This window comes from Carettochelys insculpta, chromosome 8 (genome assembly GCF_033958435.1).
Source record: "Carettochelys insculpta isolate YL-2023 chromosome 8, ASM3395843v1, whole genome shotgun sequence".
Taxonomy (NCBI): Eukaryota; Metazoa; Chordata; order Testudines; family Carettochelyidae; genus Carettochelys; species Carettochelys insculpta.
In genome coordinates, this window is record NC_134144.1 from 4824004 (window position 1) to 5112361 (window position 288358).

At 43.2% G+C, this 288358-nt stretch overlaps 3 protein-coding genes across 47 annotated transcripts; all 3 read left to right on the plus strand.

Moving 5' to 3' along the window:
• The first annotated feature begins 16122 nt into the window (after window positions 1-16122).
• Window positions 16123-164762, plus strand: LRRFIP1 (LRR binding FLII interacting protein 1). Of its 35 annotated transcripts, XM_075002066.1 has the most exons (27): window positions 16143-16300; window positions 86855-86941; window positions 93090-93107; window positions 97750-97797; window positions 100427-100471; window positions 100887-100997; window positions 103994-104026; window positions 104875-104919; window positions 107230-107286; window positions 109309-109368; window positions 113934-114014; window positions 115170-115214; window positions 116203-116268; window positions 121430-121507; window positions 131013-131045; window positions 133209-133334; window positions 135371-135442; window positions 138817-138987; window positions 140449-140541; window positions 142109-142201; window positions 143433-143525; window positions 143958-144099; window positions 154272-154318; window positions 155597-155714; window positions 156587-156666; window positions 158441-158545; window positions 161230-164726. In XM_075002066.1, the coding sequence occupies exons 1-27, from the start codon at window positions 16211-16213 to the stop codon at window positions 161338-161340; spliced, it is 2148 nt and encodes a 715-aa protein (XP_074858167.1). In that variant the 5' UTR covers window positions 16143-16210; the 3' UTR covers window positions 161341-164726. The 35 variants fall into 35 exon arrangements, with proteins under 35 accessions (XP_074858154.1, XP_074858151.1, XP_074858166.1 ...); XM_075002076.1 differs by lacking the exon at window positions 135371-135442 and having other exon boundaries at window positions 16142-16300; window positions 161230-164729; XM_075002067.1 differs by lacking the exon at window positions 115170-115214 and having other exon boundaries at window positions 161230-164725.
• A 2773-nt stretch (window positions 164763-167535) lies between these two features.
• Window positions 167536-195276, plus strand: RBM44 (RNA binding motif protein 44). Of its 11 annotated transcripts, none has more exons than XR_012646472.1 (17): window positions 167536-167582; window positions 168830-170473; window positions 170593-170651; window positions 173152-173328; window positions 176622-176808; window positions 176933-176955; window positions 177926-178016; window positions 178382-178484; window positions 180104-180238; window positions 183359-183441; window positions 183555-183628; window positions 184017-184413; window positions 185225-185370; window positions 185516-186507; window positions 187559-187626; window positions 192917-193166; window positions 195148-195276. XR_012646472.1 is itself a non-coding variant. In XM_075001874.1 (15 exons), exons 2-14 carry the CDS (start codon window positions 168944-168946, stop codon window positions 185655-185657), a joined length of 3147 nt encoding a protein of 1048 aa, XP_074857975.1. In that variant the 5' UTR covers window positions 167536-167582; window positions 168830-168943; the 3' UTR covers window positions 185658-185660; window positions 187559-187696. The 11 variants fall into 11 exon arrangements, 3 of the variants coding, with proteins under 3 accessions (XP_074857975.1, XP_074857974.1, XP_074857977.1); XR_012646469.1 differs by having other exon boundaries at window positions 185516-185660; window positions 186345-187626; XR_012646470.1 differs by having other exon boundaries at window positions 185516-185660; window positions 186424-187626.
• A 217-nt stretch (window positions 195277-195493) lies between these two features.
• RAMP1 (receptor activity modifying protein 1) lies at window positions 195494-272020 on the plus strand. Its single transcript, XM_075001400.1, has 3 exons — window positions 195494-195739; window positions 226388-226526; window positions 271198-272020. The coding sequence occupies exons 1-3, from the start codon at window positions 195688-195690 to the stop codon at window positions 271451-271453; spliced, it is 447 nt and encodes a 148-aa protein (XP_074857501.1). The 5' UTR covers window positions 195494-195687; the 3' UTR covers window positions 271454-272020.
• Window positions 272021-288358: the final 16338 nt, after the last annotated feature.

Genomic DNA, 288358 nt, shown 5'->3' on the forward strand with positions numbered 1-288358 from the left:
GTAATCCAGGTGCATTATGACTTGAGTGAGTTGGCATCTCTTCCCACAGGTGGGCGGGGCTGTGCACGCTTCACTGAGTTCTTCTGCTAGTTCTCTTCCTTCCTGCAGTTCCCTATTCTTTTCTTCCTTCTAGTTCCTGTCAACTTTACATCCACCCCTCAATTGTCTTGTTTCCCTTGTGATCCGCCAGGTCCATGCTTAGAGAATGGGCTATATTGTGCTGCATGTACTGCTAAGATGCACCGGTTCAGGGTAACAGCCCTGGGAATTCAGGAAGTTGACTTTCCTAAAAATCTCATCCCTGACCATTCCATCCCTGACCATTTTTAAAGCAAGGTTGGATTGTGTTTCTTAAAGATCTGCTCTAGGACATTATTTTGGGGCAATTCTCTGGCCTGTCTTGCCAAAGAGGACAGACTAGGGCACATTCCGGCCTTGGAATCTAGCATTATATGAAGTCAGGCACCTAAGCATCTCAGAAGTCACACTTGAGGCACCACTAGAGAGTATTTGTTTGACAAGTGTTTCAGGCCACACAAAAAGTCAGACTTTGAACTTTGTGTCTAGGCAACAGACAAATCTACCAGACGAGGCATTGGACAGACATTATCCTAGCAGCACGTTTTATAGGAAAAGTTGAAGAAGTTTCATATGCTTGGCCTCATTAGTAGGGAACTATTAGCATTTAGGTCCCACCCAACACCCATCCATGTCTGAAGGTCTTTGTGTCCGCCCCTGAACAAATTAGATCAGAGACCTAATTCTCTCCAGTCTTGTAACTGTTTCCATTGCAGGAGCTCAAAGGCTCTGCAAAGCAATGGAATTTTCTCGTCGTGTGTTATTAAACAGCTTTGCAATGTTAGGATGAAACTGGGAGCCCAGTCCTGTGTTTCTCAAACATCCAAACCTCTCCATGTCCCAAAGAGGCGCGTGGGATGCTCACACAGAATCCGTTATGGGAGCCAGCACCCCGCAACATGGTCTAGATATGCACTAGGAATACTTTGCAACTGCCACCAAAGCTTTCATAGGGTGGTGGTAGCTATGCCAGCAAACCTGTGTTTTAACCGGATATAGATTCTCTTGGTAGGGCTGAAAGTGCAGGAAGTCCTACTGGCAACAGTACAGAGCTTTGCTCGTGCAAATGAATCTACACTAGGGGCTTTTGCTGGCACAACTATCTGGCCTGGATTACGACTTCGCATGTCCCCTACTGACTTAGCAACGCTGGCAAAAACTTGTCCAGTGAAGCTGGCCATCGGAAGAATTAAATGCAGGGCCATGGATGCGGGGATGGAGTTGGGCAGCTATCCCAGGGCCCAGCGATTTAAAAGTGCCGGGTGTTCATGGCCACCATTACCTCTCCAGCAGCTAGAAACCTGGGCTTTTTAAACTGCCTCCAGAGCCCCCAGTGGTGCTGAAGGGCTGCCAGAATCATAGTGCCAGCCCCAGCCCGGTCCTGCCCCTAGTCAGCTGCTCCTAGGGCCTAGGAAAGCCTCTCATCAGCCCTGGTTAGAGGTAAGACTTTCTGGTGCAGATGTCTGAGCTGAATGTTAATAATCCACCTGTAGTCCTTCATTCTGTTTTTGGTTTATCTTTACCTTCTTTCTACATCATACAATGGCAACTGGACAGGGGAAAATAAATTATTTCCAGAGGGCATGGGCATTGGCAGCTGGAAATGTAAGGTCAAAATAAACTATTGGATTATAAACATCTCTCTCCAACTGCAGGGATTTGTTCACAACAATCTCCTAATGTCCTTGCTTCAGCTGTTGGCTTGCTGGGTGAGCTTGGGCGAGTCACTTTGCCGCCCCCCCTGCCTCAGTTTCCCCATCTGTAAAACGATAGTTATGATATTGCCCTTTGGCTAAGTCCTTTGAAAAGGTAAGGCCTCTGCTGGTACTGTGACATGTAATAGTGAGAACAGTCGGCCCTCTTAGCCGTCTGTAGCCAGACTTTCTGACATTTACAGGTTTCAAAGCTGAGAGTGTGATGTCACTTTTGGAGCGTTCGCTGGATTCCATGGAAACGCACTGTTAGCCTTCACGTCTCTTCACGAGCTTTTTGTTTGTGAATTAGAGTTCAGCTTTAATAACCACGCCCAGCTGAGGACTGCTTATGCTACTTTCTTGGACAGGGAAGAGCTTCTGTGTTCAGCCACAGACTCATTGTACTTGTTCACACAGGAGCAGGTTATGTTGACCGCATGGCTGGGTCTGGGCTCTCTGACTCAGAACAATACCCTAAGGTGCTAGCTGAGTTTGAGCTGCCCAGATTCACACTGGAACACTTTGGCCTCTTCATTTGAGAAGGTTCCATGGACTGTTGAGGAAGAGCGTTTTCCTCGGACAACCCCACAGCCTTTAGGGAGTTCTCTTGGTCCTCATGCTGGCATGGTGAGGTAGAGGTGGACTGACCCAGCTTCCCAGAATCTTTGTGCGGGGTAACTGTAACCTCTGCCACCAAGAACAGAGGAGTTTCAGAAGCCGAGGCCAGACCCCTCAGGGTCACCAAGTCAACCAGTGGTCCTTGCTTGTCTTCCTCCCCGCAGGCTCTGGAGGGTTTAAAATTCACAGGAGTGTGGCCAGCTGATTGGCTGGGCAAGCATCAGGGAAAGCACACAGGAGCTGGAGTCATCTTGTTTAATCCAAGGCTATAGGAGTGGTAAACTAGTCATTTTATAACACAATGGTGGAATGAGTCATCCAGTGCCTTTTAAGTAGGTAGGAACAAGGATACCTCAGGGAGAGGCCGTCAACTGCTCTGATTACTTATAGCAACTTTATAATTGAAAACACAATTGAAACTTATTTTGGGAGTGTTTTAATTAGTTGCAATCAGCCCCTAACGTCTCTTGTCCTTTGGGGTGACTCAGCATTGGCACTAGCTGCACAGAAAGAGGACACAGTGGATAAAGCCATCCTTCTGTCCCTTCCATTTGCCCTAATTCCCTGTTGCTGCCTTGTTCTAGATAATAGCTGCCATGGCAGTGAATCAGGGCCATGCAGCAAATGAGGTGTTTGCTGTTGGGTTGCCTCTGCATTTGCAGAAGAAGGGAACAAAGCAACTGCTACTTTGGATCGGACCAATGATCCATCTAGTCCAGCTACCAGAAGCTAGCAATTGTTGGTACCATCTTCTGCGTTAGGGACAGGTATAAGAGATCACACAGTAAACCAGGAGCGGTTAACGTGCCTACAGGAAAGGCTTCCTCACAACTCCGCAGCTGGCAGCGAATTAGATCGGGGTGAACAAACTTTTTAAGTTGGGCCCCACTTTTCGCCCCTGGGATTAGCAGCTCCCTCCCCGCAACCTGTCTAAAGTAATCCAAACTAACGGGAATGTCAGATAGGTTCATATCTTAAAAAAACCTTTGGCACGTGTAAGAAAATAAGTACGTAGAATATCAAACTTCTATTAGTCGGCATAGACGTGAATAGACAAAGAGAGGAATATATTTCAACATTTTTAATGAGCAGGATGAGCCTGAGACCTAGCAACTGATTGTACTGCACCCCCTTTTGTGAAATCTCACCACCCCACTTTGCACACCCCTAAATTAGACAACGAACAGCAGGAAGAGAAAGGGTGGGCTTGAGCATAAAATGTTTCTACCTCTGTATCTGCTACAAGTTTCTTGTGGGGTGCAGAGCAAATCCCTGGAGCAAAACCAGTCACAGGTGGATGAAGGGGTGGGTGATGTCACAGCCAGACCACCTATCCAGAAAGAAGTTGATGAGGCTTTTTTAACCCAATAACAAAATCATCCAAAGCACAGGACTCGGTGGCGATGGAGAACTTCAGCTACCCGAGCACCTGCTGGGAAAATAACACAGCAGAGCACAGTCAGCCAACAAGTTCTTGAACAGGCAGCATGTGAAGTACCCCTCTCCCATGCGGGCTTGCAGCATTCGGTCAGCCGCACATGGGCATGGAAGGCGGGGCCTGGTCAAGGAATTGGCTGGACTGCTGGCCAGGAGTTGCCCAAGTAAGTGTCCCCTGGCCAGAGCCTTAGGCATTCCAGCCTTTTACTCCCCCCCGCCCTCTGTCCCCCTACCCTATGCAACACAAAATCCTCTGCCCCTGGCTCCTGCACCTATAACCCCTCTCAGACCCTGCATCCCAATCCCCTACTTCTAGTCACAACCCATATCCCTGCAGCCTCTCCTAGACTCCTCCCAGACTCTGCACTGCTTCACAACCCCCTCCTTCACTCAAACCCCTCCCAGATCCCACACCCCCTTCTGCACCCCAATCCCTTCCCCCAAATGCCCTTCTGCATCCAATCTCCATCCCAGAATCTGCCTCTCCTCCAGGAATATCATGGGAGAGTGCAGCCATTGACCACTTACTAAATTCCCCCATTAAAAATTATTGTCCACCCCGACCTAGATGGTGGTTGGGCTAGATCTCTTGGGGTGCATTAGGAGAAGCATTTTCAGCAGCTCTAGGGAGGTTATTATTCCCCTCTGTTCAGCACGAGTGAGGCAAAATCTGGAGTATTGCATTTGGTTCTGGGCCCCCCAGCACAGAAAGGATGTGGATGCATTTGGAGAGGGTCCAGTGGAAGCAACCAAAGCGATTAGGGGGCAGGAGCACATGACCTATGAGGAGAGGCTGAGGGATCTGGGCTTGTTTAGTTTACAGAAGAGAAGAATGAGGGACAATTTGATAGCAGCTTTCAACTTCCTGAAGGGGAGCTCTAAAGAGGATGGAGAGAGGCTGTTCCCAGTAGCGACAGATGGCAGAACAAGGAGCAATGGTCGGAAGTTACAGAGGGAGAGGTGTAGGTTGGGTATTAGGAAAAACTATTTCTTCAGGTAGGTGGTGAAGCACTGGAATGAGGTACTGAGAGAGGTGGTAGAATCTCCATCCCTAGAGGTTTTCCAGTCCCAGCTTGACATGGTCCTGGCTGGGATGATTTAGTTTGGCTTGATCCTGCTTTAGGCAGGGGGCTGGACTAGATGAACTCCTGAAGTCCCTTCCAGCCCTAGAATTCTGTGTTTCCAGTTCTATGATTCGATGATCTGTAAAGTGCCAATAATACTTCCCTGGTGGTTGTGTGGAAGATAAATTTACTGATGTTTGAGATGCCCAGAAACTAAAGTGGTCAGTGCCCCAGAAAAGCCTAAGGAAAAATAGAGGGTTGTGTTCAGTTCAGGGTTGGCAATAAGCAAGGCATGGGATAACAAGTGCAAAGAGGAACATTAAATGGCTGTCATTCCCTGAGCACATAGGAACGGCCATACTGGGTCAGACCAAAGGTCCATCCAGCCCAGTATCCTGTCTGCCGACAGTGGCCAGTACCAGGTGCCCCAGAAGGGGTGGACCGAAGACAATGATCGAGTGACTTGTCTCCTGCCATCCATCTCCAGCCTCTGACAATCACAGGCCAGGGACATCATTCCTGCCCCCTGGCTAATAGTCTTTTATGGACCTAACCTCCATGAATTTATCTAGCTCTAGCTTAAATTCTGGTATAGTCCTAGCCTTCACAGTCTCCTCTGGCAAGGAGTTCCACAGATCAACTATGGGCTGAGTTTTAAACCTAATACCTATTAATTTCATTTGGTATCCTCTCGTTCTTGTATTATGGGCACAAGTAAATAACTTCTGCTTATTCACCCTCTCCACACCTGTCATAATTTTATTTACCTTGATCATGTCGCCCCTCAGCCTCCTCTTTTCTAAACTGAAAAGTCCCAGTCTTTTTAGCCTCTCCTCATATGGGACCTGTTCCAAGCCTCTAATCATTCTAGTTGCCCTTGTCTGAACCTTTTCCAGTGCCACGATATCTTCTTTTTAGGTGAGGAGACCACATCTATACACAGTATTCAAGATGTGGGCGTACCATAGATTTATATAGGAGCAGTAAGATACTCCTTGTCTTATTTTCTATCCCTTTTTTAATAATACCAAACAACCTATTTGCCTTTTGGCCTGTCTCTGCACACTGCATGGATGTTTTCAAGGAACTATCCACGATAACTCCAAGATCTCTTTCCTGATTAGTTATAGCTAAATTAGCCCACATCATATTGTAAGTATAGTTGGGGTTATTTTTTTCCAAGGTGCATTACCTTACACTTATCCACATTAAAAGCACACGACCAAAGCGGGAACCCTGTGGATAAAAGGAAGGTGGTTATAAATCTAAAAAGGGTATCAACATTAATTTTAGGGTTTCTTCACTTTCAAGAGTTGAACTCTTCCTTTTTTATGTTTTTAACATTTTTCTACATGTAACTTTCAAACTCAAGAAGAAAACTGAAAACCACAGGTGTCACACGCAATTATATGCCATTGCCACTCCAGTCGTCGATGTTATTTGAATGCTGAAGCTTCAGCACAGTCGTCCGTCACTTGACTTGAGGGGCAACTACATCAGCTGGCAAAAGCAGAAGGTTGTTTTCCTCTGTGGACCAGCCACTAGAGAGATGGGGAAGACATGCTATGTACTGAAACACTAGGTGCAGCCCCATTCACAGGCATCAGAGCTAAGGATGGAGAATGCAGGTTGAAGCTCTCGAATGTGGAACTCTCTCATCCAGCAACACCTATGCTCAGGCATGAGTTTAGTTAGCTGGACGACTTCTTATCATGGGTGCGGCCAAGCTTCCCGTGGTCCCATAAAGTTTGTTTCCAGCCACCAGTCCTGGCTCTCAGGGTTCCATTCTGTCATTTAACTGTAATTTACCCTGAAATGTCTTCTAAGAGCCCAGTAAGCCATGGAAATGTTGGTCATGATGCTCACCTGCAGTAGTCCAGCAAAGTCTCTTGTCTGGCACCAGTTAGGTCCCGAGGCCGCTGGATGAGAGAGGTTCAGCCTGTAGTAGATTTCTGTCTGCAAGACAGTATGGCTGAAAATGGAGACTTCCCGTTTGCCATGAAATTGAGGAATGGATATTAGCCTCCCATGTAAAGATACCAGTAAGAGACTTTGCCCAGTAACCGGGCTTGTGAGCAGTGCTCCCTCTAATTTTTCCAGCCATGGGTGGAATAAATTTTATATGCGCCAAGGCACGTATGGATGTGCACCACCAGTAGAATCACAGGCTGCCCCGGTGGGTGGCTGTGGGCCCTCTGCTAATCAGCTGGGCAGCACCTGAATCTCTCCTGGGTGGCTGCCCAGGTGCTTGGCTTACAGGGAAGGCTGCTTGTGAGGTGCAAAGAATGATTTGGAATGGCCAGTGATAGAGGTGATGTCCAACTGCTGAGCTGGCTTCCAGCCCCATGAATTTAACTTTAGGGAACAGGATAGTTTGAAGGGTGAGGGAGGGGAAGCTAAGACTGGTAAAACTACTTGTTTTTTCACTAGTCTCCAGTTTTAGAAATAGCTGCACTCTGGTTTGCCCCCTTTTTTTTTTTTTTTTAAATCAACCCAAGCCAGAGAATCAGCCTGGACGCTTCAGCTGAAATGGTTTACTAAGTCCGTTGATGGCCCTCCTTCCTGTGGAGCCGAGCCTCTTGGTGCTATGAACGCATGGAGGTGAAGGAGGCCAGGTGGAAGAAATGCAATGTAAGCAGGGAGTTATTAAAACCACACACTGGCACGTCGTCTGTTGAAATCCCCATTATTAGCAGGGAGAGAAAGGGGCATGGGTAGCGAGCCAGGTTTCTGCAGCTGCTTGCGGTGCTGTAGCAAGCTGAGAAGCATAACAAAGCAGGAATTCACATTACAAACAGCAGAGCATTATAGGACGTTATGCCCTCCACACTGCAGTCCAGGGCTGCTGGCTGCCACTTGGCAGGCCAGGACAAGCTCAGATGCCTGCTGCTTCAGCTGCTTTGGGGCCGGCTTAATGTCGACTATTTCCAGCAATCTGGGAGTTTGAGGGACGGTTATTAGCTGAGATGCAGAGAGCCTGTGTTAGTGAATCAGTCATGCTGCAGCCACAAACAGAATGACGATTAACAAACACCGGGTAGGCTCCTTCAGCGTGGGGACAGAGCCAGTGCAGCTGCTACTCCAGCTGCAGGCCAGCTGATGCCTGTCTAAGAACCTCTGTATTTTACTAGCTGTGCATGCTAGAGCCACAGGGACAACTGGCATCCCAGCATAGTGCCAGCTGCAGCAGGAAGAGACGCAGCAGCTGAGCTCAGGGCGTGGAGGCTCTCTGTCATTTTGAGGAGCCCGGGGCAGATTTGGCGCCTGGCTCCGCCAATCCTTTGTGTGCAGAGCTGCCCTAAGAGCACAGCTGTGGTTTCCCTGGATGAGTCTAGAGCTGGTTTTATGCAACTTACTGCTCCTGTGGGCAGTAGAAGCAAACTGGACTGGAAGGCTGTAGAGCCAGAGAACCAGGAAGTCTGAAGCTCGATGTAAAGGGCCTTCACCTGGTCTCAGTGACAGCATTGAAAGGGATCTTAGAATTTAAGATTGATCATTCTGATTTCTCTAGAATTTAGGTTATGCCTTCCTACTTTCTGCCATTCTTAATGGAGCAGCGCAGGTCAGTTGCCCTGGGGCTACGGCTACACTACAAGGCAAATTTGAATTTAAGGCAGTCGCCCCCCCAGACATTATATGCACAAGGAGGGAAGCTGGAGTTAATTCCTTGCTTACCAGGGGCTTTGCCAATTGTGACCTCAGGTAAGGAGCAGTGGTGTAGCTGCAAACATTTGTACAGACCAGCACAGCTGCCCTCCTCTCTCAGCAGAGCTTCTGCAAGCTTCCAAAAGGAGGCGGCTGCACTGCTGTAAATGACAGCTTTCAGCTTTGCCATGTTCCACAGGGGGTTGTACACCGGTGCCCAGGCACTGACGGATGTTGTCTGGAAAAGTCCCCGAGGCTTTAGTGCTGCCCTGAGCCCTGGCATGACATCTTTGCCTCCAAACACAGCAGGAGCAGCTAAAGGGATTTGGCTCCCACCCCACACCACTACCACTAAGGGTTCTCCTTCCACTCCAAGCTGCATGAGCTGCTGAAGAAGCTGTCTTCTTCTTAAGAGAAGTATTTTTGTCGTCGAGGTGGGGCGGGGGGGAAATCAGGTCTCCTCCCCACCCACGCACACACCATTCATTTAAAGGAAGTGACATATCCATGGTCCTTAGGAGACCCCATTACCGTGCTAAATGAGCATCTTTCAGTCTGTGCTGGATCTATCCTGACAACCCCCATCAGAGGCAGAGATCGAGATGTTGTAGCTGTGTAATCCAGAACTCTGTGATCTGGCATGATTTTTGTTAGCTGGACAACCACTCATCATGGGTTTGGCCAAGTTTCCCGTGGCCCCATAAAGTTTGCTTCTAGCCACCAGTCCTGGCTCTCAGTGTTCTGTGCTGTTATTTAGCTCTGACTTACTTGATTTAAACCCTTGTACTCCAGGTGGAGCACAGGTCATCTACTAGACTCCTCCACTTCACTCTGCCTTGGGACAAAACTTCTAGTTGACCCAGGAGCACCCCAGTTGTTGTCCTTCAATCTCAGTAGATCTTCTCCACATTGTCTGAGGTTTTCCTCTTTTGCATTTTCCTTGCGGGTTCCACTGGAGAGCTTCACAGACTCTGCTGGATGATGGTTTTCTGAGAGCGTGGTCCAGCCATCCCTACTTTCTTTTGATTTGATCGTCAAGTGGTTCTTGTCCTGCTCTGTTCCAAAGCTCCTTGTTTGTGACCAAGTCTTGCCATTTGATGTGAAGGATGTGCCTTAAGTATTTGTTTATGAATGTCTGTTGCTTGCGATTTCAAGACTTTTTAGCATGTCAGGTCTCACATCAATACACTATTTAGCTCTATTTACCCCCTAAATATCTTCGAAGAACCCAATAAGCAGTGGAAATATTGGTAATCTGCTAGACAATATTGACCTCCCGTGGTTCTTCAAATTCTCTGCTTGGGTGCCAGATTAGAGAGGTTCAACCTGTGTTATGTGAATTGCAGGTAGCTATGGGTGTCCCTATGGTGCACATGATAGTGTAATTGTAGCATGACAATGTTTGCTCCTGCTGGCTTCAATCTAGCTAGCATGGATGGTGATAGAGAAAACAAGGTGGCACAGACCATGCCCTAGCTTTCACTGAGACCCATTCTGCTATGTCTTCAGACTATTCCTATCTATGATACAGTGGCACATTAATTTGCACTGCAGGAAAACCCTTAGCAATTTGCACAGGATCACACAGGAAGTGTCTGGGGGAGCAGCAACTTGAACCTATCTATATCTTCACAGTTCTAGGCAAAAACCCAAATCAGCTGACCCCACCCTTCCTCAGGCTCTGAAGATTAAAAGAACATAGCAAAGTAGGTGCTCTGCAGTGAACATGGAGACAAACAGCTTTATTATGCAAAATAAATCTGTTTAATATCTTAGCTGCAGTAATTTAAAGAGCTGATTTGCTTGTTCTGATTGAGCCTGAATGAGATTTTACAAGATACGCTGTAAGGGTAGAACAGAGGAAACATTATTGTTGCTGCCTCAGGGCGGGGTGGGGGGAAGGGAGGGAGGGAGGTAACAATCTACTTGCACACAGGATATGAGCAAGCTGCATGCTAAACTGCCCATTATGTTCTTAAACATGTACTTTGAAACTGGCATGAGATACTTAGCTGTGGCTGGGTATCATCCTCGACTATTACGATACAAAAGGAATCTTGGTTTCATTTTCCTTGTTTTAAAAAACGACGTATCATAACAAATGCAGATATTTTTTGTATTTAACTTGCATTTAGGGCAGGGATCAGCACGCCCCGGTATGGGTGCCAAGAGCTGCAATGAGAGCCATTTTTCATTGGCATGCAAGGTGGTAGCTCAGCCCTGCCCCTCCTCCCCCATGCAGCTGGGAGCTTGCTTAAAGCCAGGCTGCCTGTGGATTCACAAAAGACCAGCTAATGCTACCACACCACCACCTAAAGAGGTAAAGCTTTACCTCTTAATTTATTTATGAATGAAGCTGTTGTAAGTGGGACTATTAGTGACTTCAAAAAGTATCACCGGCATTTGGAGGGTACATAGTGGTCAAAAGGTCAAATTTCGGCACTCCACCTTGGATAGGTTGCTGACCCCGATTTAGGGTATGGGTCTCTTTTATCCAAAACTAAGTAAGGCACATACGACTCATTATTTTATATTCCCATGTGTAGGTTCCGCATGCGCAGTGGTTTTAATAAAAGAGCTCACATTTTAGTGAGCCCTTTTCTCTTGCAACAAAATAACTTTTAAGAGGGCTTATTAAAAGCAGTGCATCCAAGGTACAAAACACAGAGATATCCCAGATGAGGCTGAGCCCATAGCACTGACCAGCTGGCCATGTGTACTATAGCATCCTCACAGATTTCCAGGAAGGGCTTTTGTCCTAGGGAAACCTGAAAAGATGGGCACATGCAGGGAATAACTTGAATTCTGGCTGCATTCACCCCATGCCTGCAACTGCACAGGTGCTGGGGGTTTTGTTTTTTGTTTTTAATTAAGACAACAACACTTTACAATTCCGCTCCCAGTAGCAGCTCTGGTATATACCCATGACGACCCCTAGCCTGCAAGTGCCCTTAAATCCTTATCTAAGGATATCAGTCACCAACCAAACTGCATCAGTTTGCATCAGTGCAAATTACACTACGATTGACAATGTAAATTGTATCTAGATCAGTGATGCTGATATGGCAATGTAGCTTTTTGTTTTTGCCAGTAGGGTTGGGGGCTGCTTCTCCCCTCCTTGTGTGAGTGGCTGATGGGACCACAGGCCAAGGCCCAGGTGGCTCAGTGGGTGAGAGAAGAGGCAGAACAGGTGCAGGGCCATGGGGCAAAGTGGGGGCAGGGCTTCAGTGAAAGAGTCTGAGCAAGGGCAGGGTCTAACTTTAGACCTTAAAGTTGATTGCAGATAGGCAGTTCCAGCTTCAGCAACTGTGTACCTGGAATTGATGTATCTATGACCGACTTACCTGGCCATCCCCGCAGAGGGAGGTCGACTGGAGAAACTGTCCTGTCGACCTCCCTTATGACACATGAGATTGAGATTGACAGTCAACCCCTCATGGCTCAATTTAATATGTTCTCCACTAGGCACATGAAATCCAGATCAACCTTGATGGGGTCATTCTTCCTGGTAGTGAAGATATACCCTCAAGGTAGTGTGAAGGGCAGGGCTACAGTCCAGGGGCTAGGGCCCCTAAAAGTTTAATCCAGACCTGCAGGTGCTGCGCACTTGTGTGTCTCTATCTGTGTGTGTTTTCCATTTGATGCGTGAGCCCCAGAGACAGCACCTGTAAGTGTAGCTACACTGGTAGTTGAAATCCCTGTGTAAATGTAGCTACACTGGTAGTTGAAATCCCTGTGTAAATAAGGCATTGCCCCTGGTCCTTGGCCGAAATTCCTCCGGGGATCAGTGCTGACTGGAGGATAAGTGCGGACAGGACAAATTTATCCAGGGCAATCATGGCATTCAGCAAAGACTTCAGCAAGGGGGGTTTGAGAGTCTGCCTGAACTGTGAAGCGAGAGCCAGTGGGGGAAACAGATGTGCATTGACTTGAGATGCAGACTAACTGATGGAATCTACAGTTCCAATACCAAAAAACTGGGTCAAAATAACGTCTTCCCTGCACAGGGAGGACACACGTCCGTAGTCTGTTCCCAGTCCAAAATGTCTGTTTTGTTCTGGGTTTTATATGACATCACAGTAGATTTCATGCGGAGTGCCATTGTCAGAATGTAGTCTACTTATTTCAATGTTCAATCATGTCAATAAAATGAGGAGCACGGGTATATCAGGGCTGCTCGCCTGTCAGTCTCCCCTAACAAAAATGATCAATTAGTTTTCTTAAAAAAAAAAAAAGCTTATGAAAATTCAAATAAGAAATAATTTTGATCCAAGGCAGACTAAAATGGAAAAGTTACGGTTCCTGCAGCACCTGTAATTCGCACATAGCAATTGTAATTCAGTCACAAGGCATGCATTCAGAAGTGTCTGTCAGCACCTTATGGGAGACATTTTACGCTTAGCAGAGCTTGGTAATAAAGTCTCAGCCTGAATGTTTATAATGTATTATTAGTTAGCAATGAAGGGTTTATTTTGGATAATGCCACCAAATACTAAAATGGAATCTCTGTCCAGACAATAGAGACAACCAGGCACAAACTAAAAATAACCACCTTGGTTTCATGTATATAAAAAGAAACAAAATAAGATGAAAGTTTCTGAAGAAGGGTAACTGCTTGAAACTGTTTGAGGCCTCTCCCTCTCTCTCCTTTTCTTTCCATGGCAGTAGGTTCCATTATCTAGACCTATTTCAGTGAATAGAAGCACTGTGCCCTTCCCATACCCAGCCAGGACCCCATCTTTTGGGAGGGGCTGAAATCTTAGTTTGGCATATCTGTTGACAGCAGAGACATGCGCAAATGATCCAGCTCCCATAATCCTGGTACAGTCAAACTCCCAGATCACCCTCTGGAAATTATACATGTGCATAGACTGTAGTGTCTGGCTGAACACAGACAATCAGAATAACCCTCAGGGTAGTGCATCGTGGCATTTTCTGAATTTAGCACGTCTGATCTGTAATTTTCAACAGTCCTTGTGTTTCAGACATTCTGCTTCCCCTTTTGGAGGGCTCTCTTTGTCCCTATGAAGGGTTTAGACCTTGCAAAATACATCTTAGTTCATAAATAAAATGTTTGTGCCAAACATGTTAGAAAACAATGTTTTATTGGAAAAATCACTCAATAATCTGATCCAATTGGTAATCCCCATTCAGGGGAGATCTGCCAGATTAGAATACTAGTCATAGCAGCAGATGACTGATGTTGATATAGTTTTGTATGACATGTATTTTTTTATCAGAGGGAATGAGGTCAGAGAGCAATGCTTCAGGTTGAACCTCTTTAATCTGGTATCCTTGGGACCTGACTGGTGCTGGATGAGAGAATTTGCCAGACGCCAAGAGGTTATATTATTTAGAAGCATTAGAAACACTGCCACTGCTTACTGGGCTCTTAGAAGACAGTTAGGGGTAGATTACAGCTCAATAAGAGCACAGAACACTGAGAGCCGGGACTGGTGGCTGGAAACAAACTTTATGGGACCATTGGAAACTTGGCCACACCCATGATAAGGAGTCATCTACCTAACTGAAAGCATGACAGATGTTGCCAGATGAGAGAGTTCTGGATTAGAGAGGCTCAACCTGTGGCCCAAGAGAGTAAAACTGATCTCCACACTAATATTGATAAGGATTTCTCTGGAATCTCCAAAACAGCACTGGAAAACTAATTTAAAATTGTAGCATAAAGTGGACAATAAAAGAAATTAAATTTGACGCTGTTATCTGAATCCCTAGGGTACATATGTACCATTACAAAATCACTGCACAGTTTAACACATTTGTGGTCTGGGCTCCGGAGAGGCTCAGAATTAAAAGAGAACATGAGACTTAAGGTATTATGACCTGTGTTGGGGACTCCACAGAACATTTGCTCCATGTCCATGCTAATTAATCCTTCACCTTTATGAGATGACCATAGACACCTCTGTTTAAAAATAAAATTGTATCCCATGCTTCCAGTGCAGTCTGAGAATCTAGGAGAGTTGACCATGGGTGGTTTCAGGTAGCATGAAAATTCACTTCATGTCAATGAAGAAGGGATTCCACTGAGGTTTGGGAAGTGGGGTAAAATAGAGGTAGAAAGAGAGGGAATATTAAGACAGGAACAAAGCCAGTGGGCAGGGATACTGCCAATACCACTTGTGCCTAGAAAGCCAACCGAATTTTTGCCTAGCAGGGGCTTTGACCTCTATTAACACTCTTTATGAGCCAAATGGCAGCGCTTCCTGCCAAGGCAGATGGAGGGGCAGTGGAGCAACGACCATGGAGGAAGAGCAGCCCCTGCAGATGACTTGGGCATGTGCTAGTGTGTGGGAGGCTTGGGGGTGGCCTTTCCCCATGGATTTTACAGGGCTCATGGGCTTCTCAACCCCGTTTTACTGAAGGAGATTAATTCTAGAAATCTTCATGAGCCTAAACCTCTGGCATTTTCTTGCCTCTCCTGTGTATTACCTGAGCAGGATGGGGAAAGCTGACTCAGAGCTGATGAGCATCTGCAGCTTCCTCTGAAATAAACATGTGGACAGCCAGATTGTGCTCTGTAGGATGGGGCCTGATGATGTTAACATTCTCTCTGTATTATTCAACCTGATTTTTTTTCTTGGTATTTTATCCTAATAGAAGATCCTAATACCATAGATGGAATACACGTGGATTAGCAACAAGAAGAATGTTCCTTGTTGGCTGCTGTTAGATGTGACATTTCAAAGCAGGGTATATTCCCGTAAACTAACTCAATAAAATCCAATCATTTAAAATGCATAAGAAAGTGTCTCTTGTAAGGAAATTTATCATTGCAGGAAGGGAAAAGCTGCCTTCAGAGCCTCACAGAAAAATCTTTTTTCTATTACCACTAATAAGGGTGTCTGTTTTGGTGGCTGAATAGGGTGGGGGGGGTGAAGAGAAGGGTGAGCTGGAAGTTGGTCAGAATATGGGAGGTGCGGGGGGGGGGGGGGGAAGGCAGAAGGATTATGTGATTTGACCAAGGCCAAAAAAGGAGTCATTGTTAGGGCCTGTATCAGGGAGCAGGACAGGGATGATATGTACACACACATCCAATTGAAGTTGTGTTGAGTTTATTCAGATTTAACACATAACATTATAGGTTGGATTGGTAGCGCTGTCATTTACTAAAATTACCCAATACTTCCTATTATGAGGCCATTTTCAACTATTCACAGGTTTACTCATTTGCGGCTGAAATTGTCTTTGCTGAGAATCTGGGATTGGTGTTTCCCACAAAGGGACAGCCAAAGCCGTGCAGCCATTCCCCACAACGAGGCTGATGACCACTCCCCCCTCGCCCCCCCTCCCTCAGCCCCTCCCCCCTTGCCCCACCCTCTCCCTCAGCCCCTCCCCACACACTCCCTACTTCGCCCCACCCTCTCCCTCAGCCCCTTCCCACACCTCGCCCCACCCTCTCCCTCAGCCCCTCCCCTCGCCCCACCCTCTCTCTCAGCCCCTCCCCACACACCTCGCCCCACCCCTCCCTCAGCCCCTCCCCACCTCACCCCACCCCTCCCGCCTCCGCCCCAGCCGCTCGTTCCGACCCGACCCGCCCCTCGCGCTGGGCCGTTGAGCCCGCCCCGCGTGACGCGCGGCGCGCAGCGGGGAGGGGCGGGGCCGCGGCTCACGCCGGAGCTGGGCAGCCGGGGCAGCGGGCGCAGCGCGGCGATGGGGACGCAGGGGAGCGGGCGGAAGCGGCTCCCCAACCGGGAGCGGCTGACGGCGGAGGACGATGCGCTCAATCAGATCGCCCGGGAGGTGAGGGGCGGGCGCGGGCGCGGGCGCGGGGCTGCCCTGGCACGGAACGGAAGCGGCGGGCGGGGGGCTGGGGCGCGGGCTGTGGGGGAGGCCCCAGGGGGTCGGGGATCGGGGATCGGGGGCGGGACGTGGGGCCGGGGAGCCGGGCGCCCCCAGGGGAGCCGCCGGGCGCCCCGGTGGCCCAGGGAGGCGCTGGCGTGTGCGGGGCGGGGCGGGGCGGGGCGGGGCGGGGGCTGTGGCTGGCGAGGGAGGAGCCGCTGCCTGTCACTCGCCGCGGCTGCATGGGCCGGCCTGAAATAGTGCCGGCAGCTCCCCGTTGTCAGCCCAGCCCAGCCTGGTGCCGCCTCCGGTGCCTTGGCCTCCCCGCCGCAGCCGCCTGCTGCCTCTGCACCGCCGGGCAGTTGTGGGGCTGCGTCTACACTACGAGCTAAATTCGGAGTTAAGGCCCTGAGCTCGCGTGTAGCACGTGACTGTCTCCCCTGTGAATATCCTTAGCTCCATGTAGGGGGCAGCGCTCACACTGGTGCCCTAATCTCCTGGGAAGCGGGTGGGTGCAGCGTCAAGTGCGAATTTAACGGTTGGGATGAAGGCCAGTGTGGAAGCCCCATGTCTTTGAGTCGACTTCATTCCCCCCCAGGAGGCTGACTGGCGCTGCTGCAGGGGGCTCCTTGCCACTTGCCGGAGCTGGGACACTGACCAGCCCAGCGGCCCTGCTCAGTTTCCTGGTCCCTGCAGGTGGTGGGGAGCTGGGAGGCTGACACCACTGCTACACCTGGCTCCCTGCCACTTGCAGGAGCTGGGAAACTGACCAGCACAACAGCCCTGCTCAGTTTCTCAGCCCCTGCAAGTGGCGGAGAGCTGGGAAACTCAAGGTGCTACTGCACCTGGCTCCCACCTCCCCACCAGTCACCAAGAGCTGGGAAACTGACCAGCACAGCACTTGGCTCCCTGCTGCACCTGACTCCTGGCTCCGCTGAGCGAGGTGCAGCAGCGCTGGCCAGTTTCCTTGGGGCTAGGTCTACACCACAAGATAAAATTTGAATTTAAGGCAGTTAACTCGATTGTACCAAGTGACTGTCTTCATGATAAATATCATTAGCTCAATTTAGGGAACACTAATATCACTGTAATATCACAGGAACTGGGTGGGTGTAGTGTCAAGTTCGAATGTAACAGTTTGAATGAAGGCCAGTGTGGAAGCACCATGTCTTTGAGTTGACTTCATTAGTCTCCAGAGGCTGACTGGACCCAGGAACCAGGCAGCAGTGTGAGCTCTGTCAGTGGGAGTTTAGCAGGTCCCAGGGGGAGGGCACAGAATGTGGGACTGAAGAAACTGTGGGATAGGTTCCCACAGTGCACTGCTGCATCAGTCATGTTTGGCTGCTCTGGTGTGGCATCACTAACTCAACTTCACATGGACTTTGTGGGATGTGAGGATTCTCACAATGAGATTCATAAAACCCAGAGTTATAAAATCAAATTTAATAAAATCGAATTTATCTGGTAGTGTAGCTGTAACCTGGGAGAGGACGGAGAGTGTCTCTTTCTCTTCTCCCAGTAGTCAAATCCTGTTTTCCAGAGTGCTCGGTATGAATTATTTTATCTAGCAATATGAGAAATGTTACAATGTAAAGGAAGGAATGTAATTCTTCCCTTCTACCCACCCACCGGTTGTTGGTTGTTTTTGTTGGGCTTTTCATTCATGCTACTTCAACCTATTCAGTTTCACCCAGGGCTGTTTTAACATGTGTATATATCTGTGTGTGAATGTCTGTGTGAGAGAGACATCAGGTCACTCTCAGGTCTACACTATCACTGGTACCCTGATGTTCCTGTCCAGTGGAATGGTATGCTGGCATTATACTTGTATTGTGAAATTACAGTTTTTTCTGGGATAAAGAAATTGCCTTGGCAATATGGTTTAGAGGAGAGTGGTGGAAACTTTACAATTGTGGATTTTGTCAATCAAATAAATGGTGAAGATGGGTAATAGATGCCCAGATTTTGCAAGAAATAGGTTTTGATCATCTGTAACATTCTGCTGTAGTTTTAAATTTTTTTTTCGTGTGATTTCTGTTGAGGTTTTGTGGTCATATTTGGCCAATTCATATGAAATAAGTGCATGTTTAGATTGACCTTATTTAATCATACTTTGTGATTTTTCCTTACCCGTAAAAGTTTAAGCTAGAATGAAATGGTGTGCATTTCTGTAGTTTTTTTTTTTCCTTTTTTCATTGGTTTTAACTGTTATTTATGTAACTAAAAACTCACTATATTGGAATGTACATAAAACCAGGTGTTAGTAGTAATTTTAAATCTTAGGATGTGCCTTCTGCCCTGAAACACTATTTTGTGCATTGGAGAGGAATCTCAACTGAGAGCATTTATCTGGTCTAATACAATTCTAAACCAATATACAGTGCTCCCTTATCAGCATTATAAGAGGGAGCTTTAAAATGAAGGTATGCTAAAATCCTCCTCCCCTGTGGTATCTCATTTGTCTTAAAGTTTGCATAAACTTGTGGTGTGGTTTTTTTCTTTTTTCCCCCTTATCTGGAAGACACCCACGTGTAATTACAAGGCTACAGATAAAAATTAAATACTGTGCCAGTGATGCTATGGTAAAGAGAAACAAACATTATTTAGCTGGGTTTTTTTTATAACTTGATGATATGCTGTGTATATAAGTAAACATTTTAGGCAGCCTTTATTATAGGCACTAACCCAACTGCAGCAAAGGGCAACATTTTGAGTGAGTGAACATTACTAGGAAGGCAGGCAAGTGTATTATCCACTCTTGATTAGAAATAGATGTTTATTGAGTGAGAGCAGCAAGCAGGCATAGGATTTCAGGGTCTCAGGCATCCCATACATAAGTTATGTATTTTGCTCATATTTGTTGTTTGTTTATATTGGCTAGAGATATACTTACTACTTGGAGCCTAAATATTGTTTCTGTAGATAGTGCATTCCTCTGGTGGCTTTTGAACAGCATTCCGAGGTATACTTTATATGCACTTCCATAGAACAACATAGTACTATTTTATACATGCACAGTTGTTAGATATTAATTCTCTAGTTTTGCAAGATTGTCTCATGGGGGATTAGAGGCACAATAAATTTAACAGTTGTCTGCCTTAGAAAGAGACCTGATATCAGAGTGCTAATTCACAAAAAGTAGAGCAGAAAAGTTAACATGAAGGGTGTTGATCTATTTATGATCTTGGGGCAGCGCTTAAGCCAACAGTATTTGAAAGTGTTTGTGTATAGAAGAAACATAGTGGCAACGAGTACCGAAATCCTTCTCTGCTAGGAAAATTGCTGGTATGCCTGCTAATTGTGATGTCAGTATTAATGATTTAAAAAAAAAGTGTGCCTTATTTTCTTTTTGTTGAGCTACATAAAAATGTCAGAACACAGGCAAGATTTAGGTTAATTAAAACTTATTCTACAGCAATGCATTTGTAATGGTGGTTCTGGTTGTACAAATTATTGAATTATTTTCATGGATTCTACAATTTAAAATGGGTATGTAAAATAACCTCTGTGTGTGTATTTGTGTCAAACAGCTAAATATCAACTGTCGAGGCAGTGTAATCAGTTTATAGTGCAATTCAATATTAGGAGTGCTTTGGAGTAAAAGAAAAGGATAAGAAAGGTCTGGAAGATATGCTTACTGAAGCTGGTGGAAAAAGCTCACATCGAATGACTGTAATGATGGAGGATCAGGTTGTAGGATCCTGGTTCTGCGTGATATTAAGCATCTGAGTAGTCTCATTGAATTCAGTGGAATTTGATTAAGTTTTAAGGGCATGTTTAAAGAATTTTTTGAACTGGGTGCGTGCATGTTAAAGTGGCATTTTAGAAAAGTTGACACTTCCACACATAGTCTGTATAGTATTGAAAGTGAGCAGACTTCATCTGTAATAGGACAGTTTTTCATGTCTTTGTTTGCTCTTACATGTTTCTGTCCTAGGTTCAGCTTTACCCAGAAAGTTGTATTTTGCTCCCTTAACCCAAAGGCAAGCAAGTATGGTTGCAATGTTACCTGGAATTTAGCTAGATAAAGGATAAATCCATTGAACTGAAAAGCTGTAATGACGTTTATCTCTTAACTTTTCCCCTGGGCTATAGAATTGAGATCTCAAAAGTTGAGTTTTCTCATTATTTTTAAATTGCATGTACTGTACAGTTTGTCTTGTGAGTTGGAAAGTGTAACTGTCAAAATTCTTTATTTTTAGTGCCTTGTCCCACACTCAGGAGTAGGGTAAATACATTTGTTATGCAGCATTTGGGTTTTTAATGTTCTGTATCTATGCTACGTAAGTTTTCACGGTGTTTGAGCAACCTCACTTTTCTGTAATTATGAGGATAGTTAGAAAGCAGGTGTTAAGATGGATGATGATGTTCATGCCAGCTGTTCCAGTCTCTCTCCAGTCACTCCCTGGTGTTTTGACAGAATTGTGACACATTTATGGTTTCTGGTGTGGGTTTTCTTTTTTTTGTTCAGTCTGTGTATCAGAGCCCACAAAAGTTTTTACTTCCTTCAACCATGATCCCTTGCTGCTGTTAGCTGTGGTCATGGAAGCCTGCAAATTGTGCGGTAGATTTCGTTAAGTGATTTTTGTCATGTTCAAACTGTGCATCGGATGTAAGGGGTTCGTCATTTTAGATGTCATTCTTTGGAGTCAAACTCAGAATTTCTGCATTTTGTTCTTTGAATTGTTTCTGCGTTTTTTCCAATATTGAGTTCTACCTACTTGAATCTTCTCAGGTACTATCTGGACTGCAGCTGTAACTCTTTGAAAATCAATGGTTCTGCCCTCTCCCTGCATTGTTGCTTTTGTGGAAAGAATCTGACTTTGTGCAATATGAGAGACATTTCTAGGGCCAGGTGGTATAAGCTTTCAAAATGGGAAATGGCTTTCTAGTTTTGGTGAATCTGAAAGCTATAACTCCTTTTCTTAGGGTAACTTTATCTAAAATTCTGGAAGAAACTCAGAGTAATTTGTGAAGAGTGGTAGCCAAAGCATGGTGTTTCTCACCTCTACAGGATATGAGAGAGCAGTTTTAGGAGGAAACAACTGTGAACTAATGAAAAGGAAATTGTATAAGTGAAACAAATTGTCATGACAGTTTTTTATGTACTGAATATTGACACTCTGAAGGAGTCTCTATTCTGGGACTTTTTCTCACTCTTGGTTTAGCTCTGATGGAAGCAATGTTATAGAACTGCTGCAAGCACTTTTACCACTAGGTAATTTATGGCGGTATGAATGTCTGCAGACTATCTACAGTAATACTTCCTTCCAACAGTGTGGAAGCTGTTTAACTGTCTACGTTTTGACAGAGATACCATGCACAAGAAAGAGTGGGAGGGGAACAATAAAATATCAGCAATGAGGTATAATTTTTTTCTGCTGATAAAATCTTTTTGGGAATTGAATGCATTATAAATTTGTATATTTGCAAATAAACTTTCAGGGTAAACAAATATATGCTACTTTGAATTTCTAACGCACAGAAAGATGTCCTCCATTGTGGATTTTATTGTGTATATACTTATCACTCCATCATCGAAACTATTTCTCTTTGCTTGTCTCAGTGTTTAACGATGATCAGAAAGCTGATCAATGCCTGTCTTCTTTTTCAGACTCTGTCACAGGCCAGGGATGGTGCTAACAGATTATTCTGTGTTTAGGTCAGTGGAGACTGTTAGATTATTATTCCCTACCAGGAATACATGCCAACAGTGTTAGTAAAATTTGTCCATTCAGTAATCCATGAGTACTGTGCCGGTCTGGCCAGAAGTTGGTCACGCACAATGGAATCCTGTGTCGGCGTTTTAAAACTAATACAGTCACTTGTCAAGGCATACTCTATATTATGATGTGGTGTCTGTTTTTGTTGAGGTCTGGTTATCTGATATTTCCCTCTACAGTAGTCCCTCGAGTTATGCGAGGGTTGCGTTTCTCCATACCCTCTCTTAATTTGAATTTCACATAAGTTGGTGGTTGGTTTTTTTCCCTGGCAGAACGCATGTTCTGCAGCTGGGGACGCAGCAGGAGCACCTGGAGCTCCTTTTGAAGGTAAGGCCTGGGGTTGGGGAGGGTTAAACCTGGTGGTGGGTTGGGGCTGTGGGAGGAGGGCAGGGGGGTTAAGCCTGGGGTGGGTTAGGGCTGCAGGGGAGAGTTGGGGGTGGATTTGAGCCAGGGCTGCACGGCCCTGCAGGGGGTGGGGAGCTGGATCAGGGTGGGAGGGAGCCAGATTTAAGCGCAACTCGAAATCACTCACTTTCAGGGATTACTGTACAGTGTAGATGGGACTGACAGTTTCGTAAACAAAACTTGGGAGCACTTTTTGTTCAGATGTACTTTACTCTTGGTGATTCCACCTTTGGGCTGTTTTTGTTAGCAGTTAATAACATTATATGGATGTAGGGGATCCAATAAATGTAGCAAGGAAATTCATGTCAGGTGCATAAATGATGTAGTTCTGATTGATACAAGAGCATATATTAATATCTGCTTCATTTGGGCACAGAAGGCTATAGTGGTTAATTTTAAATAGATTTTCTAGGAAAGTCAGTCATCACACTGCTGGCATTTTGTATGCCAGCTGTAATACTCCTAAAAATCAATACTGGGTTTTATTAGCCATGTGCTGGGAAACTTCACTTCTGCTTTTTAACCAAGTGATGATTAAAAAGAGCCCTCTCGTCTACAAAATTGAAGAGGGCAGTTATTGGATGCATGAAAAACATTTTTTTCTTTCTAATAAATTTGGTACAATGTTTTGAGATCTCAAATTTGTAACATGTATTATGTTAAATTACTTGTCATGGACACTGTCCACTTGGTTTTGTGTGTGGCTTTTGAAAAGGAGAACAGTTTTCATGATCAATTTCAATGAAATTAGATCAATTTTAATTTCAGTGAGTTTGAGTTTAAACTTTCCTTTATGTCCTTTGCAGTGCAAAAATTGTGGTCCTGTGCTAGTTCATTGGAAGCAGAAGTGTGGCTTACTAGAAATAACTAAAAATGTAAAGTGCAAAAGGATCCAACAGCCTTCATGGCTCAATCTGAGTGAGCTACATACAAAATATTAAGATCCTAATGGGGACAAGAAGTAACCTGTCCTTATAATAAGCTGTAGTGTATGTATGTAGATGGAGACTTCTTGAAAAATATTACCTGGGTTTTGAATTATCATTAGGAAGATGTTGGGGAGGACTGAGGAGCTCAAGTAGCAGGGGATTTGTTACATTTTATTTTCCTGATATTGGAAATTATGGAACACAACTGTAACTGAAGTCAGTTTCTTGACAAAGCAAATATATTTGATCCCTTTCAGGAACTCTGAATATGAACATTTGAAGTTCATCTGTTCCCACTGGGAATTTCATTGTTTTTGTGATGCGCCCTTTGGTGGCTTCGAGTTCCTGTAAAGTTGTTATACAATAATTCAGATGACCTGCCAATGCAAAATGGACATCAGTAACCAGCATTTATTCCCAAGATTGAGCACATCCAATCAATACTTTGTAATCCGGCATGGTTAAATCCAGTTGCAGCTGGCATATTTACCTATGGTGTGCATCACGGCAAGATTCTGACTAGTCAGCTTCCTTGTTTTTTGTGGGGTTTTTTTTTCGCCCCCCCCAAAACCCAGTCTCTTTAATGAGGCAGTGTGGTTTCAGAATCGAGGTAAAACACTAAAATCCATAGAATCAAAATGAAATGGGTATTCTCCTAAACCATAATCTACCTAACAACGTGCAAATAGCTCGTTCTGGTAATCTGTGTGTATACTTCTGGTCTGAACCGTGCTTAGGTGTTCTATGACTGGCTGAGGGAACAGCTGTTTTGAAAGTCTGGATCTTATTTCAGTCAAGCAGCAGACTTGTGTAAGAATTGAAAATGTACAGAAATCCAAGCCTGATCCTGTGCAAGCCCAGGTAGTGTTCAACTACAGGGCTCAAGGCTTACTCTGCAACTTCTGTATATTTTACAGAATTAACTGGTTGAGAAAATTGGGAATCAGAGGAATGATTTCAAAGTGCTATTTAATGACCTAACCACCAGAACAGCGATCAAATGCCTTTCACAGCAACAAGAAGAGAAACATTTGTCCTTACTGGGGGTACAATTAGGTCACCATGCCCGTAGCAACAAGCTGCCATGTGCACAATCCGTCAATCTAGATGGACACAGACACTCAAAAACCAAAGCTTAAAATAGCCGCTTTGAAATACCAGCTGTTCCTTCATTTCTGCACTTAAACCGCCTTTGAGGGAATGAACCTAACGCCTCACCTCTGATAGAAGAGAGAAAATATCTTCAACAGTGATGAGGTAACTTTAATACCATTAGCACTTGTATTTACATGTCTAGCTTGGGAGGCTTAAGAATTGGATAGCTTCACTGGCATTCTGTCTTGGAGAGGTACGTATTTCTGACTTCATTTGATGCATTTAAAAGCTGACTCAAGTCCATAGGCATGAATGGCTTATTTTAGTCTTGACACATACCAAGGTTGGATGTTGGTCACGTTGTCATGGTGATAAGGGAAAGGTGCTTTATAAAATTAATTCACAAATTTTTCCTCCTGAGAGATTGGTTTGTGTTTTTTTTCATTCCACTTCTTGTGTCAGGTAAGGGAGGTGTCTGGTTCTTCTGAGTGAAAGTGAAAAACATTACCGACATATAAGTGTAAGTGCTAAACCAGGAGAAATGGGACACTTCTTGAAAATAGTTGTCACAGAAGATTTGCAGGACTGAAACATGAGCAAGATCAGCCACTTCTTCAGTGCATTTTTGTAATCCATATTTATTAAAATATAGGGGAATAGGGAACATCAGTGCTAATATAATGGCCACTGTTGATAGACTGCATGGAATTCAAGGAAGAAAGTAGTAAATGGTGTGAGCACCTTAAGAAAGTGTAAAACATTTTGTACGGTACAATAAAATTAATGATGGGCATTTGAAAGATGAAAATTTCTAGAAGAATTAGTGACAGGGTGGTAGGAGCAAGTGGATGAAATTATGCAGATGAAAGCATGAGGTGTCAGGAAAAAAATTGTACTGTCTTCTAAATGTTGTGGAAGTTGTTAGTCAAAACTAGACTGCTCAAAGAGAAGTAGTACATAGTAAAGGAAACAATTATGCATTGGAAGGAGAGTGAACTAGATGACCTAACCACTGACGTTGGTTAACATCGTTGTCAGCCAGTCAGAGAACTCAGTTTCAACAGGTCAGTTCCAAAGCCATTTCGCAAATGTGATTGTATGCATTTCAAAATGATCTTCTAAAACAGTTATTGTACCCTTAGGCTAACTGTGCACTGGACACGCAAATGACTGACGTAAAGGTGACTGGAAATTAGGAGCAACTGGGCAAGTCTTACTACTTAGCTTCAAGGAGCAAATGGTTAGTTGAAGTTGGTGCAGAAAAGAATTTGACATCAAAGGTTATTTGGTATTTTCCATCAGTTATGTGCAGGAGGAGGACAACTATCTACTGTAGAGAAAAAGAAGAGCTAGAATGATAGTTACGATATTGCTGGGAATACCAAGACTTAAATATCTGGGAAAGCAATGGCTCTTCAGTAGCCAGTACTTTCCTGATCAATGGATAATGGAGCTGTACTGTTTTATGGTGGGCATTCTATATCTGCTTTCAGATGCAGTGTGCTTTAGCAAAAACAATAAGGGGTCCTATCAGTAGATGCAAATTAGGATCATGATGGAACTGACAATTCTGTTTTCAATCTCATAACTTAACTTTTTTCATGACTCAGAATTGCCATGGAAAACTTGACTAAAATTAGAAGTTTTGCTTCTGAATTATGGAAAGATGAAAATCACTTTCTTTTAAAGATATTTGATTTTTGACTGAACTTTCTGGTCTGAAATGTTTAGAATGGCCAGTTTGACATTTTGTCACCTAAAATGAACTCTGAAATTCTGGTACTTGTATAGGTGTTCTAACTTGTTCTAATTTTGGGTGTTAACGTGCTATTTAGTATCACAGCTAATTGCTGAGACCATGGGACCTACAGGTTCATAACTGATTGCTTCATAAAAAGTTCTTGCAATAGATCTTGAAGGTATTTTTTCGCATAGTGCACAGTCAGCCTGTAGAACTTGTTGCCATGGGTTGTTGTGAAGCCTAAAAGCATAACTGGGTTCAAAAAAAAAAAGTAAAAGTTGGGTAAGTCAATGGATGATGGGCGTATCAAGGCTGTTAGCTGTAAGGTCAAAGATGCAACCCATGCTCTGAATTCCAGAAGCTGGGGCTAGATGAGGGAACGGATGCGACATTCTCTTCATTCCTTCTGAAGTGCCCACCACTATCTGCTGTCGGAAGTCTGGATACTCGGTTAAATGGATCATTGGTCTCACCTCTTGTGGCAGAAGTGTAGTCTTCCATCGTGTTCTTTGGATGTAATTTGAGAGAGGATTTACCCGTATGATGCTTTTTGCTTGTTGCTGCTATGCCTTTGAAGGGCGTCAATGACACATCATGGTTAAATACTGTGGTGAGATCCAATAAAATAAATGGTTGTCCACAGTCTGTGGCCAACAGATGGTTATTCCAAATCCATGCCTTGTTGCCCTCTCATTTTCTACTACTTTTTATCTTCTTGCTCCCTTCCTTTGCTGCCAGTCCCTGGTTCCTTTGGTGAATACCACCATAAGTCTAGGAATGAGACCTAAACTTTCTCCAGTATTGCAGTTTTGTTGTCTTATAACAATACTTTAGGGAGAATGATACCATATTTCCAGTGCTCTTAGGTGCTTTCCTGGCTGCTCTGTGGGTTCTCTGAGTAAATATATGGCATTTTATTTTTGCATTGTATGTTTCTAAACAAGTAATCGGAACCTTTTGGTTAACCAAAATTACCAAGTGTGTTGCCACTTTCTCTGTTCTTTGCTTACTTAGCAATTAGATAGGGCAGTGCCCATTGTCATTGGACATACAAAATGATGGTTAAATGTTAGAGCCAATAATTACATTGCTTTGGAGCTGCCATAATGTTTGTATTGCATGTTAGTTAAACTAAATTACTTGCCTAAATGTAATTCATTACCACATGAATGAGCTAGTATGTATATAAATGCAAATGACTTCTGGTTTCCTCAAATAACAGTTTTCCCATTAAATCAAAGATTACGCTCTCATGTGTATTTGCACTAAATGTATTGAGGCAAATATAGATTCTGCAAGAATGAGGAAGTAGCTGCCCCTATTTTATTGAAACTGAGCCTTAGGAAAAGGCTTCTTTTTAAAGTATTTTGTTGGGTTAGGTTATAGTTAACTTATGTGGTTGTATAACTGATATTAAAATATGTGGTGGTGGTATCTCTAGAATGGGCAGTTTTCCTGTAGATGCTTTGCAGAGAATTTTTATGGTCTCTTTATTACCTTAACTATTACACACTGTCTACCTACGCCTTGAACTCTGAGGACTATGATTGCTTTACTACCACGATCACTCTGGCCAGTACTAACTTTGCAGCAACCTATCTTGTCTCCAATATTTGACCTCAGTTGAGCATTTTATGTTTGACTTTTTTGCTTCCCTCCTGTTTGCTCTTTGCCCTCTTTAAAACCCCAAATTGCTGCAGAATCCCAATCCCTTAAAACCCCGAATTTTCCTAAAATCTCAGTCCCTTCTAAATTAATGAATCGCTATAGATTTTAAAAAGTTTGTGCCTGTCTGTGAGTCTGTTGGTTCAGGAACTCCTCCTAAATGGTAAGAGGTAGGGCCACCAAGTTTGGTGTGCAGCTTCCTCTTAAGTGAAAGGAAGGTCAAGGTTTGGTTGTGCTTGGAATGGGAATGGTTTTCAGAACATGGCAAGGGAGGGGGTAGAGAGGAGGGACACTCTACTGCAGAGCGACCACTGGGGGCAACAAGTGTGGGGGCTGCACCTGCAGGAGATGGCCCACGTAGGGATGGAGCGCTGCATGTTACTGGCTAGTGGACTGAGTAAGTGGACAGTGTGCCCCAAACAGTGCCAGGTGGGGCAGGGAACCCACCACCCCTCACCTTGGACCACCCTGATGGTCAGAAAGCACAGCCTAGTCCACCCAGGCGATACCTCTCTCCTAGGGAGCAACTGCACGCTGAGATTTCCCTTTTATTTTCCAAAAAGTCCCCCAAATCCATTACTTAAAGACTCCAGCAACGGCAGGCAAATGTGCTAGTTAATCTGTAAGACTCTTCCTCTTTCCTCCATCTTTGCCAGTCTTGTCCACTAGGCAGTGTCAGCGTATTAGCTTATCATGTGGGCTAAAAGTTGACTGAAGTTTCTGAACTCAGGTCAGATAGCTTTCAAGCAATCCCACTTGAGTCTTCTAATTATGGAACATTTATCAGTTAATGTTCCAAGGCGGCCGGGAGCAGAGACAATTTTGTTTCATATTTTTTTTTTTTGTTTTTTACTATTAACGCAAAGAAGTGCTGTGTGATGGTGTCATCTGCACCTTTAAAATAATGCATTGTAAACATACGTACCTTAAGTACATTGCAAATATTTTTAAGCTTTCAGCAGTAAATTTGAAATCTAAGTGACTTGTCACTTTTAATGTCTTTGAATATTGACCATAACAAGGTCACTTTCACATTTCTTTTGTCACTGTTGCTTTGAAGTCTCAGAGCTTTAGGGTTTAGTTTGCAGATGCTTCAAGGAAAAAGGTTGATTAAAATTGTCTTGGTCAAGAGGAACTGAATTTATTCTTTTGGTCTTAGGTTTCATATATGCTTTCATAAAATTTTGAGTTCTGGCCCAAATTTGATTTGTCCCTTTAAATCTAAATTTTGTGCGTCCCATATGCTCTTTTCAATAGAATACAGATTCTCTTTTATGATACCTCTGAAAATAAACATAGGTTTCTCTGTTTTGTTGAATGCTTTATTCAGCACTGAAGAGGTTACAGCCAAATGTGCTGAATCTGGTGACACCCAAAGGTCATACTAGCCTGTTGTGTATTAAATATGAAATTAATTCCATTGTGAAGTCGAGTGAGCACACGGAATGAGTGAAGTGACATAATCTTTATGTGAATTGTGAAGGAATCTAGGGACTCTAGGAAATACCATGGTAATATATGGATGCTAATGGGTAATCTTGATATCTATTGGGAACAGCATTATTGTAACTGGTCTCATGGCTTTTGGAGCAGTATTTGTTCTGGCATGTTCATAAATGTAATAATGCTGTAAAAATATCAGTCAGTATGTCTGAACAGAGGGAAAATGGTTGGTTGGTTGGGGGGCACATCTAGGTTTTGCTTTCAGAATGAATGAACTACAGTTGTAAATATAAATTTGAAAATGTTTATCCTCCAAGAGGAGGATAGCTGTCTGGGAGAGTCTTTTATTGACTAATTAGTCTATCAGCTTAGCATATAAAAGATCAAGTGGATAAAACTGAAGTACAATTTCTCTTTAAATAATTTGAGAGGCGCGCTAAATGCTACTGACATCTACATCATTTGGTAATGTGGCCACAACTATTAATTCTATTTTTGAGACAACTTCTGGCAGTAATGGAAAAGTAGGAACGTCATAGCCTTGACTTACTTATTCCTTCGCCATCTGAATGGTCAGTTCTGGAGCATGATTTTCTCAGAGCTCAAAACTGGGTTTTTAAAACCTAGCCCTTATGCCTCTGCATTTACAGCACCGTCTGTCCGAAATTATGATCCTGTGAAACAACATTAAGATGTGCCAATTCAGCAAACAAATAGCACTAAGCAAATTGATGCTGTATGTCCTCGGAGTACGTTGCACTAGCTGACCCATAAATCTTTCCAGTATCCATGCCAACCAACTTCAGAAACAAACAAGGACCCAAGGAGTCTTTGAAAATTAATTTCACCATTCTTTATAGTCCACAAGGGCCTGTGCAATTGCTTTGAGCCTAATGAAGGCCACACTAGCATCAAGTTTAGATGTATCAGTGCTTCATTGACCCACATGATTGCTTCAGTCCAGATGATTCAGGCCACAGGATTTATCTTCAGTTAGTTTGTGAAACCCAAAACATAATCTTCTGACCTTGAATTGCTACCCTCTGCCATTAACCACAGGTTCAGGTTGGTGAGAGAGGGTGGGATTTTGTATTACAGGTTACACCTTCTAAAATAGGCAGTCTGTGGTCCGGTAACATCTCTTGTCTGGCAGGACGAGGGATGTTCCTGGACCAGAGAGCTGGGGCAGGAAGGCAAACAGCTGGCAGCCCCATGGGGAGACAACGAGGCAGGGGCCAGAGTGCTGACTTCCTCCAGCAGCCCCGCAGGGGGCAGTGAGGCTTGGGCCAGAGTGCTGACTTCCCCTGGCAGCCCCAAGGGGTTGGAGGGCTGGGGTTGGGGGGATGTCTGTGGTGGCTAGCCAGGGACCCCTAGTCTGGCAAAATCCCTCCTTTGGGACCACCAAGGTCTTGAGGATGCTGGTTCAGGGAGGTGCAACTTGTATAAGGTGAGGAAGAGAAATGGCCTTTATACCTGGCCTGGTCCTTTTGTTAGCTACATAGCACTCCAGACTGATAATTCAGGAACTTGTTGAAGGCATCTGGATTACCTAGTGATAGCTCCCATCTTAACAGAGCTGGACCACTGGCTGACAGGCAGCCCAACTGGTATAGCCTGCTCACTAGGTCCTACCTTGCAAGTAACCATGCTGGCTGAGATGGTCATTGTGCTTAGAGATGTGTGTTCCCTAGACAAATCTTTATGTAAGAACTGATTGTGCACTGATACTTTAAGTCTAAAGGAGTTATAAACTTGAAACGTTTTCAACACTTCACACAGAATTGACATACATTAAAAATGTAACCAAGCTGAAGTATTTATCTTGTTTTTGGAGATAGTTGCTCATTTTATGGTGAGACTTCCAAAGGTGCTCAGGAAGAACACCATTTGACTCAAAGGGGTGGGGGAGCCATTGCTAAGCCCCTATGAAAATCCCTGTATCTGTATATGTAAATGTGTACAGAAATGCCTTTGAAAATAGTAAACTAGTATAAAGCTATTAAATAGAACAATTGTGAGATGTGTGAAGGAAGAAGATAAATTAAGAATGTTGTTAGGAGAAAAACAATGGCAGCAGTCGATCTAATTCAGTTCACTTATTGAGAGATGTAGTGTGTTCTATTTCTAGACTGGTAATCCACATCTATCCCATGTTGCCTTTTTAGGCTTGATAATGGCATGAGACTGAAATTTACTCATATGCCCGTAAACAAAATGAGGGATCGCCTCTTCTTTATAAATGATCTCTGCATATTTGAGTTCACTGTTGCGAAATCTGAGTGACCAATGTCTCAATCAAATAGAGGGAGTCATAGAATACTACAACTGGAAGGGACTTTGAGAAATCATTGACTCCAGCACCCTGCCCTCATGGCAGGAGCAAGTACTGTCTAGACCATCCCTGAAAGGCATTTATCTAACCTGTTCTTAAATATCTGCAGAGGTGGAGATTCCACAACCTCCCATGGCAATTTATTCATGTGTTTGACCACCCTGACAGTTAGGAACTTTTTCCTAATGTCCAACCTAAACTTCCCTTGCTGCAGTTTCAGCCCATTGCTTTTTGTTCTATCCTCAGAGACCAAGAGGAACAGTTTTCTCTCTCCTCCTTATGACACCCTTTTAGATACCTGAAAACCCCTATCATGTCCCCCTTCAATCTTCTCTTTTTCTAAACTCAACAAGCCCAGTTCTTTCAGCCTTCCTTTATAGGTAGTGTTCTATACACCTTTGACCATTTTTGTTGCTCTTTCCTGGACCTTCTCCAATTTCTCCACATCTTTCTTGAAACGTGGTGTCCAGAACTGGACACAATACAACTGTGGCCTAACCAGCACAGAGTAGAGTGGAAGAATGACTTCTCCTATCTTGCTCACAACACATCTGTTAAGGCATCCCAGAATCATGTTTGCTTTTCTTTTTGCAACAGCATGACACTGTTGACTCATATTTAGCTTGTGGCCCACTATAACCACTAGATCCCTTTCTGCATAATCCTTCCTAGACAGTCACTTCCCATTCTGTATGTGTGAAACTGACTGTTCCGTCTTAAGTGGAGCACTTTGTATGTATCTTTATTAAACTTCATCCTGTTTACCTCAGATCATTTCTCTAATTTCTCCAGATTGCAGATGGAATCCCTCCCAGTTTGGTATCATCTGCAGATTTAATAAGCGTACTTTTTATGCCACTATCTAAATTGTTGATGACGATATTGAACAGAAACGGACCCCCGTGGAACCGTACTTGTTATACCTTTCCAGAGGATTGAGAACCATTAATAACTACTCTCTGGGTACGGTTATCCAGCCAGTTTTGCACCCACCTTATAGTAGCCCCATCCAAGTTGTATTTGCCTAGTTTATTGATAAGAATATCATGCGAGACCATATCAAATTCCTTACAGTGCATACAGTTTTGATGTCACAGACCGTGGTATTGTGGGATCCATTGATGAACAGAACAAGAAGATGCCAGTTAGAAAAGGGCTCTTTTGCATGTGTTTTGGCTTGTAATGGGTTTTATAAATTGGACGAATATGGCAAGGCCCTGGGAACACTACTGCAATTTACAGTAAATGGACACTCATCTTTTCTCAAAGAACTAATATGAATTTTTCTCATTTTTGTATATCTGAGACACAACAGATTTTTTTTTCCTTAACTGAGCTCATTTCTCAGCTAGGGTTAAAATCTAAGGAAGTCTTTTGGAAAGAAGATAGAGCTGTTAATCCATTGAAGCTCAATCCCAGTTTGGATACTGTAATCCTATCCCACCCCCACACAAAAGCTGTCCAGTCATTTCTGAAGCAACTGTGGATTTTGGCATTAACTGTCTAATGGGTTAGTCCGTGTTGCTGCAAGATGTCTTATCTACAATATGTAAATGTCTTGTCTTGCAAAGAATGGACCTCTGCAATATTAAGCAAAATGCCTGAGTGAGAATGGGTTGTGGAGCAGTACTTATCAGCTTTAATCCTTGTCTACTAATGAGGTAGGCTTCTACCCTGCAGGTCAGAAGTTGTTGATGAATAGAATTATTATGGCAAAAATATCACAGAACTTACATTCACACTTATTTTAATAAACAAAATTTTCAGATCATGTGAATGTTTAAAGTTCCTAAATAAATGTTTTAAAGTTGTTTGTGTTAAGTGTCAGTGAACTTAATATACAGTGTAATACAGGTCTATAAATAGTGTGTTGAATTTAGTATATGTGTAGAGCTATATTCATTACTTGTCATAGTTATACTAACATCAGTTCTCATTTTAGCTAATATTTGCTTGAACTGCCAGTTGCCTTTGGATAGTGACACCTTTCATTCTCAGTTGAGCCACCAAGGTGGTGGGTTTTTTTTATGTATTTTTTAATAATCTTTTGGAAAGATAATTTAGAACAGATTTTGGTTTATAATTCAAATATTATGGAATTTTCTAAAGTCCTGACCCTTTGCTGGTAGATATTAGACTTTTATATTACAGGCTCAAGTCCACTGGGCATAATGGAAGATCTTCATGATGAGTAAAAGGGGCAGCTCTGCCCATTTATAAGGGTAAAGTGTGGGCAGTAATTTTTTCAGAAAAGTGTTTATATGCTAATTTACACTTAATGACACCTTTGCCCATTAGAAATGTAAAAATGGGACAAAAGGATGAAACCGACAATATGTGTGATAGTTCCCTTCTGAATGCTTTTCTTTTTTTTCCAGTCAACTTTTGTTCTAAATACCTTTTTATTTAGGTACTGTATCTCTGACCCCTGGAACATGATCAGTGTGCTTAAATACTTCTCTCTCTACAGCTTTTTTTATTTAATGTTTTGGAAGGGAGGATAGTACAGGTTGAACCTCTCTCATCTGGCACCCTTGAGACCTCACAGGTGCTGAATGAGAAAATTTGCTGAACCATGGGAGGTCAATATTGTCTAGCAGCATTACCAACACTTCCACTGCTTACTGGGCTCAGAGAAGACGTTTAGGGGTATACTAAAGCTAAATAACAGCACAGAACAGTGAGAGCCAGGTGTGATGACTGTAAACAAACTTTACAGAAGCACAGGAGACATGGCAGTACCAGTAATAAGTGATCATCTGGCTAACTAAAATAGTGCCAGATATTGGATGATGTCAGATGAGAGAGTGCCAGATCAGGGAGGTTCAACTTGTACAAAACTATGCTTAGCAACTGTAACTCATGGAACGTGTTTTCTATTCAGTGAAGTCAACAGTCCAGTACTCAAATGCTTTCAAAAGTCACACTTCAGTCTGAAAAATAGCCAGCTGGTACTTTACTCAAGATGCTTGTTTCAAACAACATACTGTGCTTATTGTACTTGTGGAAGGATATTTAATGGAACTGCTCTCTAATTTTGACTCTTGAGAATTGTTAAACCTGGAAACCTGTTGTTTCTATTGACACTTGCATTAAGGTCAGGAGGGCATTTATTTTCAGTTTTGTGGTTTTTTTAGCTGAAAAAATCTAGTCTTCAAAGTCTTGTTGCTTGAAAGGTGTAGAACTTTTCTAAAAAAAAAAATGAAGCCGTTCTGGAGGTATAGTGACAAATGCTTTCAGCCATCCATATGAATGGTAAGTGTAGCGTAAACAAGTATTTAAAGGTATCTTGCCAAAATGGTACTCTCAAATGTGATACGTAAACGTTCAAGTTTTCTTTATAGTCTCCTAACAGCTGCATGGAGGGAGTTTTTGTGTTGCTAAAAGCTTACTGCCACTTTCTATTATTTAATACTGGAAGATTTACCCACTGTTGCTTTGGTCCTTAACTCAATTATTCTTTATTTTTCTTCGTTTATCATTGCTCTGGTGGGGTTGGGAATGCAGGTTTCAGTATGCAGACTGCCCCAGGGAGAAAGGATAACCCAGCCCCCTCTCACCTCCTGGTGAGAAGTGCTTGTCCATGCTTATGGCAGCTGCTGAGGGCACAGCCAGAATAGGGGTGCATGTGCCTTGGGTGGGGGGCAAAGAAACACAAAAACAGACACACTGAAATATATAGTACGTAGCTGTCCATTTCTCCACCCTGCTGCCCCAAATGGGTTCTAGCTGTCCTGGTGCCCATCTCTGGCCCTGTGCTTGTGTCCCTGTTGTCATTATGCAGTGGTGATGGCGATCACCTGTGGCCGAGTATGATCATCTTCCATGTGAATTGTGGATCCTCAGGTGGCTGATAAGACCTATCCTTGAACCACAAGTTCTCTTACAGTGAGGACATGTGTTTCCAGGTACAGCTGGAGGCTGTTGACCATGAGTGAAAGCCAGTCTCTCTTTCTTTCTGTGCTTTTCGTCCTCTGTAGATTGTTGTCAGGCAAGTTCAAAATGCAGGGGACTGTTGCACAGTACTTTTCTCCATTTTCAGTGATCATGAGTGAGTGTCTCCCAAGTGTCAGTATCAGCACTGCAGTTCTTTAAATTATTCTTCAGCAAGTCCTTGTAAGGCTTCTGTTTTCCTTCTGCATTACGGTTCACTTTTCAGCTGAGAGAGCAGGACCTGTTTTGGGAGGTGATGATCTGGCATCTGGACAGCATGACCAATCTAGTGGAGCTGCTGACAGATGATCATTGCCTCAATAGTGGTGGTCTTTGCTTCTTCCAGGACATTAATCTTGGTGCATCTGTCTTTGCATTTGATCTTCAAGACCTTGCGGTAGCATCACTGGTGATGCCTCTCAAGGACTTTCAAGTGATGCCTGTGGCTTGAACAGGTTTCAGACCCATACAGCAATGTTGGGAGACTAACAGCTTGATAAAGAAGAAGCATGGTGTTTGAATTCTGTGATCTTCATAAACTCTGTGCCACAAATGACCAAAGGCTGCACTGCACAGCTCTGATGGTCTTGGATTTCTGCATCACTCACTGCCTTGGATGAAAGATTACTTCCAAGGCAGAGGAAATGGTAAACATTCTCCAGTACTTGTCCATTTATTTTAATAGATGGATTATGTGCCACCTCATTTGGAGAGGCCTGATGGAGCCCTTTGGTGGTCTTGATGGTGAGCATGAGATCAAGATGTGTAATTGTCAGCAAATATGTTCAGGATAATTTGGAGAACTTTTCTCAGAGTGGGCAAAACTTCATTGTCAATGAGCATACTGAAGTTCATGATAGATATGGTGGACATCTTATTCTCAGCTATCAGACAGCTAAGCCCAAACAGCTTTCCATCTATTCTATAAATGATTTTGATGCCAGCTGGGAGCTTCCCAGTTATTAGATAAAGAATGACGGCAATGAACCACAAATGTTTGCCTTGTTTTTCTTGTGCTTCCAGACACTTAGCCAGTTATGTCATTCACTGTTTTAACATTTTTAAAAAATTGGCATGAAACATGTAATGTTTAATAGTGTCCAGTAATAGTTATAAAGTTTATTCTTATCATCCTTCATATAATGAACTGTTAAATGGATCTGAAATCATTCTAGTTATTTTAAAGGCATGTGGAAATTATACAAATAATCCCTGGAGAGCAGAATCAGAATTAGAACATTTTTACCATCACAAATGTGTGACCCCTTTCCAGTGTTAGATTATATTGTATTCATTCTTGGATATTTGATGCTTCCCCCACTCCCACTTCCATTCCCCTTTGGAATTGCTGTTGTGCACATCGTCAAGGAAGGAAACTACAGTTTCTTACAGCTGGGGGAAAAAAAGTCAAGTGAGGTTTAAATGTCTATGAAAAATAAAGGGATTTTAAAGAAAGGGTTAGAAGTAGCTTAGTCCAGTGTTTTTCAACCTCTTTTTAATAAAGTACCCCTTTTTCAAAAGAGAAGTCATAAGAACCCCCAGACTTCTCTCGCATACCCCTAAGGAGAGGTGTACCACTGGTTGAGAAACATAGTCCCAAGGTAATCTGAGGTCTTGAAACAAGGGCCATTCAACCTGTCCAGATTACTGTACCCTTTTCAGGAGTCAGATTTGTTTTGCACACCACAAGTTATGTTTGCACAAAACATACTTACCTACAAAACCATGCAACACTATCCCAGAAGACTTCTACTGAAAACTTGCTTACTTTCTACTATCTTATTATCAAATAAATTAACTGGAATAGAAATACTGTACTTACGTTTCAGCGTAAGGCACATGAAGCAGGTAGAAACAAATCATTGTCTGTACTTTTAGATTGTACTGACTTTGCTAGTGTTTTTTTATGTAGCTTATTGTAAAACTAGACGAATATCTCAATGAATTGATGTACCCTGTTTGAGAAACATTGGTTTAGTCCTTTCAACACATTGCACTTCATCTACCATAGTTCCATAGGTTTATTTCTGAGCAAGTTTCAGGATTTGCTGGTAACCATGGGAAATTCCATGGCAAGGACAGAACTTACCTTTATATTGCTATTTCTTACCTGTGAAAATTGATTTAAATTGCTCCCCTACCCTCCCCATTCAAAAAAGTAATCCTTGAGAGGGTTAGTATTGTAAAAACTTTTTTTCATACACTAGGTAGTGGGCATTTTAGAAAAGTGTATCAAATTTATGGAATGAAAAAAGAGTAGCAAAAGTAATTGGTGTATTATTGACTAAGTGTATACCCTTCTTATAAGTTGTCTAAATCCTCTCCAGAGCTCCACAATACAGTAGGGTTTCGACATTTGCGAGTGCCACATTCACAAGTTCAATTTTTCGTGAGTGGCCTTGCTTCCCTGGGGCTGGGAGCACTGGTTTCTGCTGCGGCTTCCCTGGAGCCAGAAGCACCAATGGCTGCCGTGGCTTCCCCAGGACTCTGAGGCCAGTGCACCTGCAGCTGCCCCTTCCTCAGGGCTCTGGGGCGGGGAGCACACACACTCCTGCTTCCCAAGGCTCCGAGCCACACTACTTTCACGAAAATCAGCATTCACAAGAACCCTTGCCAATGTCGAGACCCTATTGTATCTTTATGTATAACCAGTTTCCTTGTCAAAGCTTCAGACTATTTAACAATGACTTCTGGAAAAGTAAAGTTTGATGTGATTTACATTGATCTGGAAATCCTTTACATTTAATGAGCAGTAAGCCCTGCCAATGGAGCTGCCTTTATACCTCTGACAGCAGGAGGGGGCATGCAGATGAGTTACATCTGCTGCAAGAACGTGTAGTAATCCACAGGGAGAGGTACTGAATGGCTTTTTCTGAAAAATTAAGCAACTTTCCATTATCCCCCCCCTTTTTTCTCCCGTGCGTATTTATAGTCTTCCTTCACCTGACACAACAATCACATGAGGCAAGCGGGAAACCCTCCCCTTCCCTCTCCTAAGGGGTTTTATTGCAGTGGGACTGGTTAATTCTGCTGTACTGCCCAAAAGAAATTTGGGTTTTTGAGATAGTCATGACAGAATTAGAAAGAAATCCTATCTATTCTCTGAGACTAACATTTGCTACTGTATTCTGCGTATGCTGGAAGGCACGGAGAATATTTCCCTGTCATCATTCTGTGGCTGTGAGGTGGGCAGATAAAGAAGGCTTCCATTACATGCTGTAGCTATGAGAGTTATTCAGAGATGGCTGAACTGCTCGACAACTGCAGTTCTCTGCTACCCTGCAAACTGTTTTATCTTTTGGCTTTTAGTTTTAATGAACAGTTAATTTGCACAGTGTAATGCAGTGTACATTAAACTCTTGAAGTACGCGGCTTCAGGTTGCATGTGACTTGCTTTAACACAAGTTAAGAACAACTTGAAGCTGCTCTGTGGCTGTCAGCCTGACACTGGTGTGGGTGGAGGAAAGCAGGGAGAAGCAGCTAGAAAACTGACCTGGTGGGCTGGTCAGTCTCCTGGGTCCTGCAAGCGGTAGGGAGCCAGGAACCAAGCAGTAGCCTGGTTCCTGGCTCCCCACCCTGACTTGCATGAAAATTTGAGTTATCCGGGGTTGCAGGAACGCAACCACCCATATATCTGGAGATTTTACTGTACAACAGAAGATAGGCCCCTTTTCCAAAATCACCTGTAGCACAGTTCAGAATGCACATGGTGTATGATCAGGTAAAAGTCCTGTATCAGAATGGTACAGATTTTGATCTAGATGTCATTGAAGGACTACAAAGTATAGAGAGAAGATATGAATGAAAAAGATGGATATTAGTTTCCCTCTCACACACCAGCCTCTCGCAAGGGGATTGGCACTTTTGTGAAGGTGAATCTCAGAGTTTGTGAAGTTTGTTTTTTGTAGTTTAGCCTGTCCGATGGTGGGCTGATAGCTACTTACCATCCAGGATTTCTCAGCATTCTATAGACTTGCTCTTCTAGGTCTCCAGTTTCAATTCCTGCCTCACTTAGGCTACGGTGACACTACAGTGATCTGTTGAAAGAAGTCACTGTTGGGAGAGACTTCTAGACAAAATTTCTGTCGATAGGGTGTGGCCACACACACAAGCCAATCAGAAGAGCTCTCCAGTCTTTGACAGAGTGGCTGGACTGCCCAGCTGCTCCGTCAACAAAACAGGCACCTGGAGGCACAGCAGACAGGGCTGCCCATTGTGGGTGCCCTGCCTGTCAAGAGAAGTCCCCCGGGGCGGGGGGAGGGCATTTACACAGCTTTTTTGTTGACAGATTCTGTCGACAGCAGAGTTGTGCATCAAAGCTTTGAGGCAAAATGCTGCAGGGAAAATTGCTGTGTTTTGTCGAGATACTGTCAACAAAATGCATTTTGTGTGTGCACGTGCCACCAGTTTTGTAGACAAAACTGTGGTTTTGCTGGCAAAACTTGCTAGTGTAACGAGCCTTAGAGTAAGGGGGTGGGGGTTGGGGCATGTAACTGTGGAAGCTGGTTCTTGGAACAGTTGTGTCTTGACCAAAGAAGGCTAAAGTGAAAAGGAGACAAAATGTTCACGAAAGGAACACTTAATTGAACTGATTCCAGCAGCAGTTTGCGGAAGGAGCCCTCAGCTTTGTTCCTGCTTTCATTGGCCTTGGCATGACTTAAAGGGTCATGTTAGACAAGTCTTACCTAGATATTGTTACTAAGGCATGCTTAAGGTTGATTGATTAGTAACGCAGAGAGAGCCGTGCTAGTCTATATACTATCAACACAAAAAAGCAGTAAAGTAGCACTTTAAAGACTAACAAGATAATTTACTAGGTGAGCTTTTGTGGGACAGACCCACTTAAGTTTGATTGGTTCCTTAGTACAGATGCAGTGTTTGTCTTTTGTTCAATTTTAGCTGATCATGTTGAAGCCTAGCCAAGAGTTAGGTCTGATATATAGCACCCAAATCAGTCATAACTGGCCTGGAGCAAGACCGTGGTGTGCAGTGTGTGGTTTGCTTATCCATTTATTGCTGTGTGTGAATGAAAACATATCCAGATACATAACATACTGTACCAAAAAACCTATAAATATCACAGCAAATGGAAAACAGCTTCCTTCTTTCTACCAAATTAGATTAAAATAAACATTTTTCAAGCTTAGACACTGAGTCAGGACCACTTAAATTAGTAACTGCTCTGTGTATCCAAAATACCTGATTTTTAGATACAGCTAAAAACAATGGATGAGTGTCCAGTACGGTTGTACTTTTATCAGCTGCAGTTTTTCAGCCAAACTGCTGAAGAAATATTTCTTCAGAAATCTTATCCAATAACAAGGAACATGCAAAGTGGACATTTTCAATGGATTTTTTGTTTTTGTTCCTTTCACCCCTTCTGAGACGGCAGGTCTGACACCTGCTGTTTTGAAACAAAGAATGCTTAGTTTAGTTTGACATTGTCATTTAAACCTCAATGCATAGCTTGTAGTTACCTAAATGGCTTTAATGAACTGAAAATGGTACGGTACAAGAGATTGGCTCAGTAATTGATAATGGGGATATGCAGGCTTTCATCTCTACCTCACGAGTGTGAATCAAGTCTGACTAGCAGTAACTCTGATACTTATTATCACATCATTATTCAGTGGCCTTTGTGGAATGAACTGGTTGCTTGTCTATTACGATTGGCATCCTTTGACAGTTGCAGGGAAGTCAAGAACCGTACAGGTATGGAGAATGACCTGACCTTTTAAACTTGGGGGGCGATTCTTTTTGGTTCCCCCAAGTTACAGCTGAAATTTATTTGTGGAGGAGTGGCTAGACCTGGCACTCCTACTTTCCATGCACAGTGGCTATGTGTACAAAAATCCCATGGCAATGAGGCTCAGGGCCTGGGTCAGCAGACTCGGCCTTACAGGACATGGGTGCTGGGGCTAAAAAACCTGTTTGGGATGGAAGCTGGTCTCCAGGATGAGCCACACATATACCGCAGTGGCTTGGTGATTACCAGAGGTGGTTAGTCTTCAGCCAGTGTAGGTTTTTTAAATATTGATAAGCATAAAAAGGGTCACCCACCTGTATGAAAATAAACAAAGTGGAAGAATGAATGTTATTGAAGTTCTGAAAACAGTACTTCTCTTGAAGAAATGGATAAGTCTTACATTTTAGAAGCTCCGTAGTAACTATAAATAATAAAAGCAAGAAGCACTGCACTGGACATGTAATAGAAACAAGATCTGAACTTCAAGTGTTTGCTCGTGTGTATTTAAAAAAAAAAAAACATTGTGGAGGAAGACAGTTAGCCTGTGCTAGCTGAGATTTATTTTTATGTACACAAATTCCATCAATAAAAATTGTTGCCTTAGTTTAATGTTAGTGGCCTCATCTGTTTTGGAATAGGACCTTAGAATAAATTGGAAAGCTGCCCATTTAAGTGTAATCAGTATACCTGTAATTTAATGGAGTTTAGTAATGTTTTACTACAGGAATATTGTTGTGAAATGTGACTAAATCCTATTTTTCAGAGTGACTTTTTTTTCTGTATTTCATTAGTACAGTGCCAGTGTGTTTCATGTCTCAAAGTGTTCCCTGAGGGAAAAAAAATCAACGAGTTTGGGTAATAGGCTTAACAAACACTTCATAGACATGACTGACTGAAAGCGAGAGAATTTTTCTTAGGTATACGTGGAGTACTATCAATCTGAAGAGCTGTGAAGATCTTGTGTAATTACTTTGACATTTGTTCATTAAAACAAATATGCAGGTAGTTTTCAGTGTGGTTATATCTAGCAGGACTGCACGTTTTAGTAAATGGGCAGTCGGACTTCAAAGAGACTGCTAATGAGTTGTATCACTGTGGCGGTTTGAAGGTTAACTCATAAATGTTTATAAAGAACTGAAATATGATGATGAGTGCTTTTGAAATTCCCAGAAGGGAGTTAATCATCCTATATTCAGTACAGAGTTTGGATAATGCGCAGTAAGTAATGAATAGGGCTGCTTATTGAAACCATTCTGCAAGTCTTTCCTAACTTGCAATCGTAAGGTTCATTTAGTGTAGCTTTTTGGTTTATTTAAAGACACTAGCGGTACCCAGATGCTTCAGTCAGGATTGTGGCTGCACTGTGCACTATGAACGTTGGAAGAGACTATTTGTATATTAAACAGCTTACAACCTAATTTAACGTTTCAGAAGTGTCCCCATCTGCAGATGATGAGCAGTGTATGGGTTCTTACATGGACCAAACAGACTTGAATACTTACCCAGTTTTATTCTGTGACCTTGTTCTTGTCCATTGGTGGGTCCTGATCTATGTGGAACTTGCTTCTGATGTTGAGCTTGGAAGGCGTTGGAGGGTTGCTGCATTTATTACAAAAATGTATACCTCACTAAATCTCCCTGCTCCTGCTTCCTTCCTCTCCTCTTTCTTTCCTCTGTGACTTGAGGGTTGTTAGTGGATCACTTCCCCGCAAATAGTTGCTTGAAATACATAGCTACTTATGCGAAACAATCTGTTCCATGTTGTGTTTAGGTGTGACGCTCTGAGAAGGTTTCCCAGACCTGAAGAAAACCTCTGTGTAAATTAGAAAGCTTGTCTTTCATAAGCAGAAGTTGGTTTAGTAAAATTTATTACCTCACCAACATTGTTTTGGTGATACATTTACAACTTTTAGGGGCTCTAAATGGGACGGATTTGGCAATCTTCAGCAAATGCTTTGCAGGAAATGGGCCAGTGTAGTTTTAAAAAGTTCATTTTCTTCAAGTGGCTAGCACTTTATTCAGTAGGACAAGTGTTGTGGGGAACTGGTTATTTCAAGCCTTAAAGTATTTCTGTGCATGTTATGCAGTGATTAAACGCTTTCGCTTCTATGAGAGAGTGAAACTTTAATTATATAAAACTTGTGTGGAATAGGGAGGGGGTGGGTGCTGGTGGTGGTTCTTCCAGGTCAGCACTGAGCTTAAAATGCATATTTTTTTGTATTAACATACCTACTAACCTTTACTGCATTAATCTCTAATAGGCTTTTCCTTTACTTTTTTCCTTTTCTGTCACAGCTCTCTCACCCTCATGTTGTCATGGTGCTGTTAAACATGACTTATTCACTTTGTTGCTATAGAACAACGCAAATTTAGGGGTTTTTTTTTTTCCCCCCGTGGTCACTTGAGAGACTTCTGGGGGTAAACACAAACTAAGGGGCCAGAAATGTGTAGGGGACAAGTCAAAAATGACAAGCAGTGTTAACTTTAGTGGGGGGAGAAGTTCTGTAACTTTATCTGAGAAGAAGCAAATCCCAGTTTCCTGTGATATGGTTTAGGCCACAGAGACAGTAGGCAGTAATACACATATCTCTTTAAGGCAAAAAACTTCACCCATTCTGGATCTCCTGGGGAAGAGAGGCATGTTGTAAGCATGTCCTTGCCATTTGTCTCCTGTCATTCATATTCATCAGTTTAAGAATGGAACTGTTCATAGTTCGCTTGAGGGCTAAAAGGGGCAAATGGTAGTCTGCTTCCCAACAATTTACACTAATATGTCTTAATAATGCAATCTGGGATCAGGCAAGATGTGAACACAGGCGGAGGGCACAGAAGGTTGTGGTACAATTTGCACAGCTGCAGTAGAAGGAAGAGAGCCGAGTATTTGCAGAATGTGCTCCTTCTGCACTTGAAAGACATAAGCCTCAATTGTGCAATTGGATCTCTGCACACTGACCTGGGTGTCCATGCAAAGCCCCATTAATCCCTTACGTATATACTATTGCAAAATCCAGGCCATTGCTTTTTTGAGCTCTTCTTTGAAATTAAGCAATACAGATACTGGACATGTTCTGTATGTCTTCCTGTAATTATCATTGAGGCAACTGTAACAAGGAAACTGTTAAACACCATGTTTTTTCTTCTTTTTATGCTTCAACAAACAAGTGCATTTGTTTTTATTTAAAAAAAAAAATTCCATGATCCTTTTTTCCCTTTCACCACAGTCTGTTCATTACAATGACACTTTCTGGTCATTCCCTTCACTGACAGGTTATTCATAGTTCAGAAGTAATTTACACTATAAAGGATGACAATTTTTTTATTTCCCGGTGAGGACCTGCAACCTTGGAGAAAAAACGAAAGTTACTATTCAAACAGCTGATACTCTGCAACAATCTGTATTTACCCGGCTATTCCATAAATTATGTTTTGTTTGTATTACAGTAGCATTCACAGACCAACAGCAATCTGTACCCACTATGTATGGCACTGTGTATACCTATAGTAAGAGACTCTGAAGGGTACCTATGTTAGTCTGTTTCAGAAAAAACAAGGTGATGGCCAGGCTACTCCTCATCACAGAAAGCCCCCAAACCCAAGGGTACATCTAGACTTCACGGAAGATCGACCTGGTCAGTGTTTGATCTTCCAGCGTTGGATTTCATGGGCCTGAGAGAGATGCGCGAAATTGAACTATCTGGGGTCAGCAGTTGACCTCTGTACTCCTGGATATCGTGAGGAATAAAGGAGGTCGACAGGGAAGTTTCTTCATTGACCTTCCTGTGTGAAGATGGGCAAGTAAGTGGATTGCAGATAAGTCAATTCTAGGTATGCAATAGCTGTAGCTAGTATTGCATATCTAAAGTCAACTTACCTGCCCAGTGTAGACCAAGCCTGGGGCATACAGTCCCAGGGCTTTTTTTTCCTGGTGGAACGTGCTAGAATGGAGTTCTGGCACTTTTTTTCCTGTTAGAACACCAGAAAAATTTCCACTGCCAGTCCTGCAGCAGCCCAGGGACCAGGGCAGGAGCCCCCGACACTGGGACCAGGACATTAAACCTGACCACTGTAACTGCTATGAGGAATCATCAGATGAGTTCTGGCACCTCTTTTTTTAGAAAATAAGCTCTGCGTAATTCCCACCAGCTTCACAGCCCAGAACACAAACACTAACCCAGGAACCAATTCCTGCAACAAGCCCCACTGCAAGCTCTGTCCACACACCTACCTTAGAGGTTCATCACAGGACTTAACCACGTCAGCTATACCACCCTTCACATGCACATCTGTTAATGTAATATGTGCCATCCTGCGCCAGCAGTGCCCCTCTCCCATGTATTTTGAACACACTGGATTATCTCTATGCAAAAGAATAAACGGTCTGAAGTCAGACATCCAAGAATGGTCACGTACAAGAACCGCTGGGGGAGTGCTTTGACCTCCCTGGACACACAGATACTGTCTTGCAAGTTGCCAGTTTTAGGCCAGAAAGCTTCAAAAACAGACTGCAGAGTGAAACTGCTGAGCTGGAATTCATGTGCAAAATTTACCCAGTCAGAAGAGATTTAAATAGAGGTATGGGATGGCTCTTATTACAGTAAGTAATTTCCCCTTCAAGTAGGTGAGCCACACACACTCTGATTTTAATTAGCACTGATGTTACTCTTCCACCTCTGTAGCCCTGCCTTTTTTCCTCTTCAAGCATCTAAAATAATGAGTTGCATCTCATGGAAGCTTATGCCCTAATAAATGGGTTATTTTTTAAGGTGCTGTTGGACTCTTTGATGGGTTTTTTCCCCTCATAGTAAGAGTGTGTCCCTGGCCTGAAGACTTTACAGTCTGAGACAAGATAAACAAAGGGTGGGAGAGACAGCATAACAGAACTGAGATGTCTTGCTCAAGGTCATAGCAGGTCAGAGGGCATAAGAGCCGTATCTCCTGACTGTCCATCCATTGCTTTACCACCCAGTTCATACTGCCTTCCTGGTGTCAGAAGCTTTTCCCTAAAGATTTTTGCGGGCGCAGAATACAGTTCCCACGTAACATCTGGAATTGGGGAGTTTTTAGGAGGTGTCTGTCTCTGTTTCAACAATACTGGAGAATCGAGTGATGTAGAAACATACCTGGACTTGGCTGAATCCACTTACCCTTGCACAGCGAAGAAGACTGCAAGACGGGAAATGGTTTTGGAGACTGTTCTTGTTGAGCTTTGACAAAATGAATAAGAGCTCCAATGTGTATATAGTGTGTGTGTGTGTGTGTGTGTGTGTGTAAAAATATGGACTGAAAATGCTATAGATCCGAAGTGGGTCTGTCCCATGAAAGCTCATCACCTAATAAATTGTTTTTGTTAGTTTTTACAGTGCTACATGACTGCTGTGTTGTTTTGTTTAAATATGTCTCTTGTATTGTTTTGGGGGGGGGGTTAATACTCCATCATTCATTGTAAACTGTAATAAGAACCACTGAGAATGTATCAGCACATTCTTTGCATGCAAGGCCCAAATAATAAAGTGGAAGCATAAAGTCCTGAAAAATACAGACTTAGTTGGGTTCTTTACTTGTTATGGGGAAGTGTTATTCTGCCTGGCATATTTCTGTCTATATATGTATAGCGTACACACACAGAGTGCATGGTTTTAATCTATGAATGGATGCAGGACGGTGCAGTGGTTTGCTAGGCTGGCTGCCAAATGCTCTGTTGAAAAGAAGCTCTTGGGTGGTAAATGGAAAGTAATGGAGGCTGAAGTCAATTTCTCAGAGGCCAATATGTAGTGATCACTCTACTAGAAACAGCAAGTATTCTCAGCTCTTCTGGGGCCTGTGAGGTTGTCAAGTAACATCCTGAAGAATGCAGAGATTTCATAGGCAATGGGAGGACTTTGCTAGGTAGTTCCTGGATATCCTTGTAGTACGCTATTGTTCCACAGCCTAGGACAGCCAAACTTAGGTCTGGCAAGAAGAATTTACTTACTAATCACAAGACAAGCTGTTGTCTTGCACTTCAAAATCAATCAAAAATGTCATATTGTTCAGTGCAAATAGGACTTCTTTGTGAATACAATAGAAAAAACTGTTTATTTAGAGACACTTTGGCCTAGTGCATAGTGTACTGGACTGGAATTTGCACCTCCTTGTGCCTCGGTTTCCTCGTCGGTAAAATATGGACAATGATAGTGACCTTCTTTATGAAATACTTTGAGATCTGCACGCCAAGGTCTCTTTCTATCTGTGAAGGAAAGTGCACTAAACTAGGCATTCTCTGTGTATGAATGCAGTGGCGGTGCTCGTTAAAACACATTCTGATGAAGCAGAAGTTCGAAATAGAAATTGGCCTCTTGCTCTAGTTTTTTCTAAATATCGTAGTTCTGTTAAGCTAGTTAGGCCACCTATTATATACTGGGAAAATCTTGTTGGGGTTGCTCAAGGAATCTGAGGTCAGCATTCCCTTTTTCTTTGGTCACTTGCTTGTCAGCATACATAGGATTATAACAAAGAGAAAGCTGTGCTAGTCTATGTACTATCAAAACAAAAAAGCAGTCCAGTAGCACTTTACAGCTTAACAGAATAATTTGTTAGGTGATGAGCTTTCTTGGGACAGACCCACTTCTTCAGATCATAGCCATACCAGAACAGACTCAGTATTTCTGGCACAGAGAACCAAAAACAGTAATCAAGTTAGTAAAGATCTTTACCAGCTTGATTACTATTTTTGGTTCTCTGTGCCTTAAATATTGAGTCTGTTCTGGTATGGCTATGATCTGAAGAAGTGGGTCTGTCCCACAAAAGCTCATCATCTAATAAATTATTCTTTGTCTTTTAAGTGCTACTGGACTGCTTTTTTTCCCCATAGGATTATGTGCATGTCACATCAGTTGTCCCTGAAGTAGTTATATCAAACAATGTATATTCAATATAATTAATTAGGCTTTAATGCTAATTGGCTTTAAGAAAGGGGGATCTATCTCTGACAACTAAATAGGTTAAGTTCCTGAAATATTTTTCCTAGTTGCATGAAGTTACTATTGTGAATGGCCTAATTTTCTCTGTCTGCTAGCATCTACAAGCATCACGCCGAGGAAAATGTTCTTCCTCTTTTTTTGGCTTGTGCTCTTGTTCGCTGTACGTGGTGTCTAGGTCAGGAGTGGCGGGCTACCCTTCACAGTGAGACTTCTGATTATTGTTGTACTAGCTTGTGCAAGTGAAATATGTGAACAACAAGCAGATTTCATTGGAGTAGACATTTGTGTAGTATTCCCTGGAATGTTTTAACTGTGTGTGTGTTTTTTTTCCTGAGAACTTCTTGGAGAAAAAGTAACAAGGCAGGAATTTTGGCATTTTGAGAAACATTGTATATTCATCATTCCTACAAAAGTGGTAATTGTAGTCATACAAACTGTGGCTGTTTGTGTGAAATGTAATGAGGATGACAGATTAAATTATTCCTGTATTCCCATGTATGGCAGTTTTTTACCTGATTAGCCAGCTTCCTGCACAGTTTCTTAGTCTATAGTGTTCTTTAAATGTTAAGTCTGTGTGAACGTAACATAATTTAGCAACCCACATGCATGTCGGACCCTGTTCGCACATTGACTTGAAGTTCTAATACACTGCCTCTGTAACCATGCTGGGTAATGGAGTAATATTTTTGTCAGCTTAAATAGATCAGCACAGATTGCATTAGTGCTTCTGGAAACTATCTGGGCTTTGATTTGTGTGCCTCTTAAAGGTGAAAATTTTAGCATTGTCCTCTATGGGCCTGCAACTGGTTAAGCTGTGGCTTTTTTTAATTGATTTATATTCATTAGCTCTCTAGTCTTCAGCCAACATAAGTTCCTAGTGCAAATGTCCTTGTAGTTCTTGTTTGCTTTATGAGTACTGTAGTGTGATTAAAATTACGCACCGTAATTAGGAAAATTCTGTATTCTTCCTTGATGTGTATATTTAATTTGGACAAGACTTTTTTTCAAACTACCCGGACACTTCAGGGTTGACTACAGGTTATGTTCTTAAGTCGGCTTTCTGAAAGACCAATTAACATAATCAGTGACAATGCATTTATGACTAGACACAGCTGTATTTTCAGCTTTTATAAAAGGGCTAGTGAGGTACAAACAGTTTGATTTGCAATTTCTACCCATGCCTCAGTGAAGTGACAAGTTTATATCTTTTTTTTTATTAGCACCTGCTTTTGCTGCAACAGTGGAAATGCTGATATGTATTTGTATGTGGTATATGATTTAAAACCAATATAAATAATTTGCTTTGATTTTTCTCTTAAAATCTTATAATGCAACATAGAGCATATACCAGGCTGAGTGCGTTTAATACATGGATCAAACATTCAGTGCTACTTTACTTTCTCTGTTTACTTATTTAACTTAACTACTGTAAATAAATTCTTCACAGCATCACAGTCCTAGCTTGTTTTGCTTTTCTGTTTCACCTGATCTGTGTTTTGTTTTTTTTTTTACATGATCCTGTCCAGCAACTGTCTTGCTGAGCCTCAGCTCAGAAAGGAAAATATGACTTTACTGATTTGCAGGACATTACAGTTCCTGGATACCTGTATGAGGTTGAGATTTAGAAGCCAAGGATTGGTTTTAGCTTCTGGCAACTTTTTAATCATGGTGTGGGTGTGAGAGAGAGAGAGCCTGTATTATGACAAGCTTTTAAAAATGTTGCCAGCTTCTATGTCACAAGTAAATGTGTATCTGAGTAGTTTATTACAATTTGCAGTGGCTCTTAAATTTTCAAGAGATTAGGGAAGGATAGTGACTTCAATACAGTGTAGAAAAGTCTGAGAATGTAGTGCCATAAATGATCTGAGTAGGCTTATCAATCATACACTCTAGATCCATATTTTTTAATTAAATTTGACATTGGTTTGGAAAAGGTAGGTGTTTTTTCGGACCTCCATCCTGTTGTTTGGTATAATAAGCTGCCATTTGACAGAACACAGTAACAATTCCCAGCAGTTTAAAAAAGCATATCCCAATGAAACTATAGGGGAAGATCAGGCAGTGTGTAATTATCCAATCTAGAGTTTGGTGAAGATACAGGAACTAGCACATTTGCAGAAAGTGCTTGGGAATCTTCAATGACCTAATGTAAACAAAATCTTTCTGATCTGTAAGACAGCACCGTGGTAGCACAGTATGTCAATCAAATACCACGTCGTCGGCTTTCTGCTTCTTTTTATCAGAGGGAGAAATGTCACTGATAACATCATTGCTTCTAACAGCACATAATGTATTTTGAGAGTGTTTCGTTCAAACTGTTTGCTCAACCGTGCTTAATTTGAGTTCTGACTGCAGAAGGTGATATGATTGTAAGCACAACTAGAGCTTTAAGAAAAATGATCTTGAACATTTTTATGTTAATTAGGAGACATTACTAACTATACTAATTTAGTATTTTGCACTTACCAGTTGACTCGTGGATCTGTTTACATAGTCCCTGGATGTCTTGCTCTGGGTTCAGCCACAGCTTTCTTCATAACTGGTAACTGTTGATGTGAGAGGAAGGTATCATTTAATTGTCTTTATTGTTTTTAGAAGTTGGAGCATCTGTAGGCTCATGAAAAATGTAGCTTTGAAATGTTTACCTTTTATAAAAGCATCTGGTTCCTTTTTAAACGCTTGGCTGGCAGTAGAGCTTTATCGTTAGCAAAACCCCTTTAAAATTTTTAGTTCTGCAGCAGGCTTTACAGTGAAGTTGTATTGTTTAATGTATTTACAGCTTGTGTAGTTTGGAACTATAGTTTGGAACCAGCATAATCCATAATCCAGCATAATTTTAGTTAGCTGGATGACCACTTGTCATGGGGTGTGGGCAAGTTTCCCATGGTCCCATAAAGTTTTACAGCTGCCAGTCCTGACCCTCAGTGTTCTGTGCTGTTATTTAGCTGTAATTTACCCCCTAAATGTCTTCTAAGAGCCCAGTAAGCAGTTGAAGTGTTAGTAATGCTGCTGGAGAATACAGTAGAATGCTGAGATAGGCACAACCTGAATGCGTGTATCTTGGTTTAACACAGTTCTTGAGTGACAGCAGCAGAGAGTCAGGCTCCCAGCTCCCCACACCGGACAGGAGACAGGAAACTGACTAGCACTGCTGCACTGGTCAGTTTTCTCGCTCCTTGTGGGGTGGCATTTGAGAGCTTGACTCTTGGCTTCTGCAACTGACAGGAACTGCTGCCACGCCGACAGGGGCGGGGAAACTGCTCCTGTCAGGGGCAGTAGCCTGACTCTCGCCAGTCCTAATAGGAGTGGGGAAATTGCTTTTGTCAGGGGCGGCAGCCTCCCACCCTCTGGCAGGGCGGCGAGAGTTAGGCAGCTGCTCCTGTCAGGGGTGGCAGCCTGACTCTTGGCTCCTGCTACTGACAGGAGCAGAGAAATTGACTAGCGCTGGTTCGCTGGTCAGTTTCCCAGCTCACCTGAGTTTTGCAAAACTTGACTTATGCAGGGTTGCACAAGAATGCAACATAAGCCAGGGGTTTAATATATTGACCTCCTGTGGTCTGGCAGATGCTCTTTTTTAGCACTGGTCAGGTCCCGACAGCGTGGGACTAGAGAGATTCAATCTGTATTCCGAGCAGTTAGTGTGTGTATGTGCAGATAGGATATTGTTATTCTCCAGGGAATTGGAAGAAATACGTTCAATGCATATAAATGTTACTATATATAAAATACTTTGGCTTGCAAGAGATTAGAAACAGATTTCAGAGATCTCTGCATGTTAAAATCTGACTAATGGAGACCAGCTTTGATGAACCAAATTCAGCTGCTTGATGATTTTTAAACTTTTGTGCCCACTAAGAAGGAAAGTTTAGAAGAGAGGGAAATAAAGGTGGTGGTGAGTGGGTTGCGGCGGAGAGGAAGGTGTGGGGTGGGAAGGGAAGCCTTAACGTTAATTTGACAAGAACTGCTACGAGATTAAATATCAGGTGGTCTACTCTCAGAGGTTAAGCAGACTTGCGTCTTTTACACTCTCACTTCTTGGCTGGGTGCAAAGCACATCTGCTGGCTGCATGCCAGTGTTTGAGCTGCATCTAAAGTGTATCAGTGGCTTTCCTGGAATTATCCAGCAGGGGGTATGATTGTACTTGTGTCTACTCCTGAGCATAGTTTCCTGCCATTTTATTTTTCACGTATCCCTTTAAAAATAATAAACCCGCTTTTCTCTCTGCCTAACACCGCCTTTGACAGACCTTAGGAATTATAACGGAAAATGTCTACATTGTAATGAACGAAAATGGAGAGCTGTTAGCTTTTCAGATTTCATGCGCTGCACATAGAATTTTCAGTCTTGGTATTTGCTGTTGACAGCAATTAGCTTACCAAGTCTCTGAAATTTATTTTTTGGAGAAGTCTGATATGGGGCGGGGGGCGGGGGGGCGTGTCCTGGCTCTGGCTCAGTCCAGCTGATTTGTGTTTATTTTTCAGTAGACTTTTTGGAGCATATACATCTATGCTTGACAAGATCAGGGAGACTATACGATCCTTTATTCAGTTCCATGCAGTGAGGAGCTTTGTTTGCAATTGCAGTTGCCAGGCAGAGTACTCCGTTGTACTCAGTGTAGGAACCACTACTGTGCATAAGCTGCATGAGCCGTTTCCTAAAGGTGTTTTCAATGAATTGTTAAATCAGCAGCCACATGCAGTGGCCAGTTGTTAATATGCCTTATAGTTGACATGTAGCACTTTAAAGACTTACAAAATAATTTATTAGGTGATGAGCTTTTGTGTAACAGACCCACTTCTTCAGATCATAGCCAGACCAGAACAGACTCTTATATATTGAGTCTGTTCTGGTCTGGCTATGGTCTGAAGAAGTGGGTCTGTCCCATGAAAACTCACCTAATAAATTATTTTTAGTCTCTAAAGTGCTACATGCCTGTTTTTTTGCTTTGGTAGAATATAGACTAACACAGCTATCTCTCTGTCATAGTTGACATGAATGTATAGGAAGCCTGCCTTTTTACACATGCACTAAAATGTGAAGCTTATTAATAATGGCAGCCTTATGCTCTCCTTGCTTGCTGATGCCAAAGTACATGTGACCACTGATATATCACTTAAAAATTTATGTGCCCTACACTGCTTTTTCTTTTGTTTTGTTTTACAGGTTTGGCATTAGATAAGTATTCCCTGAAACTCCAGCATACTGCTTCACAGCATGCTTTTCCATAAAATCATGCAAACAGTCTTTGCATTACTACTGACACAAGTGTTTTTCTCTGCTTTTGATAGCACCCTGTCTGTTTTGCTGATTTTGAGGATATGCTTTGTAATACATTTCTTCTGAGAAGTTTGCTAGAAGTTTGCTAAAACTGTCTATATACCACAGTTTATTTTCAATAAGGGCTTTTGGAGCCTTTCAGCTAAGCATTTATCCCTCTTAAATCACATTCAGAGCACATTTAATTGTGCTTAGCCTCTGCATCTGCACTCATCTCACTTCTTGATCCATTAGTCTCTGCAAACCAATTTATAAACTCCAGCTGTTGCACAGTTCATGGTAATAAAATCAATATTTGCTTTTGTTGCCTTTACCTTTTAACACAACATATTACGTACACTCTTGGTGTAGCACTTCACTGATATGCAACATTGTATGTGTGGGTATGTTTTGGGTCCGTGAACATCTTCCGTTTTGTATGGAGAGCAGTGGCGCTGCTAGAAGTGACTGCTTCCATTTTTTATCTGTCTTGTGTTGATACTGGGCTTGAGTCTTTCAGGTTTCCAGCTTACCACAAAACTAGCAGATATTCTTGAAATGCATGTCAAGGCACCAAGTGTAAGGGAAGTCTTGCCCACAGCTGGCACTTGTCCTGGCATCATCACCTATTTTATACAGCTTGATACTCTCCACTGCCAACCTTGCCAAGTATAAGAGCCCTCCTTGTAGCGTTTTACTTTAATGAGGTGCTTTGCACTGGTACTCTACGAAGACTCAGCCACTAGTCGGTATGCTTTAGCTCCCCATTGAAGCCGGAAAATCATGTGTAATGTGTTACTTTGGGATTTTTATTAATTGTGTTATGTGACATGTTGTGTAATCATGGGCCTACCATTTGCAGATGGATTCCAGCAGTTTCCTGCTAAGAACTGCCATTTTCATCACTGCCTCTTAACACTTCCATTGTCATAATAAACAAAGTATCACTGAACATTTTTACTAATGGTAAATCCACTTGAAGCCCTTCTGTCATTTAATGTTATCTGTAACATTTAAAAAATCAGGCATCTTCTTACCATTAACTAATAACACAATACTGTCAGTTGAGGGCCACAACTTAACTTTGTCAGTGCTACATGTTTGACATGCCTGTGTTGAAGTATAATTTTTTAAAAACCTGCTCTTGAATGTATAGCTACGTGATTGTTCTAGGTTTGTCATTTCTGGGTATCATTGTGTATGAGGGAGAAAGGGCTTTTGAACAGTACCCAAAATGACCCATTTCCGATGTAATGTATTCAAATTTACACCAACTCAAGCACCTAGAGATGGTAGCCAGGGAATGGGGGTGAGGCAGGACCTCCTTCCATCACACTACAGAGGTTCTCAAATTGGAATAGGTTCTGTAGACTTTTACAAATCAAAGGACCTCTCTTAACCTTTCTGCCATTAACTTGTCCATGGAATTACACAAGCTCCCAGGCTGTAAAGTCTTCCAGCTAAAGAGGAGGTCACAGTATACTTCTGGGAGCTACTATATAAATCACCTGCAGGGATAATCTTGTCAAGTCACATCATGAATTTTTGTGGTTCCTCTCTAATATGTGGTCTGTGTGCCAAGATTGATTCTCTTGTATGATCAAACACTTGAGCAGAGTGGCTGTAATTTTTGTCAGTTGAACTTTTCAGAGGATTGGACAACAGGATATAGAAGGTAAATCACCTGTGAAGGGCTGTTGTCAAGAAGCACCCTCTTGAAGTTCCTTGACTAAAACTATAATATGTGAATCCTCTTTTTTCCTTGGATTTATCTTCTGTTTTTATGTATGTTGTCTCACAGAAAGATGCAATGCCAGGCTGACCTTATAACATTTGTGGTATGCAAAGTGGGTTCTGGATGTCTCTGTGGTCCCCCAAGAGATGCATCCATTATGAGCACATTGGGAAACCCAAAGGAAGACTTCAGAAGACACTGTAGTCCTTGGAAGTAACAGGAGATTATGCCATAATTTCAGGAGAAGTAAAGCCATAAAAGCATAGGTATCGCCTTGCTTTCTCATCCAAATTTCTCATGGTTCAATATGAATAATATGTAGGAAAATTAGTTCTGTGAAGGGATATTGCTTTATTTCAGTCTTGGCAAAAAAAAAAAGTCACGTATATCACTATATTCTTTTCACATATGGCAAGTACAATGTACACTTGCTTGGTTAAACTCTTTCTCCTGTGTCTTCCCAATCTTTAGTCTGCAGGGGCGCAAGCTGTGGTCTATGGACTGCTGGTGGTCAGTAGAGAGCTGGTAGGTAGTCTTCAGAGCTTGCCTCTCAGCTACTAGTCCAGAATCTTAAAGTCCCATTATGATAAGTAAAAATGATTACCTTCCTAATGTTATTGCAGGTGTAATGGAAACTCGTGCAAGGTCTCCATTGCAATTGATTTACAATCTAATGAGTGATTGCAGCTCTGGTAGGAATACTCAGGCTAGTTTTCATCTAGCTGTCCTGGCCAAAAGTAGCGGGATGGATGTGGTGATATTCTTCTGTCTGAGTTGTAAAAGCCTGCCTGGGGACATAGGATACATAGAATCATAGAAAATAAGTGTTGAAAGAGATCTCAGGAGAACATCTAGTCCAACCCCCTGCTCAAAGCAGGGCAACTGCAACTAAATCATCACAGCCAAGGCTTTGTCAAGTCTAGTCTTAAAAACCTCTAAGGGTAGAGGTTCTAGATCGGGTTACACCCTTCGTGCCGAGCAATATTTTTCTTCCCCTTGTTCATCTGTCCAAGTTTTCACTTCTTGTAACCTACTTTCCAACAGAGATTTCTCTTAGCCAAGCTGGTACATACTTGTGTATTGCAGGCCCGTTCTGTCATCTCTGCTGCTGCGTCTTAACTGATATTTTCAGGTGTGCTGGTTGGCTTAAAATAAGCATGCACCCTGCAGCAATGGCCCCTGCCCTACAGGGCTAGACTCCAGCCCATTGGCTCCACTGCAAGCAAGACTGTTGCTGTGTCACTTGATGTACACATCCATATGCAATTTGAGCCCTTCACCTGTGACAACCAAGCTTGCCCCCTTCCTGGATTTGGTGCCACCAAGCATAGGACCTCAGGATCTCTCCCTTTTCCTCCACAACTTCAGGATTTCCCACCTTCACTTGGGTCTCCCTTCTCACCTGAGTCTTTTCAGGAGCTTGTGTGGACTAGCAAATATTCCCAAGAAGCACCATGCACAAGCCAGTGGACCCTGCTGGAATCAGGACGATAACTCCACCTGGTAGGAATCTGTCACCTCCTCCTGACCCTCTGCACCCTTCTTGTGCCACCAAACATGGAGCTTCTGCTGCTGTTGGGAAAGCGCATGGGGTGGAGGGGGACTTACAAAACAGAACTGAGCCAGAGACTGTAGGCAGAGTGTGGGAGTCAGAAATGTCTCTAGGTTCCACCACGTGCTCTGACGCTTACACACTGCATGAGCTCAGTATTGTTACTAGACAAGTCTGAAATGGTAGGAAATAACCCCCACTTCAGTGAAATAACAATACTTATGCAGCGATTTGTGTACGAGAATCTCAAACTAAATTACAATTCGTATTTCCGTTAGAGAAGTGTTATCTGCTCTAAAGATTGATTAAAATGAAGCACGGCTGGGGGGGGGGGCGGGGAGGGGAGGGGCAGGCGTTTGTGGCTTGCTCTTGGTCATGCAGCATGTGTCAGATGACTTGGTGGAACCTACATTTTTCTGAACTCAGTTTGTTGCTTCCTTCTAAACGGAGAGCTACAGTTCAGAGACAAATTGTATTACAAAATTTCAAATTGTCACATGTCAGCATGACTTGCGAATAACCAGTATGTGTGGTGAAATGTCGATTTCATTGCATTATGTTGAAATAATGGCATGGTTTACCTTATCCCTTGTCTCGGGCTGATGATCTGCCTGTTAATTGTCCTGCTGGAGCTAACGCCATGCCTGTTGTACTGATCAGAAGACTTTTTAATGAATAGACCTGTGTACCTCCTGAATCTACCGTTTTTAACCTTTTGGTCTGACTGTTGAATGCTATGATCTGAAGAAGTGGGTCTGTCTCACGAAAGCTCATCACCTAATAAATTATTTTGTTAGTCTTTAAAGTGCTACTGGACTGCTTTTTTGCTTTGATAGTATATAGACTGGCATGGCTATCTCTCTGTTACTACATTTTGGTGGTGCCTGAAGGCAATTCCGATGTGGCAAAAGAGACCTCATTGTTCTTTCCAGTTGACTGAAACAGCATCAAAGATCTCTTGGGGTATTGTCCTTGCAGAAGAATAAGCCTGTTCTCACTTCAGGCTGGCTGAATCGTAGTACTTGGTATGTAAAGTTCTCTGGTACTTTTGTACCCTCTTCATGAACTACTCTGAAATATTTCAGAAATCCCCCAACCTCTTATAGCTAGGGTATGTTAGTGGACTGCTTATTCTGTCAGTTACTGGAAAATATAATGGATTTCAACAACGGATGCTTTTGTATAGCAATGCATAGTTGGAAAAAAGAATGGAGACTAGTGTCGAAATTACTCCTTTTTCATGGACTGGAGAGGACTCAAAAGGGAAAATTATGGGGCAAAACCATTGGAAGCAGTAAGGCTAACAGTATCAAGAGGGAGGCGCTCTGCATCTCACTGCTATTGTGTTGCCACTTTATAAATGCCTCCTTTATGTGTGTGAGAAAAAATGACATTTATAATTTCTTTATAAAGAGACTTCAGCCTCTTGGAAAATCAGTTGTGGTCATGGGAGGAAACAGAGGAAATCTCCATTTCTTGAGTCCATTTTTCTAGGCATTCTGAGAGCCTGGACTGCCAGGTACTGTGCATGGGGTGTGAGCAACACTTAAAATGGTGACTTCCCTTACTAATTACAGTTTCAAAAATAAAACCTACTGGTGATGCATAAGGACTAATGAAATACTTGCTATTCTGAAGTGAGTCTGGAAAAAAATCTTTCGATATATAGGAACCTTCTGAATAATCAGTAGTGCGGGGGGACGGTCTTTGAAGATTAACATTCCCTTTTTTCTTCTGCTTTTCTCTATCCAACACACAGGGCTGAAAAAGATGGCAGGTTTTCTCTGGAGAATGCGGATGGTAATGGAAGTGGTTTTGGTCAAATGTCGACAACTAAAGAAAAGTCAAACGCTTCATCCACTTGGTGTCAGACTAAGCTATTCAAATTGTAATACTACCTATTGAATTACACAGGGAAATGGTTGTTTCCCGATCTTCCTCAGAGCATTCAGCCTGAATGTGCGGTCTGTTCAGGCTCTTCATGAGGTAGAGAGCAGGCTTTGATTGCAAGATGAATAAGTATGATAGGTGTTCTGTGAAAGGCTCCCTCCCATTTCTGTCCAGAGGCCTGATTTTGTTTTTGTTTTGGCCAGGGAACCTGTTTTGACTGTAATCAAATCAGGAAGAGAAGGCTGCGGGTCATTGGACAAAGAGCAGGTTCTTTTCTATTTATAGCCTGAGTCTAGGTACCCGAAACAAAAATCTTCATGAAATAACAAGACTGATTGATGCTGATTTCAATTTTTTTTTCTTTCTAGAAGGGATGCATTGTTTAAAGTTAGTTTTCCTCTTGTTTCTCCCTAGAATTTAGAATGGATCATCTCAAAATGAGCTTCATGCAGCAAAATCCATTTAGATGAGATCTATACTAGCATAGTTAAAAGCTCAGTAAAATTCCTTAAGATTGTGTACACAAGACATCTAATATCAGTTAATAAAATGTGCAGGATTTCATGAATAGCTCCAGTTTATAATAGTGTGTTGTATAAAGTGTGAAACTGAATGCAATTGATTTATAACAGTTTACTGATTTCAGGCCTTTGGCAGCTGAAAAGTATAGCTGAGAGGTAGTTTTTCTAGATTATGGTTATATATGCCTTTTAAAAACTATAAAATAGCACTAAATTAAAAATGGCCCTTTATTTTCAGTCACTTACACATTTTAATGTGCAGTTTAAATGTAAGTAATATATATTTTAATTGTTTGGCTCAGATGGTCAACTGAATATACTACATGATCTTTTAAGAAATTGCCTAATTCTATAACTATTCCACTCTGAGCCGATAACAGCATCTCATGGATATAACGCTAATATTCATTTAACCTCTGTTTGGGTTGCACTGCTTCATTAATGTCCAGATATAAATATAGATGTCAAATACCTTTAATTATCTGGATTGTGGCTATCGAAAAACCTGCAGCTTTTTATTAGGCATGCTAACAAAATTGTTGCATTTCTGTAACAACTTACTTGGGACTTGATGTTCTTGGCTGTTTTATATTGGATAGCTGCAAGTCATCACACAATGGGGTTTCTTTTCAGAAGTATTTTTACGTGCAGAATGATCAGCAGTTGAAAAATTTATCCGACAGTTAGTAAATGGGTAGACTGGAGCTTAAGGGAGAGGCTACCAATGCTACACCTCCCTGCTCCTGCAATTTAATGAAATAAACTAGTTGTGCGCAAGAAGTGGACCATGTCAATCAATATTTGTTTGAATGTAGTTTAACTCTCCTCCCATGCTTTTAAACTTCCTGTTTTTTCCCTTCCTGACCTATAACTTCATTCACTGATGTCAGTATCTTACTTTCTCTCTCCCTCCCTCCTCCTTGACTCATTATATTTATTCTCTGCCTAGTTTGTTCTGTGTTCATATATTTTGACTATTCCCACATTCCAAACTCAACTTTCTTTCCATGTTGTGTTATTTTAATAGCTTATCTTTTATACCAACCCCATATCTGGTCTGAGATTCATATTTATGTAGAAAATAGAGAAGGGAAGTGGGGAAATGCTTGAGTTCTTATCAAGCCGCTATGCCAGAGACCTGTTTAAGAGCTTCAGCTTCTGTAACTTCCTGGCATTAGGCATATATAATACATTTTGAAGAAAGCACCGTCACAAAGGTACCTTTCTCTTCAAGTGCTCATTACCTTATTTAGAACCAGCATATAGTTCCACAAGACATAGTTTGGGTCACTTTCCCTGGTTGTCTACAAAGCTCTGAATATAAGATGTAAAAGCAATGTGTAATTTCACGATGCTTCTGTTTTAGCAGAGTTATAAGAGCAGTGTGGATATTGGCACAATTTTTCAGTGAATTCAGAAAATTGTACACATCATTTTTGTGCTAAAAGAATATTTGGAATGTTATGTTTATAGTCAAAAGGACTGGGAGCTTTTTTATATGAAAAACTAACCTACAGAATTTTGTTGCACGTGACCTGCAAACTATACTCAGCTCATCTTGTATAATTCAGAGAGCTAATTTTTTCTAAAATTTGCGCAGAGTAGAAAATTGGGATATGAATGCTGAAGAATTAGATTTAAAGTTGAAATAAATGGGAAGTGCAAAGAGATGAAGAGAGACTGGGCATGTTTTTAGCAGCTCTGCTCAGAGCAATGCATCCTGTTGATGTCCAACTTTACAGCTTGGATTCTTGAATGCACACTTTTCTTTGACTCACTTCCAATGGCATATTAGTGTAATAATTTTATTCCTGCAGTCTAGTGGTTAGCATAGTGGATGCTGGAGTCATTGGTACACAAAAATTGAAAGAAAGTGCTGTAGGAATTAAGTTTTTCAGATGCCTCCTTTAACTGCCTATTTATTGGATAAATGTACCCTGACTTATTTGACCTCTAATTTAACTGTAAGGGAGGGTACTCAGTATTTACCATAAAGAGATTGCCTTGTGGCATTTTAATGGGTATTTAATCTGTAAACTAAGCTGGAATCATGAGAATGCACGAAGTTTCACGAGGGAGAAAATAGGATCAGCCATTATATGAAGGAATAAAAATTACTTGCTCTCAGTATAGTCTGATTCACCAGGGGTCTAAAACCACAGCAGTGGGGATTTATTTTAAAAAGACAGGTTCTCCTTGAAATCTGATATTTGAGGGTGTTGAAATTGTAATAAATATTCAGACCCTCACTGTTGAGCCTCCATGTTTGCCTTTCTTTCTGCAATAATGAGTGATAGATAGCCACATAATATCCATGAATGTAGATATCTGCAAATTTGCAGGGTTTTAAATACAAAATTTGTATCCACATCCTTATCTGTATCCACAAAAATAAGGCATGGATATCTTCACCATATCCATGGATTTAAAGTGGACATCCATTGATTTTCAGGGCTCTGCCTCTGTCTCTGGATTGTGTTGGTAAATGATCTTGTAATATTCCAAGTGTAGGGCCAAACTATTCATTTACACTGCAAGGTGCCTCCTGAAAATGTTCAATCTGTTATATAGGTTAGGAATGGAGACACAAATACAGAATTCTTTGTGTATGTAGAGAGATGCTTTGTGTTAGCCCAATTCCAGAACATTAGAATGGCCTTACTGGGTCAGGCCAAAGGTCCATCTAGCCCAGTATTTTGTCTTCCAATGGTGGCCAATGCCAGATGCCCTAGAGGGAGTGAACAGAACAGGTAATCATCAAGTGATCCCTCTCCTGTCATCTATTTCCAGCCTCTGACAAACACAGGTTAAGGACATCATTTCTACCCATCCTGGCCTAATAATCATTCATGGACCTGACCTCCAGGAATTTATCTAGTTATTTTTGGAACTTTGTTTAAAGTCGTGGTCTTGACAGCATCTTCTGGCAAGGAGTTCTACAGGCCTATCCTGCACTGTGTGAACAAAAACTTTGTTTTAATTACTAGTTTTAAACCTGGCATCCATTAATTTCATTTGGTGCCCCCTAGTTTTAATTAATTGAACAAGTAAGTAGCTTTTGCTTATTCACTTTTTTGCACACCAGACACAAGCCATCCCCAACATGGGTTTATATTGTCCAGAGAACAGATGAAATACCACTTGTTGTAAAAATGCCCAAGCCTGGTCATTGTGTTTACTTTGCTCAGAGCACAGTCAAGATACATTCTTTGGTCGCTAGTAATTTGTACCAATAACTGGGTTTATTTTTGTACATATGATGCACAGTTGACAGAGCTGGGCGGATGTTTATGCCATGTAAGTTGCATGCCTTTGGGCAAATGTGTAGTAAGAAATAACCAGCTAGCTTGTCTCCTAGCTCATCTGGGCTCAGAGGTAGCCAATCACATCTCTCCTCTTAGAGTTTTTGCTGCAAGTCACAGTTGAAGCTGCTCTAGAGTAAAGTGATGTGAGCACAGGTAGTAAAGTAATTAACACACAAGTAAATGCAGCAACAGCTGGAAATTCAACACAAGGGCAGGAAATCCGAAATACAGCCTGGCTTTCCCCCATTGTTTAATGAGGTGCTAGCATGTTTTTTGTTAATTTACATTCTGTTGTATGTTATCCTAATATTTATGTTGGAGCAAATACTGAACTTACTGTCGTTCCTATCTATTAACTGTTTTTGCACTGAGTGTGGTTCATGTGGCTGTGCTTACCATTCAGACCTATTGTAAATGCTGTGTTTTTGTTCTCTGGAGAAAACACTGATGTTTGGAATCACCAAAGTAGTAATTTGTGACAAGAAATAGTTTCTCCTGAAATACACTTTTCATAGATTTAACTGTGGAACCTTAATGCCGTCTCTGTTGTGTACAAGTACTTTCCACCTATCAGATAAGTGTTGCCATTACATACTCTTCGGTCCATCTTTTAGCTCCTCTTCTTGCTTTTGAGCCTTAATCAGATCTTTCCAGTTAATTCTCACTCTCCCCCTCGCCCCCACCACCAGCCCGTCACAAAAAGTCTCCAGTTCTTCAATTTTCCATCACAGCCACCATGTTTTCAGTTGAGGAGCACAGAGCTAGCTGCGGTTATTTTTGGAATAACAGCAGCACAGGCTGTTTATCAGCTAGAAGGTTGTCTGTTGAGCATTGGAAAGCTTGGGACAAATTCTGCGCTGTATTGTAGGAACACTATTCTGAAGTACAAATGCAGTAGTTATAACCTTAATTAAAAAAACAGAACCAAGAAAACCCTCCACAACTTTACACCACACCTTTCGTTTGGTGCTTCTGAAATATTTTGTTTCTTCCCTTTCTAAAAAGGTGTTTGTATGTCAGCTAAAATAAGTTAACCCAGCTGTGTTTTGTAGCAGCTAGCATTGGGGGGGAACCCAGAAGAATGCAAATACAGTCTTTGTGTATGGAGATAAGTTTCTCAAAACATTTTATAAAGAAAGTATATCTTTGTACAGTAAACTCTTTCATATCCAGCAACCTCAGGACTGGGAGGTTGCCGGATAGGAAAATATGCTGGTTAACAGAGAGCAGCAGGGAGAGACAAAGGTGCGGGATCTCTGGGGTGGGGAGAGCTGGCAGCTCAGGGGCTGGAGGAATGTGACGCGACTCCAGGGCCGGGGACCCCACCATGATGGTTGGGGTTGAGAGAGCACGGGGGCCAGGAAGCCAGCCAGGGTGAGGGGAGTACAGGTAACTCTTGGTCTGGGAAGGCAGCTGGGGCTGGAGGCGCCCAGGCAGCACTGGAGCTGGAAAGCTGCGCCAGGGCTGAGGTCCCTGCTGGGGGAGTGCTGGCAACTCTGGGGCCAGGGAAGCTGCCAGGGCACAGGGCAGCTCCAGCAACTCCGGGATGGGGCTGCTGGCAGCACGGGGGCAGGGGAAGTGCCGGCCGGTTCAGTGCTGTCACTTCTGGGGCCTGGGACCCCTCCAGGGAAACTCGGCACATTTGTGCTGTTTATCTGAGCATTCTGGTTGAAAGAATACCAGGTACAAGAGAGTGTACGGTAGAAAGTGAAAGTGGGTGGAGAAGAGAATGTCATATAGGAAACCATTATATCAAAACAAAAAACAGTCATGTAGTGCTTTAACATGACTGTTTTTGTGTTGAGAGACTACAGACTAATACGGCTACCTCCCGGTTGCTAGGAAGCCATTATGTATACAGTCTGCTACAAACCTTTGTGTTTTGAATGGTCGGGAGTGCAGTTAGCAGTGTTGAGGATTAATGTTAAGGTTAGTTAAGATTGTCCAGTATTGTCTGTTATGCAAACATGATGTTGAGTAACTTTAAAGTGTTTGAAATATAATTTTCCCTCCTGGGTGTCTGCTTAAGCCTGAATATTGTACCTCAAATGATTCATCTGCTTTTAAGATCAAGATTTGGTTAAAACTGTAAATGTATTTATGAATTTTATCTTTGTGTTAATCATGCTCTGAAGGAGGAAGAAATCTGAGAGGTAATTTATATGATTCCTTACTGAGAGAGGGCTACGCAGATTTCTTTGCTGCTTTAAATAACATCTATAGGGTTATGTTCAAATTCTTCTCTAGGGGGAGTAGCATGTTACTGACCTAGAGCTATTTTGAGAAAAAGACATTTGAAGAAGTGACCTAAATGTGGTTAGTTGATACAGCGTTGGCACTCTGCCAGATGGAATGCGGCCGGGACTTAAAGCTGAAGTCTTTTTCTGCATTGCTGCTTGCAAATTCCCTTTGCTGCTGTTGTGCAGCACTTAAACGGGAGAGAAGACCTATTTCAGAGTGCAAGCCTTGCATGATAGATTTACCTATCAGTCATATGAAGGTGAAAGAATAACTCAGTGTGCATGGGTTTTATTCAAAGTTATATTTGATCGGGGTGGATTGATTTAAATCAAGATTCCCACTGATACTTCTTCACATTTCTTAAACAATGATGCAAATCTGATAACTAAACCATGCTAATTTACAACTCAGTACGACATTTTACAACAGCTGACAGGGTATATGTTGTGTAATATTTTTACATGACATGTTTTTTATTAGTTTAGGAAATAGTACATAATATTACTGCATTAGATACAACAACAATAGATTAGGAATGCTAAAAACTAAATCACACCAACACAATAGCACTTATATTTCATTAAACTAAATGTTACATAAACGTTTCACCTTTGCCATTGCAGCAGTTTTCTGAGTTGCTGGTTTACGGCTATTCTTAAACTTTTGAATACATTTTCAAATTTGATTAACTATACAGGCAAGTCTCCAGAGCATGAAGTACAGGGCCCTTAAAACTTCTACAAGTAGCTCTCATCTTTCCAAGTCCCATTGTTATTTTGATTCATAGACTGAAACAAATATGGGTTTGTCTGCTTTTTCAATTCTATCACTGTTTCTTGGATTTGTGTGAATAATGCCAAACAATGACAATATTCTCTCTTGTGCTGGCACAGGAAGCTACTACTGTGAAAAGCTGGCTTAGCAACTGAAGGAACTCAGTTTCAAGGTACCTGGCTTAATGATTCCCACCAATTCAGGGAGTACTTTATTCAAAACATCATCAGTAAACTTTTACTGATTATATGGTATTGCTCCAGCTCTGAAATTTATTGGCTGGCATAACTGAGACGTGATTTTGAGATGCCCAGGCCGGGGCAGCTGCAGCATCTTCAAAAGTTAGCCATCTACCTTTTTATCTGGGGATAAGAATGTTCACAAGAACACGAGATGCAGTTAGCTGTTGATTCATTTGCTTCTTTTCTTCCTGTAGTTTAACTTTCCAGTGAGGTATATCTCTCATCAGTGTCTCATCAGTGAAGGCCATCTGCAGTTGCAGCCTGTATGAAAACTAAGTGGTTTTTCATTTGTTTTCAGTAGATTTTACTTTTAGCAGCTGGTCTATTACTACTACTACTACTATTTTTAGTAAGCGAAGGAGCCAACAACTGCAAGAATGAGTACATCTCGTCGTGTGGCTAGCCAAGCCGTTCTTAAACTGTTGCTTCTTTCAAAAAATAACTCATAATTTTCAAAAGACAAAAATGCTAAAAGTCCTTTTTAAAAAAAAAAAAAAAATCACTCACACCAGCAAGTCTGAGTCCCTGTCACAGCTCATGGGGCTCGCTCTATATGGCTAAGAATAGTTATGTTCCTGCTTGTGAGACTTACTCCTTTGACCAGGTTGCAGAGTTCCAGCTCCGGTGTGAGCAGGAATGCCTCTACTGTGGTGCTGTTTTTAACTTTGCAGCATGAGTCTTGTGAGTCTGAATCACTTGCCCCAGGCTTTGAGACTTGCTGCCGGGGGTTGTGGTTTTGTTTTTCTTTTTTTTTTTTTTTTTTTTTTTTTTTTTTTTTTCTGGATAGCATAAATGTGGCCTAACATTTCCCCAGTTAGCATGTGGTCAGCTAGTGTGATTGTTCAGTGCAGTTGAGAAGTATTTAATGCCTTTCAGTTATTTCCTTCCTCCCTCTTGTAGTGTCTCGTGTTAGCCTCCATAGAAAATAATCTGTTGATACTGGCAGTACATTTTGAGAGTGAAGATTGTACATTGTTTACCAAAGAAACACTCAGCTGTATATACTTGAGTTCATTTCCTTGGTTACCATTTACAATCGGCTCTTGAAATCCTTGCCAGCTAAACTGTAATGATGCCAGTTTGTGCCCATTCCCAGAGAGCAATGATGAAGTGAGGTTTTCTCAAATATATATGTACGTACGTGTGTGTGTGTGTGTGTGTGTATTAAAGGCACTACTTGAGCCACAGATTGAATTGTTATACTATGTCCAGCTCTTTTGAAACCACAGTAACAGCATAATGAATCTGTGAACTTGTATCACTCCTCAGATGATGAAATTAGAACTTTCCTCTATTCTAGATGTTCTGTACAAATTTCACAAGTAAATGAAGCATGCAAATGTGTGGAAAAATTTATTCTGCTTGGCCTAGTGTTTGAGAAATCTTTATTGGCATTAAAAGGGTTAAAACAAAAAACCCTCCATTGTTAATTAGATAAATTTCTCAGACTTTGAAAATGTCAGTGCCTTTTGAAATAACTTTTTTTTTTTTAAAGCAATGAGTCAGGTGTCTCAGCAGACAGTGTTTTGTGAAAAAGAATACAGATGTCTCATTAGGACCCGTGTGCTAATGCTCTAGTGATTTACCTTGAACTAGTGTTTCCTCATGTTGGGGGAGTTTCACTGTGACTAGAATATGACAGGTTTATGGGTTTTTTTGTAGGGCTCTGATAGTTAATTGATGGGATATATCCTTGTCTCCAACTGCTATGCAGTGTTAAAAGAATTGGTAAGATTGCAAATGTTTCCATCCAGAAGAAGTTGCACTGAATTGAAATTAAATACTGCAGGATGGTTTGTGGCAGTGTGAATTCACTGATTACCACAGAAAAGTTCTTAATCACATTATTATGACTCTGCTGTGCTGGGTTTATTGTATAATAGAGGAGCCAAAATTTTGATGTGCTTAGGTTTAAGCAGGGTTTGCCTTTATCTGCTCCTGTACGCAGCCCAAGTTTCCAACTGATTTAAAATAAAAAAAACTGACTCCCTCCTTTGAGTCACAACACATCAGGGAGACAAAAAGGGCCTGCATGTGCCCTAACCTAGCGGCCAAAGTTCATTGGCATTTGTTTCTGCTGGCAACGATTCTGACATTCTTTATAGGAAGCTTTATAGACCTTCTACCATTCTCCCCTGCTCCTAGTTTACACAGGCGCTCTTTCAGGATTATCATTGGGTGTTTCAAGTCCTGTCTGGTTTCAATCCTATGGCATTTATGTTTAGAAGTTAGGTTCCATATTCACATGTACATATATAACGTATGCAGTATGTGTCTGTGTAACTTCAAATCATATGTACGCACAATTCCCTGATGTATTCTACAGGCTAGGAGAAACTGATGTCTTCAATATCCTTTTAACTTCACTGCTGTTTTTCTAGCAATAATGCTGTTGCTCTTGTAGGCCTATGGAAAAAGGGACAGCTCCCTTTTTGTTAGGCTACAAATAATGTTTCATTTGTATAGAAGGGTCTGCACTATTAACTTTTTTTTGGGCTGCTTTGGATTGGTGTTGTAGGCAAGCACACTTCTGGTGTGAGCATTAGGCTTCCTCGATAGCTGTCTTCCTATATTAAATTGTACTCTCGTGTATTTAATTTGTCTTTTTGCAATCTGTGTTCTTACAGGTGTTACAAAGTGATGTGTTGAGAAAGATCCCAGACTAGCCAGTTAATGATTGGAAGATATGAGTTCTGCAGAAATTCCCCAGTGTGATAGTTTACTAACCACTCCCTATGCTATTATCTGTTGCTGGGAGATAACAGTTGGATTCCTTCCATGATGCCGTAGTCAGATCCTTTCTCCGAGACTTTTTGCATTATTTGCTAATTAGAAGGAATATGCTATTCCCTTATCTTTCTAAGTAGTGGAGATACTGGAGCTGTCATTAGAAAAAAGACCGCACTGCACCCGTTGGTTTAGGTAACTACTTTTTGCAATCATAAGGGCCATAGACATTTTGAAAACAAATGTAATTTCTGGAAAAATTGATAGTTTAGCCAACACCTACTTTCCAGTGACTGTGATGTTACCATTGTTAAGTGAATTTTTTCCATGTCTCTCGCAAGCAATTCATCTGCAGTTTAGTAGCACCACAAAGCAGCACTGCTAACCTGAGGCAGTTGAGCAGTTTGACTCTCAGCCAAGCAACATGAACCAGCCTGGACTTTGCAAACCCTGGGGATAGGCCACCCAAACTTTCCAAACTGTGTTTTAGCTTGTTCACTTATAGAATCTTAAGCCGTTTCTTTCTCTTTACAGCACCTTAATTTATAGACGTGGTTGAGAGGTGGGGATGAGTTTTCAATAGATTTTAAAAAGCTCTGGGGTGTATAGGTACTTTTATATTCCTAGCATTTACTGCTGCATCTTGCCATTTTATTTTGTTACTTACATAGACATGGAGATGCAACATCTTTTGTCGTAACATCTGAGTGCCTCACATTTTAATTAAATTTTATAACTATGATAGGATGGACAAATACAATGCTATGATCCATTTACATCTTGAAAAAGGATCAGTCTTGCAAGCTATATATAAAATCTTAACCCAAGCCCATCTAAAAGTTCTGTGTCTTGAAATCTGTCACTCTTTAAAATTCAAGTTGCCTTTGGGAATGGGTGTCTGCTGAAAACACACTGCTGCTGATCCTTGAGTTATTCCAGAGTCCCCAGCAGGTATTGACATTGATCACTGCTCATGGGGAAAGAGGAATTTTCTCAAGTAACAAGGTAGCACAATGATTTGCACATAGAAGCAAATCTATCCAGTGCAGAAACTGAAGAAGACATACCGCATATAGTCAGTGGCCCACTGCAGCTGGATGGCAGACTGGAGTGTTTCTGTAGCTGAAGCTGGTTGGTGGTCTCCCAAAGGAATCTGAAATAAAGTACATTGGTATAGTCCTACTTGTAGAAAACAAAGGCATAGGACGCTTCAAAAGGGTAGCTGTTTGGAGAAACAGCTATGATTTGGAGTTAGTTGTCTTTTCCACAGAGTTTCTCCATTAGGAATTTAATACGGTTTCTGCACAACTTAAAATTAACGTTTAAAAAAAAAAACTGGCTAGAGCCAGGCATAGTGCAGGTAGGTGTTGTGAAAGCTCACTGCACTTTTTTTGATGTGTAATACCTCTCTTGCTCTGACCTTGGGCCTGCTGTGAGTAGAAGTTGCCATTTTGCAATACAGAGACCATCAAATAGGGAAAGAAATGTACTAACATGTTGAGCTACTCAGCGCTTGAAATTTGCTACTTTTTCCCTGTTAAGGACAATGCCTATTGAAAAGAGTTGTTAGTAACAGCATTCTCATTGGCAGAATTAAACAATTTGATTTAATATTTGCAGTTATAAATTGCTCCCTACTAAATTCATAGTCCATTTTGGTCAATTATTTTTAAAATCAACATGAAATTAATTTAACAATTTCATCTATTTAAATCTGAAATTTCTTGGTATTGTAATTGTAGAGGGGAAAAAGTAGTTGTGGGGGGAAAGGGGTCACAAGCCTGTTATGGAGGAGTCACTGTAGATCTACTACTGTTACTTCTGCACAGCTCCCTTCAGAGCTGGGCGGCTGGAGACCTCCACCTCTAAATGCAAAGCTCTCTCAAGCAGCAATGCAGAACCAAGGCTGGCATGGAATGGTGTTCTGTGCTGCTGCTGCTGCTGGTGAACTGCTGCCTTCAGTGCTGCATGCCCAGCCAACAGCTTCTGCTCTGCCAATCTCTTGGCTCTGAGGTCACAGCAGAAGTAAGGGTGGCAATACAGGAGACCCTCTATCTCCACCCCAGATAACTTCGTGAGCTCCCTGCAACTCCTTTTGGTGGTTCAGGACTCCCAATCTGAGCTATGCAGGTCCTTCTTCTTCGCCCTCCCCCAACCATGAAATCCTTCCAGTATACACTAAGAACACATAAAATAGCAGATTTAATCAGGGGAGACCAGATTTCACAGTCCATGGGATGTTTGTCATGGCTTTGGGTTTTGGTGGGGCCCTAGTGATAATGTGAATTGATTTCACAGAATCACAGGGCTGGAAGGGACCTCAGGAGGTCATCTAGTCCAGCCCCCTGCTTCAAGCAGGATCAACCACTACTAAGTCATCCCAGCCAGGACCTTGTCCAGCCGGGACTTAAAAACCTCAAGGGATGGAGAATCCGCCATCTCTCCAGGCAACGCATTCCAATGCTTCAGCATCCTCCTGGTGAAGTAGTTTTTCCTAATATCCAACCTATACCTTTCCCTCTTCAACTTCTGACCATTACTACTTGTTCTGCCATCTGACACCACTGAGAACAGTTTCTCACTGTCCTTTTTAGAGCTCCCCTTCAGGAAGTTGAAGGCTGCTATTAAATCACCGTTAAGTCTTCTCTTCTGTAAACTAAACAAGCCCAAATCCCTCAGCCTGTCCTCATAGGTCTTGTGCTCCAGCCCCTTAATCATTTTTGTTGCCCTTTGCTGAACCTGCTCCAGCAAATCCACATCCTTTTTATACCGGGGGGCCCAAAACTGGACACACACATTCCTGATGTGGCCTCACCAGTGCCGAATAAAGAGGAATAACTACTTCTCTAGATCTGAACTACTTTCCAAAAATGTCTCCCTTGAAGGGCGCACTTCAGAAGTTTCTTTTGGTTTGCAAATTTTAATAGGATATTCCTGCATGTCCTGAAAATTATGCAGCAGTTATGTTAATCTGGAAGAAACATTTGAAGTACAAAACAGCATTGGTTGCTCAGCATGTGTCATTGTTTTGTTCTCCAGTTACTACTAAGGTCGTACCTTCTATTTGCTTTTCCCCCGAATTTAACAATTAAGTGCTACTTATAAAATTGTTTGATATAAGTGATTATACGATGTTGATAGTCCCCATTCTATAATTTAGTAACCCACTTGAGGAATCTTGCCAGTTAATGTAAAGTGGAAGGAAGGGGCAGCAAATCTGCCGATACAACTATCAGTGGATGAATGAGAGCATTCTGGTAGACCAGAGGGAACAGGAGCACAATTCAGTCAGCTCTAGCATTCCCACTACAGCCATGCCTAAACTCACGGTTTCACAGGCTGAAGCAAATGGTGGGAATTTTCCCATACGATGGTGCTCAACCTATTGTGAACAAACAAAGTTACTATTTTTTAAAACAAGCTGTCTTCTCAAATGACTGTTTTGAAGGACATCTTGTAAACTGCATCCCTGGCACATTTCTGTGGAGGCAGCCTCATAGAATATGCTTGGCTTTATTGGAACAATGGAACAGGGCTGGTGTTAAGGAACTCACTGAATAAAATCACTGAGAAGTAGCCTGTGAATATAAAATTATTCCATGCATATAAAAATAAATCAAGAAAACAATCTGGGTGTTATATAGATGATATTGTGGGAACAGCATGCTCCACCAATATGAAGTATGAAGTACTGAGTTTGTCGGGTGGGGATAATAGTAGGTTGGGTGTTTATGGAAAAATTTAACTCAGTTGCTAGGTGGACCCTCTATAGGCTTCTCCAGCCTTTGCTGGCTGACCAATGAGGAACATGAGGGTTTAGTTTCTCGGTAACAACCTATTTTGTTTGTCTATGCAATGTTAGGAGAGGACTATCATCATCCTCAGCAGCAACAACAAAACCCACAAAATGTCAACAGCTGCAAAATAGGCATTGAAATTTAGATCATCTTCTCAGGGTCATGTGTTCTTTCTGCCTGCTGTTTTCTTTGTGGGAGATGGTCTACGTGCATACATTTGGTGAAATCCTCACCCTCTTAAAGTTAATGGATGCTATATTGTTAACTTGAACATGGCCAGGATTTTTGCCTGTTTTGTATCTGTCCTATTCTACCTGTATATATCTTGTAGCATTATACTAAAGGCAAAATCTATTTTGGGGTGCACCCATAATCATCTTAACATTTATTTATATGCTTTCGCTCTATCATTTCTTCCTGTTGAGGAAACTTAATTAAAAACTTATTAAACCAAAAAAAGCCCAAGGTGACATTTCAGATGGGTCTCAGAGAAGACAAGTGTGCAGTTTAATTCCCACCTAATACTTTGGAGAAATGCAGAGATTATATGGAAGAAAATTACTTGTGTGCCATAATTTGCATTAGTATTTGATTTGAGTTTGGGGGAACAAAACTTTACATTTTTTGGTTTAATATGTAAGGAGTCTTAGAACGCCATGAAATGTGCCATGTCCAGCTGTATCCCTTGATTAACAACGAAAGAACGGCCCTTCTGGATCAGACCAGAGTTCCAGCTAGCCCAGTGTCCGGTCTTCCGAAGGTACTCCAATGCCAGGTGCTTCAGAGGGGACGAATAGAACAGGGTAGTCATCAAGTGAGCCTTCCAAAATGATCTATCCAAACTGGGTAATGTACAGGGTAGTGACATTTTGGGACTGTCTTTATTCTGTCCTTGTCCCTCCATCCTTAACCAGTAGTGTATACATTTATGTGAACTCTAAATTAAATGAGGAAAAAATCTGAATTGTTCCTTACTTTTTGTTCTCTCTTTTTTGAATATATATAGTTCCTATTTGTTCATTACAAGACAGAAATGACCCTTTTGTCAGTCTCAACGTTGATGAACCTGTCTGTTTTTTAAAATAAAATCTGCATGAATAAAGCCAGCATATGATGCAATTGTGCCAAAGTGGCAGCCTCTTCGCGGTTGGATTTTTCAAGATATGAGCATCAGTTGCACGTGAGAATCCATTCAAGGATTATTGAATGTAGACTTCCAGTGCACCCAAAGTAGCAACTTGGGTAATGTCCATATCCCAGATGGCAGACATGTAAGCATAGGCCGCTATTTTAGTGTAGCTGTTGCTAATGATAGACTGTTTGTTTACTTCACATTATAAAATGTTGGGTAAGAGGCAAAAAGAAATTCTGTTTATAAATCCCAGAATTTTCTGAAGTTTTAAAAAAAATTGTTTATATACTTATGAAAGTTGCAGTAGTAATAACACAATGGGCTACATGATGTCACAAAAACTATTTGTATTTGAAGCAATAACAGCCTGTTAAGTGATGGCTGTAGAAAACATTACAGTAATAAGCACATCCTGTTCTTGGTATTGTTGTGCAGTTGGGGCAAGGCTAGTACAAAACCTGAATGATTTTGCAGCAAACTTGCAGATGCCGACAGTTGCTTAGTCAAAGAGCCTGTACTTAGGCAGGAGGAAAAATCAGCTTGTCTGCCTTCCTGCACCTTTGTGACAGCTGCTCACTTGCTGACTCAAGAACCGCAGTTACTGACAGGCGTGGAGCTGTAAGTTATTACTGGTCTGCCGTTCCCAGCTCAAGTCCTGCGATGAGACTTGAAGGAGGGTGGGGAGAGGAGGTGGAAACTTAAAGAACTGAGAATTCGTGTCAGAGGAAACCTATGCTTGGGCTCGTTTTTTGAGGCAGTCATGGAAAGATTCCTTTATTAAGCACACTGATTACTTGTGTGTTCAGTACAGCACCTGTGTGACTCGCCCTGTGTCTTGACCACTCCCCGACCTTAAACTTCTGTGTCTGCTGAGCAAGGTCTGTTCTCCACCAGTGACAGAAACCTGAGGATTTTTGAGAGGTGGACGGAGTCGTTTTGTTTGTTTGGATAAACACTTGACCAGCTGAATCAGACATTCTTCCCTGGGATGTTGAGTAAATAAAGCAGAAGCCTAGCAAGTAGCAGTGTGGATATTTTGTTTCCCTGTTCGTGTATGAACTTCAAAGACTCTGAAAGTGGAATAACCAATTTTGCAGCCATGCAAAGGCAAGCAGACTGCTTCAGTCCAGAAGCTCAGAAACTGGTAAGGAGGTGAGGGGAGTGATAAACAATCCGCTACTCCAGATCTCCCGTGTGTGCTGTCCTTAAAAGTTTAAAAATGAGACACTAGTTAATGGGAGTATTTGTTGAAAGATCCACTGCCTAGTTGCTGATTACATTTAAGAAGCTGTAGTTTTATTCTATATGTATATATAAAGTGAACATACATACGTAATATAAGTATGGTCTATGCACAATACACATTCCTTGAGCCTGCAGCTATGTTTGTTTAAAGAACAACACAGTTCTAATGCTTGTGTTGTGATATTTCTATAAACTGTGTAAATGTCCTTGAATGTTATTTATTGTGACTTTTATACAGCAATGAAACTTTTTAGTTTAAATTCTGTATACAAAATGTGCAATGTATAATTCAATTGCCGAACTGGTGAAAAGATTGATCACATAAACTGTACGTTATCATAGGGTAAAATAACCTACCCAGGATCTATGGGAATTCACGTTGTTTACTACAGGTTTTGCCAAGTGCTAGTGTAATGTTACCTTGGGAAGGCTAACGAAAAACCTGTACACATGACATGCATTTCAACTAATAGAACTCCATGTCTTGCATTTTGCTGGTATAATGGGAAGAATGGATGGTGTCATCTCAAATTTCCAGGCTCAAGGGAATGTAAAGTGGAGATGAGAGTTCATGTTCACAATTGTTTTCCTTTGACTTTTGTTGTGATTTTATTTTTCGAGCTTGAGCTTGAATCTTTTGAGCCTGTTGGTGCCATTGATCTATTCCATATTTTTTTGTCACTGTAATTGGTGTCACTCCTACCTGTTAACGTTTTACATGTATAAATAAAAGCATTTTGGCAAAACACTAAGGACACACTTCTGAATGTGAAAGGTATCATTTGGAAGAGCTCTTTCAAAGAGATAGGTGAGAGGACTGTATTCAGATAGCTTGTTCAAGGAAAAGAAATAGAGATTCTCTTTGTATGCAGAAACATTTGCCATATATTCAGCTTACTGACAGCAGACTGGGTGTTCCTGTGTGTTGCAATCAATCTCAGAGAGCAGATCATTAACTGCAGCTTAAATGGAGGGTGGGGACGTGGAGGGAAGGGGATTTAGTTTTTTTTACCTCTTAAGTTACAAATCAAAGAAATTAACTTCTCTCTGCAAGCAAAACCCTTTATTTTTCCTGGAATTACGAGCCTTGTTCCCCACTCTGCCTGTTTTTTGCCCTGTGATGACATTGGTGGCAGTTTCCATATGGGTTTTGTGTGAATGACACCAAAGGTATGTCTACATTGCAGCTGGACCCTGGTGGCTGGTCACGCCAGCTGATGTGGGCTTCATTCAGCATAAAGCAGGAGTATGAGGGGCACTAGGGCTGGCTGACAGGCCCTATTGCTGTATTTAAGTATTACCTTTAAAAGACTGCAACTGACCAAGTGCAGTAATTAAATTCCATAGCAGCACATTCCTTAATTGTTTAAAAAAAAATCGAAAGCTCCAGAGCCAGTTACCAGCTACTCCTTATTTGGCTTATTGAGATAAATATGTAGACCATTTCTAGCTCGATTTAGTATGTGAGCAGACATGCCATCAGTTTTATCTAATGTTTGAAGTTCCAAAACAGTCCTTTATATACACATGCAATGCTCAAAAAATGTACAGTGGATACAAGTCGCTGTGTTAGTCTGTGTCTTCATAAAACAAAACAGCAGTCCTGTAGCACCTTAAAGACGAATAATTATTGGGTGTTGAACTTTCATGGGACAGACCAACTTCTTCAGATCTGGAGACTTCTGACTAGGTTCTTCCGATCTGAAGAAATGAGTCTGTCCCATGAAAGCTCATCACCTAATAATTATATCATTAGTCTTTAAGGTGCTACAGGACTGCTTTTGTGTCTTACAGTGGAAACTGGCTTTCATGGGATTATATCTAAGGAGTAGATTTTTGGCACATAGTTAAGTGAGTGTAATCAGTGACACATGATTAGATAGATGAAGGAGAAACTTGGTTTTCTCCTGTTACAGTGATGCAGTGAATATAAGTGAAAGGTGAAGAATTAAACAGGCTTTACAGTGGCCCAGAGGTCAGATAGTGTGAATCAGCTGTGCCAAGTACCTTGAAGCTTATTCCTTAGCAATGTGGCTGATATATGTGAAGCATAATGAACTGAGATAAATATTTATTGAGGTATGAGGGGGAATGTGAGGCCTATGAGTCTGCTCTGCTGGGTTCTTACCTAGATTTTGTCATTGAAAGTGAAGAATTAAGGAATATTCCACAAATTACGTTGTTCTTGTGGATGAATGATGTCAATATGTCTTTAAAAAATCACCGTCCCACTGCAGTATTGTCCAACTATTTTATTAGTATTGTCAAGTTTTGATTAGTTTTTTTTACTGGAAAATTGTCAAACTTAAATACATGAACAGCCTTTCTTTAAAAATGCCACTTGTGGGGTTGTGTTGGAACAGCTGGTCTCGTCCCTCTTGTTCATTCAGTGACACTCATGAAAAACATTTGTCTGGTTACAGGCTGGAGTGTGGTTTTGTTTCTTTAATTTAAGCCATGGTTGCTTCACTGGCCAGAATGAAGGAGTGATAACTCCATTTCAGTAACTGAGTAGCCCATCCATTAATTTTGTATCTTCTTAAACACAGGTGAATGGAAATAAATGTCCCAAACTACCTGGTTTTGTTGCTAGTACTTGTGGCTGAAGATAGCAATGTTTATCCGACCAGATTATTACAAGCAATGTACCACTTGGCTAGAGAAATTCAGTGGCTAATCCCATAAAAAAACCTTATTTACATAATTTTGTATGTCCAGTCTACTGATTAAATGTACACTATAGATAGGTGGAATGAAGGCCAGTGTGGAGAATATGCCTGTAATTGCAAATCAGGGGCTCAGAACTGATTTTTTACCCCCCTTTATCAGGAAAAACACTGAAGCATAAATTGTTAGATGTATTATTTAGCATAATGGTAATAATTTAAAGGAGAAAGGGAGAATAAATTGATTTCCAAGAAGGGGAAAAAATAGCATCTGTTGCATACAGATTGCGACTCTGTTAAATTACAGAACTTTCAGTGAGATTGCTTGTTTGTTTTAATTAGTGCTTTAATACTGTACTCTGCACAAGAATAAACTCCTACAGCTAATTTTTTTCTGCTTACAAAGTAGTCCTTTAACACTTCCCATTCACAAAAAGCACACACTCTTGCCTTTGAATATTAGTCCCTCATTAAAATTGCGTCTTTGAATAATTGTGCTGCTTTAATGATTTAACACAGGAGTTGTTTGAAGAGTTCTACACTTGGAATCATGCATGCGGATTACAGAGGTCACTGACTGAGTTTCTTGCTATCCACAGTTTCCTGTCTGTTTGCTTGTTTGGAAGATCCAATTTAACAGTGAAGTCCACATTTAAGAGATCTACTTCTTTATGAATGCTCACCTTCTGCATATGCATCATAGAAACCTGTTTGTAATCATGTCTATCAATTTTATCTTGATGTGAATATATTTGTGAATGTTACTTCCCTGTGCTTGGATGGGACAATGTGCCCTTTAGACAGGAAGTGAGAACTTCCTTAGTCATTGTTCTGTTATATGCTGTGCTTGGGCAGTGTTAGAAATGACTATAAAGACAGTATTGTAGGTGATCATTTCAACTGGACTTCTATTTTAGGTTGGTACTGATATTTAGAAGATAATACATCTGTAATTTTGGCTAGCTAAAACTTACGTTCAGTTTCTTGGCATTATTCACAGGTAAAGGTGACCTTGGTCTGCAGGTGAAAGCAAAAATAATTGGCACATTCAGAAATTGTATTGGACCTGGAGAAACTGATTAGGTTTACAGGCTGCAGTGTTCTTTTTTCACCGGGGTGGTGTTGGAGAGGTTGAATGCAATAATCAGAATAAATATCTACCATTAACTAGGATTTCTTTTGTTTTTAAAAAGATAAGTCACTTGAGTTTTGTATTTAGAGTTGCAAAAACCAGAATTGTAGATCGTAAGGTACAGTTGGTCATCTAAGAGAAGAACCATGAAAGTTTTCCATTGTAGCAGTGTCTCTACTGTCTCAGTGTCTGTAGTGGCTTTATATATTTTGGCCATCTATTTATTGTTCAGAAGTGTGTCAGTACGCATTTACAGCAGTATTTTGGACAACTTCAGTGAAAAAAAATGTACTTTTTATAATAATACTGATCACCATGCTACAGTAATTGGTTGGTGCTTCCTCTGTCCTGCCCAAGGCGCTCTTTGGAACTCTCCTGTTCTTTTTGCATGATTTGCAATGGTAACTTCATCTTTTTCACCTATAAGACAAGTATCTACTACATTAAAGGAGCACAGAAAAGGTTTTTAAAGTGTACCTGGACTTCAGCTTGTATTTAATGTTCTGCTTCTTTCTCCAGTAATTATGTTTGTATGAATGCTGGTTTTGGATAAATTTCTTCTTCTAGAGTCCTCCATTCCCCCTGCATGTTGTTGATAGTATTTCAAGAATGGAATAAGTTACGAAAGAGATGACTATCCTGGGGTAAATAATTTTAATCTGGAATACCTTGGGAAGTCCTTACTGTCAAAATTGATTTGCAGACTTTGAGATTCTGGTGTTAATCTTCATTACTGTAACATTTTGTAGATTTTTAAAATTTATTTTGAAAAACACAGTACTACCAAGTCCAAGCTTTCAAAATTCAGGAATCAGGCTCACCAAAAATCATGAGACTGTCTTTCAGATAATGACATTACATAAAAGTAATAGATTTGATTTTTTTTTTCATTTGCCTTATTCTGTACTTTTTGTTTAACAATGAAGGCCTAAATAATTTCTGTATCTACTTGGCTCCAGGAGCTGGGGCTTTAGGGAAAACAGTAACTATCATGAGACTTTTGACAAAATCATGAGTTCTGGCAAAACTAATAAAGTGTCATTAATATGAAGTTCATCAGCTTCTTCACACCAGGGTCAGTGGGGGGGGGGGGGGCTTCTCCATCAGCACCCCCTCAAGTTAGACCCAAATTAGTTTTCAGCATGCTTATCTGCTTGCCTTGGAGGAGGGCCACATTCAAAGCCTTTTCTGGATTAGTTAGGAAACACCAGGAAAGAAATATGCAATTACAATTGCTACTTGTGCGGTACACAGGAAATCAGGATATTTTACAGCAGAAAGCTGAACGTGAACAAGCCAAGCCAGGCACATCCCAGCAGACATCTAGTCCATCTTGAATGCAAAAAACACTTTTTTGTAAAGGCAGAGCTCAGTTGTCATGGATTCTCATACTGCAGCATTCTGTTCTGTTTCTGTTCTTATGCAGCACCTTTCATGGAGAACTGGTGTTTAATGTTTCTATTGAGTTCAGTTTGAACAAAGAGTAGCATGTGATGTCTGTTAACATATCTAAGTGCTTTCTGTGCAATCATATAATTGTGCGCAAAAATTCTCTGTGAGCATGACTAAAATTTTTTGATTTAAAATGAGTCTATGCTCTGTTTGCAGGTTAACACTCACCTTTTCTGCATAGTTCAGTGGATGTTTAAACTGTCCATAGACTGTAATACGGTGATTTTTTTTTAGACGTTTCACTGTGTAAAGTCTCTACTGTAGGTTTAACATCTGGTGTTTAGGAGTAACTTTTTCAGTACAGTGTGTAGGAATCCGTATGCACAGCACTGGAAACCTCACTTTTTGATTGGAGAACCTGCCGTCCGAGTGACCTTGCACAAGTAGAGACTAGACAGAATCCTAATTAGCCTCTCTGAAAGGGGAGTCTCTCTGTATTGCTGTTACTTTCCCAGGTAGCTCTTTTCTGAAAAGGGCTGGATTTTCTGGGGCAGGCAGTTAACCTCCCACCTGCACATTGGACAAGGCTTTTGAACTACAGTAAACCCCTTGAGATACATGCAATCAGATTGTGCATGTCTTGGGTTAATGCGACTGCGGCCGCTAACGGGAGCAGGAAACTGCTCCTGTCAGGGGTAGCAGCCTGACTCTTGCTAACAGGAGCAGTTTCCTGCTCCTGTTAAGGGCAGCAGCCTCTAGTCAAACTGCTGCCACTAACAGGAGCAGTTTCCCGGTCTTCAGAGTGGTGGGGAGCTGGGAACCAGATGGCAGGCTGGCTCCCCTCCACTTGCAGAGCTGGGAAACTGAGTAGGGCAGCAGCCCCGGTTAGTTTCCTGGATCCAAGGAGCAGAGGGGAGCTGGGAGCTAGACTATCACTGGTTTCCAGCTCCCCTCCACTAGTTGGAGCTAGGAAACTGAAGGAGGCTGCTGCCCTGGTCAGTTTCCCCTCTCTGCAAGTGGAGGGGACCTGGGAGCCAGGCTGCAGGCTGTTTTCCTGGCTCCCACAAGCAGTGGGCAGAAGGGAACCAAGCTGCTCCCTGGTTCCCAGCTCCCCACCACTCTGGGAGCCAGGAAAACAGACCAGTCAGTTTTCCAGCTCCTGTGAGCCCAGGAGAGCCCCTCAATATGCATGAATATTAGAGTTAAAAGGAGGTTGCAGAAATGCAATCCCTGCATAACTCAGGCATTTACTGTACATGCCAAAGTGTACTTACTGCATGAGGAAAGGGTACTTAAAAGACAGAGAGCAAATAAGCAGTCAAAACAACAGGGTGGATGATAAAGGACTGCCAGCTGAGGTTTTTCATTTACAAATAAATCTACTTAAAAATTAAATCATCTTTTGAAATATTTGGCTGCAACTTAAACAAACTGACAGCTAAATTTTAACAGGCTATGACTGCTGCTTATCATGCTAACCAGTATTGTCTTGATTCCCTGTGCTCCTGATATACTTGTAGTTCCTCTCATCTTACGCTTAGATTGTCAGTTTTTATGGGCAGTGTCTACTTTTTTGGTAAGATTTTACAGCGTCTGGCACATTAGGGGCCTTTTTGCTGCCACAGTACAAATAGGCAGTCTGATAAAATGCTGGAGAGGGGCTGCTTTAAGGTACCCAGAGTTTGTGATGAGCACTTAATTAAAAATGTAATGGTGAAACAGTTCTAAATGCACAAACAAATTGCTCGTAACATACATATTGATCTCATTAAAGTGGATTGTTTAAAGCAAAGACCAGTGCCTTTTTTGGAATTATGCTGCATTGATTTTCCCAGTGATGATGCTTGCAACTTCGCGATAGGAGGTGTTGGTTATAGTTGCAATTCTTTGAGCGATTGCTCATGTGCATTTGAAATAGGTGTTTGTGCTCGCAACATTCACCCGTGCCAGAAGATCTCTCCCCTCAGCCGTACCTGTAGGGGAGCTGGGCTAGGTGCGCCCTGGAGTGGCACATGTATGCCATGCTATATAGGGTGCCTCTTGCCCACTTCCTCCTCAGTTCCTTCTTGCTGTCAGTGACCGTGCCTGGAACTGCTCGTTCAGCTGAGGTTCAGCAGAGCACTGTTTTCGCTTGTAAATAGTTCTTTATTTGTTAAGTAGCTGTAAGACCCACTTCATCGGATGAATCACCATGGGCAGAGGTTTGCTCCAGCCCTGGGGGGCCACTGTGGGTGGGGGTGCCCCAGCCTTACTGAAGCAGTGCCTGGCTGGAGTGTCCCTGACCAGCAGCTTGACAGGGATTGGGCCTGCTCTGACCCTGCTGGCAGGGGTGCTGCAGCCTGGCCGGGGCAGCCCTGGTCCCCAGTGTGCTGCAGGTGGGTGCAGCTGGGGAGCACACCGCAGCTGCCCCCTTTAATTGGTTAAACCAGTTAACTAATTCAATGGGATTTTACATACTTAGTCCATTCCACCTCCCTCCTCTTTGTCAGTTTCCAGCAAGAAGGAACTGAGGGAGAAGGGGGCTGGAGGCACTTGATATAGTGCAGCATGTGCGTGCCACTCCAGGGGGCACCTAGCCTGGCTCCCCTATGGGTACTGCAGAGGGAAAAATCTTCCAGCACTGGCACATGTGGCAAGAACACACCTATGTTGAATGGAGATGAACAACTCATCTGGAGGAACACCGGTTATGGAAACAGGTAACACTCTTATTGTAATATGCAGCTATAGTTCAGAAGGCTCAAAAACACATTTGTTTTTAGTAGTAACAGCTGATTGTGTTAACAGATATAAAATTCCATATAGTTCTGTGGTCATGAGCAAGAAAACACTTATCAATTAAAATACACTGGTCTTGGGAAACGGGCATTATTTAGCTGCATTTCTTAAATGAAAATCTGCTCTCTTCCATTTAATTGTGTGTGTATAATTTGAATTTACGTGTATTGGATGCAATGAAAATGTATTGACTTTTCAGCCTGACTATGCTAACAATATATTGATTTAAGCAGAATAAATTAGTAGATTCCAAGGTTTTTATTCCTATGATTTATTCCTATGATTTTATTCCCCTCTGAATATGTGTCAGGAGAACGAAAGGTAAACTGCTAGTCAAAGGGAAAATTTAATTCACTATTAAACAAAAAGTAGTAGATGATGGATCTGGAAGACCTTTACTGGGGACATGTATCTGTGTGACATGTAAACTTTTTAGTTTGGCCCTTCTTTCAAATTGAAGGGTGTAGGCAGGGCAGGGTGGGGTGGGGATGGAGGAGAGAGAGTGATCGCTCACTCATGAGTTCTGCCTGGCTTGGTTAGGGAGTGGCACGAGCTGTGGCTCCAAAGATTCCTATGCCAAGTTGTATACGAAAAGAATCTGTGCAAGTGGGAAGAGAAGGAAGATAAAGGTGAGTAATTTCTTGGGTCAGATAAATTTCTTGGGTATGCTGTCTTGCTGTGAAAGGAGGAATTGTTTGAGCTTTGGCTTTTTCCCCAACTGTTAGCTGTAAGGGGAGCTGGTTAATGTTCTCCTGAGTTCAATTAAGGACTGTAAGCTTTTGTACTATTTTGACTTTCACAAATTTGTATATACTCTGGTGGATCAACTAAACCATGAAAAATTTACAAAAACATGTGTATCTTAATCAAAACAAAGAAAAATGAACTGGGATTTTATTGCATTTGTTTGATTTGTTCTTTTTCTTTGCATTTAATTTGAAAGCACGTATCCAAATAGCATTCTTCTTTTGTACGGAAGCATTGCACATAGAAATCCAAATAGCAGGTTATCTATTAACAGCAATTAGAATTTCATACTATACAAATCTTTATATGAAGTGGTGGTGTAGCTGGGTTGGTACATGAATATTTTAGAGCAAGTCTACACTTGAAACACTAATGATGAAGTTGCAACACTTCAATGAAAATAGTAACAGAGAGTAAGCTGTGCTAGTCTATACACTATCAAAACAAAAAGCAGTCAAGTAGCACTTTAAAGACTAGCAAAATGGTTTATTAGGTGAGCTTTCGTGGGACAGACCCACTTCTTCAGACCATAGCCAGACCAGAACAGACTCAATATTTAAGGCACAGAGAACCAAAAACAGTAATCAAGGAGGACAAATCAGAAAAAGACAATCAAGGTGAGCAAATCAGAGAGTGGAGGGGTGGGGTGGAAGGTCAAGCTCCACTCTCTGATTTGCTCACCTTGATTATCTTTTTCTGATTTGTCCTCGATTACTGTTTTTGGTTCTCTGTGCCTTAAATATTGAGTCTGTTCTGGTCTGGCTATGGTCTGAAGAAGTGGGTCTGTCCCACGAAAGCTCACCTAATAAACTATTTTGCTAGTCTTTAAAGTGCTACTTGCCTGCTTTTTGTTTCAATGAAAATGTCATTGTCGGATGGGAGAGCTTCTCCTGTGGAGATAGTTAATCTACCTCTGTAAGAGGCAGTAGCTGTATTGATGGGTGAGATCTTTCTGTCCACGTAATGCTGTGGGTAGCAAAGGTTAGAGTAATATAACTGTACCACTCAGGGGCATGGACTTTTTATACCCCTCAGCGACATAGTTACATCAATGTAAGGTTCCAGGTTAGACCTGGCAGAGAAACTAGGTGGGTGAAATAATCTTTTATTGCACCAAAATCTGTTGGCGAGAGAGACGAGAAGGTAGTCCAATGAAAGACACTAACTGACCCACCACATCTTTGGCATACTGCACAAATAGTCATTAAAATATTGATGGAAGTGAGTCCTTTCCCGGAAGGATTTTTAAAAGTTTTTTAAATTACTTGATATTTTAGCCTCTGGCTGCCAGGTGAAGCAGCTCTATATACTCTCCTAACTCCATACTTATCCCAAGGGCTGAAGGGATGGGAAAGACATTCCCTTTAAGTAAAGTCTCCTAATCAGCCATGCTGACTGAGGCAGGTTATGACTACTTCTTGAGGAGACTGTGTCATTGATCTTTGCTGTTTGAGTCCCAAGGTCACGCTAATCAATTTAGCCAATATATTTTAATTAAAGTAATGCGTATTGGGTAGAGCAAAAGTACCAGTAGCTACAATATAATACTGCTACTTTAAAAATTGCATCATCTAAATCGGTTATTCTTGACATACTTTAGTAACTGTAGAGAATTATGAAACTAGAATTGCCGGTTTTTTCCTGCGTAGGGTGTTGCCTGTGAGAAGGCTTTGCAATTTGCGCCTGAGATTTTATGTACACTACCGCGTGTATGGATCCCTCAGTGCAGTCCCCAGACAGAGCAGCTCACTCAGCTGTCAGAAACTCAGCGCTTTGAATGGGGCGGGGCGTGTGCCTGCAGGGCATTGAAGATCAAAGTGCTGAGCAAAGTGATGGGGGCAGGCATTGTGGGTTACTGGTGGAAGCCAGTTCTGTTGACAAAACAAAGTGTCTTCACTGGCTCTTTTCCAATAAAGGGGATGGAAAACATGGAAGTCTCTCATAGGGGTGGAAGTTTCTTGTTGCTGAAACTGGGCATTTTTCCTAACAAAAGTTGCATTATGGTGTGTGCCCGTTTGCTGCTTCGTTGCCAAAAGGCCGTTCAGGGGATAGCTTGGTCATGTAGACATGTGAACTCGCCTCTGATCTACAGATCCATCAAACCAACAGCAATGCTAGACAGTTAACAAGACATACAGTGCCCTGGAAAGTCAGAGGCTTAGGTGACATACTTTCCCACTCTTTCCAGAATACTGTATGTGTAATGAAATCTTACTACCTTGACTGGTCTGCTAATTGTCAACAGGCTTGAGGCACATGTCAGTTGGCTGTCACTAGTTCTGAACATTGCTGCATGGTCTCATTTTCTAAATTTAACTTCACATTAGTCTCCACCTGTGTGGGATATATAATTACAGCAACACCCTTGAGCATTTGAACATTTGTAAATGTGTAGTCAGTAAAATAAAATTGACTTACCATTGGGCCAGTACGGTGTGTTTGTGTTCAAATGTGTTTTAATGCTACTTCAGAGACGGAAAGGTGAAAAAGGCATCTCCAAAGAGCATCTGAAATATGCATATTATCTGTTCCAAAGCACCTGTACTCTTGAAATGCATAGAGAGAGTGTCTTAGAGGCCTTCACTCAAGCACTGAAGCTAATAGATCGGAATTGTTCAGAACGGGGACTCTGACTTACGTTTGAACAGTACCAGGCCCATTTTGTTAGACTCTACAAGCATGCCTCTTACGTGTGTGAAGTGCTGACCAGACCTGAGGCAGCATAAATAACCTTAATGTTCTGAGACTAAGGTCAGAAATACTTTTGAAGGCAGCATAAGTGACTTATTGTTCCTACAGTGTTCCAGCAGGTATATTTGCATTTAATTCTTTCATGGCAAATCTAGATAAATCTTAGAATTTACCTTAATTAGAAAAGGACAATATCTTGCATGGAGGCTTTTTTTATGTGTGTGTGTGTGGGGACAGGAGGCAGCAAGAGAGAACTGCACAGCAGAGAAGTCGCAGGGAGGAGAAGGGACTGTATTAACTTTTCTTAATTGTTCTTATTTACAATGTTCAAGGAGGCTGTGTTTTGAAGAAATAAAGATACTAACTCTATTTGGTTAAATGTTCTGAACTCAAGTTGCCATGTTTTAATATGCAGTAAATGTTTCCTCTCCCGATAGCCATGCAAATGTGATCATCTTTTGTTTAAATAACAGCACAGAAAAACTTTGAAGTACAAGTGTTAATCTCAAGATGGATGCCTGTATGAAGATGCTCTCTATCTGTGAAACCTCAGTTATTCTGGAATGTAGAGTCAGTACGTACATCTATAAGAACTCGCTTGCCACTACAAATAGTCTTACTTGGTTTAGTCTCCTGCATTTCATGTGCTAGTTAATAAAGGTGCTTCCAGTTAAATTGTCTAGCATTTATTATATTGTTTTATTATACTTCTCTTTGCAGGCTGAAGCAAGGCTTGCAGCGAAGCGAGCAGCACGAGCTGAAGCTCGGGAGATCCGAATGAAGGAACTTGAGCGGCAGCAGAAGGAGGTATTGTGGGTGTTTGATCTTTTCTGCCTATCTTGGAGTAGGCTGCAAAAGCCTGGAATGACTAGTTAATCTTCTGTTATGCTGAAATACTAATAGCTCTGCTTAGGCCTCCGGTAGGTAAATAATACAAGATTGGGAATAAAATTGGGCTGAAAATGCAACAACTGTTTAGCACCAATGTGTTTGTTCCTAGTGAACCCATGTTGTTATAACCGGAGCACATGATTGCTTTGAAATTAGTGTTGGATATTTGTTTTATTATGAACTTTGTTGCTATGTCTAGCCATTGTTTAGAAAACAAGCTTGTCAGCGTAGAGGAGACTCATCTCTCTATGGCTTTTGTGTAATTACTGTGGATGGGACATTTTGTTAATCGGCCTTCCAGGGAAGTAAACCAAGCTTATGACTCTGGCATTGACCTTATGTGGATTACACCTGTCTTTTTAAGAATGATGGTCATCTCAGAAGAAGGTCACCATTGGCACAACCGCTGAGTAGAAAACTGAGCCCCTGAAAATGTCACTCACCTCTCCATGATAAATTGTACCTATAACTACAAGCCAAGTCTCGCTAATACCTTGGAAGATTAAGCTCTTCTTCCCTAGCAGGCAAATAGTTATGCATGGGGGTGTATTAAAATAAAACATATAGTCACCAGCTTGTTAAGTTTTGCGGGTGGAGAGGTTTGTTCTGCTCCTGTTGAATTTGACAAGTCAAGAGCTGTACTAAATACCAAACTCACCATGCTCCCATTGAGCAATTGAGACCAAGATTCACATCTTGTGGGATATAAGTAGAATGGGACTGTCGTTAGGGTGCTATTGAGAATAAACAACTGGATCTGGAACCAGAAATGGCAAGAGAGTGCTGTCCAGAAAAGCTCATACACACTATATTTGCGGCAGGCACACACCTCTAAGGAGCTCGGTGGATGTTGGTATGGGTGCTGTTATAAGAATGAAGTCTTCTAATCCAAGAGGATGGTGGATGTTAGGAGGAAAACAAAGAGAGATGGAGGGTGCAAATGCACTTACTGGGAGACTGACTCAGTCAGCATCAGTTTTCCTGGGTTTGATTTCACATGCCCAGTGGGGAAGTGCAAAATCAAACTATCAGGGCTCAATAGCCGACCCCGGTACTTCTCATTATTTCGAGGAGAATGGGGGGAGGCCCACTGGAGAGTTTCTCCCATTGACCTCCCTCAGTGAGGACGGACAGAAGTCAATCATAGATCTGTCAATTCCAGCTATGCAATTGCTGTTGCTGGACTTGCGTATCTAGGATCGACTTTCAGGTCTAATGTAGCCCTGCCCCCTGGGAGACAGCTGCTGGAGAGAGAACTCTAACTGAGCAGGATGTCACTTGAAGGCTATTACTACTACAGTTGCTTCTCATGATTGAATGGAATGCGATTTTGCAGCCTCAGCCAAAGCTGAAAGGTTTCCATGGCTGGTGGTGTATTTATATTGCAGAGCCCCCTGCAGTGCTCAAGTCATGAGTAATAGGATTTCCTAAAGAGCATTAGAAGAATCCAAAGTAAACAAATATGATGATGCTATCTGGTTAGATAGGGCAGGCACATAGACATTAAAGCAGCTGTTAATGTTGCCTTCTAATTTTATGGTAGTTACAAGGCAATCCATGACCTCTTCTCTTAGAGACTGAAAACTGATACTACCAACAGCAAACTTGTTAATTACAACTTAGCAGACTTCAGATAGCTGTCAGTCAAGAGCCATTTCCATTTCCTTCTAGCTAATAAATGAAAATCTACTGAAATGAAAAATTTTGGAAATACTTCGTATGGTATATGAAAAGTCCTCTAAAAGCTGTAACCAAAGTTACTACAAACTTAACCAAGCATTCACCTACTATATATTCCACAAGTGGAATAAAATGCATAGTTGTACGTATGTTCTACATGTTTATATTACATTTTCCATGCTCAAAAAATTCAGAAAAATCTTTCAGATATCTAATTCCCAGCCCCATGAGCGAGCAGAGCTGAAGAGAGCCACTAGAGAGAGAGAGAGACAGACAGACACGCAATTTTTCATTGACAAGAGAGTCTTACAGACATCAGAAGGTCAGGAGACACTGCTGTAGCTTATATTAAGAAACTAGCAGCCAGGCAATTTCTTGGCATTTAAACCTACTTTGGAAGAGAATGCCTTGTAGTATAAGTAGTCACAAAGTATTTTGACCACTTTTATGAAGGGAAAAGAGAAAGCTGATCTATTCCTGAGCTACATGCAATAAAGAAAACAGTACAGATTCACGCCTCAGTTGACATAAAGCACACATTACTTTAAAAAGTTTGGGGGGGGGCTTTCATAGCAATCAAGAACCAATAACTTAGTGGATGTGTGCATGTTTTCTTCTGTTTAAAGTAGTGCACATGCTCTGAAAGATTTGCATAGGCAGCATGGATCAATTGAGAAAATAGCGTAAACAATATACGTTGTTAGAGTCCTTAAGTAAAAACCAGCCAGGTGGTATTACTGCAAACTAAGTAACCTTTTTCGCCTTACAAAAATTGCAGCGAAGCAGTGTGGTTTGAATTGGGGACTGGAAATTGGATCCTCTAGCTTCTGTTCCTAATTCATCCCTCTCTTACATAACTTTAGTGAATGATGCCAACACACTGTGTAGTGAAGTCTCACAGGCTGTGCTTCATTTGCCTAACTGGTAAAGCTGACATGCATGTGTAACATAACATTTTCTTATCAGTTTAGGAAATTTGCTGTATAACAGTGCAGTATAAATGTTATCTTAATCCTTAGTTTGAATTGCATTACATTTATTCTTGAAGAATGAGCTATATATTTTTATTACAAGAGCTGACTATTAAAACATGTAGCCATATTCTTCAGATTACCCCTATGTAGAGCTTGGAACCAAAAATGGCCTGAGGTATGTTTTGAAATCTGATCAGTAAATGGAAGAAATACTTGATGGAAGGCCAAATTCTGACCTCTCTTTTTGCAGAATTTATTTGCGTTCCATAGATACAATTGAAGGCAAAAATTGGGGTACAGTTAAAAATGTCTTTTCTTTGTCTTAGAATAGAGAGACCGTAGGAGGAGTTCATTTGGTTCACCAGTTCACAGCTGGTGCAGAAGGGAGACAGGGAATTGGAGGAGAACACGTCTAGAAAATTACGAATGGAATGACCACAATGACTAAAGCAACAAAAAGTTGACTCTCCTTTGGGGAGAGGTAATCAGACGCTGAACCCATTAGTACAGTATCTCAGAACATAAGAGTTGCCAAACTAGGACAGACCATGGTCCAGCTTGCTGAGAATAATGTCTCCTATATTGCCTTGTATGAGCGCTTCAGGGGGAGTGTACAGAACAGAGCAATTATGGTTTGTGGTTCCGAGGAGACATCTGAAAAGGATTGAGAGTAAAGCTGCTCTTATCAAAGAAATCATCTCAATAGCATTTTATTGCATCAGTGTTTCAGAATGATTCACTTTGACTCCAAATTGCATTTTGCCCAGCCGTCAAATCTTGGTGATGTAATGTATTTATTTGTGGCAACTCTTCTGAGCTGAGGCAGGATTATTGCCCTGGAGCGAGAAGAAAAACAATTGTCGTTCAGCAGCTTAGTCTGCTTATGGTTTTTGAAATTGGAGGGGTTGGACATTGGGTAGTTAAGTGTCTTGTGGGGCATTTGCTTTTTATAATATTTCCCACTTTTTGATTCAGAAGAGAGGTAAAGAATCTCTACTTCTTAGTCTAGGAACCAATAAAATTTTGTCTCTGGGACCATAAGAGGTAGATAAAGTGTCCTCATTATCTGGGTCAGATGCCAGCATAATTGGTGCTATTACCTATTTATAGTACGCAACAACTGTTTTTCATCTTTCCCAGCTACTTTCTAAACTGCCCCTACTCAGCAGGACATGACATAGTGGTAGAACCTCATGGCTTGTCCACACTTAAGTCCTTCAGTCAATGTGCCTTTGGAGTGATATAAATTGGTAGTGTAGTATACACTACACACTGCGTTGGCATCATTCATACAAACCAAGCTGCAGCAGCTGTCTGCCTGCCCGGCTCTCCCAGCTGGGGGAGGACAGGAGAGGCAGAGAGCCTATGGTGGCGCGACCTCTACCCAGCTTCCTTCAGCTGGCGGAGCCAGGGAGAAGCTGCACCTGGATCCCACCAGTGGCAGGGAGCCGCTTCATTCCCAGCTCCCACCCCCCAGCTTGTGGGACCTAGGAAACTGACCAGTGTATGGCTGGTCAGTTTCCCGTGTCCTGCTAGCAGTGGGGAGAGGGGAACCAGGCTGCCCTCTGGTTCCCCCTCCCTACCACTCTGGGATGCAGGAAACTGACCAGCCCTGGTGGGCTGGTCAATTTCCTGGTTCCTGCAAGACCAGGGGATCCAGGAACCAGGCTGTCTCCTGGGTCTCATCTCCCCCGATTTGCATGAAATTTGAGTTACACGGGAGTTGTGAGGAATGCAACCCCCACGTAAATCAGGGTTCTACTGTAAATTAAATGTCTATCCTATTTAAGAAATGCATTATTCTATAGCAATGATGCAAGACATTTACATTGTTATAAACAGCAATTTTGTGATTAATTACAGTAGAATGCTCAGCTGTGTTTTACATAGAGGCACACTCTGGTTTCTGTGTTGACAGGACTTTAAATATGTTTTGCTTTTTCCTAGGCCATACCCTTAGATACTTTAGATAGTACTGTCTGAAGTGAAAAGAAAATGGCAATCTAATCCCACTCTCTCTAATCCAATCCCACTCTCTCTAATCCTCAGTATAAAATCCCTACGTGTTGTCTGATATAGCAGAGCGCTATATATATCAACAATCTGACTTGTCTTTGACTTAACTTCCTCTTATTACCATTACAGTCAGAGTGAGGGTATAGTGTTACAGAAGATACCTTCATGCCTATCTTTCTGTGGCTGCAGGACTTTCTCACTTTTAGGTACAAAGGCAAAGGAGATTGAAAATATATTTACTAGCTTCAGCAAAATATTGATACTGACTCTGCTATAGTGTATTTTCCTAGCTGTTCCTTCAAGATGTACTTTTATAAATAAACTAAGTTAATGAAGGTGAAAGACTTGCAGTTGAGTCATTTCCTTTAATCTCCCATTGAGTAGGAATTAGGACACTTTCTTTCCTTGCTTGGATTTAAGGACTGTAGGCCATGTGACCTGCTAACCCAGATCTGACACTGGGCAACTAGGATTCTCTGTGATAGCCATCTAAGGCTGGGAAGGTGACAGGCAGTGAGAGACCTACAAGGAAACAAAATTCCTCTTGGCTTGGACTGGAGGACAGGGAATTTTTGGCTGGGATTCATCTTTCCACTTATCTGTGGGAGAGAATCTGCTGTTCCTGTATGAATATTGGCTTGTATCCAGATTTGAGACTGCACAGCAGCTAAAAAAGGTACTGTGATTCACCGCAGGATTGAAGAGGAAGCTGTGTAGGTTAGATATGTATTAATACTGCATCATCCATAGACCTCCCACCTTGACTGTTTATAATTTATATAAGTCTCTTTTCACTACTCTGACATTTAGGAGGGCATTTTGAAGGCTTATTTGTTAATATGGGTGTGTTCAAAGTACGGCTTTCAAGACTAAAGATTTGTCTGGTCTACTTGATTTTTAGTTGGGATCTAGTTATGTGATGATTTTCTGTGTTGTCAGTGTAGAGGAGTTCCACTAATGTGGGGATGTGAGGGTGCGTTAGGGTCCATCGTGTTTTGTTAATTCCAGACCGTATGGAACGAAGATTGCAAAGTTTGACCTTAAGCAAAATTACTGTTCTGAACGAGAAATTGCATGTTAACTCTGGTTGGTTGGAATGTATACCTGTTTCTGTCAGACTGCTCTAATCCATGCCTTTTCAGAAAGTGTATAATTTATCCGTATAAGCTCAATATGAGGGAGGGTGAGAAGTGAAAACAGGGAAGTTTAATTTTACAGAGGATTCCTGGATTTCAATTATGGCTTATTTCTGTATTCACCCTTTACTGTACACATTCTTTAGACAATCTTTTTCTTTTACAATAGTTCCTAAAATTGTATTGCGGTTTATCAATTTGTTCATATAGGTGTTTTTTCTGTCCTCATTTCTTTCCTCTTCCCCTTTTTTCCTGTAGATCTATCAGGTCCAAAAGGTAGGGTTTGTCTGATCTCTTGCATTGTGGTTTGCATGCACTTCTTTCTCACATCGGGGGCCTTTAAACTATTTCAGAAATAAAAACCCCTTCAAGAATGCATGGTGTGCAGCAAGCTTTTTTTCCTTGTGAATAACTGTATTTGGTTATTATGTGTCTCCGTACCCTGATTTTCCTTCTTTCCCTGCAGCTCTCAGACTTCTGCGATTAAGAGCATTTTGGCTTAGTCAAACATTTTAAAACAACCTCTTTCCCCTGTCAAATACGCTTTTATACTTTGAATATCTTTTTAGCTCATATCTCATAATTGCAGGTTATTCCCTCCTGCTGATTTTTCATGTCAATTATCGGTGTAGTCAGTGAAATATTAATTTGGCAAATCAGACGTAATGTGAGGCTTTATATCTCATGAACTGTACATTAGTTTCGAATGAATGCAAAAATGAGTTTTAACATGTTTATAATGGTTATTGATCATCAACACACCTTCGTGATATGTTATAATCACAAGATGTATGATGCTTGCGCTGCATGATCCATATACTACCAAAATTAAATTGATTTTTTAAAAAAGTTATCACACCATCATGGGGAAAGAAGGAAACCCAAGACTATACCTATTTGCTGTCATCCACCTTAATTAATAAATGGCGCTTCTGAGACTGTTCCCTTTGAACCATAGCTGGCTTCTAAAAATGAAATGCTGGTTTGCTCTGATTTGTCACTCCAGTATCCTTTTTTGCATGTTTCATTGACTGACCACCTAGTGTAGAGTTCTGAAAGTGCTGATATACTCTGAAAAGTGAATATGTAAAGACTCCCTCATTATTGAAATGATTTGCTAACCATTTATAATCATAGCTTTATTTCAGTGACAAAAATTAATTTGAATTGTGTTATCCTTGCAAAACAAACTTTTTGGGAGAGCAAGTTGAATTTGTTTCCTGCTTGTGTATCAAGAGATTTTTTAACTAAGTCCCAATTATGGGATCAAGTGTGACCTTTTGTTATAATGCATATGTACATCCCTATTAGAGGCATCCTGATTGTACAGGTAAAACAAGGTAAATTTGGCCTACATAAACCAGGAAGCACCTAGTTTAACATTCAAATCCCATCTTTATTGTTTAAAAGCCGCTATTTTTTCCTAACTCTTAGAAATGGAGTAAATTTGGTCCGGAATCACTGACAGATGTTAAAATTGGAGCCTCTCAATGCTATTTAATGTCATCTTTCCAACAGGAATAGCATTTGAAGCTTGCAACAGCATGCTAACTACTAAGATTAAATAAATGTGTGAATATAATTTTTCTACCTGAAAAATGTCCTTCAATTGCTTAAAATTTGTACAAGAAATCTTCAGAGAAACTAGCTTAGTCATCTTTGAGTACCCAAAGTAATTGGCTTGTCAAATGTTTATAATACTTAAACATATTTCAAAGGCCATCAAATATTTTTACTCATTATTAGATGATGCTATTGACATCACAGCATTTTATGAATTAAAGAATGGAACCTTGGAGGTACTCGATAGTGTTTCTTTCACCAAGGCCATGTCTACATGAGAGGCTTTTCCAGGCAAAACCAGGCTTTTGCTGGAAAAAACGCTGAGCGTCTACATAGCAAATGCACTTTGTCCACAGTTTGTCGATAAAATCCGGCACATCCGTTGGGAGCGTTCTACCTCTCCCTGTTCAAGTATAACACCCTTTCGACAGTGTTCTGTTCTGTTAACAAAACAGCCATGTGGATGCTCCAGCGCCCTTTAGTCGACTGACAAGGCTTCTGGTTCACCAGGCAGCCCTGTCTGCAGAGCTTGTGGTCAGCTGTTCTGTTGAGGAGGGGCTTGACGCTCTTGCTTTTTCAATCTGCTTTTGTGTGTAGACAATCTCTCAACAGACGTTTTGCTGGGAAATCCCTTCTGACAGTAACCTCTGTCAACAGAGGTGTCTCGTGTCGACGTGGCCAATAGTATTAAACCTTGTAGCTTTAGATGGGTGGAGGTAGGAAAGGCTCAAAGGACAAAAGTAAAATTGCCAGGAAGCAAACTTTGAGAAACATTGAAATCTTTTCTGGGTGTCTCATTGTTTTTGTTCACAAGACTGACTTCAGAAACCCAAGGCATGCGGTATGATTGTAGAAAGCAGGGTTCACACAATGTTAAGCATGTTAGTCATTTTATTTATAGACGCTTGCTATGCAAACAGTAACTTGGGTTTTAATTTTTGTGAAAAGTTTAGTTCTGGAGTGCATCATTTTATAAATTTGGTTACCAGACAAGCAAAAGGATTTTTTTGAGAAAATGTGCCTTACCAGTTTACCGGTCTTGAGAGTTACAGTGAAAAATATGCAAGTTCTGCCAAACAGGACTCTGCAGTTGCAGAGGTCTAAACCAGCACATTCATTTACAGGACTGGGACCTTACATTATATGTAATTTGCAGGGTGGGGGTAGGTTGTCATATTACATTTCTAGTTCAGCACTCGTGGTGAGATGCATAAAACTTGTAACTGTGGCCCACTGCTGAAGAAAGAACAGAAATGAATTAAAACCCACCTTGAAGTACACTTTGGATTCTTTCTTCTTTCTGGGTAAGCAGGAACAATTGAGAATGGGTGGATAGCAGGAGGTTCCTGAGCCCATGCTTAAATCCTTTGTGGAAAACAGAAGCAATATCCTATATGCCTAATTTTAAACTTGTTGAATTAGGGTCTCTTTTTTTGTGTCCTAGAAGCACAGCTGCATAGTGTTTTTAAACCTATAATACACTAAAGAAATGGTCTTATCTCTCTCTATATGTATACAAATTTTTTCCTCCTGGGCAACAGAATGACATCACATAAATGCGTCTACTCGCTGCCCAGGAAGCGGAGGGGTGGAAGCAGGAAGAGGGGCCAAGGCCAGGGCAAGGTCCCCAGGAAGGCCGGGGCTGGCTACACAGCTCCCGAACCCCTCCGCCCACATCCCCAGAAGGCTGGTGTGGCTGTGTGGTTCCCGGACCTTCCAGGAAGAGAGGGAGGTTGGCGAGTGTAGCAAGCAGAGGTTGCAGGCCCCTAGTTTTTGATTTTTTAATGTTTGAGTCAAATGCCAGGGACTGCTTTTAGAAGCTAATGCTCCAGTATTTTACATACATGTTTAAGACTGCAGTATGCATCCATTGTTCCCATATAAGTCAATGGGATCTATCAAGTTAATCATGGTTTATTCTGCCCATATTCTCCAAACTAAGCGATGATGTCTATGATTATTGTCATGTACTGCTTTTCTCTTTCTGTGGGTGCTAACCAGATCACCCCATTTGATATAAAGGCGCAATTAGGTGAGATGTTAGCTTTCCTTGCCTAATTCTGTCAGATTACAAACAAGTTTATCCTTCAAGTTTTCTACTAATTGTATTGTATTAGGAAGTAAAGTGAGTGAAACTGTTGCAATTCAGATGATACTAAATGCTGAGTGTATCAAAGATTTCAGGTTCTTGAGCGCCTAACTTAAATGACTGAGATCTAAACAAAATAGAAAAACATGTTTTTAAAAACAATTCCACATCTCCCTCCCAAAGGCACTGCCAACAATGCAGGAGCAATCAAAGGTGAGCTGTTGATTCATACACAGTAATAGGACTCCTTTGAGGAGAGTACTATTCACATAAATCGTTCTGATACACATTGTCCTCCTAAATAGGAATTACCTGTGTTGATATTACTTCTTTTTCCCAGTGGCTTCCCTGTACAGCAGTAATTTTATTTTGTTATGCAACTTTCACAGAGTTTGTCGTGCTATTTTGGGTTAAATACTTTTGTAAACACACAAACTGGCTCCTTTAAAATAGTGCATATCTGGTAAGAAAAAATCTGAAACACTTCTCGTTTGAGCCAATCACAAAATTAGTAGTGTTGCTCCACAATTGTTATGCAAAAAAAAAAATAAGAATCGAGACACCAAGGCTTTCTTCTAGAAATGCGTATGTGATATTTCATACTGAATAGGGTTGGGTTTTCCAGGTTTTACTTTTCATTTTTTCTGATGTTCAGCACCTGAAATTGTGCTGCAGGTTCCCAATAATGTGTAACCTTTTACCATTCATGATATTGTGCCATTTTCATGATGATGCAAGTCTTATAAAAGCTGTTCACAATTTTCAAAAGGACCTTTTAAGAATTGCTTGTTTTCCTAACAGTATATGGGGATTAACTCAATTTTCATTAATTTGTCCTCCTGCCAAGTTGTTTAATGAAACTTTTCATCCTGAAAGTGTTATGGTCAGACCCCTTGTATCACAGTTTGACTGAACTGCATCAGGAACCCAAGGCTCATTACTCCCTTTTTCTTCTTTCCCTACCACTTTGTTTACAATGCCAAAAAGCATACCGCCCTTAAATACATGAGCTTATGGTTGTCAGGCTCAAAACCAGATCAAAACACTTTCCTTCTTTATAAGGAAGCTTGTTTCCGGCATGTGCCATTTTTCACAGTGGCATCAAGGAGAGCCTCATGCTGCGATTTGCAGCTTAGCACTGGCATGTTTGTCTAATCCTTGAGTGTGTGTGTCCATGTGAGAGATGGACTTTGCAGCTCGGCATGTCTCAACATTCAGTGCTTGTTGTTCTCATCTAAATTCTGTTTTTCCCTTTTCTGTCTATAGAAATATTATGGTCTGGATACAAAGTGGGGTGACATCGAGCAGTGGATGGTAGGCCTTGACCAACAAAGCTAAAACATAATTTTAAATCTTGTGCAGTTTGCAATTTTTGAGATTCTGTGGGGCAGATGTATTGCTATATTTGAAAACGCAGTTTCCAGGTTTACGAAGACCATTTTGAACTCTGCATCAGAAGTATTGCTTACCTGTGTGTGTGTGTGTGTGTGTGTGTGTGTGTGTCATTTTGCATGGTCTGATATTCGTAGGATGTGATTGCAGAAGCTGTTGTGCTTTGCAGAGATCTTTCCCCAAAGTGTTAAAACTGATTTAAATTAGAACACAATACAAATATTCCTGGCATCAACAATAGGATGTGCCTTTTTTGTCTGTGAATTTTTGTGACAATTTACATACTCTCATTGTCTCCAAGTTGAATAAGTTCTTAAACTTGTTGGTAGTCAGAGATTTCCAGGCATGTTTATTTTGACCCTGGGAACTTATTCCACTGTACCTTATATGACGTGGTCAGGGCAAACACCAACATGTGCCTTCTTACATTACTCTAGTGATGTTCCTGCTCCCATCAGTCCTGACATCTAATTTTCTGGCTTTCGCTGTGGAGTAAGCCTCTGGAGAATACCCAACTGTGCAATGGCTGTAAAATTGAAAGTGTTGCTAAAAATGTTCCTGAGTGAAAACTTTACAACTGGCCAAAGACCTGGAAAAAATATTTCTGATAAGCAACTAAAACAATTGCTACAGCAGACCAGATTTGGTTTCCTATGGACTTATTTCAGATTTTTTAAAAAAAGTTCTTTGATCTTTAATTTATCAACCCATTCGTTGGAGACTGGAGGCAGACTGTTGTCTCCAGGCCCTTCTTTTTGGGTCCCAGTGTCTGGTAACATGAGTTAATTTTTGGAAGTTTGTTGTCTTGCTTCTTTGATCACTCTGCCCTCAGCCACACACACATTTTCTTGGTTTATGCTCCCACCGCTGTCAAGATGACTTGCCATCGAGACAAGTTGAAGTGCCTCATTGAGTTTAAGGCCAGAAGGGACCACCAGATTATCTAGTCTGATCTCCTGTCCATCACAGGCCATTAAACTCTACCCAGCTACTCATGTGGTGAGGCTACTGTCCTGGATTAGAGTGAACTATTACTGTCCTCAGGAGACTAAACTATTGTGTGTAAGGCAGAGTATAGAAGAATCTGAGGTACACCTGTGCCCAAGGCCTGGGCAAATTGCAGGAATTGATTTAGTGTGTGTTAGCCAGAGGATCCTAACAGTGACTACTACCCCATGGTATAGAGATGCCAAGGTTCCTGCCTGTCTGACCTGGGAAAAATTCCTTCATCACCCTGACAATGGTGATCAGTATGAGCATGTGAGCAAGACCCAGCTGGCAAAACTGGTTATATTCCCTTGAAAGCTCCCAAGTCAGCCTTTGCCACTTCAGAACTTGTGTTCACCACTTCCAGTGCTTCCCAAATCCAGAGCTAAGTTTGATTGGGTAGAATGCTACCCACAGAATATGTAAGCTTGTTTGAAAACCAACATAAACAACTGCCCCATGGCAAACAGAGTTGAACGTGTTTATTTTGCATTCCACTTCTTAGCTATTACTGAATAGTGTTAAAACCATGTTGTCAAAATTTGGTGCCATCCTGCCATATTGTCACTGTTCAGCATTCCCCCAACTTCGAAGGGGACGTGTTAATCAGGGCGACGGGAGATTGCTAATGAAGTGCTGCAGTGAATACACAGCACTTCATTAAGCTAATTCTCCCCTGCAGCAACTTCAAAGTGCTGGCATGCGTGTAGCTGCAGGCACTTCGAAGTGCCTTTATTCCTCAATGCTACTTTGAAGATTTAAAGTTGCTGCGGGGGAGAATTAGCCTAACGAAGTGCTGCGTATTCACCACAGCACTTCATTAGTAATCTCCCGTCGGCCTGATTAACATGCCCCCTTTGAAGTTGGGGGCAAGTGTACACCCAGCCATGGTCATGTATAATACAGTCCAGTGATCTGAAGTAGGGTATGGATTCTTTTGGCGTGTCAGGAAAGGCCATGTGTTTCAGTAAAACCCACGTTAAAAGGTGGACTGCCTTCGCCTTTCTACAGAGTAGAGAATGGCAGACAGATTTGTTTGAGCTGTACTTATGGGTTCCTTGACCCACTAGTGTAGTAAATTTACCTTACTTAAATCAATGCACTTACACTGTGAATGTCTAGATGCTAATAAGAGATCAGCAGAAATTTCTGATGGTGAAAGAGAGAAGATTCCATCTCTTCCTGGGATCCTTGGGGAGCTTGAAATGTTTTTCACCAACAGAAGTTGGTCCAACTAAGATATTACCTCACCTGCCTTGTTGCTGTTGTATCCTGGGATCAACATGCTACTACTGTACTAGGTACAAATAAAGAAACAATGCATGTAATTTTCCATTGCATTGATGAAGACTGGACTGGGATAAAAGGAGGCGGGCAGGTATAGGGAAATAGCAAATTCTGATCTTTTTTTCCCCCCCCTCAATTGCCATAGTGTATCATCTGTCATTAGATTAAGCCTTCCTTCTCAACACAGCTGAGGATTCATTTTTTCTTACTGAAGGCTTTTTTTTACTACATCTGTCCTTTCAACATTTCACTCTTTTTTTCTCTGCTGCTTTGATAGGAAGACAGTGAGCGTTATTCTCGTAGATCCAGAAGAAATGCCTCGGTTAGTATTTTCTTTTGTTTATTCTTTACCTATGTTTACATACATCACTGTCAGCATTCTGTTCATAAGGCAGTGTCTCTTTCAAAAATAAATGTAATTCGCTGCTAACGTGATCCCACACTCATGCTTCTCTGCAAAGACTTCTCAGAGAGTTTTAGCAAATTTGTCAGAATAAAAAAATTCGACTCCTTTGCATAGGTGAACAACGAACCGCTTTGCCAGACGTCGCACAAAGAGGAGTTGAACGAGCTTCTAACCTGTTCTGCCTGTAGTGAAATGCTTTACAACTTTCTTTGGACCATTTTCAGGCAAAACCTCTGGTTTCTGTCTCATTGATTCTCTCTATAATTGTTTCATTGTTTATTATCTATATTCTTGTAATTGTTTCTTGTCTCCTGCACTTTCTCTTCGATAGGCTTCAGATGAAGATGAGCGCATGTCAGTGGGTAGCCGTGGAAGCCTGAGGGTTAGTAATTTGTACAATTCAATGCATGACGGAACTGATGCTGTTCTCCCACCTTTTTCAGTAAGTTGCTCTGCACCCCTTCCAGCCAGAGCTCTTGTAAATGCTCAGAACTTTTCTGTTAGTCTATAAGGTGCCTCAGGACCCTTCGTTGCTGTTGTAAATTCTTGTCTCCCATATCTCCCAACTTTCTACACTGTAGCCTTATTCCTGAGTATATCGTGAGCACAGGAGCTTATCGTCACTTAGGTCTAGTAAATCTACCATATTAGAACAGTAACATCTTCTGAGTACACCTGAAGAACACTGTCATGTACAAAATAGTTCCAACCAGTGTACATAGAGGTACTCCTGACCTGCATGATTCTGTACCATTCCAGGGTGCACTGTCTTAATTCTAGTGTGGCCTAAGTTAACTTTCATAATAGTGCACATGATTGAGACAGTTCTGCTACTGTCCCATTGTGTACTTACTGTCTTTTGAAAACTTAAAATCCTGGTTTCTCTGAGACAGGTACTCAGAAGGCATTTCATTGAAATGGTTTTGAACAGTACTAACAGGGACGTAAAAGTCAGTACTGAAAGTACTGAACGTGACTTAGTATAGGCTGGAATAGGCACATAGAATTGTTTGTACCTAAAGCATTTCTCCTCTTCTGGGTTCCAGTAGCAATAATTGTCTTCTAATGCACACAGTCTTATTCTAGCTAGCCAGTAGCATGAGTTTACCTCTTTAAGATTGAGATAGATTATTCAATTCGTGCAAATTAAGATTATATAATTTATAGAATGATCCAGATCCTTAATCCTAGTGTTCACCATTTACCATTTTCAGGGAGGTCTCATCAAGCTCTTGGAATGTATTATACTTAATTAGCCAACTGAGAGCTAATGGTGTTTCCTTTTGCAGGACTATCCCCAGAGGAGCTGTTGAATGGAATGATCTGGTTTTCCTCTACATAGGCTTTTATTTATATGTACAAAGCTTCACATTTTATCACTGGGAAAACAAATTCAATGAGTGCTAATTAAATTTCCACCTTATAGTATATCTTATACTATGAATGTCCAATTCCCTTCTGTGTGGCATCTATATACTAGTCATTGTATGGCACTGATTTTACTGTAACGTTCCTTCCTCCTGAAACGGGATTAGTTTAATTTGCTCAAATGGTGTAACCAGAATGTGGTGGATATCTTTATGACCCGATGTTCTTTAGTTCACTAACAAGAAAGCAATAATCAGTGGAGTTGTCTCAATGATGAAGAAGAGGTTAAGAAACGTGAAGTGTAAAACGAATTTAAGATTTGAATTGAATTAAACTTCAGTAAAATTGTGCCTAGAACTGACATAGGGGAAAAAATGCTTTCGTTCCTAAAGCACTTGAGGTTTCAGTTTAGTTTGTTCTGGGCAATCTTCAAGTAAACTGCATATCTGTCCCTAACTGTAAGTATATTTGTATGACCTGCAAGGTCATTAATGACTGAATTATCTCCGAATAGGTTTGCCAGTTTTGGCTGGATGTATTCCTGGAGAATTCGTCACATAACATAATGTTTAATTAAAGATTAATCTTTAATTCCTGGAGAATCCAGGTTAATTCTGGAGGGTTGGCAGCCCTATCTCCAAAAACCTGACAAATCAGAGCTGCTATTAGACCTCAGTATAATTTATTCTGAGTCCCATTGGTAATTAAAATTTGCATGTCACTAACCAGTCTGCATTTTCTCACCGAAAAGAAATGGTCTGATTTCTAATCTCACTGGAGTGTAACTAAGCATTCCTAATATTCAGCAGTATTCCTATGCTGTTAACTATGCAGTCTTTCAGTTTTAAGAGCCAGAGCTTTACTGGGCGCAAATGGGCATTGTTCTACTGTTAAGTTTGCAAGCAATGCCCTTGTCTAATGGAGTCTCTTGAAGAAACTTTATGCTGTAACATTCCTAATGTTACACTTAATTTCCTATTTTACTGTTAAAAGGGACTCCTTCTGGAATGAATGATCATAAATCCAAAGATTTGGGTTCTGCGCGCACACACTGAGGGAGATTCTGCCCTTAAAGTTTATGACTTGAAGAGTGAGAACACTTTGAAATTTTTGCCTTGACCCGAGGGGTATGGTGATTTTGGGCCAAAGAAAGCAGGAGGTAGATACGTTAGCTCAGTAGTCTGAGACAAAGTCTGTCCTTAACAGACTTGGCCAAATGCATATGATTTTATTCACATTGAAACAAAATGCAATAAAAATACAAACATTAACGTTGATAAATGGTTCACATAATTCACAATTGCTTGGCAAGATAGAATTTTGAATACATTTTAAGTAGTTTGTGCAGATATTAAATTATGCATCTGATTTTTTCAGGGGGTTTTGGCTTGGCATTTTTGTTTGTCTATAAATAAATGGGTGGAACACAACACGAGCTGTAGAATTTACAGATTTTCTCTTGAAGGGTTGATTCTTTTTTGGTCATGAAGCTTCCAAACAATAGGCCAATGTCAGAAGAATTATCACAATGTGGAACCTCCCAATCCTCCCAAATCAGCAACTTCTTTCTCAGAGTTTTCTCCTGGAATCTTTTCTTTAAGAAGGTTTTAAGATGGTTTATTCTGAGACCTATGCAAACTGCTCCCACTTTATCATTTTGGAAGCCCGTGTCACATACTTGACTCTTACGTGATTTTGTTGCCGAGAAACTTAGAATTTCTTCGTTTTTTGAAAGAATGTGCTGCTGGTTTCAGTTGTCGTCTACTGCAAATTCTCTTCAGTTTTCCCTAATAATTTCCCACGTCCAAGGTCCCACAAGGAAGAATATTGAGTTATTGCCCAATAGTGATGTAATATATAGAGACTTTTCCCTGTTTCTCATTAGTCTGGTTGGTGGTTGCTGAAGTTCCTGATTTCTGAACCTGTGCTAGCATATGCGCCATCGTTGCTCAAAAACACAAAGAATGTTAAATTTCTACAACTCAATGTCCATGTCTTCCTGATTACCATCTGTGGCTGGGTGTTCTTTGGTTTTCTGATAGTTGTTGTTTCCTCTCATGCTCTTGACAGTCTGATTTGGACTATGCCAGCGCCTATGCAGTGGTGAGAACAGTCTGAAGTTGCTGTGTGTGATGATATTGATGTATTTACAATTTCTAATACCTATTGCTATATCTGACTGATAATAAAGAAGGTTACCCAAAAGGCAAATGACCACGATGGCAGTGTTATGGTCTCTGAGGTGGATGCCTGACTGCAAGGAATGAGAGACATTCTCTCAGTACTGCAACGTTTGTCAGACTCAGCAAGGAAAAGGATTGAATAAAGGCCCTGGAGAATGAACTAACTCCCACTTAAAGGTGTTGTCACTTCAGGGTCGTGTGGTGAACAGCTTATATTGTACCAGCTCAGAGAAGAGATGGTTTCATTCTCCAGTGTTCTGCGTGGTAACCTTCACAAATACATTAAGAATTTGTTCACCCAGTATATTTTGTTTCCCTTGGCAGTGGTCTATATACAAATATAGTTCTAATCAGTGCTTTTTTTGTGCTGGTACTTGCTGGTACTGAGTACTGGCACCTTGACAGCCCCAGCCTCCCCCCTTTTCTTTTTTTCCCTTCAACACAAAAAAACACTGGTTCGAATACTACCTATGCTAAGTTTGTTTGCATGGCTGTGTGGATGAAGTACATATATATGGCAGATAACCCTGCAGGCATGAATAATTTGAACTGCATGGTTAAATTTTTTAAAATTTTGTTAAAATAATAAACTAGCAATTTGTGTCTGGTGTGGTTGTTTTCTATATACTTACTGAGTGTGTGCGTGCTGTAGCTTTGTAGGAACACAGGACTTGGTTTATGCATGTAGATCTGCATGTAGGTCTTGGGGAAGATAGAAGTACAAGAATTCGTTGGTGTTTTCACTGGGTATTCTTACTCTTACTGCAGGCTGGATTAGACAATGAGAGGACCAAAAAGAAGAACTCCAAAGCTGTATGTATTTAGGGATTGTTTTTTTCTGAGCGGGTTTTGATGGGGCTGGAGAGAACTTGCAACAATGTTGACCGCAAGGTTATGGTCAGATTTGGCCAAATAGTTTTGTTCTATACTGAGAAACCAGCCAAAGCCAGGAATAGATGGTAGCTCTTTGGCGTTGTGGCGCACAGTATCAGTTGCTTATTGCAAAATGCAGTACAGCCTAAATGACTGCACAGCAGTACTGCTCATACAGTTTTTCTACATGCTTTGTAAAGACTTTCACCAAACGCTTTTCTTGTTGCGTTGATTTCATGCCAAGGAAATTTCAATCACCTGTTTTCTCTTGAGAAGATCATTGTAAAACTAGCCTTCATGTAACTTCCATGGGGCATGCCCATGTAGGTTTTCTTTTATCTTCAAGTGGCATATTGCATTAGTACGAAATATATTGCCAGATAATACTGTAAAATACTCCACAGGTGGAAATGTGACACATACTTACTCATTTTGTCTGCCTGCCACAACTTTGTTCCTAGCAACTCTCCAGATGAACGCGACAGTTCAAGGCTACTTCCCTTGTCTCCCGCCTTCCTCGCCGCGTTTCCTCAGTGGCTCAGCAACAGCACCAACTCTCCTGTTTCAGCTGCCCAATTGTTGCCTTTCTGGGTGGAGCGCTGTGACGCTTTCCTTTCCCATCAGGGAATTCACAGTCTGCTAGTTCCCTCCCTTCCCTGTGCACTTCCCAGAAAGGATGCTCTGCCTCAACCAGTGGGTTTGGAACTTTTACACTGGTCCCCCTTTCACGCCACACGCCTCGGAACGTGTCGTCCAACCTCTAAATTAAAACACACCGTTCTGATGCTTGAAGCTGTCATTCAGGAGGCATAGCAGGGTTGGGGGAGGCTGACAGCTAATAACCTTGTAGGCTGAGATCTTGGGTGCCCACCCAGGAGAGATGCAGGTGGCACCCAGCTGATTAGCAGAGTGCCCACAGTGTGCAGCCTGTGCTTCTGTTGGTGGTGCACATCCACACGTCTCGGTGCACATAACACAATTTATTCTGCCCGTGGATGGAAAAAAAGTAGAGGGAACATTGATCATGATGACCCCCAGTTTGAGAACTCGTGGAAGTAGACCTACAGTCTTTCCCTTCCTAGACGGATGAGAGTGGGTGTTACAGCTATAAAGAAATTCCATCTAGGCAAGAGGACTTTGCTTTAAAAGTACTACAGAGAAAATATTTGAAAAACAGGAACCTACATGGATGTTATCAGAGTCGCACAATAACATGGATTATGGCAGGAGCAGCCCTTTAACCTTCTACTCTATAGGAATTGTGGTTACCCAAAGGGCTGACAGTCACGGCAGGAGCACGAAGGGAGGGAGGCCCAGCTCAGAAGGGGCAGGGCCAGGTGTGGAAGGGGCATGGGTTAGGACAGTCAGTCCTGGGCCCTCCCACACTCCCTCAGAGCTGTGCACAGCGCTGCTGCTGCAGTGTTTCAAAGGAGCCTGTGGCAACTGCTCCTTTTTGCCCTCCACCCCCACCCCCATCTGCATCGGTAGGGCCTGGTGGGTATCAGTTGTATTTTCAGATCAGAACAGGCACCCAGTCATATGAGGCCTTAGTAGGTTCAGTCCTTCCACTCCTTCCCTAAGGATCATGACCCTCTGTGGACCATGGTCCAGTCTGTTGCATCAGGAGAAGGCTTTTAATCACTTTATGACCAAGTTATTTATCCAAAAAAACTTCTCTTGGTCCCTTAGTCCTTGGAATATCCATTTTGTGTCGAATATGCACACTTCTAAAAGCATCCCTGTTCCTAACAGAGAATACAACACTGGCACAATTTCATTTCTAGTACAGCCTACCCCAAAGGTATTAACCCTAATGCAGTGAGGTTTAATTTAATTCAGCCAAGATTATCCTAATGCCGTAAGGTTTGTTTGCAAGTTTACAGGATATTTAATATTAAATGCCAATGTGAAATGACAAATTTAGGTAAACAGGAGAATTATTTTCCCTTCCCTAGACTGAAGAGATTGAGACTTTAAATGTATTCTGCTGGTGCACTGTTTTTACAAAAACATGAGTTGAGAATGGAGATATCTTTGCCCGGGATACAGATATTGCTGGCAGACAAAACTGTCAAGTGCTCTTTCTTTGAGCTGTCTGAAGTTATAATGATTTCTGAGGAACTACAGTGACTGTTTGCGATGTACATGTGGAAAAGTACCATCTGTGTCTTAACCCTGCGTAAAAAATGACTTTCACTGGGGCTTACTTTGGTTTCTTTTAAGCTTTTTCTCATTTTTCTCTTGTGACAGACCAATGGGTATGGTGAAGACATGTATGGATCATCCCAGAGTAGACAATCTAGCAGGGTTAGTAGAGGTGGTTTTTTGTTTTTTTTTGTTTTGTTTTTTTTTAAACTGTCATTTAAATTCATGGAATTAATAGGAAGTTTTTCCAGAAATTATTTCCTTTACTGAGGGCTTTTCCTAAAGCAAAATAGCAGATTCTCTTTTCTTGCTCCTGATTTGGAAAGCATATTCCCCCAACTTCCTTATTACAACCTGTGTAGTTCACTAGGCATCTGTCATGCAATAGAAGCACAGCCAAATCCTTAACAAACAAAACAAAAAAGAGGCAGTGAGTCAGAAGGGATAAAACTGGGCCTGAGAAAATTCCAGTGGGATTTGGGGACCAGAATATAGTTCTGTTCAAATGAAGTGGGTGGAAAAAATCAAATGATCAAGAATAATATTTTGACAATGTAAATCTAGCTTAGATTGGAGGCTCTGGAACTCTTTCATGTGTCCTTTGAAGAGAACTGATTGCCTTTGGAATATGGGCGTGAAATATCTAATTTAATCTGTACAACCAATTCATTTTGGTGAGTTTCCCCAATGTAAACATTTTTAAAACCTCAAGACTAATGTAGACAGACAACTTTATTTATTTGTAAAACTGTGAACATCTGTAAAAGGCCTTTTTTCTGTTGCTCTCTCTTTGACTGCAGTGTTGTTCATAAATACAGCTATGAAGACAATTGTTCTGCATACAAGCGCAAAAGTCTGAACTTTGCATAGAGTAGTAAGCTATGTATCAAACGGTGTGACTACTTAAGTATTTTTCTGTATTAAATGTTGCATCTGTCACACAGTGCAACAATTAAGATATGAGAGTTCAATATGACGGTGATGGAGACAACCCTGTTAGATGGACCAGAAACATAGCCACAAATAGCTGAGAGCATTAAACGTTCTTCATTGTCAAAAGTTACAACCTATGCTTAATGCCCTTTGGTTTGATCCCTCACAAATGAAGGTATACTTAGATGATCCCAGCAAGTTAGTCTTGCACTAGGTGAGAGCAAGGTGACTGTAGTGGTGGAGGTCACGTCCAATGTGCAGAAGGTATACTTCTAACAAAGCTTTAAAGATGTAAGGTTGAAGGAAGCAGACGATGAGGTCAGACACAAAAGAGGTTGGGAAATTCTTAAATTTTCAGGAATTTGGAAAGCCTAATCTCCATACTGATCCTTCACGAAGCCACCATGTGCATCTGTGGATCCCTTGTGTTCAGTGGATTACAGTTTCACAACAAGTGCACGAGACCCATTAATATGAAGTCTTTGCTTAGCGTCCTCTAATATAGCATCCTGTAAATTCATCCCCTTTGTGGCTTTCCTTTATCTTGTATTTTACCACTCTTAAGGCAAACAGTGATGCTATAGCACAGCAGATCACTAGGCTTTGCCAGTCTGAAATGGGTTTCAATAAACCTCATGCAAACTAAAAGTGCTCTCATATATATACACAACGAGACAATAAAATATCTTTAAGACCCGATTAAGCAAAGCATTTAAACACATTCCCAGCTCTGAGCGTGAGTAACCCTGCAGCATCCACTGGGACTACTTTTATACTTAAAGTTGAGCGTATATGTAAGCATTTTGCACAAGCCAGCATTTGTTTAAATTCCCTGTTGTGAACGTCTTTCCTGTAGACCTCGCACTTTTTGTTCCATGTGGAGGATAGAGAATGAAATGAGCAAGTGCAGTATACTTTATCTAGCCACACCCATTCTATGCCTAGGGAGACACAGGGACCAGAACTGAAGACAGCTTGTTATGCAGAGATATGAAGCAAGCCTCAGCAGAGGCCTTCAAGACTGCAATAAAGCGTAGCTGTGTACATGGTCTGCCTTAACTAGTTGAAATTAAAAAAAAAAAAAAAAAACACATCCCAAGACATGTTTTGTTGTCTAAACAGTTTAAGTATTGCCAATCTTGCTGAACTGTTTGACGAAAGAAAGCACTGTATGGTCTTTTCAGAGGGTGTGCGACTCTTTTGAATTGTGCCTGATAAATGGTGTTCTTGTTCTTTAATGACGCTCTTTAGAGCTCCAGCTACAGTGGGGAGAGCAGAAAATTTACAAAGAAGTCATCCAGGGAGAAGCTGGTTGGTTTCTGTTTAAATATTAAAATGATTTCTGTGGACACTGCAGGGTTTGTAGCATGGGGGTTTATGTAGCGCATGATTAGTCACATTGCCTCCTTGACATCTTCATTATTAACAGTAATTCAGATTAATCACTATTTGAAGGGGGAGATAAGGTTTAGGGGGACAGTAACATAGCTGACTTGTCTTTATAGAACATAATACGCTCCACCTCCAATATTAATCCATGTCTGTCTTACTAGCTTTCAGCTTGCATTGGCGTAATTATATGGAGTAGAGAGGGGTGACAGCTGCAAACAGGAAAGGAGTAAGGATAAAGGAATAACCTAGGATAGGCAGGAGTTCTTTGCTTATTAATGTAATAAGTTTGACAATATTACACTTACATTTTTAAAATCACATTTTAATTGGACGGTGTAATATGCGGTACAGTAACTCCTCACTTAACATTGTCCCAGTTAATGGCATTTTATTATGTTGCTTATCTGTTTTGTCCGCTACTTGCAGGATTTTCTGAAAAAGCAGCCCGTCCTTGTGGGGGTTTGGAGCTAGGGTGGGCTGGAAGCCCCCATCAGCTTCTTTAATTTCTCTGTAAGGTCTGGGGCTCTCACACACGGGTGTGTGTCTGTCACCCTTGACACTGTGGAGCTGTGTACGTACCATCTGGAGAAGATGAAAGGTGCTTGCAGTCGTCACTGCTGTGTGTCTGTGGTGTGTCCTCCCTCCTGCCTCAGTCCATGATGCCTTGTAGAGTGTGAGGCTACATTAACAGCAAAATGTTAACCCTTGAAGGCTCAGCCAAGTGCTAGCTCATTATTTAGTAGCAAGACGTTCCCTGAGAAATATTCCACCCTCTGGCTCCACCACCTCAACCAAGCTTTACAATCATCATTGCTGTACGTAGGGCTAAACTGTTTAAAACTTACACTGTATAAGTACATTCTGCCTTCTGGCCGCTGAATGAAATTTCCCAGGAACCTAAGACTATTGCCCCCATTGACATAGTTTTTTATGTGGAAATTTGATTTGCATAACATCATTTTGCTTAAAGCAGCATTTTCCAGAACATAACTACAGTGTTAAGTGAGGAGTTACTGTATACTCTTGTAGTGATTAACTTCACACCTAGAGATCATATCAATGTATCACAAAATAATGAACCATTAAAACACAAACTCTAATTTTTACGATATTACTTGCTGTGCTCATTTTGAAATCTTGGTGGGTGTGAAAGTAATTTGTTTCCCAGCTATAACTAAGCTCAGCAGAGAACTCTCAAACCCTGCCTAATGAAAACCATTTTAGCTATCAAATCAGAAGAATTGTCATTAAATTGGAAAGAGGTGGATTTAAGCTTTTTCTGTTGGGTAAAGATGGATCTAGTAATATAACTATTACCACATCTAGTGATTTATTCATTGATCTGCCTATATTCTCCAGTGTCGGGGGGGTCTGAACAATATTGAAAATAAAATGTATGTCCTATTCATATCTCACTACCTTATTGAAAAACTCACTTAACTTCAGCTCCCTCATTTGTAAAATGGAGTTTAGTACCTACATCACAGGGACTGGGAGAATTAGTCAAGGTTTGTGAGGAAACTTTAAAGATGAGTATCATGGAAAAGTGATTGTTTATTACTGAGAATAAAGCACCATGTGTATTGAGTAAAGTATTATGAAGAGCAACGTGGTTGTAACACAAGGCCTTTCGGGTGGGGAAGAGAAGAAAAGACATTTTAGGAACAAACGTCCTTTGTTTTGCTCAGACGTGTCTCGTAATTGAGACCTGCATTACTGAAAGGCTCCCTCTTTACTATGGGACTGTTCACCCTCATTTGTCAGTGGCCTGTGGAACTCTTCTGAATTATGGTGGTTGCATCCATTGCTCTGCACAGGATTTCTACCATTCTTCCCCTTTTGGATTTGCAACTAGTTGTAACTTTACACCCAGTTGTAGCATAGAAACAAGAATTACTTGTAAAAAGTCTTCATAGTGACTGTACTTGCTTGGATCTGTTAGGCTCTTCTTAAGAGGGACCTGTATTTCCCCCAAGAATCATACAGGTTTACATCCTATCTGTTTAAAACGTGAGAGAGCAAATTTTAATTTGCAAATGTGTTTGTGCACACAAAGCACCAAGCCATTTAATTCTTAACTTGACTTAACCATCATATTGTATGTTACTGTGCACTAGAGTAAAGGTGTGTAATACACCTCATTTTTCCTAAAGTTTTGGGAAATGACTAGTTTATTAAGTGTTTGTAAAGTGCCTGGATCTGGCATGTCTCTTTTGCCTACCCAGTATAAAAGATTTTGCGAGCCCCTGCAGGTGCTCTCTTATGCACTACAAGAGAGGCACCTCCACCCTGAAAGTTGCTTAAAAGATAGAAAACAAAATGTGAGTGTTTAGAGTGAGTCTCAGTTCATGTCTTGCAAGTCTTTCCTAGAGTTCCCTATAGCTTCCTTTGCAACACAGAGATCCTTCATCCACAGCTCACTTTTAAAGATGGCTGTTAGCATCTTTCCCTGCATCTGCCTAGAAGTTACATTAAAATCTCCCCAGGAACTAGTTAGGCCAGATGCAAAACTTAAGTTGAGTCAAGCTGGCTACTGGAGATGAATGACACTGAGGTTTCAAACAGAAGAGATTTCATTTGAGTGGCCTGGTGTTGTACTTTGTCCTTCACATAGTAACCCCTTATCTGACAGTGGGTTTTGTTCCCTGCTTCTGTTAGCTATGACATATCAGGAAAAAGGCTTGTCTCCACACACTTGGCTCCCCAATCCACTCCACCAGTGTTTTGACATGCTATATTTTTGACCTATGTTTTAGAGCATCTAGCCTTCCAAAAAACTTGTTGGGGTCAGAGCTGGGCATGTTTCTACTTCTTGGTTTTACTAAGCTGCTTGTTTAACTGGGTGGGAGCCGGCTTTGTCTTAAACCTGGTTTGTTGCAGCCTGTTTTGGCTCTGTTCCACGCTCTGAAGTTGGCAAGGTCTCTCCTGTTCAGCAGGAAAGTTAGAGATGTTGATAATCAGCCTAAGTCCAGAAAGAGCAAGTAAGGGAAGTCTTATGAAAACTCACTTTCATCTTTCGAATTCCAAGTTGAAGGGATGTAAGTCCTTCGTCTCCCCCATTCCCCTTCACTTCATTCTGTTCCCCACGTCTGCAGCAATAGAAGAATTCAAGGAAAAGCTGATTGTGGCAGGGAGGCACAAAATAGGGTTAGTTACGGAAACTTGCTCTAGAACTCTAATCTGGGCTCTGTGTACAATAGTTAAATGAGAGTTGTCGCTGCTGTTGTGTACATTGTCTTGTTCTTGTGCAGCGGATTGATTAGGGTTGCTGACTGTCTAATGGCACCACCCCAAAGACCCTTGCCCCACTTTCTCTCCTGCTCGTTCTTTAAGGCCCAGCCCTGTACTCACTGCAGCTCCCCTCCCTCCATCACTCGCTGTCACTGACCTCACTCATTTTCCCCAGGCTGAGGTGTGAGGGGGGTGTGGGCTCTAAGCTGGAGGGTGGGGCTGCAAGGTTCAGAGTGCAGGAGATGGCTCTGGCCTGAGCCTGAGGCAGAGGGCTGTGGGGTGCAGGATCTGGGTGGGAAAGTGGGTTGGGATGCAGGAGGGCGTGAGGGGGCTGTGCTTACCTCAGGCAGCTCCCAAAAGTGACCGTCTGGCACATCCCTCAGCTCTGGCAGCAGCTCATAGGCGATGGGAGGAGAAGGTGCCATGGGCTCAGGGTGTGGAGGCCGCTTCCCCCACCTCCTGTCTTCCCAGGAGCTCAGTCTGCTTCTGGGACCAGCTCAGAGCCAGGACGGGCAGGAAGCCTACCTTAGCCCCACCGTGCTGGCAAACTGTTAGCAGCCCAAATCTCCTTGGTTGGCTACAGTAGATTCTGGGAGCTAGGGCCTGCTCCTGGAAGACTCCTGGCAGAACGGAGAGGTTAGCAACCCTGGAATTCATAGATTTTTTTTTTTTTTTTTTTGATTAGGCTTCAGAGCTTTTTAAGCATGAAGCTGGCGGATCTAGTGGATGAGAGGACTGTTATTTTTTTCATGAGATGTCAGGTTTTCAAGTATCTCAGTGCTACCTGTGCCAATGGGAAAGGGTTGCCTGTTGGTGTAAGGTCTCCATTTTCCTGAGGGAAGTAGCTATGTTGATAGAAGAGGTTTTCTGTTGCCTTAGTGTGGTCTGCTCTGAGGATTAGGTCAGCTTAATCCCCAGCGCCAAAGCTTGAGAGCGAGCCTGCTACCTGGGTCTGAAGGCTGAGGGCTTCAGTCATGGGCTGCAGGGCTCACATTAGAGCCCCACCCTCCCACCAACGAGGACTGAAGCACTTGGACTTCATTTCCCTCCCCCCGGCCCCAAGGGAAGCATGGTTTGTGCAAGCTCAGGTTTTGGTTTCCCATGGGGTCCTGCAGTAGCTTTTGTTGTCAGAACAGGCTCATGGTGCAATCAGGTTGTGAGAATTGCTGTACTAATTTAAAGGAATTAATACAGAATTTGACAATTCCTACATGTTAAGCAGAACATTCAGGTTTTTCTTCCTGTTGATACAGGGATCCTACTACTCTGACCTTGGTCTTCACAACAGTGGCTTTACTTCCAAAGCCCAACCTTCTTCCCAGAATGGAAATCGGGTCTGTCGCTGTTTCCCTCTAGCCTGGACTTTTGTTTTGAGTTCACCTGGACAATTCAACCTCCTGTATTCACACCACTAATGATCGGCCCTTGGAGGAAAGCAGTGACTCTTTCATCTGTCTGGTTGCCAGGAGTATCTAGTTCTTTTGTTATATCAGTTTTCTTTGTGTATTTTTCCATTTATGTTTGGACCAGGAAACAGAAAGCAGTTTAAGAACAGGCCATGATGTTGGTCTGTTCCTCTGCTTTTCCTGCAATTGTTTTATTTTGCTTTTGACAGTTGTCGTAAATTTGTCTTGGAAAAAACACAACATTTCCCTTAAGTATTAGTAGTTTATCATAGCTGAGACCACTCCCTGGCTCACCTTGCCAGTTTGTTTCCTGTTGGCTAATGTGACATAGGGTTGCAATCCTGTGGGTTCTCACCCTGCATAATTTACAAAGCAAATCCCTATGCTTTGCCTGTGGAGGTTGAATTGTCCTCTCTGCATGGAGACAGAGAATGGTGTCTGGGTGGGTCAAGGTGCTGTTAATATGTATATAGCACGGTATTGAGCCTTGTGCAGTTTTGCTGTATGTGCACTCTGAACCTCCTGGGACTGAATATTACTAACAGTCATGTGTTCTGTGAATGCACCTGTTTCTTTTATTCAGTGCTATCCTGTCTTCTAATGTATGCAGAATAATTTTTTCCCTTCTGTTCAATAATTAAGTAGATCCCTAGCACTTCAAAACATCTGTGCTGGGGAAGCTCCCAGTCACCTGTAGGCTGAAGTCACAGATCTTGTGACTTCTGTATCTCCATGATGCAATCTTAGCCTTATGTGTAGGTCTTTGAGACAGTAAGAGAGGGTTAGTGACTAAAATAAGTTGCCTTGTTTGCTTCTGCACATTGATAACTTCCCTTCCTGTAGAAAACAAGTATGTGTCTACTTTATACTTAATTTTTAGACTTGAGCGTTCAGGTTTTTAAGCTACTTTTTTGTAATCCTTGGTACGGTATCTGCCCACTGATCTTTCCTGCATTATAGCATAAGAATTTTATGACTATTGTAAGCATGAATATGTCTCACCAGCACGATTAATCCCAATATGAATACTGTTTTGCTGTTACCCATATTTGTTTTTAAAAGGTTTGTGCTTGTCTTCTCCAGCCCTCCTTGCTGTATAGTCATGTTCTGCCTGCCAGAAGTTACAGGGTTTGTTGTGCTTTGTCATTTTAACCACAAATGCAGACCCTGTGCACTCACCCATGCACGTGTTACTTTTGCAGTGTGTCGAGACTCTTGTTGGCCTAGTTTATTTATATTGTACTGTATTGTCATTTTAGTGTATGATGCATGTGAATGGAATGCATATATGCCCTGGTGCATCTGTCAGCTGTTTTGCCAGTCCTGCGTTTTACTCCCATTGGAATTCTGAAACAGTTGCTTATGAATCTGTAATATTGCTGCAGACTTCTAATTGGAGTAAGACACTTCTCTCTCTGCTTTGGTGTATGAGGTAGGACACTGAAATACGGACTAGAAAGAGGCAACATCAGTTCTGACTGGATCTGTTTAAAAAAAAAAAAAAAGCAGCAAAAAATTGCCTGTTTAAACACAAAATACACAGTAACGTTTCTTGCAGGATATGTTCCCCTTGTTCTCTTGTGTTAAACTGTGTGCGCATTCTCAAGTCTTCACAATGGTGATAGAAAACCCTAGTCTGCATTTTCTTAGCCACATAACTAAGCCAGACATTGGGGTAACTAATCTCTCTCTCTCTGTCAACTTTACCAGGAATCTATGTCTCTCTTCATCACACTGTCCCAATCCAAAAATACTTCATTTAGCACTACTCAGTTTATAAGAATTGATGTTGTCACTTTTTAGCAGGGAATATTAAGTGTTAAAGGTGATAGTTTGAAAAAAGCCCCAGAAGAATGCATGAATGTGTGAAATTTCAGATGACTTTTTGACCTCATTTTAATTCTGCACGTGTTCTGAGAGTTTCACAGCTTACCGGAGTTACAAATTCACTTGCATGCCTTTACAGGAAATGCCCATGTTGTTTCCACACCTCTGTTCATTCTCCTTCCCTCCTCCTTGTTTGTGCTGCACCTTGCTATATCTTGCAATATGCTGGATTAGAAACAAAACCAACCAAAGTTACCAATGTTGTTCTGACTCTCTTTTTTAATTGTAGGCATCTCTGTATGATGAGAGCATTTACAGTGGGAATCGTCGATATAGTGCCTCTAGTTCTCGTGCTGTAAGATGTTTTCTGCATTTTTCTGCCTGGCCTCTCTTCTGTGGTTTGTCTCATGATAACCTGTTTCACTAGAGTATAGTTTCATCTGTATCAATGGGCAGTATAAGATTACTACCCAGATAGCTGATGATGGAAAAATATGGAAACAAGACTGGAAGCATCACCTCTACAGAAATCCCTCCATATAGGTTCACTAGAGTCAACCACTAAGTGTCCTTCCTGCAATTGTCATACTATGCACAGGATTAACCCAAATAATGTCAAACACAGTAGGAGAGGTTCCTCTTTCTGGTGAAAAGGATATTAGCTCTGCCTTTTCTTCACAACAAATAAATAAAAACTCAAAACATCAGCTGGGAAATCACATTATATGTTCTATCCCCTTTCCCCGAGGCTCCATTTCACTTTTTGAAAAACTGCCTTCCATACCCTCATGCTACCACGTTTCTACCTAGTCGTGATTTGGGTTCATTCTCTTGTAACTTGGTGTACCAGGAGACATAGGAGGGTTCTCTGTAATACTTGCTAAGCGAAGACTGGAGAGCTCAAGGCAACCTTCATGGGAGACATTTCTACTCAGAAATGATAATTTATTAGCATCTAATAGTTGTTCACTGGCTTATTTAAGAGCTTGGGAATGGGTAGGGCTTTGTCCACTAGTTAGTGGACGCTTTACAAAAATCAGGATTAACAGCTTTAATGACAAGTGCAAAACATGGGCGAGAGAATGAATAAGTAGACATAACGACACACGTCCCTCCTCTGAGGCTGTGTCACCATGGCAGGTTTGGAGCCGTTCTGGTGGGGCAGTGTGACAAACCTTGTGCTGCCTTCATACCTGCTCTTCAGATCTCAGTAGAGACCTTCATTATTGAGTGCATCTATTGTGAACGTCTTAAACATTTTGCATTGGTGTTCACCAATAATTCATGGAAAGTTGATTTTCTAATGCTCCCTTATGCATGGCAAGTCCTGTTCCTCGCTTACAAACATACATTGAAATTGTCTCTCATGCTAACTCAGCTGATAGTCTCACTTTATCCTCTACCAGTACATGACATTCTGTTGAAATCAAAATGACTTGCTAATAGAAGTGTACATTTTATGAATATTTCTCCTATCCTTCTTCAAATTCATTTTCTTCACATCTTACCTTGTTTTTATTTGGCTGTTGCAGTGTCCGCTGATGATGGATTTGCTGTCGGGATGGCTCAGTCATTTTTGGGGTGTGGAGGTGCTATTGAGACAAATGCCTCAGAGGATCGGGTCCTGTAGTGCTAATTTGGGCAAAACACTGATGTGCTGTGGGTTCTCAGCCTGAGAGCTAGTTCTCCACCTTCTGGAGACATGGAGCACAGCATTTTGAATAGCCAGTGTTTGGGCTTGGAAGGATTAGATTTTTATCAATGAATGTCAGGAAATTCAATGATGGAAATTGACGGACAAAGAAAAATTCAGCTTGACAACTTCTTAGTTTAGTGCGTGTATTTGGACTGTAACATTCACCATTTGTGTTAATGATTATAAAGCTCTAACTTTTATATTTCAGTGTCCGTCATTAAATAATTGGCCCCCAGAACTTCCTTCAACTGTGAAAATTTAAATAGATAAAAATGCTTAAAAATAGCATTGATATTATCTATGGAAATTATATTTAAAAATTCTGCCAAGCCTAAGGATGGTGCACAAAAACACTAGTGTCCATGGTATCATTCTCTACTGAGCCACAGATTTTACATGCTGGTAAATAGTGCAGTCTCTTCAGATCTAGAGTAGCACACTGCTTCGTAATCACAAGAGAGTTCAAATATGGGGCCTTTGTCTCTAGAGGAATATTTTGATTACAGCTCTGAACCGACACACTTATGCTGTGATGTTTATAACTTTGCTCACCTCTGGAAGACACATTTGGGCAGTTGTTGCCAAGAAGACTTTTCTGAAGGTTGTTGTAGTTGACTTCTTACTAGTCTAGTCAAAGACTTGGAGAGAGTGTGTGGGGCAAAGTGGTACATGCTTATTTCGTTCCTCAGCCCTAAATTACCTGACCACAGGACACCTAGTTCAGGACTCTTTTTCTTTTGCTAATGACATTTTATAAATCGCTTTCCTACAAGCATTGATGATTTTTACATTTAAAGAGCAGCTGTATCCCTGCATATAAATGCTAAAGCCAGGAGAGGAACAATTGGAAATGAGGTAGTTGTGAAACAGTGACAGTTCACTATAAGATGGGTATGAACAGTTACATTTTCCCGACAATATATTTCAAGAATAATTTCCTGCCTTTTTGTTATACTTTGTGTAAATTTTTAACAGCAGTGATGGATTCATCTGACAGGTCTCTTAAGGAAATGCGATCCTTAAGTATAAGTATATGTTCTAACTTTTCTGAAACATAATTCAATAGCCAAGATGCATGAGGCTTTATCACTTTCTGCAGTATATGAAGAAAGCTGTGGTTTGAGAGTGTTCCTGTTTCATTTTTTCATAGCTTTTTGGCTGTTATCCAGTGCCAGTATGCTGTCTTGATCTCATAATTGTTAAGCGTATGGCTTTATTGCAGAAAGGACCGTTTCCGTCCCAATCTTGAAGAAGCTTTTTTTTCCCCGCATAAAAGTCAATTCTCATTTTTTGTTTAAAAATAAAAACAAACAAACCCACACAGAACCTCCTTACAAAAAAAAAAAAAAACCACTGCCCTCTCTCAAGCCAGGCACTAGAAATTGCATTGCTGTCCACCTGTAAAACAAAGTGGACAAGCCTCCACTGGTCTGTTCACCTTGAAGATACTCAATCTTGTCACTTCTCTCAGCAGCTGAGGAGTTGAGGCTTACTTCTGTAATGACCCACTTGTGTTACGGAAGTTGATATATTATAGTGTTGGCTGCCTTCAGAAATTATTTTAAAGGAAAAACTATATTTATCTGTCAAGATCATTCTTCGGTTTATAGTAACTGTTTAGAAGGTCAAATTAAAACTAAATTATCAGCACTTTATTCTAAAAGTAGTCCGATTTGCAAAGTAAATCCACCGGTATCACTACAAAATCATAGACTGCTGTAAATTGCCATCCAAAACCTGGATGTTTGTGGTTTCTCTGCTACTTGACACCCCCTCATGCCTAACATATATGATTCAGAAATCTGCATCTATGGTGACGTCTTTGATTGGAGGATTTTATTGACCAGGCAGTCAACTAAAAGCCACCATCATATCTCCCACAGCTTGTGAAAAGCGATGAGTCATTAGGGGTGTTTGATCACTGAAAGACACAAACAGGATGTGCTCTGTGCTTTAGTTCCTGCTTTAACAAGCCAAATTGCATTTCTGAAACATTATATTTAGGGTTGTCTTTGAGGCAGTAGTAGCAGAAACAAAGTCCCAAGAAACAAGGATAAAGAGTATTTTGCATTTTTGGCACAAATATGTTATGAATATATTGAACTTTTTTATGTACATCTGATAATTTACATGTGTAAAAATACCATGCAGCACAATAAGTTGTCTGTGATGGCGACTATGGAAATGTGCCATGTGGGGGAAAAATAATTGGGAAATTCTAAATCCAAAAGATATTTCAATTCTGATTTTCTTAATGGGTGAAACTCTTCCTCATTTTATACTGTTGCATTCTCCACTCTCACCAGACTCCAGCCTGTCAATGTAGTGAGTAACATAATAAAGACTCAGGCTATTGTGCCCTAACCCTGTCAGCCATAAGTCAACACTGTCACATATTGCTCTGTAGAAATCTGCTCTTAGGAAAGAATAGACTCCTGAGGTCAGCAGGTGCTGGTGGCTGATGGGGTGATGCTCTCAGTGTCTGTGGTAAGATACATCTCTTACCATGGTATATGCATCCAGTCAAGGATGCTTACCAACACCTGTGGTTTCTTGCTTTGGTTTGTGGAGCAAATGTTACAAAATGAACTGCAGTGTTGTGTAAGAGGGTGTGGGTTTTGTGACACCTTGGGGGTTCACCCAAACCAACAGTGGGTTTTGTGATTGCATGCTCTGTAACCTGGGTACCCTTAGATTGTGCAGCTAGGAACCGTGCTTTCACCCTAAGCTTTCGCCAGCCCAATTATTCCTTGCAGGGCATCCCCAGAAACCATTCTGGAGCCATAGCTCCCCCATACATTCTCATGTACAGCAGCCAGTCCTCTTACTAAACTCTCATATAGGTAACACCATTTCACTGCCTCCAAAGAGCCATTACAACCAACCTGTTAGCTCTCTGAGAGTGAGCAGGAAATAAGGTTTTGGGGTGAATCATGTCTGGAAGGTTATTGGGGTCATTCTTCAAGGAGTAAGTGTGCAGGGGGAGACCCTTGTGCTGTGGGTGTAAAAGCTGCCAAAAGTGTGCCAAAGCTGCACATCCTAAAGGCACTCAGCACTATAGGCCAGGGGCTGACAGAGCCCCTTACTGGTCTAGGTGAACCCTCAAAGCATCTCAGCTGGAAAGAGCTCGGAGATGAGAGATCATAATGAAGGGACAGAATGGAATGTATACAAACAAATTGAAGCAATGTTCAGTTATACTTGATATAGATTGAACCTCTCTAGTCCAGCACCCTTGGGACCTGACTGCTGCTGGACGAGAGAATTTGCTGGACCATGGGGAGTCAATATTGTCTAGCAGCGTTACCAACACTTCCACTGCTTATTGGGCTCTTTGAAGACATGTAGGGATAAAGTACAGCTAAATAACCGCACAGAACACTGAGAGCCAGGACTGGTAGCTATAAACAAATTTTATGAGACTATGGGAAGCTTGGCAACATCCAGGGTAAGTGGCTAACTAAAATTATGCCAGGCTAAGGATGTTGCTGGATGAGAGTGTGACAGACGAGGTGTTCAACCTGTGTATGGTTTGAAAATCTAAGATATGAAACATCTTTGCTCCATGTGGTGTAAAAGGGTTAAATCAAAACCTTTTTGCTAAGTCCATTTGATGTACCAGTTGCTTATTCTGGTCTTTTATCTATTGTAGGTCTCTGCTCTTCAGCCTCAACCTCCTCTTTTTTTCTTTCACAGCTGTCATTTGCTCTTTTTTAACTAACCTAAAATGGTGGTGTTCTGACTCGTCTTGTTCTGATTGCTCTGGTGCTAACCCTGTTCTTCTTTCTGCTTACTGTGTTCTTGGGGTATATGTGGGTAGCCTTCGGAGTACAGCTGCTACCTCGGTTCCGGATCTCGGGCGTCTTCTAGAGCCAGTTCTGCTCGGGCAAGTCCAGTGGTGAGCATATACTTTCTTTTTTTCCCTTCCTCCTTTTCAACTGCTTCATTCCTGTGTTTACCAATATTTCTTTATACTGGGGCAGAAAACTGCATGCAGCTCTGCAAGCTGTCGGACAACTAGTCAATTTCAAGTTTAATTAAAACCCATAATGTTGATCATAACTAAGAATCGGTGAGAAGGATCAGAAAATATAAAGAGACTGTGTGAACCTTAGCTAAATCCTCTAATCAAATACATACTAAGTTGTGGAGAAGCATTCCCCAACACAACCATACCTTGTCTAAGGTGTGCTCTTCCCTCAGTTACCCATCCCCCCACACACACTTTGCTTTCCCAATATCCTGCACATCTTGGAGGGTCTGTGCCAAGCAGGTTCCAGCTTCACATCCTGCAGTGTTGAGGTTTTCTCCAGGATCAGAGGTTCACAGTACATGTTGACAGGCCTCTTAGCAGATTTAGCTCTAGACAGCACAGAGCTTAAAACTGCAACAGCCTGAGTTTGGCTGAGATTACTAGACTTGAAGATGCTGCAGCAAGTGTGTGGTCAAAGGGTAATGATTCAAAGATCTTGGGACTGACTGAGCAGTTATCTAGCCTCCCCAACTAGTAGGATAATAGATATCTGACTGCTGTCACCGTCCTGCAATTTAAAGGAGTAAATACTGTGATAATTTTGTAACTTTTAACATTTTTCAACGTTAACTACCTGCATCTTTCACGCTTCTTCCCTGGCTGCTCTTGTTGCTTTTCTGCCCCCAGTGGTGGTTTCTTTCCTCTTCCTTCCTATTTTCTCTTCCTTCCTTGTATACGTCTCTCTCCCTGTGTTTTTCTCTACCTTTTGAAATATTTGGCTGTTCTCTGAAAATCTTTTAATACCACATTTTTTTAACTTTTCTAGTCTATCTTCCATCTCTCTTCTACCCACCTAATCCCCTTTGTATGTCACCAGACCCCCAAGAGCTGAAAGATAAGCCCTGTTAGCAATGATTGTTATTAAAGACTGGGGGGAGGCAATGCACTGTACAATAGCAATACCTTCTACGGTACGGACTTCTCTCTTGCTTGAAATAGAGGATGTTGGGATTACTGCCAAGGTACTGTCCTTGAACCTTGCTTGGTTGGTCCATAATTCTTATTAGCTGTGTAGCCAGTAAATTACTAGGCAAAACTATCATGCTGCTATTGCAGAGGCTTTGCCACGTTCTTGAAAAGACATTAATTATTTCAGACAACTTGTACTGCAGAAAAAAACCCTCTCCTTTAAGCAATGTTACCTCCAGCTAACTGCAGAATTGAATGGTTATTAGGACCAGACTACCTATTAAACATCCCTAGAATGTGGAATTTAAAGAGCTCTTTGGGCTTCCACAAAAAAACGACAGCATTCTTTTAATAAGTTTCATTTGTATCACTTGTGGCTATATCTTCTGTATTATCTAATGCTGAAAAAATTCTGTCTCAGCAAAATGTCATTCCGCAATCTGTGTATTAAAGTTAATAAAATACAATAAACATAATAAAATATGAATAAAGGGTATCTCTAAAGTTAAAAATTTTCAGTCTACAGTATTATATTAAATATGCATAAATCTACATAAACCAAATAAAGACATCAATTATGTGCATGTAGCCTTTCTTAAAAAGAAAGCGGGTAGCTTAGTAAGTCATCACAGAGAAACTGACTCATAGAGTAGACAAAAATAGAGCTTTTCATCTCAAAGATATAATTTTGAATCTAACTCATGTGGTAGTGACCAGATTTTACATCTGATATCTGTGTTATGCTTCAAATGAAATGAGTTGATGATTTGAGTCCAAGTCCTGCTGAACAGCTGACTGTTGCAAAAGCTGCTACTACAGTTGGCACTTACTGGGTGTAGTCGTGGCAGCAGAAAGGCTAGGCATTGAACTTTAGCATTTCTAGAAATGCCACCACTGGGTTAGGCTTGAGGTGTGTTCGTGGAACATTTTGAGCAGGCTTGTACTGCCAGGGTTATATACTTTTTGAGGATAACGATAGGACTTCAGTTTCTAGAGACATCAGTCTAGCAATTTTCTTGCAACAACCTAAATGAAACTCACCTAGTTAACAAAAAAAAAAAAACCACCCACAGGCAGAGAATACCAGGGACTCAAGTACAGCAGTGCCAGAGGCCTCCATAATGGCAGGGACATGAGAGAGATGTCTTAGATAATCCTGGCAAATGGCCGTGCCCACATGTTGCGTCTTGAACTATATTACAGCAAAATTTATTGTGCAGTCAGTCTTGAATTTGTCCAGTGACTCTTAATGGCCTGAGCCTGCTTTTACTGAAGCATCACTTCACTTTTAGTAATGTTTAACATCAGTATAATTATGTTAATTCCCTTGGAATCCATCATTGTTATCTGTCAGGTACATGCTGCAGCATTGCCCCTCAGGGAGTGAAGGTAGAGGCAGGAGGAGTGGGAAGGTGGCATAAATGGACATCCATTTTTAGTAGGCATCCACAGTCGTAATAAATCCACTGTGAGTTTGTGCATCACTTAGATGAAGAACTGAATTTTGGACATTGTTTTAGGCCTTCCCTTGAGGGATAATTTTTAAAAATGCACCTTTTGTTTCCTTTAGCAAAATATTGAGATAAGAGGATGAAATTGGGCTTGCTAACTTTAATTGGTGAGGAAGAGTTGGGCCAGATGCTCCATGCCTGGAAGAGGATACTAACAAACTATGGCTTCTTAACAAGTAAAGAAATGATTGAAGTCATGTGGGTGACTTGTTCGGAGCCAAAAGGGACTATTAATCTTGAGACTTGACTTAAACCCTTGTACTTCAAGTGGAGCATAGGTCATCTACACGTCTTCTCCACTTCACTCCGTCTCAAGACGGAACTTCTTCCTGACTCCAGGAGTACCTTCAATCGCAGTAGATCTTCTCCATGCTGTCTGTGGTCTTCCTTATTTGTGTTTTCCATGCAGGTTCTATGTGTGAGATTGACGGATTATGCTGGATGATGGTCTTCTGAGAGCATGCCCTAGCCAACCCCACTTTTTTGCCTTGATTTGAACATCAAGTGGTCCTTGTCCTACTCAGTTCTAAAGCTCCTTGTTTGTGAGAAAGTCTTGCCATTTGATGCGAAGGATGTACCTCAGGCATTTGTTTGTAAATATCTGTAGCTTGTGATTTGAAGACTTTTTAGTATGCCAGTTCTTGCATCCATAACTTTGAGTGCCAGTGGCTAAATTGGAACTCAGAGGTTAAGTAGCATGGGAATTGTTAGCAGCAATTGAGAAAATCAGGAGACCTGCAAGCAAGGCAGATGAGCACAGGGGAAGTCTGACTGTAAGTGTAGTGATTTTTAAGGTAAATGGATTCCCAGACTATTTAAGTGATAGCTATACAAAACGATTGTTAAGAGCAGCTCTTCTGTATGGATCAGAGACGTTGGTGATCAAAAAGAAGCATTTGAGAAGGATTGAAGTCATTGAAAGGAGATGTTTGAGAGCAGTAAGGGGGTGACATTTGTTGTTGGACCAAATATAGAATGATGTTATTAGGAGTGAAACCAGTAAGGTCTGCGATAGCAAAAGGAAGCTGCAAGGGAAGGGTGGAGATGGTATGTGAGTACAAAAGGAGGGTGAAGGGAATTTTATCAGGGAAATGGTTGAGATCAGATTGGAGAATGGCTGAAGTACAAGAGGAAGGCCAAGAGAAAGGAGGATGGAGTGCTGATGAAGCAAGCATTGGACCAGCCAGCCTGGAAAAGACTGATATGGTGACCCAACCTCAGCTAGATGGAAAAAGGGGAAGAAGGTGACAGGGGAGGACATTTACTGGAGCGGTTGAAACTACAGGGGCTTCCTCCGGGTGAAAGACTAGTATATCTCTGCAATCCCTTACAAAATGCAAGGCATTTGACAAGTTCAGTTATGCAGAAAATGAAGTGAAATTCATCAGAAACAGCTGACTTCAGGTCCAGTGCGTGAACTGGTTTAAACATATGCAAGTGAGCTAATGTACTTCACAATAAATGAGCGAATTTGAAGTGTCAGTGAGAAGACAGCTGGTACATAAACCCACTATTTCACTCGATCTGTTGTTCTTAAATATGCAAACAAAGGTACTTGGAGGGAGCTGGAGTTTGAGGAATTGTCTATACTGCCTTTTACATGGCTTTGTGATATCCTGTAAGTACCATAAATTAACCAAAGGTCCTCCAAAATATCGTGTGCAGCAGCTTGACTTCAGGAACATTGTTCATTTGTATTTCTTACAAGCAATGGCTTCCACCGCAGAAGGATGCCAAAGCAATTTAGAAACAGCAACCTTAGAACACTATTCAAAAGCAATGGAGTATGGGTGCAGGTCCATAGCATAGTATGACACAACAGTACTTGGAAAGTAAACTTGTTGAAGACATATTTCCCGCTTAACTTTACAGAAAGGTTCAGAGCTTAGTAGCCACACAGTTTTTGGATGTTTAAGAGCCCATCCTGAAGAATTTTTACTCAGTAAGGTGTACAGAAGTCAGGTGATGTGACTCTATTTTTTTTCCTGTAAAGTTGCTCTGTTCATTGTTAGCTTATCAGGGGTTAATTATTTACCTGTAAACCTGACTTGGAAAGACTTTCATTAGGTCGTGGTGGTGTTATTTGTGGGATTTTTTTGGTTCTCAAGTCTGGTTCAAACAGGAGTAGAGCTGTCCTGCTATGAAATGCGGTAACGTTGTACATACGTGCTCTTTGTACCAAGCTCTTGTCCAGAAAAAATTCTTACAAATAGCTCTGTGTATGGGGGGTGGAAGGTGGGGGGAATTAAAACTCACATATGTACCATAAAAAACTCCAGACTAAATCTCGGCTTGTATGATCTCAGCCCAATAATGGCTATTTTTAAATGCTACTATTGAAAAATTATGAAAAATCAATTTTTTCTGGTCTTTTTCTTTTTGTGAAGAGTAAGTGAGAAAGGGGTCTCTGTTTTGAAAATAGATCATTGGAGGTAATATACTAATGCTTTAAAAACAAGTCTTGCCTCATAAAGCTCAGGGTATTTCTGATTTTCCAGTGAGACACTGAGACACTTCTCAGCATACTTCTAACATGCAAATGCCATTAACTTCTGAGTAAATGAGCATTTTTAAACAAGTACTTAATGGCATAACAATATGTAATGATTCAGAAGGAACTATCGGGTTTTCACGATATGTATGGTATGAAATAATGTTACATGCCATTGAAAGCTAGCTTTCAATATTTGGGGCGGCGGCGAACAAGGAAAATTGGGATTAATAGGCACACTAAGATATTTAAACGATTAAGGAGAAGTCCAGGTATTGAGAAAAACAATAAAAATGTGAGATGGCAGCACTGAAATCGTAGTTTCTCAAATTAAAAATTGGAAAATGTCCCTCAAACCTATAGCCTTTTTTCTTTTCTCAGCCTGACACCGACTTCAGCTCATTTTTGTCAAAAAACCCAAAAAAACCAAAACACTCATAGCTGCACCCTCAAGCAATTGTGCAGGGTTAAATTTGCATTCTCAAGTCATTGTCCTGTGACGTTTTTAAAATGCGTGCGTGTTTTGGGACTATACTTGGTAGTATGTTAAAATAGTATACATAAAATCAAAATTTCTGTATTTGTGTGTGCATAGTTAAACTGAAGAGATAAGATTATGGTATTTAGGTTTGTTGACTGTATGTTATCTGGTGTTCAGTAAATATCTTCCATTTTTATTGCCCATTCCATGTGTCCGTATGTAAAATAAACCACACGCTAAAATGGCAGTAAATGGCATAGTTTTCTGTAATTACATATATAAACTTCAGTACAATACTGACAGATTTCACTTTCTGTAAATCTTTAATTTAGTAGATCCTGGTCATGTAGATTAGTCTTTCAAATGCTGAGATTTTGGGACATAAGAGAGTATCAGTGTGTGCCACTGAGTCTGGAAATTTAAAAATGTCCAGGCTGTTACTGACTAAGTAGAGCTAGTTGTTTGAAAGGTAGGTCTTTGAAATCAGTTCAGTTATTCTCTGAATCTATGTTAAAATTTTCTCATAGTTAAAAAGTGGACATAATTGAGAATTCATATTTTCTAGAAGGACATAACAGGTAATTTGTACTCTACAATCTTCCCCTTTTTTGTACCCTATGAGGGGCTGTAACAGACGACTGGCATCACAACATTTTAATTATAAGGCATCTCTGAGTGCAAATATGGTTAGGAGGCTGTGCAGGCTTAGTTTTAACAACCTAACAGCAATTCTTTGGCAGAACTTCAACTAACTCCTTATGTTATAGGACAGTACAGCTTTAATGAGGAACAGGGTACAAGTGATAACAAAAGTAGATTTAATTTGAAGGAAAATTGTTAGTTGTTTGTTACTTTGCCCTCAATTTAAATAACTCATAATAATTTTTAAAATTTGGGTGGTATCCAAAAGCTGACAGCTATAGCCATTGCAAAGTGGCAGATCCGTTTGTGCTTCATCTTGTCTGGAGTGGAGACCTGCTGCAGTGCTGACTTACATTTTATAAATTCCTAATAGGCTTGTTTAAGTAAGAAGGATCAATGTAACAGTCATTCCTTCTGTAATATCAGAGAGGTGGCCGTGTTAGTCTGTATTTTCGAGAACAACAAGAAGTCCTGTGGCACCTTATAGACTGACATATTTTGGAGCATAAGCTTTCATGGGCAAAGATCGGGTGAAGCGGGTCTTTGCCCACGAAAGCTTATGCCCCAAAATATCTGTTAGTCTATAAAGTGCCACAGGACTTCTTATTTCTCATCTAGGTTAGTTTTAAAGAACCTCAGAGAGATACCTAATCCTCACCTGACACAGCAGAGGTTTTCTGACTAGTAACCTTTAAAAGGTGCTGATTCCTACAGCGTGGTAGACTTTGACTGTTATTGAAATGCACAAGGCCTTGAGAGGCTATCTGTGTGCCCCTGAACTTACCTCATATTTAGCCTGCAATTTTAATGAGTGGAGTTTGATTATACTAGTCAGTCTTTCCCAATGAGGCAGGGAGTATTAACATGTGTAAACATTTTTCTTATGTGTTAAGGTAGGTTTATAATTCCCTGCATCTAATCACTGGGCACCTCTCATTCAGCATTAACTATCAAAAGAAAAAAGCAGTAAAGTAGCACTTTAAAGACTAACAAAATAATTTATTAGGTGAGCTTTCATGGGACAGACCCACCTCTTCAGACCACAGCCAGACCAGAACAGACTCAATATTTAAGGCACAGAGAACCAAAAATAGTAATCAAGGTTGACAAATCAGAAAAAAAATTATCAAGATGAGCAAATCAGAGAGTAGAGGGGCGGGGGGGGGGAGAGTCAAGAATTAGATTAAGCCAAGTGTGCAAAAGAGCCCCTATAATGACCCAGAAGATTCGCATCCCGGTTCAAACTGAATTTTCTGGGTCATTATAGGGGCTCTTTTGCATACTTGGCTTAATCTAATTCTTGACTTCCTCCTCCCCCCCCCCCTACTCTCTGATTTCATCATCATCATCATCATAACTGTGGGCTCAGCACCCGCTGGTGTCTGATGCCTCTCTCACTATTTCCTTCCAACTCTGATTTGCTCACCTTGATCTTTTTTTTTTCTGATTTGTAAACCTTGATTACTATTTCTGGTTCTCTGTGCCTTAAATATTGAGTCTGTTCTGGTCTGGCTGTGGTCTGAAGAAGTGGGTCTGTCCCATGAAAGCTCATCACCTAAGAAATTATTTTGTTAGTCTTTAAAGTGCTACTGGACTGCTTTTTTGGTTTGATAGTATATAGTCTAGCAGAGCGTTCTCTCTGTTACTGATCAGCATTAACTAGTGTGTCTTGTCCATCTCGGAGGTAATGCTGTTATCTTTTCTTGATTCTGAGTTTGAGACTGCCCTCTGGTGTTGGATTTACAGAGCAGAAAATTAAGTCAGCAGCTGTACCAGTAGATTCAGAGGAAGAACTCATGTGATCTTGAAATAATCCACATGGTCTATTCTAAAATTAGTAATCTCATCTTTCATTCACAAGTAAAAAAACCTTGCTTTTTAATGGAGAAACTGATCTTATCACGTGATCTAATCAACATAGCTGAGGAGCAATTTGGCAATATATTTAAACACTGTGGGCTTCAATGCCTGATGCCATATAAGTAAGGTCCTTGTGTCAGTGGCTTTGTCAAAATATATAAATATATATGGTCTAATTTAAGAGGCTGGTGTCTGGGAGTTCTGGATTAAAGGCCCCACCCTGTCACTGATTTAGAGTTACCTTGAAGTCACTTAATTTCTTTGTTCCTGTTTACTTGTCACAGACTTGTGATAATATTGACCTACTTCATAGGAGTATTGAGGTCTATCCAGTTAGGCTGTGTCTACAACTAGAGAGTTTTGTTGACAAAACTCACAGCACATCTACACACAAAATGTGTGTTGACAGTCTGTTGACAAAACTCAGCACTTCCGACAGCGTTCTGCCTCACCACAATGAGGAGTAATGCCTTCGTCAACAGGTTTTTGACAAAAAGCTGTGTATACACTCTGGGGAGGGGTCCTCTGTTGACAGACAGGGCTTCCAGTTCACCGAGTAGCCCTGTTTGCTGAGCTTTCCAGTTGGCCATTCTGTCACGAGAGTGCCCGAGCCATGTGGCTGCTCTCTGTCAAGAGAGTGGTTTGCTCTTTCCATCTGCTTTTGTTTGGATGTGATCTGTCGACAGAAATTTTGCCTGACAATCTCTTCTGACTGTCTACAGATTGCTGTAGTGCAGATGTAGCCTCTAGGCCTGTAGACTGCAATGGTGCCTGTTGAAGTTTGAAGGCATCCTACCACAGAGGATGAAATAAGGTTGCCACCCCAGATGCCTTTTGGAAGAGGATTGCAGTATACCTTGATGGTGACACCATGACACCCTTGTGTACATAAACTGTGACCATGTGACATGGCCATGGTCATGTGACACCCTTGTGTACATAAATTGCTTCATGGGCTCAACCTGTGTGATTCTACAGGGCTATGAAAAGTAGGTAGCAGCTCCTGCCTCTTGGTTGTACCACTACCTCTTCTAGTACAAGTACATAAATGAAAAGTCAGTAAGGGTTAGTCTATAAGGTGCTACAGGACTTATCCTTCACCTTCTCTTTTCGTGTGCCCTTGGGTGTCTCAGATTTGGATTTCTGTTATGTGGCCAATACAGCTAATTTCCAAATGACTTGAAATACAGCTTTCTTGACTAAGTTAGAGTATTTCTATAATACTCAAGCAGTTCTAACAGAAAATACTCAAGCAGTTCTAACAGAAAAGTTCACAAGCTTCACTATATTCATGAGACGGATTACCCCAGTTTCAAACTTTCTGTACACCAAGGAAGGCTTGAGGGAGGTGTGACCCAGATTGCTTCCTTCCCCATATGCTGTTGCAATACGATGTATTGGGCTTGCCTTATTTTGTCTTCCCTTTGTCCTGTATTATCCAGTTATCACTTCTAAGTAATCTCTTTTTGTTTGCAGGTTGAAGAAAGGCCAGAAAAAGACTTTGAGAAGGTAAGGAGGTTGATATGAATTACATTGATCTTAACAAATTTTACCACTAAACTTGCATTGAATGGACACACTTTTTAAATAAAGTCCATGGCAGGATATGGCTTCATAAACAAGAACATAAGGATGGCCATAGTGGATCAGACCAGCAGTCCATTTTACCCAGTATCCTGTCTTCTCTGGCAGTGGCACTGAACAGATGCAATTATCAAGTGATCCGTCCCCCTGTCAGCCACTCCCAGCTTCGGGGAGTCAGAGGGTTGAACACCCAAAGAATGGAGTTGTGACCTTGACCATCTGGGCTAATTGCCATTGATGGATCTAAAGTCCATGGACTTCTCTAACTCTTTTCTGAACCCTGTTATGGTTTTAGCCGTCAGAACGTCCCCTGGTAATGAGAACCATAAAATGACTGCGTTGGGTGAAGAAGTACTTTCTTATGATTGTTTTAAACCTTCTACCTGTTAATTTCATTGCATGCCGTAGGGCTTTTGTGATATACAAATAAGTGAATTATTCACTGTCTGCACACCATTCATGATTATATAGTTTATCATATCACCACTTAGTGATCTCTTTTCCAAGCTGACAGTCCCCAAGCTTTTTAATCTCTTTTTATATGGAAGATGTTCTATCCTCTTCATTATATTTGTTGCCTTTCTCTGTCTTTTCTAATTCTCATATATCCTTGTTTAGATGGGGTGTCCAGAACTGCACCCAGTATTTGTGAGAGCATACCATGGATTTATAGTGGCATAAGGATGCTTAGTCTTCTCTATCCTTTTCCTTATGGTTCCTAACATTTTGTTAGCTTTTTGACTGCTCCTGCACATTGAGTGGATGTGTTAAGTGAACTATCCATGATGATGCTATCTCTTTCTTGAGTGGTAACAGCAAATTTAGGTCCCATCATTTTTCAGGAGTAGTTGGGATTTTATTTTCCAATGGTTTATTTGCATTTATCAACATTGATTTTTCACCTGCGATTTTGTTCCACCCAGTTTTGTGAGATCCCTTTGTAACTCTTCTTTGGACTTTTAAGTAGTGTTGTATTGTCTGCAAACTTTTCCACTTCATTGTTTACTACTTTTTCTTGATCATTTATGAATGTCAAACGGTTTCTACTACAGATCCTGGGGAACACCACTAATTACCTCTCTCCACTCTGAAAACTGAATATGTGTATGCTTTGTTTCCTGTCTTTTAACCAGTTACTGATGCATGAGAGGATATTGCCTCTTATCCCATGACTCCTTTCTTTGTTCTGCAGCCTTTGGTGTGAAGACCAGAGAGCTGTGCCCCAACTCTGAGGCAGGAGCAGAGCTCACTCTCTCCCAGGATGTGTGTGTCAGAGTTGTAACCAACTGCAAGCACAATTTTTTTAACCCTTAGGATTAACCTTTGGTATAAACTACCGACGGAAGGGGAGTATTCTACATCTCTTGAGGTCTTCAAATCAAAATTGAGTGCCTTAAAGAAATGTTTTAATTAAAAACAAGTGGTTGGTTTCAAAGCAGAGATAACTTGGTGAAAATTGAAGTGAACTTTCTGTGAAATCAGAGGCCGCACACACAATAGTCTAATTATCCTTTCTGGCCTTAAAATCTATGAGTGTTGCAGAATAAATTCAGTGAGCTTCTTTGCCTAGCCTAACTCTGAGGGGCATGTCTCTGGGGCTGAGAGGGAAGTTCAGACTCCATAGCCAAACATTGGCTGCTGGTAGGACTGCCGCCATGTGTGCTAATTATGTAATTTTGGTGGTGTTGGACACCTGTCTACCATGAATTGGACTGATTTAAGGGCACACGCTTGCATCTCATAGCTCACCAGTTAGCCATCTGATAACTTCTGTCAGATCATTTCCATCCTGTCCCAAGTTTGAACTGATGACCCAAAGATGAAGGCTTCTCTGTCTTCCTGCAGCCATACTAACTTCTGAAAAGTCAAGGCATACAAGTTCTTTTGTGCCACACTGATGCACGGCATGTCCCCTGATGACCCATTTGCTATAAATGAAAACAACTTTCCTTGTTCCGAAAATATAATGGTTTGTTCTGATTGCTCTGCACATAAAAGCAGATTGCATCCTCTCAATATTAATGTGCATTCATTTTCATGCTTGAAAAAGATTTTGTGACCCATCTTATTTTAATTGTGTGGTTCCAGGGAGCTCGTACTTTGTCAAGCTTATCAGCAGCTACGCTAGCCTCTCTGGGTGGAACTTCTTCCCGGAGAGGCAGTGGGGACACCTCCATCTCAGTTGATACTGAGGCATCCATTAGAGAAATTAAGGTAAGAAGTCTTTATTCGTAACGTGTATTAGTAGGAACTGTCTCTTGCTAGAGGATCATTCCAGTCAGAAAGTATTTCTTCACATCTTTAAGTTTTCCTTCAAGTTTGACTTAGGGATCAGTGGAATTTCTTAATAGCGTAGTTTAATTTCTCCATCAATATGTGGGGAATTACACATGCAAATCAGAAGTTACCAAAAATATCCCATTAATCTAAAGACTACCCACAGTCTGTTTTATGCAAAGTTGTGTAACCCTTTTGGTCCCAGCATATCAGAAAGAGAAGGTGTGTGAGATAACGTCCTTCATATGTTGGTGAGAGAGAGGCGCTTTCACAGAGCTCTTCTTTGAGGGTAGGTCTACACAGCAGTCATTTTGAAATAAGCCATAGGGCATCCAACGGCTCAATTTCAAAATAGGCTCTGTGTGTGTGTACACTGTATTTTGAAATAGCTAAATGCATTTTGTGTGTAGCAGTTTAATTTTAAAATAAGCTATCCCAGAACAGCTCTTCTGGAATAGCTTATTTAGGAATAAGGCTGCTGTGTAGACACACCATGAGCAATCTGAAGAAGAGATGTGTCCCACTCGTGTGCTCTGCTTTGTTCATTTTATTGGTTAAAATCTTTTTTTCCCCCAAAAACAAAAGACGCATAGCTGTTCCAAAAATGCTGTAGCTAAACTAGAATTTATATGAGTTTGCTGTAGCAACTGCTGGGTGAAACACTGTGTTGTGTAGGAGATCAGACTAGAAGATTGTAATGGTTCCCTCTGGTATTAAAGCTTATGAAAGTGGGAAACAATTCCAGTCCCTTGCCCGCCCTCTCTCTCTCTCTCTCTCTCTCTCTCTCTCTCTCTCTCTCCTTGTTCATCTCTAAATTATTATAATTGACTTCTTTTGCAGATCTGACATCGAGATGAGCAAGGAGCAAGAGATTATGTAAAGCTTTAATTAGGTTTATAATTAAATTTTAATGTCTCTATTCCATTTCCCAGTGGTATTTCCCACACTTCCTAGGGTGTCTTGTTTGGTACTTATGTTTCTTTTCTCCAAGATTCTTCAGAGTGTGGTGTAGCTATGTGCCCCTCACATTAATAAAGGTATTTTTACACACTGCTCTTGGATGCTAGTAGAGAAACATGATTCCCATTTTATGGATAGGGAATTGAGGTGGCATGAGAGAAAGTGACTTGCCCAGTGTCTTATAGCCTGTGGCAGAACTGAAAAGAAGAATTCAGATCCCCTGAGTCATAATGTAGTTCCTGAAACACAAGAAACCACCTCTATTATTCTAGAGCAGGGGTGGGCGAACTTTTTGGCCTAAGGACTATACCTCACTATGGAAAGTGTTTGGTGGGCCATGAATGCTCAGAAACTTAAGGGATGAGGTGGGGATCAAGAATAAGAGTAGTCTGAGGTGCAAGAGAGGGTACTCCAGGCTGGGGCCAAGAGGTTCAGAGGGTGCTGGTGGCTGGAGCTAAGGGAGTTCATGGGTGCAGGCTCTAGGCAGCACTGTCTTGAGCAGCTCACAGAAGCAGCAATATGACCCCATCCAGGTGCTTCACGGAGGCATAACTGGGTGGCTCCAGGCACTGACCTGCAGCTATTATTGGCCAAGGTTCCCAACCAATGGAAGCTGCAGAGATGGTGCTTGGGGTGCAGGCAGTATGTGGAGCCCCCTGCCTGCCTTCTGCTTCCAGGAGCCCCATGGAGCAGGGCAAGCCCTGATCTCCCTCCCTGGCAGGTACTTGAGGGCCAGAGTAAAACTTCTGACAGGCCAGGTGCAGGCCATAATTTGCCCACCCGTTTTTAGGAACATCCCATTTATCCAATCAAAATGATTAGTACAGAAATATACAATCTAGTCAAGAGAGATGATTGTCTGAAAAACCTGTCAGTCCTTTAGAATGAAGTTTAGAACACTCAGAGTAGAAATGTCTGTAAATGGGAATTTTGAACAGCAGTTTCTCTCTAATCAGTGACTATTGCCCAGTAGGTTTCTTGATATCATTCACTTTTCTTGCCATTTCCCTCAGGAGATCAATGAGTTAAAGGACCAGATTCAGGATGTAGAAGGCAAATACATGCAGGGATTGAAAGAAATGAAGGTACCCATTTATTGCAGACTGAATGTGTGATATTAACATGAGCTAAACTTTCAGTGAGGCACAGTGAGAGACAGAACTAGAATTTAACCTGCATGCTTTTATGCTGAGGTGTGAATTAACTAGAAGCATTTCATCAGCGAGGAAACTCATGCTTCCCTTTCTGATGACCAGTAGTCATTTCTTTGGATAGTTCTTGGTAACCAGCACGTGTAAATATTGTATTAACCTCTGTAGAAAGGGTCATTAATAAGAATGCTTGCTGCTGCATGTCTTGGTGCCTTCAGAAGGTATTAAATTCTCCATCTAAAATGGATTATAGACATTAGATGTATAGAAAATCAATCACTTACTCCCTTTTAAAATACATCCATAACACGAGAACGAAAATCACTCAAGTGTTAAGTGTAAATAAAAGTAAATGCTGACTATTGTGTAAGCATCCTGTGGAGTTCAGTGCCATGCTGTAAGGCTGCAGCTACACTAGTGAGTTTTGCCAGCAAAACCCTGGTTTTAGCAACAAAACTGGTGGAATGTCCACACACAAAATGCATTTTGTCGATAGCGTGTCCACAAAAGTCAGCACTTCCGCTGGCAACCTTCTGCCTCTCCTAGATGAGGAAGGGTGTCTTTTATCAATAGGTTCTGTTGACAAAAAAGCTGTGTGGACGCTTCTGTGGGGTTGCGGCTTCTCTTAACAGACAGGGCATCCAGAAGAATGGGCAGCCCTGTCTGCTGTGCTTCTGGGTGCCTGTTTTGTCGAGAGAATGGCCTGGCAGTCCTGCTGCTCTGTCGACAGAGCTGAGTGTTTTTGCGATTGGCTTTTGTGTGTGGCTGCGCTCTGTGGACAGAAGTTTTGTCGGGAAATCTCTTCCAACAGTGACATATGTCCACAGATCGCTGTAGTGTAACTGTAGCCACAATGTATTTTAGAGGGTGCTTGAGTCCCAATAAAACAATTGGCAAGTTCTGCATGCCTGAAGGAGAGGCAGTCCTATCTCATGCTATACAAACAGCCCTTGTGCTGTATGGGTAAAATGTCACAGCAGCTGTAAGGAAGGGGTGCCTAAAAATTCCATTAGTGCAGCTAATGATGGAGCAGCTAAATAAAATGTATATTTTTGACATTTTGTATGTTCAGCTAAAGTGGCTCGGGGTTTGAAAACAGAAGGCAAGTAGAGATAAGTGTACTGGGAACTTGGCATACCAGGTGTTGTTATACAGTACATATTAACATAACTGATCATTAAAAATTTAAAGCATTTTCTCTTAAATTTCTTCCTCATGTTCAGTAATGTAAGATGTTCAGTTACTGGCATCTTGCTTGACCTGCAAAAGGAAAACGTAGTTTGTGCTTTTTTGCATTTTTCAGGTATACGAAACCTAAACTTTTTTCTTTTATAGATTACAAAATATACAGTGTAGATTCTGTAAAATAATCTACCTTGCTTTTCAAAGTGCGTTTAGATTTTTGTAGTATTGGTCCCTTCAGGAATTGATAGCATTTTTATCCATAATCATATTATAGGTCTGCAAGTGTCTTCAAAGACCCAACAATTTCAGTTTTGCTGAGTCACCTCTCACCTTGCTTTTGGCATAGAATGTAGAACATACACTTAATTAAAATTTATTTCCAGCTATAGCAACTTTCTTCAGAATTTGCCAGAAGCCTGGAACATTTTAAAGCAAGCTCAATTCATCCCTTCACAGAATAAAAGTGTTAAATAAGGAATAGATAGGCTATCTCCTAAGTGGGTTTGTTCACTGTATTCAAACTTAGAATTATTAGCAAAACAAAAAAGCAGTAAAGTAGCACTTTAAAGACTAAGAAAATAATTTATTAGGTGAGCTTTCATGGGACAGGCTCTGTCCCACGAAAGCTCACCTAATAAATTATTTTCTTAGTCTTTAAAGTGCTACTTTACTGCTTTTTTGTTTTGATAGTATATGGACTAGCACGGCTTTCTCTCTTAGAATTATTAAATTACAGGTATGTCGTGTAGGGCTTGGAAGGTATTTGATAAATACCTAATTAAACCTAATGAAACAAAATGTGGCATGTTCTATGATTCTGCGTTTACCCTTAACATTATGTACTTTTGTGGCTTACTGGTTGTAAGGGTTTAATCATATCACTGCTTTACTTCCTGATTGCTCTTTCAGTAACTGATGTTTTATGTTGTACACCTGCAACGTGCACCAGTAACATGATTTGCATTTAATGACACAAGTGGTTTTTTTACGTTCAATATGTCAGATTGCCTTATTCTTTAATGGTATTCCAAAATTTGTACTCTAATTTGAAACTTATGTATAGTGTCATTTTTTCGTATTTAAAAATGTATTTATTTCCCCCATAATGTTTATGCATCTAGTAGAAGTGGATAGTGTAAATATCCCAACATTCATCGTGGATGTCCGTATAATTCTGGCAATATGACTTAATGAATTAGTGGATTGTTGCTCTTGCTTTAAATTAAGACCTCTTTGTTGGCACCTCACTTGTTTCTTCCATGTATACTTACACTGCTTTGCTTTTGAAGGTTTCTGTTAGGTTGGTCTTAATTCAAATCGTGTACTTGGAGAGATTTGAGACCTGTAACATGGCAAATGATGCCATTTTATCTTGTCACATTTCAGCTACTGTTATAAGTATCTGAACTGTTCTCATACTCAGCTTGATTTAATAAATCTGAATTGTCCAAGCAGTAGGAACTTGATTTTGGTAAAGCAGGTTGACAAAGGGGATCTAATAAAATGAGGGGTAAGCATGGAACAAATTATGCTTGTTTCACGCATCATCTGAAGCAGAGTTCTAGCCATGAATGAAGTCTAAAGCACTGCTGTGCACTGAAAGCTGAAGTTGCATAGCTGTGTCTCTTAGGCATTTGAAAACCACCCCCAGCCCCCCACTAACCAAGATGGCTATGCTGACCTAACCCCCAAAGCGGACAGCACTAAGTGAATAGAGGAATTCTTCTGTTGACCTTGATACTGCCTCTTGGAGAGATGGACTAACTGCAGTGATGGGGAAACCTTGTCTCTCCCCATTGTGAGCATCTCAGCTGAAGAGTTCAGCTATACTTCCACCCTTTTGTGTGTACATAGCCAAAACGTAGCATGTAGTAATTCCACTATTTGATTGAACCACACCTACAGAGTCCTAATTTAAAAGAAGCAGAAAGGATAGATGCTGCCACCTCTTCTCTCAGGTTTGGGGTCCATGTCAGCAAAGTTACTTAAACCATGATTAACAGTTGATTCAGTGGGACTGCTTGCATATCTGCAGGTAATCAGATACTTAGGCACTTTGCAAAATGTGGAAGAGTTTTCTCTGAAGTAGCCTCTGACTGCAGTTGCATATTTCTTGTCTTCAGGATTCCCTAGCAGAAGTTGAAGAGAAATATAAAAAGGCTATGGTGTCTAACGCTCAACTAGACAATGAGAAAACAAACTTCATGTACCAAGTAGATACCTTGAAGGATGCATTGTTAGAGTTAGAAGAACAGCTGGCAGAATCCAGGAGGCAATATGAAGAGAAAAGCAAAGTAAGTAAGAATACTTCTTGAGGAGCTCAAAGCTGTTTAAAAATATCTTCAGGGAAGAAGCAGTCATATTGCTAGCACAGTGCTTTTGAAAAATGAGAAAAATCAATGACGTATATTGAAATCTAGTCTTTGACTAGCACTCATTGGCAATTTGGCTGCCTTTTCTGCTGTTATCTGTGAGCATATAAATTCAGGAGCTACGTTTTATAAGTTAGTATTCAGGACATGGTGGCTTTTTCACCTCCAAGCTCATCAATATAGCTTTATGTATTTCATTTGCATTTTGATTAAATGAAATCCAAAAAGCATTCCTGATGCTAGGAAAATTTACCCATGGCAACTTCGGGAGGCTTTCCTGTTTCTTCTGGGACACTTACATACAGCGCCTAATCCCAAAGACTGTAGGGGAGTTGTATGAGAAGAATCACTTCCAATATTATACTGTTGACTTGACTTATTGTCACTTCACTGAGGTGAAGGAATGAGCCTCACTGAGCTAATTTTCGTGCAATCTATAGGGTCAGCCTCCTTCACCTGGCACCCTTGTGACCTGAGCATTCCTATACGAGGAATTTTACCCGTCCAGCGATGGTCAGTTCTGCCTCTGCTCCTGGCCTCAGCCCCTTGTCCTGGGCTCCCACCTCCACTGTTGCCATTGCTTCCTGACCTCCTCTCTCCACCCCACAGCCTGCAGGCTCCCCAGCTGCTGGTTCTTGGCCCCAGCCACCCCAGGCTGAAGCTTCCTGCCCAGCCCTGGGGATGACCTGCTGAGAGACATTGCTCTCTATCCAGGGGCTTTGCACACAGCACTGGCCACAGCTTCCCAGGGGTGCGGCTACCCACATAACCCTGCGGCTCCCCTGCCGGTGATTCCTGCCACTGATCTATCTGGCCCCTCCTTCTCCCAGCCCTAGGACTCTGGTCCTGCTAGACAACGGTCCTGCCAGATGTTGCCAAACAAGAGAGTGCCCCATTTGGGAGTTTTAACCTGTAGTATTTCGTTATGGCTTATGCGGTAACTTCTCAGGAGCTAAATCTTTCACTCATGCGATATCGGTTAATACGTCCTCCAGCATGCATAGCTCTTGGAAAATGGTTTCCTTTTAAAAATCCACAATAAGGACTGGCCAAGCTGGATTACTCTACCTTTTGGAAAAGGTAGATATCATTTCTAGTCGTTGTCGGTGAGGTAAACGAGGTGTGATGCTTTTAACAATGTGCACTATCCCTGCCCCAAAACCTACTTTGCTCAGTTTATTATGGGTCAGTGTTTCAGTTGAGGGTGTTGTATGAAATAGTCTGGGCAAATTCTCAGATTTCTTTCATAAGAGAAGGACAAGCTTAAAACTGAGATATTGATACTTACCCCTCTGTTAATGTTCTTTGAAATGTGGATATGAAAAGCTCAGTATGTTATGATGCTGATGATGATGCATGACAAGCCTTTCTTTGCCTCTCCAGGAATTTGAGCGGGAAAAGCATGCTCATAGCATATTGCAGTTTCAGTTTGCGGAAATCAAAGACACCTTGAAGCAAAGAGAAGAAATGCTCACAGTAAGTAATTTCTCTGTTGTGTTTGAAGTGGTGGTTTGATCCATGTTTTACAAACTAACAGAATGTAGAAGGCTCAGAAGGGGAATCTAAGGGGATGTCCACACTGCAAGATTAGGTCAAATTTATGAAGGTCATTGTTTTAGCACCTGAATTTGTAAAGTCGAAGGTGCATGTTGCCACTGCGTGCATAAGTTCAATGGAGCATATCCCCTTAACTCACTTGTTACATGATTAAAAATGTGAACTCACAAGAAGTGCCCTTCCCTTGACATCAGGGTGCAGCAGCACATGTTTGGAGGAAGGAATAGGTACCAAAGTTAAAAAGGAGGTCCTGGGCTGTTGGTGAGATCAGCTGCTCCATTCACCACCTCCTTCCACCATGTGCTTCCCGCTGTTGCCTGAGGCTGCCTAAACAGAGAGCTTTGGAACATTGGTTGGGTACCCATTTAGAATCCTGTGCATCTGCTCATAGAAGTGGCATGTTTGCCTCCTTTGTCTTCTGGTATGCCTGTCTGAGCTCCTTTTATTTGTATGCAACATTGCTGGATGTCCCTGACATGTCCTCTTTCCTCCGTGCCCTGTGCAATCCTGGCATTGATAACAGCATTTCTTTTCCTGGTTCATAGTTCTGCCAGCACATATTCATCTCCCCATAGAACAGTCAGGTCCAGGATCTCCTGCATGCTCTATGCTGAAGCTCAGCAGTGACCCTGAGCATTCACGAACGGGTGTACTGCCTTCTCTGCTTGCCATGCTGACCAAACAGAAAATTAAATTCATGCTTTTCCCGAGTCTTTTTCTGTGCACCTGGAGACCAGCACAGCTGAAAGTGCTAGCCAGAGTGGTCACGTTGGGGCACTGTGGAACACCTCTAGAAGGCCAAGAACGTCAACTATCACAGTGCTGCGTCTGCGCTACCCAAAAGTCGACCGTGCAAGGTGGAATTTAGTGTTACTCCTCGTGAAAAGGAGGACCTTAATAGCCCTTAAGTCAGGCAAACAGGCTTTGGGGTGTAGACTCATTAAGAAAATTGACATACCGTGGCCAAGTTTGACCTAAACTCCAAGTGTAGACCAGGCCTAATTCCTTGCCTCAGATTTCACCTGAAACAGTCCTGGGGGCTTATTTGGTCTATCAGCCCCAAAATTGTTAAGACTGATAAAAACAAAAATATTTCAAAAGTGCTGTTCATAATTGAATTTGTTGTTATGCTGTCTTTAATTTGCCAGAATAAGTTATGTGGTCTGGGTTCCTTCTTGCAGAGGGGCTGGAAGGAAAGGGGTACCATCATAAAACTCAAGTAAGGATAAGGATTCAGAGCAAGATAGTTCTAGTAAACCAGTGTTTGTTGTCATACTAAAGGTGAGAGGTTGGCTGTCTTAGCAGGGTAGATTTCAGAAGTTGTATTTATCTCTTTGAAGGAAAACAGTTGGGTATGTGTGTAGGTAGATAGTTGTATTTTACTAACACTGGATTTCATTGTTCTTTGTGTCACTGCAATCTTGAGTTTTTCTTCTTATTAACTCTTTATCTGCTTTCTATCTCCTTGTATGCCTCTGCCTCTCAGGAAATCCGACAGCTGCAACAGAAACAGGAGAGCTATATCAGGGAAATTTCTGATCTTCAGGAGACGATAGAGTGGAAAGACAAAAAAATAGGGGTAGGACTCACATATGCAGCTTCTGAAATTTGCTCAGTTTCAAAATATGCTGTAGCAGACTCCATACCTGCAAACCCTCGTGAATAAAATATTACCCTCTACAATGTGACTCACAATCTGTCCATTATACTCTTTAGGTTGAATTGTGGCTTTAAGTTTTTAAAAAAAAAAAAAAAAAAAGTGCTTATCCTCTGACCAGGTTTGAAAGTCACTGCAGGTCACATGACATGAAGTGTGTACAAATCCGTTGTCAATAGGTATAACTGGCAAAGGAACGACCTTTAGCAAAATACTAGCTCTAGCAATTCATGATATGGTTTCAAGGCTGAGTGGAATTGATTTTTTATTCAAAATTATTTCCTTTATCATTTTAAACCATAATTGCATTGTGGAAAAGGAAATCTAGGCCTGTTAATAGTTCATTGATTCTTGGGATGAGACTCTGCCACCCTCTCTGCTCTCCCACCTCCCACCTGTGCAGATAAAATTTTAGCTGTCAGTACCTCTTCTGAAAAACATGGACTCGTCAGTGGCGGATGCGATGTGAGAGACTCTTTTTTTGGTTGGACCAAAAAAACCTGGCAAGTCACTTGCCTTGATGTTGTCCAACGACTTACGACAGTTTTGAAACCCGCAATTTGAAGTGGCCACAGTTTCAATACAGCTGTGTGTTATCAAAGTTTGTGCTGCATGCTGTGTACCTGAGGTATACATTTTCCCATGAGATGTTCAAAAGTTGTTGGAAGATATTGTTTTGAGTAATGTGGCTTTGGAATTATTGGTAAAGCATTTTCATGATAGACTAACAGTTCCATAGATGTCCTTGAGATCTGTTAGATCAAGTTACATACGCTCCCTTAATGTATTTTGATTACACACATGTGCAAGCATACAGTAGTACTGTGGGAAACTCAGAGAAGCATATACAAATCTTTGCTGTATTATGTCTAGTTTATTGAAAAATCTAATCAGAACACAGAAAGATATAGAAGATTGAGTATCATGAATTTCCCAAAATGTTTGCATTAAGCCACATATTTACTAGATTTAAGTTATATCTGAATTTGTAAGTTGAACCTTTAATCTTTTAATTTTCTACTTTCATGCATGTCATAGCCATTAATTTCTGAATATCTGAAACCTACTTATTCTTTCTAACTTGCCTTTATAGTTTTTTTTTCCTTTCTTGTTGTTTCCCTGCCTTCTGTCTGTTTGCTCTGTGAACACTCAGGCATTAGAGAGGCAGAAAGAGTTCTTTGATTCCATAAGGAGTGAGCGGGATGACCTCAGAGATGAGGTGGTTGTGCTGAAGGAACAATTAAAGGTATGCAATAAGAGTGGAAGAAATTCTTGTTGCTAAAGCAATTTAAGTAACCAGTTTCAAGTTTCTCTTCTGGTGCACTGGATAGAAAAGTTATTTCTAGCTGACTTGCACTGATAAGCCGCAGGGACATGTTGCTTTCCTTTATTTCAAGAATTTGCTTCTTAGCTATCTTTTTTTGTGATATTTGGCACTCCCTAATATAGTGGACTATACTTGAGGAGCCATTGTCCAAGGAATATTTCAGATATTGGGCAACAAAAGTGCTTTACAAGATTGCTCAGATCTGTTTTTTGTTAGAACTGAACGAAGCACATTCTTATTGCTTTTGTTATGAAGCAGCTGTTGCCCAAAATATAAAGGGCCAAGAATGTTCAGCCAATTGTATTTTTTGTCTGAACACTAGACTTTAAAGTGTTCCTTCCTTATCCACAGAAACATGGAATAATCCCAAACTTGGAAGTAGCCACCAACGGAGAGACTTTAGATGGTCTCGATAATGAAAGACGTTCAGATTCTACCAAGATTACTCAACAGGCCACTCAGGTCCTAAAGACAGCTGGGGACGGGACACTAGGTAAGTGCTCACATTCCACTAGAGCAGTGATACTCAGACTTCAGCGTGTGGCTCTTTAATGGGTCTCCTGCAGCTCTGTGCCACACACATTAAAATGCAGGGTGCTCTTACTTCGTTCTTAACCAATTCAGTTATCAACTTTTGCTAAGTTATTACCTTACTTGCTGTGAAAATGTTCAAATATTTCACCTGTCATATTGTCTAAATATGAATAATAAGAAAGAAAATAAGCAATGAATCCACACTGTGGTGGCTCTGTGGAAAATCTTGATTGCTAATTTGGCTCCTGAGCACTTACGTCTGAGTATCACTGCACTAGACTTTTCCATCTGTTTAATCATCATTCATTCACCTTTTTCTGCTTGGAGATTGAGAATTCATTGTTTGGACAATTAACCAATCACGCAGCTTGTTGAATCACCTTTTTCTGCTTACTGATTATGGTCACTTCTCATCAAGCCTATCATGAGATTTTTCTGTGCTTGCAACAAAAAAAGCTTTTAATTAATATTCCCTTTATTCTTCACCTGAGAAAGTAAATAGTCATGTCACAAGTATAAATACAAGATGAGTAGCATCTTATTTAGCTTAATATTGCAACCTGAATTTAGGAATATCCTCAACAAGCCTAGAGTTACTTGGATTATTTTTTCAAACACAGAATTAAATTCGAGACAACCAAAATAACAGCTTTTGAGTTCATATATGTAAACTTAGTATATGAATTCTGTAACTAATCTTGACGACAGAAATGCCTGCTGAGCAATAGTTCAGTGTGCTGTTTCAAGACATTTAACGTCGTTCTAATTTCTTACTGTCTAGTACTGTTTAGTATCTTAAATGCCCAGCAGTTTGTCCAGGAGGTATATATTATCAATTTGTGTCCTCAGACAAGGAGGAAATCTGGTTGGTTGGCAAAGATACTGATTGGTGCAATTACGCTGTATAGTCAGAATCTGAACTCAATGGTTATTGAATGTTCCACTTCCTCATTATGCTCATGGAAGAAGAGAAGATATACTTGAACCTCTTTAATCCAGCAGCACTGGGAAACTGTGTATGCCAGATGAAACATTTTGTCAGGTGGGGGGAGGTCTCAGAATGAAGCGGGATGGGATGGGGTGCACATGGATCCATATTCCCAACTGCTCCCCAGCACTGTCCCCCACAGGAACAGCTTGTGTGCTGCTATTCCCCCATATGGCAGCATGGAGCAACTTTCTCTGTACTGAAAGTGTTCCTGGATTAGGAGGTTCCAGTGTACTGGATTTTTATTTCTAAACTTGAAATACTAGCAGTTCTCAGCAGGTCACATATGTAGAAGTGAAAGTTGTCTCAGTTTTAGCCGTTGACAGCTTCTCACACTTCTGGGTGAAACAACAAAAGCACAGTCCGAAAACATGTGAAGTTATATCTAAAACTCTAATCTACTTCTCACCTGTTCAGATTCTGTGGAAGCAGGTACACTATAGGAACAGAAGCTAATTGCTGACATTGAGTTCTGGTTAACACCTTTGTTTTTGCTTCTAAAGTGCTGCAATTGGAAAAAAATTACATTTTTAAACAATACTTATGAAGAAATATTGTCTCTTTTGTGTGGAGGTAGTAGCTGGAAGAAGCACTAAATAACTGAGCTTCAGCTTTTGGGATTCTGGGTGATACTCACACATTCAAAACCTTTGCCTGCCAATCAGATCCCATCTTCCTTAGCACTCATTACACATTCTTTTTTATAAACTAGTGCCTGTTTTTAAGTCAATAGATATAAAATACTGCTGACTTTTAGGTAGGTGACTTGATTGTAATGCCATCAAACAAATAGAACTTTGCAATAGTATAGAGCAATGCGAGGGTTAAAATATGGTGAATATTTTAATCGGATAGCTTGTAGCTGTTAGCTGCAAAATCTTAAGTGCTGTAATTTTTTACATTACTCTTAATAAACCGCACTGCTTGAACAATGCTCATCTCATGTATGAAAGCAGTACTTCACACAGCTTCGACTAGAAAAATCTTTACCTTATAAAGACATAATGAATCCGGTACAATTCTTGCTTTTGGGAAAGTGGGCAATCACTGATCAGAGTATTTACTAATTCAATTGCTGCTTTGCCTCACGTAATTGGCAAAAGCTGATCTTTTATTAACCGATTCTTCAGTTCATTTTCTCTTGGGGTTTTAAGTGGGGAGGTAAGTGTTACATGTTTAACAAAGTTAAGTAGTCACCCCATGGTGTGGTCCCTTCAACTTTCTCAATGGTCTTTTAGGCAGAGCCAATGAAGTGGAGATGAAAAATGAGATTTTGGAGGATGTGGGGAAAAAAGAAATCTTGCAGAATACTGAGCATGAGGAACACAAAGAGGAGTCTGAGGAGCGGGAAATTGTAAAGGAGTGTGCGGAGATAAAGACATTGCATGCTGCTGAAAATACAGAGGCAGAGAAAACCATTGAAGACAATGATGTCACATCAACAATGATAAGTAGTGAACACGAGGAACAAATTCAGAGCCACCCAGAACATGTTTCAGGAAATGTTTCTTCCACTGAAAACAGTGATGTAATTCAGTTGAGAAAAGAAACAGGAGCAGGAGGTGATAGCATAGAAACCCAACAGTCTGGTAGTGAGGAATCTGAACCTCGTAGTGATTTAAATCTCTTGAATAATGAGAATTGGGAAACAGGTACACTCCAGAGCCAGGGTACTGAGACTGCTCAGGGAAGCCCTAATGACTTAGATACAGAGCATGAATCTGAAAGAGCTGCACAAGAACAGAAAGTAAAACAGGAGGAATTTGCAGTTTGCCAAAGAGAAGGCAGGAGTGAATTACTTCAGGAAGCTGTTGATGTTGTGGGTAGCAGCCATGCATCGATTTCTGGTCAGTCAGGATCACCAGAAGATGCAAGAGTGGGTGCAGGTACTGAAGAACCATATGTAGCTGCTCAAACTGAAGGCCTCTGTCAAACGGAAGAAAGCACTGAAAAGGAGATTAGTAGTAGCTTGCAGACACAGCTTGCTGAAGATGAAGGGTGCATGGCTAGAACAATTGGTATAATAGGGGATGGCGAAGGTGAGGGTGATGCAGCTGAAGAAGAGGAGACTGGAAATACAGTTGAGAATCTAGGGAGGGAAGAAGAGTCTGCGGAGGAGGAGGGAGAAGCAGCATGTGAAAGTGAGGTCACACCAGATACAACTGTAGAAGAACAAAAACTAGATGAAACACAAACTCCACCCCCTTTTTCAGAGAGTGCTCTGGTATCAGCAGAAGAGGGAGGAGATCTGCAAGATGAGTTAGAGAGTGAAAAGAATACTGCTGTGAGGGGACAGACAAAAGACATGGGAAAGATGGAAGAATTGACAGGCATATTGGACATGCAGTCAGATTCTGACAACAAAAGGGTGGAAGAGGAACATGTAGCATCCCTCTATGAATTTGCAGAGGTAGAAGAGGGTGTAGCACATCAGACAGAGCAGGACCAAGAGGTCATAAAACAAATTCAGTCCCAAGAAACTATTTCAATTACCAGTGCCAGCCATCATGAAGTTGAGGAGTCAAACATAGAAATGGGCAATGAATCTAGGAAAGCAAAGGAAATTAGAGGTGAGTTGATGAAAGGTGAGGGAACACAGGCACAAATCCAAACAATTAAATGCAGTGAAGAAATAAAGAATAATCCAATACAAGAAAAAGATATGACTGTAGAAAATGAAATGCAGAAAGCAGCTAATCAAGAGGAAGATGAATCTACACAGGAAATGACTCAAGATGACAGTGTAATTGTTGAAGATGAAGTTGATCAAGAGGCATCAGTGGAACATAATGAGAAGCCAAGTCTTGATGATGATTCGTTGCAGAAAATCACAGAAATGTCACAGCGACATAGTGAATCCCTTAAAGTCAACACAAAAGAAATGGAAGTTCAGAATACTGTGGTAGATGATACACGTCAACTTGCTAGAAAAGAAAGGGATACAAAACAGATGGGGGACAGGAATGAGGAAGATGAAAATAAAGAAACAGAAGAGCACGATGAATTTCAAGAAGACGAGGCACAGGAAATTGCTCCAGATATTGAGAAAAAGGCTGATTGCCTCCAAACACAGAAAGTAAAGCTGAATGAGGAGCCCAATGAACAACTGGAGGTGGAGTGTCCAGAGGAGGGAAGAGTGGGAAGTGATGATGAAAAATTTGAATTTGATGATGAAATAGGGCGGGTATTAGAAACTCATGCTAAGCATGAGGTGGGGAAAGCTAATACACAAATTTTGGAGGAAGTTAGGGAAAAGGGAATAGTTATGGAAACTGCCAAACCAGAAGAAGGCGAAAAGGAGGAGACTCATCAAAACAGTACACACAACGTAGAGAATGAGAGCATGGTCACCGAAGACGATGCTGGTACTCAGCAGGAAAAAGAAAAAAAAGCTGAAGAAGCTGTTCATTTGCAAACTGATACATCCCCATCTGCAGCTATAGAAAAAAAACATGATCTGGTGGTAAATGAAACTGAAGAGGAAGAAGTGTTTGAAGGCAATACAGAAAAAACAGCTGATGAGTGTTCATCAGAACAGGAGGTAGGAGACTTGGGCAGTGCTAGGAATGAAAACAAAGAGGATATGCAAGGTAATAAAAGGGGCAAGGGTAAATCTAAAGAAGACTGTGTGATATCGTGAGATCAAAAACTAGGACCCAAATAAGTTACATACACCATTTGATTAGTTCCCATACAAAAATTCACTTTGCACAATAAACAGACTTTAGCAGTACTCTTTGAGTTTTTCTGTATGCATATCTGATAATACGTTGTGAGACTATATATGTGACCATCCGAGTTATTTACAGCAGTACGTGTCCACCAGAGATTAATCCACATAGATTTGTTTTTAATTTCTCAGGTTTCATATTTATCACCAAAAGAACAAGCAACACAAATGTATTATTCAAATTCACATTCAGTTACAATGCTTTTAAGACAGATATCTCCTAGTAAGAGACCTTAAGTATTGCTCTTATTTTCTAGACTGGTTTTAAGGAAGTTTAGATGTTTCGAATGTACTTAACTGCCTTCGGTGTATGTTAGGTACATTACCATTTCATGGTAGTTATCATCAAGCAACTCTCAAGGCTTACAGCACTGCAGTAATATCTGCACCTGTCTGTGAATACCTAAAAGTTCAGGAACCAAATATCCATGATAAAATAAAAAATGTAATTCCATTTTGTGTATGATTTGATTATGAATGCATTCCAAAATATAGTGTACATGATAAACACGTTAAATGCCAAAATAATAGTTAGGTCACTGCAAATCTGCTAGTCTGCACACTTGAAAGAAATATATATAGTTTAAGAAAGGAAAACATAAATGTTTTGAGTTGTTAGTCTGCTGAAAAGAATAAGTGAATATACGTTTACTTAATCTAGGCACTTTGCACCAGAATAAGCCTTTTAAGTCATGTCTCACATGTGCTTTTTAATTTTTTTAGGAATGTTTTGGTACACACACTAATGTGTGTAGATCTTCTGTCAAATTTTATTGCCAACATTAAAAGCATAATAAAATACCTATTTTTCTTAAAGGAAAGTTTAAATTACATTCCGTTGTGGTATTCTTTTTTTAACAAAAAGATGGTTCTGAAAGAATGTTTTCTTATCCCCGAATATACTTTTTCATTCCTCTTTGCCAAATTGAAGGCAATTTTGAATGTCTTTATCTTTTTACATGTCTTAATTGGAGAACTGTTATTGCTTTTTTTATGTACTGGTGTCCATTTAATGATCCTTGCCTTTTTGAAGATATCTTTCAATAGCTTGTATGGTAGCCTGAATATGAACAGTAGATATCTAGGTCTTATTTGCAAGCTTTAACACAGCCAGGGTAAAAGAAAAAAAAAGAGTTTTTGCAAAAGGAAACATTCTTTAAAACTTGTTTTCAGCAATAAAAAAAGGAATGCAAACTCAAGGTTTTTGGGCGGTCTATAGCAAGATATTGTTTGAATTGCTGTTACAATATTAATAGAGTACAAAGAGATTGAAAAGATTCAAGATGCGTATCACAAATGTAATGAGCTGTATATAATTGAAATAAAGTTATTTTATACATTAAAATACCTGTCCAGAGCACTACTTGCAAATCTGCATAAAATTTAGTCTAAACTGGTAGTCTAAAAGCTTATTGTGCAAAAAAGCATTGATTGCATGGTGGCCTCAGCTGCTTTATACATCATAATTTCTCTAAATGTCTAATTTTCTTATTCACAATTTTTCTTCCATGCTCATTTAAAGGCAGTAAAATGAACCTGATATCATTCTGCTAAGAAACCTTGACCTTCACATCCCAGGAACTTGAATGGCATGGCATGAAAGAGTAATTTTAAATCTACAGTGCCATTTACTTGGCTTCCTTTTGGAAACTTTGGCAGAGTTTGAGAAAATTCTGAGGAAATATAATCATAACAGTTTTAATCTGATGAACTGATATAGGTCTTCAAGCACCTCTTACTGTATAGCATAGTTAACTAGCATGAAGATTTTTCCATTGCTTGAATCTGAAATGGAATATAAATAAAAGTGCTTACTAGACTAGTAATAGAAAAAAAATGGTTATGTACAGTCCTCCAAGATCCATTATCTAGGAAATGTGACTTTCCAGTTTGTGTTTATATAATAATGCCAAAGGTCAGAAAGTACGCAACTGAAAATCAGGTTCTTGGGTATCATACTTCCCTAGTACATAACAGCTCATGCTATAATACAATTGCTTTAAGCTGTGAAGGTCCCCTAGTAAGTCCCATATTATGGCAGCATCAGAAATTGACAAAGTAATTGGATGATTTAATTACAGTAGACTGAATAATCCTTCAGTAAACAAAAGCACAAATTCGTGGAGTAAACTTAGTGACTCACTAATAAAATTAATGACCCCTCTGTAGTTTCCTTTGCACTTGAGACTCTTAAGAGATCAGAACTGGTTTTTAGGCCCTCCAAAGCCAGTGATCAATGGCTCCAGTTTATCTAGGCATCTAACAATGGCAGGGTTATTCCCAGCTTTCATATGCACCCTCCTTCCCCCATTCCCTAATTCTCTTCCTTCCAAAACTAGCCTTGAAAAATGTCTCTCTGAAATTTGCTGAAGTTTTGTGGTTTTCTTGTAGCTCTTCCTCCCTGTCTTTCAGCTGCCACAGCTGGGTCTTTTCTATCCACATAATCCATGGTTTGGGCTGATCAGGTAGCAAGCTGAAAAATCCAGATGGGGTGAGGAATAACAGATGCCTGTATAAAACCAAGTCCTGAATATTAGAACTGTACCTATAAAATCTGAACATGTAGTCGCTCGAGTCCCAAATCCAGTTCACAAGTCTGGAGATTACTGCTTGTGCTGCTTCTGATGGCGTCATGGCTCCTGCAACATTTCCCACTTGGCTGCTAGCAACTGACCAGCTACCCTGCTGGGCAGTCAGAGCAACTTCTAGCAATGACAATGAGGTAGTTGAATAGCATGAGATGCAGCATAGGTTAAACGTGGGGTGGAGAGCACAGATCTCCTGTATCCATAACTCCACTCTGATGCTCCCCCTGTAGCCTCTGTCAAGTCACAAACTGTCTAGTTTTCCCCACAAGCAAAATGGGGATCCCCACTTTACAGGGTGAAGCATAGTTAGCTATCCCATGTAAAAGGTGCTGTGGAATTCAATGGAATGGAGTTAAAACCCTACTGCCCCCCTGACACTTGCCTTATTAAAGTACAGCAACATTTAAAAAACATAGTGGGTTTTTCTGCCCAGACCTCAGTGCAGATGTCTCTTCTTTGGGGGTGAGGCTGGGTGGAAAGGAAAGAGTCTAAAGAGTGCCTTTTACATGCGCACATGTGCCAGCTAACTTTGGCTGTACTTAGAAGAACCATTTCACCTGCCCTCGTAACACTCGCACCTGCACAAGACTTGTGATTGGAGTAGTCAGGAGACAATTATGCTGTTGGGTATTTTGGGGGTGTTTGCAAAACAAAGGCCAGTTCTAAAAATGACTGACACATAAGTGCTTCTGTTCTGGACACTGCAGATATATTTCAACCATGACAGGCATATGTTACCAGACTGTAAATACTGTGTTCTTTGCATCGTTATTTTGTGCGTTTGTTGTGTTGTGTGTGTGTGTGCGTGTGTGTAAAATTCAACTTCCAGAATCAAGGGGGATTAACTTCAAACTGTGACATTCTGTCCTCTAGTCAACCTCATTCTTAAGCAGTTTATTTTCTGCGGGGGGGGGGGGGGGGGGGTTCTTATGTTTAGTCTGAAGTCTTGAAATAATTTTCCTTGCTGTTCTGTTGTTTGGCTTTTTGTTTTTTCCCTGTTTTCCTTCTTTAAGCAAATTATCTCGTGCACCACCTCTCAGTGCTTAAACCACTCTACATGCACATGGTTTCAAACTCTATTATTTATTTTGCAGGATTTACCATGTCATGTGGGTTATCATCTATCCCACCCTTCCTCTCTACCCCCACTTTGTTTTATATCAGGAAACTTTTGCTTTCCCAAAGAAAGTATACAAAGTGTGGTTTCACATCAATACCTTGCTGCCACAGTGCAGGGTTGTTCTGAAATTCCCTGTGTCTGTCCATTTCTTAGGCAACTGAGTGTTAAATTCATTCATACAGTATGTTGCTGAACTGTCATGTTACTGAAGATTTGTGTTTGTTTGCATCAGACAGCATAGATTAAAAAATGCAGATCCTGAGCTACCATTGTTAGTTACAGATTTGCCACAGAGAAGTCCCATTTTAAAAGTCGACATTTTCGTTTATCACACGCTGATATTTGCAATAGCACCATTACTTCCTATGGTGAGAATAGCATGCTAACAAAGAGAAAGGGTAGTAATTTAGTGAACTATTGCATATGTAAAGTCTAAAAAAACCCTCTGCTACCTTCATATTTTCAAGAATTAGAAACATATATATCCTTAGAAATCTACAACTTAATTACTTGTCAATTTCAAACTCAAAGAAATGCAGAAAACTTTTTGCCTGAATGAACTCCAAATGTTGGAAGTTTACTCCGTACCAGATTCTGATATACTCAAGTGGAAATTGAGTGTTCAGCACCTCTGGATTTGGTCCTGCGTAGATGGCTGCCTGTCATCTGTAAGGAGTGCTGTGGTGTTGTAGCTGTATTGGTCTCAAAATGAGACACACAAATTGGAAGGGGTAATAATTTTATTGCACCAACCTCTGTGCACTCTGTGTGTCTGCTTGTTGGAAGGACAAACCAATATGTTAGCCCTACAGGATAAATATAAAATGAAACAGAGCAGTTTGTAGAAAGCAAAAATCTCATGATCATATTCAGCTGCTCAAAGGGAATATATTTTACAGGGCACTTGGCTCAGTATAAAGGTAAAATAACCTGGTGGTAATGTAGCTCCATAATTGAGAAAATCACTTGTTGCACAAAATATGGCACCTGCTGAAATGTTCCCTGTTGCCTCAAATGGAAGAAAGTAGTGTAGTGTTATTTGACTTTCAATTTTCTATCCTCAAAATAACATTTTTCTTATTTCTGCCCAGCAGTGTGTTTTCTTGTATTTTTATATTGATCCCTATTACTTCAAAATTCAGGTCTCTCATAGCAAGTAGTCGAACCCAACATGCTTCTCTTTATTCACCCTGAAGGACTCAAACGGACTATACCAGACTTTTAAAAAAAAAATCATACAATCAAATGTTTTATTAGAGATAATGAAAGAAAATATTGTAGCCTAAGCTAGTTGGTATCAAAGATTTTAGTAAAGGTTTTAAAATGTTAACATGTAATTAGCAATGGTTGCAGGTATATATCATCTCTTCCTAACCATATTACACTTTAAAGATTTGTGAGCTTTTGTGTTGCAGTTGTGTTTGACCCTAGAGTTCTTGCATGCTAACCTAACGTAGAAGATTAGCCTGCTTGCATGCAGCTGGGTGCTGCTACTGAAGTGACAAGCATGCTCAGTGAGAATGAAATAACTTCCCTTGGCTGAAACCCCTTCCCATCCTGTCTGTGACCTCATTTCCCATGGTACGTGCATAACTACCTTTATCATTACTTTCACTAACCTTAATTCTTTTTTTGATTAAACACATTACCCAGAAAGGTGTAACTGAACTAAATCACTGCTGAGTTCTCTATTTTTCTCTTTCAGACAGGCTAAAAAGGCTCATTGATGAACGAGAATCCTTACTAGATCAGGTAAATAAAATATTTCAGTATTATTTGATGCCTGGTAGATTGACATGATGAGGTGATTTAAGAGAGCAAAATATGTCTGTAGCATAAATAACACAGGCCAGAGCTCAAAACAGAGTGCAGTAGCTTCTGCTGGAAATGCAACTGCTTTCCTTCCTAAGGTCAGAGTTAAAATGTGTTTTTATTCCACAGGTGCTAGCTTCAGCTTTATACACTTGTCTGAAGGTACATTTAGGGGGATTGGGAATAAGGCATATTTCTGCCCGCCCACCCTCCCCCCCAAGAAAAATTGTATAAGGGAAAGGAAACAGTTTTCATAAGAGAACTTCATCAGGGTTTGAACAGTGGACTTTCCCCCTCAGATAGACTACTGTACCATTGAACCCTCCTGGTCTTTCAGGGATGTCCCAGTCAGGTCACAGAGCCATCTTTCTGGGATGGAATCATGCTTTTCTTCAACTCAGACCAGGTCTTGCACTGCAGTCCTCAATGTTAATTAACCATGATTATCTCCAAAGGCAGGTGTGTTCTGTTGGGAAATAATGATGGTGATTGTGACCAGACAATCTTCTTAAAGCAAAGTGTTTGGAACACAGACCTTCCAGAGAAAACAGACCTTTAAACAATAAACAGTCTCCATGCTGGCCTGTATTTGCACAAATGTTAACCATTTTGTAAATGTGAGGGAGACCCTCCTTTAGTTTCCCTTTGTCAGCAGCTGTCCAAGGAGACAATCGTTTAGTTTCACAATGTACAATTTAGGAGGAGAATACAATAGAATAGTAGCTGGATGAATGATAGCCAGATTGACTGTGATGCTATAATGTCATAGAATTCCAGGACAGCATATATGCAGAGCTCTACAAACTGCTTTGCTCCCAAATAGATGGTAAATTCTTAGGAATCTTTATGCTGTCAATCAGTTATTCTTGAGACCTTTGCGGTTATGATGATTGGTCATGTGCATTAAATCGTCTGATTTGACTTAAAAAAGTCTGACTTTCTTTAAATTTACCTGCAGAGTATAAACAGCATTACTAATAACTCTGTTCCTTCAGTGTCACTTACTGGTTCTGTTTTGGAATTTACACCAAATAACTTCCCCTGTTAAACCGTGCTGCAAAGAAATGCATAGGAGACTATTTTATGACAACAGATATTGCGGAACAGATTATTTAAGTGTGAACATTCCTTCTGGCCAACTGAACTTCATTTGTGGGGGAGGAGGGGGCCTCTCTCTGTAAAAATACTGAAATCAATTAATTATTTTGGGACTTTCAGATTAAAACACTAAAAGGACAACTGGAAGAGAAGCAGAAGAATGACAAGATGGAGACTATGCAGTCTGAAGATGAAATTCTTGAGAATGGGACAGATATGCACATGATAGATCTCCAAAGTAAACTTAATTTCCATTGTCAGAGTAAACTGCTAGGTGTGCGGTATATCAGTAAAACAAAGCAAATGTGGACTTATGTCGGACTCTTGAATTCTGAGCGCCTGCAAGGGGGAGAGTGTCTTCTCCGTGTACTTGTTCAATTTTCTCTTTACATGTACAGAATTTTCAGTGTGCCAGGCAGTTAGATAAGATTATACTGTAAGTGCAGGAGGGCAGTGTCCATAGTGTCTGTCTCCATTTTAAAGACTGTGCTGCACAGGAAACTTCCCTTGTGTTATCAAGTAGGGATGGGCATAGGCTCCCTTCATACGACTAATTCTGCTCTCAGATTTGTCATGCAATGGGATGTGAATTACTCCCTGCTCATAGGGGCTGAAGTGGGATGCATATGCCTTAGACATACAGGATGAACCTCTCTAATCCAGAACACTCTTGTCCAGCAACATCTGTAATCCGACATCATTTTAGTTAGCCAGACAACCACTTACCATGGGCGTGGCCAAGTTTCCTGCAGTCCCATAAATTTTACAGCCAACAGTCCTGGCTCTCAGGGTTCTGTGCTGTTATTTAGCTATAATTTACCCCTAAAAGTCTAAGGACACACTATGCATTGGAAGTGTTGGTAATGCGGCTAGACAATATTGATCTCCTGTAGACCAGCAGATTCTCTCATCTGGCCCGGGTCAGGCCCTGAGGGTGTCACACTAGAGCAGAAAAGAGCAGAAAAGTACTTTACAGTGTTTCATGCCAAAGCACAGAGCATGAAACACTAGCCTGCCTGAAATAGTAAGTGCAACATTTTAAAGCTCCAGCATTTTACGTACCTGTTGTTGCTACATTTCTGGTAACTGATTGATTTTTAATTTTTTTAGGAGATGCCAACAGGCAGATCAGTGACCTCAAATTTAAACTTGCAAAGTCTGAACAAGAGATAACAGCTTTGGAACAGAATGTAAGTTTGGACATGTAGAGAGTGATCAGCTAAGAACTAATACCTCAAGTATACACGGAAGTACACTCCTGGGATAGTTCTGCACCCAAAAAGGAATTCTGCATACAATATTCTAAAATTCTACATAATAATGTGTTGTTCTGATAATATTAATGCTAGGCTAGTTTCAGGTATTTTTGAAGGTATCCAAATAATTATCTATTAGCAAATATGTCCGTAATACAAAATAGATTCCAGCAGGAGTGGAGAGTTAAAGAAATGCATATAACAGCCCAGTTTCTGATTTTCTGTTACACTTTTTTGGTGCCTCAACCTGGATGGGTCACACATCTTGAGAAAAAGTATTGGCTCTTTGATCTTTTAGTTGATTTTCATTTTTTTTCACCCTGCCCTCATAGGGTTACTATCAGGGGTTTCCCAAAAAGAGAATACTGCTGGGGAGAACGGGAGGTAAAGGTGACGGGACAGTTGCAGGTGCTGGAAGTGGTATTTGGGGATGTGAGAGATGTGTACTGGGAGAGTGCTGGAGGGGCTGCATGGGATCTCCTAGCACAGACAGTCACACTCCTTCCCCACACAGCCCGGCTGCAGGGCCTGACACCTGCACCCCAGAAACCTGGGATCCACTGGGGGAAACTGCATGATGCTGAGTCACAGGCTTGTATGTAGTTTCCAGCACATGTTCCTTCCTTCAGGGCATGCTGGGAATGGCAGCTGCTGGGAACTCTCCTGCTCTCCCTACCCCTGGCAACATCCTGTATTTGCAGGCTGGGAAGCCGGGTTCTGAGGGAGTCCAGCAGTTCTATGGGCAAATTTGGCAGGTTGAGGGGTGGTGGTGAAGGGATTTAAATTCTGCACAAATTCTGCATTGTGCAGTGGTGCAGAATTCCCCCCAGCGTATAGGAAGTCCTTGCTGAAAATGACAACGTTAACATGACCTATGAACCTTCACGTCAGTACTTGCACGGGCCACGTGGGGAAGTTACAGTGAAAAAATTTGATGTGCACTGCTATTCACACCTGAAGTCCAAACGCTGAGGCAGTGGAGACAAGACTTTATCTTTGTTGCTGTAACAAGCTTTAAAAAAGTTACGAACTCCTAACCATCCCAATTTCACTGAGTTCACACAGATTGGAAATACTTTCATTTACTTATAGGAAATGGAATTCTTCAAAGGTAGAATTCAAAACAGCATCCCGCCTCAAGGATCTGTATTAATACGGTTTGAAAATAAAAGAACACACTTGAAAATGTGGTTACATACATGCAGTTCTTGACTGGTTGAAAGCTAATGGGTGGCTGTATGTGTCTGCATAATAGAGTTGCATGTCCCTGCTCATTGTGCCTTTTGGGCTTCATATGTCAGCAACACAATTGTTCAGAGAGGAAAGAATCAGACTACTTCGTCATATAATCGTAGAAAATTAGTGTTGGAAGTGACCTCAGGGAGTCATCTATCCCAACACCCTGCTCAAAGCAGGACCAGCCCCAACTAAACCATCTTAGCCCTGATTATAGAAAAAAGTGTGCCATGTTTAACTTTCAGCATTGGTAAGTTACATTTTTAATACACTGAAACAATTCCCGTGAACAGGCAATCTGGAGTTATTAGTAACTGATATTTCTGTGGTGTAGTTTTATTCAGAACATACCCTTCATTCTAGTAACACAGTGTAGATTTCCATCTTCAGGTTGTTGCCAAAGGAAAGACAGGATCAGAAGTTGTTTTACATGTGTACAGTTCTTAACAGTATACTTGGTTTTTAACCTTAGGTAATACGGTTGGAGGGTCAGGTAGCACGATACAAAAGTGCTGCTGAAAATGCTGAAAAAATAGAAGATGAACTGAAAGCCGAGAAACGCAAACTCCAAAGAGAGGTAACGCATAAGTCAATTATATTATTGACGAGCAAATAAAGTTTCTGTAAAGAAGAAGCAAGCTTGACGCTAAAAATTTTTACTACAGTACTTCAAGAACAACAAGAAGTCCTGTGGCACCTTATAGACTAACAGACGCAATACAGTACTTGCCACTGTTCTTGGGTTAGTGAGATGTAAATGGCTACTTTTGCATTGTTCCTGTTAGTTGTGCTGAAGGATTTGGTTAGAATCTAATCTGGTTAATGCAAATGCACCTGAGATAATGAATGATAGCACACCTCCTCTGAAGTGATTACTGTACCTGACTCTCTCCGGAAATGTCCTCCTGAATGTCTCACACATCTCTCTGACTTATGTCAGACTTGGCGCTATTGACCACACACTGTAGCTCTCATGTCACAGGGTTATATCCTTCAGTGCAGTTCTAGTCTGTAGTATAATTCCACTTCAATGACAGTGTCATTTATGTGTCAAATCTGAATGTTCATGTCAGTCAGCATACATAAAACTTGAATAATCTGGGTTGTACTATAAAAACAGTTCAAGTATTGTCATGTATGTTTCTTATCTAACTTTATTAAGAATCAGTTCTCAATTACAGCTTCTGTTTTTCTACTTACAAATCTTTGCCCCTATTGGGGTGTATAAATGAGACTCCTTAGGAAGCTGAAAATGCTGGCACTGAGTATTGGAGGTGGTGTTTCCCTATTTAACCACAATGACACACAGTCAATGGTAAAAGACACAGAAGACAGGCCACACAACCAACTTTACATATTTGGCAGAAGTCTAAATTTTATATCCTCCTTTTCAGACTTTGGTGCTTAAAGTCTTATTTAGCCTTCCTTATTTGTTGTTTACTGGCTCCCCATACATGTTCTCCTCAAATTTAAGCATCTTGTCGTCATCTTAAAAGCTCTGTATAACCCTGTCCCTTCCTACTCATCTTCTATTCAGCTTCATATTACCTGCCCTGCCAGTTTGCCAGTACCTGAGCCCTTGTCTGCTCCTTTGTCAGTTTCTCACACAATAACCTCTGTGCTTCCTTTTATTGTTGCCTTTTCTACAATCTCACTGATATCATCCACAGTGCCCCTATTCTAGCAATGTAAGGCCCTTAAAAGACTCACTTCCTCCATCCTGCCTATAATGAAGCAATGACTTTGACGTGCATATTGGTGTTCTTTTTCCTTGTTCCCAAAGCGCGCTCGGCTTGTTTGTTCTTAAAGCGTGAGGCCCCTGGAGCAGGGACCATCCTTCATGAGAGTTTGGAAAGTTGGTTCCCCCATAAATCGATAGAAAGCAAATGATATTCGGACATCAAAGTACACTTGAACCTCTTTATACGTGGCAGCCCTGAAAAACAGGATCTGCTGTGGCTGGGACAGCCCTCCCTCAGCTCCAACCTCGCCTCAGCTGGAACTTGCTTGGGTCAAGGGAGGGGTGCTTATCTTGCAGGCCCGGCATTGGAGCCACCCTGGTGGAGAGAGGTGATTTTCCCTCCCAGCCCCAGATGCCGCTATCAAGAGGAAAGAGATGGAAGGGAGTCCTCTCTCCTCACAGTAGCCCCAGAGCATCCTCCTTCACTTCAGACCCACAGCCTGGTCCCACCCCAGAGTCTGTACCACTTGCCAGAGCCCTAACATCCTAGCATCCCAGTTCCTCCCCAGAGCCTGCACCCTCAACCCCAGCTTTCACACTCCTGTTCCCTAAGCCTGACCCCCCTGCTCCCCACTAATGCTTTGGCCCCATCACCACTGCATGAATTTTATGTGCACCAATATAAAAGTGATACATCACACATCACCTCCATATTGGTGCACATAACAAAATTCATTCTGCTCATGAATGGAAAAAATTAGAGAGCACACTGTGTCTCAACATTTGTTCTTGTAAGTTTCACGAGCTGCATCTTCTTCCAGCCTGCAACCACTCCCTCCTTAGTTCAATTCCTTGTGATTGTTTGATGTTATGAGCAGAGGGATAGGGGAAGGAGAGGTGAAGTATCTTCCACCTGCAGGAGAGTGATAGTTTTTTAAAAACCTAGCTAGGACCAGTTTCTCTCTGTCTGAAAAACTGGTTTGGATGGGTGTTACCCTGAATTACAACATTAGATTATGCCTTTTCAAATGATACCTCACAAGGCATACTTGGTACAAAATTTATTATAGCAGCAAAGGAAGTGGACATTAGAAAACTTCCTGTCATGATGGTTACCCGCTGGAATAAATTGCCCAGGAAACTTGTAGAATCTCTCTCATTAGAGATTTTTAAGAGCAGGTTAAACAAACACCTGTCACAGAGAATCTAGATGGTGCATGGTCCTGCCATGAGTGCAGGGGATGGAAATCTCTTGACGTCCCTTCTTGTTCTATTATACTCCTGCAAAAGTTGTGACCATAGTAGCATAGACAATGGCACTTGAATTCTGAGTTTGAGGCATGCTTGTCTGGAAGACTGTCTTATGAATAAAATATATTGTGTTGTTTTCAAGGCAATGTTGCAGGCAGTAATTTCATTTGAAATTCATCAGGACCTTCTGTTTGAGCTTGTAAGGAAGTGGCAGAAATAAGGAAATCAGAATAGAATTAGCATTGGTAAAACACCAAAGCCACCTTCTTTGGGAAAGGAAAAACATTTCAAAAGCTAATGATGTTTTTTCCTTTGCTTCTTCCTTTCAGCTTCGCTCAGCATTGGATAAAACCGAAGAGCTTGAAGTTAGCAATGGCCATCTAGTGAAACGTCTGGAGAAGATGAAAGCCAATCGAAGTGCTTTACTGTCTCAGCAATAATAGCCAGCTTTCACTGAAAACTACAGCTTGATGGAATAAGAACAATATTGGAGATGCTTAGGTCTTTCGCTGTTTGGGATACTTCATCATCATGCCTTCCAAGAACAAAAAATCCCCGAACGCACACAAGCGTTTGCTATATGCCACCAAATTGTGGTTTTTCTCTACTCAGATTCAATCCTGCTGCACTATCTGCACAGGACTAGCTGATTCAAATGGCTGTGCCTATTGATGCCCTTCCACGCTGTACTTTTTGTACATTTGCAATACCGTAAACCATTTAACAAGCACACTGGGCATCGTGTTGGTTCTTCATCCCAAAAGGCAAAGCAGCCATTTTTTTGCCATTTAAAATGGTGTTAAAGATAAAACTGGGACTTGAATTTTGTTTTGCTGAAATGTAAGGGGGAAAAAGCTGTAAATTTTGGACTTCACGTGGCAGTATTTGCAATTTAGTGACTACAGTCGTATATTCATAGTAGGCTGTTCATTAACAAAACACTGTGGAACCTCAAGCCATTACAAAGCAAAACTCCTTCAGTGGAAGCCATGGAAGATAATGGTCGTGGAAGCAAAAGTGACCTTAAATGACTTTGCCAATAACATGAAGGTTTTTGGAAGGATTTTTGCCCCTGTTCAATTGTAAGACTATTTGATTTCAGGGTGAATAGGCAATAGCTTCACTGAATTACAGCTTTTCATGTGTATTATTTAATCCTAAATTTGAAATTGAAGTAAAATACTTCTTTTAAAGGATGTAATGTTGCATAAAATAAACCAGAGTAAGGCCATGTTTTAAAAAAGATGGATTGCACTTACGTTATTTTATTCAATATAACAGTATATTCAAGTTGTCAGACAAATATCGTTGGTTTCAACAAAATGTGTGAAGGGTTCTGTATCAGAAATCACCTATCAGTACTTGAACTGTTAGGAATCTGTGTTTCTACAAAAGACCGACCAGTCTAATCTTTGCTAAGTAGTTGAGAAATAAAGAAGCACTTTATAGTACATTGCTACGTACATTATTGTCAGTAACTGTTCCTTGGGTCTTCTAAAAAATAATGTTCCACTTTCTCTTCGAAAAGAAATCATAATCAATTAAAGTATCCCTGGAAGTTTTTACAATCTACTGACTCACAGCTAGCATTACAGCTCTGTTTTGTTAGAAAAGATTCATGGTGTTGAATTCAAAGGAGAATAGCATTTTATCACCCAGACAGAAATTTTGTAGTACTTAAGGAATGATTATTATTCAAACCCCCACGAAGACTTTGTTCCAGATTCCTTATCTCTTCAACTGAAATAATTTGCCATGAATGTGATGGTTCTAAAATCCCTTCATTTCTGTTGCATGCCACCCACAGTGCCAGATTCAGGGTTGAGAGGCCCAGTTTCTCCTTAACCTCAGCTTTGGGTTTCTGGACCACATGCTATTCTTGCTTCTCTCCATATTTAGAATATATGACACTGCTGTTGTCCACTAGGGAAGTATTGCTGATCTCTGTGGTTAATTGCTTTAATGAGATGTTTCCCTGGCTAGAGAAAGAACACTCTTCATTCCATCTGAATGAATGTAGGCATCTGGCCTACTTACCATCATTGAGGAAGGAGTAGATCAGTGAGGGGTAGATCATTAACAGACTCACAAATAGGAGAGTGGCATGAAGATGTCCTACTCATTATCAAGTAACCGCCAAGAGAAAGAGAGAGATGAGCGAGGGAGTTTAGGATGAGGCTTCTGTGGGTCTAGAGAAATCATAGAAATGTAGGGCTGGAGAGGCCCTCGAGGCCATCTGGAACAGGGTTAAGTATAATTTCTTGCTCTTGTCAGTCAGATAAAAAGCTGTATAGTATGTTAAAGGCCATCTTTAAATGAAATCTCCACCTCCAACTGGGCTTTTACATCAGGAATATTCAGATGCAGAACCAGGTTTCTTGCTGAGTACCTCGCACTAAATGTAGAAGCCGGATTTGCAATTTTGTGACTTTTATAAGTTCTGGTGTATAGAGGATCTAGTGTCTACAAACTGCAATTACATTTTTTTATTAAAATAAACGTACAGTAGTATTTTATTAAAGGGTTGTGTGATTGCCATTTGGCATCTTTTCTTGTGGTGGTGATGGTGGAAATATTGTCTTCTATCAAAAATCAGGAGAAAAATTAGTGAAAAGTGTTGGGATAAAAGTTAAAACTAATACTTTGTTTAACAGGAAGTGCTGTGATGCTTTTAAAAAGGAGTTTTTATTTTTCATCCACATGCATTAATCTCTTCTCACAGAGAGAGGTCGAATCAAAGTTCCATAACCTGGAAGTTTACACTCTCAAGAAGTCTGTGTTGGAAACCAGATGAATACCCAAACCATATTTTGTTCTCTCTGAATCTCAATATGATGTAGGTTTAGTTGTAAGGAAAAATTACCAATTGATTGTAGCATATTAATGTATATTCCTATGAAGACTGGACACCAGCAAGTCTTTAAATGGCGGTGGAAACATGAGCTCCAGCCATGGGGAAGCCAGTAAATCTGCTTGGAGTTCAAGGGTATATCTACATTGCATCTGGAAGTGAGCCTCCTAAGCCAGATACACTGGAGCTAGTGTGATTAAAAACAGCCTCATAAATATGTGGCTTTGGCAGTATCTCAGGTTCTTAAGCCCACCCAAGCCCATGTCTGAGTTTGGATGACTAGCTTGAGACTCTACCAGAGGTGCAACAGCCGCACTTATTTTTAGCATGCACATTCCAGCAAGCTAGTACAAGTCTATCTGCCTGGATTGGCAGATGTACTCCCAACTGCTGTGTAGGTACAGCCCTACTGGCTTCCTTAGCACTCCATGTGGCAGTTTGTTACAGAATCACAATCCATGCTCCATGATAGTATTTAAATTTGCTGTACTTGGATATATTTTGAAATATTTTATTGTATTTAAAAAGATGGTGTGTTAATCTAAATGGTTTTTAAAATCAATTCTTCTGTTAAGATAAACAAGCACAGAGACCTGAACTGATCTGAAGATTCATATACAGATATCAGTGTTACTTATTTGGGCATTGTTATGGAGTGTTCTATCATGACAGATGTCTTTAGAAAATGTAGGCTTTTTTAAATGAGACTGTTGGTAAAAGGTTTCTTCTTTAAACGGCTATACAAATCATAGTAAGTTTTTATTTCAGTTTAAGTTAAAATATATAATTAAAAGGGTTTATATTTCTGAATGTAAACATAAAATCTGTAGCTTTCTTACAAGCTGCTGCACTGAGAACAGGCTTTTATTTTGACTAGATTGAAATAGGGAGCTAATAAGGGTTCAAACTTGCTATAAATTGGTTTGAAGGTAACAGTTCAGTCCTTTATAAATCCCACTGTACAATGAGGGATGGTTGCCAATCTTGAGTTTGAGAAATACCCAGAATTACAACAATGGTTCTGCTGGCTGAATTAAAGGAGTGTGATGCATTATTGCTTCACTTATTTATCACATCGTGTATATAAACCACACTAACGTTTCATTTCATCCAAGCTTCCTGCACAGGCATAAAAGTAATTCTTATTCAACAGAATCAAGTGAACGTTGTATTTTTATCTAGCTCTGGCCATAAATGTATCTCAATTTACCTGTCCTAGTATGTTTTAAAATGTATTACAAGTCAAACCTCTAGTTCGGCATCCTCGAGACCTGACGGTACTGAATGAGAGAATTTGCCAGATCATGGGAAGTCACTATTGTCTAGGAGTGGAGCTCTTATAATTAGATTTTTCTCCATTATAACCAGTTAAACAGTATGAGGCCCTGATCTTAGTAAAGGTGTTCCTGTTTGAGCTTGATTTCAGTTTCCTGACTCTGCAAGTGGAGAAGAGCTGGAGCCAGGCTGCTACCTGGTCCCCCAGCTCTCCTCTGGAGCCAGAAAACTGACACGGGCTGGTGCCCTTGTCAGCTTCCTGGGTCCCCGAAGTTTTGTGTAAATTTGGTGTAAGTTGGGGGTCTACCGTACTAGTGTTTATGCCTACCTTAATACAGGCTTTATTTCAGAAAGAAAAATGTCCATCTTCTGTATATTTTTCAATTAATCAGCACTAGTCTGTGTAAAGAGATTTTTAATGTACATTCACTCATGTCAACAGGAATGTCACAAATATTTAATGAGTTCATGCAATTAGAACTTTACTACAAAGCTGCCACTGCACTGTTCTGAAGTTTGCTGGAGGGAAGAGCCTCTCTTTTTCCTGAAGGCTAAGTTTTTCTCAGACTGCTCACACGGTGTTCTCATTTTTAGATGTTACTCTCTTTAAAAGAATCTTAAATTCAATATTATCCTCCTATCTTTACATTTGAGAAATCCCTGACAGCTACAGAAACTTTTACATTCAGTAGTCTCTATTAATGTTGCCCACTCCATGAACAAAGTTTTAAAACCAGTTACAAATGTGGCCCAAGCCTATGAATGCCAAGTATCTGTAAGCTGTTTTGTAAGGGGGACCCTAACAAATTCAGACTGACTGTGAAATCTCATGTGTTGTCTGCTTTTTACCACACACCAGTGCCTTTTTTACAAAAAAAGAGGAGCTAGTACTCAGCTGGCTTCCCTCCCCATCCCACAGCTGGGGCTGCTGAGATGCCAGTATTCAGCATCTGCAAATACCAGCACAAAAAAAGCACTGCCACCCACTATACATATTTCACATGCAAAACCAGTATTTCTCAAATGGGTATGGGGGTGGGGGCAAGTCTGCAGTTTGGTCACCCTTAGTTCTGCACTGCCTTCAAAGCTAGGTCGCCAGAAGCAGTGAGTGTTGGCCAGGTACCCAGTTCTGCTGGCAATATTGTTCCAGCAGCAGCACAGAAGTAAGGGTGGCAATTCCATACCATGACATTAGTTCAGAGCTGAGCAGTGGAAAATTGGGAGTTGATGTCTGGGGCCCCAAAGTCTGGCAAAACCGTACCATCCTCACATCTGTGCTGCTATGGGTGCTGACCATACCACTCCTTCCTCCCTCCCTCCCTCCTCCAGGAACTGGGTGACTCCAGTTCCTTTTAGGGTCAGGCTCCCTACAATTACACCACCAGGAAATTTCAGATTTAAATACATGAACTCATAAAATGTATGGTTTTTAAAAGCCTCTGATGATGAAATTAACCAAAATGTACTGTGAATTTGGGGGAGGGGCTGTTCATAACCAAAGTAAAATGAGCCAGTGAGCTCAACCTGCTGGAAGAAAGACCCTGACATGTCCCTCAAGATTTGGTTAATGGAAACCATCTGACTGATAATACTGGTTGGTTGGTTGGTTCTCCCTGGTCCAGCACTCTTGGGACCTGAATGGTCTCAAACGGGTGGATCTGCCAGACCCAGAAAGGTCCCCTGTCCCCCTACAGCTACCTTCAGCCTTGCTGCTGCCAGCTGCAGCCCCGCTGCTGGAAGCCAAGCCCTACTGTTGCAGACCACAGCCATGCTGCTAGCCTGCCAAGAGCCCAGACTGCCAGCCGCCAGCCCTGGCTTGCTGCTGCTGGCTCCCATCCCAGCCAGGCTGCTGGCTCCTGCTGCAATCTCTGTCCTCTGGGGCCATCTGTGGTCCATTGCTGGATTTTGGAGGCACAGCCTGTGGTGCCAGGGCTGGTGCTGCACGTGGGCGCTGGTGCCTGTTCCCTGGAGATGGGGCTGGGGGGGGTTGCAACGCCAGCATCCTCCCTGCCCCCCACATTTTTTTTGGGGGGGTCACAACTGTCACTTCTAAAGACGATTTTCTAAAACGAACTCCCCTGCAGCCGCCCTCCTGGCGCCGGGGCCTGGCGTGTACAGCGCCGAGCACACGAGGCTGCCCCTGAGCGCCTGGAAGGCGGTAAGAGCCAGGCACGCTCCACCGTAACTCCATTCGCCTCCGCCACTCCGGGCGCGGCCGTAGACGGGCGAGGGCGGCGGCCACGACCCGGCGTGACAAGCCCGGGAGCTGGGGGGAGGGTCCGTGAGCGCTCGCGGGCCTCCGCCATCAACCGGGGGGGCGGGGCTGGGCGTCGCGCGCCGGGCGCCACGCTCCCAACGAGGCTCCCGGCGCGTGCTGGGGGCGGCCGCTCCTTCGGCGCCCTCCCGCCGCTTTGCGGGACTGGCCAATCAGGAGAGGGGAAGCCGTCTGCGGCCAGCCAATGGGGGCAAGCCGCGCTCTCCCGGCCGGGCTGAGCCGCTAAAGGGCGGGGCGGGGGGCGTTTGCCCCGCGCCGGTTGGAGCCTCGTTCTCCTTCAGGTCTGTGCTCGCGCGCGCGCGCTCGCTCGCTCCTACGGCGGAGCGCAGCCCCCCCCCCAGTTCTCTGCCCCCAGCACCACCCCGCTCCGGCCTGTGTGCAGCGGGTCTCCCCTCCCCCATTCCTGGGTCAGTGCCCCTCCCCCCCCCCGGGCCCCTTCTACCACACGCCGCCTCGGTGCCTGTCTCCCTCCGCCGCTCAGCGTCAACCCCGCGGGTCCCGTGCGGCGCCGCGCCGCGTTCGCTTCCCCCATCTGCTCCCGGCTTCCTCCGAAGCCGTCAAGCCGGCGGGGCCCGGCCCGGCAGTTGCGCCCGCGTCAGGCCTCCGCCGGCTGCCTCGCGCCACACGCGCCACGTGAGTCCTCGCGCCCCCAGCAGCGCGGCCGCCGCCGCCGCCGCGGGGGGGGGCTGGGCTCGGGATCCTCCCTCCCCTTTGCAGCGTTTCATCTGAGGCGGTTCTGGGGCGCCCCCGCAGTCACTGCGGTAACGTAGGGTTCTGCTGCCGTTACAATAACTAGCGATCGCGCCCCCCTCCCCCGCCCCCTGCTTTACCCGGGGAGCTCGCGGTGAGATTGTTCCGCTTTTGGAAAGCGGGTGGCGCGAGGCTGGGTTGAGCGCCGCACAGTGAACGCGGGAGCTGCGTTCCTGCAGGGGGGCCCGCGTAACTCGAATTTCCATGCAAGTCGAGGGGAGCCGGGAGTCAGGCTGCAGTTTCCTGGCCCCCCGAGTGGCAGGGAGCCTGGAACCAGAGGGAAGCCAGCTCCAGCTCCCCTTCCCTTTCAGAGCTGGGAAACTGACCACGGCAGCAGCCTTGGTCAGTTTCTTGTCTCAGGCCAATGGAGGGGAGCTGGGAACCAGGACCAGCTGGCTCCTCTTCCCTCCTTGGATCCAGGAAAGTAACAAGGGCTGCTGACCTGCTTAGTTTCCCAGCTCTGCAAGCCGCGGGGGAGCCAGGAGCCAGGCTGCTGCCTGGTTCCCAGCTCCCTGCCACTCTGGGACAGGAAACCATTCCTGCGAGAGGCACAGCTGAGAGTCACGCTGCTGCCCCCCGCAGGAGCGGTTTCCCCTGCTCCTGTCAGGAACAGCAGTCATGTTAACCTGAGACACAAGCAGCTTGGTTGCACGTGTCTTGTGGGTTTACTGTGTGGCTGATGGCAGCGTGAGACCACTCTGTTTAGCTGACAAAATGTTTATACATTGACATATTTTTCAATATAAGAGATCACTTTGAACTTCTTGCTTTTAATCAGGTGAGAAACCTATACATGAAAACAAGCCGTTGACTTCAAGATTTTATAATAAAAGTGGATTTGAGGAAACTGTTTGAGCTGATTGCTTCAAGTCACAACTCTGATAGTGAGACCATGGAACAAAGAGAGAAGATCAGTGATATCAGTAAAACAGGAGTCTTCACTGAACCAGCCTATGCAATAGACAAGTCTGTTAAAATGAACTGTGCTGATACTCTCTCCAGTGAACTTGCAGAGAGCATCAACTGTGCTGTTTCAGGCCAGGCATGTTCCACAAGTTTCTCAGAATTGAAGTTTCCAGATGAAAACTTAACTTGTTTCAGTTCATCACTAGATGCAGAACTTGAAACTTACAATAAAAAAAGAGAGGTGATTTCCAAAGTGTGGGAAGACAGAAGTGAAGCTGATGTGTTGGGAAAGGTCTGCAACAATATACATTTCAGTTATAAAGAGGGTGACAAAGGACATAAGAGTGATGTACCTGAAGACTCTCAACTGGAGTATCAAAGTGCTGAAGAACAAGATTATTCCAGTCACAGTACCTCAGATATTCCTAATGAGCAAATTAAAACTCTAAGAACACAATGTTCAGAAGCTCTGAAGTTGGTAGATCCAGTTCATGAAGTTACATCTCACGAAGCCATGGGTGGACAAAATCCTAATAGCAAATTAGGTGACAGTTCTTTTGACTTGGATTATGGTGTAGTTGATCAGTTTTATAATAAAACAGCTATAGCACAATTCTCAAAAACATCTCAGGATTTTGTATCATCAATAGATTATGAAGGCCTAAAATGTAAAAATCATGTGGAGGAACAAACTGATGATACATATCATAGTATACTTAGTGAAAATTCATTTGAAAGTGATAGTGCTGTGAATAGAGAGGGGGCTTATCAAAAATCGCTCTCTATGAGCAGTTCAGAAAGTAAGCAAAAGATGGAGGTTGCACAGTCATCACAAACGACTCTAAAAATAGACTTCAAAATGGGAGATGGTCATGGCACTAACATGTTGCAGAAGCATGGAAATTCTTGTGTATTGCCATATGAAAAATCTTCTGAAACATCCACACAGTTTTCCAGTAAAAATGGAGCTGATTCACTTTCTTGTAGTTGTGATGAGTCATTCTTGTCTGCATTTAATTCTGATTGTCATGATTGTAGCCAGCAGAATGTTGAAACAAAAACAGATTTTTCGTTTGTGCTCCCCAGAGTTTCAATGAAAAAGAGTCCTTTGTCTTGCGTAGAAGCTATAGATAAATATGCTGGTGATGGTACCGTACATCAAGTAGATTTTCCTAACTCAGAAAATAAGTATTTCACATGCTTGAATAACAGTACAAGTAATTATAAAGTTACAGTTAACCAAACTGTTGATGTGAGTTCTGAATTTGGGGCTTGTTTCACTACAAGCAGAACTACTAGTGCTGATGCTTCTGTGGTACCTGAAGCAAATAACACAAAGTTAACGAAGCTGAACAAAATCAGGTCTGAAGAATGGGAGACTGAGACCTGCAGAAGTATTGCCTGCAATACAGATTTGTCGTGTGTAGGTGGCAATATGGAACGGATTGCCTCATGGCTTGCTGAGACATGGGAAAATTGTATCTGCAGTGAAACTGAATGGATTTCGCAAATTAAGGTAATTTTGAGCTAATTGAACAGCTCACAATAAACTTTAAAAAGAAGATAATTGCATTTGTAACTTTAGATGTCACTAAAGCAAACACTTAATTATTTTCTTTTAAATTATTGTTCTAGGACCCTTTGGAGTTGAAAAATAAGTTAAGCCTCAGAGATTTCAAAGAAAATACTGATGGGTATGTCATAAATTGTAAATATTGATGTTTATAGATGCTCAGTGATAAATGTAGAATTTACTCAATGGCTTTGAGATTTTATTTCTGAATTAGTAAATTATGAATGCAAGGAAAATATTTATTAGTGCTTGCACTGAAGATTTAACAGAGCCACTGAGTGTCATTTGACTACACTTCTGGATGAAGATGACTAGAGTGCTAGTGCCATTTCAGCTTTTTAGTTAGTGATCAATATAATGTGAAAGCCACTATCCCTCATACTGCAGAATACTGTTTTTCCTATTTGGCTAGCAGAGAGTAGGAATTAACTCATCGTATGTCTCAAGTTTTCCTCTTAAAATGTAGTCAGATATTCCTGCTAAAAGTAGTACAAATGTCAAGGTAATATAGTCGCCATAAATTAATATTCAGCGGAGTAGCTGTGTTAGTCTGTTTCAGCAAAATCAGAGTCATCCTGTGGCACACAGGTTGTTACCAGATTTGCCCGTTACTTTGGGGTATCCTCATTTTATAATGTTACCTTTCTGGGGTGGGAGGGGGGTGTTGCTTGTGTCACTTATGTTCTATATGGAATGCTGCTACTTCCTTCTGCCAGCTCCCTCCCAGTGGAGCTATTTTGCAAGACTTAGGTTCCCCAGAGTTGGGTTTTTCCCATCCTAGAAGCAGATTCACACACACACACGAACAGAGCAAGTCTGAAGAGACCAGTTAATGAGCACTCACAAGTTGACCCCTTACAGGTCTCTGGACTCAGGAGACTGGGTTGGACAGCAATGCCTATCCCAAATCTCATGGCATAACTGTTTTGCTAATAACCCACTTGATGAGCATATTCCACAGGATTTTTGCATGCTGCAGGGATCTTTAGCTTAGGTACAAGGAGTGTTGTTGCAGAGCAAATGGGGAAGCCAAAATGAATCCAGTCCCCAAGGAGGGAGATGGGGTGGAAAAGAGAGAAGCAACCAGCTTACCCATGAAACTTATTTATTTCCCAGTAATAACCATACTGAGTCAGGAGGCTCTACCTTGAGAGAGAGATGGATCTCACCACTCAGTGAAACTTGAATCAATCTGGGTTCACAGGTGGTGAAGGTGGCTGGGGGTCCAGAGTGTTGGAGTCAGGCAGAACAGAGCCCCCAGCATAATCAGTCAGTAGAAGATGAAGTCCCAGTGGACCTGATGCAGAATTTAGACCCAGACACCAGAACACTTCACTTGACAATGGGTAGGGGTTTTTGTAGGGAACCAACAATGGCTCAAAGGAGAACACTAGCTTGTGGCTGTAACTGATGATTTCAGGGGCATGTTCCAAAGTGGTGGTGTGTTCTTGTTTTTTTGCGTTTTGTATGGGATTTTTTGTTTGGTGGGTTGGTTTTTGTGGGGAGACCGCTAGACAACAGGCATTGCCCTGGCTCTGGGCAGCGTTCCGTGCCAGAGGAGACTGTGAAGTCTAGGACAGTAACAGAACTTAAGAAAGAGCTAGATAAATTCATGGAGGTTAGGTCTATAAAAGACTATTAGCCAAGGGTAGGAATGGTGTCCCTGGCCTGTGATTGTCAGAGGCTGGAGATAGATGGCAGGAGACAAATTGCTTGATCATTGTCTTCAGTCCCCCCTCTCTGGGGCCACCTGGTACTGGCCACTGTCGGCAGACAGGCTACTGGGCTGGATGGACCTTTGGTCTTACCCAGTATGGCCATTCTTATGTATAATGCAATTAGGCAACTTTAGTGTTTTGAATACCAATAGAAGAGTTATTTCTAAAATTGGTCTGTCAGTTATTGATCTAGGTGTGTGCAGGCCTGGGTTTATTAGCATCTGGAACAGAGATTTCCCAGCAGGCAGTACTTTCCTGCCTTTTGTGTCCCAGGGTTAAGTGTGGTTCTTGCCTTGGAGTGGCTGTTCTCCTCCATTCTGTATGCTAATAGAGATGCCTTTCTGTCCCATCTTTGATGTAAATAAGGTTAGAGGAGTTTCCAGAGATGTTTAGGTGTGTCTTACGTTGCCTTTTCATTGCTTTTTGTAAGTTTTTCATCTGATTTGCTTTGGTTCAAGCAGAGTTTGAGTGAGGAGGTCTTTCATGAGTGGAACAGGCTGCATACTATGCCCTGGTTCCCCAAGAACACAGAGCTGGTAGGTAACGCACCTGAAAGACAGACAAACTTATTTGCTCAGAAGGTTCTGTGGGGTTGACTGCTAGGAATGTCTCACTTCCACCCTGATTGAAACAACCTTATCAGTTGTCTGCTGCATAATAATAGAACAGCCCGGGGGGGGGGGGGTGTGTGTGTGTGTGTGCGTGCGTGCGCGCGCGCATAAGTAAAATGTGCCAAACTGAATTTTCTGCTTCAGGCATCTGCCAAAGTGGGTTCCAGCCCATGAAGGCTTTTGCCCAACTAATTTTTTTACTTTTTAAGGAGCTACAGGATTCCTTGTTGTGTTTGAATAAAGTAAGAAATGTTCTCTCACTTAATTCAATAATATATTTTTCCTTTTAAAGGATGTTTCATCTTAGCGAAGAAATTGAGAAGAATTATTCATCAGACTGTTGTAGGACAATGATGCAGAGAGCTATAAAAGCAGAATTGCAGCTTCTAAGAACTCACTATTGGATGTGTCATCAGCACTGCTGGAAGATATACAGACTTGTTGTAGAAGAAAAAGAAGGTTTTAACAGGCATGCATTAATTTCATTTTTCTTGAGTAAAACAGGTGTTATATTTTTCAATAGAATTTGAAAAAATTCAGATAGTTGTTAATCTAAATAGAGCAGCAGGAAATGCTTTGCTAAAATCCAAATGAATGCTAACCAAATACCTGTTGGTTGTTAGAATCTTATGAAATTAATATATTCCAGATCTAATAATAATCACTGCTATGAAAATATGGTATGTATTCCTTTACATGCTTAGTTGAAAATATATTCAAATACACCCCTTCCTGGGCCCCAGCCCTGAGATCCCACATGCACTCAAACTCAGTTCCTCCTAGTTAACCAGAATTTTTGACCCCTAAGCCCCAACGTGACAGCTAATAAAGCTTTTACTGTAGTCTGTGTTTTGTATAAGTACTGTTAAAAATGAAGCATTGCTGCATACTGTTGAGATTGGCTGACACTTTCCATTATTAGATCCTGTTTTCAAGTGCTTATCACTTTGTCACACCTTAACCGTTCAGCCTGAAATTTTCCATAACAGGTGTTTGCCTCTGGTTATATGCGTGCTTTGAAAATTTCATCTAAGTCTGTTCACTTGTTTCCAAGAACAAAGTTGCAAAAGATCTCTGCAGGGTGACTGCACATGCTCTCTTCCAGGAGTTGGCATGGCTACTGTACTGTCAGGTATTGGAACTTAAAATAGGAAAATAGTCTCTTGTGCTATCATTGTACCAGTGCTGGTGCCAAGACAGCACAGAGAAGGTGAAAACTAATTGAAATGCCAGCGAGCGAGGGACAGGGTAGGACCAGAGAGGCACAGGGGAAATAGAAGCCAAATGAGACAGAAAAGATCAGGAAAAATAAGTAAGTGGATAGTCATACTGAGCACAGTGGGAGAAAAGAAAATATAAGTGGGCATTCAGTTCCAGGGAATTACAGACCACTCAGCGCAAGCACTGTACCAGGAAAGGTAATAGAATAAATAAGGAATCCCTTTGCAAACATCTGGAAGGTAATGTGGGGGTAAGCAACACTCAGCATGAATAGTGTTCTGTGATAGAATGGCAAGGCTTGTGGATAAATGGGGGAAGTGGTAGATGTGGTCTGTGTAGACTTTAATGAGGCATTTGATATAGTCTTACATGACCTCATTAACAGCTAGGGCAGTGTGTCCCGAATGGTGTTTCCCGGAACCTCGGCGTTCTGCGAAATGAAAATAAGAGTTCCACGAGAAAATTCCGTAATAACAACTCCTCTTCAGCTCCTTGCCCTGCCACCGCTGAAACAGTAGATTTAAATGTAATTGATTTAATGGCTGGCAGGTGGGATCCGGCCGTTAAACCAGCTGCCTTTAGTTCCATTATTTCAGCAGTAGCAGAGCAGGGAGCTGCAGAGAGCCCCTCACTTGCCCCACTATGTGGGCAGCTGCACCTTTCCAGTGGGTGTGGTTTGGCTCACGGTCCGTCGTCCCCCACCAGCGGAATGTCTCCATGCCAGATTTCCTCCTGCTGGGCACCAGCCAGGGCCATGGATGGGTTAGTCCTGGGGATGGGTTTGGGGCTGAGAGGGGTTAAACCTGGGGTGTGAGGGTGGGTTTGGCGGCCCAGGGGAAGAGATTGAGAATGGGGTTCTGCAACATTCTTTCAAGTTTAAAATTGTCCTGTGGCCACATAAAATTGGGAAACACTGATCCTGGGAAATACAATGTAGGTGGAGCTACTGTAATTGGGTGTGTAACTGACTGGATAACTATTCCCAGAGAGTAGTTATCAATGGTTCAGTCATGCAGGAAAGGTATAACAAATGGGGTTTCACAGGGATCAGTTTTGGGACTGTCTATTCAATACCTTCATCAATTATTAGATAATGGCACAGAGGCTATACAAATACACTTATAAAACGTACAGATGATAACAAGCTGGGAGGGGTTGAAAGTGCTTTGGAGGATAGGATTAAAATTGAAAATTATGTCAGACCATTTCTCCAGCTTATCTACATAAATAGGATGAAATTCAGTAAGGACAAACAAAGTGTTCCACTTAGCAAGGAACAGTCACACACGTACAAATTGGGAAATGACTACCTAGGAAAAAGTATTATGGAAAGGGATCTAGGGATTATAGTAAGACCACAAGCAATCAGCAGTTTGACACTGTTACAAAAAAACAAACATCATTTTAGGATATATTCACAGGACTATTTTAAATAAGACACAAGAAGTAATTCTTCAGCTTTATTCCATGCTGATTAGGCCTCAAGTGGAGTATTGTGTCTGGTTCTGGGTGTCCTGTTTCAGGAAGGATGTGGAGAAATTGGAGAAAGTCCAGAGAAGAGGAACAAAAATGATTAATGGTCGAGAAAACATGACTTAAGGGAAGACTGAAAAAAATGGTTTGTTTAGTCTGCAAAAGGAAAGACTGAGAAGAGACATAACTGCTTTCAAGTACCTGAACAGTTGTTATAGATTTCTTGGTATATGGTGGGAGAGGTTCTGGGACATTAAGGCTGTGTCTACACTAGCCCAAAACTTCAAAATGGCCATGCAAATGGTCATTTCGAAGTTTACTAATGAAATGCTGAAATACACATTCAGCACCTTATAAGGGGATTTCAAAGTTGCCAGGGTCCCTTCGAAAAGGAGCCCCATCCGGACAAGCCGTGTGGCAGCAAGCCGCATCAGTTTCAAAGTGCCGCAGCTGCCGGCATTCTAATGAGGCGCTGAATATGTATTGCAGTGCTTTATTAGTAAACTTTGAAATGTCCATTTGTATGGCCATTTTGAAGTTTCAGGCTAGTGTAGACGTAGTCTAAGGGTGCGTCTACACTTGTATTCCTCTTTTGAAAGAGGCAAGCAAATGAGGTACATTGAAAATGCAAATGAGGTTTAAATTTGCATATTTAATGCCTAATTTGCATGTTCTAATTTTGAAAGAGCTGCTTTTGCAAGAAGAAAGCCAGTGTAGATGCTGCTCTTTCAAAAGTAAATCCCATCTTCTAAAGAATCCTTCTTCCCTTTACTTAATGGGAAGAAGGATTCTTTCAAAGATGGGATTTACTTTTGAAAGAGCAGCGTCTACACTGGCTTTCTTCTTTTGAAATAAGAATATGCAAGTGAGGCACCAAATATGCAAATTTATACCTAATTTGCATTTTGATTTACCTCATTTGCATGCCTCTCAAAAGAGGAATGCAAGTGTAGACGCATCCTAAAAGTGTTAAGGCCTCATGAAATATTTTTGATTCTAGAAACAATAATGTAATATGAATGTCCTACTATGTATTTGAAGTATTTTTATTTTTTTTTCCCCCCTCAGGAGTTTTAAAAGTGACATTGCCAAGACTGAACTAGGTTCATCTCTGTTTTCTGTTTTTGAAGAACTGAAGGCTAGGTATGAAAGCACGAGAGAAAAGTTAGTAGCGGGTATACCACTGGATTCATTGCCCCCATTATCAGTAGAGTCAAAATTGCTCTCAATCTTTTCTTCTTATGTCCCTTCAAAGGTACAATAGTGTTCTGGTTTTATTTTAACTTTTAAGTTACTCTCTGGCTTTAAATATGAATGTTTTCATTTAAAAACTAAGAGAAATCTTTTTTTTTTTTTTTTTTTTTTTTCCTTCTTGACAGTTAGTGAAAGACAGCCTTTTCAAGTAAGTAATTACAATTTTTATTTATATATTCAGATTAAGGTATAAGTCAGAAGTGAAAGCAAACTAGTGTAAGTATTTTTGGTTTGTGTATATAAGAACTACAGTTGTTACTTCAACTCTGTTCAGCTGAAAAAGTAGGCTGGCACTTTGTGATTTTTATTTTACAGTGAGGTTTTACTTTGCAAAGTAATTGTATGTAACTAGTAGTATAGAGTTCTATGTTTGTATTTCCATGATCTTTACTTGAGATTTTTTCAATTTACAAATAAGTATATTTTCCTAGCACTCAACATTCATTTGCTATTCAAGTGTGCTATTTATGGGTAGCATGCCTGCACCAGTAATAAAGTTTCTTCTCTGCATTATTGCTTTATGTCCATTCAGCTTAGGAGTGTGTGCATGCCACATATGTTGGTGCCAGAAGATTTTTGTCTTAGCAGCATGGATGGTGGGTGAACCTGTGGCTGGGGGGGGTGCAAATGCCCAGCCTCACCCCTGCTGCCTGAGGCCTTCCCCTCCTACCCACTTCATCCATACGTATCATGATTTTATAGACCTTCATGACATCCTCCTTAGCCGCCTCTTTTCTAAGCTGAAAAGTCCCTGTCTTTTTAATCTTTCTTCATATGGCATCTGTTCCAAACCCCTAATCATTTTTGCTGCCCTTTTCTGAACCTTTTCGAATGCTAATATATCTCTTTCAAGATGAAGCGACCACATCTGTATGCACTGTTCAAGATGTGAGCATACCATGGATTTATATATCGGCAATAAGATATTCTGTTTTATCGGCTATCCCTTTTTTTTAATGGTTCCTAACATTCTGTTTTTGCTTTTTTTGATTGCTGCTGCACATCGAGTGGATGTTTTCAGAGGACTATCCACAATGACCCCAAGATCTCTCCTGGATAACAGGAGACTATTAGAATTTATAATCTGTCTTCAAAAATGTTTGTATCTTATATTTTAGTTACGATTTTGGGGCAGAAAAATCAAGATTAGAAGTGTCAAAACATCAAGAGAGTGAAATTTTCTCCAGCCTGAAAAGAACACCATGTTCTGTGAGTTTTCTGAACATTTACTTTGAAATGTGTTTTTATAGTAATAATCATTTAAAATCTTGTTTTTTATGTAGATATATTTTGGAGCAGTATATAAAAACATAATTTTGATCTTTACATCTCATCCAAGAATTGGCATTTCTTATCATGTATCTCAGTGCTAGCAATAGGATGCAATGCAGCTGGCGTTACCCAGGGATTATAATAACGCTTTTGGAATGCAAAAATTGAGATCTTGAGCAAAAATTTTTCCATAGCTGATTAATAAAACTACAATGTGAGATTGAGGAAAAACATTAAATTATGTGTGTTAAGCCAAAAGGGAATTGTTACTCAATGAATGACTAATGGGAGCCTGTTCATAGGTCTATCCTCAAATGAAGTGTTTAACTGACAACAGGCAGCGTAAGCATTATACTTCTCACAACGACCTTGAAATAAAGTATGAAGATCAAGATGTAAAAGGGGGTAAGTCAGATGTGTCTAATTCAAGATTTGACAGTAAAGTTCATTAAGAATAGCATTATTTATTTGTTACTTGTGTTTTGAATTTGCTAAAACCTCAAACATCTGAATAGAATATCCACACTGATATTCTTTCTTTCTTTGAATGGTCATTTAATGTTAACAGCTACATGTTGCAGTTTCAGTTATACAGTCTGTGGGTAAAATAACAAAAAAATAGAAACGTGCACAAGTATGTGTTTTTTGTAGCTGCAAAAACATTGTCTTGAATACTGTTAGGCCATAGAAGAATGATTCCCTTCAAGTAGACTGTGAGTCAGCAATGTCAGGGAAAAGTCTTATAATTTACCTACATGTTAATATTCTTGTCAGTACATTACTACAATTAAATTATTTTGTGCAGGTACTTCAGAATGGTTGTAGTATATTCCTCCCATTTATAATTGAAATTTTACACTTCATATGGGTTTCGTAATAGTAATTACAACATGGCATAAAAATGAGTAATTTTAGAAAAAATAGTCCTTTTGATGACTAATGTCAGCTTGGTAGCCAAAATTTTTATATTGGATCTGATCCCAAAGCACATTGATGTTTATGGGAGTTTTTCTGTTTTCTTGAGTGCACTTTTTGGACCAGGTTCACTAACAGCAGGAGATCATCATACTTGTGGTGTGTTAAGATTTCTCTGGTTTACACATCCTGTCCAATACTGTGCAATCAAAAAAAATTAAAGTGGTCAAGCTGAAACATGATTTCTTATTGGTTTATCTGATGTAGAATGATCTCAAGAGTATTGGAAAAACCTAGTATGATAGAAAATAAACTACTGTTGTCATCTCCAGTGTAACATAGAAGATGTCTCTCCCTTCTTTGGTATGTCAGGTTGATATACAGAATAAGGTGTCAGTGGCCAGACTAATGGGTGGGGATCAGGCTTCAGTGAATCAGTGCAAATTTGATCTATTTTAAAACTCCTTTAAAATTATTTTTTATGAAACGCATTGGTTTATTTATATAAATATTGTATAAACAATAATTATTCCTCTAGATGTATATGTGTATGTGAATATTTCTTTTCATACACCATAAGCCAGTCTTAAGGATGCACTGTTCCTTGCCAACGCGTATCAGTCACTGAAGAAGGCAGGCTAAAGATGGATTTTGATTGATGTAGCTTTCTCAGAACCCTTTTCACCATCTCTGTTGTTCAAAGCCAAATGCTCAGCTGCACTTCTCTACTGAAAACCACTTTCTTCTTATGTTGCTGTAAATTTTAAGTGATACCTACTTTATACTCATTTTTCCAGAGGTCTGAAAGAGCCTCCTTTGTTTGTCTACCAGTATAAAATTTAACATAACTTGTATTTTAATAGCTTTCTTTGGAAAAAGAAATTAACATTATGTGCATCTTAAGCAACCATTAGTCCTGTCTTACAGATGAAATTGAGGCAAAGTTAAAATCTCTTGCCTGAGAACATGAGAGTCAGTGGCAGAGTCAGGATTAGTTCTCAAGGTATCCTTTCAGGCCTTGTGCTGATTTTTTGCAGGCAGCTGTGCTTTTTGAATATCAGTGCTAAAATTTTAATATATGAAACTGTTTGTTTGCTTTGCCTTGCAAGTCTGCAGAAAAAATCAAGAGATACATGAAGACTGGTTCGATGCTAAAGAAAACTTTACAGTGGCTGATTTTTCTGTAACATTTCAAGGCAATGAAAAGAAACAAGAACAGCTAGAGGAAATAATTAGTACAACAGGTGAGTTGAGCACTCTGGTTTAGGTAAGAATGGCCTTGCTGGTGCTTTTTGAACATTGCTTTTCAGCTGAAGGATCAGCTGGATTTTCAAGTGCTACTTTTTACATATTCTCTCAGTATTTTTCTCTTTCCTTCCTTGCAGTGAGTTTCCTACAAAGAATGTAAAGTTTTTCTTCTAGCTGTTCTGTAAAACATTTTGCTGTCAGCAAAATATTCAAAACTGTGTGTGTACGATCAAACACAGAGCTGGAAATGTTCCTCTTTAATTTTTTCTAATATTGACTTCTCCAGAGATAATTAGAACAGATTCACATAATTGAGATTGTGCCCTGTGTGGAGGCATGGTTGAAACTACTGAGATTAAGTGTAGGAAGGATAAAGTTTCTTGGTTCCATGAGAGAAGGGGCAGTATGTTACACCCACGCATAGGTACCAACTTCTTCTCTACCTGAGGAGTGCTTGACACCCCCCACTCCCCTGCAGGCTGTGCCCCCACTTCACCTCTTCCTCCAAGCTGCCCACCTCTATCCAGCTTTTTCCTGCTCTGCCCCAGTCCCTGCCTCCTCCACCCTCCCTCTTCTTCTCCTTGCTGCAACCCTCTCCCCCTCCAGCCCTCTCCACCCTTCCCCAGGACCTGCTTGGTCTCTTCCTCATCTCTTTCTGTCCCACCCCCTGAGTCTGCTCCATCCCCACTCCATCCCAGTGCTTCCTGCTCACTGATCTTGGTGGGCAGGGGATACTGAGAGGGCGTGGGAGGAGTCAATCATTGAGGCTGCCGGTGGGTGAGACACTTCTGGGAGCAGGAGAAGCTTGGCTGCCAAGGGTGCTAAGAACCTGCTGATTTTATTTTTTCCCCATAGGCACTCCAGTCATGGAGCACTTCCTGGGTCAGTGCGTAGGGTTACACCCCCTGTGCAATGGAATTTTGATGTTTCTTTGCGTTGAAGCCTGTAGGACCTTTCTGGTTGTGATCAGTGAAGCTCTCCACAGAGTCACTGCAACCAACTTCCCTGCTGCATATCATTGTAATTTACTGGGAATACTTTTTTAATAGCACTTGAAACCTATTTAATTCTTAGCATATTTTGAGTTAAGTGCCTGTATTACCGTCACGTGCGTCAGTGCACTTACTACGTTCTTCCCCTTGGAAAGGACTGGATTTTCTGCTCCTAAGATTCCTGATTTTGAGCAATCGGGTACTGAAGAAATCATGTAAAGTCGTCTTTGGCTTCTTGAAAATGTAGCGAGAAGCCAGCCCGGAAGATCTTGAAAGCTTCAGCTTCAGGTGATCGTAAGTGGCAGGTTGCAGGCCTTGACATTCAGCTGGATCACATTGTCATCACTACCCAGCCATTTCACTCTAGGGCAGAAGTAGTTTGCGGTGGATAACCTAGTGGATGGTACCGTGGTAGATGAAATCCACTATAATCTCTGGGTTCCTGAAACTCTGTAGTAGCTATAAGTGAGGAAGAGGTTCATCTTGTTTGTGTACCCTGAAGCTGCTGCAATCCTTCTGCGTTTTGTCCTTCATCCTCATACCTCTCCATGTGGGGTTGTGCTCCAGTGTGGGGTAATCAGCACTTTAAGGGGTTGTGAGCCTAATGTCCCAGTCACTTGATGTGGCACTGCCTGGAATATGATTTTGCAGGTAAGTGGTGAAGATATGGAAGGATTGTCCTTCCCCATTCTACCAAAAAGCACCTGTCCCTGCCTCACCTACCCATTAGCAACAACAGCTGCCCTACAAGCCCCAAAACTCCCATTAGCAGCATAAGCTTTTCGTCTCACCCTATTAATGACTTCTGCTCCCAGCAGCCATTTTTTTTTTTTTTTTTTTTTTAAATCCACCATTCTCAAAACTTCAGACTCTAAAAATGTTCGGTGGCCCAGTCCTATGCAGATACAGTGGATGCAGAATTTTTCAAAGGATGATTTTTGGCCCCTTTGTGTCTTGCAGCCCAGAAAAGGTTGAGACATTCCTGATTTAAAAAGATAGGACGTGAAGCTGCATTTTGACCCCATTGGTATATTTACCTGTGCCTCATGCGTAGTTGCTGGAGCACATTAAAACTTTAAAGCCTCTAATTGCATACCTGGGTAGTGTTTGACACAAGCTTCTCCTTCAGAAAGCAGTCAGAGTGCTAAGCTTTATCTAGGGATCACTGCATTTCCCATTTTGTGATTGATTCTGAAGACAGAGCACAAATTTTAACTTTAAATTGTACATATTTAATCAACTTCCTTAATTCGAACCAATGGGTTCCTTTCCAGGACTCAGAAGTCAGAATCAATTTACCAGATTTTGTAGAAGCACTTGGGGGGGAAAAAATGTTTCTGGTATTCTTGCTTCCTTTTACAGAACTTCAGATGTATGGTTTTCTGTGTAGTGTTTAGAGCAGCAATTTGAAAACAAATGCTGTGTCATCCTTTTCCGTAGTGGATCGTGGATAGGCCCCTGTCAAATTCACAGTCATGGGAAAAATGCTTTAAGGACCCTGAAATCTGGTCTCTTGACATGGAATCTGGGTTTTTGTGTGCTTTTATGCTATATTATACAGATTTTACTGGGAAGACCAATGTCCCTTAAGTGGGAGGGAGGGTCCTGACACACAAGGAAATTGCAGAAGTGTCATAAAGTTAGAGAGAGTTGTGGTATTGCCAATCCTTACTTCTGCTCTGATGCCTTCGGTGCTGGGTGACTAGAAAGTGTAGCTACTGCCTGAGGGCCACACTGCAGGCAGCAGTGGAGACTGAAGACTGGCAATAGCATACCATCTTTCTGTACTGCAGCTGGTTGAGCTTTCAGAGCTGAACTTCCGGCTAGCAGCCATCACTCTCCAGCTGCCTAGCTCCCCACAGTTACACCACCATGAAATTTCAGATTTAAATAACTGAAACCATGACATTTATGATTCCTAAAATCCTATAACCTTGAAATTGAGCAAAATGGACTGTGAATTTGGTAGGGCCCTAATGGTGAAACACATTTTAACAACTCAGTCTCATTTATATTTTAGAGATACTGTTTGCTCTTCATATATTTTTGCTTTTTTACCTTTTATTGCAGATCAAATAAGGAATAGTGCATTTAATATTTTTTTTTATATGTCTGTACTACCAGAAGTAAAGATGAACACTTCAAAAAGTGAGCCAAACAAGCATTATTTTATTCATGTTGGTGGCTTAAGTCCTGCGGTATCAGAGGTAAAACATCCTTTGTTTTAATAATAATAATAATAATAATAATAATAATACAGCATGAAAGTATTATTAGATAAACAAGGTATTTTATATCCTCAATATGCTATCTGTTGTAGGTTGACCTAAGGTCTCATTTCTGGAAGTATCAGGTGTTGGAGGTTTCGATATGTGAATTTTCTAGTAGCTACAGGTACATTCATATTAATGTAAATTTCATTTGTATTACAGTTGTTGCTGAGAAAATAAGTGCCACATAGGATTTTTTTTTAACTTTGTAACTTTATTATTGGAATATTAATTAAATCAATACGTTTTCTACAAGTTATGTTTTAGAGATAGACTAGCAGTGTCTGAATTCCATAAACAGTTGACATATTGTTGGAAGTTACCAATTACAAAATGTTGTCCTTGCTGGATTCAAGTAATGTAGTTCAATTAAAGCTAACATTTTAATGCAGAGAGTTGCACCATAATCAAAACACTTGTAATTAATGGATTTGGTATCATCCACTTATGGAAGCTGGTTCATTGTGTGTTAGATTTTTTTCTTAGTTCTTGCACATATTTTTAAATTTTAGATATGCATCTCTGAGTTTTAAGAATGCTAGTAAAGCAAAATTGGCTGTGGAAGAAATGAACGGGAAAGAAATAAAAGGAAAAGCAATAAATGTTCACCTTGTAAAAACTGAAGGAGAAAATATAGTTCCAGTTTCTCAAAAGATTTCCAGACCACTCCACTGTGAAAACCAAGCCACTGATCACATTGAAAAACATGTTCAAGTCGGAGCCACCTGTTCCATCTCAAACTCTTGTACAATGCCTTCCACCACCTCCGGTTCTTTGAAAGCACTTGCTTCTCCCTCAGCTTCTTCAGCAGTGCCTGACCCCACTCAAGCCTCTTCAGAAGAGCTCAGCTCTGATTTAAAACCACCAAGACATGAATTAGGACGTCTTTTATTTTCAGTTAATCAACAGGTAAGTTATTCTTGCAGGGACAGATCTATGAGCTTTAAAAATGTAAGTTAATTCTTATTTTGTGCTTAGCATATCTTAAAGTAGTGTTGCTTGTGAGAAGTGCTCAAAGTAGTTTGGTGGCATATTGTGGAATGGACATAGCTCTCCATCTTCTCCTGCCTAATCTTGAGGTCACTACCTTTATTTCTTTAATGATGTGAGCTCATCAAGTCATGCCTTTACATGTCATCACGAGAATAACTAATTTTATTTTTTCTCTTAGTTCTGAAAAATTTCTCTGTTTTAATAAGTTTTGTATAAATGTAATAGATTTTGATGTATTAAGGTACGAGAAAGATTTGTGTTTTGCAGAAGACCAGGATTAAAAAGTGTTGTTGAAATTGTGTCCTAAATTACATGATGACTGTATTTTCAGGTTTTTTTGTCCACTAACTTTATCCAATCACAAAGTTTGTTTGTGACTATAAAAAGAAAAACACCTGAAAACCTTATTCTGCTTTAATATATAAGTGACTGTACCCCAGGTAATCTAGATTTTGCTTAATTTAACATGGTTACACATTAAAAAAAATAGATCTAGTACACACAGTTTCTTGTATCTTCTTTTTCTAGGTAGTTATGATATGGAATTGTTAGTTGCATTGTAACATGTTCAGTTTTGATCCTCCATAAATATAACTATTGAATTAAATCTGTAATTGATTCAGTACTTTAGAAAAAGGTACATAAGTGATTGTTTTTGTGAAGTAGGATAAGCAATCCATACAGTACTTAACACGTTCCATATTCAATTGTTTTAATATGTATGTAGAATATCAGAGAGAATCATCTGCAGATGAAACCTGTTCAGTTTTCTCCTAATCCATCTGCTACCTTTGTACCCCCTAACACATTGAACCTGAGCAGCTTTGCCAAATTGATGAAGAAACTAAAAGAACTGCATCCCAAGGCTAGTAGGTAAGAACATCTGACTCGTCTTCTCTGATATATGAACCCAATATTTAAGATAGTCAATGGAAATGAAAAATGTGGAATCTGTGAAAACATGCTTTTATAACTTCACTTGATGAAAGCTGATCTGAGTTCCATCTTACCTGTTTAGCGACAATATTGTAGATGCTTTATTGGAAGTCAGAAGAAATAATAGAGGATTCCTAAGTGGTTTGCCTATTAATACTATTCTGGAAAGAGCTTCCTTTGTTCTGAAGAAATCTGCATCTAAATGTGAGGAAAAAGTAGCATAAACAGTGAGTATATGAGTGCAGAAACAAAAATGCTTTGAACTAGAAAATAGCATGGCTGTATAATTTAGCAATATGTAAAGCATAATAAATAACTTTGTTCATAGAATACAATACATGAACTTCACTGCCAGTGGGAAATGCACTGAAAGAATGGACACTGAGGAGTTTTTACCTTCTTTTATTTGTATGGTGATCACTTACATTTTTAATGTCTAGCAAGTTTCATTGCTAACTCTATCGGATATAAATATAATAATTTCATTCTGTAAAACGTGACATGCCTGGGATATTATCCAGATTGTTTCTTTCAAAATTTCTGTTCATTTCACAAAAGAATCTAAATTAAAACTGCTACATGTTGATGGTGCTGCCTGTACAGAAAATGTCTAGACAAATGTGACATCTAATGGCCTGTTCTTGAAATAAACATCCATATAGATAGTCCAGAGAGTATACTAGACCCACTTTTGTTTATAAGTTGACAATCTGAATTCTGTTAAATGTGGGAATTAAATGGCTGACTTCCCAGTCTTGATCTTGATGGAGCGGGAGGGAGAAAGTTATCTGTTGGGATTCTGTGTTTTTTGTTTTCTTTTTAAGAACTTCCTATTAATCCTGCTTTCTGCAGCTCTGCATCTCCCACAATTTTTGACATCTTGGCTGCTCTGTTCTCTCTCCTGCTCACAGAAGGATCAATTTGTTGGCACCTCCACTCTGGCAGTTCCCACTTTGCTCTCACTCTGTGCTAATTCTTCTCCTTCTGCAGCAGCTTGTGAGTGGCTGTTTTCAGCTGCCACCTTCTCATCTGTCTAAGGGGAGGTGACAGTGTTCATCAAAATTTGGGACAGTGGTGAGCAGTGATCTCCCTCCTATCCCCTTTTCTCCCCCTGTACAATATATAAATACAGGTATAGATATATAATTTTTGAAGGCTCCTAGTCTGGAGCCACTGCTGCAGTACGTCCCTACTGGTTTTTCTTCATCTTCCAGTTATGTCAGAGCATCCTAAAGTATGTCCGAAGTACCATGGGAAAAGAAGCAAGTTTCACAGGTTGACTGTGCATTGTGTGAAGTACTTCCTTTATGTATCTGTTGTGAAACTGACAGCTGTGCATTTCATTTCATTGTGACCCCCTAGTTCTTGTGTTTATGTGAAGGGTTAAATAACATTCCTTAATCACCTCTTCCACATCATTCATGATTTTATAGACCTGGCATATCCCTCCTTGTTGTCTCTTTTCCTAACAGAATATATATCTATAAAATTATATGTATTTATAATCTTCCCACATCATTCATGTTCTTAGGCAAGGTCTTCTGCACAAGTACAGCTAGTGCCATAACCTTGAATAGAATATATGGGCACGATGCAATATAACTGGCTGGCTCTGCCCTCCTTTGATACATTACACATTGAGATGCACTTACCGGAAATCCCAGAAGAAAGGGTGAGAGGGTTAGTAACCTCAAATGTGTATTTAAGAATATAGATGTAATTTTAAATACACATCTTAAAGGTCAGTATTGGTCATTCACTCATTCTGATCTTTGCTTTAAGGAAGCTATTTGAATTATGAGAACTGTACCATAAAGTGATTGGATGTAGATAAATAAAGCAATGCTTAATATAGTCAGACACCTGTTTGACAGGATTTTTGAAGAGGGCCATTTGTAAACCTCCTATTCCAGAAAAGGGCTAGAAAGAGCTCAAAAGGTGTTTGGCTAGTTGACTTTCTCTAGAAATGGGAATTGGCTCCTTGGATTTTAGTTAGTGTGTAGTTAGGGTGCCTAGAGCCTTGGACAAGTGCGTCTATTACTTTAAATCTAAATACAGTTGAAAATGATACATGTGCTTGCTTTTCTACAGTATGTCTAATACTTAACAATTATTATTTTCACAGCACTGAGCCCATGGATACAGAAAAGACCAAGAGAGCGAGGATTGAAAAGAGCTTGTTTTCTAAATAATGTCAGTAATATTTACAAAACATTTGTACTGTTTGAAAGCCCTAAAATGCATTGTGCTCATGTGGTTCAGCATTCTCAAAATAGTGTCTTATAAACTTTAACTTGTGATATTTGTGGATTTTTTATTTTTGGCTCCACTGTGAAAGGTAGTCCCGGCAATCAGTGGCAGTTTTTTTACTTTCATTGTGAGGGAGCTGGATAAAATGAAAACGGCCATCTGCCACTGAGGCTCTGAAACAGTCAGATCATAGGTTTTTCCCCCATTGGCAACTAAACATTTGTGTAAAAACTGTAATCTTACTGGAGCATGTTAATGAGGAGAAAGTTTAAAACTAAGCTTAAGAAAAGTTTGCTCTTGTTTAAAGCTTTTTATAGACCGGGTCATCCTTGCAAATTTGCATGCCTTACATGTGCCCTTCCTCCGCCCTAGAGAGCAGGGCAGCACCTCTGCAGGGTGGGCAGGGGCTGTGTTCGGGGGGCGGGGGGGAGCAGGGCAGGGAGGCTGGTGCGGGAACAAGTGGAAGAGGGGGAGCAGTGCAGCCCACCAGAACTGTGGGTCAGGAGGCAAAGCAGGGGGTCATCATAGCTGGGGGGGGCTATCAGAACAGGGACAGGGGATGAGGGATTCAGCCGGTTGGGGGGATTGGGCCACGGGGCCAGAGGTGCTGGGGCATCCAGGAGCCACAGGAGTGCGTGGCCACACGCAGGGGGCAGATGATTGCTGCTTCAAGCAGTACCACTGACTTTGGGTTGTGCTGGACATGCGCAAGTGCAACACAGGTCGCTAGTTAATTTGGGGCAAAGCGGTGCCCTGTGCAGCTGTATACTCTGCATATGCCATGGGATACTCTAGTATATCTATAAACTTTTCAAGTTTTCTGTGTGTGACCATCCATTGAGGAAGTAACTTCTGAGTATCTTAAAGTCAGTCCTGGAAGCTGATTTACATCTAACCAAATGTTGTAGCATATTATGTGTAACGCTGTAGTGTGACGCATATTGTGTCACAGGTCTTCCATACAGCAAGTTACCAATATGTGTTTTGCAGGAGAGCATGATACAAACATCAGTTGTCGATTTTTTTGTTTTTGTTTTTGTTTTGTTTTGTGTTGTTTTTGTTTCACAAGCTCATATGTAGACTGCTGAAAAATAAATGTTTGTAAATGTTGCAGATGGTCCTTATTTCTTAATTTTGAGGTTATATTTTTAAATTTTTCATAGATTAAATGTAATGCAATAGAAAAGTAGCACTGAGCTATTTGTATTGCCAAAACATAGTAGAATATAAGTGTGTCTGGGCAACTTCTGGTTTTTGAAGTGCTTCATAAAGAATGTTGCAATTCGTTATAAAACTGTTAAAACTCAATTTCCACTTCAGGAAAACTGTCAGCATTTTAGAATTTCCCACAAAACAGAATTTCTAAAAAAATGATTTTCAGTATTGTGAAATTTTGCTACAAATTTTACTTTATGGCGCTTTTCATTTATATATTTTTATTATTCTATAAGGTACAGTAAACTTGTTTTTTTTCTGGTATTTTGTTCAACTGGAACTTTCAAGTAACTGGCACAAACATGCTTCTTCCCATTTTCTGAGAGCAAAACTGACTGTGGAAGTAACTCCGGGCCCTAGAGCTGTGAGCGTTTCCTTCCCCAGCCCTGGCTGGGGACCCCACAGCTTGATCTCTCCCTGGCTGCCTGTGCCTCTCCTGAGCCCTTCCTCTATCTCCCCAGCTGCTCCCTGTTAACTGGCATGTTTGGATATCTGGCAACTTTCCAGTCCTGGGGTTGCTGGATATAAAAGTTTACTGTATTTCAATGAAAATGGGATTTTTTTCTGAAGAAAAGCTATGATTTAATATTTCTGACCAGCTTTACTTCATTATTTAAATTATTATAACAGTTAAGCTTTTTTTTAAAGGTACTTCAGCACATTCTGAACTTTAAACATGCAAGGAGTCTGAGATTTAGACACATACTTAGCTATCCTCCTGGTTTGGGAGAGGGGAGGTTTTTATGTGTTTTCTGCTGACTAACAACAGAACAATGCTTTACCTTTGCTTTCCCCTGACCAGGAAGAAATAAGGCACCATCAAGACTAATCACAAAATTTTAAAAAAGAAAAAAGGCCGGTGAGAATCTTTGTAATTTCTCACTCCTATAGTGTTGCACTAGATATAAATAAGGGGAATAATCTAAGGTTGAGAACAGTAATTACAAAACCTCTTTCACATGATCTAAAGTGGTATCTGTTAGGCATTTTAGTGACTTAAACTGGTTTTTAAAAAAACAACACAAAACAAAAAAAAAAAAAAAACCCTTTTGGTACGTATATCCAGATTTCTGCTTGTTACATAAGGACACAAGGAAGGAGGAAATGAAGCCCAGTGTGAACTTTGCAGCTAACTTGTCAAGTTTTATTTTGGAGCTTAATATTCTTTTTTGCCTTTTTAAAAATAAAGTAACTGCGTGTCCTGTTAACACTTGAGTAAGTCTTGCCTCATGGGCTTTCTCATCTTCTCCTCAAGACTGAATGGCTTTGTTACACTTGGCCAAAGAAACGAAATTCTTGACCACAGTTGTGAAAAACAAAATGAGGTGATTAGTGAACAAAAGATCTGATGGCCATTTTTTGGGCCATTGAAAACGTTTCTCAATTTCCACATGTCCAGGTCCAAAAGCCTCACTCTTGATTGGTGGCTAATGATTACAAATGCTATCGAGGTGTAACTACAGTTTTCTCTTACCCATGGAGATTGTCCCACCAGGTCATGATTGAGGCACATTGCTTGTGCAGTGTGTACAAGTTCATTGTGTGTATTGTCTTCTAATTCCTGCTGAGTGCTGTTCATTTGGCAAGTTTCACCAATATCAGAATCTCTTCGCACCAAATCTACATGCTGATTTGGATGATTCACTGACCTCTTTACACTCGAGCAATTTTGAAAACTGTTTAAAGATGTATTAGATGGAAATTTTGGTTTTATATTTGCACTGCACCCTTGCTTAATTCAGATATTCAAAACCAGATTGCTTTTATTCATATTGTTTACTCATTTAAAAAACCACGTAAAGATCGAAGTTCTAATTCTTGTTTTCTTTTAGTATTTCAATGACCAGGTTTTATGTTGTACCGCATCAGTTCATTGTCAATCTGGTGGTCTTTGAATATTTGCAGACTTTACTTTTTGCTTATCATTATGAGCTCCAGCTCCCTTTGAAGTCAGGGGCGAAATTTCCGTTGATGTCAGTTTTTGTTTCTTGCCAAGACCTGTCCTTTTTTTTTTTTAGTAGCCTTTTAATGATGAATTGCTGATTATGTTGTTTAAGAGTCTTCTAAATCGTTGGCTTTATTACACTTCAGGCAAAAATTATTGTGCTCATACCTCATGTAATTTCATTAATTTCTATGGTACTGAACATTAATTTTGGTGGATAATTTGATCCATAGAGAGTATATGGACTGCAGTGAGATGCAACATATTTTGTAAAGATCATATGTCTTCCTAGCTCCTAAACTAAGCAGTTCTTTGTAAAATTTGTTTTTATACTAATGTATTGATACAGTCCCCAGAAAATCTCAAAATTTTTTAAATTTTCTCACTCACAAGAAGGGGAAACACAGTTTGCCCTCATTGTACAGATGCAGAAACTAAGAAGTTGACCACAGCCACACAGGATATCTGTGGCAGTTCAGGGTGTTGATGTCTGGTCTCCCAAATCCTTGGCTTATGTGCTAATCGCTTCCTTTCTATGTAATGTGTATACAGAGAGCTTAAATGGTCCATTGATTACCTCACTGCAGTTTTGCTCAGCTCCAGCAGTTGGCTCAAGTGTTCCATAGCTGATGTTTCTAACTAATATAAGTAAAAAGATCATATTTCAGTGGAACAGGATTTCCTTAATATTGGCATTTCATTTTGATTTCAGGTATTACTAAAGCACCTATTAAGATTCAGTGCCCCTTAAATTTAGGCATGAAAATAGCTAGTTATGCGTCCACAGCTTTAGTGTACTGGATGGTTAATACGTTGCCAGTGTTATGTAAAAAAATCTGAGTTCTTTTCTGAAAATAAAATGTCTATCCATGTGGCCTGAGTTTCCATGCATATCTTGATACGGAATATCCAGAAACCACAGCAGATGGTATTTTAATTAGTAAAACAAGTCTTTGGTTTATCACAGCTGACAAATTTACTGTAAATAAGTTCTGCAGTTTGTATTGAGTGCTCCTTGTTTGGCTAATGACACCAGTAATATAGATTTTGTTTAAACTTGACTATTTTATAAAAATGTTAGAACTGTATTCCATTATAATAGCTCACACAAGGGATGCAAATTTGATGAAAGCTGTGCATGTGTAATCTTGCCCACTAGTCCCGAAAAACAGATAGTCATGTTTTGCTAGTCTCGGTTTTCTGTACTGCAAGTGTGTCTTACCCACTGAAGCCAGTAGCTGTTAGGTGTTTTATTTATAACCACTAGTATTGCAAATTCAATCCTAAATCTGAAATTCATGCCTTAAAACTATTGATTCCTGCTCACGCTGTTAATGAAAATTATGCAAACAAATCCTGTCTTCTGTTATACCAGTGACTTCAAATGCTGACTTTTTGATTACGGTGAGAGTAAAATTTGATCCCATAATTGGATTTTAATTGACAATTCTGGGATATAATCCAGCTTTGTTATGTAGCTGGATTGAATCTGCAGAGTTAATAGTTTAAAAAAAATATATGCATGGTTTAAAAACTAAAAGCTGGTCTAAGTATAAACTGGCAGGATGTTGGATGTGTGCCATTTTTACATAGTCACTTCTCAGGGTAAAACTACACCAAACATCAATATGATTAGTTTGTGATTATATTTGAAGAACCAGGGAACTCAGCTTAACCCCCCACATGCAGATCAGATTCTTGCATACCTTAATTATGCCTGTTCATTACTAGTGAGCCAGCTGTGAATTGATCTTATTAGTGGTGAACTACAAATGAGCTAACTTTTTATTTCCTCCACTCTTTTTGGAGTGTCTGTCCCTAATGGCTGCTCTTCTTCCTTCTGCCTGAGGCAGTGAGACCCTACTTTATTACACAGGAGGTCCATGTAAACCTAAACACAACCTTGTGTGGGCCCAACACATTCTACATATTTTAATAAGATACAAAGTTGTTTGATTTATATTTATATTCCATCTTTTGTATACATTTAAAGTTTGTATGTATTATGCTCTTTACAGGCTTTTATGTAAACTAAAATGATGTGTCAGCTATTAGTATATTGTGTTGAAATAGATGTCTGTCATTGAAATGCCCTTGGAAAGCCCTGTATGGGATGAGCAGCCAAGTGTTCAGAAGATGGAGCAGTTCTGTCCTACACAGAGCAAGCACTTTGTCCTGTACGTCTACACTAGAGTGCTCTGTCAGCAGAAATTGTCAGAAGAGATCTTCCAACAAAAACTTCTGTCAACAAGGTGCATCCGCCCACAACAGTAACTCAAAAAGGATCCCCTCCGGAAAGCTGTTGGTGGGAATTCCCTGTCAGGTGAGTGCACTAACTGGGAAGCCTCAAGAAGGTTGAGTATCGGCCTTATTTACTGGTTTAGAGCTAGAGTTCTCATGATATTACAACAGATGGCAGCAGAGCAAAGGATTTTCCTGCCCCAAATAAACTGGAGATCTTTCCAAGCATTCTCTTCATAAACGAGTGAAACTATGCATGCTCTATCATTGCGGCCATATATTCAGTGCAAAATAAGGTGTCATGGAGTAAGTGGGAAGGTACTCTCTTGGATCATTACGTTAGCTAGTTCAAAGAGAGGGAATAACAGGTAAGAGTAAGTGGAGATGTGAATAGTGGTGGACCCTAGCAGGCTCTAGTGGGACCCATGCTGTTGAGTGATCTGGAAAGGAATAAACAGTGAGATGATTTAAAACTTCTCAAGATAATTAATTCCAAAGCAGACTCTGAAGAGTTGCAGAGGGGACTTCACAAACTGGTGGTGACTGGGCTACAAAACTGCATATGAAATTCCATGTTGATTATAAATCCAAAATAATGCACATGGAAAAACATATTCCCCAATATATATATATATGAAATGTAGGGGGTCTAATTTAGCTGTTAACACTGCACAAATATATTGGAATTGTGGATATTTCTCTAGAAACAGCCACTGAATGTGCAGCAGCAGATAAAAAAAGCTAATGTTGGGAATCATTAGGAAAAGGGTAGATAGCTACACTATATTTTGTCCTATATAAGTTCATCGTACACTCCCATCTTGAATACTGGGTGCAGATCTGGGACTGACCTATCTTATGAAAGAGATTTTGGGAAAAGTCCCTAAAAGGGCAACAAAATGCAAGGGCTTCCGTCTGAGGGGAGATTAGTAAAACTAGGAATTTTCAGCTTGCAAAAGAGATAGTTAAGGGTAAATGTGATAGAGCTCTATAAAATCATAGTGTGGAGAAAGTATGTGGGGTATTTTCTCATAAGACAATAACAAATGAAATTAATAGGTGACATTTGGAAACAAAAGGAAGTATTTCTTCCCCGAGTACACATTCAACCTATGAAACTGTCAGATATTGTGAAGCCTGCCACAGAGATCTGACAAAACTTCTGTTGACAGTGTGGCCACATGCGCCAACTGGGAGAGCTCCCCATTATGCTGACAGGGCAGCTGGATTGCAGGACTGCTCCCCTGACAAAACAGGCACCCAAAAGCACAGCAGGCAGGGATGCATGTCCTTCTGGATGCCCTGTCTGTTGAGGGAAAGCACCCCAGAGTGTCCACACAGCATTTTTGGCCACAGACTCTGTCAACAGCAGTTATACCTCAAGGCTTTGGGGCAGAGCACTGCTGGTGTTTGTCCAGGCCTACAGCATTGAACCTGTGCCGTGAATTGCCTGCCTTTTATTTTAAAAGTGAAGGGCTGGCACTGGCCTTTAGAACTCATGCAACCAGTGGAATGGACTTGGCATTGGCTTTTTTTAGCACTAACGTGCCTGATACACTTGTTGGTTTATTGGTACTGAAAGTAATGGATGAGCTAGAAACCTATGGCACCTTAGAGATTAACAGATATTTTGGAGCATAACTTTTGTGGGCAAAGCTGAAGCAGGTCTTTGTCCATGAAAGCTTATGCTCCAAAATTTCTGCAGTAGAAATGTAGCATTTTAAAGACTAACAAGATGATTTATTTGGTGATGAGCTTCTGTAGGAAAGACCCACTCCTTCAGATCAATTTCATTTCCAATACAGACCGCCACGTGTAAGTACAGAGGACAGAAAATTTTAAAAAATGCAATATTTTTCTTTTCGGTCCTCGGTACTTATACGTGTCAGTCTGTATTGGAAATGAAATTGATCTGAAGGAGTGGGTCTGTCCCACAGAAGCTCATCACGGAGTAAATCGTTTTGCTAGTCTTTAAATTCTCCGTTTCTGCTGCTACCTCTGTTACTGCTCCAGACTAGCTGCTAGCCTGTAAGGTGCCACAGAACTACTCCTCGTTTTTGCAGATGCAGACTAACCTGGCTACTCCTCTGGTATGAGAAACCTGGAACTTCCAGCTGTAGAAACCACAGCTCCGCCTGCCCCTGGCACAGGGCCGCCGCTGAGTTCCAACGGAGGCGGATGCAATTGACAAGGTAAGTTTCTCCAAGCAAGGTCACGTTCCCCCTCTTAAAACCTACCCAGTGCCCCTCGCTGGCTGTCCTCTTGCGCCTGCCTGGGGGAGCTCCCAAGCTGCTGCTTTCCTGCCTCCTTTGCAAAGGGCTGGCGCACTCGACAGGCTATTTTTAAAGCCCCAGGTTGTTCTAAACTTAGATCCGCCCAGTAGCAGCAGCTCACAGCTCCTCCCCCGGCCGCGGGGAGCCCAGGGCCCGCTCCAACCCACCGGGGCTGCAGCTCCTTTCCCTCCCTCCCTCCCTCCCTGCCGGGACTGCTCTGTGGCTGGTCTCTGCGCGCACGCCTCGCCGGCCGGTGCAGCCTCCCCCGCGGATGGGGCGGCCCGGGCGCGCGTGGCCGGGGAGCCCCTGATCCCCAGCCGGATTTGCACCATGGCTCCGGGGGTGACCTCCCTGCAGCGGCGCTTCCTCTGCTGCCTCCTAGGTAAGTGCGAGCCCGGCTGGGCGAGGAGCTCCAGGGCTGCAGCGCCTGCAGGCGGGACGCGCCTTGGCTAACCACTAGGCACCGCCACCCCCGCGCCCAAGCGGGCGCCCTGCTGCGTTTGCTGGGGAGGGCACTGGCCGGCTGCTGCTCCTGCCCTGGGAGACCGGCGGCCAACTCCCGGGCGCCTGCGTTGGCTGTTATGTCGACAGAGCTCCACGTTAGCCCCTTTCCTCGCTAGAGCGAGCGGGCGGTACAACTGGTTGTACAGGTTCGCGCTGGGCTCGCGGTGTGCAGGGGCTGAGTCATACTCACTAGTAACCCGCACTGGGGCTAGGCACCACTCAGTTATTCAGCAGTTTATTCCCCTTCTCGGTGCCGGCCCTGCCGGCACTACCAAGCAGCCCCCACTGACTCCTCTTAAGTGCCCAGTTACACAGGTCGTCCTCACAGTGTGTTTGTGCCCCATAAATAATTGCAAAAGCTGTTCACTGGAACCCCTGCAGGAGTAAAATGCAGAACAACGGGGAGTTTTCTCCTGTTTCTCTGCTCCCTGCATAGAGCCTGGGCTCTACCTGGTCTTATCATTTCTATCCTTAGTATGGAGTCAGGCATGGAAACCTCTGGCCACAGGAAAATCTCTTTCTTAGCAAATTGTGATGTAAAAATACTGTAGTGAAAGCACTGCAGTTGGGACACACTTTTGGGATTTTTTACGCACCTGCTGAAAGAATTTTTCTGTTGTTTATTTGATACCATTCTCCTTTTCACATGATGGCTTGTAACTTCACTCAGTGACAATCCTCCACTTTTAACCGCAATCAGGCCTTGTGTCCGTGGTGTGCTTTGAATCATGCAGGCAAATCAGGTGTCTATTTAGAGATTAAAATTGGAAATCATTCTGAGATAAGGTGCAATTGAAAGTAAATGTTTAACTTGGCTCTCAAGAAGTCAGCTGGCAGTGCCGCTTGACTCAATCTGGTCTTTAGACCTAGTTTTCTACTTGAGGCTCTGCTTTTGAGAGCCAGCTATACGTGCAGTTCTTTCCATTGTAAACATTTCTCGAATACTTATAAAACGGACTTTTAAGCTGCTGTTTTCCCTTTTGTTTTTATTTCTGACACACAGCAGTTAGAGGGCCCAGCTAGAATGACTTGTTTTGAGATATGTTTATACCACTGAGACTGGGATTCCATAGCATATAGTTCATTGTCAGTCTGACTCTCTTCTTTTTTTAAAATTAGTTTGTCTGATAATCCTTTCTAGATTCTTGCTTAATTATTTTCATGTGGCATCATGTATCTCTCTGGGTGCAACAGATAGAAACTTGTCTGTTGTTTTGCTGGAAGTATCTGAAAGTCTATGACAAAAAGCTTTGAAGAATAATGTATCTGGTATTCTTTATAATAATGATTGTGTTCATTTAGAATACTTAATCTTAAAAGAGGGGCCTTGTTAGAACCATTGTGATAGCAACTCAAAATCTAAAGATAATATGAAAAAAATACAGATTTATTTTTTCCTGTCTTCATTTCTTGTGTTCCTCCTCAGAACCCTGGTAAATAATGTATTGGGCTGTCTTATCTGTACAACATAATTAACTATTTACCACTTTCTAGCTTGTGGCTATTCACAGGGAAATAGAAGACAGCACAAGTTAGGCAAAACTCATTCTCCATGTTTTGTTTTAGAGACATCCTCAATGTACGTGAATTAATGGTAAATTGTCCTGTTCCAGAAACTGTCGAATGAACAATGTCCGGTGAATGCTAACATTACATAATCATTCTAATTTACCCAAGACAGTTGTTCTGATGTTCTGTTGTAGACTAGAAATCTGCTTGGTCCTCATCAAAGGTAATGTTAAGACAACTGTTAATATGGTGTTGGCTGCAATTTTGTTTTATATTCTAGAAAATCTTGAATATTGTGACAAGATGCTAAAGCCAACATAAATCAGTGACAGTACTATGCATGTGTTGGGCTCAATCATACAACCGTATGACAACGGAACCACCCAACTGCTAATTAACTTCATGTCACGGAACTGAACCTACACATGTCATTCATTATTCCAGAGTTAGCATTGCCCTTTGACAGTCTCCTCAAACCGACAACTTTATGGACAGGACAATCAATTGAAAAAGCTTCAAGTCCACTCTGTAAAACCTGTCTATAGGGAAGCTGTTTATTGCATAGGTAAAGTAATAATTTGTTCAGCTCTCACGTGTTGTTTCTCGGTTGTGCTCATGGTGCAAATGTGTTGGATTCCCTTGTTGCACATATTTATGTATTCGTCTCTGCTCTGTCAGATGGACGATGTGGTAGTGTATGACAATTTAAGTATCACTTTTGAAATAGCTTTACCATGTCGGTAATGTCACACCTTTTGGCTGGGTTGTTGGCTGTGGGGAAGGAGCCAGGGACCTCCGGATCCAAAAATCCTAGGAGCCCCTGCTTTCTGAACTGAACGATCCGTCCCCATTCACTGAAAATCAGTAGCTGACTTGTAAAACTATGTGATCCAGTGACTAAAAAGGGGTACAGACTGACTTGAATGGGGGTCTTATACTGCCCAGGCAGGGGAAGCTGCACCCACTATGTAAACATAACTTACGCACAGCATCACCACTTCAAATCCTGCTAGGGGTTAACTCAGCCCTCCTTTGCATGTCAAATAGGTTTGAGTACAATACAGCTGATTGCTCGGGTGTCTTTCAGATATGAGACCTTACAAAATAGCAGTGACCAGAACACTGACTCTAAAAATAATTACATTCTCACTAAACAGATTTGATACCTGTTCGTATCCTGGGGCAATTGTTCATGGTAGTGATTAAACATAGGCTTTTATTATCATTCCTGCAGAGAGAATGGAGCTGGGAGAAAGTGAACTGTGTTCTCTCTGAACAGTGTGCCATTGCCAGTAATAAAGGTTAGACAGGCCTAATTCTTCCCTCAGTTACATCGTCACAACTCCATGTCAGCATTTGCAGGGCTGCAAGAATGTAGGTGGCTAAAATTCAGCCCGTAGAGTCTTTGTTACTGGCGATGACGGATGAGCCAGAAATAATTCAACTTGACTCTGATCCCAGGTGGAGGTTACGGGACTGGCAGGGGAATTAAAAAAACCTTGTAAAATGGGCAAATAGAGACACAAAAATGTGACTCCCATCTGATGCTGTTTCTAAGAATGTTACTTTTAAGTAAAGAGCCTCACTTTAAAAAGCAGGATATTCTTTATTGTGGGTGAATGCTAAAAAAGCAAGTTTTTAACTTTTTTCCCACAAAAACAAGCAATCCTGTAGCACCTTAAAAACTAACAGCTTAATTTATGTATTTATCTCCTTATTTATTAGCTTTCCTTATTCGGAAAATCTCATTGCCTAATACATTTTGTTGGTCTTTAAGGTGCCACAGGACAGCTTGCTTTTTGTGAAGCTACAGAATAACATTGCTAAAAAATATTTTTTGTTTGTATTAATGAGAGCTGGGAAAATTATCCAAAAAGTTACTCAAGTGCAGCTGCTTTCACTTCTTCTGGATACTCGAGTACAATAAAATGTGATTTGTGTATGTACTTTTACTCAACTAGTTTTCCAGAGGCCCACTGGTGACTTGTACTTAAGTACATCCCCCTCGCCCTCCCTCCCAACCCTGGCAGCACTTTGACTCAAGTAACTTTTTGGGTAGTTTCTCTGCCTGTGTATTTAGACCTGTCTCTGGAATCTCCACTATATACATCTGATGAAGTGGGTCTTTGCCCACGAGCTTATGCTCCAAAAAAAAATCTGTTGGTGCCACATTACTTCTCGTTGTGTTTGAGGACTCATTGTTTATGCTGAGAGAGACTGATCCGGCTCCCCACCTCAAAAAAAATTATTGGGTCAGTTCTTAAAAATAAAAAAATCTCTGGAACAGAACTGTTCCAGTTTACATACTACATCAATAGCAACTAGTCCAGCTAAATAAAGTGGTGATTGCATTTGATTGTATACTGATGGGAGGAACCTGCTTTCCAGTTGTGGAAATCAGGTGGGCTTTGAACAATTTAATGACTTCAGTTAACTCAGCAGTGTTGTTGAACTAAATGTCCTTTTAACACTGATACGCTTATCTCTTCTGTGTAAGTGCCCTGAAGAGTGCAGGTGACTAAAACACCAATACTATGCCCTTGAATGACATTAGAATCCTTGTATCAGAGATGTAGCTGTGTTAGTCTGTATCTTGGAGAACAACAAGAAGTCCTGTGGCATCTTATAGACTGACGGATATTTTGGAGCATAAGCTTTGCTGGGCAAAGATCTGCTTGTTCAGATGCATGAGGGGAGGGAGGGAGGGAGTTTTCCGAGGCTTTGCAAATTACTGCTTGGAGTGGGATTGGCCGTTTTCAGACTTAGAGATGGAGGAAAATCAATTACTGAATTTCTAATTCTAGGTTGGAGAAGATGCTTGAATTTTGAAACTGCATTTTTATTTATTAAACTGCAGCCAAGTTCTTTTTATCGTAGCAACTGGCTATAGAACTGAAACTGCATCCTGAGGACAGGTATTTAAAAGAAAATGGTCTATAGTCAGGTATGTCCAATAAATAGCCTTAATAGAGCTGGTTAGGAAATTATTTTTTTCCAAATATGGAAAAAACAGTTTGGGGGTGTCCTAAGCTGAAAACTGACTTTTATTCGCGTGGAAATTTTTGGCAAAAATGTCATTTTGTTTAAAACCAGAGGAAAAGGAGGAAGAGGCATGAACATTGCTTTTTTTTCCCAATCAACTGTAATTCTTGATTTTTAAAAAGGAGAGGCAGTGTTCTGGCTGGTAGAGTAATACCAATAACTGTACGTAGTATATTTCATACTCATCAAACTGTCAGTTCTGCTAATGCTTTACGGGATGTTTGACCAGGATTATATCTGACTAGAATGCAGCATGTTTGATGTTCTCTGATTACCAGTGACACTTTCTGGTCATATGCTTGTGAATATTAATTCCTGTTATTTGACTAGCCCTGGGTTTGGTATAGTCCTTTTGTGTGTGTGCTAATTTACCAAACTACTAAATGGACATTTTCACCCCAAGATTCCTACACATTAGGGTATAGTGCACAAGTTTGTGAAACAGTGTTTTAATATCCTTCTATAAAAACCACTGGCACCTATCTTGACACAGTTCTGACTTCCATATATTTGTTTTCCTAAAACTTATTTATGATACTTTCTGTAAAGCTACTCTAGTCTGGAAAACTAAGTCGACAGCTGTCGGTTCCACACTTTGGTGACTAACATTAGGCGTTCTAGATTTTAGGCGTTGTAATCTTTGCTTACTTCAAAACAACTCTAAGGCATGAAATTTAAAGCCGGCCAAAGGTGCCAGAGGAAATAGGATCGAAACTTTTTATCTATACAACAGAAGCATCCCACTCTGTACAGATCCCTAAATTCAAGCCTTGACTTTCTTCTGCCAGCTGTGGTGATCGTTAACCTGATATCTACATGAGGCAGTAGATTGAGCTCATGTCACATGGAACACCAGAGGGAAATTTGTGGGTGAGCATAACGGGTCTGATTTATTCTAGGAGTTGGTGAAGTAATATAGTTAAACTTTTGCCAATCTCTCAAATTGCACAAAACCTAGTACAAAACAAAAAGCAGTCAAGTAGCACTTTAAAGACTAGCAAAATAGTTTATTAGGTGAGCTTTCGTGGGACAGACCCACTTCTTCAGACCATAGCCAGACCAGAACAGACTCAATATTTAAGGCACAGAGAACCAAAAACAGTAATCAAGAAGGACAAATCAGAAAAAGATAATCAAGGTGAGCAAATCAGAGAGTGGAGGGGTGGGGGGGAAGTCAAGAATTAGATTGAGCCAAGTATGCAGAGGAGCCCCTATAGTGACTGAGAAAGTTCCCATCACGATTTAAACCATGTGTTAATGTGCCGAATTTGAATATAAAAGCCAGATCAGCTGTTTCCCTTTCCAGAACGGTGCGATGATAATTCTTCAGTAACACACATACCTTTAGGTCATTGACAGAATGCCCCATTCCATTAAAATGTTGACTAACTGGTTTGTGGATCTGGAGTGTTTTGATGTCTGTTTTGTGCCCATTGACCCTTTGTCTAAGGGAGTTAGAAGTCTGTCCAATATGCAAAGCATCTGGACATTGTTGGCACATGATGGCATATATGACGTTAGTAGAGGAGCATGAGAAAGTGCCCGTGATTCTGTGAGTAACCTGGTTAGGTCCAGTGATGGTATTTCCAGAGAAGATATGTGGACAAAGCTGGCAGTGGGCTTTGTTGCAGGGAAAGGTTCCAGGACTGGTGTTCCTGGGGTATAGGCTGTGGTTGTTAGTGAGGATCGTCATGAGGTTGGGAGGTTGTCTGTAGGAGAGAACAGGCTTCCTCTCTGTTACAAAACCTAGTACAAGTTCAAGAATCAGTTTTTCCCAGTATTTTGTCAACAAGAAAAAGAAACACACCTGTGTTATGTATTAAGACGAGTATGATCCCAATATTGATTTATTTTATGCCAAACTTCCTCTCCTTTGTGTTTGTTTTTGTTTGTTTTACACCCTGGCTGGTCTGTAATCCATTTTATTCCTTTTTTTTTTTGGTCTACCCCATTTTTTCCCGCACAGTCTGCTCTTAACAGGATGTGAACCTAGTGACAGTCAAGTTAGACATTCAAATATTACAGTGAATTCAAAATAAGTTTGTCCATCCTTTGTCCGCTACCTGATGTCATCAGTCATTTGAGCCATCAGGTTTTGGTGCGTCAAATTCAGAGTATGCATAATTTTTATTCTCTACCTAAGAAACCTATATGGCCCCCAACACTATTCTCTCTGATCTCTTCACTATCTTTAGTGTGTTTATCCTTAGAACACTCCTGTGTATTGGGGAAGTGATGTTATCCCCTTCAGACAAATGGGAAACTGAGGCACAGAGTGAGACTTGGTCCTGGTCACACAAGAAATGGAGTGAGGAAGGAACCCAATTCCCCAAGTCACTGGTTAGGCCCCTTATCATTGGACCATCCTTCCTCTTATTGCTAGGCTTGCAAAGCAACGCTTATGAAACACAATGATAACCACACAATGAACCTCTGAGCACAGATGAATCCCTAATACCACAGTGTGCTGTATGGCCTCCTCTCCCCCCACCCCCAACAACATTTGTGTGTGTTTTTAATCGGGATTGAGGGCACACAGGCTAACCTCCTTCCTTTGGAAGACTAAGGCAGGAACCAGTACAATTATGAATTGGTTTGGGACGTTCAAGCCAGTCAGGTTGCTGGGATGGATGTATCCAATATATGGTCTAGCTGAAAGCCTCAGTCTCTTTGGTTTCTCAGAACTGTCGTCAGTCATTGCCCAAGAAACACATATTGAGATGTGGTAGTTGAGAAGCCCACAAAAATTCAGGTCTTGAAAAGGACAATAATACTTGATAACATCAATGCCTGCCACTTACTGTATCCTCTTTAGCAGAAACGGTGATAGCAAAAAACACCACAGAATTCATCCAGTATATCCAGAAAGTGAAGCTTGCTGTAGCTTTATTTGACGTACTCGTCAGTACTATATCTGAATCAATTGCCATTATTTCTAATTTCTATTGCAGTAGCTGGTGATTACAGACTGTCCATGATCCACAAGCACATTGTTTTGCATTTTAGATCCTTTGGCTAAATATGTGAGTTTGAAATGACTTTATTTTTGATACTGAGGACTGAAGAGACCAGTAAATTGCCCTGATCTAGATTCTTAAGCATCAGAACACATGCACTTGCGTTTTCCAGCCTGCTTACCTTAAAGCTACAGGCTGGACCTCTCTTGTCCAGCAAACTACATAATCTGGCATGATTTTAGTTAGCTGGATGACCATTTATGGATGTGGCCAGGTTTCCTGCAGTCCCATAAAATTTTACATCCACCAATCCTGGCTCTCAGTTTTCTGTGCTCTTATTTAGCTGTAATTTGCCCCTAAATGTCTTCCAAGAGTCCAGTAAGCAGTGGGAGTGTTGATGATATGCTAGAAAATATTGACTTCCTGTCATGCAGCACCAGTGAGGTCCTGAGGGTGCTGGACTAGAGAGATTCAACCTGTAGTACATTTTAAAACCATATGTCGGAATAAAGGGACTAGATCTAGCAAGGGATCCTGTTACATGAACCTTTTGCATCGCTATTACACAGAGACAAAAATTAAATAGCTAAATCCATCCAGGATTAATTAAAATTTTTTTTCTAGGTTTGGTTCTAGCAACAACAGCAGTAACATTCAAATATCCATTTAGTTTCAATTTTGAAATACATTAGCTGTTGTAAAGGAACATGCAAATGATACATCAAGCTAATATAGACAGTCCTACAGGAATTTATATCAGTTCAGTTACAGCTAGAATTGCATTAATTCTCCTCTCCAGAGAATCTTGCTTTTGAGTCAGCGCACGGCCAGGGACAGATTAAAATGGGAAGGTTTATTGGCTGTGCAGATGGGTGAAAGTTTGTGAAAGTTGTTTCAAATTAGTAAAGGAATTCTCTTTGCTCACACTTGTGTTCTGTATTTTTGTTCATTGCCTGCAAAATAGTCAAGTGTTTCAGTTTTGCAGGCAAACATATTCCTGCAAAGTGAGTATCAAAGCTGGACGCATAATTATAGTTTTATTTCCCAGAAACACTTATCGCCATACGAAAGGGCTTGTGCCTTTCTCTAACGGGATCAGCAGTAATGCTGAGGATTTAGTTGGTTAATCACAGCAGATCAACATAGCTAAGATTTTGAATGTGAATAAATGAGTGAAAACAATAAATAAACTTGTCCAATGCACTTGAATTAAAATACAGTTGAGGGAAATTGTGCTTGGTCCTCTCTTGTATAGTCTGTGCACAGGAAGAAGAAGATAACTGAGCTGAGAACTTCATTGTTGAGCTCTAATCAGCAATATGAAAGTCAGCACCTGCTAGCCAGATCCACCAGTAGGGTAGCTGGTTACATTCTCCTCTCCAGCCAGAGACTAGTTCATAACTGGTTCAATACCAAACACACTTTATGGATGACAGTAAAAGAGCAGTCAAAGGAAGGAAAGAATAGCAGTCCTCATGTGGACTCTGAAAACTCACTGTAGGATCACGTCTAAGAGAAATGCCCTGGCTTAGAACAAGTCTTACACAGTAAATTGCCCTGGTCGAGGTTCGTAAGCATCAGAGCACATGGCCCAGACAGTTCAGCAATGGTTTAAGCAAGCAGAAGTGAGAGTAATGTCTTCCTGACAAGTACCAGTAACTCAGAGCTGAGATGTCTAAAGAACAAAGTTCTGTCCAGACCTAATCGCTCCAGCAGTCTGTATGAACTGCATTCTAACTGGTGATTCATTTGTGCAGATATGGATAGCCTGCTTGCGGGAAAAGTCTACCTCTTTCTCCCTTTTTCATGGGGTGGGGAGAAATGAAATACACAGGAACTGGTCTTGGCTATTGCTCAGCATCTGTAGTGTTTAAGGATTTACAATATAAGTCCATTGTGACAAGAATTGTTTGTCTATGCAATGCCCAGGGCTCCTAGGCATGATCATAATACCAATAATAATTAACAGCTGTGGGACTGTTGGGCAGTCAGCAGTGCTCAAGGTAAGGCCCTTTTTTCTTTGTGTCAGGGTCTGTGCCTTCGTTAGTATTTGTACAGCACCTAGCACTTGAGTTGAATAATCTTCCATCAGAATGGTGGGTTTTCTCAACAGAAAATATAACTTTTGCAAAATTTCCTGTGTGGGGAGGGGGGAATTGATTTTTTTTAATTTATTTATTTATTTTAATTTTTGCTGGAATTTTTTTTTCCTGTCTTGAGAAAATCAGAATTTTTTTTCAGTTTGTTGAACTGAGCCAAATGCTTTTTGAGTTAGGTTAATATTAAACAGTGTTAACCTAGCGTGTGAACCCTTATGGAAGTGTCGGTCAGGTGCTTAATGTTCCCATTCTCAGTTATAAGGCAGGCTACTTAGATGAGCTATGTTTCCCATGATGCACCTAACTGTGTGAGGCATCATGGGAGTTGAATGACTGCAATAAACCTTAAGCACTGTAATGGGGCAAGGGAGCCTGGCCTATAAAGAAAAATGAAGGCATGAAGCACCACTCCATCACAAGTGGATGCAGTTTAACGTTGAACTGAAACTGACTGTTTCAACTGGGAACATCAGAACATTTCATTTTGATTGAAAAGGTCAAAATGAAATCCTTGGGAATCAAAATGGTTAAAGCCTCCTGTGTATATCTTTGGTATTTTGACTTAAGTTAAATGGGGACACTCTAAGCATCAGAATTTTCCCTGGGGCAGAAATTCTCATTTTTCACACAGTTCTGCCAAATGCGCAGTGGATTCTACAGAAAGAAAGCAATTAAAGCCTAGCAATAAGTACCATGTACTTCTTGAGCTTACTAGCCTTTGTGTTCATTTTTCCTTAGTGGGCAGAGGTCCTCATAGAAAAAGTTGGCAATACCCAATACTACTTCTGCAATGGTCTGAAGGATTGCAGCATTTCTTTTCAATTTCAAAAGGACACAAGCTGCAGAATATGGTAGTGATTGGTGAATGGCAGCCCTTGACCATGTCTGTTGCATTCCTAGAAAAAATAGGTTGTCTCTGGTGGCCACATGATATATTTCATGTTCTTGTGTGTGACCGTGTTTTTCTGTATGCCAGCTGGAGGGTAAGCTTTTAGTTTCAGTGGTACGGTGAAGTCCACATCAACTAAGAAACTGGTCCTCTGTTTTTCTCTGAAGCAAAATTCCTGTTTGAGCCAGATAATTGCCCCTTAGGAAAGAGAGAAAATGACCCAACATCTGTCTTAAATGATATTGCTTCGAACATATAGGTTCTAATAATCCTACAACAGAACTTGGCTATTGAATGTGTATAGCTGCGTCCAGAAACGGATGGAGATACAGATTTTGTATCCTTGCAGGGCTCTAGAAATGAAAGAGCATGGAATTAGCAGACAGCACAAACATCAAGATTTATCTATGTAAGTTCTTACAGCACGCTCCTCACTGTAGTATCTAGTGCTGTCCAGAAGTGCATTAAGCAGCATGACTAACGTGTCACTTGTTTGGTGTCTCATCTACCCCCAAGAGAGCAACATGCAATGGTGTCTTGGTTTGGGAGTGTTTTTATTATACTGTTGCTGTGTGTGTGTTAGGGAAGGTTAGGCCAAAAAGAGATGCCTTGTGCTTGGAGCAGAAGGTGATGATGTTTATCGTGGTCCTTTTAGTTCCTGAGACCTGTCTTGTGCACAGATTAATGTTGTAGAGCGTTCCATTGTGCTAGAAGACTGAAATTGTCAACCTCGGTCTCATTCCAATTCCGCGGCTTTAACCTGAAGGTTCAGGGTGTAAACGCAGGCAAATTCCAGGGAAGGGAGATTTCCACAAGCCCCAAACCTGATAATGCAGAGTTCTAAAGCAAAGTTGACTTCCAAGTTGATAGATCAGGTGACTGCAATTTCTTTTGTTCATGAATTTCCATGTGATCTTTCCTTCGGGCCTAAGGAGCGACACTCTCCTAAAGTTGAGTCCCACCAGTACCGTACTGTTGTGAGTTTTTAATTTCCTAGCAGCAGTGGCAATGCCAAAACCAAAAGACCCTTGGAGGAGGAAGAACCCAACCTTTAACATCATTTGAGACTCAGCCATTCTTCCTGGCCCGTTCCAGAAGATTGCAGGTTTTGGCGTTCTGAGTCTTGTGTTTTGGTTCTTGTTTCCCATCACACGCTGCAAGTGAGAACTTTCCAGCCTTGCAGACAATGACAAAATGCAATGGCTGCTTCCGAAGTTGAGAAGTCACACAGGTCAGAAGAAGAGAGGTTGAGTCTATTCATGGGAAGTTCTCACGGGCATCTTGGATTTGCCGGCTTCTTTTTCCAGTAGCAATTAGAAGAGGAATCTAATTAATAGATATCTCTATGACTGGAACAAGAGAGGGGAGTTATGCAAGGCCTGGTTCTTTCTTGGGGCTAGCCAAATGTAAATCCTGTCTATATAAATGAGAATTCTTTGGCAAGATGTGATGTTTTAAATTCATTCTGCGTTTAGCTCCAGGCCATAGAAACCTTGATGTGTCTATTAATAGCATCTGGTTGACGTTGTGGAGTTGATAAGGGTAAATATTGGAACAAGAACAATATTCTGGGAAATGTGTTCCTTTCTGCTCACTAATGAAACCATCATGATTAGCCATATGTTAACCTCTTGAGAATACAAAACAGAGCAGGAATGTGCTGCCAGTATTTTACTGAGGAGTTCCCACTACATGGTTCCAACTTTTCCTGAGTGAGAGACCCTGTGGTCAGCGGGCTTTGGGAGGTGACGCACAGGAACCGGGCATCTGAGGGAATTGAATTTAAACAAAGAAAATATTGCTAAGGAGGGAGGCAGCGGACAAATCAATGTATCTTAAGTGCACTTTAAGGGGGACCTTTATCCTTTAGCTCCTGAAAAATAGATGGAGGCCATTAGGAAAGTAGCGTGGCTTGCAACTTGTGGAATATGAAAAGGAGGAAAGAGGGTTTCAGGCTTTGTAGGGTGGTCTGGCCCCTGTGGAACATATCCGGGCAGAGTTTGCTATTTGGTGCAATTGGATCTATTCCCAAGGCAAAATATTTGCTCTTCAAAAGTATTTTTATGAGCTGCAGGCTGATGGGCATTTTCCTGAGGTGGTCAGAGGGAAACGGATGCCAACTTTCTTCTCAATTTTGTAGGCAACTTGTTAACGGGGGTCTCCAGTTGAGCCCTTGCAGCACGTCACTGCTCGGTGTTTTCAGGTTGCTTTGTTCTTACCATCAGTGTTTCAGACTCCATTGGACAGTTTTCTAAAGAGCTCAGATCCCACTCAGGCACACTGGGTGCTGAACTTCTGTGAAAACCTGAGAGCACTGAGTCCTTGGCAGACTAGTCCTGACCAGAGGTGGGAAAAGTGCCAAAAGTTACTTAAGTAAAAGGTGCGGCTGCTGTCACTTCTGGATACTTGAGTACAATCAAGATGTGACACGTGTATACTTGTACTCAAGTAGTTTTCCAGGGGGACACCAGTGACTTAGGTACACCACCATCCCCTTCCCCAAGCAGCTGTTCTTTTACTCAAGTAATATTTTGGTTACGTTTTCCACCTCTGATCCTGACGTCCTCTTGACAAGCTCATCTCCTCATTCGTCTTATACCCTGAACTTCTGTTTGGATGCTGTTGTCATAGAAGATCATCTGCATTGCTGTGGCTTGGATACATGTAGAGCATGTAATCTGCATCTGGAGAGCTGTTGTTTCTTTGTGGCACCAGGAGTGTCTCTAACACAGCAAGCTGAACAGCCCCTCTCTGCAATGAGGAGCGCTAGAAGGCCAGTCACTGGACCTGATTGCTGGAACTGATTTCTTTTGACGCTCATAGGTCCTAGTTTGTGTCAGGTTGCAGCAGGTCCTGGCTGGAACAGTGGAAAACACAGTGACCCTTCAAGGGTAAGTGCCATACACCAAATCCCGGCTGGGAAAACAGATTGACCTTCCGTCTGTCATCCAGGAGACTTCAGAAAACCCCATTTTTCTCAAACAAAACAACAAGGCCCAATCACGGTCAGAGTGTCATGCAAAAATAACTGCAGTACTCTGGTTTCAGGCCCTGCTTTGCCTGGCTGACGGCCCTCCAGCCCTGAGAAAAGCAATCCAGGAGGTTAAAGGCCCATAGTTTCAAACCTGGGGGGGACCTAAATGTGGCTTCTGAAGTCTGCATTTGGGCAGCTAACTCAGAGCTTGGTCTGTGTTCCAGTGTGGCTAAGCATCTTGATACGGGATGTCAATGGCAGCTTCTGGTGCCCGACATCTTTTGAAAATTAGTCTTCTACGAATGGCCTTTTTGGAGCTCAATGAGGAGCCCAAGCCTGGCTGCCTTTCAGTGTCCTGGGCTCCTGAGGCAAAGGAGGTGCCCCACTCCGGTGGCCCAAATATGGACTTTGGTGACTAACTTGAGAGATCCACATCTGACACCTTTGGGCAAGGTTTCTAAATGGGATCAGGGCCTGGGTGTAAGAAAATGCAGGACTGAGTGAATGTAGCTCCCAGGCTGATAGACAGATGGCTGTGCAGACAGGTGAGTATGGGACGATTGGGGAATGTCTTCAGGAACCCTTAGTCTTTCTCTCTCCCTGAAGATTAGCTCTGCAGGGAGCTGTGGTTACAGCCTCCTGTGGCAAGGGCCTATTGGAGGTTGAGGACCCCGTGAGCTGTCTGCTGAGATTCTTCCCTGGTCGGCCTCCCTCTCCTTGGAGGCACAGGGATTCTGCAGAAGAGAGGGGCCTGGAGCAGAGCAGAGGTGCTCTGCGTACTCCTTCCCCACGAGCCTAAGAGAGGCCAGGTTCGAGGGCACAATGTTTTAAGGGAGTAGCAAGAAAAGAGTTGAGGTGGTTGGAACATCACTGAAGGTAGAATCAGAAAAATAGACCTGCCACCAGCCAATATTCCTGCTAACTTTTTCCATCTATCTGTAGAATAAATTTTGCTATGTGCACTCAGGCTGTGGGCACTTGCTAATCAGCTGGGTGGCATTGTAATCTCTCCTGGGTGGCCGTAAAAGTACACAGCTTGCAGGGGACACTGCCACCAACAACACGTTGTTTGAGGGCAGATTACTCCACTGTTGTACTGGCTGCTCCGGGGCCCAGCAGCAACCACAACCAAAGGTGAAGCACTCCAGTGTGCGGTGGTCTGGGTCAGTGTTTCTTAAACCGAGTTCCGCGGAACACCCGACTTGTGGGCATGTCGTGAGCATTTGGAGAAAAATTACACAGGGGGTCTCTTTGTTCTGTTATTGAAACCAGATACAATGTTACATCGTCACTTCAGTGATACCTGAATAAATGACTTCTTTTTGTTTTTGCTGTATATGTTGCTATTTGGATTTATTTTTTTATCTGATAATTTTTTAAAAAATATTGTTTTTGGTGTTCTGGGGTCTAAAAAAAAAAAAAAAAAAGCACTGCTCTAAATGACTGGCAGGGCAGAAGGGACATAACAGTCCAGAGGGTTGCAAAAACATTTGGGGGTGTTTTTGATAAGATGTTGGGTGGCATTGACAAGACAGTACATTTCCACCACCTCAGCAAAAAGGTGATCGGAGAAAATGGGGTATGCAGTGCCTAGCCATAAGATACACATCTTTGCAGTCTGTGAAACGGTGGCTGAACAGTGATTCATCCAGGGAATAAAACAGATTGAATGGTGCCACTCACTCTATTTTTAGTGCACAACAAGCCAATGAATATAAGAAGTAGGAGAAGTGCTGCTCAGTTTCCAGGTATGTGGAAGAAAGGCTTTCAGGGCGTATTAGAAGGCTGTCATGTCACCATTATTACTGCTTTTGGGACAGTGTCCTAAGGCTGTGTCTATGCTAGGGAGAGAAACTCAATTGCAGATAAGCAATTCTAGCTACGGCAGTTGCATAGCTGGAATCAATATACGTACAATTGACTTACCTGGCTGGTCGACGGGAGACTTTCTCCTGTACTCCTCCCATCTCAGGAGGAGTGCCGGGGTCACTGCTGACCCCGATAGGTTGATTTTGCATATCCCTCCTACACGTGCGAAATCGAACCCCAGAAGATGACCCTGAGCGGGTTGATCTGGGCGAGTGTAGACCTAGCCTAACACTCGGGGAAACTGAATGATTGACAGATCCCAATCTCTGAGTCACAACGCCTGGAAAAGGAGTAGATCACTCACTCTGAAAGAGATTGCAAAGCTACATGAGGCAGGAAGTAGGTTAGGGAATAAGACAGCTGAAGAATTATTAACCTCAGGGCACCCCAGGCAAAAAATATTCTCCACAAAACATTGTATGGCCGTTTCCTTTGAAATCCTAGGCTACTCTGTGTTTGCCATTCAGTTTTGTCTTGAGTGCCATGGGAGAAATCTCCTTCCAATGGGTGAGAAGGTGACTGAGCGGGCTCGTGCTCTTGGTGAAAATTGAACAGAAGAAAAAGGAGAAAGACCCGGTGGGTCAGGAAAGCTGATTATGGGAAGTGGAATCTGTGCCAGTCAGAGCAGCCCAAGTCCAGAGTAAAACAGCTCGTTGGATGGGGCAGATTTGAAAAAAAAAAATCTTATTGGGAGTATCAGGCAGCCGGACCCAAAGGCTGGGGAACTTCTATTGTGAGTTCATAGTTCTTTTTCTTTGTTCTTTGGAATGTGCAGGTCTTGGTGCACGTCCTCTCTGTTGGAAATTCTACACTACCGGGAAGCTCGACCCAGTCAGAGTCAATCTTTTGGAGTTTGATTTTTGCATGCATAGTGGAGATGCATGAAATCGAACTATCTGGGGTCACCAATTGACCCCTGTGCTCTTCAATACCACAAGGAGAAAAGGTGGTCATCCGGAGAAAGCCTAAGCTTTGGGGAAGGAAAATGAAATGGGTTCCTGTCCCCAGTTGGGGACCAGACACACACACACACAGACAAACTCTTTAAATAGCTGTCCCTTGCTCCATTGGAGTTATAGCTGTCCCGGTCCCCATCTCTGGCCCCTTGCTGCGCCCCTACCCCCACAACCCCTGTTACATAGTATAACTTTCCATCCCATACCTTCCGCTGCCCCCGTGTGGTCTTTATAAAACAGAGCCCTTCCTTGTAGCTCTATGAGAAAAAAATCCCATCTTTCTGGTACACCCAAACTTTGACCTTGCTTTAAGTTACGATAAAAGGATGCTGAATACCAAATTTGGTTGTCTTAGCTCTTACTGTTTAGGAAGATTTCTTGAACAAACAGACTGTCTGACACACTAACAGAGAGACAAACTCTCCCAAATGTGTAGTAGATTAACCAGTGATTTTTTTCAGTGCTTTGAAAGTGCTTTGCTAGTGCTAAGCATTACTACAGTTTATTATTTATTATCTCTAGTAATATTTGACCTGAGTGATAGAATAAACAGGGCAGCTCAAAGTGGTTGGTGGGCTGTGGGCTCTTTTATGCCCTATCCCTCCATTTCCTTAGCTCTTCTGCTGATGGCCAGCACTGTGTGTCTAAAAGCACCTTACAACAGAGGGCCCTATTCTTGTCCCCATATTACAGAGGAAGAAACTGAGGCACAGGGAGGCGCAGTGACTTGCCCAAGGTCACCCATCTGTGACAGAGTCATAAATGGAACCCAGAGACCTGTGTCCCAGTCTGAAGCTGTAGTCACTAAATGCCCTTTTATAACTAAACTGCTTTACAATTCATTATAGCCCAAAATCCATCTGTTCTCCAAACCAGTGAGTGTGCCGGATATCCCACTACTGCCCTGACATCCGTCATCCTACTTAATCTATTTATGGTTAGCAATATTGCTTTGTTCTTCAGTAGGAACCTTCCCATGGAGTTGCTCAGATTGCTTTACAAACCTGACTGGCACAGAACTCTGGACTGTGCGGGGCAACTGGCAGCTGCTGTTTTCCGTGGTTCTCCTTTTATTTATTTTAAGCATTTGGTGTAATACAGTACATCAGTGGGAAGCAAATGTTGTCCTAGGGTGAAAGTGTCCTGACCGCACCTTAATGGCTTATACTGGTAAATGCCTTCTCCAAGGGTGCGACTAGAATACCAGATGATCAGCCCCGTTGTGGTAGATCTTCTGGAATTTGATTTCACATGCAAAACTGAACTATCCGGGGTCGACAGTTGACCCTTGTACTCAATCAATTGGACCTAAAAATATGCAAGTGTCACAACACCCTCTTACTGAAAAATGGCTGGCTTTCTCATTTTACCATATGCTTACAATATAAATCTCCTGGAATATAAATATTGCACTTTCATTTCAGTGTAGAGTTTATATTGCGCGATATACAAGTCATTGTCTATAGGAAATTTTAGCTGGTACGGACTTCTCTAGTGCTTTTTATGTAGCTTATTTTAAAACCAGGCAGATAGGTCAATGAGCTGATGTACCCTCAGACTAGGACAAGGACAAGGCATCCTTCAGTCTGCGTAGACTATGGATTGCGCCCTTTGTAACTCCATTTAAGATCGTCATTTGCAGCGTTGACTGTGACTGTGGAGGCCCACACAAGAGTGACAGTCCTTGCTACATCTGCTGCATATGTATACCCCCGGAAGACCTCTGAGTACCCCCATGGATACATCAAAACAAAAAAGCAGTCATGTAGCACTTTAAAGGCTAACAAAATAATTTGTTAATAATAATTGTTAATTATTTTGTTAGTCTTTAAAGTGCTACATGACTGCATTTTTGTTTTGATAGAATACAGACTAACCTGGCTACCTGTCTGTCACTATTCCCCAAGGACACATGTACCTCTGGTTGAGAGCCACTGGTCTAGTGTACCACTCAACAGTGATTAGGGGGAAATCATTGTTTTCCCCGGAGGGCCAGTGAGCTCGGCCCTGATCCTGTGACAACACCTTGCACCGGGCAGACGTAAACAGCTACGTGGGAAGACCTTCATAGGTCTGCAATGTCAAGATGATATTTGGGGACCAGTAACCCCTGTGATTAACCCAGGGAGCAAAAGTGTAGAGTTCTTTGTCTAGTTTGGTCATGAGAAGGGATCCACCCGAGAATTCCGTTCTAAACATCCCTGCAGTGCCCCACTCTTCACCAGTCCAGCACTCTGAGAATGGCTTTCCCCTTATGCATTAGCTCTCCTACTGCTTATTTGAGAGATCCCTAGACCAGTAAAAGGGGGTGCCAGGACCTACGCCTCATGTTCTTCACCACCATCTAGCACTTCATCTGCTAACTAACTGTTACAAATGATCTCTCTTAGCACAGGGAACCACATAAGTGAACCAAAAGTTAAGCCTTAGGCTATGTCTACACTAGCCCGGAAGATGGACCTGCTCTGGAGTTTGATTTCACACACCTAGTAGGGGTGCATGAATTTGAACTCTCAAGGGTCGCAGCTGACCTCTGTACTCCTCCCTAGACAGGAGGAGTAAGGGAGATCGACAGGTGAAACTCTCCTGTCAACCTCATTCAGTAGGGACAGCCAAGTTACCCAAGCATATGCACGTCGACTCTAGCTACGCAATCACCATAGCTAGAACTGCATATCTGCGGCCAACTTACTTTGCCCAGGGTAGACATAGGCTGTTTCCTGTGCTTTTGAGTGTGAGTTTTGCATGTGGCAAGGTACATTCTTAACAGGAAAATGTATTTTGCAAATCCACAGCCTTGGGCAAGGGTGGACAAAGGACAAGGACGGTACCCCAATCTGCCCAGATTTTGAAACTGATTGGATGACTGATCCAAAGAGGATTGAAGTACCTGGAAGCACTCCCATAGACTTCAGTCGGCCCTGTATTAAGCCCCTTAGGGTGAATGGTATAGGCCCCCTTTGTTCAATGTGGAAAGCTCCTTTATCGCATTCTCTCGTCCCAAATTTATTAATCATCCAGGATAGATTCAAAACAATCCACGTGTGCTACAGAGATCTAACGTGGGACCTTTCTGAGTTGTGTCTAGGGTTTTAGAGGGGGAAAATGAAAGCAACTTAGAAGTCATCTGTTTGAGTTGGACAATAGTGGGAATTCAAATGCTGTCTTTCTATGTAGCCTTCAAAAGGTAGGCAGAGAGAGAATTTAAATAATCTGTTTTGAAAATTGTTCTTTTAATGTTTCCTGGAGTTTCCTTTCTTTGTCTAGCTCTGCATTTTCTGTTTGTCCCCTCTGGCCAGGGCTGGTGAGATGTATTAGCATCTCATTTTAAAAACAACCTTAAAAAATGACCTCGGCAATTCTTCCCAGAGGATTTTTGTGAGAGAGAGACTATCAAGGCTGAAATATTCCCTCCTACTGTAATACCAAGCTTCTCTTCACTAACAACATGTTTCAAATGTCTGTGCTCTAAGATTCACAGAATCCCAGTTGGTAGAATTTGTCTGGAATTTTTGGACAGTCCTTTTTTTTTGTTAGAAACTGAACCTTCTGGTGGAAAAGGGGAGGTTTTATCTGGGAAGTCTAGCTATGGGATGGAATTTCTGGTCAAAAGAAGAGCAAGCACAGCACCTCTTAATAGCCAAGAGCCTACTGGTTGGGGAATTAATCTGGGATGTAGGAGACCACGGCTCGGCTCTCTCGGCTATCAATCAGGCTATTAGGCCAGGTCTGTACTAGGAGACAAATGAGAATTCCAAAGCTGGAGTTGACTTACCTAAAATCAATCTTTGCTTCTGCCCACACAGCAGGAGGTTGATGGGAGAAACTCTCCCATCGACTTCCCTTACTCCTCGTGACTTAGCAATAGTACCGGGGTCGATGGTGGTGCCATGACCGTTCTATTCAGCATGATCCCATATGTGTCCTAAGTGAACCCCAGAAGCGCATCGCTCTTCCTGTAAGCATAGATGTACCTGTAGATGTTCTTTGGGATGAGATGTTCTGTCTCTGTGAAATTTGAAAGCTCTAGTTTTCATTCAACTGCAGCACAAATGAAACTTCCATCTTTTTAATACAAAAAGAGAATTTCTGTTTTCTGGCCAATTAGTCCTATGTGTAAGGAGAACCTGGGAAGGAGGAGATGCATGAAGAAGGTGGCACACCAGCACTGATCACTAATTATCCTTCTGTCCAAGTAATAATGTAATTCTCTCGACTCTCTTTAGATCTAGGCTAAGGCCAGCTCTACGCTAGACCTAGAAGTTGGTCTTAGATACGCAATTCCAGCAATGACAATTGTGTATCTGGAATCGATGTATTTAAGATTGAATTACCTGCTGCCCACACAGAGGGAGATCAAAGGGAGAAATTCTCCTGTCGACCTCCCTTACTTCTCATGAGAATGAGGAGTACCAGGGCTGACCGTGGAGTCTCCCACAATGCATTGCTTGTCATTGTATTCCTAGTTCATAGCAGAACAGGAGCAGTCCAGTGATCTGCTCATTGTTTGCTCCCCAAATGAAGCAGCTCACTCAGTTGTCTGATACACCCAGAGCTTTGAAAGAGGAGGAGTGCATGCCTGCAGGGCAACAGAGATCAAAACACAGCAGAGCCATCAGAGCAAGGCATTGTGGGATACTGGTGGTAGTCATTTCTGTTGGCAAAACAAGCAGCAGTATCTGCACTGGACCTTTGTCGACAATAAAGGGTAGGGGGAAAAGGGAAAACAATCTCTTGTGGATGTGGATTGGTGGAAGCCTTTTGTCACTGAAACTGGGTGTTTTTCCCAACAAAAGTTGCACTGCTCTGTGTGTGTGTTTGTGTGTGTTCTCACTGTTTCGTTGCCAAAAGGCAGCTTTTGGCAACAAAACTCAGTAGTGTAGCCAAAGCCTAATATAGTCACAAGAGTACTGTGGGAGTGTGTCTCCAAGTTTCTCTGAACCTTGTTGCCAAACATGAGAGAGGTGGGTTTGGGTAAGTCCTGATTCAGGCACAGAATCAAATCCAGCTCATCAGCTTCTCTCCCTGCTCATGCAGAGTTTTACGTTGGTTCAGTATCAACTCAGGAGTTGCCATGGAACTGTGTTTTGCAACATGGTGTAATTTGGCTCCGTTATTTCAGGATCAGCACCGCATGCCTGGTGTCTGTGTGTCTTTTGCATGCACGGTAGGGAAACCCCTGGGTTTTCAGTTCCTGTCTCTGGAAGAGAGGCTTTCACAGGAGGACCAGCATGGGAGCCATGGTGATGGAAGCAAAGCCCCCTCGGTCCATGTTAAAAATATATGCCCAGTCTTGTCTGCCATAAGCTGTTTTATGTGCCACATGTTGGGCAAAAACAGGAGAGGCCTCTCTAAACTTCAGTGGGTTCTTTGGCAGAACAGCTTCCAGAGGCTGCAGCCACAGACACCTCTCCCCACCCTGGGGAGCTGGCTGGGAGTCTGACTCCTGCCCCCTGTAGCGTGGCTGCCCCAGACCCCTGGAACTGGCTGGATTGGGAGGCAGACCTGGATCTCAGGGTGCTGACCCTGGGGCTCTCTAGGTGCACTGGGCCTGAAGCCTGTGTGGCCTTGCAGCCGTTAGCACACAACTAGGCTACAGCTGTGTGCTACTGGGGTCAGTGGCCTAGTAGAAACAGGAGGCATGACTCACCCCAGCCACCGCTTGACCTTTGCAATTGCTCAGCGTCCATCTGTTCCTTTCTCCTTACAAAGGACAAGGATCAAGATTGCCTCTTGCCTCCCTCCCCCGTGCAGAATAACCAAGGGCCAAGAGCTTTCACACCCTCTCCCAGCCTTGTGTGGATCTGTCGCGCATGCAGATCTTTTAATTCAATGTTTTCAACAGCTCATCTCCTGGGAAAGGCAATTAGCAGTATCACAGCTTGCTACAAGGCTGGGCTGCACTCCTGAGGCAGGGAGAAGGATCTGTCCTTCCATGAGTTGTTTCCCATTGATCAGTGGGAACTTCATAAACTATCTGCCTCATTTGCAGCTTAACACCTGATCTCACCTCAGAGGGAGCGCGGTGCCTCTTGGGATAGGGTCTGTGAATAAGAAACCAGCTCTTGATGTCCACAACCCTCCTGTAATAATGACCTCTGCTCATACTTGGGGGGAGGGTCCCTTGAGCTCAGGTTTCTGACTGGAGGCCCTTGCACTGGGAAAGATGACTGGCTCTCCGAGAGCAAGGGAATGCTAAATGGAACATGTTCGGGGGATGCAGCATAAATGTTACAGCTCTTCAGTGCACATTCATAATTCAGAACCAGCATGTGTGTGTGCTGCTGTCCGAGGGCAAAAGCTGCAGAGTGGAAGAGAAGACCTTGTTTCTGAAAGCTGTTCAGGAGCTTACGAGTCCTCCCTGCAAAATGCTCTGCAGTGTAAGAGGGGAAAATAGCAACCCCTACTGCATGGGACAGTTTAACTATCTCAAGTATCAGAGATCTGGCCGTGTTAGTCTGTATCTTTGAGAACAACAAGTCCTCTGGCACGTTATAGACGAGCAGATATTTTGGATCATAAGCTTTTGTGGGCAAAGACCCACTTCATCAGATGTGCGCACCCCAGCCCTACCCAAAAATGGGGGAGCTGGCACAAGGTGCCTGGGCACCACTGTCTGGAAGTAGATGTCCGTCATTTCCTCCATGGGGTCTTTGGGATCCCTGCCCCTGCCACCAACTTGTCCTCTAGGTCCTCCATTCTTTTAAGTGAGTAGAACTTCCTGGAGAGCCAGGGAACGTTGCTCTTACTCCCAAGGGTCCCAGCTGACTGCCCTGTGGTATCTATCTATCCAAGAGTTCAACTGTCCCCCTTTGCAGCACTCACAGTCCCCCTACGCCTCGAGGGCAGGAACCTGGATTTGGAGTTTATACGGCTATATATCTTGCTAATGAGAACATCCCATGGTTAGGTTGTGTGTGTGACTCTATATATTAAAAATAAGGGCCCTAATCTATCCCACTCAAGGACAGATCTTAATTATGAACTGATGAGTTTAGGAAGAAACTTGACCTACAGGTAGGTCATTCCATAATGTCCATGACAGCAGTGCCCCACAACTGGTGTGCGGTGAAGCAGTGCTTACCTTCCTGTCGAATTTTGAGAAAAAGTATTTAAAATGAATTGAATAAATCGGGGCAGCCAAACCCTGGCGCTCGAGCCTCACGCAGTTCTTTGAGCCATTAACTGTGGCTCCGCCTGGGAGCCTCACACTGGGAGTGCCATCAGCTGCTCTGCACACGTGCCCCAGCGCTTGGAGGGAGAAGCGCGTGGCCACAGTGGTGGTGTCTCCAGTGAGTCGCCAGCATCAAATTTCTGCAGGGGCCTGGGTCTGGGGGAGGGCAGGGGTGGGGTTATGTACAATGCATGTGCTCTGGGATGACAGCCAGTGCTGAAGGGTGCCCCCAGGCGCTAAAGGCAGCTGAGCACTGTGTTACAGGGATCTTTGACCCATCTGATATTGACCACTCTGAGAGACAGGACACCAGTCGGACCTGCAGCGGCAGGTGCTGAGACCAGATGAGCAGGTCTCTTGGCTGGCAGCACAGAGGTTGCCCACCTGAAATCAAAATGGCAGTTCAGATTCAAACAGTTAAGCACATTGAGTCCAGTCCCCTGCCCTCTTGGCAGGACCATATTTCACAGTCCGTAATGTGTTTTTTGTGTCTATGAATTTGGAAGGGCCTTATATACATACAGATAAATTAGAGAAAAACCTTCGTATTCTTGATGTAAGGTTACTATGTAATGATACTTTATTTCTTAGAATTCAAAATGAACACGCTAGAACCCCAAAGCAGAGAGAGGCAAAGCAGGCTCCCCTACTAAACAGGTAGGTAGGGTAAGCAATCCTCTTTTCCTCTAGGCTGGCTGGCAGACTATCATCTCACTTCCCTGTGGGTTGCCCTAGCCCAGCGGTCTTCAATTCTTTTTCTCATGAACCAGTTGAAGAAAATTGGTGCTCGTGACCCAATCTAATTACATCTTTTGACTCCAGTCTGGGCTCTGAGGGGTGGTGCCAGGGATGGGGGTTGAGAGTGGGGATGTGGCATGGGTTTACCTCTAGTGACTCCTGATGAGTGGCATAGCAGCTCCTAGGCAAAGGCACTCAAGCCGCTCAGTGTGCTGTGCTTTCCTGCAGGCACCGCCTCCCCAGCCCCCATTGGCTGTGGATCAGCCAATAGGAATGCAAAGCCAGGGCTTGGGGCAGTGGCAACATGCGGTGCCCCATGGTTCCCGCTGCGTAGGAACCAGACCTGCCTCCGCACCCCTGCCGGTCACCTGGTCGCCCTACAGCCAGGTTTCCCGGTGCCTGACATTCCGTGACCCAGTACCAGGTCACCGCCCAGATTTGAAAACCATTGTCCTAGACTGTAGGCGGGACCAGGAAGATCCTGAGAATTTAAAGGGACGACCATTTTCAAAACACCACAGAACTCGTTCTGAAAAGGTTGGAAGCATCTGAGTTCCTGGTGCTCTACCATTACAATTGAAACTAAGTGCCGCTGACGCCTTTCATGCTCATTGAAGCAGTTTTGAAGGCTGATGCTGTTTAAAGTATTTGACTAGGAGGTACCTCTTGTTCCCACTCCAGCAGTATCTCCCAACCTGTGACCTATGAATGCTAGGTGGTTGGTAGAACCTTCTTTCCAGCTGCTTCTGTATCTCCTCTTCCTTTTCCTTCCATAGAATCTCTGGAGGCCCATAAAAACATCTGGAAAAGCAGATGTCAGAGGGGCAGCTTTTGCGAAAGGGTGATGCTGTGCTGGGGTAAAGAGGGACTGGAACAATCTGTGGCATTTGGGATGTCAGCCAGCAATGAGACACCAGATGGCAGGAACGCAGGAAGTGAGAAAGGAACAGATGAAATGAAGAGCAAAACACTTATCGCATTACCCAGCTAAAGATACTCTACATTCTTTCCTGGCATCACTTCCCTAGCTGAGCAGCTGCTCTTGCAAGGATGTTTCATGATCAATGCATGGAAGGGAATGAGTCCACCAAGGAGCTAAACCAGCAAGGAGTCCTGTGGTAACATAAAGACTAACAAATTTATTTGGGCGAAAGCTTTCGTGGGCTGGAACCCACTTAAGTGCGGCAGGGGCGAAGATGGATGAAGTTACATTACTATGCGGAGGACCAGTGCTAGCTAGGTCAATTCAGTCAGGGTGAATGTGGCCCAGTCTCCCTGGACACTCAATAATGGAGTTGAAAGTTGCTATTCGTCAGCCAAAAACACTTCAAAACCAGATTGGAGAGTGAAACTGCAGAGCTGGAATTCACGTGCGAACTCTCAAACTGGGCCAGAGCCTGGGAGTGCCTAGCTCGCTACAAACAGCAATTTTCCTCTCTCAGTATTTGCCCCTTCTCATCCGCTTTGTGCATCTGAGGAAGTGGGTTCCAGCCCATGAAAGCTTTCTCCCAAAGAAACGTGTGAGTCTTTGAGGTGTCACAGGACTCCTTGTCTTTGCTGAAGCAGACTAACGTGACCATCCTGCTGCAACATCTGTAAGAAGTGGTAACCCTCTGCCCTAAAACACAAGAGTGACTCTCTCAATAGCAGACATAGTATTTATTTTCCCAAGTTGTTACGGTTTGGTGCCAAGGCAGGCTACTCATGGGGATGTGCGACTTGCTTGCCCTCTCCTTATTATCATCAGTACTCTGCACCCATAAGTATGTTCTCCATGGTTACATCAATCAAGGCCGCCAGAAACTACTGGAAGGCTTTGTCATGCAATCAGGCTGGAAGCATAAACTGTTGATGTGCAGAGCACTGAACAGAAAACGAGGGGTCTTACGGAACCTCTCCTAATCTGCAAGCAGTATCTCTCTTGGCAGAGGGTGAGGTATTGAATCAACAATCCTGTACATCCTGAGTTTGAGAAGGGCAGCGCAAATGTATAAAGTTGTACGTACAGCTAAAAAGATCCTCTGTAAGCCGCCGGTGCAAATGCAACCTGTTTAGATTCCTGGAAATGGGCAATCGCAACCAACCTAGCACCCCAGATTTTCTCCAGAGCTGGAAAACTTAGCAGGTGCAGAGCACCCCCCAGCACCGAATTTCCTCCGTGCTTCTCGTGTGCCAGCAGCCATGTGCTACCTCTCACACCCAGTGCCTCCTCACTTCCTGCAAACAGCTGACTGCAGCATTTAAGCTCCAGGCGGGAGAGGCAGGAGGCAGTGAAGAGGCAGTTTGGGGTGGAGCACATAACTGCTACCTTGAATCTGATCTGCACTGTGGTACGTGGACTTCCTGGCAAAAATATCTTTATTGCAGGCTGTTTTCCTTGAGAAGCACAGCTCAGTTCACTCTGGCTCCAACCTAATCCCTGGTTCACGCATAACTGCCCACACACAAACTCAAACCTGGGACCTGTGGAGCTTAGTGCAGGAGTCTATAGAGTTGGAGCTAAAATCCAGCTGCCGCCCAGCTAAAGCTGTACAGGAGATTCGTTCTTTCTCTGTAAGTGGTCTAGGTGCCACTGCATGGGGCAGTGAGCCACACCCCTGATGCGTGCTTTACACATGCACTCCAGTTTCTTCCAAGTTTGGAATGAGGGTCTTCGAAGTGTGGCCTGTGAAAACTGAGCTAGATAGAGCTGCTTTGTTATTTTCAGGGCCAGAGCAGGAACCGGGGGTCTCAAGAAATGGGCACATCTGTAACCAACAGTTTCTAAATACTTATAAACAGTGTTCTTACGAGTGTCTGGCGCTTGTATTGCGTGCTGGGCAGCAGGACAGCGCAGTCTTTAAAGTAATCATTCTATTTAGTATGTTTATGGTTACCAAAACAAGCTCTGGTGATAAGCATGTGGCGTGTAGCAATAGTTCAGATCACAGTTTAGCTTCAGCCATAGTCAGATTCTTGCGAGGGGAGAGGATGGTGCAGCACAGACCATATTCTAAAGATCATATAACACAATGTGCTAACCTGGTCAATGCACTGGCAAAGCGCTCGGAGATCCTGAAATGCAGGGTGCAGCCGGGGTACGCAGTTGTAATTAGTCGCAAGCTTGAGAATGACAAAAAAAAAGTCATCTTACAAAAGTGAACTATTGTTTCTTTTACTTCATCTATTTCTTCTTCTACAGATGTGGGCTTTCCACTGTGCCTTGACTTGCTTCTAATTATATTCAGAATCTGTTTGCTAAAAATATGAACTCTATTCCCCGTGGAATACAAGCTGTATGTTCTTGTAGACACCTGCATACAAAGTGCAGGTGTTCCCTTCTAATTTTATGTTTCTGGCTCTCGTTCTTTCACCACTCCCCTGCTTGCTGACTTTCCATCCTTCTTTTTTTTCTTCTTTTAATTTTTATATCATTTTTCTTTTCTCCACCTTTTTTCCAAAACACAGCTGGCTGTAGAGCCCGAACACTGGAGAAAACAACCAGATGGCCACTGCTATCAGGCTGCATTAATCCACACAAATCCATCATGAAATATTTTGCTGTCCCTAATGATTTGTCTGTCCGTTCTGATGTAATTTGCCTGTCTCTCTGGCTTTTACTATGACAGACATTTACTATTTTCTTTGGTTTCTGCTGATCTCTTTTTCCTGGCCTATTGGTCTGTGTTTAGTATGCGTTTACCACTTTTCTATTCTTGTTCTATCTCTTTCATGCTATCTCTTCCTCGTTTTTTAGTTGATTTCTCTTCCTTCGTGTATTATGTGTTTCTCAGACCAGGTCTACACTTGGCATTAAAGTCTATTTGTATATATGTCACAATTGCTGTAGCTACAGTCGGCTTATCTGCAATCAACTTACCCATTCATCCTCGCAGAGGGAGGTCTATGGGAGAAATTGTTCTCCTCGACATCTGAGGATAGAATAAGGAGCAATGGGTTTAACCTGCAGCAAAGGAGGTTTATGGTGGACATTAGGAAAATGTTCCTGTCGCGGTGGTTAAGCATTAGAATAAATTGCCTGGGAGACTGGGGAATCTCCATCACTGGAGATGTGTAAGAGTAAGTTAAATAGAAACCTGTCAGAGATGGTCTAGACAGTGCTTGGTCCTGCCACGAGGGCACAGAACTGGACTTGGTGACCTCTTTGAGGTCCCTTCCAGTTCTAGTGTTCTTGGATTTTAAGGTATGCAGATGCAGAAAAAGATTGAGAACCACCAAACTAAACCTTCCGGGCTGGAATACTGTAAGTTGATTGGAGAGCTAACAAAAGAGCGTCACTGCAAGAAGGTAAAAGCTGAGCAGTTGCTGGGGCAGGAACTTTAATTAGAAGAGTTGAAGCTGTTTGTTGTTGTTGTTGTCTTTCATTAAACCTCGTTCACGAGAATGGCAGAACGCCGTTTTGGAGAAAGGACGGCATGTTAAAAATTCAGCAGTCCAGTCCTCTCTGCGAGTGTGCGACAGGGAATCACAAAGCTTGCTGAGCTCTTCAGCAGAAGAAGGGAAGGACCAGACTTTGGTCACCAGTGCTATAACTAGAGCCAACTCCCGCTCTAGATAAGGCACAAGATATGACAAAGCAGATTAATTTGGAAATTCCAGTGTCTCCCTCAAATCAGGTGAATTTAGTACGTCTGCTCCATCTTCACCCCTCTCCAAGTTCCCCTTGTGATTCTCAGTCACAGGAAGCTGGTGATTACACCCAGCTGGGTTTCATCCCAAGCACACGTGGTCTCCAGGTGCTGAGACACTGAAATTAAGCATTCTGTTGCTAGGACAACAGCCGCCCCTTAAGCTTAAGCCTTTGCTGACACTGTTTCTAAAATCGTATGCCCTTCAGAATGCGGGCCGCATCTCTTGAATAGCGGAAAGAAATTTGGTTGCCGTTACTGATATTCACAAATAAAACCCTTGGCTGCTCGGGACTGTGGTGATCAGTGCTCATTTCTCCTGGGAATAAACCATGTGTAGGAGGATATGGTCAGAACCAGCAGGGCCCACAGCAACCACAGGCCTGAGGGCAAGGTGTGATGGGGGCCAGGTTCTTCGCTCCTTCAAGGAGTGAGGCCAAGGGCAGAAGGAATGGGGCTTCGGGTGTCAACTCTGGGCTCCCCCCCGCAACCCCGTGCACCTTCAGGGCCATGGGCAGAGTGGTGACACAGCCCTCCATGGCACTTCGAAGGGGCGCAGAGCTCCGGATGCTGTTGTGGCTACTTTGGCAGTGTTAGTGGCTGGAGTTCCAGGCCCCTTTGAAATGCTGGGCCCTTGGGCAACTGCCCCCTTGGTCCCCACCTCACCCACACACGCTCTTCCCCACCAGTCAGTGGGCCTGATCCAAGCCGATATTTGTAAAGCTTTGCCCTGGTGAGTTTACTGCGTTAGCTGCACTGCCTGTAAATCATGAGTCACGTGATGTCATTTTACTTGATGGTTTGCTGCCCGTGTTCAAAGATGGCAACTTCCTGTAACATAGGCCTGCCTCCGGCGTGTGACAGCGTGACATGTTCCCCTCGCCCTCTCATCGTGTGCTGTTAACCAAGGGTGCCCTGTTTTCGAAGCTAGATCCAAACCTCTCTGGCTCTGGCCACAAACCATGGCCTGGGTGTCTCTGTCCCAGAGCTGAACAAGGTTCTCTGGGCATGGAAAGACATTCGAGGAGCTACTCTTCTTGCAAGAGCAGAGTGATTTGTACAATTCCCTACTGGGTCCCATTCTGGAGGCAAGCCCCTTCGTAAGCTTCTAAGTGAGATGAGACAAACTGGTGTGAATTATTCTAGCATCTGCTGCTTTGGTTCTCAACTAGATGGGATAAAAATGGCCAGGACCATCACACATCAGTCATAAATTCATGCCTGGGTGGAGTCAGGAAGCAGCATAACCACTGTGATGCACGATTGCCCTATTGGATGCTTCATGGGAGATATTTATACCTTTCTTTGAATAGCCCCATGCTAGGCAAAGATGGTTGGCATAGATGGAATTGACTGGTCCCTTTCTCTGTCCATTTTTTCTGTTTTTCTCCTGTGTCTTCCTAGGCATTGGGAGTTGTTTCTGCATCTAGGCTTCAGGGTGAGGAGCACATGAAAGCCAAATTTCTGTGACTAGCTGTCCATGGACCCTCAAGGAAAGGATCCTCAAAGGTATTTAGGTGTCTAAGTCCCCTAGGCCTTGGTAGTTAGGGACCTAAACACCTTTAACAATCTGAGCCAGAGCGCTCTAACAGCGGTAGGGGGAGATGGGAGGATTCTGATGGCAATATTTTCAGTGCCATTCAATCACAGAATTGAAGCCAACACAGCCTTGTTCATTTCCTCTCTTTCAGCCCATCGCTTTATCGTGGTCACCGCATGCCATGAAGCCGACTACAGCCAGCTGATCCAGGACTTCTGCCTAAGCCAGTTTAAACTTCAGATGGAAGTGATAGAGCCAAAGAAGTGGTGTGACTGGGATGAGACAGTAGGGTAAGCGTCTTGTTGCTGTTGTTTCCAGCCCCTTCTAATTTAACAAACAGGGTGCCCTGGCTAGAGACCTGGTGTCCAGTGAAGGAACCGTCTGCTTATCTACCTACAGAGTCTTGTTTTCAAGCCATCTCTCTTAGGGGTTAGTACTCTGAAAACCACACCAATGTAACCAGTGCAGTGTTCACCAACGGCACTAAGGAAGGTCACGTTGTCATTACATTGCCGTTTGGACCCAGCCGAGGTATCATAAAAGATCTTACACATTGTCATTCAGAATGTTTCTTCTGGGCAAGAGACAGCAGCGTGCCCTGTAATGCTCCCATGCTGTATTACGCCCTGCTTTGCGACTTGTTTCAGGTTCCAGAAACGCACTTGAGTGCATTAAACATCGGAGCTTATTTCCCCATCACTGTCTGGGAGAAGTGTTCTATATACTTTCCTGAATCTATTTCTGTTCTGACTCTGCTATCTATCACTGAGGCCTAGCCTGCACTAGGCAGGTAAGCCGATTACAGATACACCATTCCAGGAGGCGAAATTCTGACTTATCTGCAGTCGACTCATCTGGCCATCTGCTTGGGGGAGGTTGATGGGAGAAAATCTCCTGTTGACCTCCCTTACTCCTGGCAATATCGAGGAATACAAGGGTCAACTGCCTACGCCAGATCGTAGAGATGTGTGAAATTGAGCTAGGTGCATAAAGTCGAGTACCAGAAGATCAGCCCTGACCAGGTTGATCTCCCAGTAAGCGTAGACATACCCTGAGTAACTACCAGCAGTAAGATGTATCTACTCTTCTGTGTGTCTCTCCTTTCTGCCAGGAGGGAACAGGCTGGAAGATGCTGATTTATTTTTAAATAGAATACCATGGATGGTGTCTGGGGTGTGTTTGAACTGTTGCTGAGAGGTGTGTCCAAAGAGGGGGTGTTTTACACACAGTTTGGAATGGAGTAAAGTTAATGGTCATTCTTATTGCATGCAGTGATGAGTCTGTCAGGAAATGAGAACAAAAGAAAGGTGTCAAACCAATGGTCCACTTCACAATTACTGATCTATCCTCTCATCCACTCTCAGCTTCTGGCAGTCAGAGACTAGGACGCCCAGAGCATGGTGTTGCATCTCTAACCATCTTGGCTAGTTGGCATTGATAGACCTAACCTCCATGAACTTGTCTAGTGCTTTTTTTTGAGCCCTGATGTAGTCTTGGCCTTTGCAACATCCTCTGCGAACAAGTTCCAGAAGGGACAATGTATTATGTGAAGATGTACTTATTCTTTTTGTTTTTAAACCTGATGCCTGATCATTTAAGTGAGTGACCCCCTAGCTCTTGTTATGAAGAGGAGTAAATAATACTTGCTTATTTACTTTCTCATGATTCTCATTTTATAAACTTCTATTATATCTCCCCCTTGACATACACTAGTTTTTCCTCTTTTTCCAAGCTGAAAAGTCCCAGTCTTTTTAATCTCTCCTCAGATGGAAGCTGTGCCATACTCCTTAGTAACTTTTTCTGACTCTCTCTGTACCTTATCAAAATCCAGTATCTCTTTGTTGAGCTGGGACAACCACAGTTACATGCAATATTCAAGGTGTGGGTGTGCCAGGGATTTATCTAGAGGCATTATGATATTTTCTGTTGTATAACATATCCTTTTCCTAATGGTTCTTCACATTAACATTTTTTTTGACTGCTGCAGCATGTTAAGTGAATGTTTTCAGAGAACTACCCACAATGACTCTGAGATATGTGTCTCAAGGGGGAATGGCTAATTTAGATGCCATCATTTTGGAACTGGAATGATGGAATTACATTTTCTAACTTTTGCATTTATTAACCTGCAATTTCATCTGCCGTTTTGTTGCCCAGTTTTTCTGAGAATTGTGTGTAACTCTTTGCAGTGGGCTTTGGATTCGAGTAATTTTATTTTGTCTGTGAATTTTTGCCACCTCGCCCAGATCCCTTGTGAATATGCAGAACATAGTGGTCACAATGCTGTTCTCTGAGGGACACCACAAATTATCTCTCTCCAGTCTGAAAGATATTTATTCCTAGCCTTTGTTTCCTGTCTTTTAACCAGTAACTGGTCTGTGAGAGAAACTTCCTTTTATCCCATGACTCCTTACTTCAAAAAATCCTTTGGTCCTTTCGTCAAAAGCTTTCTGGAATTTCAAATAGACTCTATCCACTGAATCACTCTTGTCTAGATGTTTATTGACCCCCTTAAAAATTCTAATATCAGTGAGGCATGATTTCCCTTTACAAAAACCATGTGGATGCTTCCCCCAGCAAATTATGTTTGTCTATGTGTCCAACAATTCTGTTCTTTAATGTAGTTTCAACCAATTTGCCTAGTACTGAAGTTAATCTTGCTGGTCTGTAATTGCCAGGATCAACTCTTGAATCTTTTTCAAAAATCGGTGTCACATTAGCTCTTCTCTAGTTGTCTGGTACAGAAGCTAGTTTCAGGAATAGAATACAAAGTAATTCTGTATTTTCATCATTGAGGAGAGCAACAAAATGATTTTAAAGGTGTAGAAAAACCTGAGTTGTGAGGCAAGGTTGGAAAATCTGGGTCTGTTTAGTCTGAAGATGACTGAGAAGGGATGCAACAGTTTTCAATTACATAAAAGATTGCTACAATAAAGAGAGAGGAAATAAAAGCTCACAATTTAGGTTAGATATTAGGAAAAAGTTCCTATCAGGGTAGATAAGCAATGGAACAAATTGCCTAGGGATGCTGAAGAATCTTCATCACTGGAGGTTTTTAAGGACAGGTTAAACAAACACCTGACCAGAATGGTCTAGTTGTTACATAGTCCTGCCCTGAATGCAGGAAAATGGGCTAGATGATCTATGGAGGTTCCTTTGAGTCTTACACCTCTATATGTCACCTAAAAAAAGTCTCAAATGTAGGAATCTCCCTCACATTCTCCGCAAAGAAAACCAACACACAGAATTCATTTAGATTCTCCACAATGGCTTTATCTTCCTTGAATGATCATCCAGTGAGCTCTTGTTCTTCTCCGGTCTCCTGGACTTGTATGTCTCACTATCCGTTGTTGACCATCCCTCTTTGGAGCTTGTCTGTTCTTGAAATGACTCTCTCTTTCTCTCTAGAAAATTGCCTTCCAAGTGGCTAGGGTCTGTGCCATGCGGGGTTTTGAAAAGCAAGACAATAACCTTGAATGGCAACAAGAGGTCCTGTGTCATCTTATAGACTAACAGATATTTTGGAGCATGAACTTTCGTGGGCAAAAACCTGCTTAATCAGATGCATGGGGTGGGGGTTCGGGGGTGGATTTGAAGAGGGGCTGTCAGTAAAGGGGAGGGCCAGAGCTGACAAGGTCTATTCAGTCAGGGTGGACATGGCCCATTATTGGCAGTTAATGTGAAGTTGTGAACATCAACAGAGGCCCTCCCCTTTACTGAAACCCCCTCTCTAAATCCTCCTCTGAATGCCCCCCCATGCATCTGATGAAGCGGGTCTTTGCTCACTAAAGCTTATGCACCAAAATATTTGTTAATCTATAAGGTGCCACAGGACTTCTTGTTTTTGAAGATACAGACTAACAAGGCTACCTCTCAGATACTTGTCAGCCTTGAATTGGACTCTGTGTTCTGTGGGATACTGCTGCAAGAGAGGAGCAGATGGTGACTGAAAATATGTGGCACAAGAGAGGTGTCACTGAGGATGAGAATGGAGCTCTTTCCTTATTGTGCAGGTAGGAGCTAGTCTAGCTCCCAATGAAATCACTGTGGAATCTCCCATGGACTCAGTGCCAGTTGGAGAAGGCCAAAAAAGTCTGTTCACAGTAAACTATTATCTTTTTTTTTTTTTCCTTTTGAAATGTTGTTGTCCAGAAATAAGTCTGGCTGTTTGATGCCTAAGTGGACTGAATGTTTTGCTTTACTTGTACTGGCAAATTTTTAAGACTCTTGTGTTGGAGGGAAATCAACGAGGCTTATTTGGTTAGTCAGCAACTGTTTTGAAACAAAGTACTACTGTGTGACCTTCCGAATTACAGTTTTATGGACATTGTAGCATTTCAGTCATTTTGATAAGGTGTTTCCATATTAATGAAGAAACATGTCACTTTATCGTTACCTGGGCTTCAGGCACACTATCGCCATAGGACTACTTTGAAGGCAATTGTGAAAGTATGTTCTTCCAACATCTTATATACCAGGATTGCTTGTTTTAAAGGAGATTGACACCGACTGAGTGTCATACCAGCCGAAGTATTTTCAGAATAAGAATATGGGAGTAATCCTGGTCCCACTGAAGTCAACAGAAAAAAAAAATCTCTTTAATGTCAACTGTGCCAGGATTTTTCCCGTTAAAAATGTAGCTGCCAAAAGGGTTGTAGAAATACCTATTTTGCTCTGGTACCACCATAATTGGGTCTGCTGTCTCATAATAAATTACTGCTGATTCTAGGAAAGAAATCGCTCAGTTTCTTTGTTTTTAGTAATCTGTCTCATTCATTGCTCATATTTTAACATGCTAAGCTGTATCTGAAATCAGATCAGTAAAATCAGTGGCTTTTTACTGTTTATTTTTAAGTGATATTTAAGACGTGTGGTTTTTTTTTCCTGCTGATTCATGCTTCTTGGTAATTAAACTAATTAACATATCTATTGCATTGCAGTTTTCTGCTATGCCCTCTGTTTGTGATCAAAGTCAATTCTTCAAATCCAATTTATAAAATATTAGACACCGAGATGCAGCCTATTTCTCTCCTGGAACATCCTGCCATGTTCTTTGGATGCTAATAAAATCAGTATCTTGAATTTGGATTGAAATACATTGGTGATAAGAGAGAGAACATTGAGTCTGTAGAACATGCTGTCTTGACTTTATAATAAATACCGGGAGATGGGCTTTGTGGTCAAGGAAAGTCCAAAACACACAATGTAGCAGACGAGGCGGTTTTGCTGAAATGTCCAAAAACTAGAAGTGGTGGGAGGAAACTAGTTCCTAAAACGCTTGAACTTCTGAACACCAGGTTTCCCTGAGCTGGGAGCACCTGTGCTGTGGACCCTGGCTGGGAGAAGGAAGTACCTCTGCACACTGCACCCCACCTTCCCAACCCCGAGCTGGGGGAATGACAACATGCTTCTCCTGCTGCTTTTCCCTGCCCATCGCATAGCTGTGGGGGTTGGTGCCGTAAAGCAGCAGGGGGCACAGAGCCACATCTGCCCCCTCCAGTCAGGAGCGGGGTGCAAGTAAATGCCCTACCCCTTCCCTCTCACACTTAGACCCTGCAGCATCCTCCCTGGCCTGGAAAGTTCCTTAATCTGGCATACCCTGTTTCCCAGGGTTGCTGGATTAAAGAGGTTCAAGTTATACCCATGTTAACTCTCTCTAATGGACACATTTTCTACCTTTCTCCCCAATACTCTGGCATCTAACTGCAGGTTGAACCTCCCTACTTCAGAACTCTCTTGTCCAACAACATCCATAATCCAGCATGATTTCAGTTCACCATGAGACCACTTATCATGGGTGCAGCTGTTTCCTGTGGTCCCATAACATTTGTTTCCAGACACCAGTCCTGGCTCTCAGGGTTCTGTGCAGTTATTTAGCTGTAATTTACCTCTAAATGTCTTCTAAGAGCCCAGTAAGCCATGGGAGTGTTGGTAATGTGCTAGGCAATATTGACCTCCTGAGGTCTGGCAAATTCTCTGGTTAGACACAGGTCAGGTCCCCAGGGTGCCGGACTAGAGAGATTGATCTGTATTGGTATTGCAATGGTACCTGAGAGCAGGGCCTTGTTGCTTTAGCTGTTGTGCAAATGGTGGTAAGAAAGAGTCCCCTTCTTACGGAGCCTGTTGTCTAAATAGGCAAGATGGACAGAAGCGGATGGGAAACCGAGGTACAGGAAGAGATGCAGTACCTTGCCCAAGTTCACCCAGTAGGCCTGTGGTAGAGCCAGGAACATAATAGAGGCTTTCTGAGCCCTTTGTTCAGTACCTTGGAAACTCTTGGTCCGCCTTTGGAGAAGGAACAGGCACTGGGGGAAATGGCTCACTCTTTTATAGACCCATAGAGTCATAAAACACTAGAACTGGAAGGGACCTTGCGAGGTCGTCAAGTCCAGTCTCAGAGAAGGCATGGAGGCTGCTAGAGGAGTCCAGATGTGATAAGAGTATGGGAGAAGCTGCAAAGATATCTCAGGGCCAGTTCAGAAAATGTCCACGTCAACCAGCTTTTGTACGGCTCCAGTGACAGCAGTATGCAGAGAGGGTGTCCATGTGGGAACAGTCTGACAGACGGCATCGCCTTGATTCTACTCAGCCTGGCTCCTCAGAAAGAAGCAGTCCTATGTGTTTCCTTGACTGAAGCGCTGATTTGCAAGCTGTGAAGGAAACACGTTCTGAGCTGAGGGAGCTCTCTGGACAGGGCACTGGAGATAGGTGTGATGGGAGAAGGTCATCTGACACATGGCTTCCTTGGAAACTCCAAACATGTTTTCACAGTGACCCTTGCTGTTTAAGGACTTGTCTCAGTGTGAGAAGCCCATGTGCCTAGAACCCAAAGGGCAGATGAGTCGCTAAAATTAAATGAGTGCATACATTCTTGTTCTGGCCTATACACCCTCTGTGCTTTGATTCCAGCTGCCTAACCAATCCCCTCTTTCCTTGTCCACCACTTCTGCAGTGTTTGCTAACGCTTCCTAGGTCACATCGCCGGGGCGGCAACAGGTCGTCTGAGCCGGAGGCATTTCAGCAACCCTGTTTGGTCTGACGCAGCCCGAATCTGTAACCTTCAGAGCACCTGTGAAGCTTGTTTATGGTCTCAGGCTTCTGCTCGAGTGGATTTACTGGGGGAATGTGTCACCTTTATCCGGGGGATGCCTATGCAGCGCTCACTTTGATCAGCACGTGGTGTATTTTTTAAAAAAAATTTTCAAATGTGCACGGAGAATATTTGCAGCTGAAAAGTAAATAAACAGCACAGTCGTGGGATTTGCCAATCTAGAGCTGAGGGAGGGTTGTAATAGCAGCCAGAGAGTACCACTGGGTATGTCAAATGTGGCTGAGCTCAAAAGAGATTGAAGGTAAGTTTCTCTTCAGTCTGTCAATTAGATCTTCTTTACCCCCTGCAAGAGCACTGAGAAATTTGGCTGTTAACAGCTGCCTTCTGTTTCTGGCCTGCCTCCCACTGGACAAAATCTCTATGCCCAAGGGGAGGGATGCTGTGGGAACCCATTATTTAGTGACCTACGTGGAGAGGCAGTTAGAACACTGGGGGGCTGCCCATTGGCAAAGGTGGGCTAGACCGACAGCACCAAGAAGGACCATAGACACCAAAAAGGGGAAAGAACGGAACTATTGCCTCACCCAGACAGTGGTCCTGGGCTGGCTCTGGGTTACACCAGAAGAGACGCCTTCCCCTCAGTTTGGAGGTGCTCTGCTTACCATAGAAACATAGAACACAAGAACTGGAAGGGGCCTTGAGAGGTCGTCGAGTCCAGTCCCCTGCCGCCCCCCCCCACCCACCCCGGCAAGACCAGGCACTGTCTAGGCCATCCCTGATAGATGTCTCTCTAACCTTCTCTTAAATATCTCCAGTGATGGAGGTTCCACAGCCTCCCCAGGCAATTTATTCCGGTATTTAACCACCCTGACAGTTAGGAACTTTTTCCTAATGTCCAACCTAAACCTCCCTTGCTGCAGTTTAAACCAACTGCTCCTTGTCCTGTCCTCAGAGGCCGAGGAGAACAATTTTCTCCCTCCTCCTTCTAACCTTCTTTTAGGTATTTGAAAACCACCATCATGTCCCCTCTCAGTCTCCTCTTTTCTAAACTAAACAAGCCCAATTCGTTCAGTCTCCCCTCATAGCCCATGTTCTCTAGACCTTTAATCATTCTTGTTTCTCTTCCCTGGACCTTCTCCCAATTTCTCCATATCTTTCTTGCAATGTGGTGCCCACAACTGGATGGATATAGTACTTACCAGGATGTCCTCTGCAGATAAAACAGCTCTTACACTACAGTGGGACTGTGCGCCAGGCTCCCTCCTGGTCAGGAAAGCCAGCCCCTACAGCTGAAATACAATCACTGCCCAGGGTTGACTAAACACACTGTGGGGATGCAGTCGCATCCAAGGTAAGTCATGGTCACAGTCTAACAGGGCCCAGGAACCTTGCACAACAGCTTAAGTCAGGAAAACTGGGGCCATTGAAGCATGTGTCCTTCACTGGTTGTGAACCCTGAATCCCCAGTAATGCAAACCAAGGATGTGGGGCCTTGTGCTTCGAGATGGCTTTAGCGAGCTCTCTCATTCAGCTGTAAATCTCCTCCATCTCCCAGCAAAGCTAAATATTCTACAAGGAACCCACAGATCTAAGCCCCAGCCGCTGAGCCTTTTGTTGATGAGGCCCACAGTCAATAAGCTGCCAGAAGACACAGGGTTGGATCAGAAGGCTAATGGACAGAGGGATACAGCCGGGCAGCCAGGAGTGGCTGACTGGAGGAAGCAGCCGAGGAGGGGCAGCTACCAATCAGTTAGAGCCAGCTGAGCTCACTTGATGCTCCCCCAGGACTGCTCAAAAGGGCTTCCCTGCTGGGAGAAGAGGAGGAAAGCAGAAGAGGGAGTCGGGGTGAGGTGAGGAGGCGAGAACAGAGAGTGAGAGAGAGTTAGAGAGCAGAAAAAGACACCACCGGCCACCGTGGGAGGTGAAGAGCTTCCACAGCGTGTGTTTGGACGACGACTCCTCCTGGGGGACCAGGGAGCCCCTTACCCCAGCCCCCTTCAGCCAAGGGGCAGAGGGCCAAACTGTGGCTGGGGCGCACAGGGCCCCAACTGCCTGTGGGACTGTGAGCAGAGCAAGGGGCTGGAACCCAGGAGAGAGACTGACCTGCCACGGTACTGAAATGCAAGTGTCAGGGTGTGCAGAGTACAAAAGGTCCCATCACTAAGGGGGGGTCTCATGAGAAGCCAATTTCTACTAAGCAAAAGTCACGTGTATTCAGAAGGAGCTAGGTGTGCATGGTGGGGACAGAGGTGAAACCAGGTGTTCGTTATTAACAGAGAGGTCATGGGGTTAGTCTGTACTCTAACGAAAAAAACAGCAGTCATGCAGCCCTTTAAAGATTAACAGAATGATTTATTAGGTGATGAGCTTTCGTGGGACAGGCTCACCTCTTCAGACCTATAAAATTTACAGTCCAGACCCAGATGTAGAATACAGAGGTCCAAAAACTATTGCATAATTGTAATGATCTCAGGCAAGCCACTAAATATTTACTATGTCAGCATATATTGCAATTTTTTGGACCTCTGCACTATATATTTGGGTCTGTACTGGAAATTTTCTAAATCTGAAGAAGTGGGTCTCTCCCACGAAAGCTCATCACCTAATAAATCACTTTGTTAGTCTTTAAAGTGCTGCATGACAGGGGTTGCTTAGGCAGCCAGGCCAGTTTGCCCACATCTGGGGAGCTCATCTGTTTTCTTACCATAATAATTCTGGTGCCACCTGACAATGTAAGTGGACCATTATACCATTTCCTTAGTTCACACTTTCTTTCTCCCTCTGTCAGGAAAAAATAAGAGTCCTCAGCCACGTGAGCTGTTCATAGCACACTTAAATTTTAAACAGCTGCGTCTGTAATTTCCAGGCTACAGATGCATTTATTTACGAAGGGCCTTTCAAAATTGTAGGTTGCTTTTCTGGGTGGATTTGTTTTGTTTTTAAAGCACTTAAGTCAAAGCTATCGCTTCATTATGTGGCAGTGTTTTCATGGTAATATGACAGACATTTGTAATGGGAACTCAGCTGTGGATGATTAATTATCCCAAATACCAGCCTGGCTCCTTCTCTTCCATTTGAAAACTGATCAGTGTGATGATTAACCAGGAAGGGTTAGCTGTGGTCTCTTCTCTAAGGGGTTATTTTGAGGAAGCTGAGCACTTAAATTGTTACAGTGAGTGTGCACGAGAGGGGGGGCCCCCTCATGCTTTATGAAAATTGGCTAATGGACATGAATATGCATATCTCAAAGCCACTTCATGCAAAATCTGTCCTGTAACCTGCCAACTTTACAGGTACACTCTGCTGACTCTGTATATCCTGGTTTTGTGCATGTACTGCTCTTGTGTGTGGCTATGTCTTACAAGTCTAAATGTGCTAATGAGGGCCATTACTGATGCCCTAGAACCTGAATGGCTCAGTGATCAAGTCAATCACCTGTGAAGAGTTTGGTTTGTCCTGTAAGCCCAAACTGTGGTTGGTCTGATCTAGAAAGATGTGGCGAGGCCACCTGATGCTGAAACCCATTTTGGATCTTGTATTTTTCCACTTGAAGTGAGAAGAGTTTGAACTGAGCACAGGGAATCCCTGCCTTGGGCAAGAAGGATATAAAACGGGGGGGTGGGGGGAGAAACAAACAATAAGGGAGTCACTAGATGTCAGGAGGCCCTCCTCCCTGCTTACTATGTAAGAGGCCTGCTGGAAACATCTTAGACTGAATGAGGAGGAGAATCAGGACCAAACTAGCAAGCTGCTTGTGAAAGAGATGTTTAGAACAGCTGTTTAGGATAACAAGTTTCTGAGTGAATTGGGATTAGCTGGCATTTTTAAACTTTTTAATTCAGTAATTTCCTTTGATCTGACTGTTTTTACTTGGAACCACTTAAATCCTACTTTTGATACTTTTGTATATTATCAAGTATAAGGCAACTGTTGCCCCTGCAGGGGAGGGCAACCACTGTGCATCTCTCTGTCTCTCATTGATAAAGAGGTTGAATTTGCAACCTTTCTCTGTGTTGCCGGTTTTTAGAGGTACATCCTGTGCTACGGACAGGATGTCGTGCAGCCATTGCCGCGGTGAAACACTGCCTTGAGTTTAGCAGCGCACAGCCAACTGCAAAGGAGAAGAGGTAAAGACCACATTTGGCAACTGAAGCCACAAGAATTTTAAGAAGGTGAAAGCAATCAGTCAACGTGCATTTGGGCCGTCACACCGCGATTAATCCCCTAGCCTCTCAAGTGTCAGGCCTTTGAAGCTAAATGGGAATCTTTCCATTGACTGCAGTGAGCTTTGGACCAGACTGTTAGCTTCAAATTCACTTCTGATTTATATGTACGTACAACCCTTAGCTTTAAGCATAAATAGCCCCTTTGGCCCGCATCAGGAGGAGATTAATGAGGAGGTCTTGCAACGTTGTGGGGTCACGGGCAGGCTGAGCATAAATCAGGAGTTGTGGAGAGAGGTGCCGAGTAGCTAGAAAAGGGGGCTGCAGTCTGACGCGATCCAGGGTCTCCCTCAAGCCACAAAAAAAGCAGGTATTGGGGACGAGAGTGAACTCCTCCAGGTACACACCATGCTCGGAAGATGCCCACATCCCTCAAAAGATTTCACAACTGCTTGCACGACATGTTGTTTGCCACTAATTTCTACAGAAAGTCAAACCATTGACCTCGTGGAAGTTCCTAGTGTGATAAACCTGCTTCTTTCAGCATAGCCTCTTTAGAGGTCTGCCAACCAATGAGAATCAATCTTTCTTTATGAAAATGACTTAAAAAAAAAAGTACAAATGCAAAACGTGATTAAAACCAGCAATTTAAATTACTGTTTCTTGCTCGCTGATTTAAATCGGTGCACCCTGGAAGAGCATCACCTCTTGAGTCGCCAATTCCTCCTCCTTTAATAACTAGGTATTTCCTGATCATCAACCGCACAAGTGCTGACTCGGGTGAGCCTGAGAGATGTGGTTATCTACGAGCCCTGTGGGGTTTAGCACCAGGTTCTTCCCAACAGAGCAGCTGTTTGCTCTGCTCTTCTTACGGTCCCACCCAGGAAGGCAGAAGCTACAGCCCCAAAACCTGAGCTCCCGGATCAATAAGTACAGATGTCCCTGCAAGCTCTCTTGTTCTCTTCTGGTATATTGGATTTGTAGAATCTCTTTCTAGCCTGCCGTGCAGCTGCTGCAGCCTGAGATGTTTTGATGGCAGATGAGCGCTGAGATTTTCCTAGGGATCACCATGAAATTATTTAACACAGGTAAGTCCATGCTGGGGACACATTAAGATAATTTGCATTGTCCCATCACCCTGCAATAGGCCTATGTGCAGATCTCCTCTTGTGTTGCTAGGAGCCTGAGCTATTAAAAACCTGGAGAATACTGGCTGGTCAGAGGATAGGTGTGAAAATGGTTATAATACAATATGGAGGCTGACAATGGTTCAGACTAAGGCAGGTGAGTAGGCTGGAATTTTACAGGGTAGAAACGTGTCTGGGCAGTGCAGGGAGATCATAGTGTGGTGTTCAGTGATGTACGTAGAAATGCGGTACGCTCAGCTGCTCTGAATCAGTATTGCTACATCTCATGATTTGGTTGTAGATCTTAGGATGTTTGATTGTGATGGTATCCACAGGGCCCAGCCTGGGATTATGGGACCTCTGCGGCCCCTTTGCCTGCTATCCTGGGTTATCGCTCACAATGGCTTAGCGGTGGCAGGCAACAAGACTTGAGGCACTGTTTGCCTCAATACCACTGCACATCGAGCCCCATGCCCAACTAGACTGCATGAGTGCCCCCACAGTCACTCATGAATCGCCCAAAGAATGGCACCAGCCAGATTCCCCCGGTCTTGTACCCTTGTGAGGGTGTACAAGTTGAACCTCTCTAGTCCAGGACACTCTCAGCTAACATCATCTGTGATCCGGCATGATTTTAGTTAGCTGGATGACCACTTACCATGGGTGTGACCAAATTTCTCATGGTTCCGCAAAATTTGTTTCCAGCCAGCAGTCATGGCTCTCGGGGTTCTGTGCTGTTATTTAGCTGTAATTTACCCCTAAAGGTCTTCTAAGATCCCAGTAAGCAAGGAAATGTTGGTAATGATGCTAGACAACATAGACCTCCTGTGGTCTGGCAAATTCTACTGTCAGGCATTGATCAGGTTCCAAGGGTCTTGGATTAGAGAGGTTCAACTTAAACCATCTTCCACTTCATGAGTGGAAAATGGACATGCACCAGCCTTCGTGATCTGACCAGCTTCACCAAAGAATTTGGGCAAAGTTGTGGGTAAAGATAAGCAATAAAACAAGTTTACTGATTGCAAAAGAGAGATTGTAAATGGTAGGCAAAAGGTCAGAGTTAATTATTAGAGGAAAACAAAATAAGTGCACAGTCTAAGCCCTCAACCTGTAAGACAGTAGATACTATTTAGATCAAGCAGTTTTCGCACCCCATTGGATGTTACAGTTAATAACACACATTTCACAATTGAAATTGAAAACACAAGGCTCCTCTGCTGAAGTCTTCTGAGTGTTGTTGCTTATTGCATAGGATGGGGAAGGGGAGGGAAAAGGCTAAAGTCCCGGCTGTTTTATACCCTTCATCCATGTGCTTGGAGAACATACAGCCAAGCATGTCTGGTGGACATTGCTGAGTCACCAGGCAAGGTTGAGCAGTTCCCCTGGTGTGGCATTCTCCAAGTGACTCACTGGATTATAACTCCATTGCTGGATAATGGCTCTTAATGGTTGTTTGATACCTGGTTGGGCGTTGGTTGGTTCCCTTGATTTTGTCCCTGAGTATTTAATATCTTTGCTATTCTCCAGCTCACAGCATATTTTAGAGACAACTATATGATACAATTTCCTAACTTCATATGCACCAATGATGCATCTATTTAGATAGAGCGTTGGCTTTCAGTGGGCCATAACCTTTCCCGTAATACCTTACATGGCATGCTTTATGTGAAATATCGCAATTATATATAAATGATGGGTCGGGGGTTACAGGGCACTCCTCCGAGGCCTGGCACATCACAATGGTGTGTTTACTTAAAGCTTCAGCTGCAGGAATGAAGAGATTGCATGAGGATCTCCAAAGTCCTCTTCTTAAAACAGCTTTCTAGTTGTGGCAAAAGTTTTGACAGTGTGAAGTGAAGGGATGAAAACAGACAGCAGACTTGAAAAACAACTTTTCTCTTTTCTCTCCCTCTCTCAGGTATTTTGGCCAGTTTGGAGCCTGATTTTTTTGAGCAATTGGGCTCTGAAATACTGGTGATTGCAGATTGGTTATACGATTGCATGACTAGCCAGGAATGCATTGAAGTGGTAACTTGTGTATACAGCCCCCTGATACGCATGTAACCATGGCACTTACATATGCAAGTTAGGTGTGAAATGGTTCATGTTTTGGGGGGAAAGAGTGTCATGAAGGGTACGTGCACTTCTTTGATAAACAGGCCCAAAACGTGCCCAGTCTGCCCAAGGTCACGCCCTCAGATCCTCCCGTTTGAAATTCAAAGCTTCATTGTGTGACCCAGTTATTGAGTTTGTCACATAAGCCCCATGTCCAAAGCACCAGGAAACCAAATCAGGCTGCAGCTGCCAAACTTGCAGGATGAGCAAACCACTCTTGCATGGCCTTGGCGTGTTTTTTTCCCTTACCCGATCATTTAAAAGAGAGAGAAACATTGGGTGATCTGCACAATAAACAGATTTGGCAGCGGTGAGACACTTGGAAAAACAGGACGGGAAGGGTGAGAGTGTGTCTCAGGATCAGCACATGAAGTAGCTAAGGCACCAGGTCCATGGACAGTCAGGTATTTGTATACCTGCTGTGCAAGGCTGTAATTTTCAGCTCTCACCCAGGGAGATCTGTAAAGCGAAGACCCCACTGGCTGAAATGATACTGGGCTTAGCGTTGTGCTGGGATTTAAATTTAGGACTAGCAGATAAATGCTGGCATTCAGCCCTGCCTCTCCTTCCTTCTCACTGAGTCTAGAGCAGAGTTTTAATCTCACTCCTTAGCATTTCTTATTTGTTTTACTATCAGCTGTTGCTTGTTTCCCCCACCCGTCTCCCACGAACACCTGGCTCTGGTCTTCAGAGATCAACAGGCCCCTTACTGTCTCACCCTTCCTCTGTCGTTCGTTACAAGGGGCGTTTGCTCTGCAGCTGTTGCCAAAGCTTGGAAAAACTCGGAAAAGTGAATTTGTGCACTTTCCGTGTCCGCTGTGCAGGAGACCCAGGGGATCTTATTTTAATATTTGTAATGGATGTTCAGCTCGCGTGGGAGATACCAGCGTGGGTATGTCTGTCGCTGCCTAAGATTCTGAAACTGACCTAGAACTGCCAAAAATTGAGAGTCAATCCTCCCACCACCCAAACTGTGAGATCAGCATCAAAGCCATGCTACAGGTGTACAATCATATATTGGGTTGTTGGTTTTTTTGGGGTTTTTTTGGTCTGGGCCTCTAGTTTTTGAGCCTTCAGGGGGTGCTCAGGTCACATTTTCAAGCTTTTTCCCACAAACAGAAGGAATGGAAACCTACTTCTATAAAAATGAAAGCTATGACTTTTTTTTTTCCCCCCATCTAATCACGCCTCCAGGAGCTGGTGGCTTTAAAACGAACACCAGCTATTGAGACGTGGGATAAAGTCATGACCATCAGCAACATGGGTGGCATAAAAATCATGGATTAAATGCCAGTATAAGTTTCACTGAAATCAATGGCCTTATTCTGAGTTTACAGCAGAGTAAATGAGAATTTGGTCCCTTGTTATTGAGAAAAAAATGTGACTTGTGTTACTAATAAGACCTTCCAGTGTAAAGTACTTTGTAAACTACTTGCGTCATGTGCCAAGTGCCAAATTTTTGCATTTCCCTCAGCTCAGAGAAAGCAACTAGCAGAGGTGGCAGATTACTTGAGTAAAAGTGCAGCTGCTTGTGGGGTGTTGGGGACAGAGGAGGGAATGTACTTAAATATAAGTTACCGGTGTCCCTCTGGAAAACTACTTGAGTGAAGTATCGGAGGGGTAGCCGTGTTCGTCTGGATCTGTAACAGCAACGAAGGGTCGTGTGGCACCTTATAGACTAATGATCTGATGAAGTGAGTCTGTGCTCACGAAAGCTCATGCTCAAAACTTTTCTGTTAGTCTATAAGGTGCCACAGGACCCTTCGTTGCTGTTACTTGAGTAAAAACACACGTGTGCATGTACAACCCCCCCACCCCGATTGTACTCAAGTATCCAAAAGTGAAAGCGGGTGCACTTTTCCTCATGTAACTTTTTGGGTACTTTTTCACCCTGGAAACTAGATGGCTCTTTTCATTTCCTGCTCTCCAGAGCCTTGATCCCGCCAAGCCTCGCGCCAAGGAAGGACTACACGCAGATCCATTTCAGTGGAGCTGGTCCCGTCTGCAAAGTTACCTGGTGCTGGGTGTTTGCAGGACTCCTTGTTTTCTGGGTCTCCTGCGTTTTGGATTATTTGCCTTTGTCTCTTTGAGGACCAGCCTGAATAACTGTATTGTCATCTCCCGCAAGTGAGGGAGCTAGATCTAGTACCTCCATGTAGGACTTCAGCATCCGGTCTAGACAAGTGTGCCCACGATCAGTATAGCTGGGAGCCTCAGCTGGTGAGCCACCCACTGACTGCTCGTAGAGACTGTCCCAGGACTGAGGCAGCCTAGTGATGCAGACTGGGAGGCCTGTACTGCCAGCAGCTGTCCTATGGATCCATCCATAGTGACAAACCCAAGGACGACCTGCAATCACAAGACTAGCTTAAATATCATGAGGTTTTCATAGAATCCTAGGGCTGGAAGGGACCTCAGGAGGTCATTGAGTCCAACCCACTGCCCAAAGGAGGACCAGCTAAATCATCTCAGCCAGGGCTTTGCCAAGCTGGGACTTAAAAACTTCCAGGGATGGAGGTTCCACCACCTCTCTCAGTAACACATTCCAGAGCTTCACCCCGCTCCTTGTGAAATAGCTTTTCCTAATAACCAACCTTTGTTTGCTTACTGGGGTTTTTTTTGTGCCTTTGTTTGTCAAACTCTTCTCTGCAACCACGAGGGCTCGACGTTTTGTTTGAATGAAAGCTGGGCTTTCTTGCACAGTCACGTGCTTGCCTCCAGGAGCTGGTGCTGTAAGGAACATGCCCAAGCCCGCAAGACTCAAGTTGGTAACTCTGGCAGTCTATGAATCCAACACCTCTCACAAGCAAGCAGGCCTGCCAATGGGGCAGAGGGGACGAAGGGGGCAATGGCCCCAGGCCCAGCATTTCAAAGGGACCTGGCGTTCTGGACACCAGTGCTGCTAGTTTGCTGCTGTGTGCAGCTGTGAAAGAGAGGAGACAGGTCCAGGGGCACTGACTGCCCTTGGCCCCACCCCTTCCAGGGAACATGGGGCCAGGCCCTCTCTCACTTTACCTTGGGGCCCATGGGAGCTGTTGGCCCCAATGCTAACAAGTAATGAAACCCCGATGCAACAAAGCAAAAGTACAGTCCAAGTGATTTCATTGGGGTTACTCTGTAGGATTAATGTTCTGCTTTGCTGCTTCAGAGCCGATGTTTATGCACTAATTTTAATATAAAGATCAAGGAAGAAACCAGGGCTGGATGTAGATGAGAAAGATGCTATCAAAAACAAGACACTGGTGCATCATAAGTTCTCAGCAAATAGCCAACTTCCTTGCACCGTGATGTGATTTTTGTGGTGGGGTTTGAATTGAAAGCAGGTTGCTGGACAACTGGGGAGTTTGCAGAGCATCCATTGGGGATGTGTGTTTTGCTACTCAGTGTGTGGTGGCTGCTTGTGTCCCCATCCTCTCCTCTTGGAGAATGTGCCAGCGAAAGTGTTCTTCGCAGCATTGAGGGAGTATCTTCAAAATTGAAGGTTGCCTCCAGAGCTTATTTTGCCTTTGCGTTTCTGTTGCATTTCTGATCATAGGCACCGTGGCCTTCAGAGCATGTGGTTAAAAGCTGCTTTTCTACTCCCACGTTTGAGTAGCTGCACCAGCTTACAGGAGCTCCTACATCCAGGAAAAACACTTCAGCTTGTTTCAGCTCCCTCACTCCATCTGGTTCAATGCATAAATCCCTGAAAGCAGCAATATTCAAAGTATATTTGGGTCAGTGAAGGCTAATATTTGATAGACTCAGGCACTCACCAGTGAAATTCAATAGGATTTTGGCACACAAATTTCTTAAATTCTTTGGAAATCTTAGTAGAAATTATTATTTCTACACTTGAAGTTGGAAGGTTCTTCTCTGATGATGGCCAAAGTCGTATGGATTCCAATGGAATGGGGACCAGTCCCAAATGGCACTCTGTTCTCCCCCTAAAGGGTGTGACATTGATGTCGCTTGTTCATTGATGTCATTATTACTTTGAAAGCAATAATGGAATGTCGAGTGTTCCTTTTCCCGGGCCATTCTAAGCACCCGCAGTGAGATGGCGCAGCTGGCTGGAGCTCTGAGATGAGCATATGCTTTGTCGTTGTCATATTGGTTTCTTATTCAGACTTTTCTCAATGGCCCTGACCTCCAAAGCCAAGTGGCAGACTCTTGCAATAACAAGTGCTTTTATGAGATTCCAAGACTTCATGGTCAGGAGAGAAATGCTGTGTGAAAGGCCTTGAGTGGTGGCACATTTTACCAGCAAACCCAACCGATATACTTTAATATCCACCTGGGTTTTACTAAATAAACTTTTAATTAAAAGACAGATAGGAGATTGGCTTAATAATGACATTCTGTTCTCTGCTTCACTCTGCTGGGCCTGTTATTTGCAGCCTGTGATATGCTGTTAAAACGCCCACTGTTCAAGTTACTTTCTGATGCTGATTAAGTGGCGATCTTCAGACTGTGGACTCTCTCTAGATACTTCAGCATTGTCATCTTCCATGAAGTCAGTCATTCACGTGAGGGTTGGTGGGATCAGGGCTCTGTAGAGCAGGAAATGAAAACAGCCACTCTACTTCCATTGTCTGGCTGGGGTGCAGCCACGAATGGAAAGAAAATTAAGCAAACGTTTCATCCTCAGTCATAGTTTAAGGCTTGGTTGAGATTTTCGGTTTGCATGAGGCTTCTGGTTGTGTCTTCATTTATGCCAGGCCGCTTCTCTGAAACGGGCTTTGGTAGCTTTTACTGGTGCTCACCCCATTAGTGTAACATGCAGTAAATCACTCTCAGAGCCTGGGGTTCAACAGCTTTAACAAGACTGCCTCTTCAGCCATATTTATGAAGGTGCATGAGTTCTTGGTCTCTGGGACACATGAGGAGAGGATGGAGTGTGCATGGTGCAGACATTGCATAACACACCCATTGCTGTTGGCTCTGAGCTGCAGTGTTAATGGGGGCTTGGTTTGGCCTTCCGGGCCCTGCCCTACACTACAGAATTGTAGCGTACATCTACATTTACTGGAAGATCGACGTGGTAGCGACTGCTCTTGCAGGGTTGGATTTAGCATGCCTAGTGAGGGGCCATGCTAAATTGAAGAATCAGGGCTCCACTGCTGACCCTGTGGAGTTGCATTCACGAGGAGTAAGGGAAGTTGACAGAGTTTCTCCCGCTGTGGGGATGGCAGGAAAAATCGATTTAGGAGATGTTAACTCCAGCTGTGCCATTCATAGTTGTGTAACTTGAATAATTTTTTTCCCCGTAGCGTAGACATGGCCCTACTGTCTTGTGGCACTGTTGCAAAGGCCTTGCATTTAAAATTTGGTACTCTCTAGCCCTTCACAACTCAACTTAAAAGGCTCACTGCCACTGGAGTCTTGTTACACTAGTATACCCAGTGCTGATTCCCACAAGGCCACCTAGGCTGGGCCTGAAACTGAAAGCTAACCGGGAGAGGTTTGCTGAACCTCTGTTTTGTGAAGTGGTGGAGGCTGGAGTTGGGACTAGGCTAAAAAAAAATCCTGTGGTGACTGAGCCATTGGGCCGAAGCTTCAGCAGTTAAACTATTTCCACTTCAGTGTTAACTCCAGCCTGCGTTGCCTGGATGTTCCTGGGGTGCTGATGCTGATTACTTTGGTGTTAGTCCATACGTTAAATACCTTGTTGCTCATGGTCCTCTTGTAGCCCTGGGGACCTGCACTCAAAAGCTGCCCTGTTGCTTTTATGCACCATGTTTCCTCAAACTTCGAGTCAACAGTAGAATCAGAAAATCGTGGAACACTAGAACGGGAAAGGACCTCGAGGTCATCAAGTCCAGTCCCCTGCCCTCATGGCAGGACCAAGCAGCATCTAGACCATCCCTGTTAGACAGTTATCTAACCTGTTCTAAATATCTCCAATGACGGAGATTCTGCAGCCTCCCTAGGCAATTTCTTCCAGTGTTCAACCACCCTGACAGTTAGGAAGTTTTTCCTAATGTCCAACCTAAACCTCCCTTGCTGTAATTTAAGCCCATTGCTCCTTGTCCTATCAGCAGAAGCTATAAGGAATTAATTTTTCTCCCTCCTCCTAGTTACACCCTTTTAGGCACTTGAAAGCTGCTATCCTGTCCCTTCTCAGGCTTCTCTTTTAGGAGCAAACCCCGTAGGCTCCGACAGAAGAGAACAGAACGCTCTGAGTCACTGCCCCACCAGCATAGTGTTCATAGTGCGAAATAGTGATCTATTTTTACCCTCTTCTCTTTATATAAATAGATTCGTATTCCATTCTGCCAACTTGCTGCCCTTCTCTGTGCACTACTGCAGAGAGACCATGTCAGATGGAGACTTTGGTTCCCCTGTTTTCAAATGAGCTGCTCACCCAACGTTACTTGGAGCAGGTCTCGGGGGTCTTAGCTATGAAAGCAGCTCCATACCAACTCTGCTAGCACCTGTGCGTGTGCTACGCTACCACTGGGCAATCTGTCCCTGCGGACAGGGCCTCTGTATTTGCATGTGAAGTGGAACCCAGACTGAGAAAGGCTCCTTTCCAGTCACAAAGGAATAGTCCCTGCTCTGGGAGGCTTTTCTTGTACTGGAGCACAGTGGCATGGGGGTGATGGGAGGACTGCAGTGGTGCTGAGGCTCCCTGTTGAAATAGTTTCACGTGGGGCTTGGAGGTGGAAGGAGGCTGAAGTCCCAGTGGCATCTGGTGAGAAACAGAGTGGGTCGGAAAAGACCACTCACATCTGAACCATTCTGCAAAAACCGGGGTGGCTGGATGAATTTTCACTGATCCCCACTTTGTTCCCACCCAGCTTTCTGGGGACTATGGACTCCAGGTTGCCCAATGCTGGGGCAATCCTGAAGTGCAGAAACCCGATGTCAAAATTTCCTGTGGCCCAGAAGTCCCATCTCACCCGCACTCTGGAGAGAATGCTCAGTCAGACGAGAGACTGGGAGGAGAGAGGCCCAAAGCAGGAACCCTGGAGGAGGGCAGTGTTTGCTAAGGGTTTTGTAGCCAGGTCTGGCAAATTAGATGCAAACTGGGGTCATTTTAACTGCAAAAGAAATTGGACAGTTTGTCTTCCTGATTGCTCCTGCATTGTCTGGGGGCCGAACTGGCTCTGCCTGACGTACTAATGGGCCGAGGGAAAGGATCATAGTGAATGGTGGATGAGAGTCTGACATGGCCAAAAGGGTGGAGGCAGAGGACTGCTGAAGAAGGGGGCGACCTTCCTGCAGGGTGCTGTGTGTGACCCAGCCCTTACCCTTGTATGGGGGAAAAAGGCATAATGGCTTTGCAAACATCACCTAAGAGATCTTCCTTTTTCCCCTTAAACATGGCTCTGCTCAGCAGCCACCATGTAATAAGAGTCACCTTCTGCTCGGCAGCTCTGCTCCCATCTCGCACCCACAAAGCACAGCTTACAGGGATGAAAATAAGTTTTTACGGTATTTCACAGCTCTGGGTAAGGGAGCTAGGATCTGCTCTTTCACATCCTCAGCAGATTTGCTTGTTGAGCTCCAGCTATAGGGCCAGCGAGGTTGCACAGATGTCATCAATGCAGAATTTGGCCGAGGGAACCTTTCTCCCTGGCTGTGATAAACAGGAAGAAAAGAATCCAGCTGACTGTCAGGTTCCAAAAGCAATGTTAGGGCTGGTAGTTAGCAGAATACCAACTGGGGTACTCCTGGGGTCAGCTAGAAGTTTTGTCAGACAGAGTGAAGTGGAGGAGACTTGTAGATGACCTATGTTCCTCCTGGAATACAAGGGTTTAAGTAAGTGAGTTAGCAGAAAAGCAGGGTAGGCTTGTGTACACATCTGATGTGGAACCGTGGCGAGAGAAGGAATACGTTAACCACAATCCCTTTTCAGTCATTTCTCAGAGTGAATCCCGGTCTAGGTCAGCCGTCCCCAGGAGAACCACTGCTCTTCCCTGACAAGCTGCACAAGGGAGAAGAGCCGGCCTGGGGTAATTTTTAACTTATGCTCATAAATAGCAACTCTGTGAAGCGGAATAGAAAGAGAATATTGTCAAGCAGTGTTTCACTCAGAGTTGGTGCTGACGGAGAGAAGCAGCAGCTCATAAAATAGCCCTGTAATTCTTATGGCTCGTGGGGTGGTGAGAGCCCAGGGCTGTTTAAACTCTGACAATGCTGAGAAACCTGGTGTTCTGTCAGAGGACAGTGGGTCTGTCGAGCCAAGGGGATAACAGAGAATCGTTTAGTGATATCTGCTCTCCTGTGTTTGGTTTTCTGAGGAGGTCAGGGAGCACCTGGAGAAACTGAGTGTTCCAGGAAAAGATCTGGACGCAGCCTGAGTGGGAAGGTGCAAAGGACACTGGTTAAATCTCGGACCTGTGGTTGCGGGAAGCTGAGGGGAAGCAAGAACACAAATGTGTCATGTATGTGTTCCCAAGAAGCTGCCCAAGTACACGTTGCTAGATGTTTCCTGCCAACGGACAGGGGTGGGGTGGGTGAAGGGACAACTGGGCTGGGGCCAGCAATTCCAAAGGGCCTGGAGCTCTGGTCTGTAATCGCTGTCACTGCAGCATCAGCTGGAGCTGAGACCCTTTGAATCTCCACTGGATGTCTGGGCGGCACTGAGGGCTGCCTTGAGCCTGGTTGGTACCTGGTCTTGCATTGCAGATGCTGCAAAATACATTGCAATTCTGTAGCCTGCGCTGTCCCCTGTGACTCACAGGCTTAGTACAGTATTGCAGAATAGTGAAATGTCTGGAAATCAGATCTTCTGCTTATCAAAAGGCTTCTTAGATAAGGGATTTGTTTAGGCTATTTGTGCTAACACTTCTTCACTTGACCTATTTATAGAACACTTACAGAAGCACATTTTTGCACCTCCACTGCCCCAAACTTCTGGACACTTAAGGCAGAATTTGTAAATACAGCAAAAAACACTTAAAAAAAAATCTCCCATGACAAATCTTTTCTCTCTCTGCCTTCCCCAACCAGCCCAGCTGTCCAGACTTTCATGCCTATTCTGGCTGTAATATTAACTCAGATTTAAAACCTTTTGACAGCGTGCACACAGTGAATGTTATCTAAACAGGCGGGTTCAGTCACGGGGAGAACCAAAACTCATAAAGGAAAAGAGCGAATGAATATCCTGTCCTGGGTAAAATTAGAAATTTGTTGTGCTTTGGCACTTTCCTCAAGTCCTGGCCATGATTCTGTACACAAGGCGACAAAGATCTAGAGGCTTTTTCTTCATATGTGAAATGCAGCCCCTTGAAGTAGGACGCTGATGAACAAAGATGCTAAAAATGGCCATATTGAGGCAGACTAATGGTCCTTCTAGCCCAGCAGCCCCTCTTCTGACAGTGGCCGATACCAGATGCCCCAGAGGGAGTGAACAGAACAGGTAATCGTTATGAGATCCCTCCCTGTCATCCTCTCCTGATTAAAAACAAAAGGACCCTGTGCCCTCCAAGGACTACTGAATTCCGTTTCCCACCCCTGAAAGTCCACTAGTAAAAGCTCTTTCTCTGTTTACTCCCATCCCATGAGTCACCAAGGGGCAGGGGCAGAGAACAGTGGTAGCCAGTGAAGCATTAAGGCAGAAGTGACTGGATCGTCTGCTCCATGCAATCCCCACCAAACACTGAGGCTGAGCCGACTTGAAAGTTATGCACAGAGACACTTGGGAAGAAGAAACGGGGACCCAGCTCTTAGCCCCATGCGCACCTAATGGGCTCAGAGCTTTCTGAAAGGCCGGAGTGGAAGGGTAAGAGCAAATTTGATGGAGATGGATAGGAAATGTCCCACAGTGCTCTGACTCCACAGGAGGACTATCCATGATTTTCAGTATCATGCCATAACTCCCAGTCACTTCCCCAGTCTGTGCCTCAGTTTTCCCATCTGTAACCTGGGGTTAATAATACTTACCTTTCTGTAACATGTTGAGATCGCCTGATGAAGAGCTGGATAAGAGGCAGAAATTTTTATATTCTTATAGTACTGCAGGAGCACCCTGAGGCCTCTATCATGCCAAAAACTGAACCTCTCTAGTCCAGCACCCGTGGGACCTGACTGGTGCCTAACGAGACAGTTTGCCAGGCCAAGGGAGGTCAATATTGTCTAGCAGCTTTACCAACACTGCCACTGCTTACTGGGCTCTTAGAAGACATTTGGGGTAAAGTACAGTTAAATAACAGCACTGAACACCAGGACTGATGGCTGGAAACAAACTTGATGGGACCACAGGAAACTTGGCCACACCCATGATGAGTGGTTGTCTGGCTGACTGAAATCGTGCCAGATGTTGCCAGACAAGAGAGATTCAACCTGTAGCAGCTGTACATGCACAATGAAAGGTCTGCCAAAAATAGCGGACAGTGTCACAACAGGTACCTAATACAGACCAATTCTAATAGGAAAGCTATTGTCTCTGTTGAGTGGTGAGGTAACACCATAGAATAATAGTGAGCATTATCTTCCTAGGACTAATCCTGTGTGCCTTATTCTGGCACCAGCTCTGTTGGAATCACTGCCAGCTGGTGTATGGCCAGGGTAAAGTAGATGGGATTTCCCCATTGTAATCAGGAACCAGCTTTGGAGCTTTTAAAGAATGGCTCCCTGCATGTTTCAGTGACTTCAGTGGGACCAGGCTCCATTTCAATCATCAGAGACCCAAAGACAATCAAGAGTAAGTATATTATTGTATAAACTGAATGAACACGTGACTTCACTTAACTACAGGGCATCTCTGTGCGGTGTCCACGCACCCTACAGCCATCAGACGTGTGACGTGTGCAAACACCTGTTTTCTGAATTAAAAGAGAGACTGGGATTTAAAGTTCTTCCCATTCCCAGGACTGGGGAACTGGCCTTCAGTAGTCACCCAGCAGCTCAGCAACAAGTATTTGCTTAGTAGAAATGATCGAAAACTGGCAGTGAACAAAAGTTTGCTAACCATCTTGATGACACAGTAGAGAGTTTGCTTTCGTAAGGGATTAAGATAGGTGTTTAGCTTAAGTGAGGCTTGAGAGCCTATGATTTGATTTTTTAATTGAAACCAGCATTTATCTTCGTTGGTAGTTCCATCATCTAGCCTTTGTGTTATATCTTGAAATTTAAATTAGACTTGAGGAGAACAAATTACTGGTTAATATAAACCGCAGAAGAATGGTTGCTCTGAATATTCTCCCTTTGATTTGATTTGATTGTTTTTTAAGGGAGTGGGAAAGAAGGGAGTAGCCATTGCCTCAAACTCACTAGGAAATTTAAGGAAGTCTGTGGAGGTACAACTTGTATCTTCCATGTGCGCCTTGAAAAATAGTCACCTGCTTAAGCATTAACAGTTAATCTGTGCAAGTTAGGGCAATCTATGCCTGATTCTGAACTCAGTAAAGTCAGTGGCAAACCGCTGCTCAGCTTCAATGGTAAAAGGATAAGTTAGTGCACATCATCCCTGAATTTGATATATTATCTTTAAAATGATTTTGTTAGTTACAGAAATAATGGCCAAATTAGGATAATCAGAGTTGATTATATGCTAGTTATAATCAACTCTTATGCTGACATTTGCATTTGAGGAGCATTTTTGCTTCTCTTTGGGATTTGCTTCATGTTCCTCTAGTACGGTGATGGGCAGTTGCAAAGGGTGAGTGGGCTGAGTGAGTGACTCTTCTTCACCTCAACGGGCCACAGCAGTAAATTACCTGTTGTGTGTTCTGTCCTGCTCCTCCCTCGACCTCCCCGATTTGGAACTCCGTGAACAGCTGATTCCCGACATTCTAGTTCTGTGAGGAAGGGGGTGGGGGGAGGAGCAGGAACAGAGATTAAATCAGGTGATCTGCAGCTCCTCCAAAAGTGCTGGGGGGAAGAGAGAGGAGCAAGGAAATTCAGGGCTCCAGTGTCCACGTGTGCGAGAGGTGTATGGGGGAGGGATGCCCCATGGGCTGCATGCAGCTCACAGGCTGCAGATTGCCACCACTGCTCGAGCAGAACCAAAACTGTCTTATACTGAACATATTTCTCATGTGTGTTTCCAAATGTGCAATACACAGCGAGACGATTATGATTATCGGGAATGCTGCACACACATTTACTACTTTCTCGAGCCATTGTACGGATACTCACGGCAACCGCTGCTTAGCTGCATAAGTGATTATTTAGGCATCTAATTTTAGGTGCACACGTTTGAAAATTAAGCTCTTGCTGTTAGGGTTAGAAAGGTTTGAACTGGTCCATTTTCAAGGGCTGTCCTCTGAATCTCCTCAAGAAAAGATTTACTAAGGTGGTGAGAAGACTTGGATTTAATATACCCTCCCACATACTGCGCTGAAACAGGAAGGCTATAAATAGATTTTAATTTCACCAGCTACTTCACTGCAGGTCAATTTTTTGCTTTTTTTCTTCCTTCCTTTGTACTCTGGAAGATGCCTGCTCCACTGATGGGATGTGCTCTAGGTTTTCTGTTGTAGGTGCTCATCCATGCTTCCTTAGGGATTGATATTGACAATGAAGAGTAATCCTAGGTCTCGTTGGAGAGTAATGGGTGGGAACTGAGGGATTTGGAAGAGCCCATTACAGAGAGAGAGGTTGGACTGCAAACTTCAGGGTAGCTCTGCATGGTTCCAGAGCTGAACAAGGTTGGGATTTTGATTCAGACGTATCTCCATCTGCCATAGCTAAACACGAATAACCTCTTCAAACTGCTTTAACCTAATGAATCCAATTGGAGATTAGTTTAAGTGGAGATTAACAGCATAGAAGGGCTGAATCCTATTGGAGATTAGAGAAGGGCTGTCTAATTCATTTCTCCCACCCCCACCCCGCAAGAACCTAGTGCATTGCTTCCTTTCTCCCTAAGGGATGTAAAAGTCTGGTCTACATTTCAGACATGCTTTACTTCCTCTGGTGTGTTAGGGCTGACCTCATTCATCCTCCCCAGGAAGTGGAAAGGAAGTCTTGGAAATTGCTTGTGGCCAACCCTGTGCATCTTCCTGGTGTATTGCCCATTTAAACAATGTCACCGTTACAAGTTACCCTATTGCATTTCACTGGGAGCTCTCTCTCTGAAGGAATATTTTTTAAGCTGAAGACTGGCATTTCCCAGGTACCCGGAATACGAAACATGCTTAAAAGAATCTACCCAGGCAGAGCACAGCAAGCGGAATGTCAGAAATGCTTTCAGAATTAGCTCTTTTTCAGACTGGGATAAAAAAAGCAGGCAGTCTTGGGCAGAGGAGAGTGACATTCAAGCAATGGGAACAGCTAGTCATGCATCCACCCAAGATGTTCTTCTGGGAGAGCCCCACGTGATATGCTCCATAGCACAGGAAAGCCACAGAATGTTTATCATTTCCTAGTGAAGACTAAAACTTACCCAGCTGTCCCTGCACCCTGAGACTCGTAGCAAAATACCTTCCCACCAATGCACATCCCAACTATGCTGTTGTTTAGTGCTCTCTCTCTCTCCTGAGCAAGCTTGAAGGAAAAAGAAGTGTGGCGCCTGCGGCTGGCATTTCTAATTATTATATGTATTGGAGTGAAAAACAGGGGCCCCGAATGAGAAGTGGTGTGTATATCTGTGGTTGAAGCTGTGGAGACTCCTGTTTTTGGCTGCAGAGGAGCCTTGTTCCCGCTCCAGTGCCAGCCAAGATAGAGGCTGTTACACTGTCCTGAGTTGGAGCATTAAAATCAGGGCTGGTGATGGGGAGGTGAGGCCAGAGTTGGTGGCGTCTGCTGAAGGGATGCAAGGACGAGAGTGCTAATGAACCCATGTCTGTGTCTGAGCTTACACAGCCAGGAGAGAGAGAGAAACATCCACCAAGATCGTCATACTGTCACCCTTTCTGCAGTTGAAGGCAGTTGTGTTTGATAACCCCACTCCTAGGAGTAAACCAAAAGTATCAGCAATATTTAGAAACCATCCCTGCTACAAACTTCCCCTGGAACACGCCCCCTTCCCCTCTAGGACTGTCACAATTCGTGCTCCTCCTATAAGGCTGATCTTCCTTAAAAAGTGCCCAGAAGTGTGATGCTTTATGAAATCAAATACTCTAGTGAGCAGAGACTTTTGGAGCACATGGATCAGTACCCAGACTAAGGTCAGGTTAATCAGCTCTGATGACAAATCAGTCCTGCAGTATGGAGCAGCAACTTGGAGAACAACAAAGAGGACTGTCAGAAAATCCAGATATTCATCAATAACTGCCCCCATAAAATCCTCCAGATCCACTGGCCACCACCCACCGTCAACAACCAAGAGCTGTAGTATTTGACTCACCACCTTCCTGCCAAAGAAGAAGTCAGGAAGCGAAGATGGCTAAGGATTGGACATACCCTTAGAAAACCGATGACCAACATCACGCGGCAAGCCTTAAGTTAGAACCCACCAGCAGAAAGGAAAAGAGGGTGCCCAGGAAACACCACCTGTAGAGACCTGAAGGCAGACCCTAAAAATATGGGCTATACCTGGACAGAACTGGAAAAGATTGCTGAGGACAGGGGACACTAGCGAATGGTCATCAATGGCCTATGCTCCAAGATGTAGGAGTGGAAAAGGCTTACTATGATGACAGCTATATCTCCTTAGGGCTGTTATGTTCTGGGCTGATTCCTCTTGTCTCCTTTTGTTGCAGAGCTGCCAGAAACTTCAAATGGACAAGGGTCCATTCTACTGAGACTGTGGCAGTCAAGGATATAGGAAGACTGCTCATTGTGCTCTGTGTCTAAAATGATTTGTTCTGAGTTTCTCCATTCTACACTTGTCATTTAAATGTCTTGGCTGTTCTGCTCTCTCAGAATGAAGCCCCAGGGGGCATCTAGGAGGATCCACGTCTGCTCTTTAAAATTGGATGCTGCACGCCTCTCACTGTCACAGAAGCTCTGTTCCGTGGGTGCCCTCGCTGAATGATTTACTTGAGGCTCCCTAGTGGGTTAAGTGCCTTGCTTATTAACAGCGGCTTAAGTTAAGACACGGATGCACTGTGGGCAGCGAGTTCGAGAGCAGCTTGGCTTCATGTTGCAAAAACAATTGACAATCAAGTAAGTAGCTGAAGACCTTAAAACAACCACATGTCCAGTGCCAGCGTGAGAAATGGCTCCAGCTGATGTACAAGCAGGTCTCAGGTAGAGCTTTGTAGGGTCCGAGTGGGTGGCAGATTACATCTGTCATGGTATAGCTAAGAAATACAGGTCGAACTTCAAAAAAGTGGGACTCACTGGTCCAGCACCCATGGGTGTTCCTGGCCCACGAAGCGCTGGAGGCCAGGAGCCAGGGAACCAGAGAGCCTGGGCCCAGGAGCCCTGCAAGACTGGTGGCAACAAGGCTGGCTGGACAGAAGTCTAGGGGATGCCAGCAGCCCATGCAGGGCCAGCAGCCAGGAGCCTGGCAGGGGCATGGAGCTTGAGTGAGGCCGCTGGTAGCAGGCCCTGCAGCTTGGATGGGGCCAATGCAGGAAGTAAAGCTGCTCTGTGGGAGATAGCAGCCAGCACCGGGTGAGGGGAGCTGGCAGCACGGACCAGGAGCAGAGCTGGTGACTGGGGCATGGATGGGGGCAACAGCAGCTGGAGCCTGGAGCAGAGAGAGACGGAGGGGCAAAACTCCGACCTCCCTTGTTCTGGCAAACTCCCTTATTTTGGGAGCAGTCAGCTCCTGTGGATTCTGGACAACAGGAGGTCAATGTCATCTGGTACGTTACCACCACTCCTGCTGCTTCCTGGGCCTTTAGAAGACATTGAGCGGTAAATTACAGCTAAGTAACAGCACAGAACACCGAGAGTTTATGGGACTGCAGGAAACGAGGCCACACCTCTGATAAGTGCTCATCCAGCTAAGTAAACTCATGCCAGGTTATGGATGTTGCTGGCTGAGAGCGTTCCAGATTAGAGAGGTTCGACCTGCATTAGCACTGGGTGCCAGTTGCAACACGTCAAAAAATTCACAAGCAATCGACCGAGAGCAGAATTCTTTGCTGAAGGAATTTGCAGATAATTGTGAATAATTAATTAGCTCAAGGAGTTAACAAGTTGAAAAAGCAAAATGTGATGAATAATTCAGCAGGGTTGTTTGCTCAACTGCTGTGTGGAGAACCGCGTAGTCAGCAACTTGCTCTACTTTACTTTTCATCTGCAGTGTGCCTTGGGATGGTTCTAGTACAGAGAATCTTTAAATTGTATGAGTTTTCTGTTCTCTGAGGCAATTAAAGGCTTATTGGGTGCATTTCTTTGCCAGCAGAAGCATTTTCTTTTGTGCATGTGGCTTTTTTAATGGCTACTGTAGCCCTGGTGTGTCCGGGGAGATGATTTGAATTCCTTCAGAGAGTTTCAGGCAGTTAATGCAGAGCTGATGGATTATTTTACAGATTACAGTCACTTTATCAGATGCCTTCCTATCCATCCACCCTGCAAGGAATTAATATACACAATGAACATAGGAAATGCGGTGGGAGGGATGGGGTGTTCTAGGGTGGTTTCACACCAGAGGGGGAGAGAATCGGCACCATATATCAAAGGTGATTTCCAGGCTAATTGTGTCAGTACATCTGCCTGACAAGGTATTACTGTAAAGAGTAGGTGATGACACATTTAAATTGCCGGGGGGAAAATCATTTTTATGTACTACATAACGAAAACAGTCAGGGTCATGGCCGAATTGGCTCTGCAATTGAATTTGTTGAGTCGAGCAAATGGATGGGCAAGATCGTTTATCTCGCAATGGATATGTGGCCCACTTCATACTGCTAGTCTCTGGTCTGAACCCTGCTCTGATGGAAGTTACTGGAAATGTGAACTTTGACTTCAGTGGGTCATGTATGCCTGAGTGTCCCCAAGGGGCTAGCTCTGGGGCAGAAAGAAAGGGGAGGGCAGATCTGCAGGAATATCCAAGAGGAGACCATGTTCACATCGTGTATATGTTGCATGGAATGAGGCAGGTGACGAAGAAGTGGCTAACCAGCTCCTTTCTCTCTTCTGGCTTCATCATCCCAGGGTACATCCAGGCTGCACAGGAGATCGACCTGGTCAGGGTCGATCCTCCAGAGTTCGAGTTTTCACACCTGGTAGAGCCATGCAAAATTGAACTATCTGGGGTCGGCAGTTGACTCCTGTACTCCTTGATATTGCGAGAAGTAAGCAAGGTTGATGGGAATGTTTCTCCCATCGACCTCCCCCTGTGAAGACAGTTAAGTCAATTCCAGATATGTTGATTCTCACCAGGCAATTGCCGTAGCTGCACTTGCATATCTATAATCAACTTACCTGCCTAGTGTAGACCGGGCATGACTCTCTGAAAAGCAACGGTGATGGATAAAGGGAGAGATTTTCTCCCTTGGGTAGAGCTCATCCATCTTATAACACCAATATTTAAAAAAGGCTCTAGAGGAGATCCTGGCAATTATAGACCGATAAGTTTAACATCAGTACCAGGCAAATTAGTAGAAACACTAGTAAAGAGTAAAATTGCAAGGCACATAGAAGAGCACGAATTGTTGGGCAAAAGTCAGCATGGTTTCTGCAGAGGGAAGTCGTGTCTAACTAATCTATTAGAATTCTTTGAAGGGGTTAATAAACATGCGGACAAGGGGCACCCAGTGGACATAATATACCTAGATTTCCAGAAAGCCTTTGACACGGTCCCACACCAAAGGCTTTTATGTAAATTAGGTGGTCATGGGATAGGAGGAAAGGTCCTTTCATGGATCGGGAATTGGTTAAAAGACAGAAAACAAAGGGTGGGAATAAATGGTAAATTTTCACAAAGGAGGAGGGTAACTAGTGGTGTTCCCCAGGGGTCAGTCCTGGGACCGATCCTGTTCAACTTGTTCATCAATGATCTAGAAAATGAGGTAAGCAGTGAGGTGGCAAAGTTTGCAGATGACACCAAGTTGTTCAGGACAGTCAAAAGCAAAAGGGATTGTGAAGAACTACAAAAAGATCTCAGCAAACTGAGTGATTGGGCAGCAAAATGGCAAATGAAATTTAATGTGGGTAAGTGTAAGGTAATGCATGTTGGAAAAAATAACCCAAATTACACGTACTACATGATGGGGTCAAATTTAGCTACGACAGATCAGGAAAGGGATCTTGGAGTTATAGTGGATAGTTCTCTGAAGACATCCGCGCAGTGTGCAGCGGCAGTTAGTAAGGCAAATAGGATGTTAGGAATTATTAAAAAAGATCGAAAATAAGACAAAAGATATCATACTTCCCCTATATAAAACTATGGTACGCCCACATCTTGAGTACTGCGTGCAGATGTGGTCTCCTCACCTCAAAAAAGATATATTGGCATTAGAAAAGGTTCAGAAAAGGGCGACTAAGATGATTAGGGGCTTGGAAAGGGTCCCATATGGGGAGAGGCTAGAGAGACTGGGACTTTTCAGTTTGGAAAAGAGGCGATTGAGGGGCGATATGATAGAGGTATATAAAATCATGAATGGTGTGGAGAAAGTGAATATAGAAAAATTATTTACCTTTTCCCATAATACAAGAACTAGGGGACACCAAATGAAATTGATGGGTAGTAGGTTCAAAACTAATAAAAGGAAATTTTTCTTCACACAGCGCACAGTCAACCTGTGGAACTCCTTGCCCGAGGAGGCTGTGAAGGCCAGGACTCTATTAGGGTTTAAAAAAGAGCTTGATAAATTTTTGCAGGTTAGGTCCATAAATGGCTATTAGCCAGGGATAAAGTATGGTGCCCTAGCCTTCAGAACAAGGGCAGGAGATGGATGGCAGGAGATAAATCACTTGATCATTGTCTTCTGTTCTCCTTCTCTGGGGCACCTGGCATTGGCCACCGTCGGCAGATGGGATGCTGGGCTCAATGGACCTTTGGTCTGACCCAGTATGGCCATTCTTATGTTCTTATGTTCTTATCTTGCCAGCTTATAACACTTTAATGGCATGATCCTGCTCCCGGTGGAGTCAAGGACTGACACTCCCTCCCCAGTGACGTCATACTTCATAAACAAGCTGTCCTGTAAATGAATATTCTTCTCATCTTACAGATGGAGAAATTGAAACACAGACATTGCCTGGCAGGGGGACCAAAGAGCTCTAGTGGCTGATGTCTGGATTTTCACATCAGGAAAGGCCTGGTCTGCTACTGCTTCTGACACTGAATTAAAAATTCAATGGAAAGGGCATTGTCCTTTCACATTCTGTGGTTTAATTGCCATAAAAAACGTGTATCTTCTGCCAAATCCTACCTATTTGGCCCCTCCTAAATGCCATAGCCCCTTTCAACAATGGTTTTGTGCCCTCGGGCGGATCGGCTGGGCTTTCGGCGTCTCGGGTTTCTCACCTGCAAGACAAGGCTAATGATCTTTAGCTGCTGTGGTGAGCTGATGCGCACCTTGAGTTAGTATCTGTGAAATGAACCGTAACTCATTTCCCTTCCCCGCTGAGGTTTCGTGTTAGAAATGTATGTCTTGTCTGTGCTGTTTCTCTTGGATGACCCAAGACACCTTGTAGGCTTCTGAAATCAGAAATACAAAGCAAATGGATTTGGTTGTAATAGGAAATGAATTTTTTAAATCCCCACCTTAAACTGATATAACTATTTAAAGATTCAGCATCAGGCTGCGGTATAAATGTCTTTCTTCCATTCATTTTATCTGTCCAGTAATCCCTCCCTAGTGGAACTGTGCCTAATATTTCAAATCTCTGAGAAGCCTCAAACAGCCATCAGAGAAATATTTTTCTAATCTTCCCTGCCTCTAGATATGGAATTTCACCCTGTACATGACATCTGTTCCACATGGGCAGTGCTCGCTCCTGGACCAGTATCAGAGGGGTGGCTGAGTTAGTCTGTATCTTCGAAAACAAAAGTTTATGCTCCAAAATGCCTGTGAGTCTATAAGGCGCCACAGGACTTCTTGCTGTCCTGGACCTGTGACAGAGGTAGAGGTCAGATATCTTATGGCCCTGCAAAGCTGCTAGTGGGAGGGTTGGAATAGCGGTGCTACAAAGGGGCTGCACAGCTCACGCATCTAGCTGTTGAGGGTCCTGAGAGAGACAGCTTTAAAGCTGTAATATTACATCTATGAACAGTTAAATGAGGCACTTGGAAGAGGTATTTTAATTTAGTCAAATTAATTTTTCTCTCCTTCTGAGTCTGGTTCAGCGACAGTCACAGGGTACATCTGTGCTACCCGGGAGATTAACCCGGTCAAGGTTTGACTTCGCACGCCTGGTAGGGATGCATCCAATCAAACTACGAGGGCTCGACAGTCAACCCCTGTACTCCTCATTATCGCAAGGAATAAGGGAGATCCATGGGAGAGTTTCTACCATCAACCTCCCTCTGTGAGGACGGCCAGATAAGTCGATCATAGATAGTTGATTCCAGCTACGCAATTGCCATAGCTGGAGCTGCATATCTACGTGTGACTTTAAGGTCTAGTGTAGACCATAGCTTGGTTTAAAAGAAGAGGGCAGGGTTCCCTGCAAGCTGAGCACCTTGGACAGCCACCCAGGAGATTAGCAGAGCACCCCCAGCCAGCAGAGTGTGTTTCTATTGGTGGCGCACATCAGCGTATGCCTCAGTGCCCAACAAATTTATTCTGCCCACAACTGGAAGGAAAAATTAGAGAGAACATTGGCGGAGGGAGACAAAAAATAGTCCCCATTGCCTCTTAATGAAGCGCCCCTGTATTTCTGTACCATATGCAGACAGTCCCAAATACCTGGCGGCAAGGAGCACATAAATAAAAGCTTTATCCATCTCATTTGAGATAATCTAATCCCTGGCTTGCAGCCACTTCATACCACCACATATGTGAACACAGAGTGTGTGTGTTTCATAAGCTGCTATGTGTTGGTGGTACTTTAAAATGCTTGAAGGCCTTAAATAATGAACTAAATATGTGCACTCAGTAAATATAGGAAAGTAAAGTGCACCAGTGCACAGATCGAGGGAGCTGGATTTTGTTAAGTTAAACAGGGAAAAAAATATTGGTGCCTGTCTTACGCTCTTGGCTGGAAATACTAGAACTGTGTTTTTTCCAACAACAATGACCCTTGGGGACAAGCGTTGTTCCACTCTGAAAAAGCTGTAACTCTGGGAGGGAAACAAGAAGGTGAAGTGAAGTCCCAACAGTGTGGTTATTCTGTAATGCTAACGGTGCTGCCCGGTCTCTAAAATGTGCCTGCCTCGTCTCGTGGCTGGGAAAATAATGTAATGCTGTGACAGAGACACTTCACTCGCTAGTCCCAAGCTTTGCGTGTTCAAATTTAGCAATTCTTCCTTGGATCCTGGGCGGTCCAGGTTCCTAGGAGCGTCCAGGAATACCCGTGGGAGCTCAAGGAAAGACATTCATGTTCCATCGCTTGGACCGCTTCCGAATTTGTAAACAATTGCAAGCCGTTGGTTTTTAAGTTGGCAATGTGTAGCCTGCTGAAGGGGGAGCCCTGCCTCTGCCAGCGTCCCTTGGTTTGAAAGAAGAATAAGCCCACAGCATGGTTCTTTTGGGGGAGAGTTCTCATTTGCGTGCCAGTACTTGGAAAATTTATGGCCGTTGCTTAAAAGGGCTTGAAATCAGTCGCTGCTGCTTGCGGTTGTCCTGCCAAAGACCAATTTGGAAATTTTTTTTTTATTCTTGCAGGGCTCAGGCTGCAAGGCTGTAAAGTTGCAGTGTACATGTTTGGGCTGGAGCTCGACGTTCTGAGGCACAGTGAGGTGGAAGAGGCTGTCTTCCAACGCAAACGTCGACACTACACTTTTTAGCTCCGCAAGCCTGAGCCGCTGGAAGTGGGCTCTGAGATGCGGCTATGTGTGTGTTTTGTTTTTTCAGTATAGACTACCCAAAGGTGTCTGACATAACACTTGGGTCAGGTCTATACTAGACCTTAAAGTCGATCATAGATACACAATTCCAGCTACGACACTCACATAGCTGGAATCAACGTATCTATGATCGACTTATTTGGCCCTCCTCACTGAGGGAGGTTGATGGGAGAAGATCTCCCATTGACCTCTCCTTTGCTGCTCACAAGATTGAGAAGTGCAGGGGTCAACCGTTGACCCCTGAGAGTTTGATTTTTGCGCCTCTAATTAGACACATGAAATCAAACACCGAAAGATCTACCCTAACCGGGTCAATCTACCTGGTAGTGTAGACATACCTATAGAGAGGGGCTTGTTTATGTACGTAAGTTCAGCTAGCTACTGTTGGCTGTTTGCAGCGTTTGCTCTCTTAGGTCTCCTAATTGCATCAGGGTTTAATGTTCTGGACGCTGCTTGTTTTCTGTGCCTACATAGAGTTAAAGTGGGGAGAAGCACCAACTCTTTCACTTTGGGTCTGTGGGAGACGCAGGAAACTTAATCATTTTTGACAAGACATCGAGCATGGCCCGCCTGGGTATTTTGATGAGGTCGCTCTGCTGCTCTGCAGCGTCTCACAGTCTGATTGTACACCCTGCAGGGTTTTTGTCCTTTCAGTCGTCTCTGCGGGCTGGGGTGTCTGCATTCGGTGCAGAAGGCCTTGCAGCGCACCGATCTGGAAAGGGATTTTGGCAACTAACTGCCACTTCAGTCAGCAAATCCGAAATGTAGATCCTCAGAACTCTGCCCCATTGCTGCGCAAGCCCCTTTATGTGTCTGAATAAACCAGATGCCTACACTTCACATGACGAAGTCCCCTTGGGCTCTGCAAGTAGTCGTGTGCCCCCAGCCTCCCCAGGCCTGACACTTGGTACCCTAGTCTGAGGCGAATCCTTACACTTGACGTTCCTCACCTACCTTGCTGACAGGAGTAGATTTTGCAGGCATGCCTCTCCTTAGCATTTCTCACAAGCTAGTTCCCCCTCAGGTGGCTGACTTTTTGTGATACCCAGGCTTGGGCATCTAACACTCTTTATGGACTGTACAGGAAGTGGGCTTCCCAATTGGTACTGGAGCTTCCACTAGGCAACAGCCTGCCAAAAAATTAGGTGTTACCTCCCTGAGTCTGTAACTCCTTTCCTTAAATTGCTACCAGATCACGCATGGCTTCAGTGAGGGCTTCGCTTTGCCGTGCTGAGCCTTCTCGACAAGCTATTTCAAAAGCATCCTCTTGCACTTGCGAAGTCCAGACTATTGCCTCTGTTTGCCTGGATTCTAGGCGACCGTTTGAAATCCTGCTTTTTGAGGAGCAAATCCCTGGCTGCTTTGGAACCTTGAAAATTGTCACTTAAACTTGGACTAGCATTGGTGCAAAAATGATGTGTTTTAAAAGCTTCAGGCCACAGGGGAGGTGCTCCCTGTACACTGAGTGCTTGGCGACAGCCCAGGAGAGTTTCAGGTGCTGCCCAGCTGATTATCAGAGCGCCCACACCCCTATAAGCCTTGGTGCACCTAGGAAAATTTATTCTTCCATGGATGAAAAAGACTAAAGGGAACCCTGCACGTGGGCAGAGCAAATCCAGCGTGGCCGCCCAGGAGCCTGCAAAAATGAATCCTTTTCCCCTCAGACTCCTAACTCTGGTAAAATGACAGGGCCATTTTTGCCTCAGTAATTCCTATGCCAATACTGTTCTCTGCACAGCACAACTTACTACTGGGAGTGGGATTTTGAAAAGTATTGGCCAGCACTTTCTTTTTTAACACACAAAAGAGGAGCTCCCTTCCCCGCTCCCCACCCCCAGCCAATCCCGCAGCTGGGGGCTGCAGATGTGCCGGTGCTCAGTACTGGTAAGTAGTGTCACAAAAAAACCCGCTGGTATTGGCCTAATTCTGCAGCAGCTGAAAGCACCGGTAAAGCTCCTGCTGATTTTAACGAGGACAGAGTTAGGAAAATGCTGAGCGTGCTCAAAAACTGTCTCATACAGTCAATATTGACATCATCCGTGTCCTATATTTTTTTATTTAAATATGCAGGTACCGCTAGATACATACTCAAGTAAACAGGGATGTGTGTATCCTATAAAAGTTATCTATTGCCGACACCAACCTGTATCACGTACAGTGAAGCATTTTTCAATATTGTTATAATGCAGCACTGATGAGCAGCTTGCAGGGCTGAGAGTGGGAAAAATCAAACTCGTTGAAAGCTTCTGAGGAGACCACTGTGGCCGTGTGGCAGCTGCAGCTGTAGAGCTGGTCCAAACAAAGGAAGAACATGTCTCCTCCCCTCCCCCCACCCCACCCTGCCAGCATTGTTCCTGCATTAAACGCTCAGCTTTGCCTCTGTGCAAGTTACTTGAACTCTTCAGGCTCTAATGAAAGTGTTGCAAGGGTAAGTGGATTGATGTGTTTGGAAGTGTTCTGAAAAGGTACACGCCTGGGCAGGTATTCATTAGTCTTTATTGCTTCCTCCCTTCCGTTGCTATGTCTCTGGGCCTGGACCGTGTTTAGCAAAATGGCCGACGAGTGGAATTGAGTCAGCTGTGGTGTCAGACTGACCATCAGCCGCGAACAGGGCGGGAGAGGCGTGCGGAAGACTCAAAGCTGTGGAAGATAGTACACAGTCTGCCTCAAATGGCTGATGGTTTAAATCGCTGGATTTATAAAATGAAAGAGGAGCTACTGGGAAAATGACACTAGGTCGGTAATTTTCCGGCTAGCTCTGTTGGAAAATGGGGCCCTTGTGGCGGTGCTGCTACGAGATGATTGCAAAAATGGGAATAGTTGAGTGGTGTGAGACGAGTTTTTTCTTGGAGAATTCAAAGGATGCTGTCGGGCTACGAACCCAGTCTTAACCTCGTTAGTGCTTATGGGAGTCTTTCTATTGAATCCAGTGGAGTTCAGCACAGATTTTGATATCAGTGATAGAAATCAATAGCTCAGCTACCAGATGTTCTCTTAGAATTAGTTGAATAACCTGTCTAAACTCCCTACTGTATTTTTTCAGTAAGTATGAATGAGGCCTGTAAGTCACTGAGGGAAGAGATACCGGCCCATCTCTCACTTCCCCTGGGCACACAAGTAGCTCCGATAAAGCTGGTTCAAATTGTACCGACATAGAGTAGTACCACTGAAGTCAAGCTCCAGAAACATGCACCAGCAGCGGCCTGTTTTGGCAGGAATCTACCCCTTCTCTTCAGCTGCTAAACTGCCAAGACTCCCTTGTGTTGTAGGAGATGGTGGTGGCCAAATGTAGGTGCTAAGTTGTAGTGAAAGGCGGAGCCTTTGGATGGCTGAGCTTTCCCAGGATAGGCAAACAAACCCTGCCACAGAGAGTGAAGGAAGGAACAAGGGTAAGCAAACAAGATGAGGAGCACAAGGTAGCAGAAAAATTGCCATTGACCGGAAGTTACAAGGAGGTAGAGATGTGTTTAGCCTACTGACAAAAAGACATATTATGAAGCCGTTCGACAGAGGACCCTGTAAATAACTAATATACAGTGCATGATCGATGAACAGGCCCATATATAGAGACCCTTCCCCCACTACTCCTAGAAAACATTCAACCACAGCAAACAAAGTCAACCAAGAAGGTTCTCTTCCTTTGTGTGGGTAATTACACCAAAGCGGACACCTTCCCCTGAGCCTAAAGAAATGGCAAACTAAAGGAGTCAACATACAAAGAGATCCCAAATGATTAAGCGTGCAGGGGACGTGGCTGTCAAATCAGTCTGTGAGTTTCGAAGCTACCTCTGAATTTTTCACTTTGCAGAGGGGGACTCCCTCCACACCACCTTTTCTTTTCTTTTCTTTTCTTTTCTTAACTGCCCTGCAGCTAGACTTCAAATATGTCATCTGTTAAGGACATGGGCCAACAAAGGAAAGGAAGTGGTTTCCAAGCAACACGAACTACACCACAGTTCTTGAAATTGATTCTAGCCCTCTGACTCAGATACCCTTTTATTCTCCTGTGTGGTAGTTCTCTGCGCATTCCCTCCGTGATCAGAGAACTGGACACCTAGAGCGTTATTTCAGTACAAAAGACACATTGATAATTAGCTCCTAGCAAGAAGCATGTGGAAATACAGCTGCTAAGGGGGCCCACGGGCCTCCATGGTTTAAAGAACAGGACATGAGTGGATTTGGTATCGCTGGTAGAGTCACAGGCTGACGGAGAGGAACTGGGAGTTGAAAACTCTATGAGAACAGATTGTTGGCCCCTCAGACACAGGCCAGCTGACATAGGCCAGCATGTAGTTTCCACATTTCAGATCACTGACAGCCTTGGGGTGATCTAGAGAAGTCTTTCAGGATGATTTGGGGCTCCCACATTGAATGACATTTTTGTTGAAAGTATCATCCCCAGACGTGACAGTCTGGGACAGTGTGTCTCAACCAGAGGTACGAGTACCCTTGGGGTACTGCTGTGGACTCTAAGCAGCCAAAATTGCAACCACCGATAGTATAGGACAGCTTCCCTATGCCACAACAGTTAGGGAATGGTGTAGGACAGGGGTTTCCCGAACTGTGGTACGTGTACATCTAGGGTACATACAACTTCTTGGCGGTAACCAGGAAAAACTGCGTCATGGCTGGTTTAATGTATTAATTGTTTGTTGCCTTTTCATAACAGGATACTTAGAGGAAGCTTTAAAACTCTGTGGGAACTTTCTATGTAAAGACAGCCATTAATTTACATCAGGGTATGACAATGAGAAGACAGATACACAGAGAGTCCAACAGAGCCCTCACTTTCGGTCACTGTAGAGCATGAAGTTAGTTGCCCAGCAACGGTCTGGTCCACCTGCCCTCAGCACTTACTGGAGGTTTTTTGCTTCTGTAAGTCGCACGATGTCTCTGTGTACGTAACAGTGAAATATGGACAGGTAGCTGAAGATGGGGTCAAGAAGGACACCTCAAGTATCAGTGATGAGAAGGGCTGGGCTACATGAACAGCTGGTAGATCAGAAAAGGGGTGTGTAGTATGTTTGGGTACCCCTGACAAAAGCAGCTGTGGGCTACTGGAAGATCACCGATGTGGCAAGGTGACCATCCTGATGCTGGAAACTGGATGTCAGGCCTGTTTGTGTTGGTGACATCATGCAATGTGGCTGTGCCACAAAGGAACCTCTCCTCTGCTGTGTTGCCATGTTTCTTGTCTGTCACACAGTTGCACTTTTTGAAGCTTCGTTTCACTCTGCCTCTTGCACCAGGGAGCTTCGCTTAGGGCCCCATCTGTGAGCCTTGGATGACTCATCCAACAACCGAAACCCAGGGACTCCTGGAGAAGAAACGAGAATGAAGAACACGGTTGGACAAGTTAAAGGGATAATAAAACCTGAGCCCTGCAGAAGCCTCCCCAAAGCTCTGCCTGGTGCAGTGGTTAATATTTAGCTGCTTTTGTGTTACCCCTCTTTGCATGTGGCAGGGGGTGGGTAACTCTGAAATGCACTCTGCTTAGAAATGCTGCTGCTCAGCTGGTGGGGCCCAATCCCAATCTGTAAGGAAGGACTAGACTCTGCAGTGGGACTCTACTTCCCGAGGAGTCAGGGGAACAAAATTTGGCCCTCAGCTTCCCTGGTTTCTTTCCCTTTCTTTGGGACTGGATTGTCCCTTTCGGCACAGCCATAGCCTGGGGGAAGAGAGGGAGAGGCCTTTCCCAGTGAGCCAGGAGGCCTTAACTTGCAGCAGGTGCCTGCTTAGCTTTTTAGCTGCAGGCTGATTCTGAACAAGCCCCAGCTCCACCAGTAGAAACAATGGCAGAGCGCCCGAAGCTGGTAGCATATCAGGTGGATGGCAGGTGAATCCCCTGGGTGGTCACCTAAGCACTCGGCTTACAGGGCACACTGGTCAGGAGTGCCACAGGTTGCTCGTAACTCATTTTCACAAGGCGGGATGGGCCTGGGTTCAGTTCGCCAGTCTGGAGTCGTGATGCCTTTAGGATTTCCGCAAGGTCTTAGTGAATGAACGTGCACAAGTCTGGGTGTGCCGGCGAGAGATGCTGGCTGGTGGAAATACCGATCTACGGTGTTTGGAAAGCCTTCCCCAAAGCTGGTGACTTTCTCAGGGAAATAGGATGGTAGTTCTTTGCTGTGCTTGGAACTGGGGCTTTGATGCAGATTCCAGCCACTCAGGATTAATGGTGTTAATGCAGGCTCAGCAAAGGCTTTGAGGAGTAAGTCACCTTTTATCTGGTCTGAAACTCTTTTTCTTGCCTCTCCACTGGAGCTTCAGTTTCTGCCCCTTCCTCTGCGTCTGGTGCAGGGCATCAGAAAACCAGGCAGATCCGTGTGGGGGATGGGGAGGAAGGGGACCAGAATGTCAATGGATGAGACCCGTGTAGAATGGCAAATATTCACGAGGTCCTCAGCTCCTTTTCCTGTGGGTGGGGCTGTCCTTCGGCAGGCTTTGGAATTTGTGGAAGTGCACAAGTCTTCGTAATCAAATCAAGATCTCTCGTCCATCTCGTCTGGGTGCGGAGAGTTCCCTGACCAGCACCTTTATGAGGTAATGGTCTGTTCAAGACAGAGGCTATGTTGTGATGTCCTCTGTCCTGGCATCTACTCTAGGGTCTGAGTCACGGGAGGGGCTGTACCCGAGAGGAGGAGACAAATGAGGAGATGGATGTTTGCGTTTTCGCAGCCCAGTGGGCGTGTGCGTTGAACTCTGTCAGGACAAGATGTCTCAGATATTTCACAACGATCATGGACTTATTTTCATCAACATCAGTTATGTGATTTCTCCTCCCCTTACGTTCCCTCCCTGTCCCCAGCAAGAAAAATCGGGGAAAAACGGTTTGTAGAGCTTGTCATTTATAAGATGGGTGTTCATAAAATCAAAGTCCTACTGCATGAACGCTCAGAGAGAACCCATCCCACAAAACCTTGAGATCCTTTTTTATGCTGATTACGTTTAGAAAAGGTATTTCCCTTTGGTTACTGGTAAGTTTTGCAATGTGCTTAATTTGTCGAAATCATACATTATCACTCAGCTTAACCATTGTATCTTTGGTTTTGCAGACCCCGGAGACAATGGCCCTGACGTTTTATTGGTCTGCAGTTAAGGGAATAAAAGCCGTGTCTGGAGAATTAGTTCTAAATAGACTGTTTTAAAAAAAAACAAAAAAAAACACTGCCTCGAAATCTCAGAAGCTATTTAGTGTAGTATATACAGGCCTAACCCAGTGGGAGCTTTTGCCCTGGGCCCCTTTGAAGAGCTGGGGCAGCATTACTCTGCATAGCTGTGGGGGAAATGCCTGCATGTGGTCCAGGCAGCACTGAAGACTAGGCCCTAGGCTCCGCCCCTTCCACTCTTAGTCCCGCCCCTTCTGGGGGCATGAAGCCCACCCCAATGGCTGCCAGCCATCCTGATCATATATACATTTAATTTACAAGTGAATCAAAGGATTACTAAATAAAGTACTCTGCAATATGTAATATAAGTTAGTGGAGGGTCTGCTAGGAAGGGCCTTTTCTTGCACTCCTTAATAAAAGAAAATGAATGGCAAAGATTACAATAAAATAAACTACTCAGCCAACCCACGCACATCCCCCCAAAAATCATATTGCAAATGCTATGGAATTCCCAACCTGCCAACAGCACAGCTTGAAAAGGAGCACGCGTTTTGCATTCGTTCCCTGGAGCTCTTGGGAACAGGAGCTTCCGACATGAAGAATTGTGGTTGGCCAGCGATGGAGCAGAGCTGGTGAACCACAATTGTTCTGAAATATATTTTAAGTGTATGGGGAAGGTATTCCAGGCACCCAAGGTGGTGCTTTTCTCTGAGCTCTGGCTGTCACGAGCTGCTTATATAGTTTCAGGGGGTAGTCGTGTTAATGTGTATCTTTGCAAAACAAAGCGAGTGGTCTTGCAGCTCCTTAAAGACTAACAGTTTTATTTATTAGGTAATGAGTTTTTGTGGGAAAGCCCCACTGGCCGCATCTACACTCGGCCAAAATTTTGAAAGGGCCATGCTAGTGGCCCAATTGAAGAATACTAATGAGGTGCTGAAATGAATATTCAGTGCCTCATTAGCATGCTGCCAGCCACGGCACCTCAAAAGTGCCATGTTTCGATCGCAGACAGCTTGTCTACATGGGGCCCTTTTCGATAGGAATAAGGGGATTTCGACGTTTGAAAAGGACCCTGTGTAGAACGGCCACTGAGTCAGGAAACTCATTACCTAAATAAAACGGTTAGTCTTTCGGGTGCTGCCACAGGAGTGCCCTGGTTTGTTTTGCAGTGAACGGTGCAGTTTGCCAGTCTTGTCAAAGCACTGATCTGGTTTATTTTCCTCCCCGATCCAGACTCTGAAGCCCTTTGGAGTTTCTGAGCAGCCAGCACATGCTCCATCCCCCTTGCTATTCCGTCCTTGATATTTTTGCATTATTGCTCGGTCAAGCAGGAAGCACTTAACGGTTTCATCACCTCCAGCTGTGACTGCCTCTGATCCCACAAGCTCAGCAGTCTCAAATCCTGGGCTTGCTATGTGCTCCTAAGACCAAGGGTGGCTGAGGTCCTTTCACAGGATCTTGCTCGCAGTCTGAGCCCATAATGTGCAGTGTAACTGGAGCTGAGTGACTCAGGTTTTCAGTGATGCTGAGCGCTCGCAGACCAAGCCGCACTTTGGGTGCTGAGCATCTCTGCAGAGCAACCTGGAGGAAGTGTTTTCACCCGCTCTGCCTGGTAAATGATGGCTCTGAACTCCTCCAGCTTTCTGACCGATGCCTTTTTCTTTTCCAGCCTTTACGGCGAGCTCACCAACTGCACCCTCCTGATAGCTGAGAAACTGGATTGCTTTTGGCCGAACCAGCTGGTGGACGAGTTCTTCATAGCCATTCACAAGCACTACTTCAAAAACTGTTCCCTCTTCGGGAGATCCCTGCGCGACCCCCCTAATAACATCCTCTGCCCGTTCCTCGTGGTCCCCATCCTCAGCACCCTGCTTATGACTGCGCTGGTGGTATGGCGGAGCAAGCGGAGTGAGGGCATCGTGTAAGCTTGTGTGGCCTCAGGATCTGCCGAAATCCATAGAGACCTACCTTCCTGTGGGCTGATCCCTCTCAGCAGAGGTGGGATCCCTGGCTGTACCAGCAGCACTTTGGAAGCCAGCAAGCAAGACTGCTTTGGCGAACGGCTTTGTAACCCTGAGGCAAAATGTGGGGCTCAACACACACAGCTCCGACGTTTAACACTGTCCTGACCAGAGAGGTGTGTGTCCCCATATACATGTCCCCTAGATAGCAAGCCTCAGCTCAGGCCCCGATGACATGCTTTGGAGTAATATCACTTTCCAATAGTTGCTATGCTCTGTAACCGCAGCGTTTCTCGCGGGCCAATTATGTGGTCATTTTAAAAGTCATTTATGAGACAATTAATTGAAAAAAATCTGTATATCTCAAGATTAGTATTTATGCACTTAACCGATAATCAGCCGCAGGATGGATCCGGTGAAGTACCATTCTGTACACGTCATCTATTTATTAGAATTTATTTCTTGCATACTTTTGGCTTCAGTGCTTCTGAAATCTGTCATCGTTAATTAAAGGAACCCTTGGCCAAACCACCATTGTCAGTTTTTGCTGATAACGTACTGAAATATTGCAGCACTGGCCAGCTGCGCGGAGGCCTGAATTCCCATGGGCAAGAAAGATTTCTACAAGTTACTTCATGTAGCTGATCCTAGAACCTTAGACAGCCCCGGTCCCCTGCCCCGAGACAGAATCAAGTCTGCCTAGGCCACCCTTTGCATGTGCTTATCCAGCTCGTTCTTACAAACCCCCATGGATGGGGATGCCACAGCCTCCCTTGGCAGGTTCTGCCAGAGCTTATGATCTGGCCCGTGCACAGCTGCTGGTATGTGAGTCCCAGTGGCTGGAGAGAGAGAGAGAGAGCGAGCGTGCGTGCGTGCGTGTGTGTGTGCGTGTGTGCGCCTTTCTCCCATCCAGCCCCCTCCCCTTAGGGACGCAGACTCGGGGATTACCAGGGGGCCTGGTGGGGTGGTAGCAGGGCTCGGGCTGCTCTATCCTCGCTGCGGCGGTGGGAGCTGCTGAGTAGTGGGGAGATGCAGCAGCCTCTGCTCCCCCGCCCAGGCCAGCCCGGTCGCCCCACTCCGCTGCGATGGTGTAAGCAGGGCGCCTCAGCCCCGGCGCGGCCGACTTGGGAGAGGGCGGTGGTGGAGCGCCGCAGGCTGCTGCGTAGCTCTGCTTCCCCAGGGCTCCTGGCAATGGCGTGGGGGCAGCTCTGTTTCTGTTCCCCACCAGCCCGTGGCCCCCTGGGCTAACCTGAGTCTGGGGGAGGGTTGGGGCCTCTGCCCTACGGCCGGGATGGCTCTGCACACACCTGCCCTGGGCCACGAGGACCTGCTGGCAGTGGCACAGAACCGGCAGCGGGAAGCTGCTCTCGGGGGTGCTTGGAGAGAAGCTGGCGTGCATGGCGAGATCCCCGTGCCCGGAGCCCTGCCAGAGATACACGCCCACTAGGAGGATTTAAGCACTGGCCCTGAGGTAAACAGCAGTGGAGACCCCTGAGCTAAATGATATCTAGACACCTCAGGCGCTGTACAAGCCTCACAAGAGCCAATCCCTGCTCCAGAGAGACTGCGGTCCGAACGGAGGGGGGGGGGGGACCCTTCTTCCATGGGGCACTGAGGCACAGCTGGGTTTGAGTGACTTACCCAGCGTCTGCGGCAAAGCTGGGCACTGACTGCAGCCCAGAGCGCAGCCGGGCGCCTTCTCCACAAGCTCACTCGTGCTGTGTCCTGGATTGGGCTGGAGCCAGGTGCCACGCACGGTAGCACGAGTAATTCTCAGCAGTACAAGGGTCTTCCCCCTCTAGAATCGGGCTCGTGAGGTTTCCGATTGCCGCCGACTCGGAGCCAAGCAGCGCTCACACACACTCCGCCTCAGATTGTACGGTCCCCTCGCATCTCAAGGGTCCAGCCTCGGTTCGAATGGTGGCAGAGGCGTGGGCAGCCACCCGCCCCGACAGGGCACCGACCCAGTGGACTAACGTGGCCGTCGGCTAGCGCGGACGTGCCCCTTGTTCCCCGCAGGATGAGCTCTTGGCACCAGCACTCCCGCTGCCGTCATCTGTCGGATACTGTCGGGCTACAACCCCAGTCTTAACCTTGTTGCTCCCTCTGGCCAGGCCCAGGCCTGCTGCTACTGAATGACGTGATGCTGAGTGGGAGAGGCAGGGCTAGTGGAAAAGGCCCTTTCATGGTTGGGGTGATAGCTGTTTAAACCACCTGGGCGCTACTGTTCCCTTTGCTTATCACATGCCCTTGTGCTGTGCATGGCAGGGCCGGCAGCAAGGTATGATATTGATGCCAAGCTCCTGCAAGTTAAACCCTTTTGTGCTCTTTTCGTATTGCCCGTAGAGTGCAAAAATACTCCAGCGGCACTGGCCAAAGCTCCTCATCCTTTAATGCAAAGCTCGTGGCCCCAGGGGGTGTATTCTTTGGCCCTGCCCATTGCAGCAGGGCCGAGTTGACAAGGGCTATACAGTGGGCTGTAATCAGGAATAAGGGGAAGCTGGGCGGGGTGTCTGCAGAGCACAGCTGTGTTGTTTAGCAGGGCCGGAGTGCTACACCAAGCAATAACGTCCCTGGGAAAAGGGACTGCTCTACCCGGAGAAGCCTAGACTAGGCTGAGAACAAACCCCAGCTGTATGGTGGGAGAAGCAGGCATTCAGCCAACCACGGGTTCTCTCACACAGCCACAGGCGCAGGTGCTGATCAGAGGTCACCTGTGGCAGCGGCATGAAAAATGCACTTCCGCCAACAGGCGCCTGAAGGCCACGTCCTGGTATTTCAGTGCCTCAGGCCCACTGAAATCAATGGACATTAGGGGCCTACCTCCCACTGAGCCAGGCTGGGGCTGGACTCTGTTGCATGCCAGGCAATGGCGCGGAAAAGGGCCCCTCTTCAGCGGCAGGGCAAGGTTGGGACAGGCAGCCCTCAGCACCGCCTGGACCTCAAGCTGCACAGCAGTTGGGCCCGGCACCCCCATTCCAGAGCTGCCTTTGGGGCCGGCCCCCAGGGCCCTGATTCTGACAGCCTGTAATTGCCGGTGCAGTGTAATGACCCTGCTGGCAGTGACAGGGTTACAGGGAGCTGGGGAGCCTGGGGCGCCGGTGCTGTAGCACCTGGCATAGGAGCCAGGCGAGTAAGCATCAGAGCCAGCTGGGAAGAGCCCAGTGTGTGGCTCCGGGAGGAATAGCGAGTTTACTGAGAGGAGCCAAAGGGGTTTGCTGCCCCTTTGGCAAAGGAACGCCGGGGGGGCCTGCAGGGAGGAACGAGTATCTGAGGCTTGAGCCCGAGTGTCCTGCAGCGAAGGAGACGCCGGACAGAGGCCTGGGAGAAGCCAACCTGCAGCGCAGACAGCGGGCGAGGCAGTAGCTGGGGAGGAGCCAAGCTGCCAGCCCGAGAGCTGTGACCTGGCCCACAGGGAGGAAGAACCCTGCTGAGCCCAGCAAAGGGGGCAGTGGTCAGCACCCGGGGTAGGGGGGATGAAATTTTGTGCTACACAGTCAGGCCCTGTTCCCCTGAAGGAGTGGGAGCTTGCTGGCTGGGATGCTGCCGCCCAGGCCAGTGGCGGTGCAGTAAGGAAGAAGGGCTGCAGTGCTGGGCCTGGCCTGGAGGAGGCGCTCTGGGATGGTGAGGCTGCCAGACTTCGATGCCTAAATTGCGTAAGCCTCTTTCAAAACCTGTGCTCCTTGAGCCTTAACCCCGCCACAGGCTGACGGGCTGACTCTCCAAGGGGGCCTAGCTCTGAAGGAAGAAGCCAACCACATGCACATGCCATCAGCTGTTCAGCAAAGCATAATGACTCACTTATGTAAACGTAAAGTCAACCCAATACACACTTCTCCTTTACACGTGCTCCTTAGAGCTGGCTTCCTGGATGAGACTGAGCTTGCTTGGTCCAAACCATACGGCCTGTAAAGCTGAGACTATTGTGAAATGCTTTTCAATAACTAGGGAGCAGTAACACAGTATGTCAGGAGTGCTTCCCACCCCCATGGAGCAATTAGCAGCAAAGCACATTCTGTAAGGGACCGGCTTTAAATCTCCAGGTTGAACCTCGCTCGTCCAGCACTCTTGGGAGCCTACTGGTGCTGAAGGAGAGCGTTTGCCAGACCACAGGAGGCTGATATTTTCTGGCATGTTGCCAACACTACCACTGCTTACTGGGCTCTTAGAAGACACTTAGGGGTAAATTGCAGCTAAATACAGCACAGAACACCGAGTGCCAGGACGGGTGGCTGGAAACAAACTCTATGGGACTGCAGGAAATTTGGCCACACCCCTGAGCAGTGTTTGGCCAAATCATGCCGGAGTACGGATACTGCCAGGGGAGAGCGTGCCGGCTTAGAGTGGCTCAGCCTGTAGTAGAACCCGTACTCCAGTTCTAACTTCAGAGTCAAAACAACTCCAAAAAGAGGAGCCGGTGAATATCCCACAGGAAGGGCGTCGCCTGGTCAGCGTGCCTGTGTGTCCACTCCCTAAGGCAGGGGCAGTTGGAAGTGTGGGGTCTCCATCACATTCCCTCTAATTTTTTTACCATCAAGAGCTAGAATAATTTTGTTATGTGCACCGAGGCATGTGTCATGTGCACCACCGATGGGAACACAGGTGGCTGGCTGAGGGCTGCTCAGCTTATCAGCTGGGCGGTACATGAAGCTGTCCTGGGCAGCCACCCAGGCACTCAGCTTACAAGGAACACTGGTTTCTGTGCTGGGCCTCCCTGAGGTGGTTCATGTGGGGAAGGGAGTGTGTATTCAAGCCCAGGCTGTACAGCTTGTGTGTGTGTGTGTGTGTGTGTGTGTGTGTGTGTGTGTGAGAGAGAGAGAGAGAGAGAGAGAGAGAGAGAGAGAGAGATTCATTTTAAGGTCTTCCACAGCCCAGGTGCCACCTTGATCCTTCCTTAGCTACTGAAGCTCATAGCACATCCTGGGGTGCCACTAACAGGGAAGCCCCTGAGAGCAGGAGCATGTGGCTAAGTGGAAGGTGTGTGCTAGCCCAGGACCTGGGCCCAAGGCTCACCAGTTCAATGGCAGATTGAGGGTCCCTCGCTTTTTGACCATGTAGCTCTTATGGCCCAAACCGCTGTGACAGCCTGCAAGCATCCTGGTTCTTAGCCCCAATCACACCTGAGACTCAGGCAGCTCTCCTTCCTGGTCTCACTCCTGTCTATAGCCAAACAGAGCCCCAAATGGCTTAACGCTAATCAGCCCTCTTTCCACAACTCAGCCTAGACATGCTACAGTACAGCTGCACGCCCTTAAAGCAACACTGCACCAGATCGACGTGGGTAGCGAAAGGCGCTTTGCCTCAAGCACAAACGATGAAATCTCATCTCCAGGGGTGCTGGGAGCCAAGCTGTACTCACATCCCTGCTCTGGCTTCCCCGGCTCTTGTTGCCGGGGGGTGGGGAGGGGCCAGCCATGTCACAAATCTGGCCTTTCAAAGCAGCCGTCCCACGGCACTAAAACTGACAGGCACCGTTGCTGTGATGCAGGCAGAAGCCTTTGTGTGGGTGAAATAAAATTGGGTCCACTTTTTAGTGCTCTCCCCGCCCCCCGCTTCAGCTGAACTTACAGGCACCAGGCGACAACACGCAAAGTTTTGGAAACAAGGAGGGGAGGCTGGACCAGAAGCACTTGGTGAACACGGGAATGGGGGGGGCCATGGACCCTACCTGTCTAGCCGTGCTCCAGCTCTGTCTTACAGGAGCTTTGGCCGGGCTCTTCTGCAGTATGGACGCTAGTTTGAACAAGAGATCCACCTGTAAGACCAACAGCCCTGGGTCATCAGCAGGCGGGAGCAACCTGGCAACCTCAGGGGCTAAAGCCCTGTGCTCTGCCACAGGAGCTCAAAGCCAACTGCCTTTCAGGCAAAGCTGCAGAGCAGTGACCTCACCCTCCCTTGTCAGTGGCTCAGTGCCTCCGGGGGTTACCCACGCAGAGCCTCACATGGTGGCTGTGAGCTGAGCGCAGCCATTTGCTGCTGGCAGGCGCTCGTGCAAAACTGTATCCTGAAGGTGATTTAATCCAAGGGTCGATCTGACCCCCCGGGGGGGCTGTGAGCAGCAGGGAGCCGACCTGGGAGCTAATTGCATGAGCCTGAACAGGTTTGTAGGAGTCCCATGGAGCTATGTGGTTCAGGCAGCGCCAATGATGGGGGGAAGGGGTTGGGGTCCCCAGGCCTGGCATTAGGCAGCAGCCCCTGCTGGAGCTCCAGGCCCTTTTGAAGTGCTGTGCCTGGGAAGGACTGGGAGATCAGCCCAGTGCCGGCTCTGCAAAGCCCTGAGAAGTGACTACCCTGGGCTCCACCCCTTCCTCCATTAGCCCCGCCAGTTCTGGGGCTCAGAGCTGGGCCCCCTCCTCTCCCCACCTTGCCTGGGGGCAGGCAGCTGCCCCCAGCCACCACTAGAGGGAGACAGAGCTTCACAGCTGTTAAAAGCCTACAGTAAACCCTCTAGTTACACGGGAGTTGCACTTCTGCAACCCCCATGTAACTCACACCTGTTTTGCACAAGTCGAGGCGAGATGGGAACCAGGCTGTCTGGGCTTGCAGGAGCTGGGAAACTGACCTGCCCACCAGGGCGGGTCAGTTTCCTGGCTGCCAGAGTGGCTGGGGGCTGGGAGCCGGGAGCAGCTTAGTTCCCATCTCTCTGCGGTTTGCGGGACATGGGAAACTCCTTGGCGCTGGAAACTGAGCAGCAGCCCTGGTCGGTTTCCCAAGTCTACAAGCAGAGGGGAGCCAGGTTGTCGCTTGCCTGGTTCCCAGCTCCCCGCCACTCGGAGCGGGGGGGGAACAGGAAACTGTTCATGTCAGGGACAGAAGTAGCATTAATCCAACATGCACGACTTGTTTGTGCATCTCGCAAGGGGTTACTGTGTTCGAGGCTTGAGCGTAACTTTAGCCGGTGTCACCCTGTCATTCGCATGGTTGGAAGTCATGACTAAAGCCTTAACGACAAAGCAGGAGGACAGCTAGTTAACCCATGTCGACCTCCATGGTCAGTGACCCATCACAGGCATTGCTCCTCTGGCTCTGCATGGAGGTATTTTTTTTCAAGGGCCAGCTCCTTGATAGGCCTGTTCAGCTGCTGGCTCCTGCACCCATGCCCCCAGTGAGACTCCGCTCTGGATGTGCCAGAGAAGGATGTGTTGCGTGGCTGGCCTGTACAAATGACTTACCATACGTCAGGCAGATTGTCTAAGTTCCTAATTGGTTGGGATTTAGGTACTAATAATGTCTAGTTCTTTTACAGAGCTTTCAGTCTGTGGACCTCAAAGTACTCCATAAAAATGCCACTATGCCCATTGTATAGATGGGAAAATTGAGGCACCAATAGTAGCTATTGGTCCAAGGCCACAGCAAATCAGTGGGGCTAGAAGTCTATTAGCTTGCCAGCCAGTCCCATGCTCTAGCCACTGAGCAACACTGCCTCTCAGGTCACTCCCAGTTGTCAGTGATATGAGACTGTTGTCCCTAGAAGTGCTGCTGCTAATGCTTCACCGGGGGCGGGGTACCTACACTGTTCAGGCAGCTGACTGCTGCCTCTCTTGGCCAGAGACAGAGAGTGCTGGCCGCTGCACAGCATGGGACCAGGCAAAGTGGGTGGGAAGATCCCTGCATGACCCCTTTGTAACAGTATAACCAATACCATACCTAACTCAACCTAATTCTTGACCTTCCTCCCACCCCTCCACTCTCTGATTTGCTCACCTTGATTAGCTTTTTCTGATTTGTCCTCCTTGCTTACTGTTTTTGGTTCTCTGTGTCTTAAATATTGAGTCTGTTCTGGTCTGGCTATGGTCTGAAGAAGTGGGTCTGTCCCACGAAAGCTCACCTAATAAACTATTTTGCAAGTCTTTAAAGTGCTACTTGACTGCTTTTTGTTTTGATTATAACCAATACAGTTTCTCTAGCCGTTTTGAGAAGCCTATAGCTTATCTGCAGCCAGCCTAAAGAGCAGCCGCCAGTAACTGTGACGCTACACGTCACAAACCATCTCCATTTCACACAATAGTAGCAGATCAGGCTGTTAAGAAGACCACATCCTAGTGCCACCCACTGTTAAACAGAGCAGAAGATGGGTAAAGAAAACTTAGTCAACAGCATTTCATCTGGCAGGCAAGGACTTATCAATAGCTGAGGTGGAACCACAATTCTCTGATGGTTGGCTTCACTTTCCTACTGTTTTCTGTATGTTCGCTGTCTGGTTTGTAATTGCCCCCGTCTGCTGTATAATTAATTTTGTTAGGTGTAAATCAGTTAAGGTGGTTGGTTAGGTAATTCTATTCCCGTAGGCTGCTATTGGTTAGTAAAATTGTACAAAATACTTGGTTAAGGTCTAGCTAAGCAGGACTCACATTTCACTACTTAAAAACTGGAGTCCAACAAGGAAAACAGAAGAGGAAAGAAGAACAGAACATCAAGGAAGAGAAAGAAGAGCAGAACCTCAAGGCGGAGGGGGAGAACAGAACATCAAGCAGGAGGGAAGAAGGAACAGCTTAAGGAGGGATCACCCCCAAGACGCCCCCGCCAAGACCCTGAAGTGCGGCAACCAGCATCCAGAGAGTGACTTTGTCTGTCCCAGCAGTGGAAGTCTGCCTGCCTGCCTGCCTGCCTTATCAGGGCTGGTGAGCATGATACTGTGCTTAGCATGTGTTCTGCTTTCTTGGCAATTGTAAATAAATAGAGAATAAGACCATTGCTGTGTAAGGCTTTTTCAGTGGCACAGATCCTGCAGACTGGCAGGGAATTACACCCTGAGCCCTAGGAGTTGGGTAAAGGTGGGAGTTTAAATTAACAGGGTCACTCCTTGAGCCCTGTGGATTGGGTAAAGGTTTGTACGTCCCTGAGTGTGGGAGGGTTGAGAAATCTGTGCGGGTAACACCCTCTCTCCTCGCCTCCCCGGGGAAATGTGCACACACGCCTTTCTATGGCCAGGAACAAACCAACCATGGGGGTTTTGGCCTCTGTTTGTACAAGACTCCAAACACCTGGGCTGTCCCTGCTGAAACCAGAGCTGGGGCTGTTGGAGAGAAATGATTGTTAAATCGGAACCTTAGGTGGTGTGAAAATGGCTGGAGATGCAATGCAAGTCTCTGGCTCCCTAGTCTGAGCGCTTGCTAAAGGGTTACCGTGCCTGAGGGCATGCGGGCCTGTGCAAACGTAGCATTGCTACCGCCAGAGAAGGCATTTGCGGTTGGATTGCAAATCGGAGAACCCGGCACGTCCAGCCCATCACCGATGGAACCAGCCTGGTGCGCATAAGGCCGACCGTGAGCCCAGTAGCTGCAGCTAAGCAACCATCCTACAGAATCAAACGCCTCCGGCTGGAGGGCTGGCCTGAACAACATGCTCATGTCCAGGCTCAGCTGAACAAGGGTTTGTCAGGGCCGGTAGCGCTGGCCCAGAGAGAGAGAGAGAGACCCTGGCGCCTTTCAGAGGCTGTAACATGGAGACAAGTGCACCCCATGGCCTGGTGTAACAGGCTGCTGCCAGGAGTGTGTGGCGGGGCAGCCACCCGGCAGACGCTGGGTACCCCAAGCTGTGCAGCTGGAGGCAGGTCGCCCACGCTGAGGTGGAGGCTGATTCACAGCGTACCTTTGGCTCTGCGCTCCGGGGAAGTGGACCCCTGAGTGCTGGGCCAGAGGCTCTTAGTGGAGGCTTCCCTGAGGGTTTGTTGCGCTGCAGTTGGAGGTGGCTGAGTGCGTGCGGAGGCTTAATACCCAGCACGTCAGAGAGAAAGGGGGCCTGAGCTGCCCTGGTAGGTGGCCTCGCTGGTTTCTCAGCACGAGGGAAGCCTGTCCCGCACGCTGTGGCTGGGAGGGGGAGAGAAGCTGGCTTGGGGGTTGGGGTGCAGCTTTGCTGCTGTTTATGGTGCAGGCTGGAATCAGGAACAGGGCAGGCAGGCACGTGCTGGGTCAGGGTCTCCTCCTGCACCTCAGTCCTGCCTGGCTGTGTCACGCCCCATCCCACCTGTGCTCAGGGCAGAGCAGGGGGCTGCTGTTTAGAGCCAACCAGGCAGTGCCTTGAGACACCCGTCCTCGGGACCCGATAGGCTAACCGCAGCCCGTAAACGCGCTTCCATTTATGGGCAAAGCTCTCGCGCTGAAAGTCCAGTGCACGGACCCACAGCCGTGCCTGGCAGCTGCTGGCCTTGGCTCTTTCTGTGCAACCCTGAAAAGCAGCCCCAGCTTCACACGGCAGCTCTCCAGGCTCTGCATCCCACAGGGTCCCTCCGGTTGCCGGTCCTGCACTGACCACACGACCCTCCCCACTGCTCGGGTGATGTGTACGGGATGCTCCTAATGCCTGTGTAACCCAGGCTGCTCCACGCTGCAGCCAGCAAACGTGGGCCACTCGACACGGCTTTTCTTCCAGCATTCGTTTGGGCTGGTGGCTGAGCTGCTGTCCTGGTACCTACGAGTACGACAAGGGCTGGCCCCCTTTTCTGATGTGCGATAATTAGCTTGGCTAAGGTGATTGCACGAGTGGTTTGTCCGATTTGGCTCTGTAGAAGCTCAGTAAAGCTAATGAGCCAATTAAGGATGGACCGAAGTCAGCGCCTGTTTTCTCTGGCTAAAAGAGAGAGTAAAGGGCATCTGCAACAGCTAATGCTGGAAGAGATGGCGGGGGGGGGGGGGGGGTGGCAGGTTTGGGGTACAGGGTTACAGAAATGAGCCAGGTGATGCTTTCTGCTGGCTTGCGAGTGTGGTCCAGCACAGTCCCATCACACGCCCTTGATGGCAGGGATTCCTGCCGCAGGGCCAGCATCCGGGGTGTCTGGCGCCTTCGGGGCGAGACTGAGTCCTGTGCTGATGCTGGGGTGTGGCCAGAGGGGAGGCTGCTTGCCCCACCCACTTCAAGACTCGGGGAGACAGGAAAGTGGCGGCACCATGGGAACGTGCCTGGCTGCTGACATTGAGCCTTTGCTGGGGTACAGTCAGCCCTGGCCGGAACACGCCCCCCCGCCCCGCCAGCACAGTTCTGTGCCTCTGTGTGTTCTGCCCAGGACTGCTGCATGGGCAGGTCTCAGGGCAGAGCCAGGCCGGGGTGTAGGATGCCCTGAAGCCAGGGTGTTTGTTTCCAGAGGGGAAGCCCTATAGGCCCTTTGGACGAGCTGAGGTGCAGTGAGGGCCATGGGGCATGGCGGAGTCTATCTGTTAACGGGCTAGTCTGCAGGAATAGTGCTTCAGGGGGGACGTGGGCACCCTCGGCACCTCGAGTGGCTGGGCTGTTTCCTGGCGCTGCGGGAAGCACCTGGCCGAGAGTATGTGGTGTGGAACACAGAGAAGGAGCCTTGGGTGGCTTTGCAGGTAGCTCAGCCATTTTCTAAAGCATTAGCACCCCAGACAGCGTTTCCTGGGGCAGCTCAGCAATTTCCTAGTCCTTTGACCGCGAGTTGGTGGCTTGCCCCAGCGCCCTCTCGCCAGGGAGAGACCGAGTGTTGGCCCTGTGCTGGTCAGACCAAAAGCTCAGATACCAATATGGGTGATGTACTCTGGGCCCAGCAAGGTCGCTCAGTGCAAAATTCCATCTCCAGCCTGAAATCGGCCCAGCTGTCACACTTAGCAGGCTCAAAAGAAAATCTTGGCATTAAAGTCCTGAACTGAACTCAGGACATCTGCTGTCCCCAGAGTTTATAAGCTAAGACCTTCTTTATCCTTTGCTTAAAAAACTCGCATGGTCTTTCCCGTTTGATTTATGCTGACTTAAGGGTCAGGGTCTTTGGCTGCTAGATAACAGAGCTCTTTACTCTCAGACCTCCTCCCTGCAAGGGGATTAGATCACCTCCTAATCATCTCTTCCATAGGCTGCACCAGCTGGCCTCAGAAGGTGTGGTGTTCCTTCACACCAACCTGTCTCAGAGCTTGTCTCTGAAACCTTTCCAGTTTGTAACCTCCTCGTCTGATGCCCTGACCCCGCAAACCGCAGGCAGCCTTCCAGTAATGGTCTCTCCTGTGCTGTACACAGAGGCAGCTCAGACTCTCTATTGCTGCTTGAGACCTCCCTAGTAACTTGTCCAGTTATCGCGTTAGCCTTTCTGTCACAGCGCTGCACTGTTCAGCAGGTGGTGGACAATGACACCTGTGTCATCATCAGAGTCCCTGTCTTGCAAAATACAGGAAGTTTGGCCCTTGTTCTTCATTCCTAGATGCTTGACCACATCTTGGACTGTGTTAAAACATGGTGGCTGGGTGTCTCTACCTTCTGAAGCTGTTCAGACCTGTCCTCATAGTAATTTACAACCTCGCCAGTCTGTCTCATCTACAGCTGTCATGAACAATGACTTTCTCTTGTCTGCATTCACTGACAATTTCCCCTTGCCAACTCTCGTTTATAGGGTAGCTTTTACTCCATGACAAGTACCAGAGGGGTAACCATGGTAGTCAGTAGCTGCAAAAACAACAAGTCCCGTGGCACCTTATAGACTCACAGATGTTTTTTTGGAGCATAAGCGTTCGTGGGCAAAGACCTGCTACGTCAGATACATTTTATGCTCCAAAAAAATCTCAGCCTATAAGGTGCTACAGGATTTCTCATGGCTTTTATGCCATGTGCCCTGCTGCTTTGTTGTACATTTTTAGCTGTCTGCTGGTTACCATGCGTTTGTACAGCACCTGGCACAATAGCTGTCTCGGCTCAGTTGAGGTTTCTCGATGCAACAAGGCGACGAATACTCTAGAGTACCTTTTGCAAACTGTTACTGTGTTCATTTGGCAGCAGTGAAAATGAAGCACGCTCATTAGTGCTTATCCTGCAGTAAAACTCTGGCTCCAAACTCCCTTTAATTGGCCATAAAGAGCTAAACCCAAATGACATTTAGAAACCTATTCCAGCAGCATTACTGCTAATTAAACACCGAGCAGGGGTGAGCCGTTGGCCTGTCTGCCCGGTTAGACAGCGACGTGACTATAAATAGAAACAGAGCCATTCCCTCAGACCATTTACTGGGAGAACAGCAGTCTCTGGATGAGCTTTCAGGCTAAAGCAAGACAAGACGAGAGGAGTAGCACAAGGAGCCCTGGTATGGTCATGTTCTGCCTTTCTCCTTTGGAGAAATCCTGGCCTTTATGGATCGGAAGGGTGGAGGAGCACCTACACCGACCCTGGCACGTCGTCAGGAGCGGGGCTGCACTGCACGTAGCTAGCTGAAGGAAAGGACCGTGGTTTTACACTGCATGCCCGACATGGGTAGGCCCAGCCTGACTGCAAACAGCAGATGAGACAGTGCCGTGAGCGGTACAAGCCAATCCGGGAAGGCCGGGCACATCCTTGCATCGCTAGCCCCTCTCCCTGTGCCTACGCTGCTATTTTTAGCTGTGCCAGCGTCGGCAAATCAGGCGTCACATTGTCTGGCTGAGCCGCGATTACACTGAAGGTTGCATTGGAGACATAGCGTTCGGGCAGGACGGATCCGCAGCCACTCTCGCTCTGGTGCAAGAGACCCGAACGCCGAACGCTGAGCTCTTAGTGTAGCCGGCAAGCGGGGGGCAACCCAGCAGCCCAAACGTTGGTGTGGGCAGGGCGTATGCCTACTCGTAGCAGGGGCCTCCAAAGGATTACATTCGCTTTTGTCCCCTGCAAATTTTCTCCACGCCCCAGGAGGCTGATGTAGGGCCCTTCCTGGGAATGGAGCAGAGAGGTCTCTGTAGCTCACCGCAGGTCAGATTGCGCGGCCAAGAAAAACCCAGCCCCTGCTCGGTGCTCTTGGTGTCGAACGGAGGGAGGCTCAGCTTCGCCTCCCTGTGGAGAAATGCAGTTGGTTCTGAGGCCATAAGGTAAATGCAAGGGTAAAACCACAAGCCTCTCCCGGCCGAGCCGAAATACACTCCTGTTTCCCACGCGCAGCAGAGCAGGAAGGAGCCCATCATTCATGGGCAGCAATAACCCCTCTCAAAGCCTATCTGGGTGAAAAAAATTTTGTCTTTCAGTGCTGGGCCCTGCTGCCCAGATACCTCCCAGCGCCACTGAGGCAGTTAGTTATTCTCGCTTTCAGGACTAAACTGCTGCCATCTCCAACGTCTGGGTTCCCCGCCCCCCCGGTACTCGGTTCCTCAGCCCAGCAGGAAGTTCGACTTGTATACAAATGGAGCCTGCCTGCTGGAAACTGGGCCTCGCCGCAGCCAGAGAGAAGCTGCAACAAAGCAACTGTTTTCCCCTCAACAAAGACTGATGCCCTGTCTCTCTCTGCTGAGACTGAGCCAGGCAGCTTGGTGGGGGCAGCTGTCGAGGCAGACAACAGGCCCGACCTTGCTATGCAAGAGTTATTCTTCTGAAGCCAGTAGGCCACACCCTGGGCTGACCTAAACTGATACAGCTTCATCAAGCAGAGCTCCTCTACCAATGAACTTTCACCAGACAGTCAGCCCCACCAAACCATGGATTCTCTCCTCTGCTTAGCTATAAATCAGCCGAGCACCCTGGACTTCAGAGTCGGGTTGCCAGATGTCCTGCAATGTGTGGGACAGTCCCGAATGTCCCTAACAAGTCCTGCATCCCTCATTTACGCAAAAATACCCGTCCAGACATTCTGCAGAAGTGGGGGATGCAGGAATTGTCAGGGAAATTTCTCCCCCGCTCCCGGGATCTCATGGCTAGGGCTGCCTGGCCCTCATAAGTTTTCCAAAAATCTGGCACTCCTACTTCAGCTGAGTTATGTTCCGGATTTATAGTGTATGGCACAGACCAGCCTCAAAAAGCTTCCCTGGTGGTATTTTCCTTATCCAATATTGACCACCATTGCAGGGTGCCCTCTGCTTGAATGATTAGTAATCCAGCTCTCCATCCCGGCCAATAGCCTTCTTTCCCTGTGAATTCGCCCTTCGAAGAGCCGTTTGTTGGTTATGGTTCCATAATGAACTTGGTTGGCTGACCTGTAGGTCTTGCCTCTTTTGTGAGCCCGTGTCATGGTTCTGCTGCTGTTTTTAACCCTATGAGTCAGTTAATTCCCACCAGCAAAGCCTAAAACATGAGAGGATGGATTTTTTTTACACACGCGTGTGCTTGAGCACGCATACACGTACGTACCTGCACGCCCTGTGGCAGACAGACAAATAGCTAATGCTAGTGCATGGGTGGGCTCATGAACGCCTAGATCAGGCATTTAGTGTGTTTATATGAATCACTTAAGTAACATATTTTAGAGACTAGAAAAAGAGATTATGTCTCATAGTCCTCCACTTGTACTACCATGTGCCTTAGTTCATCTCTGCAGCTTGGTCAATGACCCATTAAAAACCTTTACAAGTAACAGAAAACTTTGGTTGAGCAACCATCATCTTGTTCTCTGGGCAACAACTACCACTGTGAGTTCTTGTCTCTCACAGTGGGCTCCGTGTTACTATGGCAGTACAAATAATAAGCCACGTTTTTCCTCTCATGCATGTGCCATGGGCTGGTCCACGCCCCCTACCTCCATTAAGCCAACATCACCTCTAGCTTTGTCCTCATGTTTTCAACCTTATGAGCCAGCTCAGACAGCCACCATTTTTTCACCCCACCTGCCCTGGCAGGTGGGCTCTTCAGCCCCTCGGAGCCCTTCGGCAGCACAGGACTGGTGAGAGGAAGGCTTCGGGAGCGAGAACGTTTCTGTAAACAGCTCATGGTTTGTGGGTCCCACAGCTGGTGCCATTCCAGAGCTGAGACCAAGGTTCTTGGCTGCAGTGGGAGGCCTCTTTGGTTTTACAGACGGGCTGGCCAAACAAAAGCTGGCTGACTTTTTTTTTTTTTTTTTTTTTTTTTTTTTGACTAAAGGGGGTGGATGTTTCATTTTCATTTTTCTGCAAACTTTCAACAGAAAATGGTTCATTGAAGGGTGAGGAAAACTCACTTTTTATGACTGGAAAAGAGGCAGAAAGGCTGCAAAGAGTGCAAGGAAAATTCTGTTGCACCCACCCACGCAACCCCCTCCAACGTTTTCTGTTGGGGGAGGGGAGGGGAAATAGAAAAACTTCAACCAAGATGGCAACTTTTATGTGAGGGGTTGCGGGGGGTGCTGCCAGGTGAGTGGGTTTGTTGGAGAAGCTGGGGGGGTGGGGTGGAAAGGGGTTGCTGGGTGTGTGGGGCTCTGGGGAGATGGGTTTGGGGGTGTTGGGGACTTCAGGGTGAGCGGGACTCAGGGGAGAAGCTGCATTTGGAAGTATCAAGTGGGTCGCTGGGAGTGTGGGGCTTCAGGAGAAGCTGGGTTTGGGGGGGCTGGGGTGGACGGAGAGGGGAAGAGCAGGCTGGGGTCAGGCTGCTCCTTGCCACTCCCTCTTTATCTCTGCTACCTCTTGCCCTGGCTACTTCTCCCTGCCCTGATCCTTGCTCAGCCAGCCCTCCCGGCCGCAGCCAGCTGTCTGGGCGCCAGTCTGTGCAGCAGGCACAAGGCGAAGGAGCCGCTCCTGTCACCTAAGATGCCTCCGGCTGGGAGTGGCTGACGCCTCTTCCCGTGACTCAGTTTACTGCCCTGCCTATCTCCGTAGCTGTGTGATAGCTGTCGGGACTCCAGCCTGTGAATGAACCATGCCAGCACAGGGGGGTTCAACTAACTTCTCCTACTGTGTCTCACATGTAAGGCCTAGTGTCTCTATCTCTCTCTCACGTGCGCGTGTGCATGCGCGCACGCGCGCGCGCACACACACACACACACACACACACACACGCTGCTCTGGCTGGCTCTTACGCAGCAAACACACTCAGCACCACTGGTATGCTGCTGTACAGAGCTACAGCCCAATTTCTACCCCCACCCCCCAGTGCTGAATACATCTGCCCACGGGTGCTGCAAGGGGTTTGTAGAGAGCTACAAAGAGAGAACGCCGCACATTGTCATACCTGCTCTCTGCCTCGCTCCAAACACCAGCAAGCGCAATGGCCATGTAACCTGGGGTTGGG

Coding starts and splice junctions, on each gene's coding strand:
- LRRFIP1 (XM_075002038.1), top strand. CDS start 16,211: ATGGGGACGCAGGGGAGCGGGCGGAAGCGGCTCCCCAACCGGGAGCGG. Junction 100,998..103,993: donor CTGTTCTCCCACCTTTTTCA/GTAAGTTGCTCT, acceptor TGCTCTTGACAG/TCTGATTTGGACTATGCCAG. Junction 114,015..115,169: donor CTTCCCAGAATGGAAATCGG/GTCTGTCGCTGT, acceptor TGTCTTCTCCAG/CCCTCCTTGCTGTATAGTCA.
- RBM44 (XM_075001874.1), top strand. CDS start 168,944: ATGGAACAAAGAGAGAAGATCAGTGATATCAGTAAAACAGGAGTCTTC. Junction 183,442..183,554: donor TAAGTCCTGCGGTATCAGAG/GTAAAACATCCT, acceptor TATCTGTTGTAG/GTTGACCTAAGGTCTCATTT. Junction 185,371..185,515: donor CTGCATCCCAAGGCTAGTAG/GTAAGAACATCT, acceptor TTACCTGTTTAG/CGACAATATTGTAGATGCTT.
- RAMP1 (XM_075001400.1), top strand. CDS start 195,688: ATGGCTCCGGGGGTGACCTCCCTGCAGCGGCGCTTCCTCTGCTGCCTC. Junction 195,740..226,387: donor CTTCCTCTGCTGCCTCCTAG/GTAAGTGCGAGC, acceptor CCTCTCTTTCAG/CCCATCGCTTTATCGTGGTC. Junction 226,527..271,197: donor GACTGGGATGAGACAGTAGG/GTAAGCGTCTTG, acceptor TTTCTTTTCCAG/CCTTTACGGCGAGCTCACCA.